The sequence below is a fragment of the Rhineura floridana genome, chromosome 14, assembly GCF_030035675.1.
Source record: "Rhineura floridana isolate rRhiFlo1 chromosome 14, rRhiFlo1.hap2, whole genome shotgun sequence".
Classification (NCBI taxonomy): domain Eukaryota; kingdom Metazoa; phylum Chordata; class Lepidosauria; order Squamata; family Rhineuridae; genus Rhineura; species Rhineura floridana.
This window is the reverse complement of record NC_084493.1, coordinates 14,555,823-14,798,106: the sequence shown is the minus strand read 5'-3', so window position 1 is coordinate 14,798,106 and position 242,284 is coordinate 14,555,823. Positions and strand designations below refer to the sequence as shown.

The window sequence follows — 242,284 nt, the reverse complement described above, 5'->3', positions numbered from 1 at the left end:
CATTCTTCCAGTGTTGGTATTGATTCCATTTTCCACTTTTGTGCATATAATAATCTTGCTGCCGTAATCATATATAATATTATTCTTCCATATTTCTTTTCCTTTTGTTTATCCATAAAACCCAATAAAAAAAATTCTGGTTTTGACTGAATATTTATCTTTAGAATTTTTTGCATCATCCTACCTATCTGTGCCCAAAATGATTTTGCCTTTTTACACAGCCACCACATATGATAAAATGATCCTTCTTGTTGTTTACATTTCCAACATACATTAGAAACATTACTATACATTTTTGACAACTTTTCTGGAGTCATGTACCAACGATACATCATTTTATAAAAATTTTCTTTAAGATTATAGCATAATGTAAATTTCAAACTTTTTTTCCACATATTTTCCCATTGATCCATTTGTATATTATAACCAAAATTTTTTGCCCACTTGACCAAACATTCTTTTACTTGTTCTTCTTCCATGTCCATTTTCAATAAAAATGTATACATTTTTGCAATTATACATTCATCATTTGTACACAAACCTATTTCAAAATCAGATTTATTTATTTCAAATCCATACATTTTCTTATCCAATTTGTATCTTTCTAACAATTGTAAATAGGCAAACCATTGAGAACTATATCCTTCCTTTATTAGTTGTTCTCTCTCTTTCATTATATATTCTCCATGCACATTTTCTAATAGTTCTTGGTAAGTTAACCATTTCTCTTTTCCAGCCATTTCTCTTCTATAAAATGCTTCTTGACTTGAAACACATAGTGGTATTTTTGAAAAAAACCTTGTTTTGTATTTATTCCATATTTTCAACAAAGGACGTCTTATAAAATGATTATTAAAATTCACATTAACTTTTACTTTATCATACCATAGATATCCATGCCATCCCCACTTCAGGTTGTGGCCCTCCAAATCCAATAATCTTTTGTTCCTCAATACAATCCATTCCTTTATCCAGACTAAGCAACAAGCAGCAAAATAAAGTCTCAAATTTGGTAATCCCAGTCCTCCTCTTTCTTTGGCGTCTTGTAATAATTTAAATTTAACTCTTGGTTTTCCCCCCTGCCAAACAAATTTAGAAATATCTTTTTGCCATTGTTTAAAAGGTAAATCAGAGGATATGACAGGTATTGTTTGAAATAGAAACATCATTCTCGGCAATACATTCATTTTTATTACAGATATTCTACCCATTAATGACAACTGTAATTTATCCCATCTTAACAAATCTTTCTTAATCTCTGTCCATAATTTTTCATAATTATTATGAAACAACTTTGAATTTTTATTTGTCATAATAATACCTAAATATTTCACCTTTTCTTCTATTTTAAAATCTGTCTTCTCCATTAACTCTTTTTGATCCCTTAAAGATAAATTCTTCACCAACATTTTTGTTTTTTGGTTATTGATCTTAAATCCTGCTAATGGACCAAATTCTTTTAATTTATCCATCAATACTTTAATTCCTTCCAAGGGATTTTCTAATACAATTATCAAGTCGTCAGAGAATGCTCTCAGTTTATATTCCTCTTTTTTTAACTTTATTCCCAAAATCCTTTTGTCTTGCCTTATGTCTCTAAGCAGCACTTCTAGAACTTCTAAATAAAAGAGGGGACAGTGGACATCCCTGTCTTGTACCCTTTTGTATTTCACATGAGTCCGTTAAATCCCCATTGACAATTATCTGTGCCTTCTGTGATGTATGAATCGATCTGATCCATTTTATAAAATTATCTCCAAAATCCATTTGCTCTAGAACCTTAAACATAAATTTCCAATTCAAATTATCAAATGCTTTCTCAGCATCCAAGAAAATCAAAGCTGCTTGTATGTCATTTCTTTGTTCTAGATATTCCAACACATTCAAAACATTCCTGACATTATCACGTAGTTGTCTTTTAGGTAAAAACCCCGCTTGATCTTCCTGAATAAATTGTTGCAATATTATTTTCATTCTTTCTGCCAAAATCATTGTAAAAATTTTGTAATCATTATTCAATAAAGATATTGGCCGATAATTTTTTGTTTTAGTTAGGTCCTGCTCCTCTTTCGGTATTAATGTTATATTAGCATTTTTCCAACTATCCGGTATCTTTCCCTCTTGCAAAATTGAATTCATTGTACATTGTAAAGGTAACAAGAGTTCCTCCTCCAAACATTTATAATACACTGCCGATAATCCATCCGGTCCTGGTGCCTTTCCTAGTTTAATTTTACTTATTGCATCAGATATTTCTCTTAACGTAATAGGACTATTAATAGCTTGTCTCTGGAAATCTGTGATTTTAGGCAAATTCTGCTTAGATATATACTCTTCTATTTTTTCAGAAGGAATTTCCTGACATTTGTACAACATTGAATAATATTGACGAAAAGCTTTTTGGATTTTTACATTGTCTGTCAACATCTCTTCTCCTTCTTGTATCTTTAAAATGAGATTTTTTTATCGTTCTTTTCTTAATTTATATGCCAACCATTTCCCCGGTTTATTTGCAAATTCAAAAGTCCTTTGTTTAGCAAAATTTAATTTCCTTTCAATTTCTCTAACTGTCAACATTGACACTTGTTTCTGTAACATTTTAATTTGATTTATAATGAAAACTTTAGTTGGATTCTTTTTCAATTCTTCCTCTTTCTGTTTTATGTCTTCCAAAATTAATTGCATTTTCTGTTGTTTCTTCTTTTTTAATTCAGAATTACATTTAATAAAATATCCCCTCATAAATGCTTTACTTGTATCCCAAACAATATTTTATCTGTTCCTTTGTATCAATTGTGTTCAAAAAACTCTTTTAATTTCTTCTTATATTCTTGCACTACTTTATCATTCTGTAATAAAGATTCATTTAGTCTCCATCTAAATCCAAGATTTTTTTTTAAAAAAGTCAATATCACAGGGTTATGATCCGAAAAAGTTTTTGGTAATACATCCATCTTGGAAATGTCTTTCACTAAATTTTTAGACATCCAAATCATATCAATCCTCGAAAATGTTTTCTCAACTTTTTACTACAGCAGTTCCGTCATCCAGTCTGTGGTTGCCAAATGTACTTCAATTTACTATTTACTCTGGCTGTTCCGCTATGCAGGTTTTCAGAACCCCGTTGAGAGAGAAAAAGCTCTCTGGGTGCCTTTGGGTATTCTGCAAAATCTGAAAGCGGAATCTAGCGGAGTCCCTTCGTGGTCGCCATTTGTAAGGTTCAAATTTAAGCCCCCTCCCCAAGAAGGGAGAGTTAGCACACCCCTCAGCCTTAAAATAGGAGTGCGAGCTTTAGCAATTTAATTTGCCTGTTTCAGTGGTTCAGCCAGATACCAATAAACATAAAATAAACATGGAATAGACACACACACAGCTGCTTGATCAAGAGGGGTCTCTGCTCTGCACAGACAGGGGTCTGTCAGGGCAAAGAGCAACATTTATTGATTGCATAAAAGAAATAACAAATAAAGATTACTTGTGAGAGTGACTGGCAAAGAGTGTGTGGCAAAGTGCGAGTGAACTCCTAAAAACATGACTGAATATATAAAGATGAAAAGAGAGGAGCTGGTGGAGAAGTGCATAACATTCAATTTACCTCACGAGGGTAAAGGGGTAGATGAATTGCGAGTAGCATTGATAGCATTCACATCTGTTCAACAAAAACAACCTGTCAGAGAAGAGAACCCAGAAGGGTACTCAAGCAATCCCGCTTATATAGAGTATTTGAGAGAGAAGTTAAAGTTGGAAACTGAGAGATTGAGGATGGAAGGTGTAGAGAAGGAAAAACAGCGGGAGTTGGAAATTGAGAGAATGAGAATGGATACTGAAAGGATGAGAATGGGGTTTGAGGAGAGGGAGAAGCAACGAGCATTGGATGCTGAGATACAGGTGGAAAAGTTCAAATTTTAAAGAGAGAAGTTTCATTTTGATGAAACAAGAAAGGACAGAAATGAAACCAAAATAAAGGTTACACCAAAAGATTTTGCGGTGTTTGAACCTGGACAAGACCCACAGATTTACCTCAACACCTTCGAAAAGGCAGCTCAGATGTGGGGGCTACCGGAGGATAAATATATGCAATATCTGATCAAAGGGGAATTGGCAGAGGTATACCAATATTTCCCCTCAGACAGGCCTGTCACATATGTCGAGTTTAAAGAGGCAGTGTACAAAAGATTCAGACTGGGACCTGACTACTTTAGGAAGTTATTTTGAAACTGTCAGATCCAAGCAGGGAGGTCTTTTGTTGAACTGGGAGCAAAATTGATGAACATATTTGGAAAGTGGATGGGAAGTGCCAAAGCTCAGTCAGTGGAAGAGGTGAAAAGCCTCATGATACTGGATCAATTATACCATCAGTTACCACCAGAAATAAGGCTCCTTGTCAAAGACCATTCCCCTACATCTGTTCAAGAGGCCACAGAGTTGGCAGATCACTTTGCCTCCAATAGAACTGGCTGGGTGGGGAAAACATCAAGAGAGTTTAAACCCAGACCATATAATGGTGGCAGAAAGGATGTGGTACCACAGTGAGTGAGTCCTCCAATAAAGTCTGAAGGGCACAGGACACCCCAGAGTGGATCTGTGTACCCTAAACTGGAGGAGAAATTATGTTATAAATGTGGTAGACCGGGGCACCTACGTTTTCAATGTGAGGTTGCCAACCCCATTGGTAATCCTGCTCAGGGAAGGGCAGTGAAAACAGAACCAAGGGAGTTAGAAACGAAGAAGGTTCAGTTCTGCCAGATAAACTGGACAAATGTACAAGACTTTGATTCGAGTCTGAGGGAAGAAGTGAGTGTGCTAGGGGCAAATTATTGGGCATTGCTTGATACTGGTGCCGCTCAGACGTTACTGAGGCCAGATTTGATAAAATCTGAGGAAATATTACCTCAGGAAACGGTGACAATCCAAGGAGTGAGGGGTGAACCAGAAAGCATACCCATGGCCCTGATAAAATTAAAGTGGAGAGGAAAGGAGGAAATATGTAAAGTAGGTATTAATGCCCAAAAACAAGAACCAGTGATACTGGGAAGAGATGTTATGGGGGCACAAGGAAAAATATATGTGGTGACCAGACAACAACTTGGCAAAGCAACAGAAACCATGTTAACAGAGGCCGAAGAAAGGGTGGAACCTGTTATCGAGCCTAAGGTCGTCATAGCAACCCCTGGCAGGCCTACTAAAAGAGAGAAACTGTATCGAATGGTCTCTAGTGAAGAGGCAGAGCAGTTCAGGGAAGAGCTGGATAAGGATGCAAGTTTGAAGCAAACGAAGGACCAAGCCCTTACACAAAAGATTCCCTTTACTGACAATCTGAGGAATCAAATTGTGTGTGAGAATGGGATTTTATATAGACTGTGGATGCCTGCTGAGAGAGAGAATGAATGTGAACCAGTGAAACAATTGATGGTACCTAGCAAATACAGAGCCAGATTGCTAGAGGTAGCCCATGATGTCCCATGTGCAGGGCATCTTGGAATAAAGAAGACCAAGAAAAGATTGGCTGCACACTATTATTGGCCAAATATTTCTAAAGACGTAAAACAATATTGTTTATCTTGTGACATATGCCAAAAGGTGGGGAAAAGTGGAGTAAAGACAAAAGCACAATTGAAGCCCCTTCCTATAATAGGACAACCGTTTTATAGAGTGGGAATAGATTTGGTGGGCCCTTTTTCCAAACCCACAAGGCATGGCAAGAAATATCTATTGGTGGTGGTGGATTTTGCCACCAGATACCCAGACGCTGAAGCACTAAGATCCGTGGAAGCCCCTGTAGTGGCAGAGGCTTTATTAAAAATCTTTATGAGACTGGGTTTCCCTCATGAAGTGTTGACGGATCAAGGCAATGTATTCATGGGAGAAGTGATGCAATGTATGTGGAAGTGTTGTGGTCTAAAACATTTAAAGACAACTACTTACCATCCAGCAACCATTATCTCTACCATAGATCTGTGTAAAGGATTTTGGCAGATGGAATTAGACGAGCAATCCAGAGCCAAAACTGCCTTCAGTACACCAGATGGGTTATATGAGTTTGTGACTTTACCCATGGGACTAAGGAACTCACCAAGTTCTTTTCAGAGACTAATTAATACTGTGTTGCGAGGCATGTCAGATTTCACAGTGGCCTATATAGATGATGTGGCCATTTTCAACAAGTTGGTGCCTGAGCATGTCCAACACCTGACACCAGTATTAGAGGCATTTAAGAAAGCAGGGCTAACAATAAAAGCCAAGAAATGCCAGTTTGGGTTGAATGAAGTGATCTATTTAGGACATAAGGTGGGGAGTGGGAAAATAACCCCCTTATGGAGCAAAGTTGAGGCAATACAATCGTGGCCCATCCCCTTAACTAAGAAACAAGTTAGGGCATTTTTAGGTGTGGCTGGTTTTTACCGTAAATTTGTAAAAGAGTTTGGGGAAATTGCAACAAGGATTGTTGATTGAGCTAACAAGGAAAAAGTGTGCTGAGCGTGTGGTGTGGACGGATGAATGACAAAAGGCTTTTGACCTTCTGAAGCAAGCCTTGTGCCAAGGGCCTGTATTAATAGCACCAGATTACGAGCAACCATTCATCGTGGCTATGGATGCGTTGGACCTAGCGCTGGGAGTCGTCTTGCTACAAGAGAGAGGAGGCACCAGACATCCAGTGGCATATTTTAGTCGCAAGCTGACATCGAGGGAGAAGAATTATCCGTCGGTCCAAAAGGAGTGCCTAGCGGTCGTGTGGGGACTGAGCAAGTTGTGCCCATACGTGTGGGGACAAAGATTTACAGTGACGACGGATCATCGAGCATTGTTATGGTTACAGACTATGAAAAATCATAACACTATGCTGCAGAAGTGGTCCTGGGCTCTACAAGATTACCAGGTGGACTTCAAGTTCATAAAAGGCAAGGACAATGTATTGGCCGATGGACTTTCAAGGCAGGTGGCCGGGACTGCAGTGACGTGACCCAGACGTGGGTGCAAAAAAGACATTTTCCGCAAAGAGACTTGTTTTTTATTGTTAACGCGTCGTATGAATCCTAGAGCAGGAATAATACTTTGCTGTTATTTTAAGGGGGGGGGGGGAAATGTGATGTTCCTGCTTATAGTGTAAATATGGTAAGTGCTGTTTATATAGAAGACATATGATAAGTGGAGTGAAAGAGGGGGGGAGTACATGAGCAGTAGAATGCTGGATGATTGGCTGAGTGTTTGAATGGCTGGGAGTATAAATGGAAGAATGACAGTTGAATCTGGGTGGATGTTAGTAGGGTGGAGAAAGAGGTGTTTGGTGGTGTGGATGTTAGTAGGGTGGAGAAGAAGGTGTTTGGTGGTGTGGATGTTAGTAGGGTGGAGAAGAAGGTGTTTGGTGGATGGATGTTAGTAGGGTGGAGAAGAAGGTGTTTGGTGGTGGATGTTGGGAGTGTGGAGAAAGAGGTGTTTGAGGGTGGATGTTGGGAGTGTGGAGAAAGAGGTGTTTGAGGGTGGAGGTCAGGAGTGTGGAGAAAGAGGGAGTGGGAGTTCTGATTAATAATAAGTCAAGTACAAAACAGGAATAGATGAAACCATACGCTTGTGAAACATTCTAAAACTAATCTTGTTATTTCTGATATTTAATAAATACTTATTTGGTTTACCAAAGGCCTGATCCTTGGCTGGAGGATATACATACTAGAAGGGAGGGCAAGGTAATTACCAAGGCTGAACAGAAACAGTATCTAATGGTGGCAGCGGTGAAGGGAGGAATAATAACAATTCAAGTATCCAGAGCAACCCAGAGTTGTATGCGTTATCTATAAAGATACAAGGGGATTGGGAACAGCATAAGCACGCAGTCATAAAAGTAACCAGCTAGAGAGAGACTCAGGCAAAGTCTCTGGGAGTATTGGTTATAGGACGTGACTGGTGGTGCTGCCTAGCAGGGGGATCTAGTGAGATCTGTGCTAGAGCGGAGTGAGAAACCATATAAAGGACGGTCCGGACTGGTGGTATCCCTGGTGGTGCCTAGTGAAAGGCAGTAGCCACAAGCAGGTGGGAACCTGACAGGGAGAACGAGGGGAGGGTGTCACAGGGAACCTTGGCCCAAAGGCGCCCCGTGCGGGGAGCTGGGGCCAGCCTTGCGGGCGAGCTCTGTGGGAAAGCTACGGAAGGGCCCAGGGCAGCGGCACAGGGTCTGCAGATGGAGCTGGGAAGAGGCCATTGCCTGAAATCCTGGAGAGATGCTGCCAGTCTGTGTGCAGCTGGACCTGATACAAGGCAAGTTCCTATGGGCCGTGTTTGACTAAGGCCTACGCAGAGTTGAGCCATTGACATTAATGATCCTGAGTTAGGTCTGTTAACTTCAATGGGTCTACTCTGAGTAGGAAGTGTGCTCCTATACAAGTAAGCCTTCGGCTGCAGAGCTGTTTAATCTGTTTTTTAACTGATCTGTATAGCAGCTTTTAGCCAGAGCTTGGAAAAGTTACTTTTTAAAACTACAGCTCCCATCAGCCCCAGCCAGCATGGCCACTGGATTGGGCTGATGGGAGTTATAGTTCAAAAAAGGAGGTCCATGGGGGTGACACCATGAGTTACCGCGCTGGGTGGCACCAACCCTAATGATGCCACTGCTCTGCCTGACATTGGTTCTGGCTCCACCTATTGTTGGGCTCCCTGCCTTCTGCCCCACCAGTCTCAATGGGCACCAGCCACCGCTACCAGTCACTCGCTGTCTTCTAGCCTAATATACCTCACAAGGTTGTTGTGAGAATAAAATGGGAAGGGGGGGAGAGCCATGTATGCCACCTTGAGCTCCTTGAAGGAAAGATGGCGTTTAAATATAATAAATACATTTGTTTATTTCCCACTCCAAGGCTGCCAGCAGACTTTTTGCTGCAAAATAAGGTTACTCTTCTGGAGTGTGTCACTAATTACGTAAGGAAACAGGATCCCTTTTGGGGGCTGCTCTCCATAAAATGTGGAAAAAGCAGTTTCCTGCTACTGTGCGTGTAAACATGCCAGTGGCAACTGTTGGCTCCATGTCAGCGGGGCAGTGGAATCCGCTCCAGCTTTTACTCTGAACAGCACAGCAAAGCTCCTTGAAAGTTCAGACCAAAACTCAGAGTGGATTCCATACACAAATTCAGGAAGCTTCCTGCGTCAGGACCAGCCCAAGACATTGTGCTGTCTCAGCAAGGCCTTAATTTGTGCTCGCCTCTTAGAACAATTAGTTGATTAATCTGCTGATTTATAATGGTGCAGCCTTAAGTATTCTATTGGAAACTGGCACTGCAAAACTGAAGCAAAATAGATGCTAAGCGCTGAGGTTAAGAAGGGAGTTGACCGGAGGTAAGTATTCAGTCATGCACAACGACTGCTACTAATGTTTTATTGAATGCCAGCAATGAGCATTGTAGAACTGGCAAGTGTTCTGTCAATCGAGGGTGAACAGGCGCTGAGCTGAGAAGTAGGTCTGCCGTCAGAAAGCAGCTTGGTCTTTGTGTGAACAACTTAGATTGAGGAGCCGCTCAGAGTAATTTTAAACAGTGAGGTGGAACCTACACTATTGGACCACTTGAGCCGCATGACAACTGCTGAAGTAGAAGCTGCAGTACCACCCTTCAGCCACTTGTGGCGACAGTGTAGTGAAGAGCTGCTCAGCAGTGCCATCTTCTGGCAAGGCAGCAGACTGATGCAGCCAGGTTGTATTTGCCAGAATGCAGTGTCGTAGGCTGTAATGCTGCACACACTCTCATTGAACTCATTGGGGCTTCTGAGTAGGCATGCTTAGGTTAAATGCATCCAAGATTCAAAAGCAGTGGCATAGTGGCAAATTCAGAAGCGCAGGGTCCCTTCATGATAGTCACAGCCCCACCCCCCTCCCATCCTTTTCTCTTTTTTTGCTGCGGGGTTGAGAATGAGGTCCTTGTTAATGCCTTCTCCCACAGCAACAGACATCCCTAGGAGCCAATAAGCATGAAAGGGGAGTGTGTTAGCTACTGAGGAGAGTCTTCTCAGTGGCTGACTCACCTCCTTTCACTCTGATTGGCTCCAATCAGCAGAACAAGGAAGCATGTTAGAAAACTCTTCTCATTGGCCAATACACTCCCCATTCATGCTGATTGGCTTATATAATACTGGACACATAAGGACCCTGCTGACACCCTGCACCTAAAAATGTAAGGGGTCTAAGACCCCCCAAGACCCCAGACACCCCTGTTCATAAGAGGATGGGAAAAGCTTCATATGATGCTTGTTTTGAGTGCTTTCAATGCATGTCTATAATTACAATCTAATCTTACAATAACATAGTTCTGCCAGGAATGATCAAATATATATGTGCTCAGTACAGTATAGGAACAGAACTACCTAGTATCTTCCCTAAGTGCAGCCAAGTGGCTCTTTGCTTCAGGGAATTTTTAAAACAGGGATGCGGAAGCCTGTCGCCCTCCAGATGTTGCTGGACTTCAGTTCCCATCAGCCCCAGCCATTACGGCTGGTGGTCAGGGATGATGGGAGCAGTAGTCCAACAGCATCTGGAGAACCACAGATTTCCTATTGTAAATCAAATATATAAATGTTTGGGGACTTCAGGTAGCTCAGGAGTGGGGAACCTTTGGCCCTCCAGATGTGGCTGAACTACATCTCCCATCAGCCCTAGCAAGCATAGCCAATGGCCAGGGATGTTGGGAGTTGTAGTTCAGCCACCTCTGGAAGACCAAAGGCTCCCCACACCCGAGGTAGCTGATGGGTCTCCAAGAATGCTCTGGCTCATAATTCTAGACAGATGCAACAGACTTTCCCTCCCCACTACACATTTGAGCATATAAGTTCATTAGCCTCAGCCATGTTTAAGTCAACACCAGTCTTGGATTTCTTCCTGGTTAGCTTTGCTCCAGATTTCAGATACTTCTCTTTGCTGTGGATGACTTGGATGTACTGATCGTTGCCACTGGTTGGCTGGTCACTGCTAGAACCAGCAGAAAGGGACTCGGACTCGGTGGGGGATGGTTCAGGCTTGTGCTTGGATTTTGCCTTCATGTGGTGTTCTGGGTAGCGTTGGTCCAGTTCAATGTTCTTCACGTGAATCTTCCTGTGGGCATGCGGGGGCCTGTCGAACGCTAGCCCAAAGCCATCCTCCCAAGATTTGTAGTGCATTTTAGCCAGGGGCTTGCTGGTAAGAATTCGGCTGTCAGCACACTCACCAATGTAGAAGCGGGGTGCTGCCCGGAGATCAGAGAGTGACCGCGGGCGGTGGGATCTATTGGCCATGCCTCTCCTTAACTCCTCCTCTTCCTCCTCTTCAGTGAAATGAGGCGAGTACACCCTGTGTGGTGTCCGAACCACGTACCTTCGGAAGTTCCTTGGATACAGCTCAACTATATCACCCGACTCGTCTCTTTGGAAATTCCTCGGCAGCCGTGTTGTGGAGCGGAGGAGTTTTTTCCGGGGCTCATGCTCATTGACGATAAAGTACCTTGCCGTGTGAGTCCTGTGGCCCACGAAAGAGGGAGCGCCGACAGCGGCGTGAGCTTCCAGCTTACTTTGATGATGGCTCTTCCTGAACAGAGGTTCTGAATGAACATCTTCGACGCGCTTCTTGAACTTCACGGGGGTGTAAGCCTTGGCTTTGCAGAGTTCACTTGCGCTACCATGAACTGTACTTGGGTATCTAGAAAGAGAGAAAGAAAGGCAGACTGGTTTGGTCTAGGGATGGGCAAATACTGTATGTCAGTTTCAGTTTCTCATTTTTCCAATCAATCTTCTCGTTTCTATATCAGCTTGCAATTTTTTTAAAAAGTTCACATGAAAATTTGTCAGCATTTCAGTGTGAATTTCTCCAACTATATACATTTTTATAAGCAGTTTTGCTTGCAAGGCAATTTCTCCTAATGTAATACATTTTGGCATGTTATTTTGCCTCATAAATGCATTTATATGTACACGTTAGCATCTACATTTTTCTATATATGTTATTTGGCTGGAGAACTTCACTGCAAAATACAGAGAAACATGAATTTTGAAGGATGACTGTGTTTCGGTTCACATATTGTTTTGCAAGGTGTGAATTAGGTCAGTTGGCCTTTCAGTGCAAACTGAATCGAACTTCTCCCCACTCCTAACTTAGCCTACACCGGTTTGTTATCAAGTGGCTGTACTTCAATGAGATAATCAGGAATGGTTAACCAGCTTCCCAAAACAGACCTTGCCAGACGCTACCCATCACCTGCAACGTGCAGCCATGTTGATTGAGACCATTATCAAACACACCCTCTGTTCATGTGGGATGGTGGTGAGGCCCAACCAACCAAGCCAGCACTCCATGTGAACTTCCTTGCCCTCAAAATCCTTTATTTAGAACCTTTTCAGCCTACCTTTTTTCCTTATTGAAACTCAAGGCAGTGTACATGCCAGGTGGTCTCCCATCCACGTACTGACAGACCCAGGCCTCCTTAGCTTCAGTAAAGTGGCTACATCATCTGCCTTCAGACCATGGCCTGGGACCTTTTGTGATGCCGCCACCCTCCCAGCTATTGTTTTTAGAATGTTAGATTTGGCTGAAACTGGGAAGAGCCAAAGGGTGAGGCTTGTGGATCTCATTGAAATGGAAATGGACTGCCTTCAAGTCGATCCTGACTTATGGCAGCCCTATGAATAGGGTTTGCATGGTAAGCGGTATTCAGAAGTGGTTTACCATTGCCTTCCTCTGAGGCTGAGAGGCAGTGACTGGCCCAAGGTCATCCAGTGAGCTTCACGGCTGTGTGGGGATTCGAATCCTGGTCTCCCAGGTCATAGTCCAACACTCTAACCACTATGCCACACTGGCTCTCTGATGGATCTCATTAAGGACCCCTTTATCTTTCCCGACATACAGTGTGGAACACTGGGCCACACTACACCTTGCATGGTTTTAATGTCCAGTTGGTTTAATACAGCCAGTTCCTAGGCATGATTACTTGGAAGTAAGCCTCATTGAGTTCAATGAGACTTGTTCCCAGGTAAGTACATACAGATAGCCCTCCTATCTCTTTTAATCTGCCTCCTCTATTGGAGGCAGTATACCTCTGAATGCCTGTTGCTGGGAATCACAAATGGGGAGAGTGCTATTGCATTTGCATCCTGGTTGTGGGCTTCCCAGAGGCATCTGGTTGGCCACTGTGAGAACAAGATGCTGGACCAGATGGGCCTTTGTTCTGATCCAGCAGGGCTCTTCTGATGTCCTTAAGATCTGTGCTAGTGCTTTCACACATACAAGTTGTGACATGAATGAAGCCACTATAAACACTTGATTCCAAGCTGTCCATGGAGGCTCAGATTTCGGCAGTGAGCCGCGCAGCTTGGTATCAACTATGCCTCATACGGAGGTTGAAACCCTACCTTCCTATTCATCAGCTCCCACTGGTGGTACATGCCCTGGTTACCTCTCGTTTAGACTACTGCAATGCGCTCTACGTGGGGTTACCCTTGAAAACGGTCCGGAAACTACAACTGGTGCAGAATGCGGCGGCAAGCCTGCTTACAAACAGCTGCCGCCGTGATCACATCACGCCGGTGTTATTTCATCTACATTGGCTTCCAGTTGTTTTCCGGGCCCAATTCAAGGTGTTGGTCTTAACCTTTAAATCCCTATACGGTCTCGGCCCAGTTTACCTGAAGGAGCACCTCCAGTACCACCAACTAAGCCGCCCGACCAGATCAGCCACACAGGGCCTTCTCTCCGTCCCACCAACGAAAACAGCTAGGTTGGTGGGGACTAGAGAGAGGGCATTCTCAGTGGCGGCCCCCACTCTCTGGAACTCCCTCCCGTTCGATCTTCGCCATGCTCCTTCCCTAGATACATTTCGCCGAGCCTTAAAAACATGGCTCTTTGGACAGGCCTTTGGGGTCCCCGGGGTGGGCTAATTTATTTATATTGTTTTAAAATTGTCTATTGATGGCCCTGTACTGCCGCTTTTTAAAATGGTTATTGTTGACTGCGCTGTATTTTATTATGTATTGTATTATTATGTATTGTTGAATTTAATGTTGTACGTCGCCTAGAGTGGTTTCGGCCAGATAGGCGACTCAAAAATTAAATTTATTTATTTATTTATTTTATTTAATTTAGCACAGTGGTAGAGCATCTGCCTTGCACGCAGAAGGTCCCAGGTTCAATCCCTGGTATCTCCAGGTAGGCCTGGGAGAGACTCCCTGCCTGAAACCTTGGAGAGCTGCTGCCAGTCAGTGTAAACAGTATGGAGCGAGATGGACCAGTGGGTCTGGCTCAGTATAAAGCAGCTTCTTGTGTTCCTCTTAGGGATGGGCGAGAAATTTGATTCCGTTTGCTTTTAAAGCTGAATTTATCAAATCTGCACTTTCTGGAACAATGTGAGAACTGAAACACAGCCATCCTTTGAAATTCACGCTTATCTAGAATTTGCAGTGCCGCTCTCCAATCAAGCAATGTTAATAAAAATGCATATATTAGGGGAAAGTGCGCACAAAATGAATATATTGGTGAAAATAACATACAAAATGCATCATATTCGGATAAATTGCTGGGAAAAATGTGAACAGTCAAAACTGCATACAAAAATATATTTATTAGGAGAAATCCACACCTAAAATGCTGAAGAATTTTCATGAGGATGTTTTTCTTAAAAAAAATTGCAAATGGCTGCAGAAAAGTGGAGAACACAAGTTATTATTAGAAAAATGAGGAACTGCAATTGACAGATGATTCCATCCCTAGTTCCTTTACTCCATTTCCTTTCAGAGCTCAAGAGGAAGGCTTTACCTGTTGGGAATGGGTTCTGCTTTAGGCTTCTGTATCTTGGGTAGAGAAGGCGTTGGAGTGGCCGGTGTTGTTGGAATGATGGGCACTGGAGTCGTTCCGAGGACTGGAGTTCCTAGGGGCATCGGAGCTGCTGGAGTAGCATTTGCCGGCAGTGGGCTGACTGGCTTGGCTACTTCAGGCTGAGGTACAGACTGAGAGATGGTCTGTATCCGCCTGCCTTTGGGAGACTCAAAATTCACGACGCTGCCATTCTTCCTTGGTGTTGAAGACCGAGCTGAAGACTCTTGGCTGATGATGTCGTTCTCCTGCTCTGGCCTTTTGTCATTTCCTTCAATAGTTTGTATTCTGGCTAAAAATAAAATAAAAACATAATGATAACCTCTTCAATCATCAACTAGGATAGTTGTTTCCCAAACTGTGTTTTTTGGAAGGTTTATTGGGAATATCAGGAACGATGGACACACTTTCTGGAATGGCGGCTTGATTGCCACTGCTGATCTCCTTCTGCAGTGCACGGCAGCAAAGGAGTGTAGGGGCCACACTGAATTCACATAGGATGGTGGTGATGCCCAACCGACCTGGACAGCACACTCTGTGAAACAAGGGCACACCTGGAATTCTCACTGCCCAGATTTCCCTGCAGTTCCCAGATTCTCAGCAACCATGTCAGTGCGGGACTAGGGCATAGCTCCGTGACACAGCACCTGCTTTGCATGCAGAAAGTCACAGGTTCAGTCCCCAGGATCCCTGGAAAGATCAGACAGATGAACCAATGGTCTGACTCAGTACATGGCCGCTTCCTATGGCCTGTTGAGGGAATGTGGCCTCTGGCAGCAAAAAGGCTGCCTAATTCTGGCGTACTCTTTTGTGGACTGGAGTCCACTTCGTCAGTTGCACAAAGCATTATCATGTATATGTGGTGAATTGGATTCTAATCCACAAAATCTTACGCCATAATAAGCTGGGATGCTGTATATACTGTATATACCTCTCAATATAATTCATTTAGAATGTGGAGATTACTTCCCTTTCAGTCCCTTAAATTCATTACAGTCTACATACTACTTGGATCGCACCCCTACCATAACATTTAAAACACTCTTATACCACTTTAGCCGTCATGGTTTTTCCCAAAGAATCCTCGGAACGGAAGTTTGTTAATGGTACTGAGGTTTCTTCAGAGGTGCTTCACAGAGCTGGAGCACCCTTAACAAACTACAGTTCTCAAGATTCTCTGGTGGAACCCATGACTGTTAAAGTGGTATAAGAGTGCTTCAAATGTATGGTGTGGAAGTGATCGACAATCTCTACAGCTAGAGATTGTGATTTATAATATATGCACACACCCCTGCCAACAGAGGCTAATAGTCCATTCATCGGTTGAAGGGAACGCTAATTCATGAAAGCTTTTAATGCCATAGGACATTTGTAATTCTTGAAGGTACCAGAAGACTGTAGGTTGATTTTGCTGTAGCAGGATGACTCATGTTTAAGCTGAGTCATTCTCCATGTTGGGAATGGGTTAAAAGCTATGCAATTAGTCAAGGACACACAGCTGCAACTGATCTAATCTACTGGCTATAAATTAGAAGCCTAAGAGAGCCAGGCTGTGTGTGGGGATAGTAGGAGCATGTAGTGTTGGTGAATGTATTTGTTAACTGCATGTCGATAAAGATTTCTGTTACTGGCATGAAGCTGGACTGTGTCGGAGTTCTTCATTCCTGTTTGCCGCCTTACTGGAACTGTGTTGGCTGTAAACCTCTGTGTCCTGTGCAGCAAGCTAATTCTGCCTTGCCTGTGCAGACTAGAGCTCAACAAAGGGTTATGGTCCCAGTCATTGCAGCTGGCACAACGATCCTGTGAGGTTGTGCAACAGGCAGAGAATTAGAAAGTGCAAAAGAACTGAACAGCCAAGAAGGGTGAAAAGGATGGCAGCGTTTGGAAGTGTGTCTTATCCCTTGGAGAGGCTGGGGAGCACCAACTACTCCTACTGGAAGGTAAAGACTGAAATGCTGCTGGTGAAGGAGGGTGTCTGGCACACTGTTGCAGAAGACCCCCCAGCAGCCCCACCGGCAGAGTGGATAAGAGTAGCAGAGAAAGCTAAAGCTCTGCTTATCCTAGCTCTGGAGAATGAACAGTTAATACATGTCAGTGGCTTAAACACAGCAAAGGAAGTTTGGAATGTTTTACGTGCTGTACATGTGAGAAAAACTGCAGGCTCTAAAGTTTTACTTGCTAAAAGACTGTACCAGTCCCGTTACAAAGAGGGAGAGTCCATGCAGAGGCATTTACAGAACTTACAACGTTTGTTTGCTGACCTGCAAGAAATGGACATGCAGCATACACAGGAACAGATGGCATATATTACGCTGTCTACTCTAAATGATTCCTGGGAAGGAGTGATAAGTGCGTTAGAAAGTCTCCTGGACGCGGACCTCAGCATGACGTACATCACAAACAAACTACTTCAAGAAGCAGAACGCCGACAAGAGAAAAGTAAACAGAGCAACAAAGAAAACCCGGAGCGGAATGTGCAAGGACCGAAGGCGTATGGAGTGAAACGTTGCTACAGATGCGGCTCCACAACTCATCTACGCAGTCAATGCCAGGCAGAGACGAAAAGAAGATTGCAACAAAGCGAGAAAGACCCGTTTAAAGTGCATGTCGTAGGCACTAAAGACAAGGTCAATGAACTGCATAACACATCCTGGGCTGTCGACTCGGGAGCAAGTCATTTTCTAGTAAATAATGAAAAACAGTTTAAAATCCTGACCCCAACAAAGAACCAGAAAGTTTATTTGGCGGATGGAAGCTGTCGCGAAGTTAAAGGGGTAGGAGTGATATATATATAAAATGTTTAAAAACGCTAGTTACAAATGTGCTTTATGTTCCCAGTATGGACAGAAATATTATGTCAGTAGCCAAGTTAAATGCTATGAATTATGTTGTTAACTTTGACAAAGGGAAATGCACAATAGCTAAAGGGAATAAGATTTGTGTGATGGGAAAGTTCAAAGAAGCCTTGTTCATAGTAAATGATGAAGCCCCACAATGTGTAAACACAGTAAGAAACAAACAAAAGCATGAAAAATGTATACATTTGTATCATAGGAAATTGGGACATGTAAGTTATGCTACTCTATTAAAAACAATGAATCATAGTGCAGACTTACAGTTTAAACCTTGTAAGCAGTATGAGGACTGTGATGTTTGCAGTGAATGGAAATCAACTGCAGCTCCCATACACAAAGAAAGGCTAATTAGCACTCAAAGGCCATTTCAGTTAATCCTCATGGATCTGGCCGGTCCCTTTAAACAGTCAAAAGGAAATGCAAAATTTTATTTTGTGTTGGTCGAAGACTATTCAAGATACGCTTTTGTTTACCTATTGAATAACAAAGCACAAGCCGCTGGGAAGTTACAGCATTTTGTGGAATGGGTAGAGGCGAGATTCAAAACCAGGATAGCTACACTCAGGTCAGATAGAGGAGGGGAATTTCTCTCCTCAACTCTGCAAAAATATCTGTACAGAAAAGGAATAAAACACGAATTAACAGCTCCTTTTGCACCATATCAGGACGGTGTTGCAGAGAGATATCATAGATTTTTATAGGACACTGTGAGAGCAATGTTAGCAGACTCTAAACTTACCTGGGATTTCTGGGGTGAATGTGCAATTTATGCTAATTTTCTGTTGAACAGGGTATATAAAAGTACTGTGGATTGTACACCTTATGAAAAGATGTTTAACAGAAAGCCTTATCTAAATCATGTAAAGAAATTTGGAGCAATATGTTGGGCACATATTCCCAAACCTCAACGTAAAGGCAAACAAGGTCCGAGAGCGTTAAAGGGTTACTATCTCGGCTTTGAGGGTGCATATCACAGAGTCTGGTTAATGAAAGAAACATTTACATGTGTGTAGAAGTGTTAAAACACAGGAGCAAGACTGGGAAGACAGTACTCAACATGTAGACATACACATAGATAGCACACAAAACGAGCAACAGGAAATAAACATTAAACCTGATCCCCAGGAAGAGAGGGGAGGGGGAATTGTAGAAACTGCAGAAACTGAAGTTAAACAAGAGGAAAGAACAGTAGAATGTCAGAATGTTAAAGAGATAGAACAAAACATTGCACAGACAGAGAGTCCAGCAGTACCAATAGAAGAACCTACACCCATACCAAGGAGATCAAAAAGAGCAAATCTGGGGCAACCTCCAGAAAGATTTAAAGTGACGACTGTAAAAGTAAAACAGGAACACAAAACACCAGCAAAGTGTCAGAATGAGGAAGATGACTGGACCGAGCAGGATTTTCAAGAATGGTTTGCAATGCTGGATGGGGGTAGAAATTGGCGAGATAAGTTACATAACATAAATGCTGACCAAGACATGTAATAAACTGACGTTAATGTTTAATGAATGAATAATTGAATGAATATCAAATATGAAAATGTAACTCAAATGGAACTGAGACTGTATATATACAACTGTACTACGTATGTGTTCTAAAACTAAATGTAAATGTAAAATGAAATGTAAAACAAAATTATGTAAAAATGTAAAACAAGAATTGCGGAGCAACAGTAACACCCAACATGTGGAATGAGGTGGGGGCTGTTGGCTCATGTTTAAGCTGAGTCATTCCCCATGTTGGGAATGGGTTAAAAGCTATGCAATTAGTCAAGGACACACAGCTGCAACTGATCTAATCTACTGGCTATAAATTAGAAGCCTAAGAGAGCCAGGCTGTGTGGGGGGGGGGATAGTAGGAGCATGTAATGTTGGTGAATGTATTTGTTAACTGCACGTTGATAAAGATTTCTGTTACTGGCACGAAGCTGGACTGTGTCGGAGTTCTTCATTCCTGTTTGCCGCCTTACTGGAACTGTGTTGGCTGTAAACCTCTGTGTCCTGTGCAGCAAGCTAATTCTGCCTTGCCTGTGCAGACTAGAGCTCAACAGCTACCCCTCTGGAAGTTATAAACTAGAGGACTGAAACTTTCTGAGTGATCTTGGGCCATTCATTCTCTGGTTAACTGACTTCACAGGGTTGCTGTAAGTATAGAGCTACTTGGAGCTCCACAGTGGAAGGGTGGGATAAATATGTTGGTGATGGTGATGGTGGTGGTGATGGTGATGGTGTTGATGATGATGATGATGATGATGATGATGAAGTGGTGTGAGTTTGCTGGAAAATTTTGGATTGGGGAATTTTCCTAAGCAAATTAGGGTAATTCAAACAGGAAAAAAATCAGTTTGCATCAGAAAATTTTCTGATACTGTAGGGAGCATTCAATTTTAACATGTTTATTTGTCCTGTATTTCATAAACAAAGCTAAAAATCTGAAACTTCCAAGCTTGCCTTATATTGTATTTGCAGTTGGCATCCATTCATTGATACTAGCGAACTTATGAGATGGAAACTTTTCTGTGGAAAAACAAAGCTCTGGAAAATTCTTTACCACACTTCATTGATACTAATTCTCCCTCTGACATTAATGAGACATGATCTGACAGTAGTTCTGGTGGTGGTGGTATTCGTTGTTGACAAAGATGGTCGTGGCTCCCAAAGAACATACAATCATCATACAATCAAATAAAGTGAAGTGCTTTGTGGATTGCTCAGCATTCCTACTCACCTGCTGCCATTTGAACCACTTTTTTCTTGTCTTCGGTTCTTTCCTAAAATGCACACAAAGCTAATTAACTAAAAATGTGGGATTAAGTAATAGCTTTTGTTACAAAAAGAAACACACACCACATAAAAATTGCTAATACATCTTGCAGCCCCTACTCCACCCAGCCTTTAGATTTTGAGTTAAGATAAGCCCTTTATGAAAAGCCACTACAAATGTTTAATAAGAGCTTTTTTATATAAAATAAACAACCAAACCAGTACTTACATTCTGGATCTGCATCCTCAGTTGATTGTTAGTGAATTTTAATGACCTTGCAATACTCTGCAGATAATAAATTAGCATGCTGGAAGAGAGAGGATCATCTCTGAATCACAATTCTCAGTGGTGCAGGAATTGGATTATAACTGCAAATAATTAATTTCCACAAGTTCCCACCCTCACCGACATAGAGATTCCCAACGTTTTTGTTCATGGGCATATGAACACAATGAAGTCCAGTGTATGAACACCTGATCCTGCAGAGTTGCTGAAACTCAGCAGGTGTGGCCCTTATGAATAAGTTGGATGGGAGACCACTCATGTAAGAGTGGGATATAAGCATGCTAAATAACTCCATGAGAAATAAGACTTCCATATTCATAAAACTCCTGATGCTGGCCCCTGGGTGCTCTGTGATACACACCTCTGGGCTTCCCATTCATTTCAGTAGAGAGCCCTTTGCATGCGGTGAGCCCCCTCCAGTTGAAGTGAGCAGGGTGCCCTTTGCCAAACGGGGAGACTGACAGGGCACCCACAGACACCCAATGGCAAAAGCATGTGGAAACTGATGGTCCTAATCCAGAGAAAGTTTGTCACACTAAATTCTAGGGCTGTGCACGAGGTCCATGAACTGAATTGGCCCAATTTGGGCCAATCCAGGCTTCAGGTGGATCAGACAGAGACAGCCCTGGATTGCCATGGGATGGAGAATCCTGGCGGGGAGAGGGGGAGGCAAGCAGCAGGCCTGCTTTGTCACCACTTCCCTGCAGGGCTGGCGAAGCAGCATCCAGCAGGACTGAATGCTCCGCTCTTCAGCTGGTGAGTGGCACATTGAGGCATGCTCTCTGCAAAGGTCTGTATTACCAATGTCTTCCCTGCACTATTTCAAAATACTTTGAAGTGGGGACCCAAGCCGTTCCTGGTCACTCACCTCTCTGTGTTTTAAAGAGTAAGGCAGCACATAACCGACATGTACAGCATTCACATAATGCGAGTTGCGCAAGAAGCCACTTCCAGCATTGGTGCCTCAGGCTGTAGAAGCAAGGGGGCTCGTAACATTCCCAATAGCTTGGCTCTAAATGGCTGCTAACTATTTCTGTGATTTGAATAAGGAGAGCCACTTTGAGAGGAACGTTCGTTTTGAAAAGTGTCATAAAAACTGCAACGTTGACAGCCATCTTTTTTTTAAAAAAAAAGCAATCCTTTTTAATATTACATTTATATCTTGTACTGTGATCCCTCCCCAGTTAGCTGAAGTCCAGCAGTTGGCTGGCCTACACGAAGGGATGGGATCCATTGGCTGGTGCTGGTTCAAAAGTATTCTGTCGACCTAACAGGCCAGTATTGATTCAAGTTTGTTCTTTGTCCGCCAGCCGTGACTGTTACCAAACTGTTTTCTCCCCTCGCAAAAAATATTGATGTCTATAGTTTTAAAGGAAATATCGATATTGTGAAGAAATATTGACAAATGAAAAGAAATATCGATGAAATGATCATTCTTAAAATCGATATTTTAGAGGCGGATTTAAAAAAAAAAAATCCAGATTAGAAAATAGCCATGGAAAATCACCACATAAAAATCCACTCTGCAACCAAGTCGAAATTGGATGGTATTCTAGCACATTCCTACTTACACATGGCTCCTATGAATTTCAGTGGGACTGAACACATGCATAACTACGTACACAATAGCAGCTTAAGATCTGTCCACAGCAGGCCTGGATAACCTCCATCCTGTGGACCTAATTAGGCCCAGGAGAAGTCTCACTTTGGTCTGTGAGGCCTTAATGTGCATTCCCGATTGTGCATTGGCAAGAGAGGCTTGCTAGCACTGCCAGGCAGCTGACTGAAAGTGACAACAATCCAGCTGGGATCAGTATTAGACCCTATTTGCTTAGTAATGACATTATATAAGTTTCCTAGGACTGTACCACTTCAGAATGTGTGTGTGCATGTGTGTGTGTAAAATTAGGAGGACTGAATGCTCCTCCACATTAAAAAAAAAACCCTGCATGTAGAAAGATAGCATATGAGGAAGAAAGGTTCAGGTCTAGCATCTTTCTTGACATGTTACTTTTCTCTGCCCAAGGAGATTTTGTCTTGGGAGAGTATTCCATCACAGTCGCTCAACTGCAACTCTAAAATGGTACAGTCATTCGCAGGAGGACTGTAGGATGGGGTTGTTGCAGGTCAACAGCAACCGAAATGGTAGCAGTGAAATCGATAAAAGGTTCGTAGACTTACAAGAGGAGTAATAAAGCTGGAAGGACGACAACGGGACTGCTCACGTAAATCATCACCTTATGGAACCAGACAGGAAAGTCAGCTTGGATGGTTTCGGACACAATGTCATATATTTTTTCTTGCCCGCTAGGGTGGAAAACATTCTGTTGTTCTCTCAAGAAAAAAAATATCCCCAGCATCTTAAAAACTTCATAGTTCTTTTCTGGTAATAACCAGGCCCCATTGCCTGAAATGTTGGGGGTGGAAGCTGGGCCTATGTTTGCTTGGGAAGAGTGGGCCAGACTGATAGAGAGGACTGGAGCCAAGTGTCCCTGAGTTTTGTATTTTTGAACTTTGTCCAAAAACACTTGAATAGACCATGTTTTCCTAAAGGTTCTCTGAGGTGGTTCAGAACAACCAAATTAATTCCAAGGCGAGCTGGAAGGTGCTTGCCTATCTCTAGCCTTTACAACAGAGATGGGAAACCTTGGGCCTTGGGGATGAATGTGGCCCTCAAGTTCTCTCTGTCTGGCTCTCAGGACACTCCCCAGCCCACATCCCTCAGCCACCCTGCTGTGCACCCTTCCTGAGGACTTTCACATGGCTAGGTTGCCATGGCCAGTATCTCTCACGTATCCAATGCTTGGGTAAACAGGAATGTCTTTACATTTCTCCTCAAAGCCAGTAATGAGAGAGAGAGATGCATCTCACCAGGGAGGGCATTTCACAAATGGGGAACCTAGAAGGCCCTGTCATAGGTGAACCTCAACCAGGCAGCCGGATCAGCATGATTGCAATCCTATGCATAGTTTCTCTTTGTACTGTTTGACAGTGGAACCCACCCCACTGGAGGTGGTGGGCTCTCTTCGCTGGTAGTGTTTACACAGCGGCTGGATGGGGATGCTGTAGTTGCAAAAATCCTGTCCTAAGCAGGGGGTGGGTTGGACTACATCATTGTTCTTCAACCTTGGGTCCCCAGATGTTGTTGGGCTACAACTCCCATCATCCCCAGATAGCATGGTCAATGCTCAGGGATGATGGGAGTTGTAGTCTATCAACATCTGGAGACCCAAGGTTGAAAAACACTGGACTAGATGATCTGTAAGGTTCCTTCTGCTTGCAAGCGTCTCGCACATAAACATAAAACAAAACATCACCGGTATCAACTCACCTGAAAGGGCCGCAGGTGAGGGATGGCTTATAGCGGGCAATAGCAAAGATGGTTGGAAGCATACACAAAAACAGCATGAAGAGCAGCATAGCCAAGTAGAAGTTATTAGATCTACAAGGGAAGGTAGTATTAATAAACAGCTCTCCAACATACCATGGATTTCTAGTATGTTATCTTATTCATAGCAAAACTTTCCCAATGCTTTCGCTAGGGGAATTCTCCATCCAATAGGAGTTCCTCCTTCCCTCCATCACAATGTTGCATTTGTGACCCCAAGTCTTCTATTCACTGTATCTCATAATCCTGATGTGTATTTGTAAGGGAGATGTAATATATGGCACTACCCCAACTCTGAAGTTTCTGTCTTGGTTATTTAGCATTCTATAAATTTTGTTAAATAAATAAAATAATTAAGGAGAAGAGGTTAATACTCTGCTCCCCACATGCGTGGTTCCACTCACCCCATCACCCTGCAGATGCTACTTTAAAATTAAAAGCAAGACACATTAAATAGACCCATTCATTTAATGCATAGTTTGGTCCTTAACTGTCTAATTTTTCTTTCACATATGTTTTGTCAAAAACTATTACAACAACCAAAAGTTATTGTTTTCCTCTTCCCTAGTCAGTATGGGTTGTATTCAGCTATATCCTGCTCTGAGTAGATGCATTGAAAATAGACCTAAGATAATTATGTCCATTAATTTCAATGGGTCTTCTCTAACATTGGGTACAACCCTGTGTCTTCCTACTTATTCAGTTACTAACTAACCTTGAGGCTCTGAAGACTTGCTGATGAGGGACATTGCATGTCAACACGGCCCAGCTCCGCAGGTACATCAGCCCTATCAGCTTAAGAACATTAAAAGCTGGGAGGCAAGGTGAAAAGAAAGCTCCCATCCTAGGAAAGAAAACAATCGTCACCCTTAAAAGCAGTACTTAATTTGGAAAAAGGAAGATGCTGGTGGGCAAACTTCACTTTGCTCAACTCAGAATGGGCTGGGCCATCATTATGAGCTTTCTTGGCGAGCATTCAGAAAAGTTGGTTTTGTTTCTCCGCAAATTCTCTCTTCTGGCTTCTAAAGTTGACACATCCCTGCTGATGATGCCACATGCTGGGGTTTTCCCATATTGCACCCTGGAGATCGTAGTGCCAATGCTAGCAATGGCAGAAATTCATACCCCTCCTCCAACAAGCCCATTCAGAAACAACAGCGATGTCCCCACAACTCCAGGATAGGCGAATCTCTCAAATTTCAGAGTCTCTCTGCTTCTCATTTTTTCAGTCTTAAATTCATTTCTTCATATTTTTATAACAGTTGGCTACTTTTTAAACAAAAGCGCTTGTGACAATTAATCAGTATATTAGTGTGAAATTTTCCTAATTTTATACATATTTGCATGCAATTCTGCCTAATATATACACTTTTGAAAGCGATTTCTCTTAATCTAATGCAATTTTGCATGCTACTATTGCTCATATATTCATTTTTATGCACACTGCACCCTACTATATGTATTTATTTGGCTGGAAAACTGCACTGGAAAATTCAGAGAAGTGAGAAATTTTGAAGGCTGACTGCATTTCGGTTCATGCTTTATGAAATGTGAATTAGTTAGGTTCACCTTTAAATGTGACCTGACCAAATTTCTCCCCCACCATCCCTAGCTCCCCCGTTCTCCAATAGAGACAGGGGTCAAATGTCTTTGTGCCTGAAAAAAGAGGTCTATAGATTGTGGGTTGCAACAGGCAAGACTATAGTGGGCACAGACTACAGCAGCCTTCCCCAGCCTGGTGCCCGCTAGATGTTTTGATCATCTGCCCAAGCCCATATGTCCAATGGTCAGGGATGATGAGAGATCCAACAGAGTCCAACACAATATCTTGAGGAAGGCTGGGCTACAAAGTCAGTGTTTACTTCACCTGAGCTTCTCTGTCTCATCTTGGTCCCCACCCCGGAGTCCTGATGGCAAGAGCTCCATGTCTGGCTGAGTTGCATCATCTGGCTTTCAGCATCAGGGCCTCCTTTGAAACCCAGAGAGGAAATGCCCAGCATGATTGGCTAGGCTGGAAAACCTCCCACAAAAATCCACATGTGTTAAGTACTTACCATATCATCCCTTGATTGTAGACCAAATGCAAGACATTTTCTGCTATTTTGAATTCTCCATATTCTGGCTGCAAGAAAACAACAAGTCATAGAACCTTAGCTAAGCACTAAAGGACACGGAACAGTACCATCTATTGGTTGGAGGTGTTGCTTATATAATTATTACACTACCAGTTATAGCAGTGGTAGGGAGATGGTGGCCTTCCAGATGTTCTTGGACTGCAACTCCCATCGGTTCCAGCCAGAGTGGCTCATGGTCAAGCGTGATGGAAGTTGTAGTCCAACAACACCTGGAGGGCCACAGATTCCCCACCATTGTGCTTTTGGGAAAGGGGGGCAGAATGCAACACAGGGATGCCATTTTCAGCAGCTGCCCAATGTCTATATAATGTGCCCCGAGTTTTCACATTTTTGAAAAAATACATATATTAAAGATACACTCACAAATTTGCTTTCCAAATCCCAGCACCAACAGTCACTTAAGTATCGGACAAAAAGCCCGCGGAAGAAGTCAATCAACAGGATGCTTGCCACGGTGAACAGCATGTCAATGATAGATAGCTTCAACATTTCCTGAAACATTAAAGATGCAAAAACATCATATTCCAAGACAAGACTATTTCTCCTTTCCATTCTGGGTTTTGCAGTTTTTTTTTTAAAATGCACTTAAAATAAACAACCAGTGAGTACATTTGGCATGTTGAGAAGGTGTCATGGGTGCCAGTCATAGGGTCATGACATAACACAACATGGCTACCACATCTGAAAGAAGAGACAAGGAAAAGACCACAAAATGGTGTGGATATGCCCCCTCCCCAATCAATGGAAAAAAGGCACCTAAAGAGAGAGGTTTGTACCTCTCATCTGTTTAGAACTGAAGGGTGAGTTCAACCCTAGCATCCAATGAAATGTGGGCACATGTTCAATGTAGGAGTGACAGAGCCAACGCAAGCAGGAACTGAAAATGGGATGGGATTGCCTGCACTCTTTCATGCATAATTCTGCAATCATAAGGGACAGAAACCTGAGCTTCTTGTTTTAAAAAGAAAGGAAGCAGAGGTATCTAGAAAGCTGAATTTTACAATTTTTGGTTTTTTTCTCTCCTCCTGCATCATACATAGTGCTCTAGTCCAAGTACTAATGCAGTCCAAGTGCTTCCTCCTTTGGGAGGAAGGGCAGGACACAGATTTAATAAATAAAATAAATTATTTGAAATCTAATCAGGCAACAATAGGGAGAGAAAAAGAGGTCTCTAGCTCGAAAATCTCTCCTTTGGAGATGTAGGCACCTAGGAAGCTACTTTATACCAAGTCAGACCATTGCTCCATCTAGCTTAGTCGTGTCTACACTGGCAGGAAGTGTAGGTTTCAGACAGGAGCCTTTTCCAGCCCTACATGGAGATGCTGGGGATTGCCCCTGGGATTGTCTGCCTGCGTAGGAAATGCTCTGCCACAGAGCAGTGACCCTTTTGTTTGCTACAATGCAGATGACAATGCCCTCAAATTTCAGCCCCTTACAATTTACAGTTTTCTTTCTAAAAACCAAAGAGAGGTGCCAGGACAGACCATAACCATAAGAAAAGCAACAGAAGTTTACATGTTGGCTTGTCGTTTTTTCCCCCCAGCTCATGGGGTAAAACTTTTCTATCAAAACAGATCCAGTAGTGCAGATTTCAGTGCCAACACAAAGTTTTCTTTTTGAGTCTGGGACAAAAATATCCCAGGAAATTTCCCCAAGAGCCTATTGATTTTTGCCACTGGGGTGCTTTTTTGTCCCAGCCAATGCTGACATGTTGCAACATATAAAACAAATCCCACAGGGTTGTAGTTTTTTTCAAACAAAAGGATCTAGGGAACCACACTTCTTCTGACACCACACCCATAATAAGGGATACATAAGCTGGCTGGCTGAGGTGGCTGAGGTGGCCTGGGTTTTTGTCTTTTGTTTTGTTTTTGTTTTGCTGCTTTTCCCCCCCTTTTTTCTTTTTTCTTTTGGGTGCCATTGGTTTTAGCTATGGGTGGGTTCGGTTTCGTTTTATATTGTAGTTCTTGGGTTTTTATGTAGTTTGTATGTTGAATTTTACTTTATCTTGTACGCCACCTAGAGTGGCCACTTGTGCGGCCAGATAGGCGGCCTAGAAATAAAATTTATTATTATTATTATTATTATTATTGGAATAATTTCGCTCTTCTGATATACACTGGAAAGTAGCTTGGAGTAGAAAAGTCACCGCTCAAACCGTATAAGTTTTCTTATGGTTAAAAGCCCATTGACACAGAAGAATATTCTAGAAAGGTCTACAACAGGAGTGGGGTACATGTGGTGTCCTCCAGATGTTGCCGGACTCCAACTCCCATAAGCCCCAGCGAGCATGGCCGACAGTCAAAGATAATGGGACCTGTAGTCCATCAACATCTGGAGGGCCACAGAATCCCCACAGCTGATCCAAAAGCTAAAAGACAAGGGGCTCAATGGATCTCCACAGTGAGAGCATTCCTCAGTCTTGCTGCCATCACTGCCTTGGGTACCCGCCTATCTAATCTCACATAAGGATCAAACCTACTTGACCAACATAGGTCTCCCAGCATTGATCTTGGTGACTTTGAGTGTTGGATTCAGAAGGTGTTGTCTTGTTGGTCACCAGGTTGATGGGTAGGGCATAGCTTTGAGTGTGATTCTCAGTTAGAAGGAAGGTGCCATTCCTCAGAACATGCACATTGGGAATGGTTGTTGAAAAGTTGTATTCCAGAAAGGTTTTAGTGGCTAAGAAGGTGGTAGTGTCCACTGTGGTGCTTCCATTGTTGAGAACTTCAGATTCCTGAAATCATGGGGCAAAGGTTAAATTCAGAAGGTCATGTAGTGCCAAGAATATTGTACAGAGAAGGAGGTGTAGGTGACCATTGCAGATTACCTCTCAAATGCTATATTTAGGGTCTATGTGGGATCTTGTATAGGGTCAAATAATAAGGTTAATTATTGGATCATTGTGAATAGAGAGGACATGTCTAGAATTGTACTAGCTGTCCACTTCAGAGCTCTCATGAGGAGGACATTCCATCTGTATTAGGTCACTCTACTGTCCATGAGATCGGCAGGAGCCTAGCAGGCACATGGCTGCAGATCCCTCTTAGGGAGGGGTCAGGTAGGCTTTATCTAGCATCTGTTATGTAGACAGGGAAAGAGACACAGAAAGACAACTGGGAGGACATAGACAGACAGACAGCAGGGATCAGACCAGGAAGAGAAGTTTAGTGGCAAAGGCCCCTTTCAGGAATGATAGAGTGGCAATCAACTGCCCCCAGGGGATCTTCCAAACACTGATGCCAAGGAACATGAGCTATATTATGCTTATTTCTATGTGTTTGCTCAGCAATAAACATTACTAGACTGCTTACCTCTTGGTGTTCTTAATGGCCTCATTGAGATTCACAGGCTAACTGCCTCTAATCAATGATTTGGCATTCACCCTGGCACAAGGGTAGCACCCTGTGGCATTACAGATCATACTTAAAATATCCTGGTTCCAGACTGTTTGGGGTTTTAGATCTCTTAGGAGAGGACTGGGGATCTTGCGGCCCTTTATTGTTGGACTTTCATCAGCCAACACTAAAGGTCAAGGATGATGGGCGTAGGAAGTCCAACCACATCTGGAGGGCCACAAGTTCCCCAGCCCTGCCATATACTCTCTCGTAGCCCTAATGACAGCCCCATAACATAAATCAGTGGCACAACCCTTTAAAAATTGGAATTGGTTCAGAGGAGAGCAACAAAGTTGTTCAGTGGTATACAAAACAAAAATGTTGTAGGAACTGGGTATATTTAGCCTGGAGAAGAGACAGTTTTGGGGAAGCATGTCAGCACTCTCCAAATTCCCAAAGGGCTGTCACACAGAAGAGGGCAAAGCCTTGTTTGTTGCTGTCCCAGAGGACTAGGGCTTAGGTTACAGAATGGTAGATTTTGGTTGAGCATTAGAAGAAACGTCTGGACGTTAAGAGCAGTTCAAAAACAGAACAAATTACCCAGAGGGGTGGTAGGCTCTCTCTTGCTGAAGGTCTTCAGAGAAGAAGGTGGACAGCTATCTGTTGGGGATGTTTTGGCTCTAGATTACATGCATTGGACTTAGATTAGATGGCTGGTAAGCCACTGCCACCACTATCCTGCAAGCTCTATGTCTAACCACATATCACAAAAGGGGGATGAATGAGAGGGAGAGAGGTGGGGACAGGCTTTGTTAAGGGTGGGTCAATCTGTCAATTTCAGTTTCTCATTTTTCCAACCTTAAATTCCATTCTTAACATTTCCACATCAGTTCGAGATTTCTTTAAAGTCCTCATAAAATATATTAACATTTAATGTGGATTTCTCTTAATACACCCTTTTCTGTATGCATTTTTGCCCGTCATGTGCATTTTTGCTCTCCTAATATAATGCATTTTTGTGTGGTTTCCCCCCCTATTAATACATGCATTTTTATGCACACTTTATCCCAGTATATGCATTTTGTACACATTACAGGGCAGGAAAACTGCATTGCAAAATTCAGAGAAGTGCGCATTTCAAAGGGCAGCTGGGTTTCAGTTTGCGTATTCCTTCAGAAAGTGCAAATTACGTAGGTTCACCTTTAAATATGAAGTGCATCGAGTTTCCCTCCCATTCTTTGGTCAAGACTACCTAGAACATGCATGGCAGTGGACAGATTCTAACTGGAGCACTTCTAGACTGGTAGCACGTTTCCAACTCATTTCAGAGCGTTTGGTTGCAAAAGGGAGTCAGTGGCGTTGCTGGACTTCTCGTAAGGACTCCGCTTCTTACTAAACGAACGTAACTTCTTATTTTGCGGTGGAACAGCATTGAGGCCTAGAGCTGCTAATTTCAGCCAGCCATCACAACATGAAGGCACATGGCTCTTTTTGCAATGGACTAACTCTTCATTCCCCACAATATTGCTACATGCACTTTACCACGTGTTCCTATCAAGCAAAGTTCCTGGGGCTTGGCTATGTTGGGTTTATTAGTATTTTTGTTTTGACCATTTTTTTTAATGCTTGGTTTTAGCCTGGGGACTGTTTTATATTTCAAAATATTATTTTTATAATTTGAGTTGCAAAACTCAATTTAAAATACAATGTACAGCTTGCACCCCAAGATAGTCAAGATTTGCAACTTACAGCGATGCTCATGCTGTCCACTTTGTCCAGAAGCGCAATGATTAAACTGTACAGATTTCCCAGATACAAGACGAGAACTCTGTCCCGAAACAGCAAGCATAGAAAGCTACGATCAGCTAACATGTCATATAGGAAGCTGATTTATATTGAGTCAGGTGCTTGGGTCCATCCAGCTCAGTACTGTCTCCACCGACTGGCACCAGTTCTCCAGGATTTCAGACAGAGGACTCTCCATCCTACCTGGAGATGCCTGGGGTAAGGATTGAACCTAGGACCTTCTGCATGCAGGGCAGATGCTCTACCATTGAGCCACAGCCCTGTTCTGCTGCAGCCCCTTGGTTCCATACAGCCTGAAATGGGATGTCCAGCCCTCCTTCTACTGATTTGACACATAGCTACTGATGTTCCCCATACCTGGCAAGCTGAAAGCGTAAGGTGGTTCGAGGGTGGTACATCTCCAGTGCAGCTATCAACTCGAAGGCAGAAGGTGCGAGCATTGTGATGAGTGAGACGACAACACTTACCTGGAAAGAAGAGCAGCACATGGGATTTTGTAGGAGAGGTCCTTGCGAAATTTAATCTTTTGCAAATCTGATACCTACGAATGTGATCCACAGATTAATGTGCAGAGCAGAATATAACTATTTCACACTTCTCCAAGTGCTGCGGCTCAGTTCTCAGCTCAAAAAACATTCAAAATAAGCTTTAAAATGTGCATTTTGAGAGCAAACATGTTTCGCTTAAAAATGTATTCAATATCAGATTTAAGATGTATCTTTTGAGAGAAGATATGTTTAAAAAGACATATTTAAGTGTGAATATTTACACTGATTTTTTTAAAAAATGCAGAGGGTGGTATTCAACACTATTCTTACTCAAGGTTGACCATTGAAGTTCATGGATATGACTAACTTAAGCTCATTAGTTTTAATGGGACTACTCTGAGTAGGACTATAATAATAATGATAATGATAATGATAATAATGATAATGATAATGATGATGATGATGATGATGATGACGCGATGATGACGATGATGATGATGATGATGATGATAATAATAATAGAATTTATATCCCACGCTTCCCCACAAAGGAGCCCAGGGCAGCAAACCTAAACAAAACAGCTGAACAAGAAAAAGAAAAGCATACTAACAACAGTTAAAAAAATTCAAAACACAATTAGAATAAAAAAAACATTCTAAAACACAGTTAAAACATTCTTTCATCAGCGATCTTCAGGTTGCCAAGAACAGTCTCCCTCAGTCATCAGATGTCTGGGTAAACAGGAATGTTTTCAAATTCAGTTGAATACAACCCAGGTTAATTCAGAAATGGGACAGGATGGACTTAGGGATAAACACATGCAAAAGTGATACGGACTAGGAACAAAGTGATCCATCCCTAGTTCTCATCACAAGCCATTTTGTACACCATGCAGCCACAAAGCAGACACTTAGTACAGAGAGCCAATCATTCAAAGAATTAAAAACAACAGCTAATGATGTAAGAGAGGCTTGTACAGGAGCCCTCTCAAAAGCAGAGTGGGTATCCCAGTCAAGGAGGTCTACATCATTATCCCCATATTGCAGACGGGGACTGAGGCCAATAGAGAGTGCTCTTACCTCGTTCTTCTCCCAGAGCGTCAGCTCCTTTTTCGTTCGCTCTAACTTCTGGGATCGATCCACCACAAAGTAAATAATGTAAATGCTTCCGGCGAGTGAGAGGAGGACGAGGATGTTGGCGATGATCCTTAAGCTGATTGTCACGGCCCTTAATATGAGGGTAGCACACAGGAAACAGAACAAAGTATTCGCATTACTTCAGTGGGTCATTTTTTTTTTTTACTTGTTTCAAAAGACAGGGAGATAGCTACTTTTTTGCAATCACACACCACAGGCAGGGAATTCATATACATACGTACAGGTTTGTGCTTTTCTTCTTCTCTTGTTCTTCCAGTATAGCTTCCTGTGTTGAAAGAAACACGGAGATAATAGCATGTAGTGAAATCACATATATGTATATATGCATGGTTCCAGGCTATGGTCTGCAGGCACAGGAGGCCACCACCTTGCTGAAGCTAAGCAGGTTTGGGTCTGGTCAGTGCCTGGATGGGAGACCGCCTGGGAACCACATGTATGCCGCCTTGGGTTCCATGGTGGAAGAAAGGTGGGGTATGAATGTAACAAATAAATATATAAGATTGCATGGTTGGACATCCCTCTTTTGGTCTCTCCCTTCTTGGGTGTTAGAACTGTTAGGGTGTAATTCTATAACAGTTTCCTGGGAATAAAACCCATTGACCTCAATGGGGCTGACCTCTGAGCCAAAGTACTTCCATTACCCATAGAAAGCTGAAAGATTGTTCCGCGTGCTAAAAGCTGTTGGGAGATCCCTTTTCCCCTCACAGAGCTACAATTCCTAGAGTTCCCTGGGAAGAGAGACTGATTGTTATCCCACTTTGAGAATTGTTGCTCTGTGAGGAGAATAGGGGTCTCCTAACAATTCTCAGCACCCTTAACAAATGACAGTGTTATCATAGCTCTTTACATGTATAATGCCGATGTGGCCTAAATTCCTGGGAGGGATGGTCTGGGGGCAGAGGCTTAAAACGTCTCAGTTTGCTTTTGAGCTTTGTCCGAGCAAACTGCACATTCATTGCTCTCTGAGAGCAACCCCTGACCTGCTTTGCTCTGTGGGCTCCTTCACCAAATCAGGACACATCATGAGGGTATCTGAGGGCACCATGGTGCCCATGGCATCATGTTGGAGACCCCAGGCATAAGCTTTTCTTTGGGGGGGGGCAGGATGCTGACCTTGATTTCAACACTGCTTTGTGAATGGCCACTAACATTCATGCTTTAATATAATTGTCATAGTCTCCACGTTTTGCATTTCATTCCCTCTAACCTTGTTACTTACAGTTGTGTCAATCTCTCTCTCCCTCTCTCTCTCACAGGTTAATGCTTCATTTCTACGATGGAGTGGCCTCTCCTCCGTGAAAACTTAAGACATCATAAATTTGTTAGTCTTTAAGATGCCACAAAATTCTGTTGCTTTTACTATCCTCTGTCGGAAAACAGAGGCAGAACGCTTGTGTATTTATAATGATATCCAATTAGGTTTTAGTGCTGTCTCCACATCCAGTTAGATTTTATTGGATGATTATGGCTCCCACTTTAGCAATGTGAAGCTTTTATCATTTATTGGCATTCATCAGATTACAGGTCATGATGCTACGTAGCTAGTAGTTCACCGAAAGAACTCTTAACTCTTCTTTGCCTCTTTCTTTTGCTACAAGAAGTCCCTTTTTGTTGGTTGTTCACAGACCCCTTTGGGATCAGTCTGCCCTTCGCAGAGCTGTGTCCATAGACACTGTTGCTTTCAAACACTAACAATAATTGCACCTTTGCAGAAACATGGGATGCTGCCACGTATTGCTGGGTCAGAGACCACCAGTCTATCTAGCTCAGTATTGTCTACACTGAATGGCAGCAATTCTCCAGGATTTCACATTCAGGGTTCTCTTCCAGTCCTAACTGGAGATGCCGGGGATTGAATCTGGGTCCTTCTGCATGCAAAGCAGATCCACTACAACAGAGCTATGACCCTTCTTGCCTTTGTTGTTGTTTTTGTTTACATACGTATCCCATCAATAATCATGAGTATGCATATTCTCCGTAACATATTTGCCCCATATGCACAACATCACGGGCAGACTTTTCTTTTGGCAAATGTGATGAGTGGCTTACCCTGATGCTGTTGACTATGGCAGCTGATTTGCTCTCTGCGGCCTCAGGGTTGCCAATGAGATAATCCCAGGCACAGAAGACCCGCCAACAAAACGTATAGTTCTCGTCAGACGCGCTTGCTAGGCTCAATCTTGAATTTTTGGCCATCCTGGAAAAGAGCAGTAGAGAGTTTCTCAAGGCAAGGGCTGGTTCATACATGCACCTGATCCCCCACCATTACTGGATTCCTCAGCTGAATGTGTGAATGGACTCCACTCCAAAGGATTGTGTCTTTTTTGAAAAGGCACTGGGCGATAAGAATCCTTTGTTTAGAAATGGCTTATTATTAATGCTTTTGATGATAATCCTCCCATTGCAGACACATGGCGTAAGGGCTAAAGGGTTAAAGCCCCCCCCCCATACCACAGTCCCAATTTCTCTGCAGGACTTAGACTTCCACACACACATACTGTCTATTTGTTAAAAAAATCAACTACAGAGGTTAAAATATACAGCAAACACCATGTCTAATATGGCCTTCTGTGGTGGTTTGTTCCACACATCATGCTGTCCATTGCTAAATGCTATGGTAAATGGTTGGTAAAAATGGACCTGAGACCTACCCCTGATAAATCATCACACCAATCTGGAACAGGGTGACCAAGAAGACAGAAGAGGCCATGGGTTTGCATAAAATATGCATTTGCATCAAATTTAGAAATTATTTATTTATTTGTATATTTTAATTTTTATATGCATTGAATTTAGAAATTATTACTATAGTTTAAATAGAAATACAAGACATCTCACCATAATAGGGGAAACTGTCACTAGGGCCCCATCTGCACTATACATTTAAAGCTGTACTATACAGGAATACCCCGCATTAACGTACGCAATGGGTCCAGAGCGAGTACGTAAACCGAAAATGTACTTAAAGTGAAGCACTACCTTTTTTCACTTATCGATGCGTATACTGCACTGCAATCGTCATATACGGGCATAACTGATGTAAATAACACATTTATAACTAAAATATACACAGTAGGCCTTATTTTAAGAAAAAGTTTGTCGTTGGAAACTGATCGGGCGGTGGCGTCATGCCGTTAAGTGTCCGTTCTTGCGAAGCGAGCGGACGTAAACAGGGGAATGGTGCTACTGTAAATATGTCCGTACCGAGTGTCCGTAAAGTGAAGGTCCTTATAGCGGGGTATTCCTGTACCACTTTAAACCATTATGGCTTACTCCAAAGAATCCTGGGAGCTATCCAGTTTTTAAAGGGTGCGGAGAGTTGCTAGGAAATCGCTATTCCACTCACAGAGCTACAGTTCTCAGAATGGTTTAACAATCAATCCCTCTGGGACTTGGAGCTCTGTGAGGGGAAAAGGGGTCTCCTAACAACATTCCGCACCGTTCACAACCTACAGCTCCCAGGATTCTTTGGGGGGGAGCCATGACTTTTAAAATGGAATAATATTGCTTTAAATGTACGGGAGGCCTAGGTACCTGTGTGCCTGCTCAGTCTGCTGCCCAGGCGCTGTTACCTGTTGACGGGCAACTTCAAAGCCCCCCCTATTCTTCCTTCTTAGGGCAATGCTTTATCTTTAAACCAGACTTTGACTCTCTAAAGTAGGAGACACAGCCATCCTAGTGTGGAATCTCTCCCCTTATTAGTCCTATTTCTAAACATATATTTAGCATTAGTAATATTATAGGTGTGATTCAGTTTAAAACACAAACACACACTCTGCTATCTGAGCTTATTTATTCATTTACATTCCTAGCCACCTTATTTGTTTCCAAATGAAGCAAAGCAAGCGGGGGGGGGGGTCAGGGACGGCACTACTCCACTTGCTTAACCAGGGGTTGGCAACACAGTGCCCGTGGGTGCCAGTATGTGTGCCTGTGCCTCCTATAGCATCTGTGAAAGTAAATATTTCCTCAGAAATCCACAACGCATGAGACTGGCCCCATCTGCACTACACATTTAAAGCAGTATTATACCACTTTAGACAGTCATGGCTTCCACCAAAGAATCCTGGGCAGTGTAATGTGAAAGGGGTTGCGAGTTGCTAGGAGACCCCTATCCCCCTCACCAAGCTATAATTCCACGAGTTCCCTGCAAAGAGGAATTGACTATAGCTCTGTGTGGGGAATAGGGCTCTCCTAACAACTCTCAGCCCCCTTAACAAACTTCCATCTCCTGGATTCTCTAGGGGAAGCCATGACTGTTTAAAGTGGTATGATACTGCTTTACATGCATTGTGCAGATAGACGGGGCAACTGCTTGCTCTTCCTGCTCAGTTCCTGTTTGAATTAGTTTGTCCTCTCCTACATGTCTCCAAAGCAGCCATTTTGCGACTGGCACCCACGGCACTTTCTCAAAATTCCAAATGTCCCCAGAAAGAGTTGGTGAGCCCCCGCCTTCATCAGAAGAGCTGCCTTACTTCTTTAAGAGGATGATGAAGCTGTAAGCAAAGACTGCCATCCCAACGAGGAAGTAAGCAAGGGGTAATCGATAGCCAGCTGTCCCAATCTTCCTAGCCTGTCCATAGTAGCCATAAAATAAAACCGAGTATTGGAGGTATCCCTACGGGAAACAACAAAACATTTTATATATGGGGGAGAGGAAACCTAGGAGACCCAATCAATCTATGGAAAAAAGGCCCAATCAATCAATGATACAAAAATATAATTCTGATTGTGTTTTTTTTTGCCTTACCCCTAAAGACCAGATGGTATCCAGATCCTGGGCAGATGATTCTTGCCCTTCAGGGATGCTCTTGCTGGGAGTACTTCCAAAGGGCTCTCCAGCCAGGATCTGAAACAAACCAAAGGCTTAAAAGCATGCAGAGAAAAACAGATCTTTCAGTTGGGACAGAACTAATCCAGATCCAGTGTGGTGTAGTGGTTCACGTGCCAGACAGGGTCAAATCCCTACACAGCCATGAATCCACTGGGGGGGGGGGGCTTGGGCCAGTAGTTATTTCACAGCCTAATCTACCTCACAGGGTTGCTCTGAGGAGGGCTGGCCCTAGTATTAGACAGAGCAAGGCAACTGCCTCAGGCAGCAGACGCTGGGGTGGCAGCAGCCCTCAGGTACACACACCTTTACACCAATGCCCTTAATCCTCTTGTTGCAGAATTCCTGTTTTTATAATAATATTTTACTGTTATACTTCTGTTTTTCTGATACTGTTTGATTGATTTTATGTTGTATTTTCATTCACACCACTCAGAGATTTTTAAATAATTAAAAAATAAATAAAACTTTTAAATAAAATAAAATACTGAAGACACACCTCTTTACCCTGGCCTTCGACCAGGGTATATATATGCAAGCATCCCCCCCTTTTTTTTCAGAAATGCCATCAAACACATTCTTCTGCAAGCATCACTCACCTCTGGTAAAACAACAAATGTTCCTGTCATGATGGTGAGAACAATATTGATTCCAAAGAGCCATCTCAAAAAGATAAAGTAAGAGGCAACTCCAGAGCCAAAATGACCTTCAACCACAACAAGGGGAAAAAAAGGATTGTTGAAGTTGTTTCACTCAAATATATAAAGCATCATTGCTAGAACTGCAGCCTTTAGTCAAGTTACTTGATTTGTTGGCAAAGGCAAATTTTTACCCATGGGGTGAGAGTTAAGGATATACTTGGTTTTGGTATGCTATTGAAGAAAAGAATGCAAGAGAAAATTCCAGAAAGTAGACTTAATATAATTCACAACTGTATAAATTATGTGTTATGTCTTTATCTTAAAGGTAAAGGTAAAGGTGTCCCCGCACTTATAGTGCGAGTCATTTCCGACTCTTAGGGTGACGTCTTGCGATGTTTACTAGGCAGACCATATATATGGGGTGGGATTGCCAGTTCCTTCCCCGGCCTTTCTTTACCCCCCAGCATATGCCGGGTACTCATTTTACCGACCACGGATGGATGGAAGGCTGAGTGGACCTCAACCCCTTTTACCGGAGATTCGACTTCCTCCTTCCGTTGGAATCGAACTCCGGCCGTGAGCAGAGCTTTGGCTGTGTTACCGCTGCTTACCACTCTGCACCACGGAGGGTCTTAGGCCCACTTTATTACTGAAAAAGAGGCATCTCTGTCAAGATTTTTAAAACATCTAAAATAATTTTTAGTTTTGCAAATATAACCAAATAAAAAAACACTATCAGCTCACATTAACAATAAAAATAACCTATCAATCCTAACTTAAACATAAGCAGTCCATATGTCCAAACAGATATCCAAATAAGATTGGGGATTGTGAGATTTGCAAACGTAGAAAAAGCAGTGAGATCTTTTGACCACTGAGTAGTAGATGGCGGGTGCTTATCCTTCCAGCCTTGAAATACAAATTTCTTTGCAGCCAGACTCACAGGATCCCCTTGCTAATATTCACATTTATTTAAATGCAGTCAATCAAGAGAAAAAGGTCCCTTCAACTAAAGACTCTCTAACTGATCAACTGCCCTAGACAATTAATTTTAAGAAAATACAAATGTAGGCATGTGGGGGCAGGAATTAACATCAAATTGCTTTAACAATCAGCCCCTCTTCCCAGGAAACTCTGGGAACTGTAGCATCTGTTGAGAGGGATATATCTCCCAGTCCCAGCACCCTTTGAAAATGACAGTTTTCTTTGGGGGAAGCCATGACTGCTTAAAGTGGTATAATACTGCTTTAAATGTATAGAGCAGATGAGACCTGGGTTAAATAAAGAAACATGGTGAAGAGCCTGTTTCACAGTGAAAGATGGAAACCTAGGAAAACCTAGGAAGCTGCCCTACATTGAATCAGACCATCAGTCCACCTAGCTCATTATTGTCTACAATGACTGGCAACAGCCCTTCAAAGTTTCACACAGAGAATCTGTCCCAGCTAGGGATGGAAGGATCTGTCAGTTTCGGTTCTCAGTTTCTAATTCTTCCAATTTTAAATTCCGTTCTCCACATTTTTGAAGCAATTTGCGATTTTAAAAAAATCATGACAATTCTCCACTGTTTTAGTGAGAATTTCTCCTACCAAACACATTTTTTTGCAAGCAATTGTGACTAATGTACACACTGTTGCAAGCAGTTTTCTCATAACGTTGCATGTTATTTTCATTAACATGCATTTTGCATGTTATTTTCACTCGTATGTTCATTTTTATATATACTTCCCTCTATGTGTTTTTGCAAGCATTGCTCAGTTGGAGAACGACATCACGAAATTCGGATAAGTGCAGATTTTGAAGGATGCCTGTTCTTTGGCTCCCATGTTGTTTCAGAAAGTGCAGATTTGATAAATTCATCTTTAAATATGAACTGAATCGGATTTCTCCCCCACCCCTAGTCCTAGCCCCATGTGGAGATCCCAGGGATTGAACCTGGAATCTTCTGCATGTAAAGCAGATGCTCCACCACTGAGCTACAGCCCTTCTCTTTAATGTGATGCATTCATACGCATATATGAACAACCTTCTGGATCAGAAGAAAGCCCTTTCTAGTCCAGCATACTGTTTCCCAGTAGTAGCGGTTAACCAGCAGTAGCGGCCACCCTGGAGGGGTGGCGCTGCATACCTGTGCTCCCATCGGTGGAGTTCCTGCTGCTTTGTGGGAGGGAGAAGGAGAGAGATGAGGCAGTAGGGACACTGATGATGTGCCAGCACACCAGCAATAGTGCTGGATTGGCTCATCCACTGCTGTTTCACCCCTCAACCGGATTTAGGAGAAATTCATTTCGGTTTGTGTTTTAAGGCAAACCCACCTAATTTGCAGTTTCTGAGCCAACATGTGAATGTAAATGTAGCTGTCCTTCCAAATTTGCATTTCTCTTCATTTTGTGATGCAGTTCATCATCCCCAAAAGGCCAACAAAAATGTATATAAGGGGGAAGCATGCATGCATATTAGTGAAAGTCATGAGCAGAAATGCATTATATTAAGGAAATGGTTTTCAAAAATGTGCATATTAGGAAAATTGCATACAATGATCTGTATATTAGGAGAAATTTGCACCATAATGCTGATGAATTTCATGACAACTTTGAACAACAACAACAACAACAATCTGATACAGAAATGGGGCAAATTAAACATGACTGGAACAAACTGAGAACCTGAAACTGGCAGATTCTTCCACCCCTACTTCTGTGTAGACATGTACAAGATTGCATTGTTACTCTTAAAGAAAGTGAGCTTAGGATTTCAGCCCAAGAATCACAGACTGCTCATTTAATTATATTTTGAGCTCTAGCACACTGTGACAAAAGTTTGCTTTTTTAAAAAAAAAGCCCAAACAGACTCCTTTATTCCCAGCACTTTGCCATTATAGGCCACATTTTAGTGGATTGGTCTCTTGATGCTTACTTTCTATTTTCTTGATTCTCATTTCCCATGGAATAAAGATGACCATAAAGTTATATGCGAGCCGAACAAATTTTCGCCACAGCTAGGGAAAACACACAAACACACACACATTAAAAACAAGTTTATTTCATGTGCAAGAAAGACCTCTGTCCATGTAAGGAATTGCTTACAACTCTTAGACCACTTTTCAGCCCTAGCAAAGGTAGTTTGTTACCTTCCCAAAGTAGTTTACAGTGGTGAACGATATCACTGGCCCAGCAATCCTGTGGTCCCTGGGAGGGTGTCATGGGGGCCAGTCTTCATCTCCCTCTTTGAATATGGAGAGAGAGGTCTGCCCTCAGAGAGGGAGACTCAGTTTCTAGATCATAAGAACATAAGAAGAACCTGGTGGATCAGGCCAGTGGCCCATCTAGTCCCTCTGTCTACCTCTATGGAAACATTTTGCTTATGGAGTAATTCCCCAATTCATATTGAACAGTGCTTTAGGTGACGTTTCTGTGACATGTTGCATGTGACCTTTTCACTCCTTAGCAAGGCACTTTTAAATAACCACTGTGTGTCTAAATGGCCACCCAATCGACAGAAATAGACAGACACATACAATTTAATCAATGAATGACAAACACACATTCAGATTGGAAGCCACTGAAACACTGACTAAAGGTATGGAATTTTAGTGAAATTGAATAGAGACAGGAGAATATAGGGGCACGTTATGCAACCATTCTTTGGGCTATTACAAACCATCAGTCTTTCTGAAAAGCTGCTTAACAAAATCTCTGTCCTTGTACACTGTGATATCCGGTTCGCTGCGTCTCCATTCTTTTTTATTAAGAATTCTGCTATAGCAGGGCGTAGATCATAAGTAGCAGTTTTTAATTTCATTTTGGTTTTTGTTTTAAGTGTTTACTGGTGAGTGGACTGGCTAGGAAGAATTTTGCTAGGCTAGTAACTTGTGTACATGCATTTGCAAGGCCACATTCCCTCCCTGTTGTTGTTTGTTTAGTCTGAACCACTTTCACCTCAATCCAAATGTCGGGGCTTGTGCTTGGTGGAGGGGCTTCCATGTGCTAGCCATTTGAATAATAATAAGAAAGGGGCACCCACTAGCAATTCTTTAAAAAACGCCCTGCTCCATGGTTAGGTACGTGTTGTGAAAGCAGTAATACCAGCATGCCTATTATGTGCAAGCCTCCAGACTGTCACTGTTTTATGGGAGGTTATTTTCCTTTCAAGACAGATTTTTGTTAATTCATGAGCAATCAATGCAGTGGTCAAAGCTAATTAATTTTACGGGGCTTCTGAGGCTTTATTGCTGTAACTGGAATTTTTTAATTAAACAAAGAATTAGCAGATGGTACAGACTTCATCGTAGAGTCCAGATCAATCAGTGAGCGGTGCTTATAGGACTTAGAAAGGTTTGCATGTGATATATTGTACAGCAAGGATAGAGAATCTGTGGCCCTCCAGATTGCTGGAGTATCCTACCTTCCCTGACCATTGGCCATGCTGGCTGAGGCTGATGGGAGTTGGAGTCCAACAACATCTGGAGGGCCACAGGTTGGCCATCCCCTCAGTTCAGGAGAGTAAATTAGACATGGCCATCAAATGTATAGCCTCCCTGCAAATGAATCGGAATAAATGCTCAATAAACAGCTATTGTTGTATAACCTCCCTGCAAACAAGTCAGGATGCATCTACTACATATTTTTGGAAATTAGTTTTAAATAGTTTTGGAAAGTGTCAAAACCAGATTTTGCATGATGGTTCCTGAGATGGAGGAGCAATTTTTTTGTCTATGCTTATATACCATTGGACATCATTTTGAATTGTGATGGCACACTGAACCTTTCAAAGCTGCATTGATTTTAATCACTGATTTAAAAACAGCACCAATTTTTTTTTTTTTGGCTTTTTAGAATTACCAATTCCACAAGTGCTCAATAAATAAGCCAGCTCAAAATGACCATAGCCAAACGTACTGGAAATCTTATATAATGCATGATTTGGAAAGCTTCCCTTGTTGAATTTCTGCCTGACACAGTTGACAAAGGCATAAAAGCCCTGCCAGAAAAATTCATGGGCAACCTGTAGATTGCTGCCCACTTCTTCATTTAAATAATGATCATGACCTGGAAATATTTCCTTCTGCAAATGGAAATCATCAATCATTTTCATGAACCGTGAGCTCTGGAGCTTGTAATGAAAAGCAGACCAACCTCTGCTCCGGCAGCCTGGTAGCCTCTTGTCCGAGTCAGCCGACCTTCATACTTCAAGACAATCTCTTTAGCTTGTCTGCCAAGGAAGACAAGAGCTTCATTCCATGCGACCAAAATCTCATTACATCCTAAACCCCTGCCATCTCTCCTCTCATAAATAACATCTAACAAACTTGCCAAGTAGTGTGAATTACTGCTGCAAAATGTAGCCAGCCTTGTGGGCCTTCTCCTGCCTCTCTTTACTTAAAAGAAATGGGAGCATTGCTACAATTCAAAATCCACTCAGTGTTTCCCCTTAAAGCAGCTGATGGAAACCTTTGGCCCTCCAGATGTTGCTGAACTGCAACTCCCATAATCTCTAGAGCAGCCTTTCCCAACCAGTGTGCCTCCAGATGTTGTTGGACCACAACTCCCATCAGCCTCAGCCAGCATTGCCAATAGCCAGGAAAGGTGGGAATTGTGGTCCAACAACATCTGGAGGCACCCTGGTTGGGAAAGGCTGCTGTAGACATTAGCCTTGCTTGCTGGGGCTGATGGGAGTTGTAGTTCATCAATATCTGGAGGCCCAAAGGTTCCCCATACTGTCCTTAAACCAGACTGGCGGATCCGATATCAGTGGGACAGTGAATCCACTCCTGGTTTTAGTCTGAACTTCCAAGGAACTTTCAAGGTGCCTAAGGTGCGCAGGATTTCATAAAGAAGTTACGGGACATGCACTGATGGGAACGAAGCAGTATGTCTTTCCCAAAACTGTTGCATGTATTGCAGTACTGGAAGTGGGATTGCACATAACCACCCGGGTACCATTATCAGTACAAATCATAAATGCAAAATAAAAAAGACATTTGGAGGAACCCTCAATATTGTCTGCAATGACAAGGTAAATTTGGTTCATCAGGGTCAGTACTTTCTACATTGAGTGATAGAGGCTCTCTAGGATTTCAGGCAGAGAATATTTTTATACTGACCTGGAGATGCCAGAGATTGAATTTAGGACCTTCTGCATGCAAAACTGATGCTCTACCACTGAGCTACGGCTACCGTATTTTTTTTTTTTTTAGATTTATATACCACCCGACTAGCGATAGCTCTCTGGGTGGTGAACATAAAATAGCATAAAAATACAATAAATAACAGAATAATGGTAGTAATACAATCAAAAATCAAGTACAATAACATTTTTAAAATAAATCAGTTTAGCTTAAAATGCTTTGGAGAATAGGAAGGTTTTGTCCTGGCGCCAAAAAGAGAGCAAAGTCGGCGCCAGGCGTACTTCCTCGGGGAGACTGTTCCATAGTTCGGGGGCCACCACTGAGAAGGCCCTAGATCTCGTCACCACCCTCCGGGCCTCCCTATGAGTTGGAACCCGGAGGAGGGCCTTCGTAGCAGAACGTAGTGTACGGGCCGGTTCATATCGGAAGAGGCGTTCCGCCAGGTATCGTGGTCCCGCACCGTATAAGGCTTTATAGGTCAATACCAACACTTTGAATCTGGCCTGGAAACATATTGGCAACCAGTATTTCCATTACCTTAGTGCCCTTAGTTTTTGCCTCATAGGCCAGGGTCTGCAACGGATGTTGGCCATGATCTCCTTCTGAAACTGTATGTTCTGGAAGATCTGTTCTGGGTCATTGCTGTCAACCTTCTCATCCCCATTATCTTCATCCGAGTTGCTAGATATGTCCAGGATTCCCATGGAGAACACACACAGAAAGGTGAGCAGGCATCACAGGGATTTTTCAACCAAAAACAATGGTTGTACCCAGTGCTAGTCCTACTCAGAGCAGACACATTGAAGTTAATGAACAGAACTACCTTAGGTTCGTTCATTTCAATAGGTTTGCTCTGAGTAGGACTAGGATTGAACACAAACCCAATATGTAGCATGAGTACAATATACTTGCTGGGCGGTATTCAACTACCGTTCACTTGGAGTAAACCCATTGAAATTAATGGATCTAAGTTAGTCATGACCATTAATTTCAGTAGGTCTGGTCTGAGTAAAAGTTAGCTGAATGCAACCTGTCACATCAATGCAGACAATCTGTAAAAGCCCATCATGCAAACAGCCGATGGACTATTTGTATTCTTGTGACTCTGGTACCAAATTTAATCCACCTCTTCTTACTGCTCCTGCATTTTTAACAGCAAACTGACACAGAAATCAGTAACACATGTCCACTCAGAAGCGAATCCTACCGAGTTCAATGGGGCTGACTTTCAGATAGGGATGGGTGAGAAATTCAATTCAGTTTGCATTTAAAGTTGCATTGATCAAATTCACACTTTCTGAAATGATATGAGAACTGAAATACAGCCATCCTTCGAAATTCACTTACCTTAATTTTGCAATACAGTTCTCCAATCAATGTTTACAAAAATGCATATATTAGAGGGAAATATATACATTAGTCAAAACAGCAAACAAAAATGTGTTTAGTAGGAAAAAATGCACTAAGATGCTGAGGAATTTTCATGAGGAATTGAAAAACTTTTTTTTTGCAAACTGCTGCAGAACTGAATTTAAGACTGGAAAAATAAGAAACTGAAAGACCAAAAACTGACACATCTTTCCATCCCTAAATGTGAATTTTACCTTTGTATAGTAGGCACAATCTGTATCAGGCCCCATCTTGTAGCTGTTTATTTTTTAAAAATCCACACAACTGCCAATTGCATGAATAATGCCAGCTCTGATTTAGTCCTAAATTGTATCAGAATTATATTCTCCTGAGGGATGTTGGAGAATTCTGACAAAAACAGAAAAGGAAGAGGAAATTGCTGCTGTTCGCATGTTCATCTGTGGTCAGGAACAAAAATTAATCAAGTGAATACAATTGGTATTTGTTCACATCATTGTTGTTTTTTAAGTGATGACAATTGACATTGAAATGAAAGAAAGTTATGTAAGTTACGTAAATAGTTACAGAACTTGCATAACATTAAACAGCAAACAGTGAGAAGAAGAATATAGAATTTGGTGGAAACTGAACTGCAGTAGAATGGAAACAGCACTGATTGTGACAAACACTGGTCAGAATGCAAATCACTTGTGCACATGCACACACACACTTGGCATGCATGATCCCACAACAAGCAGGTCAGGGATCTGGGCAATACTACTTTGTTAGGGATAGGAACTCTGTCGCCCTCTAGATTTTGCTGGAACCCACCTCCCATCAACCCCAGCCAACATGACCAATAGTCAGGTATGGTGGGAGTTGTAGTCCAACAATGTTTGGATGGTCACAGATTCCTCAAAATGTAAAATGAGCATAAATACCTGCCTATATGTCTTTCAGACTTCAAGGCTTGATCAAGGCATTATATTTTTAGACACATAATTCATAGAATCATAGAACAGTAGAGTTGGAAGGGGCCTACAAGGCCATCGAGTCCAACCCCCTGCTCAATGCAGGAATCCAAATTAAAGGATACCTGACAGGTGGCTGACTGTCCAGTTACCTCTTGAATGCCTCCAATTCTATAAGACTAAAGTGGTGTATCTGCATTTTCAGTTACATGCATTTGCTGCACATTTAATTGCAGTTCTGCATCTCCGTCCATCTAAACTGCACTGACAACAAAAATGCTCATTTTTAGAAATGTGTGTGTGTGTAAATAACCAATGAATAAATGGCTCTAGACCATCTAATTCCCACAACTATGAATAAAGGTTTCTGTAAGTGGATCCTGTGCATGTTTAACCAGAGATAGGTACTACAATTGGATTTACTCCCAAGAAAATATGCATATGATGACTGCAGCCTTAAGGTTTATCCAATGCTAGTCCCACTCAGAGTAGACCCACTGAAATTAATGAATATGACTAACTTAGGTCCATTAATTTCAATGTGTCCTCTTTGAGTAAACTTTAGTTGGTTGTAACCTTTAGTTTTAAAACAGCAATATTATGACTCTGTCACTTAAGCTCAATCCTATACGATGCTTACTTGGGATTAAGCACTACTGAACTCAATAGGGCTGAATTTACTGAGTTGATATGTAAAGGACTACACTCCGGGGGAAGTAGTATACCACCAAATATGTCCCTGAAGTTTTTAATCAAGACTCGTTGTTAAGTTAAAATGATTTCCTGATGCAAACAATGTATTTGTTGACTCTAGACAGCATCTAGAGGGGTGTGTGTGTGTGTGTGTGTGTGTGTGTGTGTGTGTGAGAGAGAGAGAGAGAGAGAGAGAGAGAGAGAGAGAGAGAAGGATAAACCTTGGGACAAGCAAATACAAATGAGGGCAATGCTCCTGTACTTGTAATGGTTGCATAGAAAAGGGAATTTTTGGCAGGTGAACCTTGTCATGCAAGGATGAGAGAAGTGGCCCCTAATTAAATTCCCTCTCTTAGGGCACCTCCAGATCGTCACTATTTTATGGGAGAGATTCAAGCACATACTGTAGCTTTAGGCTTGTGCAACTGAAGCGGGTTAAAGTGCTCCATCACCCTAACACAACAAATTCACTTAAAAAAAAAAGAATCAGACTTTTTGCAGTTTGGAAAGTGACAGGGAAATGCATTGCAAAGTGTGGGATGAATAAACAACTAAGAGGGAATGCATAACAACCCTGCAAGCAAATCAGAATGAATGCAGGACAAACGCTCATTGTGGTATAATTACCCAGTCAACAGTGATGCTGAATAAAGATGGAATATAATCTAATCCCTGTACAATCTTTATGCAAGCAAATCAGGATGAATGCTCAATAAACAGGTCATTTGGAGGAGCCCTTATGCAACTCTGCAAAGGTACAAGATCCCTGGAGCCATTCTTTGCTTTTGGATCCCCTAAGACTTTCTATCCTGTCCACAGGACACAGAACCGACATCAATCTCTCACCTGTGGGGCGGCTCCTGGTAGGTGTAGATGCTGGCATGGCGCTTTACTGTTTTCAGCCTCTTGCAGGACTTTGCGTTTTTCTTTGCTGAAAAGCCACCTCCAGACGACATCTCAGGAGTTCCTGGATGTTTCAGAACAGAGGGTTTTCAAAGGCAGCAGCAACAATCAGATCTTGAGAATGTGGGGGGAGACTGTTGGGTACTACTAGGTATCTCAAAGACAGAGCCGGAAGCTGGTGGATGTTGAAGTGGACTCTCTTCTTTCTCCTCTTGCCTGCATCTGGCACTCCTAAACTCTGGGAAAGACCAGAAAGCTGGAAACACAGACATCATCTTAAAGGCACAGTACACTAGAGACTGCAGCACAGTGTCAGCGATGCTTCATCTCCTCCTAAATGTCCAGGGTTAAGGAAGGAATCGGTTCTAGGAGAGCAGTTGCGGTGCTCCTAGTCTCTTGCAGGAAAGAAAGAAAAGAGTCTTGTAGCACTGTAAAGCCAAACACATTTATCGAGGCATGAGCTTAACTACAGAAGAGCCTACTTCATTGGGTGCATGAAAAAAACACCAATAATCAAACCATGCAGACTGCTCCGGGCACCAGAAATAAATATAATCCTGAGCCAAGAAAGACTACAATTGCCATTTTAAAAGTGTAATGTTGTACCATTTGCATTTCAAATGTGTAACCAGTAGTTTCTAAAACTGTGTTCTGTGGAAACCTGGTGTCATGGCAGGCATCAAGGGTTGGCATCACTGGGAAACTGCAAAGGGTCCAGAATACGTGCAGGGGCCCCACTACTGGTTCTTGGAGTTTTTTGGCCCTGATGTTCCTCTTCACCTGCCCTCTCAGACCATGCAAGCGGTGGCCAGAGTGAGGAGATGGAGCAGCATCCTTCATTTGCCTTTGTGCCCTCCCTCAGGATTAGAGGCAGGGAACCCTTTTCAGCCTGAAAGCCTCATTCCTTTCTGGGCAACCTTCTGGGAGACACATGTCAGTACTGGGCAGAGCCAGAAGCAAAGTGCACAGAGCAACACATTTTTGCACTCAGCTGTGTTTCAGTTAGCCATGCCCATTCATTTCAACAGGTCTACTCTAAGTATGAATGGGGGAAATTTGATTCAGCTCTCATTGAAAGGCAAACCTGCCTAATTCACACTTTCTGAAACAATACTTAGTGCCAGTGTTGCCCTTGTAGAACTCAGCAGGGAGGTGATGGGGGCAAAAGTAGAATTAGTTTGTTCCACTGGTCATTAGTTTTGGCTCCACCTATTGTTGGCCTCCCAGCCTTTCGCCCTTCCAGTCCCAATTACATCACCGGTACAGCTCACCTATTTTGTAAATTCCCTCCCCTTAAATATTTGCTGGGAAAAACAGAAGGGAGTAGAAAAAGAGGAAGGCCAAACAAGAGATGGATTTATTCCATAAAGGAAGCCACAGACCTGAACTTACAAGATCTGAACAGGGCGGTTCACGACAGATGCTATTAGAGGCTGCTGATTCATAGGGTCTCCATAAGTCATGATCAACTTGAAGGCACATAACAACAAATATTTGAGAGGTGCTGTCTCTGTTGTCTTTTCAGCACCTACCGAAGACCTTCCTGTCTGAACAAGCCTTTTAAGTAAAAACTTTATCCCAGTCTGCTTCTGAGTTGGAATTGTGTTTTAAGATGTTTTAAATAAATTGTTCTTAGTGCTTTATCATCTATTTTCTGCCTTGGGCTCGTTTTGGAAGAAAGGTCAGGATGTCAATTTAATTAATAACAATGATAATGATAAATACATAGGCAAGCAAACTATTTTTGAGGGATTTTGCTAGTTTTCAGAATGGAGATTATTTTTGCTGCCTTAAAGTTGCTCCATGAACTATTGGCGTGAGGCTTCATCTGCATAAATCAGACACCCAAGGCCTTTGCACATTTTATTCCTCTCTTCTCGCAAGATGGAACATTAAGTTCTCTCCATTAGATTTGTTGCTGAGTGCAGCTTGCTTTTGTTCACACTCCCAGCTAATCTACTGTGTCATTGTTAGCTGAAAAATGTCCTCTTCAAATAGCCATAGTTAAATGATGTATGCATTCCGGCAACCCAAATGCAAATGGTTTTACTACTCTGTGGTTTAACTACCATCCTTATGTTACTTAATCTGTTTTGTCATTCCTTTGTAGCCATTCTCCATCTTTTAAATAATGTTCTCTCCCATGGCTAAGAAGCAGATGCTTTTAAAAGTGTTTTAAGACTTGTTTACCCATTACAATGAGCACAGCTACAAGCCATCTCTACACATGTAAAAATGGTGGTGTGAAACATAGGAATAGGTGAATACATCAATTTCAGTTTCTCTCCTTTTCCAGTCTTAAGTTCAGCTCTCCACATTGCCACATCAGTTTACAATTCTCCCCCGCCCCAGTCCTCATGAAAATTCATCAGCATGTTAGTGTGAATTTCTCCTAATAAATGTGTTTTTGTATGCAATTTAATAGACACATTTTTGCTCAAGAATTGTGTGCACAGGCTGTGCATGATACACTGTGAATAACTGTACGAGTGTACAACTCAACTGTTTGTGAACACATTGTACACTCACTGAATGTAAGCGGTAAACACCCCTCATGCATATTCATGTATTCATTGCATGTGCTGAAGTGGAAATTACTTAAACTGCAACCCATCACTTTCTCTTAGGCCCCATAATTTCCTGCAGCTCAGCATGAATAGATGAACCTGACCACATATTATTTTTCTTCCCTTCCTCTATTGCCTTCCTTGTGTCTACTTGTAAGCTGTTTGAGGCAGGGACCTACAATTCATTGTTAAGCATCAACTCAATAAATCCAGTATTTCACACCAGACATAGGCTAATTTCAGTCTCATGTGGTCTATCTTCTTCTTGCTGTTATTTTACCAGAATCCCTGTGACCCACATATATATTTTCCATTTACAAAGCAAGAGACTGCACAGTTAGCTAGCAATGTCTTTAAGGCAAAACTAATCTGTATGAAGTGGAGATGGAAGAGAAATTCATTTCTTTCGTATTTTAAAAAGAACCCACCCAATTTGCCATTCCTGGACTTGTATGTGGACCGTATCAATTGAATCAGAGACTTTTCTGAATTTTATGGTACAGTTCTAGTTAAAAAAATGCATATTCTGCACACAGGGAACGTGCATACAAATGTAGACGTTAGGGACAGAATGCATACGAACTACATACTTAGGGGAAAGTGCATACTATTTAAATACAATTTTTAATGTTTTTTTAAAAAAACCTCCCAAACCAAGACAGAACAAGCATGATCAAATGCATGCCAAAATGACACAGAATGGAAATAGGTTGATTTGTCCATCCTTGATATAAAGTGATCCTGACTTTGCCCTCTTAAGGTTTTATAAAGTACCTTGCTGGATCAGGTCAGGATCCTTAGTCCTCCAGTCCAGCATTCTTTATCAAAATCGGTGCTTGAATTGGGGGTTAGAGGAACGCAGGCCTCTTACCTTTTGGACACTCCCCCCGTACTGTTTTTAGAAGGCCAGAGGGGAATGTACTATGCTGATCAAAAGCCCATGGCATTTTACAGGTGCTTGAGGATTACTTAGTCAGGTCAGGCCTGGCGTCAGAGGTCAGCTGAATTGGGCACTTCCCATCCTCATCACTTGGAAGCAAGCAGCATTATGTTCAGTGGGGCTTACTCCCAGGTAAGGTGGCCAGAACAGTGCAGTCTTAATCGACTACTCCTGTAGGTTTTTGTGTATGTATCTGAGCTAGGATGTGGGCCCGTTGGAAGGCTGTAGGTGTTGTTGTTGTTGATGATGATGATAATAATAATTGTTATTTAAGTTCTAGCTAGTTGCTGATATTCATTAAATGTTGCTGATTTTATGTATGTAGTACAGACAGACAGAGAGAGAGATGTGCAGCCTCATACCTGGCATCGCTCTGGAATTCTAAGAAATTTTCTGGGCCCAATTCAAGGTGTTGGTTCTGACCTTTAAAACCCTGTACGGTTTCGGCCCAGTCTATCTGAAGGAGCGCCTCCAACATCATCAGAGATGCCGCTCAACAAGATCAGCCTCAAAAGGCCTTCTCTCTATCCCACCAGTTAAAACAGCTAGACTGGTGAGAACTAGGGAGAGGGCTTTTTCAATTGTGGCCCCCACTTTGTGGAATTCCCTCCCAAATGATCTCCGCCATGCCGCCTCTATGATGAGCTTCCGCCAGGCCTTGAAGACCTGGCTCTTCAGGCAGGCTTTTGGGGTGGGCTAGATTTTATTATTATTGTTGAGATTTTTAATGTTTTAATATATTTGTATGTTTTTATTTTGTACGTCGCCCAGAGTGGCTGGACAGCCAGCCAGATGGGCGACTAATAAATTTAATAAATAAATACATAAAAACTAAAACAAAAACAGTGCAGTTTTGAAATCATCGGTTAAGAGCAGCGCAGTTTGAAAAAGTTCATTCCACCATCTTGACTCAAAATGGTGTCCAATTGCAGCCAGACAAATGAAACCTTCCTTGATCTCAGGAACCATCATGCAAAGTTTGGTTATGATATCTTAAGAGGTGTCTAAATGTACAGCGAACAGACAACTATAAACCCACACCCACAATAATACACACACACCAGAGCTTGGAAAAGTTACTTTTTTGAACTACAACTCCTATCAGCCCCAGCCAGCATGGCCACTGGATTGGGCTGATGGGAGTTGTAGTTCAAAAAAGTAACTTTTCCAAGCTCTGACACACACACACACACACACATACACACACACACACACATATAGTCATTCCATATCACAACAATATATATACTCCTATACTGATCTTTTTTTAATTGTTAGCTTGAAAAAGGAAAGTGAGATATAATGTACAGTAAACAAATTTGATCATTCATCTCTCCCTGCCCCTCTCCCATCACTGCCTCTGAGTTACAACCTTACAAAATTGCCTGGCTGGCAAAATTGCCAATCAGGCCACAGATGCAATTCAAGCACAAGCAAGCCACCAAATGTCACAGATATATCAGCTCTGAAACACGCCCCTCATTCTCTCCATTACAAGGCTTATCTCAAGTTTCCAGCTGGAGTGAATTGGAACGGCACAGGAGCCAATGAAATTCTGCTTTGCTCATAAACTGAAGCCAGGCTGCTTGATTTCCCCTTTTTCATGGTGGTGCTAGATAAACCTCTCATCCGATGATTTAATGACAATAAAATGGAGATCCCTCATGAGCAATTAGATTGGCTGATGGGCCAGTCTAGTTTCAAGCACCAGATAATAGTCCTGAGCACCTAGGAATGGGCAGATCTGCCTTTTACTGATCCATGCCACTTTCACATGCTTTTACCCATAATTCCATCCTGTTCCATTTCCACATCAATCTGCAAATTAAAAGCATATGTAAACCTGTATTTAAATGTGTTATTTTATCACAAAATAGTATTTAAATGCATTTTCCCTCTCAAAATAATGTTTAAAGACATATTTTTAGATGATTAAACTACCAAGAACTGCATCGCAACAGTCAGAGAAATGTGAAATCTAGCAGACAGCCAAATTCCAACCCACACACTTGTCTTGGAAGTGTGGATCAGGTCATTACATTCTGGAATTCACAAAGACCAAATTCCTTACAATCCAATGAGCACCATCCCAGGTCTGTCATTTCATTGGCTACACTCCCAGTTGAGGTTTTAAGGAAATTAATGGAAAAATCAATCATTTCCTTATAAACAACTGAAATGTCCAGATTGTAATAATCACTCTCAACCCTCTATCTTTCCATGGATACAGCTCTGTATTATATTTGTGTATTATATAAGAATATTCTAAATGACAGTGTGATGTAAGTGGATGTTAATTTCACATATACACTCATGGGGTCTGAATTGGTGGTGACTAACCAGTAACGAGACCTTGAGGTCGCAGTGGGTATCTCGATAAAGTTGTCGACCCAGTGAGTGGAGGCTGTGAAAAAGGCAAATTCCATGGTAAGGATAATTAGGAAAGGTACCAAAAATAAAGGTGCTGATACCATAATGCCATTATATAAATTTATGGGGCAGCCACATCTGGAATGCTGTGTAAAGTTCTGGTCACCTCACCTCAAAAAGGATATTGTAGAGCTGAGAAAGATTCAGAAAAGGACAACCAAAATGATCAAGGGGATGGAGCAACTCCCCAAGGAAGAAAGGTTGCAGCATTCAGGGCTTTTTAGTTTAGAGAAAAGGCAAGTAAGAGGTGACATGATGAAAGTGTATAAAATTATGCATGGCATGGAAAGAAAGTGGATAGAGAAAAGTTTTTCTCCCTCTCTCATAACACGAGAACTTGTGGACACCCAATGAAGCTGACTGTTGGAAGATTCAGGACAGATAAAAGAAAAAACTTCTTCACACTGTGCATAGTTAAACTATGGAACTGGTTCCCACAAGAGGCAGTGATGGCTACTAACTTGGATGAGTTTAAAAGAGGATTAGGCAAATTCACAGAGGATCAGTCTATCAATGGCTACTAGCCATGATGGCTATGCTGTGCCTCCATAGTCAGAGGCAGTATGGTTCTGAATAATGTTGAGGGCTTCCTATGGGCATTTGGTTGGCCACTGTGTGAACAGGATGCTGGACTTAGATAGGCCACTAGCCTGATCCAGCAGGGCTCTTCTGATGTTCTTAACTTACCTTCATTTCCATGTATACCTTCTTGTAAATAATTCATGTGCCTGCTTCCTCCTTTTCATTTTTTAATGCTTTCTTGGTTCATTACACTTGTGAACATTTTAAAATTGCTTTGTACTTTTATTTATGATGATGGAATACCTTAAGTTTGTACCCCTTAATTATTTATTCATGTGCTATGAAAATTACAATAAAATATTCTTTTTTAAAAAAATGTCTACAACAGAGGATGGGGAAGCTCTGGCCCTCCAAATGTTGTTGGAATCCAGCTCTCACTAGCCCCAGCTAGCATGTCCAAGGGTCAGGTATAATAGGAGATGTCCAAGCACACCTGGAGGACCAGAGCTTCCCCACCCCTGGCCTAGAACTTTGTCACTGAGCCCAAGTGCCTGTGTGGATTTAAGTATCTATGAACTGTTAGCATCAGAAATGTATAAATTGGGGGGGAAACCAGTAAATGTCAAACTCAGAATCTTTTACTTACAACGAGCACCTTTCTGCCATAAATAAAAATTTCCTTAAATTACCCTTTATCCACTTTAAGCATCTTGCCATGCTCGCAGTCATAGTAGCTTAAGCGGGGACTATTTTTCAAGACCACTAAGGTATGATATAGCCCTCTGCAGAGACAAGATATCCTGTATAATTGCATTAGCAGGGCCCTTTGGAGCTGTCCAAGGTCCTGTCTGCTGGATTGGACTCTGAACTGACTCTACTGGCTGATTCCATGAGCTCCACGTGCCTACGGAATTGGACATTGGCTTGCTGGGACACATGAAGTCCCACTTTCTAAGATCTCAGACTAACATCAAACAATACCGCCTTCCATATGTGACTCCAGTCAGACTGTCTTTTCAAGTCCTTTTGAATGTGGGCTGGATGTCACAAATACATTAATTTCACCAGGGACTTTTCTGAAAGCATATTAATTTGATTATTTTGCATCTAACCTGAATCACTGCAAGCCAGGCGCAGGATGCAGTTGAAATGCAGAAGGTATATATTTGGAATACTGTAATGGAATTGGCAGAAATACAGGAAATTTGGTGGTTGACAAAAGCAGCCCACCGAAGTTCCCAGCATCAATCCCCTCATGAATGACAGGAGGCTCTATGATTTGGTAGGGATATGCAAGGAAATGTTTTTCATATCATTACTCCATTCATTTCCCTCATTAAAAGAAAGCCAATCAGTTTTGTTACATATGCATTTAGTTTTCATTAATTATGTTACTCGCTGAGATTAATTTGATTCATCACATTAGTCATAATCTGTAGTTCATAAGACACTGAATTCAATGGTCTGCTCTGACTTATGTTGGGTATCACCCATTATCTCCTCTTCTCTCTTTAAACAATTTGTTTTACCTCCTCTTATGGTAATTAGGGAGGTCATGTGTCCAACTTTACAGAGGAGAGTTCTCTATTTGAAGGGCTGTTTGGTTCAAGTGTGTGGTTTAAAAATCATGAATCATAAAAAGGGAGAGCAGAGGCCTTGGAGTTGCTCATCAACAGTTAGCAGCACCTAGACCAGTGATTCTCAAATGGTGCACCCAGGCACACTGGTGTGCCCTAAGAGGTGGCTAGGTGTGCCTCAAATATTATGAAAGTATATTTTAAAAATGAGAAGAAACCCATTTGTATAGGGTAAGTAATAGTTGTCTATAGTTTAAGTTATTTTTATTCATAGTTTAAAATATATTATTTTTAATTTTGTACACTAAGTGCGCCAGAAAATTTGTATATGTTTTACAGTGCGCCGTGAACCAAAAACGTTTGAGAACCACTGACCTAGACAGCAGACTAAGAAGATGTGGTGCACATCTTTTAGTACAGTGGGGTCAGACTTGCCCTTCTTATTGTATGGCTGGATGAGCATTGTAGGAATTTTGCATTATACTTTGTTTTCAATTTAACTTTTAACGGATTTTATCTCTTTGCATTTTTATTTTGTTATTAAGTTGCTTGGAGGTATTTCTGTTTTTTCAGAAAGCAACCAACAAATGCAATTTAAAAACAATAAATAGCTCCACCCACCCAGGCTGGCCACTAGATTGCCTTGGACAGGAAGGAATAGAAAGGGCTTCTTGTACCATTTGAGCCTTGCTTGAACAACAAGGTCTTCCCTTTGCTGTGGTGTGTTCCTTATCCTTAATGATTCTTTGATCCTGAAATCTGGCTCGCTTCTTGATCTTGCCTCCTGGGTTGTCCTTCAGTCTGAACTTCCTTTCTCAGGACTGAAAACTGGCTTTGTCCCATGAGACCAGTCTCCTAGCTCACTTGAGATGGCTGCCATTGGCCCAGCCTTGACACAGGTCCAGTCCCTAGCATTTCCACTTAAAATAGATTGCATAGGAGGTGACAGGAAAGACCTCTGCTATGTATTTGGTATCATAGAATAGTAGAGTAGCCTACTATAAGGTCATTGAATCCAACCCCCTGTTCAATACGGGATTCCAGCTTAAAGCATATTCAACAGTTGGCCGTCCAGCTGCCTCTTGAATGTCTCCAGTGTTGGAGAGCCCACCACCTCCCTAGGTAATTGGTTCCTCTGTTGTACTACTCTAAAAGTTAGGACATTTTTCCTGATGTTCAACTGCATTCTGGCTTCCTGTAACTTGAGTCCATTTTTCCATGTCATAGTAGACTAGATAGACCAGTGGTGGGGAACTTTTTTTAAGTCTGAGGGCCAAATTTCCTTCTGGGCACCACATGCCAATAGTGAGCAGGGCCAGAAGCAAAAACTGGCAGAGCAACAAATGTGAATCTTGCACTGACAGCATAGACTAATTTCTCTCACACCCCTCTCTGTCCTCCATCCAGACAAGTAAGAAGCATCATTAGAGTTCAAGGGCACATTTTAGGCAGGTAAAACATGCAAGGAAGGTGCAAAGCAGGCCTAGTGAGGGGTGTGGCTTAGGATGGGGTGTGGCTTGAAAAGAGGCCAAAGGGCCAGATGAAGAGGTCTGGTGGGCCACAAGAGAGCAATGAAATCAGTTCAAGCTGCTCAATAAGTTTGTTGATAGCCCCCGGCCCCTGCAGCATATATAATTTTTTATATCCAGAAGCCATCACATTCGATCCAGGAGGGATGATAATATCCCCATCGCCAAGGCTTGATAGCAGTGAAGTTGAAATATAGATGACATGCCTCCATCCACATCCCAATAAAAGTGGAACATTACAGGAGAAAGCCTGCTAGGTCTGTGAGTGATGCTGCTGATCTAGGTTAATTCAATACAAGACATTATCTTTTTTCCTGAAATAAAACTGAAACGTGTTGGAGAGGAGAGTTTATGGTGCATAACAATAAATGTATGCAGAAGAGCTTTCATTGCTGAGCTGATAACAAGCAGTGCATGACTGACAACCTTGATATTAAAAGAGGTGATGATGGGATGACACAGGAATTTAGGAGGCTACCTTCTACTGAGTCAGACCGTTGGTCCTTCTAGCTCAGTATTATCAGCCCTGACTGGCCTTGGCCCTCCAGGGTTTCAGACAGGGGACATTCCAATCCCAACCCTACCTAGAGATGCAGATTGAACTTGGGGTCTTCTGCATGCAAAGCAGATGATCCAACACTGTTCCCCTATAGTGAAAGTACCATCCTATGCAAGGCAAATAGGAGCAGATCCATCCTATTAACCTACCCAAGTTCACTATATATATGTTTCCTATGTTTAAATCCTGTAATGGAACTCAAGGAGGCATCTATGTGGTTCCCAGGTGGTCTCTCATCCAGTAACTCCCCAGGCCCAGACTGGCTTAGCTTCAGCAAAGTAGTGACCTCATATGCCTTTTGTTCATAAATACATTGGGTGAACAAGTGTCAGAACCTACGTTAAGAGAAGTGCCTAGAACATCTGGAGGTCACCAGATCAGATTGGGGAGTGCATGCTGCAGTATGGAAATAATGGGATAGCCACAGCAACACTGAGTTGTAGTAATCCCCCTCATCCTGCAGATGGAAAGATACCAAATAATCAGCAGGGCAAAAATCCAGATGTGTAGCCATGAACAAAAATTACTGAGCCAAATCCATATTGAGCCAAGGGCAGTTTGCCCATCGTTGCACCTCTCCAGATGTCACTAAACCACAATTCCCATCAGCCCCACCCGGCATGACCAGGGTGATGGGAGTTGTAGTTCAATAATATCTGGAGGGTCAGAGTGACGGGCAAACTACCCTTGACTCAATTTGGAATTGGCTCAGTTATTTTAGGGCATGGCTGCATGACATCTGGATTTCCCCCCTGCTGATTATTTGGTATCTTTGCATCTGCAGGGGGATTACGACAGCTCAGTCCTGGGGCCATCCTAATCTTGCTGCATGTGCTCCCTGGCCCGGCCTCTGCCAGTCTGGTGCCCTCCAACACATGCTGGCTGTGGCTAATGAGAGTTATACCCCAAAATGTCTGGAGGGTACCAGCTTTGCAAAGAATGGCCTGATCCATTCCTGCCGACACAATCCTGGTGTTGGGAGACGAGTCCACAGCGATATTGAGCAAGGTAACGTGTAAGCCCCTGGTAATGAGAACTACAAAATTAATACTATTGATCCATTTCTCTTCTCAGATAAGACAATGTGATACATGAAAAGGGGTGACAGGCAATCATTGGGGTTTTCTGAAGCAATGAAATATATCAATACCTTCAGCAAATGAAATGGCTCTGTGGCTCAGGCACTGTTTGTGTTGGACAACCTTGAAATTTCCTGAGTCATGACCATTTTCCACATTCAGTTTCTAATACCCACCCTAAATCTTGCACACCGTTCTGCCTTCCATGCTTCATATCTTTTGTACTTTCCTGCCACGGAAGGATTTTCACATAAATTATACAGGAAATGGAGCAGAGATGTAACCACAGAGTCTAGTGCTACCATGGCAGAGAGACAGCAACAAACAAAAGTGACCTGAGTTTTAATCAATGTCATGCCACATGGCGCAATGGACAAAAATGGCAAAGCCTGCCCTGCTCCTTTCATGGGAGCCCTAAATTACATCATCAGCCAATCATGGGACCTTCAGGAGCTGGAAGGCAAAGGCCATTTTCAATCAGGGAAACAGAATCCTTAAAGGGGGGGCTTGGATTTCTGCTGCGTCTTCTCCTCCCCCCTTTTGAAAAAATAATTTTATTTGACACAGTTTTCTCCACTCTTTCAGAATACTAGAATTCAGGGTCACTCAATGAAATTAATAGCCGAATAATAACAACGAAACAACCCCCCTCTTTATTCTACATGTAATTTAGGGGCATATCTGCACCATACATTTAAAGCACTACTATGCCACTTGAATAGTTATGTCTTCCACACCAAATAATCCTGGGAACTGTAGTTTGTTAAGGGTGCTAAGGGTTGTTAGCTTTCTATTCCTCTCAGAGCTTCAATCCCTAGAGGAATTTAACAATCAAGCCCCTTCCAAGGGAACTCTGGAAACTGTAGCTCTGTGAAGGGAATAGGAGTCTCCAAACAACTCACAGCACCCTTATATTATCATTGTGGAAGAAGTGCACTGCCTTCAAGTCGATCACGACTTATGGCAACCCTATGAATAAGGTTTTCATGGTAAGCGGTATTCAGAGGGGGTTTACCATTGCCTCCCTCTGAGGCTGAGAGGCCGTGACTGGCCCAAGGTCACCCAGTGAGATTCATGGCTGTGTAGGGATTTGAACCCTGGTCTCCCAGATCATAGTCTGACACTCTAACCACTACACCATATCCCACCCTTCCTCTCAAAAGGAGCCCAGAGCAGCAAATAACAAAGTGATAAAACAATAAAAAATGTTTAAAACAAATCCAATACAGATGCGGACTGGGATAAAGGTCTCTGCTTAAAAAGCCGTAATCAGCTACATTCCTAACTGACCATAAGAAACAAAAGTGTATGGCAAGAAACAGAAAAGGACATGAGGATAAAGGGAGATGGGAAGGGGGTGAGAGAAGGCAACAAGGGATTGTATTGTTCTGTTGCAATCATGTTAAAAACCCTAATAAACTATAGATTTTAAAAAAGGCTCGTTGGAAGAGGAAGGTCTTCAGCAGGCATCGCAAAGGCAACAGGGACGACACCTGTCAATAATTTAATGGGAGGGAATTCCAACCCTTAACAAACTATGGTTCCCAGGATTATTTGGGGGAATGGTACCATAGTGATTTAAATGTATGATACGAATGTGGCCTAAGAGTGTGCGCGTGTGAGAGAGGGGGGGAAGTGGTGTCATCAGGGCAGGACTTTGGGGCAGAGGTCCAGGCCCCCATTCAGTAGAAATAGTAGGAGGGTCCCCAAGTGCTTCAGGACTGGCTTACCACATTTTGAAGGAAATGAAATAACATATATTATTACTATCTATCTAAGAGTATTAAGTTCAGAACCTAAAATTACCCTCCAGCACTACTAGGTGTAAGATCAGGAGCAGCGAAAGTCACTAAAAATATCAGAAGAGCCCTGCCGGATCAGGCCAGTGGCCCATCTAGTCCAGCATCCTGTTCTCACAACGGCGAACCTGATGCCCATTGGGAAGTCCAACAGCAGGACCTGAGTGCCAACTGCACACCCCTCACTGGTTGTGATTCCCAGCAACCGATATTCGGAGGCATACTGTCTCTGACATAGCCATTGTGGCTAGTAGCCACCAACAGCCTTATCCTCCATGAATTTGCCTAATCCTCTTTTAAACGCACCCAGGATGGTGGCCAACCCTGCCTCCTGTGGGAGCGAATTCCATAATTTAACTATGTGCGGTGTGAAGAAGTCCTTCCTTTTGTCTGTCCTGAATCTTCCAACATTCAGCTTCACTGGATGTCCATCAGTTCTAGTGTTATGTGAGAGGGAGAAAAACTTTTCTCTATCCACTTTCTCCATGTTGTGCATAATTTTATACACTTCTATCATGTCGCCTCTGATTTGCCTTTTTTCTACACTATTTTATTTATTTATTTATTTATTCCATTTATACCCTGCCTTTTCATCATAGAAACCCAAGACGGTTCCCAGGCAGTCTCCCATCCAGGCACTGACCACACCTGACCCTGCTTAGCTTCAGCAGGGTGCTAGCCTCATGTGCCTTCGGACCATAGCCTGGTCCCAAATGCTGCAACCTTTCCTCATAGGGGAGTCGCTCCATCCATCCCCTTGATCATTTTGGTTGCCCTTTCCTGAACTTCTCACTCACGCATGGTCTCCTGACCCTTCCCCAGCACCATGCATTCCCTGGGGCTGGCAAGTCCTCTGGCCTCAGCCTCTGAGGGAAGGGGGTTTAGCAGCACCTATGTGTTGTCCCCCCACCCCCCGAAGCTGACTTGGCAAAGGAGGCCTCTTGGCCATTGCTGGCCTACCTCGAAAACACCACAGGTGTGTGTGGGTAGTTGCCCTTCATTTCTTCTACCTCAGCTTCACAAGTAGATCCCTATGCAGGATTAAACGTCTGTGGCATTTGACAGATGCCTGGGCATGGCTTAAGTCAGGTCAGGCCTGACACCAGAGTTTGGCCAGGTTTCTCTGCAGATTGTGTAAATCTTTCACCTGTACAAAGATATCAAGCAAAGGCTGCCAGTGTCCATATTCATTCTCTCTAGTTCTCTACCACTTTAGCTGCAGAGCTACTTTAGGGCAGAGAGAACAAGAAGATAATCTGATTTTCAACACAATCAGATTTGGATTCTGTAACATGATCTAATGTGAAGCCATCGTATCAATAAGATTAACAGCATTCACCTTTCAGGAAAGGCAACAGACCCAGCAGAACAGACAACAACAGCTGGTATCCAGGAAGCCTCAAAGATATACAGCAGCTGTTGCATTTCCATAAGGGACTGAAATTGATGTCATTTTATTACAGAACGGTAGATTTCAAAATCTTCCCTATCTGTGCCAACTATGGAGAGCTGCAACACTGGCAAGGGAGGCAGCCACATTATCTGCTTCTCAAGCAACAACATTGTGGATGAACCTGGATTGGACAGGTGACCCTATCTAATTTGCACTCTCCAAAACAATGCATGAACCCAAACGTAGCCATCCTTTGAAATTTGCACTTCCCTGGATTTCGCGTTGAAGTTCTCCAACCACGTAAAGCGTACATAAGTACATACACTCGGGAAAAACATGCATAGGAATGCACATAAATAGTGAAAATGACATGCAAAAATGCATTATGTTAGGGAAGATTGCTTTGCAAAAATATATATATTAGGCACAATTGCATACAAGAATGCGGATGTTGGGAGAGATTTGCACTAAAATGCTGATGAAGTTTCATGAGTAATTTTTTGTAATAATAATAAAATTTGCAAACTGATGTGAAAATGTGGAGAACTGAATTTAAGACTGGAAAGATGAGAAATGGAGAGAAGCTGAAACTGACAGATTCGCGTCTCCCTGGCTGTGGGCCTCAAAACTGCAGAAGCAGCAACCACACTGCAAAGGTAGTATAAAATCAAACCCTAGTTTGTTGCAGCAAAGGAGGAGAGGAGTCCTGTGACACCCAAAAGACTACCTATTTTACATATCCTGCTAAAGATGATTTTTAAGTGTTATGAAAGAAAAGGCAACTATTCATTAATAATAATGAAAGAGCGGCCAATTACTCATTAATATTATATGATTGGCAATTATTAGTTGATAATAATAATTTAGTATTAATTAGGAGAGGTCCTTGTGGGATTTTCTGTCTCAGGTACCAAAATGACACTAGGCTTGTGTATTGTATGACCCTTGCCATGGAGAGGGCAAGGGAGATGAGCACAATTTGCTGCTCTGTCTTAAGCAACATGTTGTTCAATATTGGACAGTCCCTTCTCTCTGTGTGCAAAGAGCCTGGATTGTGGTCTCTAGGGAAATGAAATCCCCCCCCTCCTAGTCAGCATGCCAAGATAAAATTTCAATCAGCCCTGCTTGCAGGCTCCTATTGGGGCATCTGGTTGGCCACTGTGTGAACAGGATGCTGGACTCGATGGGCCCCTGGCCTGATCCGGCAGGCTCTTCTTATGTTCTTCACCAACCTGGTGCCTTGCAGATGTTTTGAACTAGGGTTCCTATTTGTGCTGTTTGGGGCTGATGTAAGTTGCAGTTCCAGACATCTAATGAAGATTCGGTTGCCAAAGCCTGGTTTAGGCTGCAATCCAAGACACACTTACCTGGGAGTAAGTCCCATGGAACCCAATGGAGCTAACTTCTGAGTAGTCATGTATTGCAGCCTTAGATTACCTTTTTAATTTTTAAATGAACAACTAAGACATTTCAGGACATTCCAACTTTCTCCAGTTTTATAAATAACCACTCACCAGATGGCAGCAGAGACTACGAAATGTATAATAGGTCAAACTGTTAACTCTATGACTAGACATGAAATAATTTAATACTTTTTAAAAATTTGTTTTAAAATACTGGGGATTCCCCCCCACCCCCCAAACTTCCTCCCTTATTCATGCTTTTACACTATAGCATTTCTTTAGATGTACAGTTTTTAAACCACATTTACACCTGGATCCTAATCATGAATTTAAACAGGGGTGTAGGCTAAACTATATACTATGCAACAGATATGTGCTCAAAACACCCAGCTTTTTTATTTTTACACTCAAGCAGCCTTGCATGACAAAGTACCCCTACCAAAATCCCCTCTCCTACGCTACTATCAGAGGTCCATGACTCCTGTTCACTTTTCACATCTGTCCAGTTTTGCTTTCGGACCATGTCTGGGGACTGGCATGGTCATAGAATCATAGAATTGTAGAGTTGTAAGGGGCCTATAAGGCCATCAAGTCCAGCCCCCTGCTCAATGCAGGAATCCAAATTAAAGCATGGTTTTCATTTGCAGCCAAGAAAACCAGACTAGCCATTTGAATATTTATTCATTCAGAGCATTTGTGCCTCACTCTTCAGCCAAAAAATGCAAAAAATGTCACACTGCAAGGGATGCCCCCAGGGGCTAGGGTCCCAGTTATAGAAGCCTTCACCAAAGTACTCACCAATGAGTGCAAAGTTGCAGATGCAGCACAGTCAAAACAAGGTCAAGCACAGAGAATCAGTCTTGGTCCAAACCTCATCCAGAGACAAAGTCAGACAATAGCCTAAGGTCAATATCACTAACAGGCAAAAAAACCGTTGCGGTTTAAGAACGTACCTATAGCCAAAAGATATTTCTATCAAACTTTAAAAAGCAGGGAAATTGGGCAGCTATAGTGAATGCACTAGGGGAGCAGGAGACCTGACCTCCACTCTGAGATATTGTACTGCCCTACAAGTTTGTAAAAAGGCAAAGACAATTTAGGTTGGTCTTTCACAGCCCAATCCACTTACTGTGTAGCTTGGAAGAATTTAGTAACATGTGCCTCTGAGCATATGGTGACTGGTGGCAACAACTTCAATCAGAACTGCATCTCCAAAGATGGGGAATTACAATTTTGGTATGTTTGCTGGTATTCTTCTTACTGTGGACGGAAAGGAAGGGGCGGGAAAGGGGGGAAGGAGGGGGGAAGGAAGGGGTAGGGGAGGGGTAGGAGGGAGAAGGAGGGGAGGGCAGGCTTGATCATTTGCATGCTTACTGAGGTCAGTGGGATTTACTCCCCTGCAATCATGCTTATGATAGGTGAAACTGACCTGGGGGAGGAGGGGGAGGAAAGGGGGCAGAAGTAGGGGGAGGGGAGGAGATTGGGTGGATGGGCCATCAGCAGAGAAAAAAACCCCTTTCCTTTCCAAAAGGAAAACACTGTGAACAGTGTAATTATTTTGGAGGGTTCCCTCACCTTTTTATTCTACAGCAGACACATGTAGTCTCTCACCCAAATTAAAACCAAAGCTGTCCCTGGGCACATCCACCACTGACATTTATGTATTCCACTTTAAACAGTCATGGCTTCCCCCAAACAATCCTGGGAAGTGTAGTTTGAGAAGGGTGCTGAGAGTTGTTCGGAGATTGTTTTTCCCCTCACAGATCTCCAATCCCCAGAATTCTCTGGGAAGAGGGGCTGACTGTTAAGCCACTCTGCCCACTGGAGATTTGTCCAACAGGGGTCTGGATGATATTACTCTTGTTTTAGACTTTGAACTCTGGATTCTCTCTGATTGTTTTGCGGATCACCATGAAAACGTAGAGGGCTGTTAACCAAGAGCTTCTGAATTCAGGACTATTTTGTTTTGAAATGAGCTTATGGGAAGCAGCAGAATGGCATGGAGGTATTTTCAATTTAACAGGGTGGAATGCAAAAACTCCATCCTGGCTATAGTATACAGCCACTCTCATGGTTGTATAATCACAGAAAGTTCAGTCAAGGTACCACACAGCAAGGAGGGTGTCTAGAATCAGGATCTAGGAACCAAACATCTGTATCCAGAGCTCGGAAAAGTTACTTTTTTTGAACTACAACTCCCATCAGCCCCAGCCAGCATGATGCTGGCTGGAGCTGATGGGAGTTGTAGTTCAAAAAAGTAACTTTTCCAAGCTCTGATTGTTCCTAGCAACTGGAAGTCTTAAGAGGAAGGTCTGACATACTCTGGCCTTCTAAACCCTACTGTAACCACAGCTGCTGGCAGTGAAGGAGTATTGGGGATTACTTACTCAGGAGTAGACTGTGACGCCCTTCCCTGGCTCTCCCTGTCAGGTTCCTACCTGCGCGTGGCTACTGCCTGTCACTAGGCACCACCAGGGACTCCACCAGTCCGGACTGTCCTTTTTTATTGTTTCTCTCCCCGCTCTAGCACAGAACTCAACAGATCCCCCTGCTAGGCAACCACCAGTAACGTCCCAATACTAGTATTCCCAGAGACTCTGAATACTGGTATTGTTATTCTCTTCACCGCTGCCACCATTTGTTACAGTTCCCCTTCAGCCTTGGTCATTACCTTACCCTCCCTTCTGGTCTGTGAAACCCCAGCCAAGGATCAGGCCTTTGGTAAACCAAATTAAGTATTTATTAAAGATAACAAAGCTAACAAGATTAACAAGATTTCTTCTTAAGGCACATAAGCATATGGTTTTACTAAATACTAATCCGAACTCCACCTCCCTCCTGGCAAACAACTCTCTAAACCCCACCAAGCAACCCACTCAGTTCTCTCCTCCCCCCCAGATTCCACTCTCACTCTTCCTTTTATACGTTCAGCCATTTTAAACACTCAGCCAATCATCTCGCATTCTACTGCCCATTCACTCCCCCTCTTTCACTCCACTTACCATGTATCTTCTAAACAACAACACTTACCATATATACATTAATATAGGAACATCACATAGACCCCTTACTCACACATAGACTGATAACTGTCAGTTAGGGATGGGGGACAGTTTTGATTCAGTTTGCATTTCAAGCTGAATTGACCAAATTTGTACTTTCCGAAACAATATTAAAATCGAAACACAGCCATCCTTTGAAATTCGCACTTATTCGAATGTTGTGATTCAAACAGTGTTTACAGAAATGCATATAGTAGGGGAAAGTGTGCTTGAAAATGAATGTATGAGTGAAATAACATGCAAAAAAGCACTATCTGATGAGAAATGGCTTGCAAAATGTGTACCTTTGTCAAAACTGCCTACAAAAAGGTGTTGATTAGGAGACATTTGCATTAAAATGCTGGAGAATTTCCATGAGGATTTTTTTTTAAATCCCAAATTGCTGCAGAAAGAACTGAATTTAAGATTGGAAAAATGAGAAATGGAGAGAACTGAAATTAACAGATCTTTCCACCCCTCCTGTGGGTCCATAGACGCATACTGTGCTGTTGCCTGGACCTAAAGCTTTTGGCAGCAGAGCTCTTAAGCCAGCCTTTCCCAACTAGTGGGCCACCAGATGTTGTTGGACCACAATTCCCATCTTTCCTGACCATTGGCAATGCTGGCTGAGGTTGATGGGAGTTGTGGTCCAAGAACACCTGGTGGCCCACTAGTTGTCTTAAGCACTGGGACGCCGCTCCAGCTCTCCTTCTGACCAATATACTCTGTGCCAATTCTCTCAAGCCCTGTGTGCCAGTTCTCTAACTGAGCTCTTGCACTCATCATGCTGCTTCCCTTCAATCAAATTTACATACATTTTGCCTTATAATGCTCTTCTGCATATGTGCATGCGCAACGGCTCACTGGCATAAGAGGGTTCTTTTAACAGCTTGGCCCATCGTTACCAGCATTTGAGTTATGCTCAAGGCATGACTCCGATCTCCCCAGCATTCGTTTTCTGAGTGCATGACACATAATGAATGGCCTTGGGTTTGTCGGAGGTGCCAAAAGCTCACCATACATTTATGGCCTTCTTCATCAAGAGCAAGGCTAGTGAATTGGAAAATTGTCCTTTCAAAACAAGCTCGCGGCAAAAGTCGCTTTCAGCTATATTGCTTAAGTATATATTCATGCTTCATTGAGAGCTCCAGCATTTAAGTTTTGTCACGGGTCACAGTTAGAACATGCAACCTGCCCAGAGGGGATTGTGGTTTATTCTGTTCCAGTCACTCCGCTCTCTGAGAACTGAGTAGGGTTCCATCTGGACTATATATTTAAAGCAGAGCTTGGAAAAGTTCCTTTTTTGAACAACTCCTCCCATCAGCCCAATCCAGTGGCCATGCTGGCTGGGGCTGATGGGAGTTGTAGTTCAAAAAAAGTAACTTTCCCAAGCTCTGATTTAAAGCAGTATCATACCACTTTAAACCTGCGACCTTCTTCATGCAAAGCAAATGCTCTACCGCTGAAGAAGGGGAATCTGATGCCTGGATCATGGCACCTGTTTCTATAGCTATCATGGCTAACGTGGTGCTGCCTCAGCACTTTGATAATCCTCATTTAAGACTGTCTAAGCTAGTGACACACCTTAGCCTGTTTCACAACTCAGTCTTTCTTCACGTGTACGCTAAATTTGTGCAGGCAAAGTGGGATTGCATCTGGTGCCCTGTTCACAGATTTATTTTCTGGCTCCCTCTTCCTCTATAATTTCCAGCTCTGTGATATCCTTTGTGAAAAGGGCTGTGTAGCGCTATCCTTCCAGCTGTGTATGGCTGAAAGTCATAGCGTCAACAAGAGAGATATGAGTGTGTGTGTGTGTGGGGGGGTTCTGTTTGGTTTGCATTTTCATATGAACATCCCTAATTTGCTCTGCCTGAAACAATGCTATGAACCAAAATACAGCTATCCTTTGAAATTTGCACTTCTCCGAATTTTACAAAGCACTTCTCTGCCCGTGAAAATGCATACAAAATATGTGTACACAGTCACTAGCTTAGACAGATTTAAATGGGCTTCTACTTGGAGGAAGGGTGGGATGTAAATTTAATAAATAAAAAAATAAAAAAGGAGTTTAAAAAGGAGTTTGTTGAAATTCTATTAATTTTTTTCATAACATAACGTAAAATCGAAAGAAGCAAATGAAAACCAGCAGCAGCATGTGAAGGAGTTTGCTCAGCCTGATTTTATTTATTTATTTTATTTTATTTATTATCATTATTTTTACCCGGCCCTTTTCCCAAAACTGGAACTCACGGCGGCTTCCAGATAAAAGCACACATATAATTAAAAACATACAAAAGTCTAGATTAAAATCAAATTAAACAATTTCCAGTATTAAAACCATTCATACATACAGTTAAAATAATTCAAACTCAGTTTAAAATAATACAATTAGGCAACAGCAATGCAGCATCCTTCAAGACCTGTCCTTAACAGCTTTCAGTTCCAAAGGCTTGTTGAAATAAAAAAGTCTTTGCTTGCTGACGGAAGGACTGCAAGGAGGGGGCCATTCTTGCTTCCCTAGGAAGGGAGTTCCAAAGCCTTGGGGCAGCCACCAAAAAGGCCCTATCTTGCGTCCCCACTAGTGGTGCTTGTGAGGATGTAGGTATTGAGAGAAGGGCCTCTCCTGAGGATCTCAGGGCCCGGGCAAGGCAAATGGTCCAAAAATGATATTTGTAAAGACATGTCAGACACCAACCTGGGATGGCTGATATGACAAGCTAGCATCAGCATACATACAACCACCATCACAAACTGATCTCCAGGGCACCAGGGCTGATTTCTGAGTGGTATCGCGGGTGAATTTTCAGCACAGTTTACTGTACTTTATCGCATTTTTATTCCACTCTACCTCCAAGCAGCTCAAGATAATGTACATTGCTCCACCTCTATTTTATCCTCACAACAACTCTGTGAGGTAGGCTAGGCTAAGAGACAGTGCCTGGTCTAAGGTCACCTGATGAGCTACATGTGTGAGTGAAGATTTGAGCCTGCATCTCTCTGGTTCTTTTCTGACACTGTAACATCCTACTTGCTCTCAGTAGGCTTTGGAAACTCACTGATGGATACATACATTTGTATTACTTTTCTGCTGCTTTCGAATGGGCAAAGAAAGAGGCATGCAAATGCCTTTTAAAAAGGGCAGGGGAGTTTCTTCAGCCTGAGGGCCATATTCCTTTCTGGGTAACCTTCCAAGGGCCACATGCCAGTGGTGGGTTGGGCCAGAGGCAAAAATGGGTGGAGCGAGCACTTAATTTTTTAATCTTGTTCAGTAGGCCACACACACACCCCTCTCTTTCTCTGTTCAGACAAGCAAGAGGCATAATTATCAGACTTCAGGCAAAAACAATCAGGGTGCAAAGCAGGGCCAGTGAGAGGTGTGGCCTGGGGAATGTTCTGAGGGCCAGATGGAAAGGCCTGGAGGGCCACATTTGGCCCACAGGCCTGAGGTCCTTCACCCCACCTTCCAACAAATGAGATCAAGGCTTCAAATGCCTCTCAAACCATGCGAACCTTTTCCCATTCAGCATGATTTTCCAAATGAAGACGACACTTTTAAGATTTGGGGAGGGGTGGGGGAACCCAGCAATACTGATGCTGAATATTTGTACAGAGTTGTTTCAGCTCAAGGGTATGCATGCCCCGAGTTGGCAAGCCACTGACTTCAGTGTGCTTTGATAGCACCAGCCAAGAGCAAAGAGCACTTGAGCCTGTTGCCTACTGGAGACCACTGATGCAGATGGGTACGACAAACAAAGGAAGCTGTGTGGGCCTTTCAGATTGTATTTAGAATTCAGATGTACAATCAGGGAAGGAAAAGCATCGGCTCAGAACCTCTGTAAGTTAACACAGAGGTTGCCAAGGGCAGCCTGTAAGAGACACACAGCTGACAGGGTTCATTTCAGGATTTCGAAGCCTGCCCATCTGGACTGGATTTCATCTGCCATGACACTTTTATTGAGTAAATTGCTATGTTTGGGTGCAGTGACAATAATGGTGTGTATGATGAAACAAATCCTTTTGGTGTGCTGAATCTGATTGATTCTTCAGTACTGTATTTTGTCTGCATATATCCTGAGTTGTTTTCTCTACAAAAGTCCAAAGAATGATTGAATAGAAAACTCAGCCAAATGTAATTCAACAGAGTACATCAGAACCAGAGCTTGGAAAAGTTACTTTTTTGAACTACAACTCCCATCAGCCCAATCCAGTGGCCATGCTGGCTAGGGTTGATGGGAGTTGTAGTTTTAAAAAAGTAACTTTTCCAAGCTCTGATCAGAACATAAGAAAAGTCCTGCTGGATCAGACCAGTGGCCCATCTAGTACAGCAACCTGTTCGCACAGTGGCCAACCAGGTGCCCGAATGGGAAGCCCGGAGGGAGGACCTGAGTGCAAGAACACTCCCCCCCTGTGGTTTCCAGCAGCTGGTATTCAGAAGCATACTGCCTCCGACAATTGCAACGTTCTGCATTTAGGCACCCGCCTAAAAAATAAATGCACAGATACTTGTGAGATGGGGAATACTTGGCTTGACACTAATGCATGTGAAGACTTAGTGAGCTAGACAGAAGTAGCACCTTTCCTATCCAGTATGTATTTCAATGAATAAAGTAGTATTTTTCTCTTTTTTGAAACCAAAGCTAAGGCTGAGTGATTTAAAGCAAGGTAAAAGCTCACTTTCTCTCAGGTAAAATCACACCCATGCAGCAGAGCGCTGGCCCAGCTACACTACGCTAGACTCTGCTAATTTACTAAAACTCGAATTGGCATACTAGCCATTGGAGAGCCATCAGCTAGGAGTCCCCTATTCCCCTCACAGAGCTACGATTCTCAGAGTGCTTTAATATTCAATCCCTCTTCCCAGGGGACCCATTAGATATTTATTAGATTTCTATCCCGCTGTTCAAAGTGTCCTATATGGTTCTCTTTCTCTCTCTTTTATCCTCTCAGCAACCCTGTGAGATAGGATAGGGAGAGAGAGAGAGAGAGAGACTGGCCCAAGGTCTCCCAGTAAGCTTCATAGCTGTGTGGCCTCGTCTTCCAGGTCCTGGTCCAACACTCTAACTGAGTCAGACCATTGGTCCATCTAGCTCTCTGCTGTCTACTCTAACTGGCAACATCTCTCTAGAGCAGCCTTTCCCAACCAGTGTGCCTTCAGATGTTGTTGGACCACAACTCCCATCAGCCTCAGCCAGCATTGCCAATGGTCAGGAAAGATGGGAATTGTGGTCCAACAACATCTGGAGGCACACTGGTTGGGAAAGGCTGCTCTAGAGATTCAGGCAGGAGTCTCTCCCAGCCCTATATGGAGACACCAGGGATTGAATGTGGGATTGGGTCCTTCTGCATGCACAGCAAATGCTCTACCACTGAGCTACAGCCCTTCTCATATTTGTTCTCATATTGTTGTGGAAAGTCCACATTTGATAAATCTGGCTTTAAATGCGAACTGCACCACATGACTCCCCCATCCCTAGCCATATGCAACTAAGGCTGCAACCCAGTACACACTTACCTGGGAATAAGTCCAATTTGAATCCAAAGGAGCTTACTCCTGAGAAGACACGTATTGGATTGCAGCCTAAGTCATACTCTGGGTAGACCCACTAGTGAAGTTAATGGACACGAAATCCATTGATTTCAATGCGTGAGTATGACTAAGTTGGATACAACCCAATTACAATTTTATCTGTTTATGTAGTTATGTTATATTTGTGTCCAAGCTTCTTCCCAAAAGGTGCTCAAGATTATAAATAAATATTTATAAAATAAACATATAAGTAAAAATATGACGTCAGGTGCAGGGCAGATAAGTGTGGCCTGGCCAAGATGTCCTGGTGGGCCTAATTAGATCCAAGGTAGTGTCAAAACTGAGTTATAATAGCCAGCTGTCTGAGGCTGGGAATCAAGGAGGAACCCAAGGAATCAGAGCATGAAAGATCTTGTTGCTCAGGCTACATCCTGGCTTAAACAGGAAGTCCTTTATAACCCTTCCTGTCTAAGACGGTCCAACAGCTAGTCTGCATGGATGGAGCCATTTCAGTGCCTGTGAACTCTTCACTGCCCAGATATTTGGCCATATCTATGGGGCAGAGCGAGAGCGAGAGAGCTTCTGTAGTTCTTGACTGTAGTTCCTGACTGTAGGACAGAAGTACTCTTTCTGGAATCTGCTGCCCACTGTTGGTGTTTTACAGTAGCATAGTGGCAAATTCACAAGTGCAGGGCCCCTTTATGTTAGTCAGAGGCCCCTTTTTTGCTTGAGGGTTAAGAATGAGATCCTTGTTAATGCCTTCTCCCACAAGAACAAACATCCCTAGGAGTCAATAAAAGGGAGAGTGTTAGCTACTGAGAAGAGTCCTCAGTGGCCGACTCACCTCCTTTCACTCTGGTTGACTCTGATCATCAGGAAAGGACAAGGAGGCATGTTTGAAGACTCTTCTCAGTGGCTAACACACTCCTCTTTCATGCTGATTGGCTCACTGGATGCTTGAGACACAGGGACCCTGATGGGACCCTGTTCCCCAAAAAGTAAGGGATCTAAGAGCCCCGAGACACTGGAGAACTATACCCCTGGTGTTTTATGGCAAAACTGGACAAATCCACAAGTCTGCTTTAAATTGGTTCTTCTGCTATATGCTGCACTGACGAATATTTATACAAAACTCTCCTGGCCTGACAATTTCTTTAGAGTCACTGGCAACATGTGATTGATGATCGTATCCAGATGGACTTCTGGTAAGAGTTATGGGAGGAATGTAAACCAAGAAAAACAAATTGCCTCAGTCATAATTAATACCGTAGGACCCCCACACCCGCCCGCAAGTCCTTTGCCCCCTTTCAACAGTCGAGTGCATTCTTGGAAAGGGACAAAAGGCTACAGCTCTGGACCTCCAAACCTAAACCAAGAGTGGCGATTTTTTTTTTAAATCAGCCCTGCTTTGCTGATGGGCAGGTAGCAATTAGGCTGAGCAGTATTTCAATAATAAGCACTTTTGAACATTCAGATCCATACTAGGGATGGAAAGATCTGTCAATTTCAGCTCTCTCAGTTTCTCATTTTTCCAGTGTTAAATTCAGTTCTCTACATTTTTGCAGTGATCTGCAAAAAAATTTTTTAAAAAATTCTCATGAAAATTTCTCTCAATAAACACATTTTTGTAGGCAATTTTGGCAAAGGTACACATTTTTGCAAGCCATTTGTCATCACATCATGCCTTTTTGCATGTTATTTTCACTCATATATTCATTTTTACACACACTTTCCCCTAATGTATGCATTTTTATAAATATTGTTTAGTTGGCAAACTGCATCCCAAAATTCTAATACATGCAAATTTCAAAAAATGGCTGTGTTTTGGTCTCATATTGTTTCAGAAAGTGCGAATTCGACAAATTCTGCTTGCAATGCGAACTGAATGAAAATTCTCACCCATCTCTAATCCATACACATACATTTTCTTGTTATAAGGTAGAGCAGTAGATCCTGATGCCAGGATCCTGGTGGCAGGATTTATTTATTTATTTAAGGTAAACATAAGAAGACTCTGCAAGTTCAGGCCAAGAGACTGAGATTAGGCTGATACTGTGACAGGCCCAAGGTCACCCAACAAGATTCATGGCTGAGTGAGGGGATTCGAACCCAGGTCTCCTAGATCCTAGTCCAATACTCTAACTACCACTACACCCTACTAACTGCCACTGGGCCATGCTGGCTCCTCATCAGCATTGCAGAGTGGACAGAAAAAGTTCATTTCTTCTCTGCTGACCATGATCCCAGTCCTTATGGCTACACATTTTAAAAACTAGACACTGTTAATATCCTGTCCTGTCTAGCATTGAAGGGCACATGCAAAAAGAGGACTGTTGCAATTTAAGTTCCCTTTAAGAAGGTTTAGCAACCTTCAGCAGCCAAGGTTCCCTGAGAGTCCTAAGACTGCCTCAGGCTTTTTGAGGAGACCTAGTGAGGCTGTTATGCCAAACAGCAAAGGAGAGGTCCCCAAGGATACAGCAAAAAGCCCAAAAATGCCAAAACCATAGATGAGGAGAATGAGTGTGAAAGACACAATTTATAAATACAAACCACTCAGACAATTCACAAGTACAAAAATACAAAACACTGATAAGCATAAAAAACAGTATGTGAGTACAAAACAAATAAATGGCAAGTAAAGCTAGACTCCGAAGTATATCAATAATGAGCTCTCGGAGACCGCAAACTCTTTTCGCGCTTTCTCAAACATCGGAGGATATAAAGAACAGGAATATATCAAATGGCAGCTAATCAATCCCTCGTTGCCTCAGTTTCATTTTTAAGCAAAAGATATCCTGCTATACTCCCTGAAAAATGTAATTTTTTTTCATGAGATAATGTTCTTATATAAAATAACAGAATATGAGAGTATATACAAATTTGGAAATACCTGGTGGATTACATCAAATCAAAACAGATAGTAGCATTAGGGTAATTAATCCCTCCAACTGCTGCAAAAATGCAATTAACATATTCTTATTTAAATACTGTAAATTAGCATATGAATTTAAATCAAAATCACAATCAGGAACACACACCTTTAATCCACAGGTCAAATAATCAACTAGCTCAGTCAGGGTAATCCCTACAGGAAGTCCCAGCTTCTTCTCATCAGGAGCATAAGTTTCAAAGAATATGGTTTAGCCACTTTGTTTAACTAATTCTTATGCATTCCAAAGTTTACTTTCTCTCTTTTATTCTCCCCCTCTACAGTGGGGTTTTGTCTCTCACAGGCCATATTCACACCATATTATTATTATTATTATTATTATTATTCAATTTTGATTGATTGATTAAATGATATCCCAGGACAGCAAACAAAAGCACTAAAAGAACTCTAAAACATTTTAAAAACAAAAGACTTTAAAACAAGTTAAAACAAAATATCTTAAAAACATATTTTTCAAACAAAGCTTTAAAAAAATCTTAAAAAGCAATTTCAACACAGATGCAGACTGGGATGAGGTCTCTACTTAAAAGGCTTGTTGAAAGAAGAAGATCTTCAATAAGCGCCAAAACGATAACACAGATGGCGCCTGTCTAATATTTAAGGGGAGGGAATTGCAAAGGGTAGATGCTACAATACTAAAGGTCCATGTTGTGCTGAACGGACCTCCTGATAAGATGGTAAATACAGGAGTCCCTCACCTGCAGAGCTCAGTGACTGATTGGGGATATAAGGGGTAAGACGATCTTTTAGGCATCCTGATCCCAAGCTGTGTAGGGCTTTGTACATCAAAACTAGAACCTTGAACTTGGCCCGATAGCCACTATTATTCTACATTAAAAAGTCATGGTTTCTGCCAAAGGATCCTGAGAACTAGTTTGTTGAGGGTTCTGAGAGTTGTTAGGAGAACCCCTCTTCCCCTAATAGAGCTACAATTGTCAGAGTAGTTTAACAGTCAATCTCTCTTCCCAGAGAACTCTGGAAATTATAGCTGTATGAGGGGAATAGGGTCTCCTAATGACTCTGAGCACCAGGGGTGTAGGCACCCTGGGTTGCAGTGTAGGTCCCTATATGTGAGCCAATCAGCACAAAAAGGAAACGTGTTAGCCACTGAGTCCTTCTCCTTTTGTGCTGATTGGAGCCAATCAGAGTGAAAGGAGGTATCATACAGACGTCAATTGTAGTGGAGTGTGGAGTTGCAAGCCTCGAGGGAGAGCAAAGGAGATGAGGGAAAGTGGGAAAGAGGGCCTTGCTGTGAGGAAGTGTGGAGTGACTGTCATGGAGGGACCCTCTACTTCTGAATTTGCCACTACACCATTGCTCAGCACCCTTCACAAACAACCCTTCCCAGGATTCTTCAGGGGAAGCCATGACTGTTTAAAGTGGAATGATAGTGGAATAAATGCATGGTGTGAATGTGAACTTAGTCATCCTCCAGACTAGGTTGCACATTTCATATCCACCAGGATTCGTGTGTGTTCAATATTGTGGCCCCAATTCTGTAGAACTCATTCCCCGCTGAGATCAGACAGGCCTTCTTCCCTGCTGAATTTCTGATGTTTGGTGAAGACTCTTAGCAGGCATTTTAAATAACCCTTTCCAAGGCAGAGCTTGGAAAAGTTACTTTTTTGAACTACAACTCCCATTAGCCCCAGCCAGCTTGGCCAGTGGATTGGGCTGATGGGAGTTGTAGTTCAAAAAAGTAACTTTTCCAAGCTCTGTTCCAAGGTTATGGTTAATTTCAACTGATTTTATCTCTGTTGTATCTCTTTGCAACTTCAGTGTACACCACTTAGAAATGATGGTGATGAGTAGTGGTACATAGGGATGGGCAAATCTATATATTTTGGCTTCTCTCATTTTATCATTTTTCCAGTTTTATGTTCAGTTCTGTACGTTTCCATATCAGTTTGAGATTATTTTTTTTAAAAGTCCTCTTGAAAATTCATCGGCCTTTTAGTGCAGTTTCTCCTAATATACACAGTTTTGAAAAGCAATTTCCTCTGATGCAATTTTGTATGTTATTTTCACTAATATGTGCATTTTCATGCACATTTCACCCTAGCACAAGCATTTTTGTACACATTATGAACAGTAGCTGGAGAACTGCACTGCAAAATCTGGAGATGTGTGATTTCAAAGGAAGGCTGTGTTTCGGTACACACATTATTTTGGGAAGGGCAAATTAGGTAGATTCGCTTTTAAATGTGAACTCACTCAAATGTACCTCTCCTCCCTCACTGTACATAAATTGTTGGAATAGTAAAAAAAGAAAAAGTCAAGTAAGAGGAACAATCGTGAGGTGTAACATTCAATTTTTCCCAACAGTTCTCTTGTCATTTTTGTTCTGTTATTCTAAATAAAATTGGCTTGGGGCCCATTCCACAAAAGTGTAAAAACAGGGATCTGCATGTGTGTTTTCTTTGCCCAAGGAAAGTTGCATTCAGCTTCATTAACATGTACAAGGAGCTGCCAGGCTTTTGCCGTGGTTGCAGGCATCTCAATTGTATTTAATCTCATCTCTCACATGTTGCTCTGCAATGCAGCCTGAAGCCCTTTTGGACCCCTTCATTGTCTCTTGCAGGATGCTGATTAACCTCGGTGATTCTGGTTCTCTTAACCTTGCCACCACAATGAGCTCTCTGTCTCTTCATATTGCCTCTTCCGGAAGCTGAGCGCAAGCCTTGACAAATTTCTGCAGTGGAGACATTAAACCTCATGAGGGCAGCAGCGAGCCAAGAAGAGGTGTCTATCTTTGCGGCTTAAATGTGGTGAGAAATCTCACAGTGCCTTGGTACCATTGAATCGCCTGTGTTTGTCTGCCCCTCCATCTCTCAGCAAATCCTAGCTAAATATTAACAAGTAATTTTTGCCAGTCGAGAATGTTTACTTGCAGTCACGCAGCTCCTGGGTTCTGAGAGACTTGGGCTCTTGGGGAACACAAATGGGAAAGCTTGATTTGGAGTACAGAATGGCTGCTGTGGATAACCTTTTTCAGTGCAAGGGCCATATTCCCTTCTGGGCCACTTTCCGGGGGCCACATGCCAGTGGGTGGAGCAATGAATGAAAATGTTACGATCAGCTAGTTTCTACACACATCCTATCCTCCATCCAGACAAGCAAGAGGCATGATCAGAGTTCAAGGACACATGCTAGCCAGGCAAAAAAACTCTCGAGGAGGGGGCCAGTGGAGGGCATGGCTCGGGTGGGGGGGCGGCCTGGGGAGAATCTTGAGGAATCCTGTGCTAGCAATCCCATTAAAATAAAACTAGAGATCACAAAATCAAGGGCTGTGGAGCATCTGCCTTGCATGCAGAAGGTCCCTGGTTCAATCCCCGGCATCTCCGGGTAGGGCTGGGAGAGGCCCCTGTCTGAAACCCTGGAGAGCTGCTGCCAGTCAGGGTAAACAACAGAGAGCTAGACCAAGAGTCTGACTCAGTGCAAAGAAGTTTCCTAAGTTCCTATGTAAGCACCAGCACCACAAAAGCCAACCAATGAAAATCTGTAGCATTATGAAAAGGTAGAGGCAAACAAGTACGTTTTCTGTTTAAGGCTTGTAATGATGAAGCCTCTTGAATAAAATAATGTAAATTGATGACAAATATTATGTATTAAATACAATAAAAGAACCTAGATCCAGAAATAAGTCGGTCTAACAATACCGGAGTAGCCAATGTGATACCCTCCAGATATTAAAAGGCAATATATAGAGAAAAATATGATGACTGTTACTTATAAGGAACTGTATGGTCACATCTGCACCATACATTTAAAGCACAGGACTTTCCCCCAAAGAATTCTGAGAACTGTAGATTGCTAAGGATGCTGAGAAGTGGAGCTCTGTGAGGGGTGAACAATGTAGTGCTTCAAATGTGTTTTAAACATATAGTGTAGATGCAAAGGGTACATATATACCATCAAGTATGTAACTTTTAAAAATGCACTACATTGTTTTTTTTAAATGACTACATTTATCTCACCCTTCCTCCAAAGAGCTTAGAATAGCACATGTGATCCTTTCCTCCACCTTTATCTTCAGGTAGATCAGCGTAAGAGGTAGTGACTGGTCTGTCCACTAACCTTTGTGGTTGAGAAGCCATCTGAACCCATCTCTCCCTGGGCTAAGTCCAAACATACTAACCACCACATCACACTAGTTCTCAATATGTAGAACCAATATCCTCAGTTATGAATGTCTGTACATTCTGCAGTCCAATCAAAGAACACTGTTAAAGGTTTTAATAGAAACATAAAACACTTTTTTTTAATTGAGTCAACTATTGTTCCATCTAGCTCATCATTATCTACTCTACTCTGACCAGCAGTCGCTCTCCAGGGTTTCAGATGAGGAATCTTTCTCAGCTACATCTGGAAATGAAAGGGACTGAACATATGATCTTCTGCATGCAAATCATGGAGCCATGGCCCTTCCAAAAGCTTACTCAGACAATGCTGTTGAAAAAACTTCCAGGCCGATTGGGTGCACATTCTGCAACTTGCTTCAGTCAACTCTTAGACATGGAAGGCAAGCACTTTGTTTGTTTGTCAGTTTATTGAAATGTTTATAAGCCACCCTTTCATAAAATGTAGCAAGGTGGTATACGAGATACAAACAAAATCAGTAGAAGTATCCATAAATTTAAAACATAGTTTAAAACATCAATAAAGCACCTGTCTAAATAATACCATTTTCAGATGATATCTAAAAGAAGGCGGCAAGGGGCTTCCTGCCAAACCTCTGTTGGCAGGGAATCCCACAGGGCCAGGGCCACCACACTAAAGGCTTGGTCCCTGGTAGATTCAACCCAAATTTCAGGGGTGTGGAGAACCACCAGAAGTACTCCATTAGAGGATCTCAGTAATCAAGGTGGAGCATAAGGGATCAGATTATAGAGTCAAGTGGCAGATGAAACAACACAAGGATTTCAAAAATATGCTATCACTGAAATCCATTGTAATGTGAAATGGATTTGGTCTCATTGAGATATGTGGAATCCAGCAATTGCCCCTTTAATACCCTAATTTGAGCCTAAATAAGGGTCTGAAACTGCTTAATAATATGCTTTTATATGATGTAGGCATATGCTATGGTAATAGCCCTAAAGCTGTATCCTATAAAGAGTTAATTCTGAATAAGAATGGATGATGCCACAGGATGTCATGAAGGGAGTGGTTAAAGGCAGTCTAATTAGAATAGACTGAGAGGGGCTGGAGGCTCCAGGTCACAGAGACTGTCAGGAGGAGTGAAGGCTTACTGGACAATGCCAGACAGGAAGAATCAGATGCAGGAGGGAGTGCACAACCCGGGAACTGCTACTGTTACGTTTTAGAGAAGGAAGTCTCCCAGTAGCTGAATCAGGTGGTATAATATCTGCTCTGTAGTTTTAGAAGTTGAAGTATATCTGATATAGTGTTGAGTCATGTTAATGGGCACAACTGGTGTTAATTTACATTGCTTTGTCTAAAGAAATGTTCGCCAGAAGAGAAAGATTTATGACACCTGCTGAGAACAGTTCATGGTTGCATTTCAAGGTACATTGACTTAGTCCATGTTTTGCTGTGTCTCTCAGAAGCTCGGATCTGCCCAGGCTGAGACCAGCCTAAATTCAGTGAGGTTGCTGTTTCACATTCCCTCAGAATATGTTCTGGAAAATGCCCTCTTCCCAAAGCTCCTTCTCACCAATCAGCTGCAAAACTTGTGTGTATGTGTGTGTGTTGCTGGCTATATTCCAAATCTTCAAATCCTCTTCACTCCAAGCGGATGGGGTATCCAATAGCTTGTAGCCACCAGCCATTAAAAAAGCTATCATTTAAGGAAGCAACATCCAGCCTTCTGTGTGTGGCTTTGCATCCCACACATTTGAACAACCTTCTCTTTGGCAACACTTTAAGTGTCCCTTTTTCAGATTTTCACCACTGGTGAAGGTGGCTTTATGCAAACCACTCCCTCTCAGCTTGCAATATATGCCACATTGCTACATGCATCATGTTTCCAGGGCAAAGAAAGAAAAGCAGGAAGAGGAAAGAAAGCCTTCATTTAAACATGAGAACCCTCCCTATTAAACACAACTGGCCTGCCAAGCATAATAAGTGAGTGGGCTCCACCCCAAGAGTAGCACTTGAGAAAATATACTAGCAAGGTGTGCAGTGCCAATTAAATATCCCTGGCAGGCTAGATAAACTTCCTGAAAATAACCCCTGTTAATTCATCAGGAGACATTATCTTGTTAAAATTTGCTAACACCTTGTTCTCACACATTTGCACCTGCAAGTCCAGAAGTAATGACGTCAAGAGAAACCAAGGACACTTCATTATGTCATAGAAAATCTCCTTAGACTGATTTCATGCTGAATAATAATACCAATAAATAACAATGCAACTCTCTTAATCCCCCTGCCCTGTGGTCTCCCTCACTGTCAAAATGTAGACAGGTCTCTGCCCTCAAGGAGCTTCCCATTTTTCCAGTAAACACCAGTCTCTGTTACCACTGCTAGTGATAGCAATGAGATGGGTTTTCCAGTTTTCCGATGCAAGTTAGGGTAATTTGCATTGGAAAATTTTCTGTTTGCACAGGAATGTTTTCTGATGCCCTAGAGAGTGGTCTTGTTTAGCACATTTATTTAACTTTTCTTTAGTTACCAAAACTAAAGACTTGGAAACTACTAAGCTTGCCTAACATTTATATGCAATTGGCATCCATTCATTGTTGTGAAATGGAATATTCCCCAGATATTTTCCTGCCACACATCATTGATGTGTGCACACAACACACATTCGTACACAAAGACACACAGAGTGTTGTGGTACCTTAAAAATGAAGACATTTACTATGACTTAAATCTTTAGAAACTAAAGCCCATCTATTTTTAAGATGCCACATGAATCTGTGTTTTGACTGTAACAGACTTAGGCTGCAATCCTAACCCCACTTACCTGTGAGAAATGCACATTGAATCCAATAGGACGTACTTCTGAGTAGACATAGTTAGGATTGGACTGTTAGTTTGGAATTCTTAGCTGTTAGGATTAGTTTTTAACATTGCTCTGTTCTTAGCTATTAACAATACATCATGCATATTAATACATTAATAGTATTAATTAATTAGTTATTAAGAATACATCCCAATTCCAAAGAAAGGGGATCTCAGGGAATGCAGTAATTATCAAACTATTGCCTTAATATCCCATGCAAGTAAAGTAATGCTCAAGATTCTACAACAAAGGCTCTTGACATATATGGAGCGAGAAATGCCAGATGTCCAAGTTGGATTTAGAAAGGGAAGAGGCACCAGAGATCATATCGCAAACATACATTGGATAATGGAACGGACCAAGGAATTTCAGAAGAAACTCACCCTGTGCTTTATAGATTACAGCAAAGCCTTTGACTGTGTAGATCATGAAAAACTATGGAATGCTTTAAAAGAAATGGGGGTGCCACAGTATCTGATTGTCCTGATGCGCAACCTATACTCTGGACAAGAGGCTACTGTAAGGACAGAATATGGAGAAACCGATTGGTTCCCCATCGGAAAGGGTGTGAGACAGGGGTGTATTTTATCACCCTATTTATTTAATCTATATGCAGAACATATCATACGGAAAGCAGGATTGGACCAAGAAGAAGGAGGTGTGAAAATTGGAGGGAGAAATGTCAATAATTTAAGATATGCAGACAATACCATACTACTAGCAGAAACCAGTAATGATTTGAAACAAATGCTGATGAAAGTTAAAGAGGAAAGCACAAAAGCAGGACTACAGCTGAACGTCAAAAAGACTAAAGTAATGACAACAGAAGATTTATGCAACTTTACAGATGACAATGAGAACATTGAACTTGTCAAGGATTATCAATATCTTGGCACAATCATTAACCAAAATGGAGACAATAGTCAAGAAATCAGAAGAAGGCTAGGACTGGGGAGGGCAGCTGTGAGAGAACTGGAAAAGGTCCTCAAATGTAAAGATGTATCACTGAACACTAAAGTCAGGATCATTCAGACCATGGTATTTCCGATCTCTATGTATGGATGTGAAAGTTGGACAGTGAAAAAAGCTGATAAGAGAAAAATCAACGCATTTGAAATGTGGTGTTGGAGAAGAGCTTTGCGGATACCATGGACTGTGAAAAAGACAAATAATTGGTTGTTAGAACAAATTAAACCAGAACTATCACTAGAAGCTAAAATGATGAAACTGAGGTCATCATACTTTGGACACATAATGAGAAGACATGATTCATTAGAAAAGATAATAATGCTTGGAAAAACAGAAGGAAGTAAAAAAAGAGGAAGGCCAAACAAGAGATGGATTGATTCCATAAAGGAATCCACAGACCTGAACTTACAAGATCTGAACAGGGTGGTTCATGACAGATGCTCTTGGAGGTCACTGATTCATAGGGTCACTATAAGTTGTAGTCGACTTGGAGGCACATAACAACAACAAGCATATTAATACATTAAGCATTATTAAGTTTTATTTTATTTATTATTTGATTTATATCCCGCCCTTCCTCTCAGCAGGAGCCCAGAAGTTATCTTCTGTTCTTAGGATTAGTTCTTAGGATTGCTCTGTTAGTTGGGAATTCTTTTGGAATTCTACTACAAAGAGATATTGCAGTTCCTTTTGCATACAACAATAAAACAACAACAATAACTGAGAATAAATTCCAAAATCTAGCCACAGAAGTAAAGTGTGTATAGAAAGTATACTTCTGAATACAAGTTGCTGGAAACTGCTGCAGGGGCTCAGGTCCTGCTTGTGGGCTTCCCCTAGGCATCTGGCTGGTCGTTGTTAAAATATGATGCCGGACTAGATGGGCCACTGGCTTGATCCAGCAGGGCTTTTCTTATGATTTTAGGGAGGTTTAGATGTCTTTACTGGGCCTCATCACACCTACCCATCTTCTGGCCCTCCTGAGAGTTGTTAGGAGACCCTGTTTCCCTCAGAGCTACAGTTAGACCCCATTCCCCTCACAGAGCTATAGTTAGGCCCCATTCCCCTCACAGTGCTACAATTAGACCCTATTCCCCCAAAGAGCTACAATTAGAACCCTGTTCCCTTCACAGAGCTACAATTAGACCCCTATTCCCCTCACAGAGCTACAATTAGACCCCTGTTCCCCCAAAGAGCTACAATTAGACCCCTATTCCCCTCACAGAGCTACAATTAGAGTCCTATTCTCCTCACAGACCTACAATTCCCATAGTGGTTTAACTTCTTCCCAGGGAACTCTGAGAGTTGTAGCTCTGTGAGGGGAGTAGGGGTCTCCAAACAACTCTCAGGCACCTTTAACAAACTACAGTTCCCAGGATTTGGGAGAGGGAGAAGTTATGACTGTTTCTTTTTTTTTTTTTTTTTCAATAATTTTTATTCAGATTTTCATAAAACATACAAGACGAAATCATAAAACATTCAAAGACAAAAAACAAAATCAAAAATAGTTAAACAAAAAAAAAAAAAAGAAAAATAAAAAATAAAAAATAAAGAGTAAAATATTGACTTCCCATTTGTCAAAGATCAAATCAGTTATAAGTCTATAATATATAACAATCCTGTCTCTTAAGTCATATTATAAAATCACTTTCCTCCAGTAGTTATCTTACTTAATCATCAAATCTCATAAACATTACTTTATTCTTTCCACAAAAAGTCAAAGAGAGGTTTCAATTCTTTAAGAAATATATCTATCAATTTTTTTTTTCCAGATAAGCATATCGATTAATCCATCTCATTACTAATTATGATAATCTTATTGTCATAACCATAGTCAAAATAAACATTTCAATTAATCCATCACATCAGAATCTGTTAGGTTCAGTAATTTCAGTAGCCATTGTTCTATTATCCCTATTAGTTCCATTTTCCATCTTCCATCTTCAGTAGTCTTGTTAAGTCCAGTAATTTCAGTATCCAATCTTCCATTATCAGTATTCCATAATAATCTTGCTGTCAAAGCCATAGTCATATAGTAAGAGTCTGATGGGAATTACCTCTATCCCAAATATTTTCTTGCCATCCATTCTGAATAGGTTGCTGAAATACTGCTGTAAAATCATATCTCTGTTCTTTTTTTCAAAATACACTGGGTCATCTCTTGAAAGTTTTTCCATTGTCACATGGCTGCAGTTAATTCCATAGATTTTCTCTATATTGGGCTCCATCACATCATTCCAGTCCAGAAGATTATCCATGCCATTGATAACTTTATCTCTAGAATCTTCATTAATTTCTTCAGAGATAACATTGAGTTCCAAACAATAGATTTTATTTCTAAAGTCCATAGACTCCAAATCTTGTTCCTGTTCCACGTTTGTTCCAATCTCCGGGATCTCCTCTCTCACAGGGACCCCTGTTCCAGTCTCCAGGGTCTCCTCTCTCACAGGGACCCCTGTTCCAGTCTCCAGGGTCTCCTCTCTCACAAGGACCCCTATGTCTTTAATCTCCTGTGTCTCCAAACAATAGATTTTGTTTCTAAAGTCCATAGACTCCAAATCTTTTTCCTGTTCCACGTTTGTTCCAATCTCCGGGGTCTCCTCTCTCACAGGGACCCCTTCCAGGGTCACCTCTCTCACAGGGACCCCTATATCTTTAATCTCCTGCTTCATTTTACTCAATTCAATTTTCAGCTCCTTACAACCCTGTCGCAGGTTTTGTTTCGTTATCTCAATCTCATCCATTATTTTCTGAAACATAGTTATTTCCAGATTCTCAGCCACTTTCTTAATTGCCATTTTAAAAGAAAAATATAGGAAAACCACTTCTTATTTCAGCAACAATTGGGTTAATACTCCAAACTTGGTGACATCACAGTATAAACAGAGCAGACAGCCTTATCTCTCCATGCTTAAGTAAACAAAATGCAGTTCCCAGGATCGAAACAATTAATGGCGGTCGTCAGGAAACAGATTCGTCAAAATAAAATAGACCAAAAAGAGAGTAGTCTCAGACAATATAATATTCTTCAAAATAAAAATCTGGAATAGAAATCCCTCTTCTGTGTATATCTTTAGAATGCAAATCCAGGACAGCTTTTTGCAACAAAAACAGAGATAAGCTATTAATTAGTGAGTAGCAGAGAGAAGTTATGGCTCCCCAGTGAGATGTCAAAAACCGATCAATCTGGCAAATCTCTTTTAAACAGCAACAATTTAAGTCAAGTAAAAGAAAAATATAGAAAGAAGGGTGCTTGCCTGTTAGTGCGTTCTCTCTTAGAAGATAAGATGAACGTTCGCTTTATCAGATAGAGCTTGTTGTTGAAAATCCGTCCCACCTTCGTCGGCTGGACCTCGTCCCATAAATTAATGAGATCTGGTCGTCCCAACAAAAATAGGCTTTGAGGTTAATCTCTTCGTTTCTCCCTACCCGGGAGAAGTTTAATCAGTCAAAAAAAAAAAAAATCTGACTGATATATCTGAATAAGCTTCTTTTGAGGCAGGAGCCCGTCTCAAAAGCAGGCACAGGCTAAGTCACCCTTCCCGGAAGTCCCCAAGTTATGACTGTTTCAAAGTGGTATAATGCTGCGTTAAATGTATAGCGCAAATGGGTCGTCTGCTTTTCCTCACCCTGCACTCCAGATTGGCAGGATATAAATGCCCTGCATCAATAAAAATAAAATAAGTAAGTAGATTTTGGGAGGGCTGCCAGGTGGCCTTCGCTGCTTAAACCACAGGCCTTAAAACCAAAGCAGTAAATTGGGAAAGCCCTCGTAACCCCACAGAAACAAACTCTCTTTGTGCTCCAAAATGTACCTTTTCTTAAAGAAAGGACCATGGCGTTCACACAAAGAACATTTTAAGTGTTTCCACCCCACCGGTACACTGTAAAAAGAAGATTCAGAATGGCTGGGTTTTTTTCCCCCTCCTCCTGTGAACAAATTATGCACATCTCTTGAGTTTGCCGATGTGAAGAAGCCGTCGTCGTTTTTCAAGCCACGGTTCAAACATATGCTGAGAAAATATGCACAAAAATTACATCTTAGCGCTTAAGAACAAAAGGCCTGCCTTGCTCTGTTCCTTCAGTGGGGAGGCAAACACAGAAAAACACTCGGAACACAACCACTTTCTTCTGGAGGTAGTTCTTTTTTCCTGTTTAAAAAAAGAAAAGGGGGAAAGCGTTTCAACCTCTCAAAGGCTGTAGCTTTGCTGGAATAAACCTCATAACATGGCACTTTGTTTTATGTTTGTAACAAGATACAGTGATTGTATAAGTGAACTTGACCTCACCCTAATCTTTGGGCTCAGACAGTGACCTCTCTTTGAGAAAATCTCCTTTCAAGTGCCAGATCAAGACCAAGACCAATCAGATAAAGCACTATGTCCTGAAGGCTTCCATCTCAGCTGTCCACATGCTTAACCCTAGTGACAGAAAATCAGCTCACTTCTTTGTCCTTTGGGGTTAGCAAGCTCATGGTTACGACATGGATATCTTAAGAGGATATACCCTTAGAGAGCTTTCCAAGAAGGGGACCACCAAAATAAATGCCTGAATTTTGTGCAATTTCACATGACCAAACACATATTGAGTATTTCCCTACATGAAACTGTCCGGGATTTGAGATCTTCAGGTGAGGCCCTTCTTGTGTTCCCCACACCTTCGCAAGCACATATGATGCAGACACGAGATAGGGCCTTTTCGGTGGCTGCCCCTAGGCGGTGGAACTCCCTTCCGAGTGAGGTGCGATCAGCTCCCTCCTTGCCATCTTTCCAGCAACAAGTAAAGACTGTTTTATTTCAACGGGCATTTGGGATAGAGAACGACCAGGATTAAGTGTCATAGGTTTGGTGACTACATTATATGATTTTATTATTTTAAATTGTCCGCTGTTTTTAACCTATATTTTATGGTTTTAATTTTTCTCATAGTTTAATTCTTTTTCAATAGTATACTTCTGTATGTTTTAATTGGTGTTGTTTTTAGTTGTAAGCCGCTCTGAGTCCTATTGGAAAATGGGCGGGGTAGAAATAAAGTTTATTATTATTATTATATTTTAGGCCTACTCAGAGTAGACCCACTGACATGAATAGACGTAACTTTGACCTGTTCATTTCAGTGGGTCTGCTCTGAGCTGAACCTAGCTAGATACCTCCCAGTGATACTCACACATCTATCAGGAAGTCATCAAGAGGTTGGCTGACTTGCACAAACATGTCCATTGCTTCCTGAAGGCAACATCAACTGCTGACTTGAATGGGTGTGAATGAGCCATCCGAATCCCAGCACCACAGAAGAACATAAGAAGAGCCGTGTTGGATCAGGCCAATGGCCCATCTAGTCCCATGCCCTGTGCTCACAGTAGCCTTTGAGATGCTTATGGGAAGCCCACAAACAGGACCTGAGTGCAACAGCAGGCTCCCCTCCTGCAGTTTGCAGCAACTGGTATTCAGAAGCATGCTGCCTTCGACAGCAGAGGTAGAACATAGCCATCATGAGTGATAGCCACTGATAGCCTTATCCTCCATGAATCTGTCTAATCTGCTTTTAAAGCCATCCAAGTGGGTGGACATCACTGCCTCTTGTGGGAGAGAATTCCACTCAGTGCTTTGTGAAGGAGGACTATTTTTTGGTCTGTCCTGAATCTCCCAGCATTCAGCTTCATTGGATGTCCACAAGTTCCAGTGTGACATGAGAAAGGCAAGCAGGGGTTTGAAGTTACCTATCAACAGTTAGCCACACCTGGATAGCAGACTGAACAGGCACACAGATTATCTACTATATTCCTCGCCACGATGGTGGGACATATTTCTATTTAAATTTTATTCTTTCTAAACTTGCACCTACGCAAATAAATCAGGATGTGCCCATTTTATGCTAATCTATGCCCTCTTTTGGGTTTCCACTATTTTAGTGATGCACAAGTGTCCATAGCTTACATGTCTCTTCAAATGTTAACTCTTTCCGGTGGAGTCAGGTCACTCATTCTTCTGTTGCCCTGTGCAAATAATCAAACCAGATAGAAACGTGAGTAGAGGTAGGGATCAGGATTGCACCTGCTAGACCTTTCCTGGATGACTGCACACTGAAAGAATCTTCTGCACAGAGGCAGATATGCGTACCTCCCCAACCTATGTCAGGCTCTGAATGTGCATTCTGCATCTTGCAAAAAAGTGAGGGAATGGACTGTGCATTCATAGCATAAATGCACTAAAGGTGTACACGTCTCATCTTCTGGGCAGAAACGTCAATCAACAAGTGAAGGTCTGGAGTGGGGGCCACTCTGTATTTCCAACTGTAGCTCATTTGACCAACTGCATGAAGCTTGTGGGAGGGAAACCATGTACAATGAGCTGTGTGGAAAAAATGCAAGGCATACATATAATAATTAAATAAGCACATAATATACCTGCATGTGTGGACGAGCCATTGATTACTGGCATGTGAGTGTGCGAATGGACTTTACATTGGAAAATTGGGCTGAGGCGATGTGATGTGACATGGGCGTTCTGGGAGGAAGGTCGGGATATAAATGTAATAAATAAAATAAATACATTCTCTTTGTGGTGACAGATCTGTGATGGGCCCCTTTCAGATAATATCATGAGTCTCTGTCATCAAGTGATGAGTGAATCAGTCCTTTATGTTGCATAATAATTCATGTATGAACCAATGTGAACCCTGTGTTTGTCCTCAGAGGTCCTTCTTCATGTGCCCCCCCATAGAAGGCTCAGGGGGTGGCAACATAAGAATGGGCCTTTTCAGTGGTGGCTCACCAGCTGTGGAATGTTCTCCCCAGGGAGGCACCCCTGGCACCATTTTTATCCAGTAGGTGCCAGGCAAACACTTTCCTCTTCACCTAGTCCTTTGGTCCTTGATGCGTTGTGTCACAATTATTCTTTTTTGTATTTGATGGGTTTTTAAGTTTTTATTGACTATTATATATGTCTCTGTTTGGCTTTTAACATATTGGTGAGTTTTAGATTTTACTGATTTTTATACTTTCTAAAATGTAAGTTGCTTCGGGTTACTTGGGTGAGAAAAGTGTCAAATAAATAATCTTTGGACAGAAAAACTGCTTTTACTGTTTCTGTCTGCGTTGTGGTCTTTAATGATACATATTGCATGCACGCACACACACACACAATTCTCTAATGCATTGGTCACCAACACGGTGCTCGCAGGCACCGCCAGTACCCACCAGTACCTTCTATAGCACCTGTGAAAGGTCTCAGTAAATACCACCTAATGATCTATAATGCATAAGAGACTGTTTGTTCTTCCTGCTCAGCTCTTCTTTCCATTGGCAAACTTGCCCTCTTAAACTTGTCCACATTTCATAGGAATACAGGGAGCTGCCTTATATTGAGTCACATCATTGGTCCACCTAACTCAATATTCTCTACACTGACTGGCAGTGGCTCTCTGGGATTTCAAACAGGAGTCTCTCCCAGCCCTAATTGGAGATACCAGGGATTGAACTTGGGGCCTTCAGCATACAAGGCAGAAGCTCTACCACTGACCTACGGCCCTTTCCAATTTCATTGGATGCCTGGATTAGACACCCACCTCCCTTCTGTTGTGAACAGAGGAAATGCGCTTCTCTCTGTGAGTAAGTGCAGCAAATGGCTGATGTAGGTGTCATTTCAACAATGGTTAGGGACTGATGTGGGGGGCATGCCCACGCCATTTTGTGTTCCTGTCTATTTTTGTGCTTTCTTTAGATGTGGCAGCCATTTTGTGTTATGCCATGGCAGCCATTTTGTGACTGGCACCTATGGCATTTTCTCAAATTCCCAAACATGTCCACTGTCCCAGAAAGGTTTGGTGACCCCGCCAAGGGTTCCCAACTGTAATCTGTGTGTTCTGTAATGCATAAAAGCAGCTCACAAAGGCAAAGGAAGGTGATTTACTGAATCTTCCAGGGCTGACATGTATAATCAAACAACGGTTCATTAATTATTCTGTACAGCCAAAGATAAGGTCACTGGCACACTGATGGGGATGCAAACAGAGAATGAAACTTGATGGCAAAATGCAGAATTAAGCATGAGGACAATATGCAGAATTAAGTTTGAGAATAAAACACAGACTTAAGAAACAGCCTCACTTTTTTTAGAAATGAAATAAAAAAATCACACAGAAAACATCTGTGTCTTATAAGTGGTCTAATTCAGCAATATTTCACAAGTCCTCCTTGTGTTAGATTTCCCTGGTCTCTGTCTATCCTTTCCCCGTCACCCACAGTAAAGTGAAGAAAAAGTATAGCAGCTGGTGTTGAAGTAGATGGGGGGAGGGGGGAAAGAGAGCAGCAGTTTTATTGCCGTAACAATTTTTTCCAAGACATTTTAAATGTCCATCGTGGAGACCCCATATGTTACATTCCTCTAAGGAGGTGCTCTGTATGCCTCTATGCATTGCCAAGATAAATGTGAGGGAATTTATAGAATAGCAAAGAAAAGAAGGGCTTTGTAAGACCTTGTAATGTGTCCCTAATAAGCTGCTCCATTGCCCCTAGATGTCAATAGTTTATAGTCAATTGAGGTAGAAAATTGAATTGACAACAGAGGTTAGGGATGGAAGCATCTGTCAATTTCAGTTCTCTCAGTTTCATTTTTTCAGTCTTAAATTCAGTTCTGTAGGAATTTGCTTTTAAAAAAAAGTCCTCATGAAATTCTTCAGCAATTTAGTGCAAATTTATCCTGATAAACACATTTTTATATGCAGTTTTGACTAACATACACATTTCTACTAGCAATTTCTCCTAGTATAATGCATTTTGCATGTTATTTTCATGAATATGTTCATCTTTACACAATTGTTCCCTAACATATGCAATTTTGTAAGTGTTGTTTGGAGAACTGCATTTCAAAATTCAAATAAGTGTGAATTCCAATGGATGGCTGTCTTTGGGCTCCCATAGTGTTTCGGAAAGTGCTAATTTGATAGATTTGGCTTGAAATGCAAACTGCATCAGATTTCTCCCCCATCCCTAAATGAGGTAGATTTTTTTAAAAAAAACAACCCCAAAACACTTTTGGGACTGAGCATGGTATTCTTTCAGACAGTGGAAATGGTGAAAGCCAAGGTTTAGGTGCAGGGAATGCATGCAGTGTCTAAATTATTTATTTTATTTATTTATTTATAGAATTTATTAGTCGCCCATCTGGCTGGCTGTCTAGCCACTCTGGGCGATGTACAACATAGGCATATAATACCTAGACATTGAAAATCTAAAAACAATGAAGATAAAATCTAGCCCACCCCAAAAGCCTGCCTGAAGAGCCAGGTCTTCAAGGCCCGGCGGAAACTCATCATAGAAGGGGCATGGCAGATATCATTTGGGAGGGAGTTCCACAGGGTGGGGGCCACAATTGAAAAAGTGTGCAAATGTCACGGTTGCTGCTGCTGCTGTTTCATTTATTACACACTTGCCACATGGGACTCATCAAGCGACTTACAAAATTTTAAGAGCATAAAGCCTAACATAAAACAAAGATAGGGGACCTCTTTTTGTCCAAGGGCCACATTCCCTTCTGGGCAACCTTCCGGGAGCCACATGCTAGTGGTGGGCAGGGCCAGAGGCAAAAGTGAGTGGAGCAACAAACATGAATGTTACCTTTGTAAATGATACAGTTGTCCAAGGTAAAAGGCAATGGTTACCTTTCTACACACAATCTCTATCCCCCATTCCAACAAGCAAGTAGCATTATCAGAGATTAAGGGCTCATCCAGATGACTGCAAAATGTATGACACGCACACTATGTGTGCTTATTATTTTTCAGTCGTCCAAATGACGTTGTGCGGTGTCACACATTTTCGCGGGTTAAATCCACTCCTTCCAATACCGTCAAAAATGCAATTTGCTCTTTGAAATCGGGAATTTCATTGGGACATTTTTTTTCATTGGGAAACAGCAAACAAAAAGGCAAAAAGTGAGGACTAGCAGCTGACAAACCGGATATGGAAATGATGGATTATCCCGCTTCGTTTGTATAAGCCCTAAGAATGCACTTCAGCCAGACAAAAACCAACACACTTGGGGTGTGAACCAGGACCAGGGAGGGTGTGGCCTCAAGAAAGGAGACATGGCCTGGGGAAAGTTCTGAAGGCCAGATAGCGAGGCCTGGAGGGCCGCATTGCGCCCCCAGGTCTGTGATTCCTCACCCCTGACTTAAGATTGTGGGGGGGAGAACAGTGCATTACAACAAAAGGCAGGCAATAACCTATAAAATAGAGCCAATAAAACAGCAGCAAAACCATACAATTTCTTAAAATAATTGGCCAAGTTCCATTTCTGATGGAATGTGACAGGGGAACCACAAGATTCAACAGCCTGTTTTTTATATATATTCACTGTTAAATTGCATAAAAGTAATGCATTTTTAGAGTCTGTGCTGTGCTGAATTTTGTAAAATAACTCATTGTAGCTATAGCAATTTATGAACACAGGTCAACAACTGCCACTTGTTTTGTTGCTGTAAGCAAGGTTTTTGGGTTTTTTGGATGCATACCTAGTAACAGACTCATTCAATAGTTTATAACAACAATCGGCATGTCAAATCAGTGAGTTCTGGAGATGTAGGTAAAATTCTAAAAACTTAAGAACAGCTCTGCTGGACAAGACCGCCTATCTAGTCCAGCAACCTGTTCTCACAGTGACCAACCAGATACCCCAATTGGAAGCCCACAAGCAGAACTCCCATCACTCATTGAGATTCCCAGCGAATGGTATTCAGAAGCATACTGCCTCCGACAGGGGAGGTAGAACACAGCCATCAGGGCTGGTAGCTTTTTACAGCTTTATCCTCCATGAATTGAATACTTTTAAAAAGCCACCCAAGGTGGTGGACATCGCTACGCCTTCCATCCCTAAGGTCAGCCTCCCAGTGATATAAGGATATCAAACACAGAGAAAAGGACGGATGAATGCTGCCTGATGGTAGATGAGATGTTGAGTTGTTTTAATGTTTTTAGTCTGTTGCTGTTTGTGTTTTAAAATGTTTTAATTACTTGTTTTTAACTGTTTTATTGATAATGTAAATGTCTTTTGTAAACCACTTAAAGGCTTTTTTTTTTACAATCTAGTGGTATATACATTTTGTTAACTAAATACATAAAACCACAATCGTCTTACCATTAGGAAGTCTAAAGTTACCTGGATCCAAGGGTTGCATCACCAGGAAGGGTGTGTGTCACTGTCAGATGGTCAGTCCTTACCCTAGCCTCCTTGTGTCCTTGTGATTCACTTGCACAGGCTTCACAACCAGTAGTGTAGTGGCAAATTCAGAAGTTCAGGGTCCCTTCATGATAGTCACAGCCATGCCCCTCCCTTCCTTTCCCCCCCTGCTGGCTTCAGAATGAGATCCTTGTTGAATGAGATCCCACAACAACAGATGTCCCTAGGAGCCAATCAGCATGAAGTCTTCTCAGCAGCTGACTCACCTCCTGTCACAGTGTTGGTTCCAATCAGGTGGGAAGGACAAGGAAACATGTTAGAAGGCTCTTCTGAGTGGCTAACACACTCTCCTTTCACACGGATTGCCTTGTAGGATGCCGGAGACACAGGGACCCTGCTTCCCAAAAAGTAAAGGGTCTAAGACCCTGTGAGACCCTGGACGACTACACCCCTGTTCACAACCCACTTGGAGGTCACAGCCCACAGGTTGGGAAATGCCAGTATAGCACCTGCTTTGCCTGCAGAAGGTCTCTGCTTCAATCCGCGGCATCTCCAGGCAGGGCTGGGAATGCCCCCTGAACTCCTGGAGAGCCACTGCCAGCAGTGCTGAACTAAGATTCAGTATAAGGCAGCTTCCTATATTCCTCATCTTTGGGAATTTAGATCCTGCCCATTGCCCTTAATCATGAACCCTCCCATTATTAGAGTCATCTGTAGAACTTTATGGAGCATGGAATCACTTTTCCAGGCATAAACCTCTCGTGGTTCATTATTGCACAGTGATCTGTGGCTGTATTAGTCTCTCACCTTGAACAGAAAGCCAGTCTAGAACCATACAGTTCTTGTGCATGACTCACATTCACGCAACGTATGCCTTCCATAAGTCTCCAACAGGGTTTTTTTTGGTTTTTCGGAGGATGGCACTACCTGATGCATTATGATAAACAGAGCCATTCTGTTTGCCATTAGCACCGTGCACAATTTATGCAACAAAGCAAAGAATAAAATAAAATCATATATCTTTTTTTAAAAAACAGACACCTTGTCATACACAAGCACAGTTTAAGCATTATGGCTTTGAAGTTGAAACTTCAAGCATATGCCAGTGTGCTGACCCAACATCCTACCTAATGCTTTGTTTTGGCTCACTTCTTATCCTGTCATCTGTTTTTCTCATTAAGGAGCCTCTCCGATGGACTACAGAATCCAAGTGCAGACAGTCTGTAACATGAGGGTTGTCATTCTTTAACAAATTGATCCCTGATGCTCTCTGGCTCGCTCTTAGGGATGAGAAACATGGTAAGGGCATGTGATTGTGTGTGATCATTCCTCGGAAGCATCTATGTATAGCCTATTTGCAGGTTTGACATACAAAGAGCTCTGATGGATCAGGCCAAATACTCTTCTCGTCCAGCATCCTGCCGTCACAGTGGCCAACCCGATGCTTCTGTGAAGAGTGCAAGAAAGGCCTGAGTGCAACAGCACTCTGTCAACTTGCGATTCCCAGCACAGTTGTTTTTTACTTATTGGAGGGCTTGAAAGAGCAGTTGGAAACTTCAGCTATTTCAAACGGCTGGTGCTAAAATGCAGAGGCAGTTTGCTGGAACATGCAACTCTGTCATCACTTCAGCTGTGCTGGCTGTTTGATTCATTTCTGAGTTCAGTTAAAGGTGCTGCTTATTCTTACCTTGCAAGCTTTCCATGGTTTGGGGGACAAAGGTGCACATTGCCAAAAAGGAGGAAGTGCATCACTAAAAGAGAGGTCGTTGATATAAATATGAATATGCTAATTTATACATATAGGGTGATATCCAGGATTAATCAGCATAGGCCCTCTTGTGTCTATTGATTTCAGTGATTTCACTCTGAGCAGAATACCATGGGTGCAAACTTGCAAATATTTATTATAATTTAAAAAGAAATACAATACATCTCACTGTAGTTGGGAAGACTGTAGCCAAGTGATCTGTGTGCCTGCTCAGACTGCTGTCCAAGCGGTAAACTCTGTATACTATTTCATATTGAGCTAATATCACATGCTCTCCCTACTGTCAATGGTAGCCTTACTCTCAACTAGGGATGGAAGGATCTGTCAATTTCAGTTCCCTCGGTTTCCATTTTTCCAATCCTAAACTGGGTTCTCCACATTGCTGCAGCGATTTGCATTTTTTTTTAAAAAAAAATCCCCATGAAAATCCTTCAGCATTTTAGTGCGAATTTCTCCTGCTAAACACATTTTTGTAGGCAGTTTTGACTGATGTGCACATTTTCAAAGCGATTTCTTTCAACAATTAATTTTTGTCTGTTATTTTCACTAATATATTCATTCTTATGCGTACTTTTGCCTGATATATGCATTTTTGGAGAACATCACAAAAATTCAGATAAGTGTGAATTTTGACAGATGATGGTGTTTCGTTTCTCATACAGGCAGGCCCCGCTTATACGGCAGGTTCCATTCCGGACCCCTGCCGTAAAGCGGAAATCACCGTAAAGCAGAACCCCATTGAGTATAATGGGGCGCATCACACAAAAATGCCGCAAAAGCGGCTTTAAAATGGGGAATGAAAGCCGCCGCATTAGCGGAATGCCGGGAAGCGAAGTGCCGGTAAGAGGGGCCCTACTGTATTGTTTTGCAAAGTGCAAATTTGATAAATTCGGCTTTAAATGCAAACAGAATCCAATTTCGCCCCCATCCCTACTTCCAAGCAAATGTCCATAAATGTGCAGCCTTAACATCTCCTTGCTGGAATAATAATAGTAGTAATAAAGCCCCTGTTGATTACCAATCTCATTTTCAGTGGTGCATTCAGACATCAACTGTATCCACTGTTAAAATATGGCCATCGAGGTCTGAGAATTCGCATATTGCTTATTTTGGAGGGCTTTGGTGTTATTGCAGAAGTTTTCAGGAAACCATACTCTGCTTAGCTATTTTTAAACTTCAGGAATGCAATAAAAGCTACTTGCCACTTAATGGAAATAAATGATTATTGATTTTCTCACAGTTACTATGAGCCAAGTAAAACAAGCCTTAAATCAGGACTGGGAGAGTGGGACAGTACAGCAACAAAGATCCAAGGGTCTGGATATTGGTTTAACAACAAAGAACTAGCATATGATTGACTAGTTAGTACATTAGAGTCATGGCTAGATCAAAATAAATAATGGAAGGATTCATTGTGGCAAACTATCTGGGCTGCTATTATACTCATGCATGGATACCACGAAGCAATCACAAAATTGTTTGCTGCCATTCTCTTTTCCCACAGTGACAGCATTATTTGGACACATCGATGGGGTGGGGTGTTCTTCTCCCCCCCAAAAAATTTGCATTGCCATGCTGGAATGCAGAATTACTAAAACTCTGAGTGACATCCAACTCAGGCCCCATCTGCGCTACACATTTGAAGCAGTATCATACTACTTAAAACAGCCAACTAGTGGGCCAACCAGATGTTGTTGGACCACAATTCCCATCTTTCCTGACCATTGGCAATGCTGGCTGAGGCTGGTGAGAGTTGTGGTCCAACAACATCTGGTGGCCCACTAGTTGGGAAAGGCTGACTTAAAACAATCATGGCTTCTCCCAAGGAATCCTGGGAGTTTGTTAGGAGACCCCCTTTCCTCTTGCAGAGCTACAACTCCCAGAGTTCCCTGGGAAGAGGGACTGATTATTAAACCAGCATGGGAATTGTAGCTCTGTGAGGGGTCTCCTAACAACTCCCAGCACCCTTAACCTACGGTTCTCAGAGTTCTTTGGGGGAAGCCATGACTGTTTAAAGTGGTGTATAGTGCAGATGAGGCCACAGTCAGAGTTGACCAAATGAAGTTCATTGATTTCAATGGGTCTACCCTAAGTATGAGTGATATACAAATAATGGGTGATATCCAATTTAGGCTGCAATCCAATACACCTGCAATCCAATACTTGGGAGGAAATCCCATTGAACACAATGGAGGTTACTTCTGAGTAGACATGTATTGGATTGCAGCCTAAGTAATACCCATGGAAATTAATTTTCCTTTTGTCTCAGTGATCAATATTGTTGGCGTGTGGTGTGTGTTTTTAAATACATTTTTTTTACAAATAATGGTTGCTATCCAATGTTAGTTATACTCTGATTAGACTCACTGGAATCAATGAACATAAGTATCTTATTGATTTCAGAGAGTCTATTCTGAGTATATCACCCATTATGGTTTTATTTTTAAAAAATACACAAAAATATTGATCGCTTGGAGAAAAGGTAAATGAAAGGGCAAAGAAAGTGAGGAGTAAAAGGTTGTTTTAATATATGTATATATTTAGAACGACTGTTTGATTCAGCAAAGTACAGGAAGAACAAAAAGAAAGGGTTTGAAACCTATGAATGTTTTCCTGGGAGGAAGCTCCAACAGGAACATAGGAAGCTGTCTTAGACCATTGGTCCATCTAGCTCAGTAGCGTCTAAACTGACTGGCAGAAGCTCTCCATGATTTCAGACTGAGCCATCTCCCAGCTCTACCTGCAGATGCCGGGGATTGAACTTGGGACCTTCTGCATGCAAGGCAAATGCTCTGCCACTGAGCTACAGCCCTTCCGAAGGAAGGCAGTGGGCCATACTTCTGAGGACATTCATAGGATCAGGCTATAAGAGCAGGAATGTAAGAAAGGCTCCGCTGAGCCCCACATTCACCACTAGGTTTAGCAGGCTCAGGGCCTGAGAATGATTCTGTGTCTTTAAGAGAAGAGAAAATTCAGCCAAGTGCAGGTTTTCTTGCAACACTGTAATGGGAAAAACCACAAGATGGAATTCTCCCTTCCCCCTGCACAACTTTCAAAGATACAGAAGATCTCTTGGAGGCCGAGCCTGACAACCGAGCCTCACAGTACCCTGCAGAATGGACCCCTTTCTCGGTCATAGGAAAGAGGAGGAGACACAAGGTCTCCTTTCTCCACCCCTCTACCTGCTATATGTTTAATTAGGGTTTTAGACCCCTAATTAAACAGTAGCCCTGCCCCCAAACCTATTCAGGAGTTAATCCAAGGTGGGGCCGAGGGTGGTCCCAAGATCAACCCAGGGTGGATTGGCCTGAAGACCCCCAGATCAGAGCCATGGGGTGGGTAGGGGGGCTGTCCACACCCCTAGTATTTACTGAACTTCAATGACCAACATCTGGACAGGACACCTCAACTGACTTTACTTAGCCTGTTTACAGACAGCGATGCTGATCTGAAATGTAAGGCATTGCTTAGGCACCTGCTCATGGTGGCCCAATTGACCATTTCCAAACACTGGAGAGACATGAAAGGAGCTAGCTTGGACTATTGGTACCATAAAGCAGCCTTTCCCAATCTTTGGGTTCCCAGATGTTGCTGGACTATAATTCCCATCAACCCCAGCCAGCATGGCCGATAGTCAGGAATTATGGGACCTGTAGTCCAGCAAGATCTGGGGACCTAAAGGTTGGGAAAGGTGGCCATAAAGTGTGGCACATAGTGACAGCTGAAATAAATTATTCAAAATTGAAAGTCTGTTGTGGCTAGGCGAAGAAAGATTATTTTTGGGGGGTATGTTTTGACTTCATCACTTATAAATAAAAAGATAACAGAAATCCACCAGCTCAGTTGCTTTGTATTTGGAATTCTTGAGTTTGCTGCAATCTACAGAGTTAACCCAGAAGGACAGTTGGCACTAAAATATAGTCTCCTAAGAAGAAGAACTTTGTGCCTAGTTCACTTTTTAATAATATTATCTTACTTTGTAATATCTTACTTCTATGCATTTTTAGCTTAGTTTTTGCATATTCTGTTTAATTTCTGTAATTTTACTCTGTAACATTCGGTCATTGCTACATGTTTCTTGAATGATTTCTGTATCGGGGGGGTGTTTTTCTTGTTTTTGTGTTATAAGAGATATAGACATGTTTTCTTGTATATTTTATTATAAAATCAATAAACATCGTTCAAAAATATGTTGTTTATAACAATGAGAAATAAGTATATGATTGGATTTTATTTTGGTATTTGTATTCCAAAAACAGATGGAGTCCATTTTTCTATGCATTTATTGGCTTGAGGAGTGCACTGACTTCTCACAAGACATATTCATTTTGTAGAAAGAACAATTTCACAGGGGCTTCTGATCCAGTTTCTGATTCTGGGAGTTTCTGCATTTGCCCAGTGGATTGCAATGTGTGCCCTTGCAGGAATTAATCAATCCACTATTAAATGCTAGGCTACTGGTTCAACTGCTTCTTTCATACAGCATAATTAAGTTAGTTTTGGCTCAAATGGTTAAGTGGTAACTTATCATCTGTTGGATCTTAAACAATATACATCTGCTTTGCATGTGGAAGGTCCCAGGTTCAATGCCCAGGATCCCTAGCTAGGGCTGGGAATGTCATGTCTGAAGCTCTGGAGAGCTGCGGCTGCCAGTCAGTGTGGACAATACTGAGCTAGATGGGCGAATGAGTCTTAGGGCAGCTTCTTATGTTTGCAATATCTTTCTCCAGAATGGTTGAATATGAACATGACCAGCTGGGATTTTTTTTATGAAAGGACAGAAAGTTTTAAAGACCCCCCCCCTTCTTTTAAAGGAACTCTAGTGCATCAAACGAGAGATTTACATGTTGTATTCCTGTGTCTTCCTTGGAAATGAACAGCTTCTGCCTTTCTAATAAGAAGCAGAATGGTGATAAATAACACACACAACCTCATCAGTGCCAGATGGAAAAGATCCAACCTCAAGTCACACTCCCAGTTTTTTTTACAAGTCATAAAAGCACAGCATTGTTTGAAGTCAAAGACCCAGCAAGGAATGACCTGCTTTCATATACGATCATTAGCCTCCTTCCTTTTCCCTTCCAGTTGCCACTTGGGGTGCTCCTTTTATAAAAGTGAGAAGATGGGTTAGATTGGCAGGATCGTCTGATTAGCACATTGCAAGGTCTGCTTCTCATTAAGGGGGATCGATTTGCTGTGAGCCTTTGTCATCCCAGGTATTTTCAGCCGTTTATATCAGAGGCAGAGGGATGTCTGTGTCTAGCTTTCCTTTTTGTTTTAGGATTGCAAGGCCTCTCCCATTTATAAAGCCCACTTTGGTCTTTCTGGATGCTGGTGAAATAACCGCCCTTCAAAGCAATCTTTAGCACAGCTGTGCGATTGAAGTGTTGCATTTTAGCCCCTTTGGGGCTTGTAGTTTGTGAAGGGTGCTGAGAGTTGTTAGGAGACCCCTGTTCACCTCACGAAGATACAATTCCCAGAGTGGTTTAACAATCAATCCTGCTTCCCAAGGAACTGTGGGAATTCCCAGGGAACTGTGCCCCATGTGCATATTATCTCCATGATGCTGCCAGCCTGTGCCTTCCTAATGTTACCTATACATGTCTCACAGTCTTTTTGTAACATCTTTTTTGGAAAAAGCAAACTTTAAAGGTGGTTAGCATGAAATTCCCTGGAACTACCCACCTGAAATCTAGCAGGGTTAATCTCCTCTATAGGAGCTACCGTATCTCCAAATGTGATGCCCCATTGTGCATATTACCTCTATGGAGCTGCCAGCCAGTGTCTGCCTAATGCTACCCATCGTGTCTGGTATTGCAAACCTAATTTTAAAAAAACCTCACTCCCCCCAAAAAAAAACTTTGAAGAAAGGAACAAAGGAAACAGGAACATGAGAACTGGCATGACTGAGCACTCAGTCTTTTGAAAAAAAAATATTTTATTCTATTTATTTAAAATCTATTTATTCTGGTCTTAGAAGTGCTGCTTAGAGATATAAGGCAAGATAAAAGGATTTCGGGATTAAAGATAAAAAAAGAAGAATATAAACTGAGAGCATTTGCTGATGATTTGATAATTGTATTAGAAAACCCTTTGGAAGGAATTAATGTATTGATGGATAAATTAAAAGAATTTGGACCGTTAGCAGGATTTAAGATCAACAATAAAAAAACAAAGATGTTGGTGAAAAATTTAACTTTAAGGGAACAGAAAGAGTTAATGGACAAGACAGATTTTACAATAGAGAAAAAGTTGAAATGTTTAGGTATCATTATGACAAATAAAAATTCAAAGTTGTTTCATAATAATTATGAAAAATTATGGACAGAGATTAAGAAAGATCTGCTAAGATGGGATAAACTACAATTGTCATTAATGGGTAGAATATCTGTGATAAAAATGAATGTATTACCGAGAATGATGTTTTTGTTTCAAACAATACCTGTAATATCCTCTGATTTACCTTTTAAACAATGGCAAAAAGATATCTCTAAATTTGTTTGGCACGGAAAAAAACCAAGAGTTAAATTTAAATTACTACAAGACGCCAAAGAAAGAGGAGGACTGGGATTACCAAATCTGAGACTTTATTTTGCTGCCTGCTGTTTAGTCTGGATAAAGGAATGGATTTTATTGAGGAATAAAAGACTATTGGACTTGGAGGGCCATAACCTGAAGTGGGGATGGCATGGATATCTATGGTATGACAAAGTAAAAGTAAATGTAGACTTTAATAATCATTTTATAAGACGTCCTCTGTTGAAAATATGGAATAGATATAAACCAAGATTCTATTCGAAAATACCATTATGTGTCTCAAGTCAAGAAGCGTTTTACAGAAGAGAAATGGCTGGAAAAGAGAAATGGTTAACTTATCAAGAACTATTAGAAAATGTACATGGAGAATATATAATGAAAGAGAGAGAACAACTGATAAAGGAAGGATATAGTTCTCAATGGTTTGCCTATTTACAATTGTTAGAAAGATATAAAATGGACAAGAAAATGTATGGGTTTGAAATAAGTAAATCTGATTTTGAAATAGGTTTGTGTACAAATGATGAAAATACAATTGCGAAAATGTATAAACTCTTGCTGAAAATGGATATGGAAGAAGAACAAGTAAAAGAGTGTATGGTAAAGTGGGCAAAATTTTTTGGTTATAACATACAAGTGGATCAATGGGAAAATATGTGGAAAAAAGGCTTGAGATTTACATTATGCTATAATCTTAAAGAAAATTTCTATAAAATGATGTATCATTGGTACATGACTCCAGAAAAGTTGTCAAAAATGTATAGTAATGTTTCTAATGTTTGTTGGAAATGTAAACAACAAGAAGGATCATTTTATCATATGTGGTGGCTGTGTAAAAAGGCAATATCATTTTGGGCACAGATAGGTAGGATGATGCAAAAAATTCTAAAGATAAATATTCAGTCAAACCCAGAATTTTTTTTATTGGGTTTTATGGATAAACAAATAGAAAAGAAATATGGAAGAATAATATTATATATGATTACGGCAGCAGGATTATTATACGCACAAAAGTGGAAAATGGAATCAACACCAACAACGGAAGGCTGGCTATTGAAATTAATGGACTTAGTAGAGATGGATAAATTGACATGTTTACTTAGAGAAAAATCGACAGACACATTTCTTAAGGAATGGAAGCCTCTCTTAGACTTTTTGTTGAAAGATCAAAATAAAATGATGATATTGGGATTTGATGATTAACTAAGATAGCCTATGGAGAAAAGTGATCCTGTATGTATATATTAAGGGACAGGTTTGATATATATTATATACTTATAGCTGATCTGCGACAAATCGGAAGTCAACTATTTTATTATTTTTTCTTTTGTTGTATTGTTATGTTTTTGTTGTTTGACTTTGTTTTGTTTGTCTTTTGAAAAATTTGAATAAAAATTATTAAAAAAAAAGAAAGGAACAAAGGAAACAGGAACATGAGAACTGGCATGACTGAGCACTCAGTCTTTTGAAAAAAAATTAAAAAGCAAAATTTAAAGGTGGCTAGCATGAACACCCCTGGAGGTACCCACCTGACATTTGGCAGGGTTAATTCCCATGTCACCAATCTTGATGTCCCTGTGTGAAAATAAACAGAGCTGTTATGTTTTGCTATGTAAATCAATGGAATTTCCGAGGTTTGTAATATCCAGATTGTGATCTGGATCAGGTTGGATTAGGTCCGAATCTGCCCAGACCAGATTGGGCTTCATCTGTATTTACAAATCGGAGCCACACATCAGATCAGCCCATTTATATTTTGCATTTTAATTTGTAGTTACTACTTGCATTTGCAAGGCTGTATTCACTCCCGGGGTTCTGTTTGACGTTTGTTTTTGTTTGTTTCTAATTTGAACCACTTTCACTTCAGTCCAGTTGTTAGGCTTTGTACATGGTAGAGAGGCTTCCATGTGGAAGCCATCTGAATGAAAAAATTGGACACCCAGGAAGAATTCCTTTAAAACTGCTCTGCCAGCCAGCAGCACTTGAACAAGACAAGCAAGGAAAAGGGGGCAGTACAAATAACCAGTAAACCACCCAGAGAGCTTCGGCTATGGGGCGGTATATAAATACAATAAATAAATAAATAAACCTTGGTTGCAGATCTCGCCAAGAGTGGCAGTCCAATTCAAAGGAAAACTACTCTGATCATCTTTCATTTGTAACTGAGACTCTGCCTTGATTAAAATCATCATCATCATCCATTGCATTATTTGGAATTTTTTTAAAATCTCCCTTCTTTTTTCCATTTCGTAGCTATTGATATCATTCAGAATTGGCAGTGGGAAGAAGATCCATCTACATCTCTTCCATTTTCCAGTCCCTCTCCCTTCTGCTTTGGGTATATCAATAAGGGGGGAGCCCTAGAATAATTGCCTTTGGGGCATACACACACACACACACACACACAGCAAACCTTTGTGCTAACTTTTGAACTAGGGAGGAGAAGGGGCTGAAGTTCAGAGGTGGATTTACCTGCTTTGGGATGACAAAGAAGAAGCAAGTGAGCAAGAGACTGCAATCTTATTTGTGAATCGCTCTCTGAGTGCAGCCGTTTTCCTTTCCTTTGTCAGAACAAAATGATTAAAATCTCATTATTGTTTGGGATGGAAAAAATCGAACCGAGAACAGCACAAGACAGCGCTAAACAAACAAACATGGAAAGGAACTGCCTGTCAGTTCAACGGAATGTAATCGAAACGGCCCCAACAAATGGCTCCCATCTCTAGAATGAATAAACATAAGGACCTACCAGAAGAGTCCCACTAAATCACACCCAAGGTCTATCCAGCATTCTCTTTCTCATGCTGGCCAATCAGATCCCTCCAGGAAGTAGGACATGGAAGCAATAGCCCCTCTTCCCATTGGTGCCCCCCAGAAGCTATTGGTTTTGTTGTAATCCAGAATAGCTCCTTTTTCATGTTCTTATTTTATTTATTTATGTATTTATTGTGGCACCCTCTTGCCCTTTGGTACACAGTTTGGGACACATTTCAGACGTCTTTTAGATACAGTAATTAATTTGAATTGGTGTTGGTCCCTTGTTCTGTATTTCGTGATTTTATAATTTTATGATGTTTTAATGGCTTTATTGTACACTGCCATATTTTTATGGTTGGATGATGATGATGATAGTTTTTGTATAACAACAATATACTAAACTATGGCTGTGACCAAGACTAATTTTGGTACTTGCACAGTATAATAATATAATACACAAAGTAATAGTTTTATTTCATCTTCTAATTTTAGAATTCATCTACAAGATCTGTATGGGTTGTATTCAGCTACGTCCTACTCAGAGGAAACCTATTGGAAATAATGAACCTAACTTAGCCATATGCTTATCATCTTCAGTGGGTCTTCTCTAAGTATGACCAGCATTGGCTACAACCCTATGGTTTGTATTCAACTAACTGTTACTCAGAGCAGATCCATTGAAATTAATGATCTAAGTTAGTCATGGCCATTAATTTCAATGGGTCTTCTCTCAGTAAAAGTTAGTTAATATTTCTTCTCTAAACCTTGTTTAATGCTCATTGTAATGCACCCCCCCCCTCTGTCTCTCTCTGTCTGTCTGTCTCTCTCTCTCTCACACACACGCTCAATGGACTGGACTTCCAAGAAATTCAGCTGGTCTCAACTTGGGACACAGGGACCTTTCCTTTCTCTCTTCCAAAACCCCCTGAAATAGAACATGAGAAAGATTACAGCCATATTATGACACCAACAAATGCTTTCGCCAGCAGTTTGGCAAGGTTGGCAGCAGCCCTAACAAGAATCACTGAATAAAACAGAAACTGAAAAAGGGGAAAAAAGCTGATGGACGTTTGATGGAGCAACCCCAGGTTTATTCACTTAAAATACCCCAGCTGTTAGGTAATATTCAGAAATACTTGCTCATTCAATAAATATATGTCTCTTGCAAAAGAAAGGAAGAAATTAAAGAAAAATGGGGAAAATGTCAAACAATTCAGCACACTCCACTGTTTCCTATTCTATTCCTTCTTCCTCTGTTGGATTTAAGTACCAGATGCACATCACTCTTATGCTCTAAAAAGATAGACAGATATTTGCTCAGTTCCCAAAAAATGAGTAGAAACTCATCATGCAATCCAATAAGTATTTGTCGATCCTGATGGCAAACTCAGGCCCTGTCTGCACTATACATTTAAAGAAGTATTTATGCCACCCTGGGCTCCTGTTGGGAGGAAGGGCAGGATATGAATCAAATAATAAATAAATAAATAAATAAATAAATAAATAAATAAATAAATAAATATTATACCACTTGGAACAGTCAAAGAATCCTGGGAACTGTAGTTTGTTAAAGGTGCTGAGAGTCGTTGGGAGACCTCCATTCCCCTCAAAGAGCTATAATCCCCAGACTTCTCTGGGAAGAAGGGCTAATTGTTAAGCCACTCCGGAAATGGTTAAACTGTTTTTAAAGGCCACTCCATGGAGTTTACATTACTTTACAGCTCATTAGTTTATATAGCAATACTCTGCTTTGCAGCGCAGACTGGTCCCTAAGGGCAAGTGGGGCGGTGCCCTACCAAGCTCAGACTGCCCTCAACCAGCCATCACCTGTCTGTCTTCTTAATTACAACCAGTTCAGAGGGGTGGCACTGCCTGTCACCTTCCTCCTCCTCCTCCTTAGTGTCAGTTTTGCCTTTGTAGAACTCAGCAGGGAGGTGGGTAGGGACAACACTTGACTTAGTTGGCTCCGCCTGTCATTGGCTGTGGCTCCACCTACTGTTGGGCTCCATGCCTTCTGCCCCGCTGGTCCTAATGGGTGCCAGTTACTACTGTCAGTCTGGATGTCACCGGTGCTCAAATAACAGAGATTAGGTCTGCCCTCTCTAGATAGGGCTGTGGTCAGGGTGAAGTCGCTGTCTATATCTTAGCAAACGGAACGCGTCTGGCATGCTAGCCGTTTGCTAATGTCACGTGTCAGATCCTTTGCAGGGTGCACATTTGAGGGACCACTGCACTATCCTTGGTGAAGGGCCATCGCTCAGTGGTAGAGCATCTGCTTTACATGCAGGAGACCCCAGGTTCCATCCCTGACATCTCCAGGTAGGCCTGGGAATGTCCTCAGCCACTGCCAGTCAGTGTAGATAGTACTGAGCTCGATGGACCAATGTTCTGACTCAATATAAGGCAGCTTCCTATTTTCCTATACATGTCCTTTGAAAATAAATCCCACTGAGTTCAATAGGACTCACTCCCACATAACTGTGCATGGGGCTGCAGCCTATTAATGGAGTAGATGTGGGGGGGGGCTCAGGTTCAGAGGCCTAATGTGGCCTTCCTGGCCTTTCTGTTCAGCCATCAAGAAGCTTCTCATGCTATACTTTCCCCTCAACCACACCCCTCACAAGTCCTGCTCCGCACCCTTGTCAAGTTCTTTTGCCTCACTAGGATGGGTCCTTGAACTGTGACAATGCCTCTTGCTTGCACGATGGAGGATGGAGAGGGTGTGCGAAGTAGTGCAGTGGCAAATTCAGAAGTGCAGGGTCCCTTCGTAATAGTCACAGCCATGACTATCCTTTTTTTCCCCTGCTAGGTTGAGAACGAGATCCTTGTCAACGCAGCATGTTAGCTGCTGGGAAGAGCCTTCTCAGTGGCTGACTCACCTCTTTTCACTCTGATTGGCTCCAAATCAGCAGGAAAGGACAAGGTAGCATGTTAGAAGACTCTTCTCAGTGGCTAACACACTCTCCTTTCATGCTGAGTGGCTCATAGGATGTAGGAGACATTGGGACCCTGCTTCCAAAAAAGTAAAGGGTCTAAGACCCTTTGAGTCCCTGGACGACTACACCCCTCTGTGTGTGTATGTGTGTTTGTGTTGGATGGCTGGAATGTAGCCTACTGTAGAAACGTACAAATCACATTCATTGCTCTGCCCACTTTTGCCCCTGGCCTGGCCCCCCACTGGCACAGGGCCCCCGGAAGGCAGCTTACACAGGAATGTGGCCCTAGAGCTGAAGAGGATTCCCTGCCCCTGGAGCAGAGATTAACCATGCATCCATCTCCAAATAGATTACGTTTGCACAAGCCATAAATCAGAAACAAAAACAATCAATGGCAGGTTTAATTCAAGAAGAAATAATTTAGAGAATGAAAACCATTTGGCATACTTTAATCATTTGAGAGCAGAAATAATTGCATCGCTGGAGAAGTACAAGATTCATCTGGCCAAGCATTCTGTTGCCAACAGCAGTCAGCCAGAGATGCTTCTGGAAGGTTTCAAGTGGGGCAGGACGATAAGGTCCACCACTTGCTCTATGCCCCAACCTCTGGCTATCAACGATATACTTAGCATGGCCAATTATGCATTGACAAAAAGAGGAAATGCATTTGCAAAAAGAACAAAAGAGGGCAGAGATTGGCAGAATATTTGCATACGCTAATGTATATGTATAAACACACATTTAGAAATAACAACTATAATTTTAATAGAAATAAATTACATCTTCCCAGAACAGGGAAGACTGTGACCAGGTGACCTGTGTGCCTGCACAATCTGCTATCCAGGTGCTGCTAATTGTTGATGGACAATTTCAAAGCTACCTTTTATTCCTTCTGATGGTTCTTTAAATCAGACTTGGACCAGACAGCCTTTCCAATAGAGCAGGCGCTTGGCCCACCAGATGTTGCCAAACTCCAACCTCCATCAGGCCCCAGCAAACATGGCACATGGCCAGGGATGATGGAAATAGTAGTTCAGCATCATCTGGAGGACTAAAGGTTCCCTGCCCCTTAAATAGGGGATCCTCCACAAAGATCCCTCCTCCTACCCCCGGGCTTTTTCAGAAAGGATCGGATTAATATCTAGGGCTTCCTAGCTACCCTTGGAAACTTAAACCAGACTCTGGATTGGGCCCCTAAACCATGGTGCATGACAATGATGTCATCAAGAAGTAGCAGGGCCTGCAAGCTCAGAACCTGCGGCAGTTGTTACATCCAGGGATTTCATTTTGATGTTCTTCCATTTATCATCAGTGAAGACAGATGCCCATGCCTTTGCCAGAATAAGGACCTATTCCTTCCTCAGTTTGCCCTCCAAATCTAGCAGTGCTTCCTATAGAGATATCACCTCACTGGTAAAGGCCTGTCTGTGCCCTTAGCTTCCCAATAAGCCCCTCCCTGAAGTTGACTCTTCATGTTCCTTACGTGCTGGTGGAGCCCACTGCAAAATGAATCTGGAGCAGACAAGCTTGTTCATCTATCTGAAGACCCTCTGTGTCATTAATTGCATCTCAGTAAAGAAGCTGGTGGTGAAAAAATATATTCCAACTCTGTTGTTGTTGATGATGATGATGTTGTTAGATTTGTTAGTCACTTGCTACCTGAATGCCTCCAAGCAACATACAACACTTAAAAACACAAAACACATGGTATATTATACCATCAAAACAAAGCAAAAACAATGAAAAAACAATCCCCCTAACAGCAACACCACATAACAAGCAATATCATCTTAGCCTATCAAAAGCCTGGGGAAAAAAAAAAGATAAGTCTTAATCTAGCGCTGAAAAGATGGCAATGAAGGTGCCAAGCAGACCTTGCTGGGAGCACATTCCACAGATGGGGAGCCACAACTGAAAAGGCTCTCTCCCTTGTCACTACCCTCCGAGCCTCCCTCAGAGGGGGGACTTGGAGAACAGCCTAAGGGTCCAGGTAGCTCCATATCGGGAGAGACATGATCATTCACATCCATGCGTAAATCTTATCTTGTAGAGCTAATCTTTTAAACCACAGGTGGGCAAAACGTGTTTCTCCCAGATGTTGTTGGATTCCAACTCCCATCACCCAGCCAGTGTGACCAATGATCAGGGAAGATGGGAGCTGTAGTCCAAGTGTCCAACAACATCTGGAGGGCTACAGGTTGCCCACCTCGTATTAGACAGAACTAGGGACATGCCTGAATTCTGCCCAATTCGGATTGGGTACCAAATTTTTCATTAAATTTGCTTATTCTCTGTCGTTGCAGATTGGATGATAGTGATTTTCTGCAGCTATGGTTTTTTAAAAAAAAATAATTCTCTAAAACATTAATATTGAGAACAATAATTTTATCAATATTTCCTTTCATTTATCAATATTTCCCTTCAAAATATCAATATTTTTTGTGAAGAGGAAAACCAGATTGGTAAAAGCCATGGCTAGTGGACAAAGAACAATCTCGAACCAGCCAATGGATCCCATCCCTAGACAGTACTTACATCTACATTAGACACTTAAAGCACATTTAAAGCACATGGCTTTCCCCAAAGAATCCTGGGAACTGTAGTAGTTTGTTAAGAGTGCTAGGAACTGGAACTCTGTGAGAGGTAAACTACAGTTCCCAGGATTCTTGGGGGAAGCAGTGTGCTTTAAATGTGCTTGAGAACATAAGAAAAACCTGCTGGATCAGACTAATGGCCCATCTAGCCCCATGCCCTGTTCTCACAGTGGCCAGCCAAATGCCTCTGGGAAGACCATAATCAGGACCTGAGCGTAAGAGCACCCTCCTTCCTGCAGTTTCTAGCAACTGGTACTTAGAAGGAAACTGTCTCTGATCATGGAAGCACAGCATAGCCATCTTGGCTACTACCTTTAAATGCATAGTGTGGATGTGACCACTAGGGGGAAAATATAAATCGCTCAGGGCTCACAGACTCCATAATCTGGAGAAGAAAGGGATATTTGGGGGCAAGGGGAAAAAAATCTCTCCAGAACAAAGGGGTTTCAAATTCTTTGGGCTCCTGTTATCTCTTGAGATGATTCCTGTACCAGCAAAGAACCGTACAAAATCATGATGGGTAAAACAGATGTTGTTTCAAGAGCCGCATGCTGAAATCAGAGAGGATGTGCGTGTGTACATGTGGGTGGGTGTGCATAGCAACCGTTCCTGAGTTTGTAGCAATTTGTCAGGAGATGGATTTTGATACGCTGCCCCTCCAAGCTTTGACAGGGTGCTTACCTGCTATCTGTACAATTTGCTTAAACTGGATATTAAATGGGAAAGATGATGCTTCTTAGGAACACCGAGACACTGAAATGTTATATTAATATTAATGATTGCTGTAAACAAGCTGGAGAGTGTTCTTTACCAGCAAAGGTGGTTGTGACCTCTTTTGTCCCATCTGATTTTTATCGGTGCCTTCATGTGCATAGAAGTAGTAGGGACCATGCAAATGTGCTTTGGCTATTCCACCAGGACAGCTGGTGACTGTTGGGAATGGTAGGGCAGAAGGCAGGGAGGCCAACAGTAGGTGGAGCCAGAGGCAATGGCGGGTGGAGCCAACTAATTCTAGTTTTGTCCTCCTCTTCCTCCCTGCTGAGTTCTACAAGGGCAACATTGAGACTAAGGAAGAAGAAGCTGAGAGGCAGGAAGGTGGGGACTGGTGAGTAGGAATGGGTGAGAAATTTGATTCAGTTCGTATTAGCCAAATCTATCAAATGTGCAAACCAGTATGAGAACCAAAACACAGCCATCCTTCATAATTTATTGAATTTTGCAGTGCCGTTCACCAACTAAACAGTGTTTACAAAAAAGTATATGTTAGGGGAAAGTGTACATAAAAAAAAAATGAGTGAAAATAACATACAAAAATGCATTATATGACAATAAATTGCTTGCAAAAATGTGTACATTTGTCAAACACAGTTTACAAAAATGTGTTTAGCAGGAGAATTTTCATGAGGATTTTAAAAAAAACAAATCACAAATTTTTGCAGAAATGTGGGGAACTGAATTTAAGATTGGAAAAATGAGAAACCGAGAGAACCAACTTTGACAGACCTTTCCACCCCTACTGGTGAGGGCAGACTGAGGTTGGTGGGGCAGTGCTCCATTTGCCCTAGTAGACAAGCATCCACTGTGTAGAAGCTTTCATAATGACACCTTTCTGACGGGGAAGGGCCGGAGCTCAGTGGCAGAGCATCTACTTTGCACGCAGAAGGTCCCAGGTTCAATCCCTGGCATCTACAGGTAGGGCTAGGAATGATTTCCTGCCTGAAACACTGGAGAGCTTCTGCCAGTCAGCAGAGACAATACTGAGCTAGATGGACCTGTGGTTTGACTGTGGTGTTCCTGTTACGATTGATGGGTAGCTGTTTGGGATACGGGAGAAATTCAGTTCACATTTAAAGGTGAACCGACCTAATCCACACTTTCTGAAACAATAAGCAAACTGAAACACAGCCATCCTTCAAAATTTGGACTTTTCAAAACTTCGCATTTTGCAATGCAGTTCTCCAGCCATAAGTGTTTAAAAATGCATATACTAGAATAAAGTGTGCATAAAAACACATGTATTCGTGAAAATACTGTAACATAAAACGCTTTATATTAGGGGAAACTAAAAATTGTGCCTATTTGGCAAAACTGTACACAAAAATTCACACTAACAGGCCGATGAACTTTCATGAGGACCTTTTTTTTTTTTTTAAATGCAAACTGATGTGGAAGTGTGGCAAACTGAACTTAAAACTGGAAAAGTCTGGCTGGCTTATGCATTACCATTGGTAGCCTGGGAGCTGAAATGAGGGCCGTGAGAACACAAGAAGAGCCTGCCGAATCAGTTCAAAGGCCCTTCTAGTCCAGCATCCTCTTCTCACAGTGACCAGCCAGATGCCTGTCAGAAGCCTGCAAGCAGGTCCTCAGTTCATCAGCTCTTGTGATTCCCAGCCCAAGACACTTTGCTACCTGAGAACAGGATGCCACCTTCCCCATTTCACACAAAAGCCAGCTGGACTGGGAGTTGACTGTTAGGCCGCCTTGCATTTTATTTATTTTATTTTATTTATATTAGTATTGCACCTGTTTAAACAGTCATGGCTTCCTCCAAAGAATCCTGGGAACTGTTGTGTCTTAAGGGTGTGTTGTTAGGAGAGCCAACCCTTCTTCCCCTCACAGAGCTACACTTCCCAGGCTTCTATGGGAAGAGGAACAGTTTGCCCACTCTGTGAATTATAGCTCTCTGCAGTTGTGTAATGGCAAATTCAGAATTGCAGGGTTCCTTCATGATAGTCACAGTCACGCTCCCCATCCTTCCCCCCCCTGCTGGGTTGAGAATGAGATCCTTGTTAATGCCTTCTCCCACAATAACAGATGTCCCTAAGAACCAATCAACATGAAAGGGGAGAGTGTTAACTACTAGGAAGAGTCTTCTCAGTGGCTGACTCACCTCCTTCCACACTGTTGACTCCAATCAGCAAGGAAGGACAAGGAAGCATGTTAGAAGGCTTTTCTCAGTGGCTAATACACTCTCCTTTCATGCAGATTGCCTCGCAGGATGCTGGAGACAAAGGGACCCTGCTCCCAAAAAAGTAAAGGGTCTAAGACCCTGTGAGACCTTGGACAACTACACCCCTGGCTCTCTGAGAGTGGAATAGGGGTCTCCTAACAACTCGTGGCATCCTTCACAAACAACAATTCCCAGGAGTCCGGGGGGGGGAGCCATGACAGCTTAAAGTGTATAGTAGTCCTTTAAATGTACAATGTAGATGGGCCCTTACTTCATTACTGGTGTTGGGGCAGCATTCACCTCTTCCCCTCAAGGCAGAGGGCTAGATTCAGGAGCACAGGGCAGGCTGCAACAGCACAGACAGCTCTTTTGTCCAACTCTTTGCTGCCAAGACACACCCCCAACATCCTGCCTCACTTTGCCTAACGATAGGGCTGGCCCAGCTGTCATGTTCACTAGTCCAATCCATGTTTCTTACAGGAGCCATACAGTGCAGTGTGATGTGTTCATGAAAATAGTCTGCCTGCCATCCGTATAGCACAGGAAGCCATCGCAGTGATGCTTCCAAAGCAAAGTGTGATGCAACAGGGGCCTACTGTTCAAGAAGAGTTAGTCCCACCAAGTATGCACAAGCCCTTGGGCATGCCTTAAAGTAGCTCTTTGGCTTCCGGCCAAAGAATCTGAATCTTTTTCAGAAACAGACAGAAAGTGACCCATCTCATATAGACCTGGGGAAAGTACAGGCAAGATGGGGAACTGGGAATAGTCCTGATCGTTATTCTCTTCCCTTTCTTTCCTCTATCCAAAAATAAAATGAAATAAAATTTAAAAAATATTTAAAAAGCTCCTCTCCTTTCTCATGTCATGTGCGTTTAATTTCGCTGGCTAGGGTAATCCGGTGAGAATTCAGACCGTGCCAGGAAATATTTTCCCTGCTCCTTTTATTTCCTCAGGTGAATATCGAAAATTAGAAAGACAGGGGGAAGATGAAAAAGGACAGACAAGGGAGAGCAAGGTCCAAGAAAGTAAAATAACACCAGTCTAAACAACCTGTTGTTTTTTTTATCCCCCTGGCCTGTGCAAGGGGCAACAATTATTTATAACCAGGGAAGCATCTGTTTTTGATTAGGATTTTCATGTATTCTGCAGACTGTGGAGAACTTACTATGTGCTAGAGATGACTGCCATCCTGCAGCCTAACATTCCAGCAAGCCAAATTAATCATCGTCACAGTCTGAATGCCCCACTTTGCCCTAAATAAAGTACATTACAGAGGACTTTGTGCCAGTAATCAGTCAATCGATAAATATATGAATTTGGCTTATACCGGGGCAGGGAACCTTTTTCAGTCTGAGGGCCACATTACCTTCTAGGCAACCTACTGAAGGCCACACGCCAGTGGTGGGTGGGCCCAGAAGCAAATGTGAGCAGAGCAATGGATGTAAATTTTACCTTTGGACAGTAGCATAGAATCACAGAACCATAGAATTGTAGAATTGGAAGGGGCCTATAAGGCATCACGTCCAACCCCTTGCGCAATGCAGGAATCCAAGTTAAAGCATAGTGTAGTTTCTACACATGCTCACCACTCCTGTCATGCCTGCCTATCTATCTATCTATCTATCTATCTATCTATCTATCTATCTATCTATCTATCTATCTATCTATCTATCTATCTATCTATCTATCTATCTATCTATCTATCTATCTATCTATCTATCTATCTATCTATCTATCTATCTATCTATCTTTCTTTCTTTCTTTCTTCTTCTTCTTCTTCTTCTTCTTCTTCTTCTTCTTCTTCTTCTTCTTCTTCTTCTTCTTCTTCTTCTTCTTCTTCTTGTCCCAGTGATCTGCTGCTGCAGTTTGGATCAGTTGAAGTTTCCGAGTCGTCTTCAAGGGCAGCCCCATGTAGAATGCATTGCAATAATCCAATCTCGGTTACCAGAGCATGGAGTACTGTTGGCAAGTCATCTCTGTCCAAAGCAGGCTGAAGCTGGTGAACCAGCCAGAGCTGGAAAAAGGCACTCCTAGCCACCGAGGCCACCTGAGCCTCCAATGGCAATGTTGGATCCAAGAGTAACCCTAAGGTACAAACCTGTTCTTTCCAGGGGAGTGCAACCCCATCCAGAACTTCCCATCTCCTGGACTTAAGAATATGGGACACATAACACCTCTGTCTTTTCAGGATTCAGTTTCAGTTTTTTGGCCAACGTGCAGTCCATCATTGCCTCCAGACACCTGTCTAGCGCATCTACTGCCTCTCCTGGTTCAGATGGAACAGAGAGGGACACCTGAGTGTCATCCACATATTAGTGACACTTCACTCTAAAATTCCTGATGATCACTCCCAGTGGCTTCATATAGATGTTAAATAGCACAGGGGACAAGATGGAACCCTGTGGGGCACCACAGAATCACTCCCAGTGGCTTCATATAGAAGCCTTTCCCCCCCAACAATATGTTTTTAACCTTTTTTTAAAGATGTCTTCAAAGGTTTTTAAAAAAATGTTTTTAAAGTTGTTTTGTTTTAATGTATTTTAAAGTCTGTTTTTATGATGTTTTAAAGTGTTTTTAGTGCTTTTGTTTGCCACCCTGAGCTCCTGCTGGGAGGAAGGGTGGGATATAAATCAAATAATAAATCAATTAATTAATTTAATTAAATATAGGTGTTAAATAGCATGGCGACAAGATGGAACCCTGTGGGACACCACAGGAAAGGTTCCATGGTGTCAAACAGAGGCCTCCCATAACTACTTTTTGGAAACATCCTTGGAGGTAGGAACAGAACCAGTGAAGTACAATGACCCCCAACCCCCACCTGCCAAGAAAACCATAAGAACAAGCAGGATTGCACTCTCCCCATCTCTCTCCTGACAAATGTCATCAACCAGGGCAACCAAGGCAGTTTCAGTGCCATGACCAGGCCTAAAGCAATACTTAAATGGATCCAGATATTCAGTCTCCTCCAAGCAGGGCTGAAGTTGGACTGCCACTACCTTCTCAGTCTTTTTAACTTGTTCATAAACGAGGTAGGATGAGCAGTGGAGCGGCCAAGTTTGCTGACAATATGAAATTGCTCAGTGTCATTAAAACAAAAAGGGATTGCAAACAGCAGCAAAAGGACCTCTCCAAACCGAGTGAATGGGCAGTAAAATGCAAATACAAAATGTAAAGTGGTGCATGTTGGGACAAAAAAAATTCTTAATTTCACATATATACTCATGGGGACTGAACTGGTGGTGACTGACCAGGAATGAGACTTTGGGATTGTAGTGGATAGCTCGATGAAGATGTCGACCCAGTGTGCAGCAGCTGTGAAAAATTGAAAATCCATGCTAGGGATCATTAGGAAAGGTAAATGATAAAACCGCCAATATCATAATGCCATTATACAAATTTATGGAGCGACCGCATTTAGAACACTATGGACAGCTCTGGTTGCCTCACTTCAAAATAAGACGTTGTAGAGCTGGAAGAGGTTCACAAAAGGGCAACCAAAATGATCAAAGGGATAGAGCAACTCCAGTGTGAGGAAAAGTTGCAGCATTTGGGGCTTTTTAGTTTAGAGAAAAGGCATGTCAGAGGCGGCATGACAATATATAAAATTATGCATGGCATGGAAAAAGTAGACAGAGAAATATTTTTCTCCCACACACATAACACTAGAATTCGCGGGCATCCGATGGAACTGAGAGTTGGAAGATTCAAGACAGACAAAAGAAAGGGCTTCTTCACACAGTGTATAAACTATAGAATTCCCACAAAAGCAGAGCTTGGAAAAGTTACTTTTTTGAACTACAATTCCCATCAGCCCCAGCCAGCATGGCCACTGGATTGGGCTGATGGGAGTTGTAGTTTCCAAGCTCTGCACAAAAGGCAATGATAGCCACCAACCTGGATGGCTTTAAAAGAGGATTATACAAATTCATAGAGGACAAGGCTATCCATGGCTACTAGCCATGATGGCTTTTCTGCCTCCCTAGTCAGAGGCAGTCTGCTTCCGAATACCAGTTGCTGGAAACTGCAGGAGGGGAGAGTGCTCTTGCGCAGAATATGCAGAAGTAATCATACTATAATCCTATAATACTACAAAATATAAAGTAATACAAAATAGGCTTAAACAACAAGTGTTACAAAAATACGTAATATCACATATACAAGTGTTGCACCAATACAGATTACTGTTAGATAAACCCCATATCAGTCCCTTCTGCTTCTAACATACACACCCTCTCAGGCTCCTGGCTCTCACCCAGGACCGAAACACAGCTCACCCCCAGAATCTCGCAACAAAGAAGGGACCTGGGAACAGCTTATATCATTAAAAACAACAACAAAATTGCTGACATCATCATAAAAACAACTTAAGCTTGTTTTTATGAAAAAAATACTAAAGTAGATGGCAATTCATATAAAATATCAAAGTAATTCAAAATATACAATAAAATATATAATAAAACATAAAATACCATACCAACAATACAATGTCCAGAGCCTTCTTACTCTTGCCCTTTCTTTGACGTTCATGGAGAGTATATGCCAATGATAATAACTGCATGCGGCTTAAATGTAAAAAACAGGTATGGAATACATTTTTAATGTTACTCAGTGGCTGTGTTTGGTCGATCATACCTCAGCTTAACAAGCCGAGATATGAATGAGCCCTTGGCTTCGCATGCAGCTCCTACACTTGAGCAGGCAAACAAACTAGGAAGTCTTCAGCCAACGAGTTTCCCATTTAGTCTGAACCGGGAAACTATGGCCAACAGCTTCAGAACAAGCCAGGATATTAAGCCAACTTCAACATCTGGATGTTAACCACTGTTTCCCGGTTCAAACAAAAGAGTTAACTGGAGACTTCCCATTCTGTTCAGTAGCTTGTGAAAATGGGCTGTAGAGACATCCATGAGGCTCATTCATATCTTGGCCTACCAAGTTGAGATATGATTATTTGAATGCAGTCTCCAAGCTGATCAGGTTGCCAATGGTTATGTCAAATACACAGCCATTTATTTATGGAGGCTGGGAATCCAAAGGACAACTTGGGACATGGCTTGTGTGTGCTCAGTAGAATTGTTGACTATTTTCAAAGAACAAAATACCCCCATGCATACTGGTTTTGCAACTCCCTTAGTTTTCAAAGAAATTGCCATGTTGAAGGAAAGCTGCTGTTGCGAAGCACAAATCAGAATATTTTTGGGGTGTGTGATATTACACATATGATCTTTGAATCTAGGCCAGAAATGTATACTGTTAAGGGTTTTTTTCTCTCCAAAACAGGCAAGGTTCCATCCAGGCCTATGTACTTTAAGTCATAGTTAGCAGCTTCATTTTCTATAGGCTCATTCTCAGATTTGTCATCCATGGCAAATATATCTTTTTGCCTGAACTCAGTGTTGGCATCAAAGTTTATCTTGGCATCAAAGCACACAACTTGTCCATCTGGAGTTTTGCCAAAGGGATTCACTTCAACTTGAGTGGCGTACTTGTGGGCTTCCCCTGGGCATCTGGTTGACCACTGTGAGAACAGGATGCTGGACTAGATGGGCCACTGGGCTGATCCAACAGGGTTCTTGTGTTCTTATGTTCTTTTGTGAAAGGAAGGAAGGAAGTTTTCAATTTAAAGCAGAGAACAGAGTTTTTCTATGTATATGTTTTAAGAGAGCTGAAGATGATAGACCATTGTTGCCTGTGATATAGTACACTTATTTTATTTGTATACAGCTGGGACAAGGAAACTGTGGCCCTCCAGAAATTGTTGGACTAAAATACCTGTCATCTCTGACTATTGGCTGTACTGGCTGGGGATATCAGGAGTTGGGGTCCAACAATGTTTGCAAGACCATGGGTTCATCATCCCTGTTAGACAGGATTAATATAGGAAGATAGGAAACTGTCTTATACAGAGTAAGACCATTGGTCCATCTAGCTCAGTATTGTCCACACTGACCGACAGTGGGTCTTCAGGGTTTCAGACAAGAGTCCTTCTGTACGAGGAGATGCCAGAAATTGAACCTGGGACCTTCTGTATGCAAGGCAGTTGTTTTACCGCTGAGCCATAGTCCTTTCCCTGTCCAACTTTTGTTAAATAACTCCAGTGCTGTCTTCAGCTTGGATGATTATAATATCATTGTAATATTATGTTCTGTCTCTTTCACACACACACACACTCACACAACACTGTATACAAAAAAAGTGAAATGTGAGCTCCTGTCAAGGGAGATATTTTGTTATTATCCTGGTTCTCTGCCCACCCATTTTATCATTGTTAGATAGGTTAGACTGGAGTTAGCCAATATAGTGCCCTTTCAGATGTTGTAGATTACAACTCCCATCATTCCTGACCTTTGGCCATGCTGGCTGGGGCTGAAGAGAGTTGTTGTCTACAACATATGGAGGGAACCCTGTTGTCTACCCATGGGTTAAACTAAGAGGTATGTATTGGCCCAAGGTCACCCACTAAATTTCATATGATGTGGATTTGAATCAAGGTCTCCCTGCCCTTGTCCGACATGCTAACCACTATACCATGCTGCTTCTCTCACTGTGAGTAGGGAGGTTAGAGAATTTTGATGAAAACAGAAATGGGAGTGGAAATTGCTGATGTTCACTGGTTCATCCCATGTCTTAATGGAAATCAATCCAGCAAATACAAGTGACATTCACTGGTTTTGTTGCTTTCAGTCCACAAATGTTGTGTAACTGATTACATTACCCCTTCCTTTGTATCATTTTTTCTTTTCACTGAAATGAATGGGATGGAATAATGTAATGACAACATAATCAATGACGTAAATTAGGTAAGTTACATAATTTCTCCACAGCGAGATGAATAACGAAGTTTTTGGCAGAAGACAAACTGCAGCAGAATGGAAATGGGGCTGCATGTCACAAATTCAGGCTGGAATGGAAAACCATTCCTTCCCAGATCCCTAAACTGTGAGAAACGTAGGCCAATTCTCTGAAATATCAAAGATGTAAATTCTCATAGCAGAGATCATGTTTCTAAACCGAATGATGCATTTATTTGTTTGTTTTGCTTCTGGGGATATATTCGTCTCCATGCAAACTGAAAAATAGCAGCGTGCAAGTCGGCAGGAAGCCAGAAGAACTCCTGCGTTTGGTGCATGTCAATTACTAGCACAGTGGCTCTCCTCTTGCCTCCTCCCTGACCCCCAGTTGCTGACAGCTGATCTTATTTGGGAGCACAAATTGCAATTTACTCATCTGACTCTTGGTTTTCAGAAACATCCACCAACAACACCAGAGAGACAAGCTGCATGCCAAAGCATAGTTGCCCATCAAGATCCATGTGACTGACAATGCTTTCTTAACACATTTCTCCTTCAAGTCATGACGAGGCATACAGATTTGATTTTCAAACATGTTGCATTCGATATGGTACCAGATGATAGCAACTTGTCTCTGGCAGTAAGTCTCCTGCTTGTCTGTTTTAAATCAACCTGAGCAAATCTAGCAGCCTGCAGAAGTCTTCACTTCTTGAAGGATTGGACCCTGCCTCATTTAAAGTCAAAGGGGATTGGCTCAATCTTGTCATTATTTATGTATGTATTTATTTATTATTTCATTTATATCCTGCCCCTCCTCTCAGCAGGAGCCCACATGGGAGCAGAAGTATTATTATTATTATTATTATTATTATTATTAATATTATTGTTGTTGTTGTTGTTGTTGTTATTGTTATTATTATTATTATTATTATTTTGTTTACCACTTACTACATAGAATGTCTCAAAGTGACTTATAAGTAACATATCATTTGGGGGTGAGTGTTTGGAGAAAAGGCATGACTTCCCCTCAGTTCATGGGTCTGCCCCCCAATCAGACATGTAAGGGGGGCTTTGTCCCATAACTTGGAAGGCCTTGGCATGACAGCAAATGTTCTATTGATTTATTTATTAAATTTATATCCTGCCCTCCCTCTCAGGAGTACACTTTTTTTTAAAAAAAAAAGTGTTTACAAATACTACCTAACTGATATTGTTTCTAGAATCTCATTTAGGGCAAAAATACAGTAAATAAAAATTACTTGGCTGGAAAACTGGATTGCAAAATTCAGAGAAGTGCGAATTTTGATGGTTTGCTGTGTTTTGGTTCTCGTTGTTTTTTCAGAGAGTGTGAATTAAGTAAGTTCACTTATAAATGTGAACTGAATAGAATTTCTCCCCTATGCCTACAGGGAAGTAGGTGAATACATTGGAAAATGCAGGCTAAGCATCCTTCCATTTTTTTTACTGGAACAAAGTAATGAATCTTAACAAGGCTAAGATCGTTCCATTCTCCATCTCCCATCATGCACATAAGCCCCACAAGACCAGCTCTGGCTGGAAGTTGAATAACTGGGTTGTTTTACTAGTTAGCATTTGGGTTTTGCTTGTTTGCCCACACAAAGGGAGACATGACAGAGACTTTGCAAAACAAACTATCCCAGATACTCTCTCATGAAATACACTATCTGTTAGGAAATGCGGGACGTAGAAAACTGCCTTCTGCTGAGTCAGACCACTGGTCCATCCGGCTCAGTACTGTCTACGCTGATTGGCAGCAGCTGTCTAGGGTTGCTGTCAGAAAAGAGTATCCTGCTCTACCAGGAGATCCTGGGCCTGTTGCCATGCAAAGCATTTGCTTTCCCGCTAAGTTACAGCCTGCGTGTTGCATGTGCCCCATCAAGAACACTGAACGGAATGTAAGAAAATGTGCAAATGTTTTCATCCCCCCACGCCTTTCTAATTACCATCTTCTGACCTGAGCTGCGTTTCTTAAAAGAGGCCAAGGCTACCTGCCAGCTGAATTTTGCGCCTGACGTCTTCCAGCTTCTGGCAGTCACCTTCATTATTGGTGAAAATGGCACTACGAAGCAAGCATGAAAAATGAGGCAAAGCACCCATCACTATGTTCTCCTGCAAGGAGACAAAAGAAACCCACACGGATAAAAATCGACACCCAGCACAGTCGCTAAACTACACGGTGGCAAACTGGTGGAGAAGGAAAGATAATAAGGCAGCAGCTGCTTGGAAAAACAGTTGCAAGGATGGCTGAAAGTGCTTTAAAACAAGCCGCATCTTTATTTAGGATAAACAGAGCATGTGCATCGCTTTTGAAGAAACAATGCAAGGGAAAACCAAGGGAAAGGTCTAGGTGAAACAACTCAGCATTCCTTTGGGAATACAATCAGCCATGCAAAAAGCACACTATTTCAGAAAATTTTTTATGAGGGATGTGCAGTGGATTCACATGAAACTCAAGTTGAACTAGGGTGCCTTGGAGTGGTTTTCGGACTTGCCTGAGGTAAGGCGAGATCTCTATGAGGCTCCTGAGTTGAGGCTCCGCAAAAGACTTGGAAGTGCTCCGTTCACTCAGATGCAAAAAAAAAAAAAAAGATACAGACTTTCCTTTTTGCAAAAAATGAAAACAAGCTTATGAAAAATACCTTTGGGCAAGTGGAAGAGGGAAAGAGGAGGGATAGCCTGCTATGACAGACAGGTCTAGCTTTTAATCAGAAGAAATTATTTTACCAGGGCTTTCTGATCACAGTGCTTTGTAGGAGGGGTGTTGACATAAACAAATATGTTTGTTTCATGAGGTTGTTGCTCTTTTGCAAGTTTTGTCTGTCTTGAGCAGGATGTCTAGAAGAGTTCTGGTGGACTAAGCAGAATCCCTACTCCTCCCAAATGAATTTGCCAGGAATGTGGCACAGAAGGATAGCTTGAAACTAGGGCTATGTTTTCTAGCAGCAAGACAAGATGGTGGAATTTGGAAGTGGTGGAATGGACTGTAGTACTTCAGGATGCAGATAAGGAGGGAGATAATGACATTTTTCAATGTTTCTACTGTTTAAAAAGCCCACCTCCCTGTAAGGAGAAAGGTAGCACAGCAGGGAGAGAAACGGGCTGCAATATCTGTCCCTGATATGTTAGTTTTCTATCTGAAGAGAGATTTTAAGTGTGAACATTCAAAAAATAGCATATCCTACATGCTGCAGCCTGAAATGGTGCAATCCATTCTGCTAGCTCCTTCTACTGCATGCATGTAGACAAAGCTGAAGTCGCCTAGAATGAATAAGAAAGTTTATAGGACAAATATATATTTGTGAGCCATTTTTAAAAATATGTTCTATATTTATGGGAATATAATTGATTTATTTTTTAATTTTTACATCAGAGTTTTTTGATGAAAGACACTGGAATGTTTTCTACGAAGCATGGAGAAGTTTTATTGCTTTAATTTTCCCCCTTTCCAAAGACACTTCTAATTTTTATAAGAATAAAACTGAAATATTGCATCATTATTGTCTATGTAGGAATAGTTAGCAGTGGTAGCGTCTTTGAATGCGCATACCGATGAGACAGTTGAAATCAGTGGCCAGTGATGTTAATGCTAATGAAGGGAGCCACTCATTTTCATTTTTATTGCCGTCTTCTGCAATTATCATCTTTGAATGATAAGCCCCAGTGCCTATGAAGAAATCACAGCAGTTCCTTTATTGCAGCCTTATCACATCCTCCGACTCTGCCTGTTTCCAATGCCCGGTCCATAGCAGACCTATTAGCTTATATACTAAAGTATCAGTGTTAGCTTGTGTGTGCCACAGTAACCATTACCTTATAATGCCCCCACCCAAAAAAGTGTTGTTCTTCAACTTAGTTGAACAACTTTTCTCATAAATAATACTTGCCTGTACATTGTAAAAACAGGGCAAGATCAAGACCATTATACTTTTCTCAAGGTAACAAACCATTATCTGTAAGAATGCTGAAGTGCAGCAGCTGCAGTTTGGCCATCATGATAAAACATGTGTTATTCTGGTGGGAACAAGCTTAGGCGAGACTTGGGCCCCTGCAAAGAGGAATTCAGACATTCTGGCTTCCATTTTTGATTAACCAGAGCTTGTTGCGCAATCTGAAGCCAACAAACTATGGGTTGTTTGAAACAAGCCAACTCCAAACAATGTGCTGGCTACTGTGTTGCCAATCAGTGGAGGCTGGTCCATTAGGGCAAGTGGGGCATTGCCCCACCAAGCTCAGCCAACCCTCAGCCACCCCCTGCCTGTCACCTTAATTACCACCAGTCCAGGGAGTGGCTCTGCCTCTTGCCTTCCTCCTCCTCAGTCTTGGGGTGCTTTCACACTGCACTTTATTCCGTTATTTTGACGATTTATTTCCTGTTAAATTGTGCATAATATTTGAGCTTTCACATGACATAATGGGTAGCTCCGGAATTCTGGTGGAATGTAGTGGAAGTTTAGGGCTAATTTCCGCAATAAATGATACCAGAAAAATTCCAATAGCAGGCTGGGAACCCGGAAGATTGTGGGAGTTTTGCGCTAGCTGCCGCTGCTCACGTGACAGCCATACCAGCATGCAGCGTGTTCCCGCCCTTACCAGCAGCCGTCCCAGCATGCAGCCTTCGTGCACTGCTGTGCTGCCACCGCCGCACCTCCCAGCCGATTCCAGCTGCTCCTGAGAGCAGCCTGTGCTGCTCCGGCTTGTGCTCAACCAGAGCCTCTGCTGCTGCGCTACCGCACCTCTCAGCTGATCGCGCCTCTTTCAACCCTCCCCCCCACGCAGAAGGAACAAGCAGAGCTTTGGAATAGAAAAGGCGGGAAAAGAAGCAGTCTTCTAACGGCCGCGGTAGGTGAGAGTGCTGTGTGAAAGACCATTGTGCGAAATGCTGCTGAATTGGTACTGCAGTGTGAAAGGGATTTTTGAAATCCGGAACGAAGCACTAGATTTTTAATCTGTTAAACTAGCACTATTAGCCCCATGTGTGAAAGCAGCCTTGGTGTTACCCTCATAGAACTCAGCAGAGAGGGAGATGGGGGTAAAATTAGTATTAGCTAAACCTGTCATTGGCTTTGGCTCCACCTACTGTTGGCCTCCCAGCCTTTCTCCCTACTTGTCCCAATGGAACCCAGCCACCACTAGTGCCAATACAAGCTTCCATCCCAGGGCCAGGGTTTATTCTGAGCTTTTTTCTTTCCAGCTGCACAAACAGCCAGCTCACTGCCCACCCCCAAACCAGTCAAGTAATTAGTTCCATAGCATACTATTAATATAAGGTTATGAAGATTTGAAAGGAATCGGTATTTATCTACATTTTCTATTTCTTTTTCTCTTTGCTCATCTATTTCTTTTTTAGAAACCACCTAGCTGCTTATGAAATCCCATATGCCCAACTGCATAAAAAAGTATTTCACACTGTGCAGTGTTGTTGTTGTTTTGACACCACAGAAAATGTGTCTAGCTGCTGCACATTAGAATAAACCCTGCAGCCAGGGCTAGCAGTGGCTTGTGGGTAGGGATGGAAAAGTATTCAGTTTGGTTCACATTAATTTCAGGAAGTGCCTAATCTGAACTTCCTGAAACAATACATGAACTGAAATACAGCCATCCTTTGAAATTTGCACATCTCCAAATTTTGCAATGCAATTCTCTAACCAAACAAATGCATCCAAAAAATGTACTGTTGTTGTTGTTTTATTTTCTAATTGACCCTTCCTCCCAAAGAAGCCAAGGATGGCAAATAACACAATAGCAAAAACAAGACAACCAGAAATGATATAATTCAAACCTTTACAAATATTAGGAACAGCCAATGGCCTCCTTGGTAAATAACCTGGTATCAACTAGAACTGTAGTTGAAATAAGCAGTTCTGAGCTGGCACATTCAGGTCACTGAGCTGCTGCTGCATTCAGGTCATATTCCAAAAGGCAGAAGAAAATGTAAAACTCACAGATAAATGCCAGGTTTAGCATTTTAAACATCTTCTCTGCTTTCATAAAACCAGGTGACATTTGGAAACAAAAGCAAAAACCAGGCATGATCGAAGCGCTGCTCTGCTCATAATTTGCGTTATAGCACTGTGGCGTAAATAAAAGGGTAATTTGTCACAGACAATGGGGCTATAAACTCTGAATGGTGTTTCATACTTATCAAAGTCGTTGGAGGTCTGTGTAAAACAGTAATATGTCCCATCAGAGCTTCTATACGACGAGGGTCATTGTGTTGGGAGAGTACCAGCCCTATTTATTACGATTGTCACTAATGATATATTATTTCTATTAATCCTGTTTACTGATTGTATTGTTAATTCATCCTCAGCCTCAGATATTTCAGGGTGGGAACTACAAACGTTCCAACCAGCATTTGATAAGGATGCATGTCAGGGATGCAATTGCATTCTGTTGCAATTGGATATCAGATCATATTTCATCCCAAGGGCCGAAGTGCATTAAAAATGGGTGTATGTGGGCCTGTTAGGCAACATATCAGATACTGCTCCTGCCAAATCTCTTACTGGAAGCAAGTTAAGGCTCAGTGAACTGAGGCAGAGGTAGTGCAAGGTGAGGTAGAGAACATGGGGCTGAATGCCAAGGCCAACAGAGATAGAGGAGAAATTCAGTGTTTGCGTTTTAATGCACCTCTCAAACCAATGCTGGGCCATGAAGCTCATTGAGTGACCTTGGGCCAGTCACTGTCTCTCCGCCTAACCTACCTCACAGTGTTATTGTGAGGTTAAAATCGGGAGATGGAGGACCATGTTTGTATGCCACCTTGAGCTCCTTGGAGGAAAGGTGGGATATAAATGTAATGCATATATTAGGGGGAAAGGTGCATAAAATGCATACAATCATGAAGAAAGCTTACAAAAATGCATTATGTTAGGGGAAATCGCTTGCAAAAATGAGTACATTAGTCAAATTTGCATACAAAAATGTGTTTATTAGGAGAGATTTGCTTTAAAATGTTGACGAATTTTCATGAGGATTTGCAAATGGCTGCAGAAATGTGAAGAACTCAATTTAAGTTCGAAAAAAAAAGAGAAACTGACAGAAACCAAAACCAAATTTACCCATCCCTGTGGTGTGGCTCGGGCCTTGGAGGGCTGTACTTGAACCTAGCTCTGGAGACTGTGTTCTCCACGAGGCCAGTGACTTGAACTAAAAGGTGGAGCCTGAAGTAATGAAAGCAGAAGCAATTCTCCTGTTGGCCAGCTGCTCCTATTTGGCAGGGTCAATTTTGCTTCTCAGGTGTCTGTCCTTAGCATAGCAAATGTTCCCCATTTGTCCTTGTTTTGTCTCTGGGAAAGAAACAGGGGATGCCTTTTCAAAGTTTGGATTTTGAGAACTGCCTTTCCTCACTGAGACATGCATCTAAGGTGTCCGGGAAGGGGACATTTTTTGTTTTCTGTAGAGTGGAAGCACAGAACCTATTCCAGCCCGAAAGCAACTTTCCAGGGCATAGCTAGAACATGTCCTTAAACCCTTTTGATTCCTCTTGCTTATCAGGATGGAGGACAGAGAGCAGTGTGTGTGTAGAAACTGGCCTACTATATGCTTTTGGTGATTTGCCCACTTTTGTCTCTGGCATGTGGCCCCCAGAAAGTTGCCCAGAAGGGAATGTGGCCCTCAGGCAAAAAAATGGTTTCCCACCCCTGGCCTTGTATGATGAATACAAGCCATGCAGATTCAAAAATTAACATACAAGCTTGCAGTGTTCTCTATTTGCATTCTGAGTGGATGAAGGGGTCGCAAGCTTGGAAATCCCAACCCTCTTACTTCCAAGTTTCTGCCGCATGATTTAATTCCTCTCAAAGCTGTTAGATTTCCACTTGGTTGCCAATTCAGTTCTGCCAGAGGGCAAATTAATTTCTTGTATTTAGTGATAATCAGTCTCTTTAAACATATTCAATTGTTATATTTTGTTATGTTGCACTGGCTGAAGGTGCCTCACCTCCTTATTGTCCAGAAGATACATTGTACCATGCAAGCTGTTAATTAGCAAATTCCTCCAAATGTTAAGGGTGTTGAGAGCCTATTCCCCTCACAGAGCCACAATTCCCAGAGTTCCATGGGACGAAGGATTGATTGTTAAACCACTAAGGGAATTATAGTTCTGTGAGGGCAACAGGGGTCTCCTAGCCACTCTCAGAACTCTTAATTGCTATTCCCAGGATTTTATTGGGGAAGTGTTGACTGTTTAAAGTGCCCTGATAGAAGAAAATAAATAATAAAGTGCCCTAATAGCACTTTAAATGTATAGCGCAGATAGGGCCTCAGCTAATATGGTGCAATTAAAAATTACAGGTGAAGCCAGCCAACAGAGAAACAGATGCCAAACAACGGCGGTTAATGCTTGTTTCACAGTTTTCATGACTGCCAACTACACGTCAAGGACATCCGCCAAGAGACATTTAACCGCCACAGGAAGACTCCTTGGCAACTCTCCCAGGCCCAATCCACAGCATCCCCAGCTGCAACACTCACACTCCAAATCATCACCTGTGACTCGGGATAATTACCATTATCTCCTGAAGAACTTTTCCCAGTAACTACCTGGGAGGTCTGATGACAACCAAAGCTCTTTGCATGATTAGAACAGGGCTGTGGGGTTGGATGAGAACCTACCCACTAACCAGAGCTTGGAAAAGTTCCTTTTTTGAACTACAACTCCCATTAGCCCCAGCCACCATGGCCACTGGATTGGGCTGATGGGAGTTGTAGTTCAAAAAAGGAACTTTTCCAAGCTCTGCCACTAACACAGCCTCAAGGATCAAATGCAGCTCTCCGTGCTCCTCTATCTAGCCCCAAGGCTACACCCCTCCAGAGACCACAGATCCTCTGTGAACTCTCCTGCTTGGCTGAGCGATACGAGGATCTCTTTTGTGTCCCCAGTTCATTCTCTGGCATCTCCAGATCAGGCTGGGAGAGACTCCCTGCATGGAATCCAGGAGGGGAGGGGCTATTGTCAGTGTTGACAATATGGACCAAGGGTCTGACCAGAGCTTGGAAAAGTTACTTTTTTAAACTACAACTCCCATCAGCCCCAGCCAGCATGGCCACTGGATTGGGCTGATGGGAGTTGTAGTTAAAAAAAAAACTTTTCCAAGCTCTGGGTCTGACAGACAATCAGGTAGCTTTATGCATTCCTATGGCTGTATCTTTGAACAGTAATGATGCCTCTTCATTGGGTAGAGGATGGAGAGATGTGTGTGTGTGCATGTAGAAGCCTCTGGCTTGCATGGCTGGAAGTAGGGATGGGTGAGAATTTCGATTCAGTTCTCATTTCAATCAGAATTTATCAAATGCGCACTTTCCGAAACAATATGAGACCCGAAATGCAGCCATCCTTCCACATTTTTGTAGGCAGTTTTGACAAAGGTACACATTTTCGCAAGCCATTTCTCATCATTTCGTGCCCAAAATCCTAATAAATGCAAATTTTGGAGGATGCCTGTGTTTCAGTTCTCATATTGTTTTAGAAAGTGCGAATTTGATAAACTCTGCTTGAACTGCAAACTGAATCGAAATTCTCACCCATCCCTACATTACGTGTGATTTTGTTGTGTTTGAAATGGCTATCAGTCATAAGACATAATTACAGACTCCCATATGTATCAGTACAATTCCTTGCGCTAAGCCTTTCTGATAAATATAAGTTTAATATACATGAAATGACTAGCACTCATAAAACCATGTATAAAACAATCATGTATAACAATGCAACGTACACAGAGAGGCCTGCGTTGCTATGGGTGAGTGACAAAGGATTATGCATCTAAAGAGACAATTTTAATTTGATTGTGATACATTCTAACTGTATTCTTTTATAATTCACTTTAGATCCTTAATGAATGAATGGATGGATGGATGAATTGTTTTATTACGGTCACAGATCAGATAGTAAAAAGAAAACAGCAAGAAAGATTAAAACATTTAAAAAACAATACTAATATTTATTCTCCAGTCCCAGTTGACTGCACAAGATATACATCTGTATAGAAAAGGTGAGTGAGTGTGCTGTGTACATGGGGGACTTATCTGTACTTTTTATATGTATAATGTTGGTTACATTTGTCCTCTACATTGTCTGTAGGTTGCACTTATTGATGCCAAAGGAGCACAACAGCATTTAGCTGATAAAAATGTACAGTTCCCACTGAAGAAGACCTGTATAGGTTGAAAGCGGTTTGGGATATGTTCACCACAAAGACGCTTTATTGTTATACATGATTGTTCTATACATGGTTTTATGAATGCTACTCATTTTATGTACATTTAACTTATATTTATCAGAAAGACTTAGCACAAGGGATTATACCGATACATATGGGAGTTTGTAATTACATTTTATAACTGATAGCCATTTCAAACATAACAAAATCACATGTAACATTTGAATACATGGATCATCAAGCCCAGTTGAATTCTTCCAGGTTTGTTTAGGTTGGGTTTCTTTCCTTTTTGGTTTGAAAGATTGCTAAAGGCTACTAAATGAACAGATTAGGTGCCTTAACTCCTGTGGAAAGCAAGGGCAGCAAGCAGAAATAAGAGGTTCAAGTTCAATTTCTTCAACAACAACCTTACAAAAGATTTGCACAATGGAATCATATTCAAGGGTACTACCAGGACAACAAATAACACTGTGACCCCATGTGGTGCCAGGATTATGATTCAGGCAGCATTTCCTGTCGTCATCTATGTTCTTTCCTGGTGTCACCTTTCAGTCATCACATACTAGGAAGCAGCTCCTCTGAGGTAAGGAGGTAAAGACTAAATAGCTGGACTTGCTCAGGCCAAAGTTCGTGGGAGAAAGAGAGGGAGCATGGCTCTGATTAGGGGTGAGTGAGAGATACAATTCAGTTCACGCTTAAAGGCAAACCTACCTAATCCACACTTTCCAAAATAATATGTGAACCGAAACAGAGCCCTCCTTTGAAATTCACACTTCTCTGAATTTTGCAATGCAGTTCTCCAGCTGAGTAATGTGTACAAAAATGCATTGTCTAGGGTAAGGTGTGCATATGATTGCCTACATCGGTGAAAACAACATACAAGAATACATTGTATTAGGGGGAGATTGCAATGCAAAAATGTGTGCATTAGGCAGACTTGCATACAAAAATGTGTGTGTTGGGAGAAATTCACACAAAAAGGCTGATGAATTTTCACAAGGGCCTTTTGAAATCGCTCACGGATGTACAAATGGGGAGAACTGAACTTAAGACTGGGGAAATGGGAAACGGAGAGAAACCAAATCGGATAGATTTGCTCATCCTTGGCTCCAATAGAGCTTGTTCCATCTACATGTCCTTCAAGCTGCCCTGGGCTACTTTTTGGAGGAAGAACAGGATATACATGTAATAAATAATCAATAATAATAAGCAGTCGCTATTACTGCTAAAATGATCCTCAGAAAGTGGAGAGGAGCCAAGGTGCTGTAGTGGTTAGAGTGCTGGTCCAAGAAGACCAGGGTTCAAATCCCCACTCAGTCATGAAGTTCATTGGGTAACCTTGGACCAGTGACCCTCCCTCCCTCCAATCTATTTCACAGGATTGTTGTGAGGGTCAAAGATGGGAGAACCACAAGCTCCTGGAAGGAAGACAGGATACAAATGTAATAAGCAAATGAAATTGGGCTCCGGGAGGCAAACCGCAGGATGTGTATCGTCCAAACATCAAACGGGTCATAATAAGAAACAAATCTGTAAACTAACTAAAGTTTGGTTTTATTGTACTTTTTTTTTTTTTAAAAAGAACTCATTCTGGAGGGAAATTGAAAAAATAAAATTAAAAAACCCAAGCTATGTACATACTTTAAAAAATGGTAATTAAAAATGAAGGGGCTGTTTGACTGCCAATTATGCCTAAAGCCCCCCAAAAGAGTCTAAAAACACATGCATGGAAATCTGCTGTGAGTGAAAAGAACAAGTTTCTTCTTCTCCTTCATGCAATATGTTTGCAATTTAGTAGGTATAAAAAAATGTGTTCTTTTATCAATCCAGCCAAGGTTTGCTAAAACAATTGAATAAGTATGAAGGGGCCTGGAAGCGAGCAGTTGAACACACTTGCAGCAGCGATTATATAAGCATGGACTTCTGCCCATCACAACAATAATGGAAGGCAGTGGAAGGTTTGCTTGTGCAGTCTGGCTCCTGATTCTGTTGCTCACAATAGTCATTCTGATCTCAGTAGGAAGGCATGCATGTGTTTGCAAGAATCTGGCTTGGACCGTGTATGAAGTAATCATCTCTTTATTAAATCTTTTTGCTGGCACCTGTCAGCAACAGCTTGTAAGCATGTTGTGGGGAGGGGGGAAAGTTTATTTTTCATATCCCAATTTAGGCAGCGCAACAGAATGCTTATTTTGTAAGAGCGATGTCTTTCTCCCGGCTTCATATTTATTTTCTCTTCATTCGATGACACTTGCATCCCACCCTTCCTCCAAGGAGCTCACAGCAGTGTTATTCTAGTTCCCAAATCTTTTTTTTAATAGCTTATATGTGAGAGAGGGCATAGGATGACTTTCCCGAGTCCATCCCCAAAGCTGAGCGGGGAATTGGAGTGAGCAGATGTGGGTTCAAGTCCAACATGCTACTCATTGACATTTAACTTGGGGATTGGGAATGACAAATTGGTTGCACCCCCACCAAACGTATGCCATACCAGTGGCACCTCTGCTATTAGTGTCCCTCTCCCCCCCCCTTTTCCCTTTTAAAATATTTGGCTTTTAAAAACATTTATTTAAGAGAAAGAGAAAAGCCAAGAGATGCAGGGGGAAAGGATGATTAGCTGCAAAAAAATAAATAAATGTGGAGTGTTCCTTTATCTTTAAAGCCGTGTAGAAGAGATTCTGGTAAGAGTGCCTTGTCCATTTCTTCCTGGTGAGCTGCAGCCACTGAAATTCGTCATCAGCAGGAACATGGGGAGATATATTATGCCAAGTCAGATTATTGGCTCATCCAGGTCAGTACCACCTAGGTCAGAGTGGAGGACCTCTGGCCCCCCAGATGTTGTTGGTCTCTAAGGGCAGTATCCAATGCACTCCTCCTGTTCGCGAAAGGATTTAAGCTTATGCGATGGAACATTCCAAAAATGTCCTAACTATTAGAGCAGTATGACAATGGAACCAATGACCTAGGGAGGTGGTGCGCTGTCTAACACTTGAGGCATTCAAGAGGCAGCTGGACAGCCGCCTGTCACGTATGCTTTCGTTTGGGTTCCTGCATTGAGCAGGGGGTTGGACTCAATGGCCTGATAGGCACCTTCCAATTCTATGATTCTATGATCTTTGATTCGCTCCTCTCCTCCCCTTGCACCCTCCCAAAATCTGCTCTAGAGGGCTGGGCAGGAGGAAGGGGAGAAATGTCCATTGTGCAGGTGTAAACCCTCGTGCTAATGGAACAGGTTACTTAGTGCCACACTGAATACAAGCGCAACTCAGTTCCAGTCAGTGTGGCCAATGGTTTCTAAAGCACCGTAACATCTGAAGGGCCACAGGTTCCCCATCCCTGGTGAACACTCATCGTCAGCCACTCTCCAAGGCCCACCCAGCTTTACCTGCATGTGCTGGGAATTTGACCCAGGATCTTTGATGTGCAAAGCATATACTCTACTACTGCCCTGTGGCTAGGGATGGGGTGGGAGGGAAATGATTCAGTTCACCTTTAAAATTTGCAATTTCTGTAACAGTACATGGACTGAAAAGCAGCCATCCTTCAAAATGCACACTTCTCTGGATCTTGTTGTGCTGTTTGCCAGCCAGCTAATGCATATCCTGGGGAAAGTGTACATAAGAATGCATCGATTAGTGAAAATAGCATACAAAAATGCATACAATTAAGGAAAAATCACTTTCTCATTTTTCCAGTCTTCAGTTCTCCACCGTTCCACAACACTTTGCGATTTATTTGTTTTTGAAAAAGTCCTCATGAAAATTCTTCAGCATTTCAGTGTGGATTTCTGCTAATAGCACATGTTTGTATGCAATCTTGCCGACTATACATATTTACAAAGCAATTGACCATAATATATTGCATTTTTGTATGTTTTTTATGCACACACTTTATGCATTTTTGTGCACGTAGCTTTGCATTTCAAAATTTGGAGTACAACTTTTGAAGGATGGCTGCATTTCAGTTTGTGTATAATTTCCGAAAGTTCACTTCATAAAGTACTCAATGAAAAGATTCGGTTTGCTTTACCACCCCCTAGACATGGTTAACTCTGTGCTGCCTGCCTTAAATAAGAATTCCCATGTAACTCCTGCTTACTTCAGGCAATGAGTGGGTTCCCATCAGGGACTCCAGCCCTCTCACAAGCCTCAGGAGGTTTCACATATTTTTAAGAGCATCAGACATTTCTGAATCGACAAGCCGTTTAGTCTGCAGGGCTGTGAGGGATAGATTCTGTCTAGAAAAACAGTCCAGAAAATTGGAGGGAAGTTCTTAAAAAAGCGATGTGAGCATTACAGCAGCCACTTACACTTCACTAAAAAAAGAACACCCAAGGAGGGCACAGATTTGCATAACATTAGCATATGCTAAAAACAACCTAAGAATATTCTCTCTTACCAAGAGTTTCACCAAGGGTGAGGAAGCATTTTTCAGCCTGTGGGCAAACTCCCAGGGGCTATGTGCCAGTGGTAGGAGGGACCAGGTGGAGAAACACATGTAAACTGTCCTGTTGTATAGTAGGTTAGTTTCTATGTGCTCTCACACTGCGGCGGTTGGCAAGGCAGCACAGGCAGGGAGGTGCTGCATGCCTGACTTTCTAATGCCAAGTGTCACTGTGGCTTACCAAGAGGCAGGAGTGCAGTCATCCGGGGTCGCAGAGGGTCATACACCCCTCAATCTTTTGGATGCAGGGTCCCAGCAGGATCCCTATGTACAAGCCAATCAGCATGAAAGTGGCGCATGTTAGCCATGGAGAAGAGTCTTGTCACTTGGCTTAATAAGATGTTTCCTAGTCCTTTCATGCTGATTGGAGCCAATCAGAGTGGAAGCAGTTGAGTTAGCCACTGAGAAGACCCAGTAGCTAACATGCAGTGTCCCCTTTCACTCTGAACCACAACTCCCATCACCCCTGCCCATGGGCTATGCTTGCTGGGGATGATGGGAATTGTAGTTCAGCAACATCTGGAGTGCCAAAGGTTCACCACCCGTCGTAGGGGAAGTGAGTTTCACAGTCTCCAAAATCCAAATCCCACACTTTGCTTCATTTCAGAATTTTTAAAATCAAAAGGTTTCTGGCAACATTTTGCCCCCAGAGAGAGAGAGAGAGATTTGGAAGGGGTGCAGTGCACATATCAGTTTCATTCCGGTTCTCTAATTCTGTACTTACAGAAGAGACAGTGAATCCTGGGGACATGGTTGCGAGGGGATGTGCTGTAACTAATCATCAAGAGACCCTGCACTCCTGAGTTTGCCACTACACTACTGCCGAGATGGAGAGGGCCGAGGTGTGGGCATGATGTCGGAGCCAAGCCAATGCTCTTGCCACTGTGCCTGCCCCTTCCCCTCTTGGTAAGTGGCATTGGGAAGCCATCACAATGCCACCCTGCTTGCCACCGCTGCACTCACACACCTTACTTTATCCTCCACCCAGGCATTATCAGAGTATTCTGGCCACACAAAAGCACTCAGGGTGCAAAGTATGGCCAGTGAAGCATGTAGTCAGGGTAGAGGTCCAAGGGCCATATAGAAAATCATGCAGAATTTAAGCCCTTCCAACGAGATTTGTGTTGATTTAGAAATGGTGTGCAAAAAATAATTGCTGGTATAAACACAGGTGGACAACCTGTATCCTGGGGGCTGCGTACGGCCCCCAACCTCATTGTGTGTGCCAATGATGCCTCCTGAAGCTGCCCCATTCTTCCATCCCATTACAGTTCCTTCCTTCCTGTTCATGTCCTCCTTATTTTTCCTGGCTTCCTAAAGTCTCTCCCCCACCCCTGTTTCAGATCAATTGGAAAGGACAGTGTTTTGTTTGATTTTTTTTTTTACGTTTTTCTTTAAAAGAAACCTGTTTTTCTTCCAGCTGTCTTAGAACAATTTGGTACGTTTCTGCCATCTGTGTATGTGACTACAGCACAATAAAGTCAGAAAGGAATTGCTTACAGTAGCTTTCCAGAACAGTAGCTGTATTGGTCTGTTGTACTTTTTTTTTTAAAAAAAGAATCCATCAGCTCCTTCTCTGAGCATAGCCCCACCAAACCAAGGGGTCTTACTTCTTAATAGACCTGGATATGTTTGGTAATTCTAATATGAGGATGCCATGGTAAAAATTAAAGCAGGTTTGCCTTTATTCTGCATTAGTTAATTGAGGACACTTTTGTCTCTGGCTCCACCCATCACCTGTTCTACCTTCACTTACCATTACCATGTGGTCCCTGACTATCAAAGGGGTCTGATTGCAACAACAATGACAAAACAATGAAGTACAGTACTTCCTTTTCGTTTAAAAAAAAATCACAACATTGTCTGATATTAGACAAGGAAGAACTAGCTAGGCCAGGCTTACAATTTGGCTAACTACAGCAAAAGAGAATTATCTCAGAGCTATCAAACAGTGAGATGCTTGTTTTGGTAAACTGTTGGAACCAGGGACAGCACCAGGCATGCCGGGGCCCTTAGGCACCAGCCTGCCCTGGGCCTTGGCGCACACACACACACACATGCACGCACGCCCCATCTACCTGTCTTTCTTGTCTTTTGCAGCTGTGCATGCTGTGCGCACAGGGCTGCCATTAACCAAGATGGTGGCTGAGGTTTCCCTAAGGGGCTGAAGCCTCCGCCGCCATCTTGGTTGATGGCATGCATGGTGCTATGCTCACGCATCCCTGCCATCAACCAAGATGGCGGCAGGGGCATCAGCACCTTAGGAAAACCTTGGCCGACATCTTGGTTAATGGTAGCCCTGCATGCGCAGCTTGTGCAACTGCAAAGGACAGGAAAGACAGGTAGGTGGAGCCAGTGAACGGGTGAGTGGTTTGCAATCTCCCTCCCTGCGATCCGCAGCAGCTACCCTGCCACAGATTTTGGAAGAAGAGTGCTACTACTCCCCCACCCTATTGAGAAGCCCCTCAGGGGGCGTTGGCCAGGGCCCAACCTAGCCATCCTTTGGCATCGGCCCTGATTGGAATCCTTGGCTCTATTTTTTTCAAGAGACCATCAAGAGCCCTGCCCGTCCAGCTTAGTTGTCAAAATGGTGTGCCAGCCAATAATATTTGTGGATATATATTGCAAGGCCAGGTGAGATGCTCACGTAGGCCCAAGACAGATGTATATCAAAGAGAGTCTTGCAGCAGCGTGAATGTGCTTTGAGATCACTTTTTAATGTATGTGCAATGCATTTGTCACGGCAATCCTACAGATGTCTGCTAGGAAGTAAGCCCCATTGCGTTATATATTGTTGTGATGGGACTCCTATACCTGATGAAGCACAATGGCTAGCATCTTATGTGACTAAGATCACATCTGCACCTTACATTTGAAGCAGCATTAGACGGCCATGGCTTCCCCCAAATAATTCTAGAAAATGTAGTTTGTAAAGGGTTCTGAGAGTTGTGAAGAGACTTCTGTTCCCCTCACAAAGATAAAGTTCCCAGTGTGGAACTTTCCCCAGGGAACTCAGTACTGTTATCTCTGTGAGAGGCATAAGGGTCTCCTAAAACTCTCTGCACAACTCTTCACAAACACAACCTCCCAGGATTTGGGCGGGGGGGGGAGCCATGACTGTTTAAAGCAGCATCATACTGCTTTAAATGTATTGTGCAAATGGGTTCTCAGAGTAGGCCAACTGAAAGTAATGGACATGCTCCATAATTTCCGTGGGTCTACTCTGAGTATGACTAACATTGGCTAAAACCCATTGAATTCAATGGGACTAACTCCCAGGTACATGGGTATAGGACTGAAGCCTCTAGCACTCTAATTGCACCATTGGGCCAGATTCTGACCCAGTAGGGCTAAATGGATGCAACCAAGAACAATATATTGTTTGAATCAATGTAGTTTAATAAATACTGTGAAATGATGAGGCCACATTAAAAAAAATACACTAACGTAAGCTCAATCCCAGACCCACCTACCCACCAGGAAGCCAAGAAGACTACAAATTTCGTCTTGTATAATCGCAGCAATCATAAACAACTTATGAAGAAGGAAAAACTGGCATCCCTCACCATTAGCATTGATCCCTCTCCCCCCCTATTTAAATCCAATGGACTGCTGGGAAAGGCATGTTAAGTGTTGGATAATGCACAAATTACTCCCAATTGGGTTTCTACTGGGCCTCTGAAAACCTGAGTAAATTGATACTCACATGAAAAGAATTCTTGGGACTGAACCTAACCTTTTCCATTTGGAAGACTGAGAGTGTGCACATGAGCATAACCTGCACATCCTCAAGACACCCGACTGAAGAAAGGCTAAAATAGCAGTAACATATGCAGCTGGATCTGATATTCTCAAAGGAGCCATTCATTAAATGTGACGATTTCCAGCTAGACAAGGAAAGATTGAGTCATCAGACTGCACAGTTATTAAAAAAAAAAAAAAAAGGACAGAGAAGGAAAAAGGGCTTGAGGTGTGTGGGCTGTCAATCAACACAACAAGTGGAGACAGAAAATGACCTTGCAGGTGCCTACATTAGACTTACTTGCAAGGGGATTAGGAGAGCAGGTTAGTAGCTTAACTCCTAGTTCAATCAGGGCAAAATACATGAATGAAGCTGAATGGGGTCAAAGAGGAATCCACAGGGTCTCAAACCACTTTACATACCTCCTTGGGGAAGCCCAAGTGGCATCTGGAAAACTATGGCTCTTTCTCAGTTTTCAACAGAAAGGCAAAGAAAAAGAAGATGGGTGTAGGTATGGGGGAAAAGAGGATTAAAGAGCAGGGAAAGCAGAAATGCTTAGCTTTAGAAGAAATATTTCAGGAATATTGTAGATATCTGTACAACCTCATATCGACAGGGTTCTTCTGAAGGGTTGGACCATTCCTCTGTCTGAACTGGTGGAAGGACATATCAGCAAGGGAAACCAGGTGCTCCAATGGCACAAGGTGGCCTCTCTCACTGGCAGGAGCCATGAGAACATTGGACCATCAGATCAGTCCTGCTGGGTCAGATCAAGGTGCATCCATCTAATCCACTGCCCTGTTTCCCACAGATGCCCATGGGAAGCCCACCCACAGGACGTGAGCACATCGAGGTCATCTGCATAACAAGAAGGAATCTGCCAGGCCTGACCATTTAAACAGCCTCTTCTACTAATCACAGACACACAGGATGTTAAGAGATCCTGAACACTCGCTTAGTCTAACCCTCAGCCCCATAACATTTAAGCCCTCTTTGTGTGTTTACTGGAAATGTGTGAAGAGGGTTTCCAACATGCCTGCTAGAAACCTTCTCACACTGAGAGCTCCTGGATCAGGCCAAGGTAGGCCCATCTAGTCCAGCTTCCTGTTCTCACAGTGCTCAACCAGTTGCCTCTGGGAAGCCCGCAAGCAGGACCTGAACACCACAGCACTTTTCCCACTTGTGATTCCCAGCAACTGGTAGTCAGGGGCATACACCCTCCAGCAGTGGAGGTCGAATACAGCCATTGTGGCTATTTTGTTTTATTTATTTAACAAAATTTATATACTGCTTACTTGATAGCAAGCCTCTAAGCGGTTTACACAGAATAAATGTGAAAGTTTCATTTTAAAAAGATGCCAATAAACCTAAATGTTAAAAACAAATTGACATAACGTTTTATCAAAGTATCAATAAAATCAGCAATTTTCAACCCATTATACATAGTTACAATTTATTAAAATTGCATGTTAAAAGTTACACATTGAAATTACACACCTTGGTAGGCTTGCTGCAACAAAAAAAGGTTTTTAGCAGATGCTATAAACAATAGGCGCCTGCTGATATCAATGGGCAGAGAGTTCCAGAGTGTAGATGCTGGCCGCACTGAAGGATCAATTCCTTGCAAGGAACGAACATTATGGGGCCCTTGTAAAAGTGCCAGTTCTGCAGACTGAAGCGATCAAGTGGACGCATGTAAAGTAAGGCGATTCTTCAAGTAAACTTGCCCCAATCTGTTGAGGGCTTATATACTAATATTCATTCATTCATTTAGTTACTTATTTAACTCGTATAGTGCTTTATGTTTCAAGAAATCTCTGAAGTGGTTTATGTTCAACCCAGCCTGGTGGAAAATCAGCAGCCTGGACAAATATCTGAGCAGGGGTGCAATATGCTGACAGGGTCTCATTCCTGTTAGCAATTGTGCTACAGCACTTTGCACAAACTGTGTTTTCCAAATCTGAATTTGTTGATACACCATTTAATTCCACCTGCAGCCTCACTTTCTAATAGGGATGGGCATATCTATCAATTTCAGTTTCTCTTAGCTTTTCCATTTTTCCAGTTTTAACCAAGTGTAAGGGGAGCCCCACATAGACTGCATCATCATCATCATCATCATCATCATCATCATCATTTATTGGATTCATTAGTCACAACACTGTCAAAAACACAAATAAATATATCATACCATAAAACAGAACAAAAAACAACCCCCATAACAGCCACGGGAAGCTTTGGCAGGTCCCTAATAATAAACAACGTCAATGTAGTCCACCATAGCCTGGGAAAAAAGATACATCTTTAGCAGGCACCCAAAAGATCTCAACAAAGGCGGCAGGAGGACTTTGGTGGGGAACATGTTCCATAGGTGGGGAGCCACAACTGAGCATGCCCTCTCCCTTGTCACCAACCTTTGAGCCTCCCTCAGAAGGGGGACCTGGAGAAGGGTGTTAGACAAGGGTCCAGGTATGTTCATATTGGGATGTAACCCAGTCGTGAACTTAGCAATGCCCAGACTACTATGGTCCTTGGTCCAGGATCAACTACAGCTGTTGTACCTGCCAAAGGTGATAAAATGGGCCCCTAGCTAATAGCCATTGGTGGCCTTATCCTCCATGAATTTGTACAATTCGCCTTTAAAGCCACACACGTTTGTGGCCATCACTACATCTTGTAGGAGCAAATCCCATAGCTATGTGAAGTATGAACAAACACTTTCATCTCTTTTGAATCTTCCGACATTCAGCTTCATTGGATGGCCCTGAGTACTTTCAGAGAGGAGGGGAAATTGTCTACCCCATGCATAATTTTATGCATCTGCAATGTTCATTCAAAAAAAATAAATCTAAAAGCATAAAAGCTTCACATGCAGCAATCCAACACAAGCATGAACTTCTAACAGCCACTCATTGAAGGTTGGCCCATTGGGGCAAATGGGGCCTGCCCTACCAACCTCTGTCTGCCCTCAGCCAGCCCTCACCTGATGGCCTTCTTACTTACAACCAGTCCAGGGGGTGGCAGCGCTCCCTGTCTGCTTCTTGCTCTTCCCTAGGCTCAGTGTTGCCCTTGTAGAACTCAACAGGGAGGAGGATGGGGACAGAACTAGGATGAGTTGGCTCTACCTGTCATTGGCTCTGACTCCACCTGTTCTTGGCTCTGGCTGTACCTATGGTTGGGCTCCCAGCCTTCTGCCCTACTAGTTCCAACCATCACTTACTATCACTAAGGTCACCAAAAGTCCCCATTGTCACACCAAGGCTCATAGGAAGTGCTCTTATATTGAGTCAGCCCATTTCGCTCATGATTGTCTACACTGACTGACAGTGGCTCTCCAGGGTTTCCTGCTGGGAGATGCCAGGAATTAAGCCTGGAACCTTTTGAACACACAACATGTGCTCTGCCACTGAGCAAGGCCCCTTCCCGTGATCATCATCATGCCACTGATAACAAAGCTGTGCTACCGCATGATATCCAATACATTTGCAATTATGGGAGCTTTTTTGGGCAATCTTTCTCGGGTAATTCAAATCCACCCATGATTATTCAAATCATCATGTCATATTAAAGACAGAGGGAAAGTTGGCTATCTATACCGTTCCATCTCACTTAATCCTTTTAGTAGTGTCTTTTGCTGAAATGCTCCGAACGGAGGTTTACTTCTCTTTTGGGTGAGCAAATACCTTTCATGATTTATTTGTTTCATTTATGAATCGCTTCCCATCACATATCCCAAAAGGATTTAAGAATAAAACCACTCATAATACAAGCATATTTCAAAACCATTTTCAAAACCATGCCGATACAGTCTGGGATAAAAATCTCAACCTCCAAAATTCCATTACGTTTTTGCAGGATGAGATCTGAATCTTCAGTCTGCATCTTCTTTCTCGTCCCTTTCCCTCATTCCGCTCCCCACCCCATCTCCGATCCCCCTTGAGCCAGCAGAGTTAACTGGAAATCTGAACCATCTTCATTCATTGTGCCTGATAATGGTGAATTAAAGGCCCCTAAGCCTTGTACCCAGTGCAATAACTTGACCAAAGTAATTATATGTTTAACCAATACGTACAGAAATGTTTCAGACAACTGGCACTATTGCAGATGGGGGTGATGTGATGGAATGAGCTTACCTTAATAACAACTCTCCAAAAGATATTTGCCAAGCAGCCATTTAATAGGACAGCTCTACACAGAAGATTTCAAGCACGTCTGAATGGATTAAATTGGATTTCAAGGTCTTCTGCATCTGAAGTATCTGCATCACTAATGTGACTTCTCTGGTGTTCAATATTTTAAACAGACGGTTTAAAAAAAAACTTCCAAGAGAATACTACAATGAAGGAAAAGAAACAGAGCAGCTAGAAAGGGACAAATCTATCCATTCTGGTTTCTTTCACTTTCTTATTTTTTCAGTCTTAAATTGTGATAGCCCCATTTCCACACCACTTTATGAAAAAAGGTCTGCAATGATTGGCTAGGGAAATATAACAGAAACTAGGGATAGGGGAGAAATTCATTTTCATGTGCATTTAATTCCGAACCTACCTAATTTGTGCATTCCAAAACTATATGCAAATTGAAATGCAGCTCCCTTTCAAATGTTGCACTTGTGTGAATTTTGACATTCAGTTCTCCAAACAAACAACGTGCACAAAAAGGTGCATATTAGGAGAAAGTGTGCATAACATGCATCTATTAGTAAAAATAACATATAAAAATGCACCTTATTTGGGGAAATTGCATACAAAATACCTCTATTAGGCAATGGAGGCTGGTGGCTGTGATGTCAGTGGAACAGTGAATCCACTCTGGGTCTTAGTCCAAATTGTCAAGGAGCTGTCCAAGGTGCTGAAAGAGCCCTGAAAGTTCAGTCTAAAATCTGGAGCGGATTCACTGCCCCACTGACATCAGAACTGAAACCACCTTTGACAGCTCCTTAAATGTTCAGATTAAAACCTGGAGTGGATTCCCTGCCCCACAGATCCACCAGTTCCCACTGCTATTAGGAGCAATGTGCACTAAAAAGCACAGCAATTTTCCTAAGGGCTTTTTCTTCCTTTTAAATTGCAAAATGATGTGGTAATAGAACTGGATTTAAAACTGGAAAAATGGAAAAGCTAAGAGAAACTGAAATTGATAGATATGCCCATCCCTATTAGAAAGTGAGGCTGCTTCCAGACTGTTGTCAATATGCAGGTGGAATTAAATGGTGTATCAACAAATTCAGATTGTGCAACTCCAGTAGATTTGGTGCTCTTGTGCAACATACTTGCTTCCAGTGAAATCCACAACACCCAGACTTTTTGCAGCAAGGAAAATGATGGGCAATGCACAAGACAGTGTGGGTTAACAGTTATTTGACATGATGTTGTATAACCTCTTTGCAAAAAAAGTCAGAATGAATGCTCAATAAACAGGGATTGTTGTATAACTTTCATGCAAATTTTGTGCAACAAAATCAGGATGAATGCTCAATAAACAGGGTGTCTGGAAGCAACCTGGGACTATCCCTGACCTGGATTAATTGGAGAGTATTGCCAAGGTTAAGGGATCAGAAAATGTTATGTAGGCACCAAGTCTAGGGCTCTAGCAGGCCAGTCTATACAATCAGCAAAATCAGACAGTTAAAACTTTACTTTGATTGTACGATCTATATTCTACCTCCACTGTTGGAGGCAGTATGCTTCTGAATACTAGGCATCTGGTTGGTCATTGTGAGAACAGGATGCAGGGCTACATGAATCACTGGTCTGATCTAGCAGGCTCATCTTATGTTCTTCTCAGTTCAGGTCATGGGTAGCGGCAACAGGAATGCACTTCTAGCTCCACTGTAGGGACAGGTGAATCTGTCTGTTTTAGCTTCTCTGAATTTCTCATTTTTCCAATCTTAATTCTGGGCTCCTACTGTGAGGAAGGGCAGGATATAAATCAAATAATAAATAAATTAATTAATAAATAAGCGGGTTCTGCACAAAATTGCAGCTTGCAATTCAAAAAGAAACACCTCAAGAAAATTCATCAGCATTTTCCCAATCTTAAACTGTTCTCCACAAAATTGCAGTTTTCAATTTAAAAAAAAAGGTCTCAAGAAAATTCATCAGCATTTTAGTGCAAAGTTCTCCTAACATACATAGTATGCAATTTTGCCTAATATACACATGTTCCCCATGCAGTTTCCTCCCAATATAATGCAGTTTTGTACATTATGAATATATGCATTTTCATGCACTATTATATGCAAACTTTTGCTCATTACTTGGCTGAAGAACTGCATTGCAAAATTCGGAAAAGTGCAAATTCTGATGGATGACTCTGTTTCAGTTTGTGCATTGTTTTGCAAGGGCAAATTAGGTATGTTTGCCTTTAAATGCAGCTATTTTGGCACATAAGCAGTAAAAAAAAAAATTCTCCTCCATTCCCACTGGACTGTAAAACTTCAGGCTGTAGATGGGAGGGAGATTAATCAAATTTCTATTGTTGTTGAAGTGAAGCTGAACCTTTCTTCCTAACATGCTAGAGGGTTTTTTTTACATGCAGGGTGTTCTCTTTTTTTTTTCATACCAGAGCTTTTATTTATTTATTTATTAGATTTATATCCCGCCCTTCCTCCCAGTAGGAGCTCAAGGCGGCACGCTATTACTGTGCTAGCTATTACTAGCACACACAGCACACACCTCAGCAGGACAATGTCAAGCAGGAGTTCCTTCCACTATTTGATCGGAGCTCTTGAATCATCCTTTGTCACTGTGAAGAGTTTGATCATAAACAAGGAGGATTGATGACGAAGATAAGTGTCAGATGTTCAGTTCTCAGTTCTGTGCACAAGAGATAACTGCAAAACTGTACCGAAGGAGGTTGTGAAGCACCCGGAAAAAGTGTGAAATCGGATTAGGATTTGGAAGCGTAAGATTGATGGGAGGAGAACTGGTGAGAAGACTACAATGGGCAGCTTTCCAAGTACTCACAACAGGAGGCTGATTTAAGACACCATAGATTAGAGCATGATAAACCTATTCCAGTGCTCAGAAAAATCATGTTCCCACTTTGGAATGCAGGTGGGTAAAATTATATGTTTATATATACCCAGGGTCAAGAGCTCCTTATGGGTAGAAAGCACACAGGTCAGAGAGAAACCTAGGCTAGAACCCTTCTCTGTGACATACTAGCAAATGGTAGCAAATGTGGTCTCCTCCTGATCGTGTTGGACTGCAATTCCCATCATCCCTGTCCATTGGCCATGCTGTCTGGGACTAATGGGAAATGGAGCCCAACAACTTCTGGAGGGTATCACATTGGCTACCCCCATGCTAGCCTTTTCCAGAAGCAGTAGATTTTTTCACTGGGGGGGGGACACCATTTCAATCTCAATACCCCCTCCATATTTTGAAGCAGTGCAGTCCCAGGAGGACTAGCTCCAAAGTATATTTGTTTGGTGGGTGAAATGTTTTGTGCCCGTGGAATGTTGATGCACCAGAGAATGCATAAGCAGGTTGTTGGTAACTTTGTTGCATGATAGATTGCACAATCTGTTGCATAATGAGTTTCCAGTGTTGTGTGGGTTCCTTTGTTGCGCAACATTAAAATTCACCAGTCCTCTAGCACAAGAGCCCTTGCACTAGCCGCCAGAAAATGCCCCCTTATATAACCAGTCGATCACTGGTGAGGGCCTCCTGCAGATATCATCTTCTCAGGAGGTCTGTTCTGCACAGCATAGGACCTTTAGTGTAGTGACACCTACCCTTTGGAATTCCCTCCCCTTAAATATTAGGAAAGTGTTGTTTTCATTGCCTTTTTGGCGCCTACTGAAGACCTTCCTCTTTCAACAAGCCTTTTAAGTAGAGACCTTATCCCAGTTTGTGTCTATGTTGGAATTGCTTTTTAAATATGTTTTTAAAGGTTCTTTTAAAAAGATGTTTTTAAATATGTTTTGGTTTAGTATGTATTAAAGTCTTTTATTTTTAAGATGTTTTTGTTTATGCAGTGTTTTTGTTTGCCACCCTGAGTTCCTTCTGGGAGAAAGGCCGGGATATAAATTTATTAAAGAAATAATTAATAAAAGAAGAATGCTGGGTATAGCCCCTACTTGCAACCTGATCCTTTTGACTGGAGATGGCCAAGATCGAACTTGTGGCCTTCTAGAGGCACAGCATCTGTTCTGCCACTAACCTACAGTTCCCTCCCCAAGTTCTGAATGTGATTTCCAAAAGTTTTAGGGTTATAGGGTGATAAAAATGTAACATTGACATGTCATCCGCAAAGCTGAGATCAATAGGAACTGACCAGATTGTGCTAGCGCAATCCATCTAACAAACTGAAACGCATCATACCGCTTCCTTACAGGGCTGTCATTTCCACACTGCACTATTTCCACTCAGCGGACCTTTGACATTACAAGCACTCCTGCCTCTTTAATTACAGGCATTTAAAAAACGGTGGCAGGGAACTTGTCACTTAATGCAGAAAATGAGTGTGCTGGCAATGCTAACTAATTTATCTCCAGCTCATTCCTGGAAGTAATAATCATAGTTTTAAATAAAATAAAAAGAAGCTAGAAACAGAGATTATAGATGGCTGATTGCATCTGTTTTGCAGGGAGCTGCACAGGGTTTTAAATTTAAAGAGTATTTGTAGGGGGAATAAATAGGAAGAAATTGTTCCAACTTCATACAACACTGGTGAGATGAGATGCAACAAGACCAAGCAGACCGAGCAAATCAAACAGAATAGTGTTGCACACACCCCAGTCTCTGAGCAGTGTAAGACTTCCAGGGGTTCCTGTGCTTACCCAGGGTTTGGCTTCCTTAGAATGAAGGTCAGCAGAGACTGTGGTGTCTTTAGGATATATTATTTATTTACACATATATACAACCTGAGCCTACGACCATACTACCCTAAACACGCCTGATCTTGTCTGATCTCAGAAGCTAAGCAGGGTCAGGCCTGGTTAGTACTTGGATGGGAGACTGACTGGGAATTCCAGGTGCCATAGGCTTAGGGGAAGGCAATGGTAAACCACCTCTGAATACCTCTTACCGTGAAAACCCTATGAATCAGACAGATGGATGGATGGATGGATGGATGGATAGATGGATAGATAGATTCATAGGGTCGTCATAAGTCGTGATCGACTTGAAGGCATATAACAATAACCATACAACCTGAGCATAAGATGGAGGGGTTCAAAGCATTAACAGTCCAACAGATCTTGCTACCGCATCAGACTTCCAGGGAGACACCCCAAAGCCATGGCTTGGAATTTAGCTCAGAGAGCAAGCAAGCCTCTCTATGTCTCTTCCAGCTACTACCTTCTAGCTTCATACAGACTCAAGAAACACATAGGCCACTTCCTGGCTCCAGGAGGAAGGGGGCCTCCAGCCAGGTGAGAGGGGAGGAATGCCTCATTACTATGGTAACAGATCTTCTCTTAGCCAAGTCCTTACACATGTTAAGGCATTAGCCTTTGAAAGGAATTTGTTTGACCAGTAGAACAGGTTTCTCTGCTAAATCCATCTACACAGATTCAAAATCTGAGGCTGAAAAGGGACCCAAAGGGACCATCCATCTCAACCCCCCCAAACCTACAACAACTTTTTCATATCCACTAACCTCTGTCTGCCCTCAGCCACTGCCCCACCTGCCTGCCTTCACATTCAGTCCAGGGGTGACAGCACTGTCTGTGAGCTTCCTCCTCCGTCGCAGTGTAGCCCTTGTAGAACTCATCAGGGAGGAGGATTGGAATAAAACTGGAATGAGTTGGCTATGTTTCTTATTGACTCTGGCTCCACCTAATGTTGCCTCCTGCCTTCCACCCTACCATTCCTAATGGACACCAGCCACCATTGCTGGATTATTCTATTAATCCTCTATTCTGTACTGTTCTGTTCTCAAGCTTGGGGTCAGCAGGGGTCACCCAAGGGCACCTGTTAAGGCAGCCTTTCCCAACCAGTGTGCCTCCAGATGTTGTTGGACCACAACTCCCATCTTTCCTGACCATTGGCAATGCTGGCTGAGGCTGATGGGAGTTGTGGACCAACAACATCTAGAGGCACACTGGTTGGGAAAGTCTGTGTTAAGGTTACTGAGGATTGTGAGGTTTAACCATTAATTCCTCATCCCAGGGAATTCTGGAACTGTAGCTCTTTGAGAAGAATAGTGGTCTCCTAACAACTTTCAGCACCCATGACACAAACTGAATCGAATTTCTCACACATCCCTAAACCATGGCTTAGCTCCAGGTAAACCAAGAACACACCTTGGCTACAGCTGGTGATTTGTCTGGAACAAGACAAACCATGAGCTCCAGTTTTGGTTACATTCTACATTAAACCATGGCTTAGCTTCAGGCCATGATATTCTCTTCAGGAGCTTACATGAAGATACATTAGCATTGAGCCATGGTTTCACTTTGATTACGTGCAAACTTGGGCACTAGGACTGATTTTAGAGAAAACATATTTAGGATGTGAATGTTAATATCAAAGCGGTCCTTGAGTGTTGCAACACCGACACTTTGGAATTCCCTCTTCTTAAATATTAGACAGGCGCCTTCTCTGTTATCTTTTCGGCGCCTATTAAAGAGCTTCCTCTTTCAACAAGCCTTTTAAGTAGAGACCTTATCCCAGTCTGTGTCTGTGCGGGAATTGCTTTTAATGATGTTTTAAAAGTTGTTTTTTAAAATAAGTTTTTAAGGATTTTTTAAAAATATATGTTTTAAAGTCTGTTTTTAAGATGATTTAAAGTGCTTTTAGTGTTTTTGTTTGCTGCCCTGGGCTCCTTCTGGGAGGAAGGGTGGGCTATAAATTTAATAAATCAATTATAAATAATAATATATACATTGTTTTTCTGTCCCACAAGATAAGATTTCTGTGAAAAAAAGCTCTCTCCCCACCTCATGAAATGAAGTCTGCCCCTTTTGTGCCCTCCCCACTGTTTCAAGGCTACATTTGAGAGTACATTTAAAAATCATTCCCACACAACCCCCTCCCTGTTCTCGTCATGTTAAAGAGATTTGTTTTTTCCTTGTTTCATTTTCTTGTACGAGTTATTAACTGTTATACAAGATGCTTATTTTCAATCCTGCAATTGAAAGATTAGAAAGAAACTCAATAAGCTACAATAAGGAAGGCAAGCATGCTTATTAAGGACAAAAAGTTCCGTTTGGTTCAGGAGGGGTTCCACTATTTCTACTGCAAGTTACATTTAGTAAGTTCAAAAGATGGACACAACTGAATGAGGAAACACAGACCACACCCTGCCTATAAAACGTTATGAAATAGGGCTGCAATGTGAACAATTACATCCCTCTGTAATTGGGGGGACGGTTGTAGCTCTGTGGCAGAGCATCTGCCTTGCATGCAGAAGGTTCTGGGTTCAATTCCCAGCATCTCCAGACAGGGCTGGGAATATCCCATGTCTGAGACCCTGGACAGCTGGTGCTAGTCAGTGCTGAGCTAGATGGATCAATGGGTCTGACTCAATATAAGGCAGCTTCTGATATTCCTATATTGGTGACAAAAATGCCCCCCCACTGCAGACCCAGCCTCAGTCCCTCAGATGCTGAAGATTAGTGGAGCCAAAGAAGGCCAGATCCACACCATATGTTTAAAGCACTATCATACTACTTTAACAGTCATGGCTTCCCTCAAAGGATGCTGGAAGCTGTAATTTGTTAAAGAGGCTGAGAGTTGTTAGGGGACCTCTATTTCTCCTCACAGAGTTACAATCCCCAGAGTTTCCAGGGAAGAGGGATCGATGGTTAAACCACTCTGAGAACTGTAGCTCTGTGAGGGGAATCAATCCCTCTTCCCAGGGAACTCGGGGGATTTGTTCCTCCTCACACACCTGTCCAGTGCAGGAGGAAAACTTCTGAGCAGGGTTCATATATTGCTCAGTTAGAAGTCCATAAGTGAACTGGCCCAGCCAAGTCCCCACCTTTCAATTCTGGGAACCACTCACCCACAGAGTCTCCATCTTAAAGGGATCCATTTTTAGTTTATTGACCCTCTGTCAGCCCACCACTGCACCAAGGCACCAGTTCAGACCAGCATGGCTTCTTCTGAGGGCCCCTCCAAGGCTGGTTTTTTGGGGGGGAGGAGGAGCAGATGTATTCTGCAACATGTCATTGATGTGGTAATAGTGCATTGATGGTGGATTTATACTGGACTGTCCACACATCATTCCGCTTTATTAGTTGTTCGGCAATGGTTCCCCTATGTTTTGCCCGGACGAGAAATCTTCCTTGAACTCTGATCATGTCTTTTGCTTGCTTGGATGGAGGATACAGGGAGACGAGCGAGTATGTGTAGAAAGAGGTCTGCTGTACAAGGATAAAATTAGCATTCTGTTCTCCACCCACTTTTACATCGGGCCCCACCCACCACTGGCATGTGGCCTCCAGAAAGTTCCCTAGAAGGGGATATGGCCCTCAGTTTGAAAAAGATCCTCCACCCCTGGATTCATGATACAGAAGCTCCAACAAGCTGAGGGTAAAGCAATACAAAATTGGGGGTTAGGGGCACTGCTTTACACTGGTTCCTCTCCTACATGTGGGCCCAGCGTCAGAGAATAGCATTGGGTCACAACGTGTCCACCCTTTGCAAGGTATCACAGGGCACTATTTTGGTCAAGGCCACATTCCAGCCACATTCCAAGAACACCCCAGCAGGGTGCAAAGCAGAGCCAGTGAGGGGTGTGGCCTGGGTAGGAGTATTGATGGAGAGGAGGTGTGGCCTGTGGAGAGTCCTAAGGGCCAGATACCAAGTCCTGGAGGGCCACATTCAGCCTCCCCCCCAGCCTGATGTTTCCCCTCCTAGCATTATTAAAAGATCCTATTAGCCATCAGATTTTACGGGTGGAACTGAGCACTATCTGTTGGCACAGTTCTAAGGGAAATCCTGATGGGAGTTTTGTAGCCAAGGTCAGCAGGAGCCAATGAAGAGCCGGAGGTCGTCAGAAGTTAGCTCAGAGAGAACAGGGAGGATAAGGATGGACAAATCTGTCAATTTCAGTTCTCCAAGTTTCTCATTTTCCTAATTTTAAATCCAGGTCTCCACACATCCACAACAATTTATGTGTTGTTGTTTAAAAAAGAAAATCCTCATGAAAATTCATCAGCATTTTAATGCAAATTTCTCCTAATAAGCATGTTTTCATATGCAGCTTGGAGTAACAGACACATTTTTGCAAGCAATTTCCCCTAATGTAATGCATTTTGTATGTTATTTTCACTCATAGATTCATTTTTATGCACTTTCCCCTAATAGATGCATGTTTGTACACATTACAAAGAAGAAGAAGTGTGCATGGTGAAGGAGGCCGTGTTTCAGATTGCATATCGTTTCAAAAAGTGTGGACATGGTAGACTGTCCTTTAAAAGCGAACTGAATCAAATTTCTCCCCCAAGTCCTAATGGAGGAGCCGGAGGAGCCTCACAGGATGCATCTGCTGCTGAGATGCCCCACTCGAGTCTGCAGCTGGATTCTTCAAGGTCAGACGCTCACTGAGTACACTGGGAAGCTCGTCTTCTCTCGCAAATTGCCCGAACGGACTTCAGAACACAGTTGACTCCCGACCTTCCCATAATGCATCATCCAATTGTTGAGCATGGCCTTTTGCTCGTGGCCTTGGCTGAGCGGCCGCCAAGCTGCTGTAACCTTTCAGCCCTCTCCTTTTGAACTCTGCTGTCCTCTGCTCTTTCTCGGCCACGTTACAGCTCCTCTTGATCTCCTCTCAGCTATTTCTGCTCCAGCACAAACTCTTAAATCTCCTCTTTGTCAACCCTTTTGATTAGTTGCTTCCCTGGAGCACAGCCATTGGTTTGCCAGCTTCCCCTCCCCCATCCAGCTCTCCTCCCTTCCTCCCGGCTGAAACATTAGGCTTCTATTTTTAAAATCGTTCGTTTCTTGCTCGCTTTTTGTCAAAGCATTGAGACCAAGCCAGACATCCTAAAGCAAGAAACGTTTCTCAGTATTCCAGAATTCCTTCAAAGACTCAGCCCTTTTAAATACCAGATACGAAAAGGGGCAGCTCCCTCAGACAACTGATTTGGGGTGTCTTGAAAGGGCAGCAGATTTGTTATTTATTCTTATTATTATACAGTAGGGCAGGTTAGGTTCTAGACCCCTGCCAAAAAGTGAAAACCACAGAAAAGCGGATCAGCTGTAGCGCGGGGGTCTGGAACCTAACCCGCTGATTGCGCTGGGAGGAGATCAGCTGTAGAGTGCTACAGCTGATCTTCCTCTCCTCCGGCACGATCAGATTGCCCTGCTGGTGCCATATTAGTGGAACTCCAAAAAGTGGGGCGCCGAGAAGCAGGACTCTACTGCAGTCATTTTCTGCTGCTGGATGGATGGGTTGGAGAGGTTCAGGTGGGACTTTCTATCTCAGGTGTCAAAATAACTGGCCTGGCCTTCAGTACTATGCATCTTGACCTGGAGGGCTGCATTTCAGTGGCGGTTGGTGCCCAACGGGACTGATGGGGCGTGCGGCAGAGAGCCCAACAGTCGGTCCAGTCAGAGCCAATGACAGGTGGAGTCAACTCTTTCTAGTTTTGTCACCATCTTCCTCCGTGCTGACTTCTGCAAGGAACAGCACAGGGACCAAGGAGGAGGAAGCAGACTGGCAGTGTCACCCCCTGGGCTGGCTGTAAGTAAGAATGCAGGCAGGTGGGGACTGGCTGAGGACAGACTGAGGCCGGTGGGGCAGCTGCCCATTCGCCCTAATAGACCAGCCTGCACTGCTGCGTATGTTGCTTCACCTCACGCAGCAAAATGGATAGCCCTGATTAAGGGTCGTATCCAGTGCTAGTTCTACTCAGACTAGACCTATTGGAATTAATAAACACGACTAACTTAGGTCTATTATTTTCAATGGGTCTACTCTGGGTAGGACTAGCCCTGGATACAACTGTAAGGTCACATCCACACCATACATTTAAAGCACATTGCTTCCCCAAAGATCATGGGAACTGTAGATGGTTAAGGGTGCTGGGAATTGTAGCTCTGCGAAACTACTGTTCCCAGGATTCTTTTGGGAAAGCCATGTGCTTCAACTATTGCATATAGTGTGGATGTGACCTAAGGTTGCAATCCCAACACTACTTGACTAGGAGTAAGTCCCACTGAATTCAATAGGACTTACGTTTGAGTGGACATGGTGAGGCTTGGGCTCTCTAGCCAGTCATATAGCAGTGATTTCTTATCATTATTAACCATTTATTTAGGAGATATATATCCCACTTTTTCCGAGTCCCCAAAGCAACGGACAACATTGATAAAGTGCCACAGATACACCAAAAACCATGTTCATAAAACAGAAACAGACTAACCAGCCTCCCACTGAAGCAGGAGTCAGCATCAAATGTTCCTTCTCACAAGGTAGATCTGTTGGCCCTGTGATGGGGAATGGCCAGCCTGACTCTTGTCTTTTTTTTGCCCCTCTCCCGATCTCTTCTTCCTTCCCCCAGGGCAGACGGTGTCTGGGGAGAGTTCCAAGGGCCAGTTAGAGAGGCCTGGAGGGCCACATCCCCCCACCAGACTTGAGGTCCCCCACCCATGCCATATAGCTAGAGGTGTTTAAAAACCCCTTCCTCTGCCAGATTCCTCCATGGATTTTGGAGCTCTGTTTTACTGGATACCTGCTCCCACAGTGGGAGGGGAGATATTAAGTGAGTAGCACAATGCAGGCTACATTATATTTCTCTTCCAGGCTGGACAGCTTGTCACAAGCATAGGAACAGGGACTACACTCTTATGATCTCTCATGGGTAGCTTGTGGTTGGAGGGTGTGTGTGTATCTTAAAAATAATGTAGGTATTTTACAAAACAGCCACGAGGCTGCTCACATTCTGGGGTGGGATGGAATGGGCAACGGCTTTCGCTGTTAACAATCCAGTCCCATGTTTTGAATCCTGACTTCATCATTAAGGCAGAATCTACTTATCTTGCCCTGAGGTATTCCATCAGGTGATGAATGTTTAATTAGATTTAGGGTTTCAAACCTGGCCTCTTACCATCTCTTTTTCTCTCCGTCCAATTTAGGCTATGGACACCCTTGCAGTTCTACTGGTTTCAGTGCGTTTCCACCTCTGTGTCAAACTCTGCCCCTTTTTACTCAAAATCTGGGATTTTTGAGATCGGATGCGTTTTCCCTTCAAACCGGCTTCACACAACCTCAAAACAGTTTGGTCAATCATCCTGTTGCGACTCTGAGGTGTGTGCAATGGAAACACTTTGCTGTGGGTGCTCCTAAAAGGTCTGACATCAGTAGGGGGGCAAGGCGTGTTCCAATCAAACAATAAAGATGTGTACAGCTGGGTGCAGATTCATTTCAAACCGCACCCAAACAAAACAGTCTCGCTGCTTTTTAAGGAACTAGTGTGCATGTAGCCTTAGATTCCAATGGGAACTCAGGAAATTGTGTCAAGTTAAGTGAGGTAACCATCACTGGACTTTTTCACACATCCGATTGCCAAAAGACATTTCTTTAAATTGTGATTAACAACTGGAAGACAGTTGCTTCAATGAGCATTGATGTCTGGTGGCTACTGGCTACTCAGTATATCCCCATGATTGGGGGCTAGACAGAAGGAGTCTGGCAGTTAGGATGAAGCCAGAGAAGGAGAATCCTTCCAGATGAGTGTTTATTGTGAGATCAGGGCTCCTCATTCACATTTTTTTACAGTGTCCACATGACATCCCTGGCATCAAAATCCCAGCCTGAGTCTCCCCGCCTCCCTCATTTAATCTCAATTTATCCTTTCTGGGGGAAATCTGATTAGCGTAAAGAAAAAACATGTTGCTGACATTTATGATTTCTCACCAATGCATTTGCAAATTAAGCCCCCATCTAGACAAACCCAGAGGCAGAGGCCCAAGTGGTTTTTTTTAAAGTATTATTTGTTTTTATGCAGCTCGCTGGCAAGAAGGAGCCTTGAAGGGTTCTCTGTGGGTATGCTTTGCTTTGGGGGACTGGAAGCTGATTTACAGAGTAACATTGCCCTCCTGGGCATCATATCAGAGGAATCCCCCGGTTGGAAAGAGCTGCAAAAGGAGGAGAAGCACGCATGCAGTTTGGCAAGGAGAGTTCTCTCCATTCCTGCTCCCCCTCCCCCCTTTTTTGGATATAGTACAGGAATCCTTTTGTGGGTTTTGCATGGTGAAAACTGATATAGAACAGCTTGGGTTGATTTTATGTATTCCCTCCCTCTGCCGCCCTCCCCCCTGTTGAGCACTGGAACAAACTGGTCAGGAAGAATGAATGTTTATGCAGAAGGACGTCATACAAGCCGTGCGTGCCAATTCTCTGCAAGTTTATAAGGAAGCCAGCCAGACGAGGTCTCTAGTCTGCGCTTTGACCCCTGGTCGCCTTTTAATTTTTCAAAGTTTATCTAGCCCCATCTCAGCAGTGCTTGAATGAAAAGTGATCTCCCGACTCCTGGCTTTTGGCAGGAGGAGACTTCCCTCACATGGAAAAGTGTTTAATACCAATTTAATGGTCTGTCTAGCCACTGTTACATCCCTCCTCTCTCCGTCCCTCTCTCCCACTCCGACTCTCCCTAGGGCCTCCCCCTGACAAATAACACTGGAACAGCGCTCTTAGAAAAAGACCTTCTTTCTTAGCTTGCTGGGATTCAGAAAGCCGTTCCCCTCCCTAAGCGTTCTTCAAAATTCGTGTTTACGATGCGTTGCGTTGGGAAAGATGGAAAACTGTAAAATGAAACCATGTTATGAATTAGTCAGCATGTTTAAAACATGGTTTCATTTTATATGATTTCGTTTTATATATACTACATATAAAATGGCTTAGCTGTGGATTTGGAGAGGGGGAAGAGAGAGAGTTGGGATGGGAGAGAAATTCAATTCAGTTCACATTTAAAGGTGAGCCTACCAATTATATTAGGGGAAATTGATTTGCAAAAATGTGTATATTAAGCAAAATTGCATACAAACGTACATACTAGATTAAATTTGCACTAAAATTCGGATGGATCTTCATGAAGTTTATTTTTTTTTTAAAAAGTTGCAAACTGATGTGAAAATGTGGAGAAATGAATTTAAGACTGGAAAAATGAGAAAACGAGAGAAACTGAAATTGACAGATTTGCCCATCCCTAATAGGGATTACATTTCTCCCACTTTTTTGTGTGATGTGCCAGTTTTAAAAGAGAGTTCAGCACATCCTAGAGGGTTTTTGGATAGTCAACTCCACACTGCCAGCAACTGCAGAAGTGAGACCTGTGGAAACTATGCTATTGGCATGGCATTTACCAGAGATGCTTTCTTAGGGCACCTCCAGACATGCATTCATGATGATTTGGGCTCATGATGGTATCAGGGCAGTTATATGCGGTCCTGCTTTCAACACTGTGCCTGCAAATGTTTCAGGGCAGACATACTGCAATGCTTTGTTTGCAGTCAGTGCATGTCTTACAGCTCCCTGCTAAAATCCTGTAATGTTTTATCTCACAAATGTTCTGGGGTGTTTTTTTCTGCCCTGCCTTTGTTGCACTATAGTGTCAGCATGCCACTCCAGATGGTAATAATGCTGTGACATTGGGGAAGCATCACAGAATAAATAATAAAGCAGACTGGTGTGTGGGCAGTCCAGTATAAATCTACCACTAAAGTACTATTATTGCCTCAATGAGATGTTGCAGAATACATCTACCAAAAAAAAAGTCAGTATAGAGGAGCCCCTAACTTAAAAAATTGTAATCCAAGGTTTGTACCCAGCTAAGGCTACATTCAGAAGTGCACTTTATTGTGTTATTTTTTTTCTGATTATAATGCTAACGCTTCTGTCCTGAATTCGAATATGTCTTTCAACTGCACTACCTGTTGTGTTACGGAACTGTGGTTTTTTCATCAGTATAGCACCATGTCATGCTAAATTTCATTTACACCACTGGACGTGGTGCGACACATCAACAGCGGACATCATCGGACATGTCATCCCCCCTCCACCCTCTATGCACATGCGAACTTCTGTATGCTGGAACACTGCCCCAGATTTCATTACATGAGTAGTGATGGTGTGAAAAACCGCGGGGAAATAAAATGCCAAACTCCTGCAATTTTCTGGGTTGCAAATGGATTTTTTTCTGGAAACAATTAAAACAGAAATGTCCACTTGATCCCACTAGATTTCCAGAAGTGGCTTTTACGTTGTGTGGATGATCATGGAAAACATGAAAATGAACAGGTAAGGAAAATATTGGGGAAATGGAATTAAAGTGCTTTCTGAAAGCAGCCACATTGAAATGAATGCACCTCACTAGTTTAGGTCCATTCATTTCAATGGATCTCCTCTGGTACAACTCCAAAGGCAGACTGAAGACATAAAGTACTCCTATGTCACCTTTGCTCTTACAAAAGAAAGAAAAGGGTGCAAATAACTGCCATCTGCTGATATATTCACTGATCACTTTATTAAAAAAAATCTAGTTTGAAAAAAGCACCTAAAAGAGAGGCTAGGACAGCTTTGTGATTGTTGCAGTCAGACTGTACTCTCTATCCGCCCCTTCTCTTTTCCACTCACTCCCCGAAAGGGCTATTTTCCTATCCTTAATGATCAAAGGGATGTTTTCAGCTGTTTGAAGTTCCGCGTGTCCCCCAATTCCCCTTCCCCTTTCCTTCCTTCTGTTGTCTCCCCTTTACTAAAATACTTCAACCAAGTAGCCAACCAGCTGGCCTCAGGCATACCTCACCTTATACATTCTCCTACAGAAAGGAGCAACAAAGTCCTGTTTTGAATCAGATCATGAATTCAAATGTTGAGCCTTTCATTTCAGCAGCTCCTGGGCATTCTCCCTTTGAATTTACTGCTAACTTGGCAGAGAATATTGTTGGGTGCCTTTGATTTTGTGTGTGTGTGTGAGGATTGTTTTTAACCATCACTGTTTTCTAACAATTTGATTATTATATATTATATATACACCACAGTATGTTATACATAATACAGTAATACCTCAGTTAATGAAGTACATGTGTTCCTGGACATGACTTCTTAAATGGAACCTTTGATACCAGAGGTAGGAATAACATGGAAAGAATAGGGAGAGGATTCTATGCAACAAATAAGAACAGCAACATATTTCAGCAAACTTTTTATTCAGAACTAACAATATGCATGTCTGAAATGAAACAACCAGATCAGGTAAGCCTTGCATATAGACCACTTGAAGGCTTCTTCCAAAATGCATCCAGGGATGGCTGCCTTGCCTTTTTTTTATCATATAGCATCTTGCTCTAGCAATCTAAAGCTTTGAGCACAGTTCTCCTCTCCATACACTTGAGCAGGCAGGCAAGGGGTAGCTACCCCCACCACCCTGTGCTTGGTCTCTCTCTCTCTGCCACCCTCCCCTACACTCGAGCAGACGTGTCTGCTGTAAACAGTGCTTCCAGAGCACCCAAAGCATAGTTTACTGCGGAGGCACCTCTGCCACCCTGCAACCATTCCAGCCACGTGTGAGAGAGCTGCCTGCAACAGCTGCAATCCAGTAGACAAGAAGCCACATTCTATTTCAGAGTGTGCACCCACCCCCTGCACCCAAAAAAAGACGTCGTTAAAAGGAGCTTCTTTCCTGGAGAATTTGTTAACTGAGGTACTGCTGTAAATTATTACAATGTTATATATCCACTAAATGTAAGCCCCACCTTTTGGTCTGGCAAAGTCCCGGGCTGACTTGTAGTAATGTCTACATAAAACTTTATTTTGCAAAGCTTTTTGCTAGCTTGCATATAATTTTGTGCTAATGTGTTTTTAATTATTTGAGATGGTTTTAATTGTGTTTTATTACTGCTTCCCTTTTATTTTTAGTTGCTTTGGAGGGGGAAAGTATTTTTAAAGTTGGGATATAAATAATTAAAATATAAAACCAGTATTGGGCAGTCGTCACAGCACTGGGTTCAGAGTTCTGGGTTCAAATCTGTATTTATCACAAAGCTCACCAGGTGACTCTAGATGTAACTTTTTTGCAGGGCTTAAAGTATTGAGGCAGATATTTTAGCTTTTCTCTTCATCAGCTCAATTTCACATCAGATACCAGGGTCCAAAATGATGGTTGCATGAGTCTCAAAACTACCAATAAGATACCAGGTCAGGTTTAAGGTTTTGTTTTTGACTTACAAAGTCCTAAACAACTTGGGACCAGGTAACCTGAAGCATGGATGGGAGAGAGATTTCATTCAGTTCACATTTAAAGGCAAACCCAGCTGATCCACACTTTCCAAAACAATATGAAAACTGAAATACAGCCATCCTTTGAAATTCAAATGTCTCTGAATTTTGCAATGCAGTTTTCCAGCAAGGTAATCTGTACAAAAAAGCATGTATTAGGGTAAAATATGCATTAAAAATGCATACAAATGCATACAAAAATGCATTAAGATAGGGGAAATTGTTTGCAAAAATGTGTATATTAGGCAAAATTGTATAGAAAAATGTGTATATTCGAAGATATTTTCAGTAATGCTGATGAATTTCCATGAAGACTTAAAAAAAAGCACACCACTGTGAAATGAGAAAAGAACTTTAAAGTGGAAAAATGGAAACCAAGAGAATTGACAGATTCACCCATCCCTCCCCAATAAATTATGTTCACCCCCATTGTTTCTGCTGAATTTGCTACAACCCTAGTTGTGAGATGATGCAGAAATATGTGCCAGAACAGCCATCATCACAGAAGAGGCATTTCCTTCTTGCAGCAGGGGATGCCTCCTTGGAGATAGCCCTTATGATGAGCAAAAATGAGAAACCAAAACTGACAAGCGTGCCCTTCCCTAACCTGAAGGAGCATCTTCTCCTTTATAGCCTTCCTGGGTCACTAGAATCAGCTGGTAAGGTGGTTCCTTTATTGGCAAGCAGGGAAGGGCCTTTTCTGTAGTGGCCCCTCTCTCTATGAAATCATCTCCCTTCTGAGCTTAGGCAAGCATCAACATTACTGGCATTTGGGTGCCCATTAAAAACATAAGGTTGTGTTCAGCTGCCTTTTTTAGACCAGGCTTATTGAAATTAATGGACCTAAGTTGGGCATGGTCATTGATTTCAATGGGTCTACTCTGAGTAAACATTAGCAGAATATTACCCATAATTATGCTCCCAGGCTTTGAGGGCTGCTTAAGTTGGCTGGTTGTGACTGTAACCCTGTCCAAGGTTATTAACTGGAAGGACCATAGTTCAGTGGTAGAGCCTCTCCAGCAACTCCATGCAGGGCTGGGAGAGACTCCTGTCTGAAGTCCTGGAGAGCTGATGCCAGTCAGTGTAGACACCACTGAGCTAGATGGACCAGTGGCCTGACTCATGTTCCTAAATGTATATTTTAAATGTTCTTGTGCATCACCTTGAGACCCAATGTGAAAGGTGAAATGCACTGTAACACCAACCAGTATCAGTTTATTTTAAATAATTTTAAAGTATTTAAGTTTGTTAATGTTGTATGATTTGTATACAATGTTTTGATTATGTTTGATTATGATTAATAATGATGTAAAATTAATAAAGAATGATTAAAAATGTTTTCATTCATTAACCAAATAAGTCAATAAAAGGGCACATGGTGGGGGAGATCTGAGTTCAGAGCTCCTAATGTTTCTGTTTCTCTTTATATCCACTTTGGTGTAGTGGTTAGCGTGTTGGACTAGGATCTGGGAGACAGGGTTCAAATCCCCATTCATTCATAAAGCTCACTGGGTGGCCTTGGGCCAGTCATTATCTCTCAGCCTAAACTCCTTATGGGATTGTTGGGAGGATAAAATGGTGGGGGAGGAGTTGCCTATCAAGAGGGCTGGCCTATAACATTTTGCTGCCTGAGGCAAAAGGACAAGATGGCGCACCCTTGCCATTTTATGTACAGAAGCCAGCCAGATTGGCTATACAATTTTCCACTGGAAATGAGATAGCATCTTCCCCGTACTTCAGGTAGCAGGCTACTTTAGGGTGGCCATGCAGCACATACCTTTTTGTTTTCCAATAGAAGAGAATAGATGGGAGGCCAGGGTGCAACAGCTCCCTCTTGCATTTGCTGCCTGAAGCAGTTGCCCCACTTTGCTTAATGGTAGGACCGGCTCCGCCCATCCACAATTAGTGCCTGGGCAGTAGACTAAGGCCACATTCACACTGTACATTTATTCCACTATGGTTTCCCCCAAAGAATCCTGGGAAGTGTAGCTTGTGAAGGGTGCTGAGAGTTGCTAGGAGACCCCTATTCTCCTCACACAACTACAATTCCCTGAGTAGTTTAATAGTCAGTCCTTTTCTCCAGAGAACTCTGGGAATTGCCAGCCTGTAAGGGGACTATGGCTTTCCTAACAACTCTCAGTATCCTTCACAAAATACCCTTCACAGAATTCTTTGGGGGAAACCATGACTGTTTAAAGTGGAATAATAATGGAATAAATGTACAGTGTGAATGTGGCCTAAGCAAGCACACTGATCACCTCTTCACGCACTTCCCCACTACGGTGAGATGTACTGTATTTGTATTTAAATTACAGTCACCCTTGCACATGTAAATTAGCATATGCAAACTTTATGCAAATATACCTCCATTTTTTCAATGATGCCGCCACTGTATTCCTGAGGGTGACATTCTGCGGGCCTCCAGTACCCTGGAGTTGGCACCGCTTGTTGTTCTAATAAAATGAAGACAGAACGTAACTAAGATCAATTGAGCTGGTATTGGTGGTGGCGGTGAGCTGTGGCAGGGAAACCACTTCAGGCCAACTATGATTATAATCATCATTGCAAAGGGCTCCAAATCCTTTTGCATGCAAAAGCAAAGGGGGGGGAAGCACATTTTTTAAGAAATAGGTCACGTAAGCCAACTGAGGGCAAGTTATTTCCCTGCCTCTCACAACCCTCATCCGTTGTAACACATGTCCTAGAAAACAGACACACAAAAACACTTCCCAAGCAGAATCTGCCTTGCACCAGTGCTTTATGAATGTTCTCTCCTGTCCCTAGAAAACCTCTTGGTAATCCACAGCAATCCTTAGGCCGTAGAGGAGTCATTTCCTCCCTGAACACACAATGCCAGGCTTCTTGATGTGCCGGCCATTTGGCAGGAGGCTCCCCAAGCCACAGAAGGGAGGGAATTAGCCGTGTCAGCATCTTCCCTGGCTGCGGAGTGGAAATGGGTCCCTTCCTTTGCCAGAAAGCAGTTGTAAAAAGCCTGCATGAAAGCCTAAAAGAAAGTAAGCCTCACCAGCTGTTCCCGCTGCCTGAAGCCAGCCAGCATCATAGAGGGAGCTAGCTGCAACATGCAGTAACCGATGCAGAGCTGTGCTGAAGACAGCAGGCTATATGGCCCATCGAATCTTGGCAGGAGCCTCTTAGTCAGTCACATCACAGGGGAGGGGCTAAGAGGCTAAGGCTACGTCTGCACTGTACATTTAAAGCAGTTTAATATCACTTTAAACTGTCCTGGTTTCCCCCAAAGAATCCTGGGAACTGTAAGTTGTTAAGGGTGCTGGGAGTTGTTAGTAGACCTCTATTTCCCCTCACAACTGGCAGATTGGTTCAACATTCAGTCCCTCTTCCCAGGGAACTGTACAATTCCTAGATTATAGCTATGGGAGGGGAATAGGGGTCTCAAAGCAACTTTCAGCAGGAAGTTTTGGGATACGTACTGATTGGAAATGAAGCTGTATGACCACCCCACAACTATTGCAGGAGCAAACAATATTGAAAGTGGGATCATGTGTGAACGCCCCAGTAGCATCTTGAGCACATATCATCATGAATGCGCAATAAAAAGGACATCGGGAGGAGTTCAGAAATTCAGAGGTGTACGCCTCCTATATGGAGAGAGAACATAGTTATTGTGTCTGGTAGCCATTAATACCCTTATCCTCCATTTCTAATCCTCTCTTAAAGCCATCCAAGCTGGCGGACATCACATTTCATGGGAGTGAATTCTATAGTTTATCTATGCACTGTGTGAAAAGTGCTTCATTTTGTCAGCCATGAATTCAGCTTCATTGGATGTCCCCGAGTTCTAGTACTATGAGACAGGGAGAAAAACACATCCCTATTCACATTCTCTACACAATACATAATTTTGCACACATCAATCATGTCCCCGTCCCCTTACTCACCTTTTTTTCTGGGAAGTGCAAGCACTGTTGTGCTGAGGTCCTGCTTGTGGGCTTCCCATAGGCATCCAGTTGGCCAGTGGGAGAACAGGATGCTGGACTAGATTGGCCTTTGGCCTGATGCAGGGGAGCTCTTCTTATGTTCTTAATATAGACTATTTAGTTTCCCACTTTTTGATTCAGGCCTAGGGTTGCCAGGTCCATGGCCTGAGGCTGATCCTGTATATTTAGGGGAAGAGAAGGTCAGCCAAGTGCAGGTGTTCTTGCAACTCTGTAATGGGAAAAACCACAAGGTGGAATTCTCCGTTCCCCCTGCACAACTTTTAAAGATACAGAAGACCTCTTGGAGGCTGGGCCTGGCAACCAAGAGGTCTTCTGTATCTTTAAAAGTTGTGCAGGGGGAAGGGAGAATTCCACCTTGTGGTTTTTCCCATTACTGCATTGCAAGAACACCTGCACTTGGCTGACTTTCTCTTCTCCTAAAGATACAGGATCAGTCTCAAGCCAAGAACCTGGCAACCCTATCATCAGGCCCCATCTGCATACCTCTTTAAACAGTCATGGCTTCTCCCAAAAAATCTTGGAACTGTTTGTTAAGGGTGCTGAGAGTTGCTAGGAGACCCCCATTCCCCCTCGGACTACAATTCCCAGAATTCCTTGAGAAGAGAGACTGGTTGTTAAACCACTCTAAGAACTGTAGCTCTGTGAGAGGAATAGGGGCCTCCTAATGGCTCTCAGCACCCTTAACAAACAACATATCCCAGGATGCTTTGGGGGAAGCCATGACTGTTTAAAGAGGTAGGATACTGCTTGAAGTGTAAAGTGCAGATGGGGCTTCACTGTGGAGACAAACAGATCACAAAAGCATCTTCCCTTTATCCTTCCTTCCTCATGGTTTGACCAATGGATCTCAAATCTGTTTTAACTTGTTCCACTTATTCACTTTATACACACCCTGAGAAGACCAAGAGCATTTTGTAGTACTGTTAGACATAGTGATGATGAAGGCATACGGCTGTCATCTAAATATTTTTCACTGAACCCATAATTAACTATTTTTAAGAGCTTGGCTGCACTACAAAGATGGAGAGCCAAAGAACAAACGTGTATTAAATTTCCTCTGCTATCAATCAGTCGTTCTCCTTCAAACACAAAGTGTCCCTTTGAGGCGATTCTTGTCTTATTGCTGTTTTGCTCAAAGGAGGTGAAGGAAAAAACTACAGGCTCTGTGGCATTAGGAGTCCTTTGCATCACCGCATACCTTGAGAAAGCTGCAATGCTTTCGGAGTGCTAACGGTGCCATTTTGCTAATCCATGGAGATAATGGAATTTAATTACGTTCGTAAGTATTGTGGCTTACAGCCCATGCCAAAATTTTACCTCTTATTTAGGTGCTAAAACAGCTGAATTAGCACCAGGAAAGGCACCGTTCTGTTCTTAAATGAGAGACATTATCACAAAGATCACTATGGGGTAATGTGTTTCTTTCGATCCCCATCTAAATAAATTGCACTTCTAGGTTAGATTTCTTGCAGCTCTGATGACTCAACATGTTGCCCCTCAGGGTCCAAACCTATAAGAACATCAACACACTGGATCATTCTTGAAGCCTCACTTCAACATTTCCCATGTGGCTCAGACTGATACAGAGCTAACTGTTGTATAAATGTTCTTTTGGAACAAGGATAGCAAAGTAAACCTTGCTTAAATTGCCAATGCTTCTCCCCCCCCCCTCTCTCTCTCTCTCACACACACACACATTTTTCCCCAAGAGCACCTCCGTGCTGGCAGAACACTTCACCAGTTGAATGTCATTTGTTACACAGCTGCTAAGCGCAGGGGACCTGCAAGAGGTGGTGGTGGTATTTATTTATTTATTTATTATTTATTATTAAATTGCTGCAGAAATGTGCAGAACTGAATTTAAGATTGGAAAAATGAAAAACAAAGAGGAACAAAATTGACAGATTTTCCCATCCCTCGTATGGAATGGTGAGATCCCCAAATGCAGCACTGTCAGTCTTTCTAAACTTTCTCCATAGGACTTCATAGCCCTATTGATCTGCCCTGCATTTCATACCATCCAACTCTACAGAAATGAAAAGAGGATTTACTTATAACACCCCTATTCACGTGCCAAGAATGACTGCCCAGCCTCCTCACCACCGCTCCATCCTAGCTGAAGGCTCCACTCCATCTGCCGTCTCCTGTATCCAGATTTCTGCATTGTTTTAAGAGCCAAGTGGGTCTTTGCTCATTACATTGGAAAAAACACTATTATTCCACAATCTGTTATCAGTGGTTTGGACGATCGTCTCACCGCTTATTAGTCCAACATATGCATGAAACTTTTGCTCATGCACAGAACCCCTTTGCATGAGCGGCCATTAAACCAGGAGTCCTGACATTATCATTAGTTTTTTTGCAAGCAACTTCCCCTAATATATGCATTTTTGTTTGGTTGATTGACTGCATCGCAAAATTCAGATAAGGGGGAATTTCAAAGGGTAGCTATGTTTCAGTTCTCATGTTGTTTCAGAAAGTGATTGATTCAGCTTTAAAAGAGACCTGAATCAAATTTCTCCCTACATATTAATGATAGCTGGGGGGGGAGGGAAGCAAACAGCGGGAGAGGCCTTTCTTTTTCTCCTGACCTTTGGAGGTAGCATTTAGAGCAGTCCCCATCTCTTGACCTAACCTACCTCGAAAGGCTGTTGTGAGAATAAAATGAAGGTGAGGAAAACCATCACATGCCGCCACCACTGTCCCTAAGGTCCTAGGAGGAAAGGTAGGATATGAATGTAAAAATAAATAAATGCAGGCCTGAATTCTGTGCAGTTAGGGAAAGCATAGGGACATAAGAATCTTCCTTATATTGAGTCAGACCACTGGTCTATCTAGCTCAATATTGTCTACACTGACTGGCAGGATCAGGGTTTCAAACAGGGAGTCTTTCCCTGCCCTCCCTGGAGATGCCAGGGACTGAACCTGGGACCTTCTGCATGCAAGGCAAATGCTCTTCCAATGGGCTGTGGCTCTTCCCCAGTAGCTGGTAGGAGAAGAATGAAGAATTTCGTTTCTAGTGCAAAGTACTACCCCCTGAAAATGATTTACAGTGGACTATCAAGATTATGCCTACAGCCATACTACCCTGAACACGTCAGATCTCATCTGATCTCAGAAGCTGAGCAGGGTTGGGCCTAGAGGTGTGAAGGCCTGGGAAAAAACTGGAAAAATTCAGGAAAAATGGGGGGGGGTTCCATTTTTTTCCAAAGCCTTTTTTCCCCAAAAAATTGGAAAAATTGAAACAATGGAGCAAAAATGGATTATGGAATGTTTTGTTTTAGTATAATGAATAAAATGTTTCATTGAATCTTGGTCCCCCCCCCCTTTTTCTCAGCTCTTTTTATGGGAATGGATGCTTTAAGTCTGCTTCACACTGTGGAGGGCTAGCGGAGACAGAAATAATTTTCTTTGTTATTAATGTTGATGGTTTCTTCTGTTTTTTTTTAATCATTTTTTGCCTGCTCCTCATAAACTGGCAAAACGAAAGAGGTTCCTTACAGTTCAGGATCTTGTAGATCCATTTGTTACCCCCCAAAAAGTAAAAAAAGTAAAAAGTAAATTCAATTTGTAATGATTGTTTGAATAAAATGTACTTTTAATATATCAAATGTGATACTTCTATGCCAAACCAACTTGTACATGATTACATTTGATGTTCCTGAAGTAACAACGTGACTTTCAATCTGTAAAAAGTGCTAATATTGCATTTTTTCAATTTTTCTGAATATTTCCATTTTAAAAAAAAAAACAAGGAAAAAATTGTTTTTTTCAATGGCTTCAAAATTTCCAGAAATTTTACATCTCTAGTCAGGCCTGGTTAGTACTTGGATGGGAGACCTCCTGGGAATACTGGGTCCCGTAGGCTTAGAGGAAGGCAATGGTATACCACCTCTGAATACCTCTTACCATGAAAACCCTATGGATATATCCAAAAAGATTCATAGGGTCGCCATAAATCGTAATCGACTTGAAGGCATATAACAACAATCAAGATAACAGTACATGTAGCTGGGGTGTGTGTGCATGTGAGTGAGAGAAAGAGAGAGAATTTATATACATGAACAAAAAGAGAAGGAACTCTTACATTTCTCCTTGATGAGCTTCTTTATTATGCTAGATCCTGGGATTTGCCTTGTAGTTATCTTGTAAGGTGGAGAGCCAATTCTAATTAGCTGGCATACAGTCAGAACCCTCCAGTATTCTGACCGTATGGAGAAAAAGTGCATGAATTACCAGCATCATGTTCCAGCAAAAACTCTCCCAGCACTGTATTATACAAAAAAAACCAACCACCCCTACACAAACATGATGGGTTGTATTAATTAATGACACTACTATCACATGCTCCTCTATGGAGCTCAATTTGTTTTATTTATCAGAGGTATTTGCATACCATCCTTCATAAAATCTGATCCCCAGATGGACTTCAGTACAATTTAAAACACAGGAACACACACGCAAATAAAACAGTAAAAATATAAGCTGTAATTCAAAATCAGTTCAACAGCAGAGTGGAATTTCCCCCCTAATAATATAGTGTTCTAAATATGGAATCTAAAATGCCTGAGAGAATAAATATATCTCAGTTGGTCACCTAAAAGATAAACAGAGTATGTGCCGGTTAAAGATGGGGAAGAAATTCAAAACTGTTCACATCTAAAGCTGAACTTGTCAAATCTCCACTTTCTGGAACAATATGAGAACCAGGGCCGGCTCCAGGAATGCGGGGGCCCTTGGGCATTAGCCTGCCCCGGGCCCCTCTGCTTCCCTTCCGCAATCCCACGGATTGCAAGACGAGCTTCCAAACTGCCCGCCATCTCCCACCATCCCCAGCGCTTCACCTACCTTTCTCTGCTGTTCGCGCAGGGTTGCCATCAATAAAGATGGTGGCCAAGGTTTCCGTAAGGGACTGAAGCCTTTGTCGCCATCTTGGTTGATGGCATGCAGCGCACGCATTGCTGCCATCAACCAAGATGGTGGCAGAGGCTTCAGACCCTTACGGAAACCTTGGCCGCCATCTTTATTGATGGCAACCCTGCGCAAACAGCAGAGAAAGGTAGGTGAAGTGCAGGGGATGGCGGGCAGCTCGGAAACTCATCTTGCGATCCACGGGATCGCAGAAGGGGAGCGGAGGGCCCCTCAGGGGCCCCCCAGGGGCTCCTAGAACTGCGGAGCTCAGTGCCCAACCTGGCCGCCCTTTGGAACCGGCCCTGATGAGAACCCAAACACAACTGTTCTTTGAAATTTGCACTTATGCAAACTTTGCAATGCAGTTCTCCAACCAAGCAATGTTTACAAAAATGAATTTATTAGGGGAAAGTGTGCATAAAAATGAATATATTGGTGAAAATAACATATAAGAATGTGTTATATTAGGAGAAATGTCTTGCAAAAATGTGTACATTGATCAAAACTCCATACAAAAATGTGTTTATTAGGAACACTTTGCACTAAAATGCTAAAGAAGTTTGGTGAGGATTTTTTTAAAAAATTGCAAATTGCTGCAGAAATGTGGAGAACTGAATATAAGATTGGAAAAAATGAGGAACAAAGAAAAATCAAAATTGACAGATCCTTCCATCCCTACTGCCATGCAAACCTCCTTGGGGAGGGAGTCCCATAACACGGCCCTACAGATGACAAAGCCCTTTCCATTGTTGCCACTTGCTTGATGGTGGCAGAAATTAAGGAATGGTGGTAGAATTAAGGAATGGTGATTCCTTAAACTAAGAATTTAAGGATGGTGGTAGAAATGTAAGCAAGTTCTTGGGCTAGAGATGCAGAGAAATTCAATTCAGTTCACATTTAAAGCTGAATTTATCACATTTGCACTTCCAACATAATATGAGAAACAAAACACAGCCATCTTTTGACATTTACATTTACTCAAAGTTTGCAGTTCTCCAGTGTTGACAAAAATGCATATCTTAGGGGAAAGTGTGCTTACAGATGCATATATTAGTGAAAATAACATACACAAGTTCATTATATTAGGGAAAATTGCTTTGCAACAGTGTATGGATTAGCAAAATTGTATACAAACATGAAATTCACTCTAAGATACTAATGAATTTTCATGAGGACTTTGCAGATTTTGCAAACTGATGTGAAAATGTGGGGAACTGAATTTAAGATTGGAAAAATGAGAAACTGAGGGAAACCAAAATGGACAGATTTGCCCATCCCTAGTCAGGGTCTCCCAGGTCCCAGTCTAACACTGGCCGATTATAAAACTGATTATTATTAACCATCAATAATTCTCATACACTTAAAAATTCCCATCAGAATAATCATTTTCTCACTTGCAGCAGAAGCCATTCTTTGCTCACAGTTATGACAGCCACAGAGAAATTCAGCCCAGAGGCAAAGCACAGTGTTCCAGCTTCAGTATATTTCCTAACATTCAAAATTACCACCATCATCATTCACACATAATAAAATCCCAAATTAATGAACTGAATACAGAGGCTGAAGTGCATGTGCCAAACATTCCATGTCTGAAACATGTATATCCTTGAAATAAACACTAATTGTTGTTCCTTGTGGCACAATGACCTAGACAAGCCTGGATCCGCTTGGTAGCCCCAATCAGCCATTCGACAGCAGGAAGAGTGATGAACGGGCCAAGTCTCCCTCTTGCTCTGGCTGAGCAGCCTCTGCCACAGCATCATCGATCAATGTGACACTTCAAGAAGTTCTCTGCAGATTTATCTACAGGGCACTCTGCAGGCAGGAGGCAAAAGCATATATCCCTCAAGCTGAATGGGAAGATAATCAGAACAGGGATCTCTCCATTTACATTTGCAAGAAGTAAATTGGCAAATTCCACTTGACTCAGACAGCTAAGTTTTGAGGATGAGATTGGAAACTTATGCTTCCATTTTAGATTAACAACAGTTTCATGTGTTATATGAACTCTCAGTGATGGTTAATCTTAAGGATGGTTAGTTGAAACCAGCTGGCTTTATAAACTATGGTTTGAAGCTGATTTGTTTCTGGTCAAGACTACATGGTTGGCCTGGGTTTGGGCAACATAGCAAACTATGCTTAATGTAAAATGGAAGCAGATGCTTCTGATCTCCCCACTGCCATGCTGGAAGAGACAAGAGGGGGAGCGCACAAATCTGAGGTTCACTGGGATTCATCCTCAAAACCATGGTTTTGTGTTATGAGTGAATTGGGCCAATCTGTCCTTTGCCACTTAGATGTATCTTACTGATTCAATTGAACCTTAACATTTAAAAACTGTTGGTCATCAAGAGTGTTATGTTTACAGAACACAGAATTCAAGCTGCTGGTACTGGTGTGCGAAGCCCTATACAGCTTGGGACCAGGGCTCCTAAAATCTTGTTTCATCCCTTAACCAACTGATCACTGCTGTCTGCAGAAAAGGGTCTTCTACTGATACCATCTCATCAGGAAGTCCACTCCATATGATGTTGGAATAGGCCCTTTAGTGTGGCAGCACCTAGCCTTTGGAACTCCAATTCCATCTTGGATTTGTGGCATCTCTATTATCTTTTTGGCATTAACGATTTTGAAAACACTGTATCACAGCCTTTCCCAACCAGTGTGCCTCCAGATGTTGTTGCAACACAATTCCCATCTTTCCTGACCATTGGCAAAGCTGGCTGAGGCTGATGGGAGTTGTGGTCCACACAACTGGAGGCACACTGGTTGGAAAAGGCTGCTCTATCGACTAAAAAGGTGCCCTAGATTAAGCAGGTAGAATTATTTTAAATACCAGGTAAACACCATCTTGAAAGAGGCATTCTGTATCTCTCAGAGGAGCAATACTTCTTCTGAGATGAAGCCTGCTACCACATATTTGCATCATCCAAAGATAAAGTGTGCTTCCTGCTTCAGAAATATTTTTACCCAGATGCAAATTTAATTGATAGACTAATTGGATTAATTGGCTATAACTCATATGATTAGTCTTTTTTTAAAAAAAAAATTGCACCTCTGGAGAGGTGGGACTTACTGAACTGCAGCCAACATATATAAGGCTTTAACTGGAGTTAGGTGCTTGCAGAGGCAATCGCTTGCAAAGCTATCTAAGCAGGGCCTTGAGACTCTCCAAAGTCCTGCAGGTACTTTGGGTGCCTTGACCTCTTGATGGGACACAGCTGGGCCTCCCCTGAGAGCCTCAAGATCAAGTAGAACAGAACAAATGCACCCTATCTATGCAGTCATAGAATGTGTGTGGGGTTAATGATGTGTATTGGATGTCAAGTAGGGTTGCCAGGTTCCTGGCCTGAGACTGATCCTGTATCTTTAGGAGAAGAGAAAGTCAGCCAAGTGCAGGTGTTCTTGCAACACTGTAATCGGGAAAAAAACAAGGTGGAATTCTCCCTTCTCCCTGCACAACTTTTAAAGATACAGAAGACCTCTTGGAGGCCTGGCCTGGCAATGAAGAGGTCTTCTGTATCATTAAAAGTTGTGCAGGGGGAAGAGAGAATTCCACCTTGTGGTTTTTCCCATTACAGGGTTGCAAGAACACCTGCACTTGGCTGACTTTCTCTTCTCCTAAAGATACAGGATCAGTCTCAGGCCAGGAACCTGGCAACCCTAAGTCACGCCTGCTCCAATGTCCCTGTGCATGCCAGCACCACTGGCTCCACTTCCATCCTTTCTGCATTGAGTCACAAAGTCTGAAGGGGAACTCTAATCACATTCAGGCGAACATGCTTAGAAGCCCTGTCCTCTAATAGGGAATCCTGATTGCCGGGGGATTCTAAAGCCACACCATACGTTTAAAGTGGAGCTTGGAAAAGTTACTTTTTTGAACTACAACTCCCATCAGCCCCAGCCAGCATGGCCACTGGATTGGGCTGATGGGAGTTGTCATTCAAAAAAGTAACTTTTCCAAGCTCTGATTAAAGCACTACATTTACCAGGTCAAAACTCTCCTCTTCTCCCAGGCATTTTAGTATGTGTTAAAAATTGTTTTTTAACTTTTTTAAAGAATTTAAAAAAAAATTTTTTTTTTTTAATTGTCTAAATATGTGGTTTATTGTATTTGATGTATGACTGTTGTGAACCGCCCAGAGAGCTTCGGCTATTGGGCGGTATATAAATTTAATAAAATAAATAAAATAAATAAATAAATCTTCCCAAAAAAAATCCTGGCCACTGTAGTTGGTTAAGGCTGCTAAGAGTTGTTAGGAGGCCCCTGTTCCCCTCACAGAGCTACAATTCGTAGAGTGGTTTAAATTAAGCTCTCTTCCCAGGGAACTCTGGGAACTGAAGCTTGGTGAGGGGAATAGGGGTTTCTGAACAACTCTCAGCTCCCTCAACAAACTGCAGCTCCCGGGATGCTTTGGGGGAAGCTATTCCAAATAAACAAAATTTGGAGAGAATGCATTCCTAATAAATATACTACCAGCCTCTCCTATCATTCTCCCAAACTGCCATACAAGGAAATTCCTAAACAATGATTGGCACAGAAAGAGGCTTGGGATATTAGATCCCACCCCTCCTCTCCAATAACTATGGATGCATAAATAAATACAATAATAAAACCAGCTCCTCAGAGGATCTTATTCACTAGATCACTGTAGAAAAATCTGCATCTCTGGTAGGGATATAAGAAGGCATTGTTTTCTGTTCCACCCTGCATTCGTCACATGCAGCACTGTTTCTGTTCCGCTGCAGTTTGTCATCTGCCAAAAATTATGTCATTTATCTTGCTGCCCAATGCAGTAAAATTACATAATTTACACAACTGATGCAATTACATTGTCATTACATTATTCCACCCCATTCATTTCAATGCAAAGAAAACAGTGCAAATTGTGGGGAGGGGAACCATAATCCATTATGTATTGTTTGTGGACTGAAAGAACAACAACAGAGAATACCGATTGTATTTGCTGGATTGATTTCCATTCTGGATATGGCATGAGTAAGCAAACACCAGCAATGTCCACTCCAGTTTCCATTTTTGTCAGAATCCTCTAATATCCTTAGTCCAGCCTTTCCCAGCCTTTGGGTCCCCAGATATTGCTGGACTACAGTTCCCATAATTCCTGAACATTGGCCATGCTGGCTGCGGCTGATGGGAGTTGCAGTCCAGCGACATCTGGGGACTCAAAGGTTGGGAAAACTGCCCTTGTCATCTGTGTCTTCAATGTACACCTGTGGTCAATGTTTTCTGCTTGCATGAGTTTTCACAGCAACTATTTTGTTCACAATAGTGGCCTTATACAAAGGCCTACAAAAACAATCATTAATATGCACAGCAGTTTTGCACTTTCCTCAATTAATATACCTAACCTTTTTGGAGAACAAGACTCAGCAGCTGCTACAAATACTTCGCCATTATTTGTTGTTGTTATAAGCCTTCAAGTGGATTATTTATTTATTTATTTATTGCATTTGTATACCACCCCATAGCCGAAGCTCTTTGGGCGGTTTACAAACACCGAAGTTCTCTGGGTGGTCTACAATGACTTATGGTGACCCTATGAATCTTTTTTGGATGTATTCATAGGGTTTTCATGGTAAGAGGTATTCAGAGGTGGTTTACCATTGCCTTCCTTTAAGCCTATGACACCCACAATTCCCAGGCGGTCTCCCATCCAAGTCAGAGGTCAGATGAGATCGGGCATGTTCAGGGTAGTATGGCTGTAGGCTTCCCCATCATACCATAAACAAATTTCTTTAATTAACCAGATTATACCCTAATAACTTACTATATTCCTTGGATCATTGTGGCAATGGTGCCGGAAGTCTAGGAGAATGCCCACACATTTTGCTGGGGAAACCATCATCATTAATGCCATTAGTGTTATCAGCTCATCATATCCTGCTGTCATTGGCTTTCCCAGCCCCTAAGCTGTCAAATTCCCTCCCCACTGAGATGCATCTGGCACCTTCATTGTATAGCTTTTGTCATGATGAAGATGCACCTCTATTCTGGCCTATGACATCTGAGATATAAGAACATCCTGTTGGATCAGGCCAGTGGCCCATCTAGTCCAGCATCCGGTTCTCACAGTGGCCAACCAGGTGCCTGGGGGAAGCCCACAAGCAGGACCTGAGTGCAAGAACACTCTCCCTTCCTGAGGCTTCCGGCAACTACTTGACATATATGTTTTTAGGACCCACCTTGTTCTTTAGATTGCAAATTATTTTAACGGATTTTAATATTGTATTATTATTATTATTTTACGTTGCTGGAACCTAGCCTGGGACCTTACGGTGAAGGTTGGGTTGTTAGCCAAGTCACTTAAATAACACAGATGGAGTCCAGAGAGAAAATACTGATAATACCTTGCTGAGAAAACGGAACAAAAGCAGTGGATAATTTGAGGGGAAAAGAACAGAGAGGTTTTGTCTTTCTTAGGTCAGGCCTTGAATATAGTAGGGAGATGTTCAGTCAAACACATAGAGGAAAAACTCCTTCAGAAATACACAGCCAATCAGAGCACATGCTACCTCACTGAATATCGTGCCATTCTGCCTGGTTGCTAAGCAATACCTCCACCTATCTCCCTCTTAGCTAGTTGATTTTAACACTAACAGATTTATCCCTGAAGTCACAAACTGAATGATTTGTGCTGTTGCATTTCCAATATGGGTAAGAAATCTAGATGATGATGATGATGATGATGATGATGTCAAAAACAAAAAGAGTGTGGGTTAAAAAGTTCAATCATCAAGAAAAGCAAATGAAAAATAGCCCAGGTTGGATAGATAATTTAGAGCCAGTTGTGTGTTTGTGTGTGTGGAGGATTCTCATATAGTACTTAAACTAGTCTTAGATAGCACAGAGCTGGCGCTGTCCTTTGTTGGTTGACCATATCAAAATGAACCTTTTGCTGTGTCCCACACAGCTGTTTTCCTAATCCTGCCTTCTGAGCCATTTAATTATACTTTGCCATGAAACCTGGAGCTGAGTCTGACAGGAACAATGATCACCTTACTTCCATTGTGGTCAACGGTGCACGTGTATAGGCAAGAGAAGGGAACAAAACTTATTTCAGACTTCTGGGACAAGGAGGCAGTGACGGGGGGGGCAAATGCAACTCATCATTCACATCACATCCCTGGCCAAATTCTAAGGCCAAACAATTGCAAATTTTTAACCCCCCTCCCTTCTCTGAAAAGGACACATTCACAATAAGGCCATTCATGGAAATTCTGCTGAGGCGAACACAGGGCACAAAGGTCAGAGGGCCCTGAACTTTGATCTATGGTTTCAAATTTGGCAGGCCTTAAAAAGCCTCCTGCTTCACTGGGTTCCTTGATTAACCCAATAAGAATGGCTAGAGAAAGACCTGTGATCTGCGTCGGATTAGCTGCCTTGCCGGTGTTCTGTGAAGCTTAAAAATCTCATCAAGCAGCATAATGAGAAATCAGGGAGAGAAAGGGTGAATGGGGAAGGGAAGGAGAGTCTCAGTTTTGCATTTTTTAATTATACAGGCACAGATCTGTTATGGACGACGTTACCTGGGAAGCTTCATCTGCAGAACAATCAGAGCACTGTCTACCTGGCAGAAGAGATTTTTATTTTTACTTTTAAAAAAGAAAAGCAAAATACCTTTGAGGAACACAGATTTGGACAAAAGGTACTGATTTGCAAGGTATGTTTCACCAGTTCAAAAAAAGGAGGTATCTTGTCCCCACAGTGACACTCTCTGTTGTGGATTTGCCGTTTAGAATAAAGGAAATGATACCCCTAAACTTAGTACTATACCTTTAAAGCACTCATACCACTTTAAACAGTCATGGCTGCCCCCAAAGAATCCTGGAAATTGTAGTTTGTTAAGGGTGCACAGAGTTCTTCAGAGTCCCTTAGTCCTTGCACTCCCAGAGTTCTCTGGGGAGTGGGATTGACTGTTGTATCCCTTGGAGAAGCACTGAGTGTATCAGAGAGAAAAATGGGATGCAGAAAATGGATTTAAATAGGCCACTCCATCATTAATTATTTTCATCATCTTCACGTTTATGTCCCACCTTTCCTCCCAGGAGCTTGAGGTGGCATACATTATTCCCCCCCCTCTGTTTTATCTGCACAACAACCCTGTGAGATATGTTAGGCTGAGAAACAGTAACTGGCCTGAGGTCACCCAGTAAGCTTCATGGCTGAACGGAGATTTGAACCCTGGTCTCCCAGGTCCTAGTCCTCTCACCACTACACCACACTGGCTCAGTTATTCAGACTGAATCATTCATCACAATCCATTTAACCAGACCAGTGACTGAGAAGAGCTTAGGAAAACCTTATGCCCTGAGGACTAGCTTGGCTCTCCCTAGGAATGAGTAAATCTGTCAATTTTGAGTTCAGTTCTCCACATTGCCACGCTAGTTTGCTTCTTTAAAAAAAAAATCCTCATGAAAATTCATCAGCATTTTAGTGCAAATTCCTACTAATATACACATTTTTACACAGCAATTTCCCCAAATATAATGCATTGTTGTATGTTACTTTCACTAATATGTGTGTTTTATGCACAGTTTGCACTAATGTGTGCATTTTTGTACCCATTACTTGTCTGGAGAATTGTATTGCAATTGTATTGCAAAGTTCAGAAAAGCTTGGATTTTGAAGGATAACTGTTCATTAGGGTTGCCAGGTTCAATCCCTGAGACTGACCCTGTATCTTTAGGAGAAGAGAAAGTCAGCCAAGTGCAGGTGTTCTTGCAACCCTGTAACAGGAAAAACCACAAAGTGAAATTCTCCCTCCCCCCTGCACAATTTTTAAAGATACGAAATACCTCTTGGTTGCTAGGCCCAGCAACTTTAAAAGTTGTGCCAGGGGAAAGAACACTTGCACTTGGCTGACTTTCTTTTCTCCTAAAGATACAGGATCAGTCTCAGGGACTGAACCTGGCAACCCTACTTTATGTTTCTGTATTGTTTCAGAAGATAAGAACTGGGTAGGTTTGCCTTTAAATGAGAACTGAATTGAATCCTTCTCCCCATCCTTAGTTGTTCCACTGGTTGAACTCTAGGCCCAGCTCATCAAGGAGACATCCTCAGTGATGCCCTCCAATTCCTGGATGAGTTGGTACCAGCTAGAAACAGTAGCCACCTTGATACGGTTGTCAGGTTCAGGGCCTCCAAGAGGTCTTCTGTATCTTTAAAAGTTGTGCAGGGGGAAGGGAGAATTCCATCTTGTGGTTTTTCCCATTACAGTGTTGCAAGGACACCTGCACTTGGCTGACTTTCTCTTCTCCTAAAGATACAGGATCAGTCTCAGGCCCTGAGCCTGGCAGCCCTATACCTGGATAGTGCTACACCCCCAGCTAACACCCAACTCATCCCTAAGATGATGACAGCCTTTTTAAGTGTCCTAACTTCTCTACCTACCCTTGACCAAGAAATATCAGAGCTTGGAAAAGTTACTTTTTTGAACTACAACTCCCATCAGTCTAATCCAGTGGTCATGCTGGCTGGGGCTGATGGAAGTTGTAGTTCAAAAAAGTAACTTTTCCAAGCTCTAACCAAGATGTTACCTTCAAGGTTCTCCTTGCCCTCCTTGCCCTCCATATCACTCTTCCCCAATACTGGCCACTTTCCAAGACGTGACAATGGAGAAATCCCACTTTCATACGGCTGGACAAATATATCTCTGAGCACATGGAACAAATCAAGAGGGCCTCATCCATGGACTGCAGTTACTCAGGCGGTCTATATGGGATGAAACAATCTCTCAGATAACCTGATCCCAAGCTCTTTAGGGCTTTTGTAGACCAACACTTGGCTTAGTAAGTAATTGGCAGCTAATGTAGCTCCTTCAGCAGTGGAGGCGCATGCACATGGTATGGGTCATGCCTAGCCCTGACCTGGTGCCAGGCCCTGAGCCCTCAGACGACAAACAAGGCACCCCACAGGTTTCTGACTTCTTGATCCCTGTAGCCTTGTTCCTTGTACCTGTCTCTAGTTCTTCCTCTTTGCTGTAGCGTACCTTGTGGCATACCCAGGCTGTGATATTGACCTTGGACTTTTTCTTGACCTTGCTTGTGGATCATGTTTGGACCTATATGGTTTCCCTGTTTGACCTTGGTTTGTTTGGACTGTGCTGCACCAGAAACCCTGTCTCTGCTAGTAAGTACTTTGGTGAGAGGCTGATATTTCTGGGACTGGGATCTTAGTTTCTGAGGGCACTTGACAGTAGGAGGCCCCACTGAACAATCGATCCACTGTTGAACCTCTATTTTACTTTTTATTATTGATGTCTTCTTGTTTTTAATACTATCTTATGATTTGCATTAAAATTGATCATTCTGTTTTTTGGACGCTGCTTAGATACAGCAGTGTATAAATTCTGCAATAAACAAATGCATGAGTTTGTTTCCAGCTGTTCTGCATTGTTCAGCATCCAGTCCGTCAACACCATCAGCACATTTCTTATTTAGCAGATATATTTCCTGCTTTTTCAACAAGAGTCCTTGAAGTGGCTAACACCATGAAACAAAATAAAATAATGAGCCCCGTAGAAGCAGAAACTGAGTATTAGATGTTCCCACAGAGCTGGTGGGGTCCGTTGGCCCTGTGGTAGAGAATGGACAGTCTGACTGAAGCAGGTCCTGATGTTGTCTTCACCTGCATGCCTTGCCCTGTTCTCAGGGCCGGATTAAGTTGAGGAGGGCCCCTAGGCTGATTCTGAGCTGCCCACCATCCCATCCCATCCCATCCCCCCCACTTTACCTACCTTTCCATTTTTTTTGTGGCTGCGTGCACTGCACGCGCAGGTTTGCCATCAATCAAGATGGCGGCCAAGGTTTCCCTAAGGGGCTGAAGCCTCTGCCGCCATCTTGGTTGATGGCAGCAATGCGCGCGTGTAGCACGCATGCATGCCATCAACCAAGATGGTGGCAGAGGCTTCAGCCTCTTAGGGAAACCTCGGCCACCATCTTGATTGATGGCAAAACGCAAAAAACAGCAGAGAAAAAGGTAAGTGAAGCGGTGGGATGGTGGGCAGTTCGGAAGCTCTTGTCCTGCGATCCATGGCTCCTGTCCTTCTTCCGCGGATCACAGGCCCCCAAGAGCTCCGGGCCCCTAGGCTTCAGCCTACTAAGCCTAATGGATAATCCGGCCCTGCCTGTTCTTCCTTCCCTCAGGACAGATGGTGTCTGTTGGCCCTGAGGTGGGGAGGAGATAATCCAACTACAGCAGGCCCTAGTGTCGTCTTTTTCTGGCTCCCTTGCTCACTTCTTCCTTCCCTCAAGGCAGATGGTATCCGCTGGCTCATATTCTTATTTTAAACTGGATGGATGGATGGATGGATGGATGGATGGATGGATGGATGGATGGATGGATGGATGGATGGATGGATGGATGGATACCCACTGGCAACCATAAAGTCCCAGGGCACGTCACAACAGTTTAAAATACAAGCTTTAAAATGGTTTGAAGCAAATGTATAACATGGAATAGGGTGGGTCCTAAAAATATACCTCCCAAGGGTCAAATGGTGATCCTCAGGTGGCCTTCAGCAAGTACTGTGTGCCTGATATTGCGATACATTGTACTGTTCATTATATAAAACGATACACAAGACTCTGTAAAGGATGGGGTGGGGAGGCGGAGAGGAACCATCTGCAGTGTGTATTTAAAGTAGTGTCATACCACTTTAAACTGTCATGGCTTCCCCTAAAGAATCCTGGGAAGTGTAGTTCATAAAAGGTGCTGAGAGATGTTAGGAGACCACTTTCTGGGAGGTACAATTCCCAGAGTTGAATTGTTAAACTGGTCTGGGAAGTGTAAGACTATGATGGGAATAGGGGTCTCCTAACAACTCTCAGCTCCATTAGCAAACTAAACGTCTATGATGGGTTTCCGCTGGGCCTTGAAGATCTGGCTCTTCAGGCAGACTTTTGGGGTGGGCCAGATTTTATCTTCATTGTTTTTAGATTTTCAATGTCTAGGTATTATATGCCTATGTTGTACGTCGCCCAGAGTGGCTGGACAGCCAGCCAGATGGGTGACTAATAAATTCTATAAATAAATAAATAAAATAAAGTTCCCAGGATTCTTTGGGGAAAACCAAGACTATTTAAAATAAATAATAATACAATAAGTGCTATGGTACTGCTTTAAATATAGAGTGCAAATGGGCCCAGAGAGAGAACCAGGGGAACTGATCAATGGGGAAGAGTAGAGCACATATGGGGGAAAAGGTTTCTGGCCACATTCACACCATACATTTATTCCACTTTTTTCCACTTTAAACAGTCATGGCTTCCCCCCAAAGAATCCTGGGAAGAATCCTGGGAAGGGGGCTGAGAGTTGTTACAACATTCCTGTTCGCCTCACAGAGCTCCAGTGGCCAGAGTGGTTTAACAGTCAACCCCTTTTCTCAGGGAACTCTAGGGACTGCAGGTCTGTGAGGAATAGGGGTCTCCTATCAACCCTCAGCACTCTCTACAAACTACACTTCCCAGGATTCTTTGGGGGAAGGCATGATTGTTAAAAGTGGAATAACAGTGGAACAAATGAATAGTGTGAATGTGGCCTCTGTGAAACCCCTGTCAGGAAAACACAGCCACTCAGTCAGCTTCCCTGGCAGCCCCATCAATCAGCAGGCTAATCCTTTCGTTTCAGCTGTCGATGACGGAACATTTCTGACCTGCAGTGTATTCACTTCTCATGTAGCAGCAAGGGGAAGGTTCCCAGGAAAGGGCCTGAAATGATTAAGGCACAGAGCAGAAAAAGGTCTCTTGTAGGTGAGCTGGGTAGGAACGGACAGCATTGTTCTTGCCAAGATGGTCAAGGCTTTGCTCTAAGCCAATTTCACATGTTAGTCATACATCTTATGTTTGTCTCTAAAAATGAAACAGGAAAGCAGAGAGGAGAGGAGGAGAGGAGACGAGGAGTGACATCAAATGCCTCCCAGCTTCCATGAAAGAAAAGGCTTTATATTTAAAACCAACCATTATTGTTCATTGGAATTCACCTTGCAGGGCAGGAAATTCCCTGTGAGAAAAAGGGGGGATTTTCCATTTCCATAATGCTAGGTCTGACTGTGATGACAACCTTGAAGTCAACTGTTTCAAATTTGGAGATCACTAGACAAGTTTAATTGGTTCTTGCTTGGAGAAAAGTCAAGAACTTGTAGTTCCAAGAGCATGGATTATTATTTTTTAAAAGCAGATCTCCTTGCTATTGGAAGTCGCTGATTCATAGGGTCACCATAAGTCATAATTGACTTGAAGGCACATTACAACAACAGGAAAAACTGCATACAAAAAATGTGAGGAGAAATTCACACTAAAATGCTGATGAATTTTTATTTTCGTTGTTGTTATGTGCCTCCAAATCGATTACGACTTATGGCAACCCTATGAATCAGTGACCTCCAAGAGCATCTGTCATGAACCACCCTGTTCAGATCTTGTAAGTTCAGGTCTGTGGCTTCCTTTATGGAATCAGTCCATCTCTTCTTTGGCCTTCCTCTTTTTCTATTCCCTTCTGTTTTTCTCAGCATTATTGTCTTCTCTAGTGAATCGTGTCTTCTCATGATGTGTCCAAAGTATGATAGCTTCCATTTCATCATTTTAACTTCTAGTGATAGTTCTGGTTTAATTTGTTCTGACACCCAATTATTTGTCTTTTTTGCAGTCCATGGTATGCACAAAGCACTTCTCCAGCACCACATTTCAGATGAGTTGATTTTTCTCTTATCCGCTTTTTTCAGTCGAACCTTCACATCCATACATAGATAGGACTTGTTTAAAAAAAACCCGCAAGCTGATGTAGACATGTGGATAATGGAATTTAAGACTGGAAAAATGAGGAACTGAGAGAAGCAGGAATTGACAGATTCACCTTTCCCTAGTGGAGACCCCTAGAATTCATTATACATCACCAAAAGAGTTGAGCCAATTTATGCTAAATGCCTATGCAATTCCACAAATCTTTCCCCCCGAAAAACTTCTATTCAGCAGCTTCCCATTACATTGCACATTTCTCTTTGTTCTTGCAAAAGCTTTCTACAGGCCAATAGGCATACTTTTATGAGCCATCTTAGGAAGAAGAAAGTGTTTAATGTCTGCCCTTTCCCAGCCTGGGCAGGAATAGTAAGTTCATATTTCAGGTTAAGGCACAAAGGCCCATTGGAAGTCATTGTCCCCTGGATATGAGACAAGAGAGATCTAATCAGCATAAAACTGCGGAGGAATGGAAATTATTTGACGCATAAACCTACTCGCAGCACTTCATAAGGCAATGAAATCTTTTTAAAAAGAACAGGATAGTATCCATGGTTCACCCAGTTTAATCCCTAACTTGATTTCTAGTTTGGAACAAGCACAGAAAAGAAAAATAGTATCATTTCCCCCCATATAGCTAGGGATAAGCCTCTTTCCATTCCAGGTCAGTTTTGCACATGCCCAGTTATAAATCTGTTCTGTCCCATTTTCTGTAGCTTTAACACACACACACACACACTTCAGTTGTACATGTTGTTGAATGTATTTTTCTTCAAAATACACTTTTTTTTACGTTTTTCAATGCATTTCCCCCTAAAACATGCATTTTGTGCACATATTTTTTGAAACCAGAACTGCATTATAAAATTGGGAAAAGTGCACAATCTTCTTGCTAACTGCTTTCTGGTCCATGTACAAGTCAGGGAACTGCAAATTAGGTTGGTTTGCTTTAAAATGCTTTAAAATGCTGAGACTTCCGGGAAGGGTGACTTTGCTTGTGCCTGCTTTTGAGATGGGCTCCCGCCTCAAAAGAAGCTTATTCAGATATAAATCAGTCAGAACATTTTTTTTTTTGACTGATGAAATTTCTCCCGGGCAGGGAGAAACGTAGAGATCAACCTCAAAAGCCTGTTTTTGTTGGGAGGACTGGATTTCATTAATTTATGAGAAAAGGTCCAGCCAGCAATGCCGGACGGACTTCCGAACAAGCTCTATCTGATTAATGCGATACGTTTATCTTTTCTTCAAAGAGAAAACGGACTAACAGGCAAGCACCCTTCTTTCTATTATTTTTTTTACTTGGTTTAAATTGTTGCAGCAAAAAGAGATTTGTCAAATGAATCAGCTTTAAAGAACTTCTGGGTGAGCTATAACTCTTCTCTGTTATTCACGAAATTAACAGCTTATCTCTGTTTCTATTGCAAAAAGCTGTCCTGGAAGTGCATTCTAAAGATATAAACAGAAGAGGGATTTCTATTCCGAGGAACATTATATTGTCTGGGACTATTCTCTTTTTGGTCTATTTTATTTTGACGAATCTGCTTCTTCACGACGCCACTAACTGTTTTGATGCTGGGAACTAAATTTGTTTTGTATTCTTGAACATAGAGAGATAAGGCAGGCTGCTCTGTTTATACTGTGATGTCATCAAGCCTGGAATATTAACCCAATTGTTGCTGAAATAAGAAGTGGTTCTTCTTTATTTTTGTTTTGTTTTGTTTTCGTGGTTTTAAAAATGGCAATCAAGAAAGTGGCTGAGAATCTGGAAGTAATTATGTTTCAGAAAATAATGGATGAGATTGAGATAAGGAAACAAACCCTGCGACAGGGCAGTAAGGAGCTGAAAATTGAACTGAGCAAAATGACGCAGGAGCTTAAAGAAATAGGGGATCCTGTGAGAGAGGAGAATGAGATCAGAGATGAGAAAAGAAAAAATAAAGGGAAGATACAAGCCCTGGAGATTGGAACAAATGTGGAATTGGAAAAAGATCTGGAGTTTATGGATATTAGAAATAAAATCTACTGTTTGGAATTTAACGTTATCTCTGAAGAAATTAATGAAGATATTAGAGATAAAGTTATCAATGGCTTGGATAATCTTCTGGACTGGAATGACGTGATGGAGCTTGATATAGAGAAAATCTATGGAATTAACTGCAGCCATGTGACAATGGAAAAACTCTCAAGAGATGAGCCAGTGCATTTTGTAAAAAAGAAGAACAGAGATATGACTTTACAACAATATTTCAGCAACTTATTCAGAATTGATGGCAAGAAAATATTTGGGATAGAGGAAATTCCCATCAGACTCTTATTATATGACTATGGCTATGACAGCAAGATTATTATGGAATACTGATAATGGAAGATTGGACACTGAAATTACTGGACTTAACAGGACTATTGAAGATGGAAGATGGAATTAATATGGATAATGGAATAATGGCTATTGAAATTATTGGACCTAACAGATTTTGATGAGATGGATTAATCAATATGTTTATTTGGACTATGGTTATGACAATAAGATTATTATTATTATTAACGAGATGGATTAATCGACATGTTTATTTGGAGAAAAATTGATAGATATATTTCTTAAAGAATTGAAATCTCTCTTTGACTTTTTGTGGAAAGAATAAAGTAATGTTTATGAGATTTGATGATTAATTAAGATAACTACTGGAGGAAAGTGATTTTATAATATAATTTAAGAGACAGGATTGTTATATATTGTAGACCTATAACTGATTTGATCTGCGACAAATGGGAAGTCAACATTTTATTTTTTTGTTTAATCATTTTTGTTTTGTTTTGTTTTTTGTCTTTGAATGTTTTATGATTTTGTTTTGTATGTTTTATGAAAATTTGAATAAAAATTATTGTAAAAAAAAATGCTTTAAAATGCTTTAAAACCACTTCATCTGGTGCAGTTTGGGGGCTAAAAATCAGTCTAATCACATAGATCCAGGGTTTTCTACTGCAGTAGTAGCTAGAGGCACTGAAACAGATTTGAAATATCTTGCCGTTTAATTCACGAAAGTTGTTGCTCCTTGTTAGAAGGAAATTATATGTATAATTATTTCTTATTCCCTGTTACAGTAACATACTAAGAAAACACAGTGGTTTGTTTAAGGTGCTCTTAATTTACAGCCCTGCTGATTAAATTAATCTCCATGGGTCAATTGAACTTTTAGTTGATCGATCTACTGATTAATCTGATTAAAATTTACTGCGTTGAACTAAACCAGACTTGGGGAACCTTTTGTAGCCCCAGGGCCACATTCCCTTCTGGGAAACCTTTCAGGGTCCATATGCATGTGGTGGGCAGGGCCAGAAGCAAACCTGGATGGGGCAATGAATGTCAATATTAACCTCTGTACAGTAGGTGTCATGGGCCACATGGAGGTCTCTTGGTGGAGTGATCAGGAGGAGGAGGAGGAGGAATTGGATCCTGGGGAGGGGCCCAGTGGACTGCAGCAGGAGGGAGCTGGAACAGGAGAAGGCTTCAGCAGTTTAGACAGTGATGGCTCCTCCCCCTTAGTTCCAGTTACATCTGAAGAAGCACACTCTGACAACGAGCCAGCCCTTGCCCTGCCTCTCAGTCCTGCCTTGTCACCGGAGCTGCCACTCACGCCTCCTCCCAAGAAGAAGAAATCAGAGGCTCAGACAGAGGCAGTGTCAGGGATGGATCTGGCTGAAGTGCCACCACCGTTGTTGCTGGCAGATGCACAGGTGCAAGCAGCTTTTCAACCTGTTCATAGGGGCATTCACTTGCTCATGCAGTCCCATTCAGAGAAACCTTCCCCATGCAAATAGAAAGGCCATCCAGAACCTATTTAAAGGGTCTCAAGGGGCGCATCTAATTGCTCCAACAATGTCTTAGCTTGAGTAATCATGCCTAATCATGCTTGTATAGAGATGCAAAATGCTGTACAATCTGTAAACTGATCTATGATATACTCTAAGCTGAGGTTCCAAATTAACCATAAAGGAGAGAAACACACCTGTGACTAGGGATGGAAAGATCTGCCTGTTTCGGTTCTCTCAGTTTCTCAGTTTCCCAATGTTAAATTAACTTCTCGACATTTCTACAGCAATCTGCGAGTTTATTTTTAAAAATCTCATGAAAATTCTCCACCATTTTAGTGTGATTTTCTCCAAATAAACACATTTTTGTAGGCAGTTTTAACAAAGGTGCACATTTTTGCAAGCCATTTCTCATCGTTTCATGCCTTTTTGCATGTTATGTTCACTCACGTATTCATTTTTATGCACACTGTCCCCTAATATATGCATTTTTTGCAAATGTTTAGTTGGCGAACTGTATCCTAAAATTTTAATAAATGCGAATTTCGAAGGATGGCTGGGTTTTGGTTCTCATATTGTTTCGGAAAGTGCGAATTTGATAAATTCTGCTTGAAATGCAAACTGAATCAAAATTCTCACCCATCCCTACCTGTGAATCCAAGTCTGAATCCAACGAGGTTGGCCAGGACAGTTGGCTGGTTTCTACACACACTCACACCTCTCTTTCTCTATCCTCCATCCAGGCCAGCGAGAGGCAGGTTGTTTTTATGTGCCTTCAAGTTGACTACAACTTATGGCGACCCTATGAATCAGTGACCTCCAACAGCATCTGTCATGAACCACCCTGTTCAGATCTTGTAAGTTCAGGTCTGTGGCTTCCTTTATGGAATCAATCCATCCATCTCTTGTTTGGTCTTCCTCTTTTTCTACTCCCTTCTGTTTTTCCCAGCATTGTTGTCTTTTCTAGTGAAGCATGTCTTCTCATGATGTGTCCAAAGTATGATAACCTCAGTTTCATCATTTTAGCTAGTTTGATTTGTTCTGACACCCAATTATTGGTCTTTTTCCCAGTCCATGGTATGCGCAAAGCTCTCCTCCAACACCACATTTCAAAGGAGTTGATTTTTCTCTTATCCGCTTTTTTCACTGTCCAACTTTCACATCCATACATAGAGATCGGGAATACCATGGTCTGAATGATCCTGACTTTAGTGTTCAGTGATACATCTTTGCATTTGAGGACCTTTTCTAGTTCTCTCATAGCTGCCCTCCCCAGTCCTAGCCTTCTTCTGATTTCTTGACTATTGTCTCCATTTTGGTTAATGATAGTGCCAAGGTATTGGTAATCCTTGACAAGTTCAATATCCTCATTGTCAACTTTAAAGTTACTTAAATCTTCTGTTGTCATTACTTTGGTCTTTTTGATGTTCAGTTCTCCATCCTGCATCCAGGCCAGCAAGAGGCAGGATCAGAATTCAAAGACACATTCCAGACAGGTCAAAACACTCAAGCCGGATGTACAGCGGGGGGGGGGGTACTCAGAAACATGTCTGGTCTGGTGAAAGACATGAGGGCAGAGCTTGGAAAAGTTACTTTTTTCAACTACAACTCCCATCAGCCCAATCCAGTGGCCATGCTGGCTGGGGCTGATGGGAGTTGTAGTTCAAAAAAGTAACTTTTCCAAGCTGTGCATGAGGGCCAGACAGAGAGGCCTCAAAGGCTGCATTTGGCCCCCGCGGACAGTGGTTCTCCATCCCCAATTTAAACAAACATTTAAGTAAGCCCTTTGCAATGCATGTATGTCACTAATATGAGAACAGACACGGAGCAGATCCGAATAGGTAGCACGGAGTACTTCTCAAAGAAGTAAAACTGGCAGCTTGGTACAGAAGGCGTTGCAAGGCTGTGTTCCTGCTTGACCTTGGATTCTCTACTTCATCATTAGATTTCCAAAAACAAGTATTTGTATGCGTAGTGATGCCATCCTTAAGTCCGTATGGATAAAAGGAAGCTGCTCTGATGCATCCATCCCAGACATCTCTGTACTTAAAAGAAACAGAATGCAAATACCTTTAGACGGCGAAGCAACCTAACGAAGCCAAGCTAACTGGCCTTTGATACCGTGTTCGCTAGAGTCTCCTTTAAATGCTCTTGTACAAGAATGTGGCATTAGAAGAAAAAGAGCAGAGACTAGTCAGTGTTTCTACAGCAAAGCAATACAATCCTGTACAATCCTCCATGCACCCATACTTTTCCTTGGTCTTTCAGGCCCAAATCTAGATGGGGACAATGAAGGGCCTATTACCAGCAAAGATGGCCCACAATGCATGGGCTATCTATCCACTGCCAAGTCAGGTTCAAGGTCCCTGTATTAATTTACAAATCCCTGAACAACTTAGGTCCAGAGGACCTTAGGGACCACCTGAACCCTTATATGATATCCTAGCTCAAATGCTGAGATCATCTGCCAGAACATTATAGGTCATCCCCCGAGTTGGTGAGGCTCATCTGACAACAAGAACTTGAGCCTTTAGTGTCATTGGCCCAGGGCTGTGGAATGCTCTGCCGATAGAGATTCAGCAGGCACCTTCGTTTCTGATTTTTAAACGCCTGCTGAAAGCTTTTCTAAGGCTACAATCCAATACACACTTACCTGGGAGTTCAACCATTGGAGCGTACTTCTAAGTAGACAAGAATTGGAATGTATCCTAAGTCACCAGGCTTATGCAGGCAATTCTACAATATCTATCTACAATAGTTAGTTAATTGATTTCTGATTTTAAATTTTATATGGTTTTGTTCTGTGTTTATATATATTGCAAACCGCTTTTTAATGACTAGTCGTATATAAATATTTTTAAATAAATAAATGTAAACCACTTTGTGAGGTTCACCTGAAAAATGGAATATAAATGCCATAAATAAATAAATAAATAGTGTGTGATTGTAGGGTGCTGTTGTGGTGTCTGTGTGTCTGTGTAGAGCCCTTGACAGCTTATCAGCTTTCCAAACATGCCAACAGGCCCCAAAGATTTGGTGACTCCTGGTCTAATCACTGCACCACACTGTCATATTCCATAACTAAAGAAATAGGCATTGCTCATAGTAACCACAAGGTGGCTCCCTCTGCAAACACTGGTGTACTGGCAGAATTTTCACTTCAAAATCTAAATGCACGTGTACTGCCCTACTTTGCCAGTAGTTGCTGACATAGATTTTAATGGGGCAGGAAAATCTTAGAACCTCTTGAACTGTTGCTCAGAACTTCACCAGGGCAATGAGGATTGCCTTCCTCAATAAGCCTGTATAAAGTACATCAGTAATTTTCACCCAAATTGGGAATAAATAGATGAGACACCTGTTCAAAAATGGGAGTAAAAAGGGTATATGTTGATTTCAGTACTTTTTAAATCGCTGTACCTGTGGCAATTTGTATCTGAAATTTGGCACATTCATAAACCTCATCAAATGCATCACATAGGCCAAGTTTCAAGCTATTAGCTAAACAGCTGCATTTTTATAAGTTACAGAATTTTGAGGGTCACAAAGGCAGAACCTTTTATTTTACTACTCTCCTTAAAGTGCATTCACACACACTCACACACTTGAACAATAGCACTTTTTAAAAAAACACACCTTAGCATGTATTTAAAAACTGATTAAAATATAAACATTTCTATGATTCCATGATTGCCCTGTAGTGTAAACAAAACATAGTGGAATGCAGTAGTGTAGTGGCAAATTCAGAAGTGCAGGGTCCCTTCATGTTAGTCACAGCCATGCCCCCTCCCATCTTTTTTTTTCTTTTTTGCTGCTGGGTTGAGAATTAAATCCTTGTTAATGCCTTCTCCCGCAACAGCAGACATCCCTAGGATCTGATAAGAATGAAAGGGAAGAGTGTTAGCTTCTGAGAAGTGTCCTCTGAGTGGCTGACTCACCTCCTTTCACCTGATTGGCCCCAATCAGTAGGAAATGACATGGAAGCCTGTTAGAAGACTCTTCTCAGTGGCTAACACTCCCCTTTCATGCTGATTGGCTTATAAGATGCTGGAGACATAGGGACCCTGCTGGGACCCTACTCCCCAAAAAGTAAGTGGTCTAAGACCCCCCGAGTCCCTGGAAGACTACACCTCTGGGAACGCTAACATCAAAAAAGAACAAGAAAATGTGCTCTGCTCACCAAAATGTGGAATGTCAGCTTCAATTCCACATGTAGGTTATAGCAGAAGAGCAAAAACTGGGTAGCACAGTCTCAAAGCAGCCATAGTAAATACATAGCAGAGGTGAGTTTATTAACTTACTTAATAAAGGGAGAGAATTGGGCCTTTGATCCAAACTGAAAACTTCCTGGTTTGAATTGCAACATCTTAGCCTCTACATTAGCCAATCTGCTACTGGGCCAGGTTAAGCTGTTGGTAACATATAAGGCCCTATACAGCTCAAGAGCAGGTTATTTATTTATTTATTTATTTGTTTATTTATTTATTTATATCCCACCCTTCCTCCCAGTAGGAGCCCAGGGCAGCAAACCAAAGCACTAAAAACACTTTAAAACATCATAAAAACAGGCTTTAAAATATATTCAAACAAAACATCTTTAAAAACATTAAAAAAAAAAAAAAAGCTTGAGAGACTGCCTTATCCCTTACATATTCAGCAGGTCACTGGCATCGGTGGAAGAGTTTCTCCTTGAAGCCCGCCAAATATTAGAAGCCCGCTCCACAGTAATTTGGAGCAGGGCTTTCAGTGTGGCTGCCCGTGTTCTGTGGAACAGCATTCTTGTCACGATATGGCAGGCGCCCGCTATCTGCACTTTCTGGAAACAATTGAAGACCTTTTTTGTTCTGACAAGTTTTCCCAGATGAATGAATAGGTCTTTGCCATGTGGTATTGTTTTTATGTTTTTCTGCTGTTATTAGTCATGTTGGTTTTAACAGGGGTGGGGTTTTTTGCTGTTTTGATTGTTTTTTGTACATTGCCTTGAGATGTGTGTGTGGAAGGTGAATTATTATTATTATTATTATTATTATTATTATTATTATTATTATTATTATTATTATTATTATTAATTATTATTATTCAGTGCCACATGGGTATATCAGTGGAAGTACCAGATTAATTGCATAGGGCCAACCTTCCTGCCACATGGCCCCTCCCAATAAGTGGCAGCGACTCTGCTACCAGGAAGCCAGGTGCATGATGGCACCCCTCCCTGCTGGCTGCTCCTGATCACATGTGGTCTGAAACCTAGCCAGCAGAGTCTAAGAGTGCGCTGCCTTCCTGAGGTTACCAAGAGAGTTCCTGGCTGAGGTACATTTTGAACCAGAGACTTACTCCTAGCACACCATCTTGGGAACAAGTATTTAAAAGAGTGCTTTTTCCTGTATGGGCCATCTTGAACGCTACAATCACTTGGCAAGGCCTTGTTGGTGGTGTCTGCTCTGGGAGCTGCCCAGTTGGCACTGACCTGTGACAGGCCTTTTCAGTGGTGGCCCCATTTGTGGAATGCCCTGCCCAGCAAGGTGTGTCTGTCTCCATCACTACTGGTTTTCAGGAGGAATTTGAAAACATTCCTGCTTATCCAGGCATTTGATGACTGAAAGAGACTGTTCCTGGCAACCTGAAGATCACTGAAGAATGAATGCTTTTAAGTGGGACTGTGTTTTAAAGTGTTTTTAAACTGCAACTGTGTGTTAGAATATTTTAACTGTAACTGTGCTTTATTTATTTTATTTATTTATTATTTCAATTTATATACCGCCCTTAGCAGAATAGCTCTCAGGGCGGTGAACAAACAAGATAAAATACAATATATCATAGTAAAAAATCACAAAAACATGTTTTTAAGTACTTTTAGAATGCTTTTCTTGTTCATTTATTTTTTGTGATGTTTGTTGCTCTGGGCTCCCAGAGGAGAAAGGATGGGATATGAATTCAAATAATAATAAATAATATCATATAACTGATGTACCCATCATGGCAAACCTTTGAGGAGATTCTGAATAGTGGTCCACTAGCAATGCTGTGCCATTTTCAAGGTAACTCCTGACCCTGCTTCTAAAGACTCAGCCTTCATTTTGCATACCAATTGCCTAAGCACCAGGAACACATTGTGAACCAGATGAGAGGCATTGTGCCTCTTTGAACGGGCTTTAAAAAGTGAACGAGAGACAGGTCTTTCTGCTGTGATAAAAGTTGGCCTACAAACCTTGGCTCAATGCCGATGGTTGACTGGGAAACTGCAATTGGCAGACACAGAGTCTTTGAAATGAAAGACAAGATGGAGGTCTGAGAGCTTCTCTAAATTATTAATTTCAGGTTACTGTGGAATCCAGGAACCCTGTTGATTTTAAAGCCATTAATTGCTTGTTAGGCTCCATTAAGTCACTGTGAAAAGCACACTGAAGTTTTTTGGTATTTTCTTTTAATGCAGAGATTAAACTGCAGCTTTTTCACTTTGGCTAAGATTTTTACAGAGGAAACCACCTAAAGCAAAAGCAAAAAAAGAGGACCTGCAAATATATTTGCCCATGTGCATGAATTTAAAAATGACCTATTGTATTTTGAAAACCATGGCTGGGCCATAATACATTGTAACATCAGGGTTCTGCATGAGCATCCCATTGCTTTCCAAGGGTTTCTAAGTGCAGAGTTACAGCCTAATGCTGCAATCCTATCCCCGCTTACCTGGGAGCAGTCCCCACTGAACTCAATAAAGCTTACTTCTGAGTAGACATGCACAGACGGGCACTGTAGCCGCACAATCCAACATAAACAGGCATGTCTACTTAGAACTATGTTCAGTGGGGCTTACTCCCAGGTAAGCAGTGGAGGCTGGTCCATTAGGACAAATGGGACATTGCCCCACCAACCTCAGTCTTGACAGCCAGTGACAGTACTGGCTGAGTGTCACCCTCCTCCTCCTCCTTAGTCTCAATGTTGCCTTTGTAGAACTGAGGCAGGGGGAGAACAGGGACAAAACTAGAATTGGTTGACTCTTCCTTCTATTGGCTATGCCTCCACTTACTGTTGGGCTGCTGGCCTTCCGCCCTACCAGAGCCAGTGAGCACCAGCCATTGGTGCAGGTAAGACTGCAGCAGAGCTTGGAAAAGTTACTTTTTTGAACTACAGCTCCCATCAGCCTAATCCAGTGGCCATGTTGCCTAGGGCTGATGGGAGTTGTAGTTCAAAAAAGTAACTTTTCCAAGCTCTGGACTGCAGCCTCTGTGACTCATCGTGAATGTATGAATATGTGCATTAGATATTTAAACCACTTTTCAGACATATATATATAGTATTCACCGTAGCAGCTTACTACTGCAATTATTAAAATGCCATCAATATGCAATGCCGGTGGCAAACGTGTATAAAAGTATACAAATAAAGATGCAGGTCCTGACTGCAGGCTTACACATTCAAAAGCAAAACACACAAGGAAAGGGGAAAGGCCAGGGGTGAAAGGGAAAAGGTAGAAGAGAGTAGGGATGGAGGAGAATATTCACTACATCCGATTTATTACCAGATTTTGACATAATCTGACAATCCACATTGTTTTTGGAGCAGCACTGATTTCTTGCAGCAGGTCGTGGCTGCCATGGGCATAGAATCTGCTCTGAATTTTACACGATTGTCTTTGTAATCAGCTTTCCTCTAAGCTGATGCATTCTTAACTCAGTGGAACAAGGGCCTACAGCATAAGCATTTTCATTAGCATTTTTGTTAGCAATTACATTATTTTTTTCACTGGAAAAAACCCCGCAAATCAGCAATTGTGCAAACCATTGAGAACAAAAAATAGCATATCGGTACTGAAAGGAATTCCAGCAGATAGGAACCAGTTACTGAACCCCTTCTGAACTAAACCAGTTGCTGGAAGCCTCAGGAGGGGAGAGTGTTCTTGCACTCGGGTCCTGCTTGCGGGCTTCCCCCAGGCAGCTGGTTGGCCACTCTGAGAACAGGATGCTGGACTAGATGGGCCACTGGCCTGATCCAGCAGGCTCTTCTTATGTTCTTATCCCTAAAAGTGAGATGTTAGTTTGACAAAGCTAGGAGTGGTGTGAGTTGTTTATAGGCATTTAAGACTCTGTACACGCATTTAAAGCACATGACTTTCCCCAAAGAATCCTGGGAACTGTAGTTTGTTGAGGGGGCTGGGGATTGTTGCTCTGTGAATGGTAAACTACAGTCCGCAAGATTCTTTGGGGTAAGCCATGTGTTTTAAATGTGCTTTAAATGTATGGTGTATATGCAGCCTATGATTCAGTTGGGACCAGGGCAGGCTGATCTTTTCTTCCCAGTTCTAAAATGCTGATTAATTTTCCTGAGGATCTGTTTTTTTTAAAAAAAAAAAATCAAACATGTGGAAATGTGGAGAAATGAAATTACGACTGAAAAAATGAGAAACTGAGAGAACCCGAAATGAACAGATTGGACCATCCCTAATTCACACGCACATGCTGCAGATGAAGTGATTCCAAGAGGGGTGGTCCAGAAGGCAACATCAGGCTCACAGCATCTCAAGGGTTGCATGAAATCAAGCCAGGGGATGCTGATTCCCCACCACTGCATTAAATGATGTGCATTGACACACTGACCCTTCCAGTATCCATCCAATGTATTGGTCATTTGACCTGTGTGCTGTGGCATCAACTGCTAACATCCATATGTGGATGAAAAGAACATAGCATGAGCCCTGATCGATCTGACCAATGATCCATCTAGTTCAGCATCCCGTCTCCCACAGTGGCCAATCAAGATTGAATGGGAAGCTCACGAGCAGAACCCGAGGTCAACAGACCTCTCCCACAGTTGTTCCCATCAGCTTCATTCATCATTCATTCATCATTCATTCATCATTCATTCATCATTACATTTATATAACACCTTTCCTTCAAGGAGTTCAAGGTGGCATACATAGATCTCCTCTCTCTGGTTCATGTTCACAACAACGCTGTGAGTTTGTTGTGTTTTTGCAACATCCCTGTGTTTTCAGTGGTTTACTCTTCTGAAGGGTGAGTATAGTAGCCATGAGTAGTAGTCAATGACAGACTTATTCTCCATCTTGGATCTGTGGATGTACATGCAGAACAATTTTCCTTGCACAGAGAAGCACAAGCCCCCTTTGCATGGAAGCAGATTAATTGCTGAAGAGACAAATATACTTAATTCAAAAGCTACTTGTTTTATTATTATTTCTAAATGATACAGCTTGTCACAAGTACATCAGCATTTGCAAGTAACCCTAATTTAGGATTCCTATCATGAGCCTTTTCCCTGACAGTTTTTATTAGCATGGGCACTGTAGTGACACAAATCTAATTTTTTTGCCAGTTAAATATTTATAGTGATCAATACAGCAATAACTTGCAAATATTACAGGGGAAGAGCACACATAAAAATTGTTATTAAGGGCTCTCAGTTTTAAGTTTCAGTCATTCTGTTGTTACTACTAATGAAGAAAACTATCGTCATTGTTAGAAGTGTGACAACAGCAACTCTCATTTGGTCCTCTTTGCATGGGGAGAGAGATAGAGAGATACAGTAGGGCCCCGCTTGACGGCGTTCCATTTTCCGGCGTTCCACTGATGCGGCGGCTTTCAATTAGGGGAAATTCCCCCATTTTAAAGCCGATTTTGAGCTTTTACGGCATTTTGCGGCATTTTGCGTCATTTTCGCGCAGCGCGACCCATTATAGTCAATAGGTTCCACTTTATGGCAATTTCTGCTTTACGGTGGGGGCCTGGTCCCTAACCCGCCATATAAGCGGGGCCCTACTGTAGTCCTCATAGCTGGTCAGCTGCCACTGACCTGTGCTTATCTTTTCTAGATAGAAGCAGCACCTTTCCTATCCAGTATGTATTTCTATTAATAAAGTTGTCTTTTCAGATTTTGAAACCAAGTCTAGGTCTGAGTGATTTAAAGCAAGGTAAAAGCTTGCTTTCTCTCAGGTAAAATCTCATCACACCCTTGCAGCACAGAGTGCTGAGCAAGCCACAGTAAACTAATCTCTGCTAATTTACTAGATCTCTAATTGGAGAACCCAACAAACATGGCAGGGCAGGAGCACAGAAGAAGTCTTAATTTGTTCATTTCCCACCCAGTCCAATGTATTTTGCCAGCTCCGTCTCAATTTTCTGAGATGCCATCATTGTTAAAGTGGTATCGCAGTGCTTTAAATGTATGGTGTGGATGGGGCCTAATACAAGCCTGTCCTAGTCCTGCTACCAGAGATCCTTTAATAACAGATGCGAGGGACTGAACCTACGGCCCTTAATATGCAAAGCATGGGTTCCACCACCACTGAGCCATGGTCATAGAACATTATAGCCTACATCGCCTAATTGATGCAGTTACCCTGTAGGTAGAGCTGAGCAATGAGAAATCCAGTTCCAGGGAAGTCCTGCTATGCCCTTTTAATTATTATTTTGAAGCTCTTGAGTTATTCCTGCCCCATGTGAGCTTTGGAAGACATTCATCTAAACTTTAAAGTCTTTCTAAAATTAAAAAAAAGGGAGGGGGAAAACAAACCTCACCATCATGCCTTAATGAAAGCCTTCTATATGCATTAAGATGCAAATGAACCACAGCCTCTGGCAAATTGCCAGTTTTATTTCTCATTGCCGGGAAGCCTGTGCTGTACATAAATCTCGCCCTTAGGAATTCCTTCTTGGGATCCAGACTGAAATTTCTTCTTTGCTTAATTTAATCTCTTTATGACATGTTCTACACTTGATTGGCAATTACCAGCTACTCGGATGACTGTATATTTTAATGACACATTTAGTCTTGTAATTAAAATAAGAAATTAACATTTTGGGTTTTGTATACCTTTTTTATTATTGTGTAGGCCTGAGAGTGTAAATATATCCCAGCTTTTCCATATAAAAATAGCAACGAAAATATATGAGTATCAATCACAATGGTTTGTTACCTGTTCTGTCCGCTTGCAGCACCCAACCGCTGGGTCCCTCCTCTTTGTCAGAGGAATGTGCCATGGTGGTGTCCTTATTGAGGAATTTTCATTCCCATTGTCACATAGGAGAGTGTTTTGAACATTCTTCCACATGCTGTCTGGGAAACATTCCATCCTGATTGTTCCCTGCTATGGTTTAGAAATAGTTGGCCCATCTACACTATAATTTAGAATGCTAAGGTATAACAGATGCTACCTCCGTCATACTCCGAAAGGGGAGGTAAATAACAAACAAGGAAACAAATAAATGCTTAAAACTAAATAAGTTGGAGAACCACAACATGAAAGCCATCAAAAGGCAAGCATACAGTAAGTCATCCCAGATACTGATTGTATTTATATAAAATGCTCAGGAAAAAAAGGGGTCTTTGTCTGGTGTTGAAAGGATGATAAGGTAAGCACCAGGTACCTGTTTGGGGAGAGCATTCCTCAACTAGGGTGTCATCACTGAGAAGGCTCCCTCACACTGGCACCTTTGTCTCTAGATGTAGGGGACATCCACAGTAGGTCTTCCTAAAGATCTTATTGCACTGATATCTACAGATGGAGACAGGTGGTCTTCAAGCACCCTGCTCCTAAGTCGTTAAGGGCTTTAATAGTCTAAGCCAGCCCTTTGAATTCGGCCTGGGAGCCAGTGCAATTAGCGCAGGACAGGTATAATACGATCATAATAACATTGTTAGTAATATAGCACAGCAGCAACATTCTGTCCAAACTTCAATGCATGAGCAGTCTTCAAAGTGAGCCCCATATATAGCACGTTACAGTGGTCTAGCCTGTAGACCACTAGAGCGTGAAGAACCAGAGCTTGGAAACTTCATTTTTAAAAGGAACCAGTTTAAGTTCAACATATCCAGAAAGGAACTAATTCCAGCTCATGTTCATCCCTTTACAAAACAATGTTCATGTTCACTTCACCGTTCAAGATCATCCCAATGATCCTTGGCTATTTTTTTTCAGCATTCAGAATGTTACAACCTGCTGTGCTGGAGTATAAAATATACTTAAGAAGACTGAGAAAACACAGAGAGGGAGAGGAATGTGAATGGTTTAATTCATTTTCCCCAACAATTATGATCTTTAAGCTTCAAGACCCTAAGAAACTAAAGTGCAAAAACCACATTTCCTCAAACTGGAGGGAGGTAAGGAGCGGGGCACCACAGGGCTTGGTCCTGGGCCCAGTGCTCTTCAGCATTTTTATTAATGACTTGGATGAGGAGATGCAGGGAATGCTTATCAGATTTGCAGATGATACAAAATTGGGAGGGATAGCTAATATCTTGGAGAACAGAAACAACATTCAAAGGGATCTTGATTGGTTGGAACATTGAGATGAAAACAACAAAATGAAATTTAACAGGGAAAAGTGCAAAGTTCTACACCTAGGAAGAAGAAACCGAATGCATAGTTATAAGATGGGGGATACTTGGCTCAGCAATATTTCATGCGAGAAGGATCTTGGCATTGTTGTTGATTACAAGCTGAATATGAGCCAACATGTGGTGTGGCTGCAAAAAAAGCAAATGCTATTTTAGGCTGTATTAACAGAAGTATAGTTTCCAAATCGCGTGAAGTATTGGTTCCCCTCCATTTGGCACTGGTTAGGCCTCATCTTGAGTACTGCATCTAGTTCTGGACACCACATTTTAAGAAGGTTGCAGACAAACTCGAACAGGTTCAGAGAAGGGCAACGAGGATGATCAAGGGACTGGAAACAAAGCCTGATGAGGAGAGACTCAAAGAACTGGGCATGTTTAGCCCTGAGAAGAGAAGACTGAGGGGAAATATGATAGCACTCTTCAAGTATTTGAAAGGTTGCCACGCAGAGGAGGACCAGGATCTCTTCTTGATCGTCCCAGAGTGCAGGACATGGAATAATTGGCTCAAGTTACAGGAAGCCAGATTTCAACTGAACATCAGGAAAAACGTCCTAACTGTTAGAGTGGTATGACAATGGAACCAATTAGGGAGGTGGTGGGCTGTCCAACACTGGAACCATTCAAGAGGCAGCTGGACAGCCATATGTTAGATATGCTTTAATTTGGATTCCTACACTGAGCAGGGGGTTGGACTCGATGGCCTTATAGGCCCCTTCCAACTCTACAATTCTATGATTCTATGCAAGAGAATGAACTTGAAGATGAACTAGAAGTCATTCAAAGTTCTGCCCCCAAACAAACATAATTCACATTCAATTCTTCCATCAGTTATGGGAAAGACTTTCAGGTGTAGTTCAGAGATTTTGAACTAATTCAGTGAACTGCATTAAACTGAACTAGTTCATTCCAAATAGGAATGTTGCAGAATTCCGATGAAAATGGAAATGGGAACAGAAATTGCCAACGTTCACTTATTCTTCCCATCTCCAGAATGGAAATCAATCCACTTAATACAATTGGTATTCACTGTTGTTGCTTTTAGTTTGCAAATGATACATAATTGATTACATCGCCTCCCCCTTTGCATTGTGTTTCCTTTGTATTGAAATTAATGGGGTGAAATAACATAATTTACGTAATTAAAGTTACCTAATTTCACCATGAAGGACAGCAAGATGAATAACAGGTTTTGGTGGAAGATGAACTGCAGTGGAACAGAAACAGTGCTGCATGTGATGAATACAGGGCAGAAGATGAAATGATGCCTTCTGACACCCCAATTCCAAGCACTGTGGGTAACTGAGGTCAGGCTGTCTCTATCTCTAGGTAGGGAGCAAGTCCTACTAGGTTCAGTGGATCATATTCTCACATAGGTGTGCATAAGATAACAGCATTATTTGTTTGTTTGTTTATTACATTTATAGCCTGCCCTTCCTCCCAGAATCATTTGGGTGGATTGTGCCCTGAACATTTTATTAATGGAAAGCATATTTATGTGAAGTTTTGGGTTCTTTGCTGATGACTCATTTAAAAAAACACAGAAATGAGGTCAGGTCACCATGAGATCAATTGACTGTTTGACAAATTCAGTTTTGGAAAAGTATGCTGGATGAAGAGGGTAGAGAAAGAGACAGGGAGGTGGTGGGAGAGAGAAGTTGCTGGTTTGCATCTTTCTATGCTCAATCAGTATAATGCTGGCCAAAGAGACAGATAATAAAAGGGGTAAGAAATAAAAACCGCATTGAGAGGGAAAAAAAAGCCCTTCCAGGATATGTTCCAACATGAAATGTTATTTTTAGTGATAGAAAATAGGAATCTAAAGTAGAAATGCTGACACTACCATCAGAAGCCAGCGCAATAAAACCAGGTATAATCTTAAATAACACAGTTAATCCAGTGAATTTCTGTCAAATCCCTTTGGCTGTGGGGGGGGGGGATGTCTTTCTTGTTTGGCTTCTTCTCACTCCCTTGCTGCAAATGATTGGGTCCTTCTTCCATTTTGCAAGTGGCTGGTGGTCTTCTTTCCCAGAATTCTAGGCTGATTTGGGGGGAGTGGGATTACGCATCAGTATCCATTGGATAGCTGGACTGCTTTACTTGATATTTACAAAGCAGTTCCTGGATGAAAGTTGGTGAACTCATACTGAAAGGATACTGTAACTAAACAGGCCTGTGAGGAAGACTAAGAAGCCAACATATGTTTGGCATGTATCTATCCAGAAAATCTACTGAGGAATAGTCTTTATGGCCATGTCAACTATACAAACAACATTATTGATTGGGCCATATGCACAACCATTTCTTTTAATGTGCCACATATAGGCCTCATCCACATTTGACCTAGGTATGTTTTTTGCCTAGAATTCATCTTGCCACATGTTTACCTTTTTTCTGTTCAGATTTTGTATGATATTAAATGTATTAGTGCTTTTCTTCACAGAAGTGAACCCCAAAGCAACTTGCAATCAACAATTTTATATTATATTGTATTTTCCCCATATATGTTATACACCACCTTGGGCTCCTACTGGGAGGAAGGGCGGGATGTAAATCTAATAAATAAATAAATAAAATGTCCTCATTATCAACTTTAAAGTTACATAAATCTTCTGTTGTCATTACTTTGGTCTTCTTTGGTGGCGGCCACTAGGCTGTGGAATGCTCTTCTTAGGGATATAAGAATGACCTCCTCCCTGCAGTCCTTCCGGCGTCAAGCAAAGACTTTCCTATTCCAACAAGCTTTTGGTACTGACGGTTGCTAAAGTTGGGACTGCTGGGAACTGCGCTACTAATGCCGAATTTTACTATTTTTAAATTGGTTTTGATTCCTTTTTATCTAGCAATATAATTGGTTTTAATATTGGATGTAGTTTAATTTCATTTTAATGTAGATTCCGTATGTTTTAATTATATGTGCTTTTATCTGGAAGCCGCCTTGAGTTCCAGTATTGGAAGGATGGCGGGATATAAATAAAGAATAACTAACTAACTAACCTCTTGATGTTCAGCTGTAGTCCTGCTTTTGTGCTTGTCTTTTTAACTTTCATCAGCATTCGTTTCAAATCACTACTGGTTTCTGCTAATTATTGATATTTCTCCCTCCAATTTTCACACCTCCTGCATCTTGGTCCAATCCTGCTTTCCTATGATATGTTTTGTGTATAGATTAAACAAATAGGGCGATAAAATACACCCCTGCCTCACACCCTATCAGATTGGGAACCAATTGCTTTCTCCATATTCTGCCCTTACAGTAGCCTCTTATCCAGAGTATAGGTTGTGCATCAGGACAATCAGATGCTGTGGCACTCCCATTTCTTTTAAAGCATTCCGTAATTTTTCGTGATCTACACAATGAAAGGCTTTGCTGTAATCTATAAGGCACAGGGTGATTTTCTTCTGAAATTCCTTGCTCCGTTCCATTATGCAACGTATGTTTGCAATATGATCTCTGGTACCTCTTCCTTTTCTAAAGCCAGCTTGGACATCTGCCATTTCTCGCTCCATATATGGTAAGAGCCTTTGTTGTAGAATCTTGAACATTGCTTGCATGGGATATTAAGGCAATAGTTTGATAATTACTGTATTCCCTGAGATCCCCTTTCTTTGAAATTGGGATATATATTGAATGCTTCCAGTTTGTGGGCCATTGTTTAGTTTTCCATATTTCTTGACAAATGTTTGTCAAAATTTGAACAGATTCAGTCTCAGTAGCTTGTAGCAACTCTATTGGTACGCCATCTGTTCCTGGTGATTTGTTTCTTCCAAGTATTTTAAGAGCAGCTTTGACCTCACATTCTAAAATTTCTGGTTCTTCATCATACAGTTCCTCTGAGAACGAATCTGTCATCCTTGCAACTCTTTTATATAGTTCTTCAGTGTTTTGCTTCCATCTTCCTTTTATTTCATCTTGGTCAGTCAGTTGGCTTTTACATTCCACATTAGCAGTTCCTTGATTTATCGCTATTTTATGGCTGCAGTGTATTGCTACAAATTGGGAAGGGAAGTGTCACAAAATGGCAAGAGGATCCTGTCTCACAAGTACAAAATCCGTCCTGAGATTTTTGCTCAACACAATATTATTTATGTCCCAGGACAAAGGGTTGCATTTGGGTGAATCTAGAGCCAAAAGGAATATTTGCAAACATTCAAAATTTGGCATATTTTGTCATGTTGCTATTCAAAATTCAGAAGAGAAATTTGGAATCCAGAAAGTGTTTGTCTGTGAAACATATACATTCAAAATTCAAACGCTTTGGACTAGTTGGCATGGCTTGATTTACTTTTTTGGCATTCTTTTGGCATTCTACCTTTTTGGGCACAGATGACTCACGGCGGCTTCCACGGTACAAAACCACAATATATACAAAAACATATATAGGCAGCAACATTAACAATAAACTGAAAACACAGGCCACTTAAAACGATTGAATCAACAATATAGTATTCCTCATACAGGGCTATTTTAAGATGGATAGCTTTTCTAACAATGAAGGTCATATGTAAGAGAATGTGGTCTGAGATGAAAACCCACTAAAATGTTTGCAACTTTGGGGCTAAATGTACCACTGCCAAGAGGGAGTTCCACAATCTGGGGACCACCACTGAAAAGGCCCTTTCTATATACATTTACCTGGGAGTAAATCTCATGGAGCTCAATGGGGTTTACTTCTGAGTAGATATGCCTAGGAGTTGTATCCAATGTCACTTAGCTATGTGCTTGTTCTGCTGGCAAAATGTTTTGCACCAGTGGAATGTTGTTGCACAAGAGGATGCATAAAAAGATTACTAGTAATGTTATTGTACAATAGATTGTGCAATCTGCTGTGCAACAAGTTACTGCTAGTGCAACTGTTGCTTCAAATTCCTCTGTTGTGCAACCTTGAAACTCACCAATCTGCTAGCACAAGAGCTCTTGCACTAGTGAACAGAGAATGTTGGATTCAGCCCTTGGACTGCACAGTAAATTTCACTGACATATCAGGGGAAATGACACAGCAAATTGCTTTATGCTAGGTCAGACTATTTGCCCATCTAGCTCTGAAGATAACTAGTGTGGTGGTCATGAGGGCAACAGTGCCCTTAAGAGCTTTCCCTGATGCCCCTGAAGCCTCTGAGCCTTCCTCATTGTCCTTCATGATATGAGATGGAGAGGGGATTGCCTTCTCCTCCCTCCTTGAAAAGTACATAGAGCTGAAGGAGGAGTTTGGGACAGTGGCACTTTTCTCCACTTCCTCTTTCATCAATGTGTGCTTTTCAAGGCTCAAAGTGGCAGCTCAGCTGCTTGAACAGAAAGTGGAAGTGACCAAGAGGATAGGATCAATGCCTTAGATCAAAGGTTTTGTGGTGCTGGCAAACACTGGACCTATGATTTTGTACTGTGCACTCTACCACTATACACTGTAATTTGATGGTCATTGGAGGGGTGTGATACCATCATGGAAATTCAAGATCATCTGTTGTAATACAACTGGAACTCATGGAAAAGCAAAGCAGCTCTCTCTCTCTCACTCTCTGCTTTCTTTCTGATTATTGGGATGTGGGAAGAGAAGAGCAACCGGAAGATGGGAAGAGATGCAACCAGAGAGAGAGGCACTGTCCCAAACTTCCAAAGGTGCCTAAAGGCTCAAAAGGGTTGGAGACCCTTGATCTACTCCATTCCCATCACTTTCTACTGAATCCCTTTCAACTAGAGATGCCAGAGATTGACAATGGAAGTCTATGCATGCAAAGGAATAGCGTGTATAGTTCTGGTTGCCTGCCCTCAAAAAAGATATTGTAGACTTCAAAGAGGTTCAGACAAGGGAAACCAAAATGATCAAGGGGATGGAGCGTCTCGTCCATGAGGAAAGGTTGCAGTATTTAGAATCTGAAGCAACAGTTGCACCAGCAGAAACTGATGGCATGATAGGAGTGTTTAAAATTATGCATGGCGTGGGGAAAGTGGATAGAGAAAAGCTTTTCTCCCTCTCTCATAACACTAGAACTTGTGGACATTCAATGAAGCTGAATGTTGGAAGTGCATAGTTAAACTATGGGATTCACTCCCACAGGAGGCAGTGATGGCCACCAACTTGGATGGCTTTAAAAGAGACAAATTCATGACTATCATGAGCTGCTAGCCATGATGACTATCAAGGGCTGCTAGCCTCCATAGTTGGAGGCAGTACACTTCTGAATATCCAGTTGTGGGACAGTGCAGGAGGGTAGAGTGCTCTTGCACTCAGGTCCTGCTTGTGGGCTTCCCGTGGGCATCTAGTTGGCCACTGGGAGAACAGATTGTTGGACTACATGACCCACTGGTCTGATCCAGCAGGTTCTTCTTATGTTCTTAAACCTTATGCTGTACCATGGAGCTAAGGCCCCCTCCACTGCAAAAGCCTGGAAGAGAGCCTGGGGCCTTATACTCTGTCCAATTCAGCACTCCGGATTTGAATCTGGAGTTCCCAATGCCAACCCCTGGCACCAAGAGGGAATTCTGTCTTTTTTTGAAGAGTTACATGGCTGTCTCCCAGTATACTGCTGCAATTATGGAACAAGCAACACACCCACTGTACTTTCCCCTGCTGTGTAGCCAATGAAAGTTGGAAATAAAAACTGTACAAGCATCAGACAAGAAAAAAAATATAAAGGCATACTTTAACCATCTCTCTTGGTGCAATTGTTATTTTTTTTATTAACGCAGGAGTTCCATTAGGGTGTCAATCAAATGCTTAGTCTGGGAATACAGGAAATCTGTCTAAGGACTGTAGAAAGATTTTAAATTGTCTTTAATTTGTTTAAAAGAACTTTGTCTCTCTCCTTTCTAAATAGCCCCTTTTAAAGATTATATTACATAATCAACCCAGGGGAATATTTCTGGATCTATTGTGCTTTGTAAAGAGGAGTCCAGATGTTCTTGGCAAAAGTAGCATTCTTCTCAATAGTTTTCAGGCATCATCCTGGTTTCCATGTCCAGAGCCTCCTGCCATGTAATGGAAGGTAGGGAGCCATTCAGTCTAAGGGCTATATTCCCTTATGGGCAACCTTCCTGGGGAGAGGGGTAGGTGTCACATGCCTGTGGCAAGAGAGACCAGGGGCAAAAGTGGGTGAAGCAATGGATGCCAATTTTACCTTTTGTACAGTAGGATAGTTTCTACTTGCATATCACACTTGCGTGACAATGTAATTTACGTACTTTGTGTAATTAATTACATAGATTAAGTAATTTTGCCACAGCAGACAGTGAGATGAATAATGTCTTTGGCAGAAGATGAACTGCAGGAGAACGGAAACAGTGCTGCATGTGATGAATACAGGGGTGGAACAGAAAACAGTGCCTCCTTACATCCCTAGCTACAAGTGCCCTGTCCCTGCCCTAGATCAAGGGAAATGAGGGAGGTCTGGGTTAAGGGGGGCAGTGCACAGTTAATTCACTGTGTCTGACTACAAGTCAGTTGGAATACTGGCCATTTGACAAGATGAATAAAGAGGGAGTATGCTGGTTCTCGTCTCTATTTTTTGTGCCATTAAAAAGGGGCAAATCCTCAGTGAATTTGGATGTGTGCATAGGATGTGTGTGCATAGGATTTCTTGCTTTAGAACAGTCCTGGTTTAGGTATGCAGTTACGGGTGGACTTTATGCTTGACATGTTCCTGCTGCAGAAAATGGCACCCCCATGGTTTGCTATCCTCCGTCCATCAATTTAATTAAAAATCCCTGTTGTGTCTTCATCACTCTATCCTCCCTGCACTAATTTAATTAAAACATTTCTGTTGTGATGTCATCACACTTTGGTTTCCCCCACTGAGTCAATGAGGTTTAGGCCCATCCTCAGCTTGTGTTTGTATTCCTGGAGTATTTTTTTCACTTGGGGTGGGATGGGAATGGGGAGTGTGGAACAGAAACAGGGACAAGGCAAAGGTCCATTTTGATGGAGGTTGTTTTCTATGTCCTGCAATCACTCTGTGCCTAGCAGTCACGAACCTGGAAGTGCTATTAGATTCAACCGATTTTAGTTTCAGTACTGAAGGAACATTCTTTTCTTAATTTCTGAAACCAGTGAGTTAAAACTCTGGTGTCTGTTCAAATGATCTTCTCTAAAGTGGAACATATTTGATCAGTTGCTGTTTAACAGCTCAAATCTGGGGTGTTTTTGTTCATTACTACATGCTCAGTTAGCTTTCAAGCATTTCAAAACAAATATATTATTTATGGCCCAAAACAGCTGACTTTGTAGCTATGCTTAGAGGAGGGATTTTTTTGTTAACAGCTAGTTTTTAATTGCAAATGTAATATCCAGTTTACAGGCTCAGATTTTGATGATGGTCCAGAGGCTTCCATAGTTCCTTCTAAATGTCAATCCTAGGGATGAGCAAATATGTCAATTTCCATTTCTCTCACTTTCTCATTTTTCCCATTTTAAGTTCAGTTCTGTGCATTTCCACATCAGTTTGCATTTTTTTAAAAAAAAATTGTCATGAATATCCACCAGCATTTTGCCTCATATACACATTTTTGCAAAGCGATTTCCCCCGATATAATGAGTGTGTATGTTATTTTCATTTATATATGCATTTTATGCACACTTCATCCTAGTATATACATTTTGGTACACATTACTTGGCTGGAGAACTGCACTGCAAAATTTGGAAAAGTTTTGGTTTATGCATTGTTTCAGAAAATGAAAATTTTGTGAGTTCGCCTTTAGATGCAAACTGAATGGAATTTCTTCACCAGTCCTAGTTTGGATTGTAAAGTACAGTAAGCAGCAATTCCATCCTGAAAATGTTGGATAAATTTCTTCTCCCTAACCCACCCCCACCCCATGATCTTTCCTGTGCTAAAGAAGCTACATTGGCTCCCAGTTTGCTTCCAAGTACAATTCAAGGTGCTGGTTTTGACCTTTAAAGTCCTAAATAGTTTAGGACGCAGGTATCTGTCTGCCTGCCTTCCCCTCACTAGCCATGCTCATCACATGAGAGCTAGGGAAGAGGGCCTGTTGCAAATGCCTACTACATCTGAAGCCTGATTGGTGAATGCTCGCAACAGAGCCTTCTCTGTTGTGGCCTCTAGACTATGGAATGCCCTCCCTTGTGAGATAAGATCAGCCCCCTTTCTTCTTGTTTATAGACAGCTGCTGAAGATCCATCTTTTTATGCATTTGGTTAAATTTCTACCCTTTATGCCATGATACTGATGTTTTTAAGGATTTTATGGATTTTTTTTTTTTTGGTATGTTTTTTGTTTTTAAATTTCTGTATGGTTTTACATCTGCTGTGTATTTTTAAATCTAATTCACCTTGGGACCCGCATTCCGGGTGAAAGGTGGATAACAAAACTAAATTTATTATTATTATAATTTATTATTTCCAGAAGATTTTGTTTCACTCCCATCCAACTGAAGAATGACTGAAGGAATTTTGACAAATCTGGCGAGTTCTTATTTCAGAACACCCTTAAAAAATGGCCCACTACTAAACATAACATATTAAAAATCTATAAAACAACAATGTAAAACTAACAGTGCGATCCCAGCCGTGTTTACTCAGTAACAAGGCCTGTTGAATTCAATGGGACATACTCCCAGATAAGTGGGATAAGGATGGCAGCCTTAAACCTTAAAGCAACAGCAGCCATGGGCAATGGGTTCTCCAAGATGAAAGGTCATAAATTCCCCAAACTTTGTTAGCTGCCTTTCCTTCCATTTAGCTTTCTGAAAATACTTCTTGCTTACACTGTTAAAGCAGTTTAAGAGGAGGTCAACTGCTTCTTATGTTCTTATTAAATTAATGGAGAGTAAGGCTACCAGTGGCTACTAGCCACAATGGTCATGTTCCAACCTCCCTGTTGGAAGCCATATGCCTCCAAATACCACTTGCTGGGAATTACAAGTGGAGAGAATGCTGTTGTACTCAGGTCCTGCTTTCAGGCTTCCCATAGGCATCTGGTTGGCCATTGTGAGCACAGGATGCTGGACCAGGTGGGCCACTGGCCTGATCCAGAAGGGTCTTCTTATGTTCTTATGTGAGGGCAAGCCTTGCTGGGGCACTGGGTACCCAGCAGTTGCCTGAGTATGTTGAGTATCTAGGTCTGAAGCCTGAATTCATCAGGAATCGAAGCCAGCTTCATGTGTATATGTTTTGTTTAGAAACATAAGACGCTATGCTATACCAAGTCCGTTTATCTCAGTACTGCCTACACTGTTCGGCAGCAGCTTTCCAGGATTTCAGGCAGAAGTCTTGAAGTCCTGACATCAGATGGCTGAGACAGGTGGGTGTACTTCCCACCTGTCAAAATTGGCTGGGGGGGGGAGATAAAGATCTGGCCCACCAGACCAAAAGGGTTTCTCATCTCTCCTATAGTTCTATACTATCTGGAGTATGTAGGTAGTATGCACATTCTACATACAGAGAGATTTTGTTTTTTAACATAGGTGTGGACAACTTTCACAAATGTGTAGGGGTGTAGTCATCTAGGGTCATGGAGGTGTCATAGACCCTTTTCTATTTTGGGAGCAGGGTCCCAGCCAGGTCCCTAAGTATGAGCCAATCTGCATGAAAAGGGAGCTTGTTAGCCACTAGTCCTTATCCTTTTGTGCTGACTGGATCAGATCAGAATGAAAGAGGGTGAGCCAGCCATTGAGAAGATTCCTCTCAGTAGCTAGAGCCTCCCCTTTCATGCTGATTGGCTCCTAGGGACATTTCTTTATGCAGAGTGTGGACTCACGAGATCACCAGGAGATGAGGGGAAAGTGGAAAACAGAGTATGGCTCTGAGGGAGCACAGTGTGACTATCATGAAGGGGCCATGCACTTCTGAATTTGCCACAGTGCTACTACAAATGTGATCTCCCCATGTGCATTGTAAATTTCTAGAGTCTCAAGAGAACATCAAACACAAAACAACATGTATCTTCAAGCTCTCTGAAAGTTTCAGCAGCAGCATGGAAAGAGACATGCAAAACTTACACTTCCTGTGATGTTTAAAAAAAAAAGCTCTTGGGCTCAGTTTCTGTGTCTGTATACTAGGAGCAATGGTGAAAAAGTCTTAGGAAGCATGTTGTACTTAAGTGCTAGATTTTTTAAAAAATGAATAGACTATTTGTGATTGCCATAATGACTAACAGCCACTTGACACAGATAATCTCTGCAGAGAGGAGGGGGGGGAAACATGCCCAACATTATGCGTGAGCACAGCAAGAGTATTTATTTTGCTGCAAATACACATGTTGGGAAGCTGATGCGTGGAAAACCAAGTCTTATTATTCAACTCTCAGCATGTTCCTAATTTAGTTGCACCCAGTCTGTATCCACAGCATCATTAACATTAACAAAAACAATGCTGGAGGTAATATACTATCTAATTAACAGAGATCTCAGCAGGAGTAGATCCAGAGTAGAAGAAGACAATTTAGGGAAGGGGGAGGAATTAACTCCTGTTTTGCAGTGTTCACATATTAGAAACCGCAGCAATGGTAATTAAAAAGGAGGTTATGACAATGTACAACAGGACAGGGGCTGCCCAAAATTTAAACAGGTACCTTTCTTCTTCCCATTTGTATTTCAGAGTAATGCCACTTGGCATGCCTAGCCTTGACCCGGTCAGACCGTGAGTCCTTAGGGGACGAACAAGACACCTCACAGGTCAGGGAACTTGAGGAGAGACATGGTCCCCTGAATCCAGTGTGGAGGATAGCCTTGAGAGGCCCTCTGGGTTGAAACCTGAGGAAGAGCCTCGAGAAATGTCAGATGAGAGGTGGAGTTGCCCCTTCCTCCTTCCTTGAGAGTGCCGGCGCCAGAAGGGTCTAGGCTGAAGAGCAATGACACCACATTTGTCTTTATGGACCCAGAGTTGGTGGTCTACTTGTCTGCTACTTACTCTACTTCTAATCATAAGGCAATTCCTGATACTCTTTCACTGCCAGCAGTTGTGGTTGGGGTGTGGTTTAGGAGGCCAGAGTATATAAGCCTTCCAGCTGGTGGAAATAACGCATGTTGTTCTTTCCTACAGCCTTATTTCTGGCTCCAGTTTCTCTTCCTTGCTGCGGTGCACCTTATGCATATTGATATCGGACTGTTTCTTGACCTTGCTTCTGGGTCATGTTTTGACCTATGCAGATTCCCTTTGTTTGATTTTGGCTTGTTGGGATGGTGTTGCACCAGAAACCCTCTCTATGCTGGTAAGTACTTTGATGAGAGGTTGGTATCTCTGGGACCTTAGACCCTGAAGGTGCCCCCTAGGGTGTGATACCATCTCTCTTCCTCTGTTGTCAAGGATTCCTGTTTGTTGTGTATGTGGTTGGGGTAGCTAACCTGTGGTCCACCAGATGTTGCAGGATTACACCTCTCCTCTTCCCTGCTTACTAGGGCTGATAGGAGTTGGAATCCAACAACATCTGGAGGGCCACAGGTTAGCCACCCCTGGTTCATGGAGATAAAGCATGTAACGGTTAAAGGACCTACCTGGATTAAAATGTACTTGGGGGCAGTGAGTGATGTGGGTTATCTGAAAGTCCTGAACTGGAAAAGTTTCTGGATTTTTTTTCCAGGAAACTTCCGTATGAGAATGAGGGAAACTTGCACTGGACAACTTTAAAACTTGTATCAGAAAACTTGCTGATGCCGTAGCCTAGACACTGATCTGATTTAGCAGGTTTATTTTACTCATGTTTGGCAAACAAAGTTTAAAACGTTGAAACTGCCAAGCTTGTGCACTATTTGTTTGCAACTGTGGGTTATTTGTTGTTATTAATGAACTTACGAAATAGAATAATGGCTTTGGAAAAATAAAGCACCAGGTTATTTTCCCCCCTCTGGAATTTTTTCCACTTCTTGTCACTGCTCTTGGGGTAGGTGTAGCTTGAAGCCGTTTGGTGTATACATCTAGTCCAGAGGTAGTCAATCAAAGATGGCTAGTAACTACTGAGACTGTAGGGTTGAAGACAGGAAGACCACCAGTAGGTGGTGTCAGAGCCAATGGCAGAGGGAGCCAAATGATTCAAAGTTTGCCCTCATCCTCTTCTCTGCTAAGTTCTACAAGGGTAACGGTGAGACCAAAGAGGAGGAAGTTGACCGACGATACCACCCCCTGGACTGGTTGTAAGTAAGGAGGTAAGCAGGAGGGTGGTGGCTGAGGGCAGACTAAGGTTGGGGGGAAAGGGCACCACTTGCCCTATTGGACCAGCCTCCATTGTGGGCAGCCAGTGACCTAATGGCCACATAGAGACCTCAGCCTACTTTAGTATGTGGGGGAGGGACCAAGGGAGAGGAGGAAGGAGGAAGAAAAACATATAGGGGCAGCCTTCTGCAATCATTTATTTTAGACCTCTGGCAAGAACAATGCATTCTTTTCCCTGGAAGCCTGCAATTCAGGTTAGAGGGAAAGGGTGTGGTGCAGAGACAGAGAGGAGTGATCCACCCCTTTTTAGGTCTGACCCCACCCACCCTGGCCAAAGAATATAAGAAAAGCCCTTTCGGATCAGGCCAAAGGGCCATCATAATCCAGCACCCTGTCCTCTGTAGCACTACATATCTCCGGAAGAATCTAGATGTACGAGGAGGCTTAGAATGGCATGTGAGTGGCCCTGTCCCATAATTCATGCCTCATACCCCTGATTTGTTGGGGTGCTCATTGCTTTTGCACGCTGTAATTGCATAGTATTTTGACATGGTTATAAGAAGATGAGAAAAGGAGTTTTCACTCTGTGTTCAAAAACAGCACTTGGGAAAGTTGTTCAGTTAACCAAAACAATCTAGCATGTCCCACACTCCTGCTCTGTCACATGGGCTTGTTTGTGGCTTTCTCAAGCTCAGAAGAGACAGTGAGTGTAATTGGTTTACAAATGTTCTCACCCTGCTTATGTAAACAAAACTCTTGATAGTCAAAACAAGCAGTTATGCCTATGAAGGGAAAGCTGTCGCAAGTACAGGGTCAGGAGAGATCAACAAAAGTCACCTGAGGGGGAAACCAGCAACCTGGATGCTGGGAAGATAATGATCTCACAGGTATAAGGTACCCCCTCCTAGAGGGTCTTTTGGGTATAAATAAAGGACCCCTAGATTGAGGAAATTAAGCCTCAAAGTAACAATAAGAGCAGCAAAGTAACATCCAGATTGAGCCGCAAAGTGACATCAAAAGCCTCAAGGTACCATCAAGAAGACTCAAGAGCCGTAATCCCTCCCAGACAAGAGATCCATGCTGTGGCTGTGAAATTTCCAGCCAGTGAGAAACGTAAGAGCACAGGCTGGGGGGGGGGGGAAGGCAAAGATCTGCTGGCCATTAGTTTCGGTTTAGTGTTTTATTGCTTGCAAATGACAGTTCAATATAAACAGCTTGCTTAATAAACCATTTAACTTCTTCACCACCAGAAGTGTTCATTTTCTTTTGAAATTTCAAACTGATTTGTCTTGTGCTGGGCCAGGGCTAAGCATTTGGCAAAACATCCTCACAGTGGCCAACCAGATATGTACAGGAAGTCTGCAGGCAGGACCTGAGTGCAATGGCACTGTCCCCCTTGCGACTACCAGCAACTGGCATTCAGAGGCATATTGTCTCTGACATTGGAGGTAGAACATAGATATTGGTGTGCAGGGCACCCATAAGCTTACCCCAAGGGTATGCAGCCTGCAATGGGGGGGGGAATGTTCCTCATACCAAATCTAGGCATTGCACACACACCCCAAAAATTGAATGCGAATGTGTGTGTTTCAGAGCATATTGTCCTTCTTCAGCTTGGCTATGCTCTGAAGAGCATCCCAAAAATACAGTTGGTTCAGAATGCTTTAGCCAGGCTTTTTTCGGGGGTAAGTGAATGTACCAAACTGCTTATTTTGTTTCCAAGCACAATTCAAAGTGCTGGATTTGGCCTATAAAACTCTAAATGGCTTGGGACCAGATTACCTGAAGAGCCACCTTCCTCCCTGAAATCTTTTCCAAAACTTAGGATCTTCCACAGAAACCTTTTCATGTGTCCCATCAGGGATTCATAAAGTGACAATATGCAAGAGGGCCTTTTCTGTAGTGCCCCCCTTTGTCTGGAGCACCCTTCCCCAGGAGATGTGTGTGGCTCCTTTACTGCCTGCATTTAGGAGGACAGTTCATTTTAATCAGGCTTCTGAGGCCTCTAGATATTTTGGGTGCTATGCGTTGTTGTTTGTTCAATATTAGGCTTATTTGCATGTTGCACTGAATGCAGGTACAAACTGAACTTAAGGTTGTAAAAATGAGAAATGGCGAGAAACTGAAAGAGACAGACTCCTTCCTCTTGACCTGCCAGGCCAGAGGAACAGTGCTTAACCCTTCCACTCAGGGCTGGCATCAGCACCGAGCACCCTGGTGGACTGCTGTGACCTCAGCAGTCGGGCAGTGTTCACTGGCACAGGTCCTGGGTCCACCATTTTAATGGGATGGCTTTCCTTTGTCCTAAGTGGCAGCAACAACTGCGTTGGTGGCCTGGCAGCCGTTTTGCACCCTCCATAATGTTCCAGCTCTAGTGTCATTCCATGGCGTTGGAGGGGAGGGCAACAATGGTGGAGAATATTCAGAGCATTCTAGGAGAGTGAGAAAAAGAAAAGGGCCGTAACTCACTGGCAGAGCATCAGCTTTGCATGCAAAAAGTCCCAGGATCAATCACCGGAAGCTCCAGTTAGGACTGGGAAAGTTCCCTGCCTGAAATCCTGAACAGCCACTGCTAGTCAGTGTATAGACAATACAGAGTGAGATAGACCAAGGGTCTGACTCAGTAAAAGCAGCTTCTTAACTTCCTCTGTTCTCACTTTTTTGAGAGCCAGTGTGGTGTAGTGGTTATAGTGTCAGAGTGGGACCTGGGCAACCAGGGTTCAAATCTCCATACAGCCCTGAAGCTCACTGGTTGACCTTGGCAAGTCACTGTCTCTCAGCCTAACCATCTCACAGCATTGTTGTGAGGATAAAAACGAGAGGGGGGAAACCATGTTTGTACACCAACTTGAGCTCCTTAGAGGAAAGGTGGGCTATAAATGTAAAAAATAAATACAAATATTAGGAAACCTGTCTACTGAGAAATTTTAGCTAAGCTCTAGGTTAAATGCCCACACACCCTCAATTCTTTCCGGCACATTTATTGTATTTAAATGCAGACTTATAAACTCCTTCACAATCAAAAGTTACCCAAGCGGTGTATAATAATATTAATTACTAAAGATTACAAAATTAGTAAACTACAAGCAATAAAGCCACTTCAAAAACTCTATGGTTAATATCCCATAAAATGTCTTCTGGGAAAGCCTTCTGTTATTTTATTTGCAGATCTATAAAATGCCCCAACATGGGATTTGGAAATACATATGTATCCAAGTAATGTGCCGTTCTAGCCTAATTCAGTCATTAATAGAGAATTCTCTTCTCTCTTCCGATAAACTAGACTTTCTTTCTTTTTTTACATTGGAGGCATAACCTGAATGAATCTTTAAAAAAAAAAAACCTGAAAAGTTTGTGTTTTGTGTTGTCACTTATTCCTAGAAGATCTGCTATAGAGCCTTGGAGTTATAAAGACTTGTCCTGTCTTAAGCTTCCTCCAGCTGCCTATATTGCTTTTAATTAACACCATATCCTTGCACACAGCTGGTCTTTATCAAGTTTGCATCAAGATAAATGCCACAGCTAGCTTCAAGAGATTAAAGCCTTTTCCTCTATGACCCAGCAACTCATCCAAGTACTGAGGACCATTTCTTGAAAGCCAAGAACATCTTTCCTCAATTTCTTTTTTCGTTAAAGCTTTGCAAGTTTTGTAATTAGTATGCTTTCTGTGATCAGAAAGGCTTGTCAAGTTAGGGAGAATTGCTATTTAGGAGCAAGCATATTTAAGAGCAAGCAAAGGCAGATATAAGCAGTGAAAACTGGTGGTTCTGATATCAGCAGGGCAGTGAATCTGCTCCAGGTTTTAGTCTGAATTTTCAAGGAGCTGTCCAAGGTGCTTTCAGCTGAAAATGTGCATTTTTAATGTTCTTGTTCTACAGGGTTTTTAAAAAAATGTGTTGTAAACTGCTTTGATGTTTTTAACGAAATAGCGGTATACAAATATTTTTTATAAATATACACACTTTTGCAAACACTTCATCCCAATACAATGCATTATGGTGTTATTTTCATTGATATATCTGCATTTTCATGCATACTTCAGTATGAGCATTTTGGTACACATTACTGGGCTGGAGAACTGCATTGCAAAATTCAGAGAAGTGCAGGTTTTGAAGGATGGCGGTGCTTCAGTTCCCATATTGTTTCAGAAAATGTGGATTAGGTAGGTTTGCCTTTCAACGTGAACTGAATCAAATGTCTCCCTTTTCCCTACTGTCAGCTGTTAGTAGCACCCGGACAGAAGACTGAGCCGTGTAACATTTTTTAGATTTGAAATATCAATACATTTAAAGTGTGCATGACATTTCGGCTCTATTAGTTAGCCATCTGCACCCATGCGGACAGAAGGAGCATGATCATGATTGCTTAAGGAAGACTGCATACATTAATTTGGGCCCTCTCCAAACTAGTGTTTTATTGTGGCTGTATTCTGCAGCATGTTTCTTAACACAATTATAGTGCATCAATGTTGAATTTATTCTGCTTTAGTTTGTTCTGCGATGCTACCACTTTATTGCTGTCCAGAGGGGCTATAGCACAGCTAAAAGTGGGACAAAATACGCCAGAACACTTATAGTACAAAACATTGCCAGATTTCAGCAGGAAGTTACCGGATGTGCACTGATTGGAAATGAAGCAGTGTGGCTGCCCCAAAACATCTGTAGGCACAAACAATATGGAAAAGTAGCATTGTGTATGGCTGCCCTAATAGCATCCTGAGCACAAAATCAGAATATGCAACAGAAGGATGCCTGGAAGGGGCTTTCACTGCTCCTTTGTTCACACAATGTCAGGGCAGCAGTCTGAGGGGACCCAGGAGCTGGGAGCCAGGAGCTGTTGAATGCAGTCAGAGCCCAGAGCCACAGAGCAAGTTAGGACTGAAGGGCAATCCAGGAGGCAGGACCAAGGAGCATCCAAGGATACAGGAACACATCAGGCCTCAGCAAGACCTTGTTGCTCATTCAAGGTTCAGCTTGCTCCCTGGTAGAACATCTGCTTAGCATGCAGAAGGCCCCAGGTTCAATCCCCAGCATCTCCAGGCCAGATTGACCATTGGTCCATATAGCCAAGCATTTTCAATGCTGATTAGCAGGGCCTCTGCAGGATTTCAGACAGGGATCTTCCCTGCCCTGGGCTGGCCCTACTATTATGCAAAGTGAGGCAACCACCTCTGGCAATAGATGTTGTGGATGGCAGCAATGGTGGCAGCAGCCCCTAGGAGATGCCAAGGATTGAACCTGAAGCCTTTTCCATGTAAAGCACGTGCTCTACCACTGAGCTATGGTCCTTCCCTTAAAGTGTTCAGTCCTTTCTATCAGTTCAACCCCACTGTCCACCTCTTCCCCCATGCCCTGCTTTGTATCTGTTCACCAGCAATCCATACTCTAAAATGACACGTCTACCACCATCACATCTAGTAGCTGGGCCCTCCATAATAGGAACATAAAGAGCCTCCTTGTATACCAAGTAGGGTTGCCAGGTCCATAGCCTGAGACTGATCCTGTATCTTTAGGAGAAGAGAAAGTCAGCCAAGTGCAGGTGTTCTTGTAACTCTGTAATGGGAAAAACCACAAGATGGAATTCTCCCTCCTCCCTGCACAACTTTTAAAGATACAGAAGACCTCGTGGAGGCCGGGCCTGGCAACCAAGAGGTCTTCTGTATCTTTAAAAGTTGTGCAGGGGGAAGGGAGAATTCCACCTTGTGGTTTTTTTCATTACATTGTTGCAAGAACACCTGCACTTGGCTGACTTTCTCTTCTCCTGAAGATATAAGATTAGTCTCAGGCCAAGAACCTGGCAACCCTAATACCAAGTCAGACCATTGGTGCATCTAGCTCAACATTACCCACACTGACCGGCAGTGGCTCTCCAGGATTTCAGAAAGGGAGCAGCCCTGGCTTGAGAGGCTGGGGATTGAACCTGGAACCAGAGCTTGGAAAAGTTACTTTTTTGAACTACAACTCCCATCAGCCCAATCCAGTGGCCATGCTAGCTGGGGCTGATGGGAGCTGTAGTTCAAAAAAGTAACTTTTCCAAGCTCTGCCTGGAACCCTCTGCATGCAAAGCAGATGCTTGCTTGCCAAGCTACAGCCCTTTTCCTTAATTCCTTAGATATTACCTGGAACCTTTGCAAAGGATTCTTTGTTGTGCACTTTTGACTCCAGTTCGTGCTCAACTGTCAGGCTGTTTGTCCTGTTCAGCAATGAGAAATAGCATGTCTTAAAAGTTGCATTACAAAAACAGCAGGCAATCGCTACATCCAGAGGCAAGCCATAAAAGGCTGCCAAGCTGAGACAGAGATCATTTCCTCGCAATTTGTACTCTTTTCCCACCATCACCACCTTTCTCTTTTGTATTTGCTAGTCAATCCTTTTTCTAGGTGAATATAGCTTTGGCCAGGGCCAGAAGTGTGTGTGTATGAGTGTACATGTCTTACTACACATTACATTAAGCACAATACTAGCAATTGTGTACTTGGGCTTTTGTTTTTTGATAAATAGCAGATGTACCTTATAGGGTTGGAAAGATCTGTCAATTCCGGTTCTCTGAGCTTCTCATTTTTCCAGTCTTAAATTCAGTTCTTCACATTTGGCAGCAATTACAATTTTTTTAAAAAAAAAAATCCTCATGAAAATTCTCCAGCTTTGTAGTGCAAATTTCTCCTAATAAACACATTTTTGCTGCAGTTTTGATAAATGTAAACATTTTAACAAGCCATTTCTCATTATATAATGCATTCTTGCATATTATTTTCACAAATATATTCATTTTTATACACACTTTCCGCTAATATGTGCATTTTTGTAAACATGGTTTGGTTGACGAATGGCAATGCACAATTCAATACAATGCGAATTTCAGATGATGGCTGTGTTTTGGTTCTCATATTTTTTCAGAATGTACAAATTTGATAAATTTGGCTTTAAAAACTTAATTGAAATTCTCATCCATTCCTACCTTACCAGGCAGTAAGACTGAGGGAGCAATTAAATTTACATTTAAAGATGAATTTATCAAATTCACACATTCCAAAGCAATGTCAGAACCAAATCATAGCCACTACGTTCAAGATCAAAAGCCCTCCGCCGGGTGCCTACTCCAAGGGAAGCTCAGAGGATGGCAACAAGGGAGATGGCCTTCTCAGTGGTGGCCCCCAAATTATGGAATGATCTCCCTGACGAGGTGTGCCTGGCGCCAACACTGTTGTCTTTTCGGTGCCAGGTCAAGACTTTCCTCTTCTCCCAGGCATTTTAGCATGTGTTTTATACTGTTTAAATTTTTAAATTGTGTTTTAGTTTTTATAAGATCTGTTTTAAATTGTATTTGTTTTAATGTTTTTAGTTACTGTAAACCACCCAGAGAGCTTCGGCTATGGGGCGGTATACAAGTATAATAAAATAAAATAAATAAATAATCCTTCAAAATTCACACTTATCAGAAAACTTGCACTCATTCGAACTTTGCAATGCAGTTCTCCAACCAATGTTTACAAAAAAAGAAGTATATATTGGGGGGGAAATGTGAATAAAAATTACTATGAGTGAAAATACATATTAGGAGAAATTGCTTGCAAAAGTGTGTGCATTAGTCAAAACTGCATGCAAAAATGTATTTAGTATAGGGTTGCCAGGTTCTTGGCCTGAGACTGATCCTGTATATTTAGGAGAAGAGAAAGTCATCCAAATGCAGGTGTTCTTGCAACCCTGTAATGGGAAAAACCACAAGGTGGAATTCTCCCTTCCCCCTGCACAACTTTTAAAGATACAGAAGACCTCTTGGTTGCCAGGCCCAGCCTCCAAGAGGTCTTCTGTATGTTTAAAAGTTGTGGAGGGGGAAGGGAGAATTCCACCTTGTGGTTTTTCCCATTACAGGGTTGCAAGAACACCTGCATTTGGATGACTTTCTCTTCTCCTAAAGATACAGGATCAGTCTCAGGCCAAGAACCTGGCAACCCTAAGTAGGAGAAATGAGCACTATAATGCTGAAGAATTTTTGTAAGGATTTTTTTTTTTAAATAGCAAATTGCTGCAGAACTGAATTTAAGAATGATTCTCCCCATTTCTCATTTTTCCCAGTGTGGACAGACCCTTCCATCCCTAGTCAGGGAAGACATTCCACAAATGGGGAACCACCACAGAGAAGGGCCTCAGAATATAATCCAGCAGAGTGCAATGTGCCTCCAATCCTGATCCAGAAAAAAAATGTGTCCCAGTTATCTAAATGTAAGGAAGCACTCCTTTATGACCTCTTCTGCAGCACTCAGCTGGCTCTTGCACACGGCTGTTGGTACACTGACACCCATAAATTAGGAAGGACCAAATTCTGGGACTGTACGATGAGAATATAAATTATGTTTGATGTAACTATCTGATACATAATGATGATCACAATGAGCACCGCCTACACAAGCTATTAGGAAACATTTTAAAAGCTACTGCTTAGTGAAGATAAGTTTAATTGACTGCAGGATATCTCTCAATGGACCCAGATTGTTCAGGGGTAAAAAAAAAATACTTCAGGAAAGACAGAGAGAGGAAATGTGGGCTAGTGATGGGGAGGAGAGTGAGTGCATTCTAATAACACTGTGCAAAAAGCAAGATGCTCTTTAGGCATAGAAACAATTGCAACAAGGCTGGAGATAGACCAAAGGAAAGAAAGCTTTCATTGATGATTAGTATAATTACTCTAGCTGTCTGCACTCCATTTGCATCTGCTGGAACTTGGTTGAAGTCTTCCAGAGTGTTGTCTTATGAGATGGCACTTACTTTCAGGTTCTCCTTGTTTCTGCAAGTGGATATTTTCCACTGGGCTCTTACTGAGAGGAAGGGCAGGATATAAATCAAATAATAAACAAAGAAATAAATAAAGAACAGGGATGGATATATATATCTGACCCAGTGCAATTTGAGGACACCTCAACCTGGATCTGGGTCCTGAACCAAATTTGGGTGTCTTGCACAAGGTTTAATTGTGGTTTATTTAGGGCTATCAGCTCCTTGAGAGTTCAGACTAAAACCCGGAGTGGATTCCACTGCCCCACTGACATGGAGGCACCAGCCGCCACTGGATCTTGAGTAATGGTACAGCTCATGAAGAAGAGATTTCTTCATATGTAAGAAAGTCCCCAAACTCCTACCGATCGCTGTGGTTAGGGTGTGGCCTAGGGGACCAGAGTATATCAGGTGTCCCTCTTAACTTTTCGAGTTACTGGTAACAATAGAGGTTGCTACTCCCTTGGTGCTAGTGCTCTTGCCTGAACTTCTAGGATATTGAGCTTGGATTGTTGCCTGACTTCATCTGTGGGTCATGATTTGGACCTAGACTGGTTCTCTGTGCTTGACCTGGGATGGACTGTACTGCACCTTCAAGCCGGCTCTCAGTGAATGTTTTGCTAAGAGGCTTATGTCTCCTGAGCAGAGCTTGGAAAAGTTACTTTTTTGAACTTCAACTCCCTTCAGCCCAATCCAGTGGCCATGCTGGCTGGGGCTGATGGGAGTTGTAGTTCAAAAAAGTAACTTTGCCAAGCTCTGCTCCTGAGGAAGGATGGAGGATAATTTCAGTTCAGGTCACATTTGAAAGCAAGCCTACCTGAAGCAACAGGTGGACTGAAACACAGTCATCCTTTGAAATCCACACTTTGTCCAGTGCAGTTTTCTGGCTAAGTAATGTGCAGTCCAGAGCTTGGAAAAGTTACTTTTTTTAACTACAATTCCCATCAGCCCAATCCAGTGGCCAAGCTGACTGGGGCTGATGGGAGTTGTAGTTCAAAAAAGTAACTTTTCCAAGCTCTGACATTGTGTACATAGATGCATATACTAGGGTAAAGTGTGCATACAAAATGCATATATTTGTGAAAACAATATACCAAAATGCATTCTATTGTGGGAAACGGCTTTGCAAAAAATGTGCATATTAGGGGAAATTGTATGCAAAAATGTGTAAATTAGAAGGAATCCCCATAAAAATGCTGATGAATTTTTATGAGGACTTTTTAAAAAGACAAACCTGGAAACTGATATGAAAATGTGGAGAACTGAACCTAAGGTAGGACAAGCTAGACACAGATAAAATAAAATAGACAGATTTGCCCATCTTTACTGCTGAGACTGGGACCCTAGTCCTTGAGGGAATCCACAGGCAAGTGACAATGCTGTGGGCTTCCCCTTATAGATGGACAATGACAGGCGTGACTAGTATGGGGCATGACAGCGGATGTGGCCCTGCTTTCCCACTCCACATGATTATAGATGCATCTAGGGAACATCTGAAAAGGGCTGTAGTGGTAGATCCTAAAATGGCAGCTTAACATTTCAAGTCACACTTCTGCTCCTAGCATGGCATGCTGTTTGAAGATTACTGTTTTAGCACCAGGCAAAACTACTACACCACTCGCACGCACACATCATGCTGTCCCACCATGCAGTATCTAATGATTTAACCAGTCTTGAAGCAGCAAGTCTATTACAAACCTGTCTGCAACAATTTCATGTTAAACTTTAGGGGATGCAGTTAGGATATTCCCAACAGTTCAGGGAAATGAGTTTTAAAGCTTGGATCAAATAAGCAAGAGCAATCTTTTTCAAGGGGAAAAAAAACACTGATGGCAAAGATCTTGAATGCTCTCCCTGAAATGCTTACTAAATGGTAACCTTTGTTATTCATTGCACATCAAGCAGGTGTGGGGAACCTTTGGCCCTCCAGCTGTTGCTGAACTACAGCTCCTATCAGCCTGGTCATTGGCCATGCTGGCTGGGGCTGATGGGAGTTGTAGTTCAGCAACACTTGGAGGGCCACAGTTTTCCCACACTTGCTCTGCGTACTGGCTAGAGGGAAACCTGAATGCCAAGTTATTACTTTTGCAGCAATTGATCTAATACTTCTTTCTCTCCTCCTCACCCCCTTGCCTCACTCGAGGAACGATCCCTCCTCAGAGCAAGGGATTGGCAACCTAGCATCATTGGAGAGCCCAGCAGGAGCACCACCATCCACTTTGCTGCAGTGGTAGGCAGCACTGTGTGGCAGGAGAATGGCCAGGCTGGAGAAGAGTGTGCAGATCTGCTCCCTTTCCCAATCTGAGACAAAGGGCTCCATATGGGAAATTTATTTATTAAATTTATATCCCGCCCTTCCTCCCAGAAGAAGCCCTTCTCTCTCTCTCTAATCTCATCAAACCTGTTCTTCATTTGATATATCTCTGGCATAACCTACAACAATGCAGAAATACATCCTCCAGTAGTTGAATAATTAGTTCAAGGTGCAGGAAAATCCTTAATGTTATTAATAGATAATGTTGGCTACTTTTGAACTTTTCGTGTTTGAGTTGAAAGTAAAAGTTTTTGATTGATAGTAGCTTATTGGGGGGGTTGAGGGCAACATATCAAGTTTTTAAAAGAATCAATATTTCATTTATGATGCACATCATACTTCAATAGCTACTAGCTTAATGGATGGAAATGGATCCCACCAGGGAGGTCAAAAAATCAAATGATGTCATAAATAATAGATCCTTCTCCAAGGCAGTCAGCAAAAAAGTCAGCCGTGTTAGATACGTTTGGGATTAGGATGGGTCAATGTTGATTCATGGGGACAGAAAATGAGAATGTTACTTACAATATATCCTTTCCAGCAGGGCCGGCTCTATCATTAGTTAAGAGTGAAGCAGCTGCCTCCCGTGGCAGTTGTCCATGTGTGTCGCACAGCCTGTCCTGCATCCCTTAAATTGGCTTGTTATGCTCAGGTGTGGTGGTGGATGCTGTCACATCACCAGCACTGAAACAACATTTACCTGCCACTCTTGTCAGCTTTCATACATGGAATGTGTGTGTGGGGGGGGTGTCTTCTGCCTCCAGTAGCAAAATGTCCTGGGCTGGTCCTGCCTTCCAAATAATGCATTCACACAATTAGTTCTCTTATTTATGCCAGGAGTGGGGAGCTGTTTTCATCCCACAGGACACATTTCCTTCTGGGCAACCTGACAAGGGCCACATGCCAGTGATGAGTGAGGCCAGAGGCAGAAGTGGGAGGAGCAACTGTCAATTCTACCTTTGTAGAGTAAGCTATTGCTACATATGCATACCCATCCTCCATCCAGGCAAGCAAGAAGCATTGTCAGTGTTCAAACACACAGTCCAGCAATGCAAAAATGCTCAGGGTGTGAAGCCATGCCAGTGAGGGGTGTGGCCTGGAGAGAAGTCAAATAGAGAGTGATGGAGGGCTGCCTTTGGCCCCCAGTTCCCCAGTGGGAACGTGCATTTCCAGATAAAATACTTCTAGTGTGAGTTCAATGGGGCTTACTTCCAGGTCAGTAATCATCAGTTTGCAGCCATAAATATGTATTATACTACATATTTAAAACATGTATTTTGAGATTTTTTTTAAATGTGGATTGATGCAGAAATGGAATGAAATCAAGGGTAACCAGTGCAAGAGATACAGGATGGATCTGTCTGTTCCTCATCCGTGTTGTGAAAGTGGCCTCATCTGCACTAGACATTTAAAGAAGTATTATACCATTTTAAACAGTTATGGCTTCTCCCACAGGATCCTGAAAATTGTAGTTTTCAGAGTGCTGTTAGGAGACCTATTCCTCTCACAGAGCTACATTTCTCATGGTGGATTAACAGCCAATGTCTCTTTCCAGGGATCTCTGGAAATGGCAGCTCTGAGAGGAGAATAGTGGTCTCCTAACAATTCTCAGCACCCTTAAAAACGACCATTTCCAGGATTCTTTGGGGGAATATATGTATAATAAATGTAGCTATATTTATGTTTACCAAAAACACTTTGTCCAAATTTGTACGCCGCTTAAACAAAAGACTACAATAAAGAAATCAAAGCGATGAGAAATATAAATACACAAAATGAGTATCAAATAATAACTGATGGGTTTATATATAGGGGAAAGCCTGATTCAACAGAATGTTTTTTCAGCAAGCATCTCAAACTATTGTTGCTGCTTACCTAGTGTCAATTCCAGAGAGTGAGACCCTACTACACTAAATGTCCTATCACTGGAGATGGTGGAACAGACCTCAGGGGCATAAGGAATAACTAACAACACAGATAAGACAGAGGGGAGATATGATTGCATTCTTCAAGGGCTTAAAATGTTGCCGCTATCCAACTCTCTTGGACCCTAAGATTGCTGCAGAAATGTAGAGGACTGAATTTAACATTAGAAAAAATGAGAAATAGAGAGAACCGAAAGAGACAAATCTTTCCCTCCCTATTGTAGAGTAGTCTATAAGTCCTGACCCACATTCCAAGATCAAGTATCGGCTACAAAATTCTAAAACCTGATAACTTGCTGCACCGCTTTTTTGTAATCATTAGAATGAGATCCAACACTATCTCCTCACTGAGGTTCCTGCAGTGGTATCAATCTTTAGGGGGGGAAAGAGTGCTGATTTTGATGGGTTGCTGTCTGACTCAGCTCTTACTGAAATTGGCTATCTGAACGGTCTGGCAAGAGAAGACCATTATTCTTTCATGTTACAAACTGGCTGCCTAAGACGTTCAGAAAAAAACCCAAGGACCTTTGTGTGCTGATGACACTGCATTTCTGTTTGTTGTTTTGTTTATCTCCAAGCACGTCCCTCCACAGCACTCCAGGAAAATGTCGGGAGACAGATCTGGCCATTAAATGAGCTGGACTTTAGAAGCCTTAATGGGGCCCTGTCCAAAACAAGTTCCTTGAGCTTATTTTGCTCCCTTTTAGTTGGAGCACGGAGTTGAAAAGAAAGCAACAATGCTCACAACTGTTTAAGCTGGCAATAAGACTGTTGCAAGAGGCACAGTACGCCCTACCCAGAGGTGGGAAGTTCCAGCATTTTCTCAGCCTTTCCGTATGTTTAGGTCCTCAGATGATGCTGGTCTACAATTCCCATCATCCCCAGATAGCGTGGCCAATGCTCAGGAATTGTGGGAATTGTAGTCTGGCAACATCTGGAGAACCCAAAGGTTGGAAAAGGCTGCTACAGATGTCTACTCAGAATCAGAGCTTGGCAAAGTTACTTTTTTGAACTACAACTCCCTTCAGCCCAATCCAGTGGCCATGCTGGCTGGGGCTGATGGAAGTTGTAGTTCAAAAAAGTAACTTTGCCAAGCTCTGCTCAGAATAGGGATGAAGGGAGCTGTTCGTTTTGGTTCTCTTCTTTTCTTGTTTTTCTGATCTTAATTTCAGTTCTCCACATTTCTGCAGCAATTTGTGGAATTTTAAACCCTCATGAAAATTCACCAGCATTTTAATGCAGATTTTCCCTGAGAAACACATTTTTGTAGGCAGTTTTGACCCATGTACACATCTTTGCAAGCAATTCCTCGTCGTATAATGCATTTTTGTATGTTATTTTCACTCATATATTCATTTTATGCACACTTTCCCCTAACACATGCATTTTTTGTAAACATTGGTTGGTGAACTGCATTGCAAAAACTTGAAGACACTTTGCTCTTTGTCTACCAAGTCATCTGCTAAGACAGGTAACTGTACAAGAATATCTGATGTTCCAGACCAGTTGCAATCCAGCTTCCACCCTTCCTTAAAGACAATGCAGTCTAACATGTGGCATAACATGCTGGATCAGACCAAAAGTCCATCTCATCCAGTGGCCTGTTTCCAAACGTTGCCATTGACTAGATGCCTCTAAGATGCCACTGGCTGCCAATCAGCTTGTGGGTTTTTTTAAAAATCCCCCATATATATTCAGTACCTTGGACAGCTTCTTGCAAGTTCAAACTAAAACCCAGAGTGGATTCCACTGTCCCACTGACATGGAGCCACCAGCTTCCACAGCTACCAGACCACGTTCAAGGTTCTTTAAACATATAAAGCCCTGGAATCCTGCCTGCCCCTGTATAGATCACTTAGATCATCTGGGGAAATTCTTGTCATGGCCCTGCACCCTACAGAACATCTTAGGGCAGTGACACAAAAAGAGGCATTTTTGCTATTGCCCGTTTTGTGGAACGCCCTTCCCTCAGCCATACTTGAAGCAGCAACCATCAGTTGTCTCACAATGTCTTCTCTTTTTGCCCAGGCTTTCCCTGACCCATAACTTCTCCGGGAAGAGGGGTTGATTGTTTAAACTGCTCTGGGGATTGTAGCTCTGTGAGGGGAATAGAGGACTCCTCTCAGCACCTTTAACAAATGACTGTTCCCCAAATGGTTTGGGGGAAGCCATGACTCTTAAAGTAGCACTTTAAATATATGGTGTGGATAGGCGTTACTCAGGAGTAAGTCCTACTGCTCATGGCGGTGTTTGCTTCCAAGTTAGCATGCTCAGAATCAGGCTATGAAACACATTATTTCCAGGCTTGCTAGAAAAGAAAGTGTGCCACCTACTATACAGCTGTGTCTGTGTGTGTGTTCAGATTCTAAGTGCATTTGCCTGCATGCATTTAGAATCCTCCCCTGTGTTCCCTTTTGTGGGGAGAATCCTAAATGAATTTACCCCCCCCCCCAGACTTCCTTAGTATTTTACTGCAGACCCTCATGGAGGAAGATCTGAAGTGCAGGACATTGGGAATGGGGCTTGCATGCATGATCACGCCCTGCCCCACTTTACGCCTGCATGTGTTCACCCCAAATGGCTGAATAGCACTTGCCTGTGCTTGTGGTGTGTATTCATATGCATGGCAATATATCTGCATCTTAACGGGCCCAAGAGGAACTCCAGAATCCTTCCGCTGTACCCCCGAGAATTACCCCATTACAGAATAAGGAAAGCCCAAATGAGCGAATGCTTTATCAAGTATAATACCTCTCATCAAAGCATGGGCCCAAGTTGACTTTCCTGAAGGAGAGTACATTTTGTGTGTGCGTGCCCATGGCATGCATTCACACGTGCACAGACGCACACACACCATCATTAACAGGACCAATGGCTCCTTGCTCTCTCTAATCATCTGTGAAGGGCATCACTCTTCACCTTGGCTTTCCATGGCCTGTACAAAGCCTTGCTATTCATTGGGTGACCTATTTAGTGTCAACCAATGGCGCTGCAGTGGGCAAAGAACACGAGATGCTAGAGGACGGGGGAGGGAGAGGTGTTGCTTTTTCTCTGTCAGTCCACCACCCATCAATAGAATTTTCAGTAGGAGCAGCACAGAGAATGATATTTTTAAAAAAATAAAAAATTGCAATGAAATGCAAAGGACAACTACACATGGTAACAAGTATAGAAATCAGTAGTGTGCCTGTGTGAACAGGGCTGGAGGCAAGTGCTGAAGGCACGACAGAATCAGCAATCTGTACTGCCCCTTATTAGGGAGGGGGAGAAATTTGATTCAGTTCACATGTAAAGGGGAGCCTACTTAATTCACACTTTGCAAAGCAATATGTGAGCTGAGACACAGCCAGCCTATGAAATTCATCCTTCTCTGAATTTTGCAATGCAGTTCTCCACAGAGTGGTTTAACGGTCAATCCCACTTCCCAGGGAACTCTGGGAATGATAGCTCTGTGAGGGGAATAGGTTCTCAATGACCTTAACAAATTACTGTTCCCAGGATTCTTTGGGGAAAGCCATGTTTGTTTAAAGTGATATGATACTGCTTTAAATAGATGGTCCAGATGAGGCCAGGTGGCTTTGCAGCATGTCAGGAAAGGCCATAGATCTGCAGGTTTTTAAACCTCATCTCCCTGAGATCCCTTCCCAAATGGGCCTGAAGCTATTCCAGCCCTAGAGTGGATGCAGGAAATCCCCTCCCGTTGGAATTGTTTTGGGGGCGGGGAGAGACAGAGGTTAAAGAAATAGATTTTTAAAAGCTCCTGCCCCCCCCATTCTGCTTTGGTATATTGCCATGAACTTTCTTTTTTAACAGAAAGGCAGTGAATACGTTTGATAGAAATAGCTACAAGAATTATAGAAGAGTTGGAAGGGGCCTATAAGGTCATCAAGTCCAACCCCCTGCTCAACCCAGGAATGAGTTCTCTTCCTCCCACAAGGCTTAGGAACACTTCCCCATTTGTTGTGACATTGCTAAAGTCTTGTCCTGCTCCGCATAATTGGCTGCCACTGGCAGGAATGGAGAAATCCATGCAATGATGTCAGAAGTTTTGTAGGTGTTTTTTTTTTTAAGAAAAAGCTGTCAATATACTTTTAAAAGGAATTCGGTAAATGACAAGCGGCTCGCTGGAGATTGCCCTCAGTAGCAGCTCCTGCGCTGCTATCTAACATGCTTTCAATCTCAAGACTCGTTTGCAAACTGACCGGCGGATTACAAAGCGGAGGAGAAGGAGGAGTGAAGAGCAGGGAGGGGAAAAATATACCCACGTTATATTCATTATTTCCAGCAGATTGTCTAGTTCTGGAAAGTGCTCTTGAATGCAACAGCCTTTAATAAACCAGGCAGAAGGATCACTTATTGGAAGTGCTATTGTTATATCAGGCGCCCTTCTTAGGCTTCCGAATGGGCAGACATCTGTTTCATCTGTGTTTCGATGAAGGAGGAGGAGGAGGTGAAAAAAGCCCTGAGGATTATTCCACAGTTTGGCTCGGTGCTTAAATCTTATAATGTCAAATATGGAGAATGCAACCCAGCGGGGGTTGCCAGGGATATGGCAAGGCTGTCCAACGGATCTGCCCTAGTTGCTGGTTGAAAACTAGGTCAAAGAGGAAGTATAATTCAAGCCTGGCACTACATATGAGCGTCTAAAAGCATCTCTTCTGTGATGGGCTGCAATTGACCCAAGCACAGCACAAGCCACAGGGACTTTCTCCTGGGTCTGACCCACAGAAGTGAATGGGAAATGCATAAAGATTAAAGATTAATGAGGCCAGTGCAGGAAGGTGTTCCTGGAGGATCTTCGCCTGCAAAATATGTCCTCCCCCCACTTCCTTTTATTCTAAGAAGTGTAACACAAAACAATGTACCAGCTAAAGTGAGTCCCCTACCCCAAAGTGTAGTTTCAAAAGCACAGAGGCGGTCGGATATATGTGACAGATTTCTGGTTGCACCTACGGATGGGCTTGCTTTTCCTTACACTGGTGACCTAACCTCCCAAATCATTTGCAAAACCGTACAAAGCACAGTGCACACATCATATTTCCTGCACTGGTGGCCACTCCATGTGCGTCCCATAGGCTCAAACACTCCTGCCCATGCTCTCCCACTTGAATTCTCCTTCACTTCCCTTTCTAGCATCAGCTAATGGTGTAGCATTACATTTGCACTGCTAACCCTGTTTGCCTTCAGTCGGGGTGCTTTTCAACCAGGATATGCAAACCAGCTCCTCCTAGCCCTGGTTGCAAACTCTAGTTTTGAGCCAGACACAGTTAAGTCATAAACTATATATGATTAATGCTGAAAAGGCAAAGGGACATGGATTCAAGTGAGAAAGACAGAGAATGTGCATGCAGGCTCAACAGGCACTTCCAATCTCTTAACTATGTTTAAGCAATCAGAAGAATCTTCACACAGGCAATGTGACTGTAGGTGGCAACAGTTAATCAGAATGTCGAATGTCATCCTTTACCATTCAGAAATCAGATGGGAGTTCTGGGGATCATGCAATAATTCTCCTTCCTGCATTTAAAAATGTTTTGCTCACTTTCTCAATAAGAAAACCTGCTTTCTGGCTCAGTATAATAATCTCTAGCCATAGGAAGCTGCTTTATACAAGACAGACCATTGGTCCATATAGCTACATATTGTCTACACTCCAGGGTTTCCAGACAGGAGTTTCTTCTAGCCCCACCAGAAGGTGTCAGGGACTGAACCTGGCACATTCTCCATAAAAAGCAGATGCTGTACCTCTGAGCCATGGCCCTAACCATGGTAAACCATAGCTCTACCTACAGAGAAAGTATTTATATATATATATATTATTTTTTATAATGACAAAGAAAGGCATAGCATTATTTTATTAATGGCACTAATCATGATCATAGTGTTGTACTGAGGAAATACACATACACACACATACCCTATTCCAGCCTTTCCCAACCAGTGTGCCTCCAGATGTTGTTGGACCACAACTCTCATCAGCCTCAGCAAGCATTGCCAATGGTCAGGAAAGATGGGAATTGTGGTCCAACAACATCTGGAGGCACACTGGCTGGGAAAGGATGCCCTATTCTATATTTGCCTAAGAATGTCATCACACATCAGTTTGCTGCATCACGCCGACAGGTGTTGTTGTGAATTACAGCATGACAACAGAGTTCTGAGAGCTGCTACGTCAGCAGAGGAGGGAGACGGAGATGAAGGCAGACAGGCAGACATAAAGGGAGAAGGGTAGATTTGGCGACCTGTAAAGGGAGGGGGGTTGGTGAGTTAAGCGAGCAGGGTGCAGCCCCTTAGTATGTGTATATAAAAGAAGCTCTTGTTTTAAACCCAGGATGTGCTTAACAGAGCTTGGAAAAGTTACTTTTTTGAACTATGACTCCCATCAGCCCCAGCCAGCTTGGCCACTGGATTGGGCTGATGGGAGTTGTAGTTCAAAAAAAGTAACTTTTCCAAGCTCTGCTTATACTACAGACAGACAGGATTAACAGGCATTCCTTTATCACAGGGAACAGTGAAAAAAAGAAAAAGTGCAGGGAGGCAATACATATAACTGTATTAAACAGCATCACATGAGGCTCCTTGATGGATAGCACTACTGAAGAATTGCTTTTTCTGAAAGTTCTCCAGCTATCTTTTCCCTTTTAAACCCTTCCTGCAGCTAGGATATCAGGGAGATTGCTATTCTAGGATTTTGGGCCACATCCACACCTTACATTGAAAGCACCATGATACCACTTTGACAGTCATGGCTTCCCCCCAAAGAATCCTGGGATCTGTAGTTTATTAACAGTTCTGAGAATCATTAGGTGATCCCAATTCTGCTCACAGTGCTACAATTCCCAGAATTTCTTGAGAAGAGGAATTGATTGTTAAACCACTCTGCGGATGTGGTCTTGTTCCCTGATGTTCCCATTTTCTGCTTTAAGAGAGTTGTTGCTAGGAGGTCTTTTTTTAAAAGGCAATATCTGGTGTCCAAAGAGGTGAAGACTTGGGAGGCTTCTCCCATCTGATTTTGCTGAATGTATAGCTCAGCCCTGGTAATGCTTCATTGGGGCAGGACAGCGGAAGCATATGTGGAAAAGAGATAGGAAAGCTATAGGTCCATAGCTGGTGTGGGGAACCATAGAGCTGGTATGGGGAAAATGTGGCCCTGTAGCTGTTGCTGAACTACAGCTCCCATCATCCCTGGCCATTGGCTATGCTTGCTGGGGCTGATGGGAGTTGTAGTTCAGCAACATCTGGAGGACCAACTGTTCCCCACACAGGGTTTATAGCAAGGATGGGGGCCCTGGGTACCTCCAGATGTTGTTGGACTCCAACCCCCTTGCAACCCCCAAGTTGCTGGGTTGCAGCCAACATAAATAATCAACCTGCTAAGCAAATATACTCATTGCTTAGAGACTTATTAGAAACTGGAAGCTAAATAAATCCTCCTAAACAAACAGTGATCATAAAAACAAGCTTAGGAGAACAAGTTTTGTGCTCCGTAATTCCCATGTAAATCTGTTACAACGCAGAAGACTCAGCAGCTTCAGAGACTAAGAAACATCCCTTAATTTCTCTCTCACACACAGATGCTCAACATAAAATGTTCAACCAAGTGGCAAATCCGTGACAGGAATAATGTATTCAACGGTGTAGGAAGAATACAGGTAAAGTATGTGGTATTGGAGCATCCTGCACTAAGGGAGAACAGTTATGCTAATTTATCATCCTTGTGGCTCCTTTTCTAATGCAAGTATTTTGCATCAATGCAATATTAAAAAATGGTACCAACAGCAATTTTCTAATACAAGCATTTTGCATTGATGCTTTTTTTAAAAAAACATTGTGACTCGAGAAGAAGAGTAAAGATACAATGCTATACACATTTGCCTGGGAGTAATCCTGTAGACCTCAGTGTAGGATTCCTGTAGAATTCACAGCTTACTTCTGAGAGGACAGGTTATAAGATGGCACTGTGAGGGTTTATTATAAAAAAAACCTTTAAATCAGAAGGAGCACATATCTACAGGAATGTCTTAAAATAATTATACTATACTTATCATATCATTTATTATCCAACCTTCACCCAGAGGTCCCAGGGCAGGTTACAACAGTTTTGTATTAAAAGCAATTAATCACAAAATAGGGTGCGTCCTAAAAACATACCCCATTTCAGGTAGAGTTGCCAGGTTCAGGGCCTGAGACTGATCCTGTATCTTTAGGAGAAGAGAAAGTCAGCCAAGTGCAGGTGTTCTTGCAACACTGTAATGGGAAAAACCACTAGGTGGAATTCTCCCTTCCCCCTGCACAACTTTTAAAGATACAGAAGACCTCTTGGAGGCCGGGCCTGGCAACCTGAGGGCGTTGGGGAATTAGTTCTGAAGCATGAATGTCCCCGGAAACTAAGTCTGCTTCATGTGAAAACATTTTGTTTAGGACCATAGGAAGGTGTCCTTTACCAGGTCCATAGCTTGGAATATAGGAAGCTGTTGGTCTATCTAGCTCAGTATTGCCTACCCTGAGTGGCAGCAGCTCTCCAGGATTTCAGACAGGGGATCTCTCTCAGCCTTACCTGGAGACTTCGGGATTAAGCCTGGGCCTTTCTGTGTGAAAAGCGGATGCTCTACCACTGAGTGCTTTCAGATGAGTGTTTAATGTAGGACAGATGCTTTTTATTTATATATTTATTTATTTATTACATTTGTATACCGCCCCACTGCCGAAGCTCTCTGAGCGGTTTAATGCATGAAGGGTTGCGGTTTTGTTTCTCTGTTTCTTTTTGCAGCATCATTAAAATGTCCGCCCATATTTCCCCCCTCCTCCGTTTAATCTGGATTTAGTATTCCGGGAGAAAATCCAATAAATTAATTAATAAATTTAAAAACTTGTTGCCAATTACCTGTTTGCAATATCTCAGCAACAAAGATGACTTGGCCATGCTGTGGTAACCTCCAGTTTAGACTACTGCAGTGCACCCTGTGTGGAAGATGATTTGGAAACTTAAACTGGTCCAAAATGCAACAGTCAGATTACTGGTTGGGATTCCATTTAGAACTCGTATAACTCCTCTTTCAAAACATCTGCACTGGTTGCCAGTTGGTTTGCCAAGGTGCTCACATTTGTGTTTAAAGCCCTGAACGACTTAGGCCCAAGGGTGTAGTCATCTGGGCTCAAAGGGGGTCAAAGACCCATTACTTTTTTGGGAGCAGGGTCCCAGCCAGGTCCCTAAGAATGAGCCAATCAGCATGAAAAGGGAGCAGTGTTAGCCATTGATGAGTCCTTGTCCTTTCTCATTGACTGGAGTCAATCAGAGTGAAAGGAGGTGAGCCAGCCGCTGAGAAGACTCTTCTCAGTAGCAAACGTGCTACTTTCCCTTTCATGCTGATTGGCTCCTAGGGATGTCTGTTGTAGGGGACTGTGAATTTATGAGGTGACAGGGAAAGCAAGGGAGATGGGGGAAAGTGGAAAACGGCATGGCTGTGATGGGGTGCGGTGTGACTATCATGAAGGGACCCTGCACTTCTGAATTTGCCCTAAATATCTGAATGGGTCCCAAATATCTGAAGGATCATCTCCATCCCCACCAACCTTGCATACGATCTGCAAAGGACACTCTCTTGGTAGCTCCACCACCCTCAAAAGTGCAGTGAGTGGCAATCCGGTGGCTGCCTGTTGTGGAACTCCCTCTCCACAGAGATGCATGTAGCATCTTCAGTGCACAGCTTCTGCCGTAGTCTGAAGACCCACCTCTTTACCTTGGCCTCTGTCACTTAAGGTGTTTTGTTTTGTGAGACCCACCTCTTTCGCTTGGATATATAGGGTTCCCTTGAATTTGGAGTTATTTCACATGTTGTATAATTGTCAGGATTTTTAGAATTGTGCGTTCTTATAGTTGTAACTCACTCTGAGACCTTTTGGTGAATTGTGGGTAAGAAACAACGGGTTGCATCCGGTGTTAGTCATATGAAGAGTAGGCCCATTCAGATTAATAGACATGACTGGCTTAGATCCATTCATTTGAAGGGGGCTGCCTAGAGTAGAACTTAGTTAGACACAACCCCAAATGAATAAACCAAATTGCAAATTAAGCCCCCATCAGAAAGAACCATACGCACGCTGGATCTGGCTTGCATTTTTAAGCAAATATGGCCCTGAGCTACTCCTGTGTATTCTGTAGCTGTTCGACTTTCCTTGCTGAAAACTCACACTCGGAAGCCAGGTGCACAGCAAGCCAGAACTTGTGGCTTTCCCTCGCCTCGCTTCCCTCCACAGAGAAAGTTAAGCCGTTTGAGAATGGAGTCCTTAGTATGTATGCAATTAAGTAAAGTCTGTTTTAGCCCAGGATGTCTGCCCTGTGGGGGATGCTCTTTCAGTTTGTGCCACAGCCGGTAACAGACTGGGCTTCTTTTAATAAAATCCAACTTAGCCTTGAGCCTTCCTGTAAATGTGGCATTTACCTTTATAGTAAGCACCACGCTCCACGATGATAATAAAAGCACTGTGTACAAATTCAAGCATGGTCTCTACTGTTGCATAGCCACATGGCAGGATAACAGAAAGACCACACCGTCTTTTGTGCGGTGGAATCTGCCAAAGCTGATAAGCAATGGGGAAAGAAAGAAAGCCTTTTCTTGTAACGTATAAATCCATGTTTACAGTGTTAAAAAAGAAAGGGGCCGGAATCGAAGTGGATCTGGACAAATGCACAGATAAGGATTTGAATGCTTTGGGATAGGATATTTGAATGAGATTGATTTAACTTTTGAGTAAGCATGCATAGGATTGAGCTGGAAGTCCCCCTGTGAGTTCAGTGGGCTTTATTCCAGACCGGTATGTGTGCAAAGGATTTTCAAGGCCTTCCTTCAGAATCAAGTGGTCAAGTGTTTCCCTGGGGGAGGGCGTATCAGTACTTGTGCATCATGAAAAAAGAGGATACCTAATTTGCATAGTATTTGTATATGCTAATTTATATGCAAGAATGTATGTAATGCATGAGTATATAACAAGAGACCTGCAAAATCAAGCCAGTGGCCCATCTAGTGCAGCATCTTCTTCTCACAGTGACCAGCCAGATACCCCAAAGGGAAGCCCACAAACAGGACCTGAGTGCAAGAGCACTCTCCCCTCCTGCGGTTTCCAGCAGCAGTAGCATAGTGGCAAAATTAGAAGCGCAGGGTCCCTTCATGATAGTCACAGCCTCATCCCCTCCTATCCTTTCCCCCCCCCCTTGTTTTTTGCAGCCGGGATGAGAATGAGATCTTCTTCCCGCACAACAACAAATGCCCCAGAAGCCAATACACATGAAGTGGGAGAGTATTAGCTATTGAGAAGAGTCTTCTCAGTGGCTGACTCACCTTCTTTCACTCTGATTGGCTCCAATCAGCAGGAAAGGACAAGGAAGCATGTTAGAAGACTCTTCTTGGTGGCCAACCTACTCCCCTTTCAGGCTGATTGGCTCATAGGATGCTGGAGACATAGGAGCCCTGCTGGGACCCTGCTCCCAAAAAAACAAGGGGTCTAAGACCCCCTGCAACCCCAGAAGACTAGACCCCTATATTTGGAAGCATGTTGCCTCTGACTGTGGAGGCAGAGCATAGCCATCATGGCTAGTAGCCACTGATAGCCTTATCCTCCATGAATTTGCCTAATCGTCTTTTAAAGCCATGCAAGTTGGTGGCCATCACTGCCTCTTGTGGGAGGGAATTCCATAGTTTAACTATGTGGTGTGAAGTACCTTTTTTGTCTGTCCTGGATCTTCCATCATTCAGCTTCATTGGATGTGCACGAGTTCTAGTGTTACAAGAGAGGGAGGGAAATCTTTCTCTATCCACTTTCTCCATGCCATGCATAATTTCATACACTTCTGTCATGTTGCCTCTTACTCACCTTTGCTCTAAACCAGGGGTCCCCAACTTTTTTCCCTGTGGGCCACTTGAAAATTTCTGAGGCTCTTGATTTTCCTGCCCGTTGTAGCAATCGTAATGCACTGTGCTAGGTGCTGTATGATTTTTTATTGTATTTTTACAGACGTACCATGGGCCACCTGAATGAAGTTTGTGAACCACTGTTGGTCCACAGATCACAGTTTGGAAACCTCTGCTCTAAACTGCCTTTCCTCATAGGGGAGTTGCTTCATTAATACTGTGTAGAGCAGCCTTTCCCAACCAGTGTGCCTCCAGATGTTGTTGGACCAAAACTCCCATCAGCCTCAGCCAGCATTGCCAATGGTCAGGAAAGATGGGAGTTGTGGTCCAACAACATCTGGAGGCACATGGGTTGGGAAAGTCTGGTGTAGAGGTTAATTTAGAAAGAACAACTATGTTTTGAATAGAAGTAGAATACATCTCACCCTAGTTGGGGAGGCTATGAGCAGGTGACCTAGCTGCTGTCTAGGTGTTTATAACCGCTGATGAGCAACTTCAAGTCTTCGTCCCACCCCTGCTATCCCTGCTTATGGTTCTTTATCTTTAAACTGGACTTGAACTGGACTTCAAATAGAGCAGGGATGGGGGACTTGTGGCATTCCAGATGTTGTAGGACTTTAGCTCCCATCAGCCCCTGCTGTCATGGCACTTGGTCAGGGGTGATGGAGGATGGAGTCCAACAGCACTGGGAGGCCACAGTTTCCTCATCCTGAAACAGAGGACAGTCCTGTGACCGCTCTTCAAATAGAGGCCTGTAGTCAGGAATGCAGGACCCATGGCCATATACCTTGGCTTTACCACTGCAGGTACAGAGTCCTACATCTGGGGAATACATTTCCCCAAAAACTCACTGCGTGAAGAAAAACAAACACACCCTAACATGTTACGGTGAAGATGTCAGAGCTGTAGCCAGCTAAGGTCTACTCAGAGTAGACCCACTGAAATTAATGGTCCTATCTCTTAATTTTAATGGGCCTACTCCTGTAGGACTTAACTGGATGCAACCCTCAGTTTAGGATTCTCCCTGCCGTGCCTTTTTTTTAAAAAAAAAGGATGCAGGAAGTTCTTTTGTGAGGATATAGCCAATTATGCAATACACACAGAGAGAGACACACACACTATTGTGCAATAACCCAAGGAAAGCATTCGCCTGATTCTGCTCAACTCAGAAAAGTGGCCTGCACCTAGCAATGATCAGGATTTTTTTTAAAGTGGGGGGGATAAGAGAAGATGCTTTTAACATGGGCATGGGGAGCCCATGGCCCTCCAGATGTTGTTGGACTCCAGTTATTATTATTATTATTATTGTTGTTGTTGTTGTTGTTGTTGTTGTTATTATTATTATTATTATTATTATTCTATTTCTATGCCGCCTTTTGGCCAAAAGGCCCTCAAGGCAGCTCACAAAAAAAATAAAATAAACACAAATACAAAATACACATCAAAAAAGTATACAGAGCACAGGAATTTAAATAACAAAATATTAACATTGTTAAAAAAACCCCACAAGGTTCTTTACAGGCCTAAAGATAATCTGTCCCAAAATGTCGTACTGCCACTTCAAGAATTTTAGTCCTCAAACATTGAGCAGCTGTTGCAAAGGATTTGCTCCCCAACATCATCAGATTCTTCCCCGAAATCATCGTCCATAGACTTGAAGTAGAACTTGTAGTTGGACCAGTTGAGGAGCGCCTTGAAGTCGCCCAGCATCACCAGCTCGGCCGGGATGGGCAGGTTCACCAGGTACGGCGTCTTCTGGTCGTCCGGATGGTAGATGACCTTGGTCTCCACCACCGCCATGGCTGCCGCCAAATTTGCTATTGGGATGAGCATCCCCCAGGAACAAATCCACTTGCCGATGAGTGACCAGGCTTCTTGCCTACAATGCAGTTCCCATAATCCCAGCGCAATTGCCATGCTAGTAGTGGCTAATGGGAGTTGTAGTCCAATAACAACTTGGACTTGGGGAGGAGCAGTAGCTCAGTGGGAGAGCATCTACTTCGCATGCTTAATATCCCAGCATCTCCGGATAAGCCTGGGAACATCCCCAGTCTGAAATCATGGAGAGCTTCTGTCAGTCACTGTAGACAATACTGAGATAGATGACTGACGGTCTGACTCAGTATGGCAGCTTCCTCTGTTCCCCACCCCTGCTCTGTTTAAAGGGCTCTCAGGTCCAAGCCTGGTTTAAAGATAAAGAATCATAAGCAGGGAGAAGGATTCCACCAGCCCCATCCAACACTCGGAGGTGATGGCAGTTGTAGTCCAACAGCATCTAGAGGGCCACAGGTTTCCCACACCTGCTTTAGCACTTGACACATCTGCATGTATAAAGTGGCCCTAGGATTCTGCATCAAATGCAAAGATGTATCACCGAACACTAAAGTCAGGATCATTCAGACCATGGTATTCCCGATCTCTATGTACGGATGTGAAAGTTGGGCAGTGAAAAAAGTGGGTAAGAGAAAAATCAGCGCATTTGAAATGTGGTGGTGGAGGAGAGCTTTGCGCATACCATGGACAGTGAAAAAGACAAATAATTGGGTGATAGAACAAATTAAACCAGAACCGTCACTAGAAGCTAAAATGATGAAACTGAGGTCATCATACTTTGGACACATCATGAGAAGACATGATTCACTAGAAAAGACAATAATGGTGGGAAAACAGAAGGGAGTAGAAAAAGAGAAGGCCAAACAAGAGATGGATTGATTCCATAAAGGAAGCACAGACCTGAACTTACAAGATCGGAACAGGGTGGTTCATGACAGATGCTGTTGGAGGTCACTGATTCATAGGGTCGCCATAAGTCGTAGTCGACTTGGAGGCACATAACAACAACAACAAGGATTCTGCATAGCAGCTCTTAGTGCAACATTGTGTTATTTCAACAATGTACACACTGCTTAACACCACAGCTTCTAAGGAATGTACAATAAGGTTGCAAAAAGAGACAATAGTCATAAAATCTCACATCTACATGTTACAGAGGCCTGACTGGCCTTCAGTAGCATTTAACATTGCCAGTCCCATGCTGTGGCACACTTTTCCAGCTGAGATGCAAGCAGGCACCCTTGCTGTTGTATTAATATGCAAATCCTGAACAACTTGGGGCCAGGACACCTTCAGACTGCCTGAGCCCTTATATCCCAGCTTAGCTGAGATCCTCTGGACGAGCAATATTGCCCTGTGTGTTATTGAGGCCTGACCAGAAGTTGGGCATTTAATGTAACATAGAATATTAGAGTTGGAAGGGTCCTATAAGGCCAACGAGTCCAATCCCTGCTCAATGCAGGAATCCAACTTAAAGCATACCTGACAGGTCACTGTCCAACTGCCTCTTGAATGCCTCCAGTGGAGCCCACCATCTCCCTAGATCACTGGTGCCATTGTCATACTACTCAAGAATTTTTTTTGATGTTCGGTCAAAATCTGGCTTCCTGTAACTTGAACTCATTCCATGTCCTGCGCTATGTAACTGTTTACATTTCTTTATTAGCCAGTCATTTTAATGATCTTTCTTCCATTGCTTTTTTGATGTTTTATGCTCTCTTGTAATAGATTATTGTACACAGCCATGTTATAGGGTATGAAACAGCATTGTAGAAATAATTTTCTAACTTAAATAAATAAATAAATCAAACCGGTTAATAAACCATAAAATCAGAAAAGCTTTACTTAAAATGCGCTCTGAATCCATTATAGGCCCAGCACATAACATATAGACAAATAATGAGTCCTGGGTTCCTTTGGGAGGAAGCGAAGGATATCAATTTAAGAAATAAATAGATCATGATAGAAAGTATCACCCATTTCCTTTTTTAAAAAAGCAAATGTGTTTTAGGGAGCAAAGTTTTATGTGTTTTAAAAAATGTGTTTTAGGGAGCAAACCAAGATGGGAGAACTGGAGTGCTTGGTCTTAGAGAAGAGCATTGATATAGTGAGCATAACGGAGACCTGGTGGAATGGAGAAAACCAGTGGGATACGGTTATCCCTGGATATAAACTATATTGGAAGGACAGGAAGGACGTATTGGTGGCGGAGTCGCTCTATACGTGAAAGAAGGCATTGAAGTCAGCAAGCTCGAAACCCCAAAAGAGGCAGACTCCTCCACAGAATCGTTGTGGGTGGTGATACCGTGCCCCAGGAGGGACTTAATACTGGGAACAATCTATCGTCCCCCTGATCAAAATGCTCAGGGAGACCTGGAGATGAGATATGAAATTGAGGAAGCATCCAAACTAGGAAATGTGGTAGTAATGGGTGACTTCAACTACCCGGACATAGACTGGCTGCATATGCGTTCCAGTCATGACAAAGAAGCAAAGTTTCTAGATATTCTAAATGACTATTCCCTAGACCAGTTGGTCATGGAACCGACCAGAGGGACGGCAACCCTGGACTTAATCCTCAGTGGGGACCGGGACCTGGTGTGAGATGTAAGTGTTGTTGAACTGATTGGGAGCAGTGACCACAGTGCTATTAAATTAAACATACATGTAACTGGCCAATTGCCACGAAAATCCAACACGGTCACATTTGACTTCAAAAGAGGAAACTTCACAAAAATGAGGGGATTGGTAAAAAGAAAGCTGAAAAAC

At 42.3% G+C, this 242,284-nt stretch overlaps 1 protein-coding gene and 1 pseudogene across 1 annotated transcript; one reads left to right on the top strand and one right to left on the bottom strand.

Moving 5' to 3' along the window:
- Positions 1 to 10,782: 10,782 nt before the first annotated feature.
- On the bottom strand, positions 10,783 to 239,482 carry TMC3 (transmembrane channel like 3). The gene is made up of 24 exons (XM_061595861.1): positions 239,300 to 239,482; positions 236,216 to 236,354; positions 48,488 to 48,608; positions 45,165 to 45,308; positions 43,636 to 43,711; positions 41,417 to 41,498; positions 38,459 to 38,565; positions 37,779 to 37,877; positions 37,504 to 37,646; positions 35,078 to 35,225; positions 33,250 to 33,293; positions 32,951 to 33,098; positions 31,741 to 31,850; positions 31,327 to 31,405; positions 28,722 to 28,976; positions 26,603 to 26,731; positions 26,159 to 26,226; positions 24,820 to 24,948; positions 24,048 to 24,158; positions 22,898 to 23,023; positions 20,660 to 20,738; positions 20,396 to 20,438; positions 14,750 to 15,098; positions 10,783 to 11,644 (listed from the first exon to the last, which is right to left on the bottom strand). Exons 1-24 carry the CDS (start codon positions 239,480 to 239,482, stop codon positions 10,783 to 10,785), a joined length of 3,774 nt encoding a protein of 1,257 aa, XP_061451845.1.
- Positions 148,558 to 148,676, top strand: LOC133370146 (5S ribosomal RNA; annotated as a pseudogene).
- Positions 239,483 to 242,284: the final 2,802 nt, after the last annotated feature.

Excerpts from the sequence above, each read along its gene's own strand:
- TMC3 (XM_061595861.1), bottom strand. The coding sequence starts at position 239,482 with ATGGCGGTGGTGGAGACCAAGGTCATCTACCATCCGGACGACCAGAAG. Across the intron at positions 43,712-45,164 it reads CAAAAACTAAGGGCACTAAG|ACAAGCTAAAGAGATTGTCT; the intron begins GTAATGGAAATA and ends CTTCCTTGGCAG. Across the intron at positions 23,024-24,047 it reads CTCACCTGCGGCCCTTTCAG|CGGGCAAGAAAAAATATATG; the intron begins GTGAGTTGATAC and ends TTTCCACCCTAG.